The 284,108-nt window shown below is 50.5% G+C and overlaps 4 protein-coding genes and 3 long non-coding RNA genes across 41 annotated transcripts; 4 read left to right on the top strand and 3 right to left on the bottom strand.

Moving 5' to 3' along the window:
* Positions 1 to 40,013: 40,013 nt before the first annotated feature.
* Positions 40,014 to 41,510, bottom strand: LOC123388015. Its single transcript, XR_006602560.1, has 2 exons — positions 41,169 to 41,510; positions 40,014 to 40,997 (listed from the first exon to the last, which is right to left on the bottom strand). It is a non-coding gene; the product is annotated as an uncharacterized LOC123388015 (long non-coding RNA).
* A 62-nt stretch (positions 41,511 to 41,572) lies between these two features.
* Positions 41,573 to 84,664, top strand: MLPH (melanophilin). 2 transcript variants are annotated; one of them, XM_004743680.3, is made up of 16 exons: positions 41,574 to 41,847; positions 48,364 to 48,493; positions 62,532 to 62,753; positions 62,896 to 63,008; positions 64,156 to 64,194; positions 65,552 to 65,655; positions 66,829 to 66,945; positions 68,077 to 68,272; positions 70,533 to 70,678; positions 74,550 to 74,735; positions 75,028 to 75,183; positions 76,624 to 76,716; positions 77,341 to 77,412; positions 78,989 to 79,046; positions 81,091 to 81,191; positions 82,915 to 84,664. In XM_004743680.3, the coding sequence occupies exons 2-16, from the start codon at positions 48,384 to 48,386 to the stop codon at positions 82,939 to 82,941; spliced, it is 1,740 nt and encodes a 579-aa protein (XP_004743737.1). In that variant the 5' UTR covers positions 41,574 to 41,847; positions 48,364 to 48,383; the 3' UTR covers positions 82,942 to 84,664. The 2 variants fall into 2 exon arrangements, with proteins under 2 accessions (XP_012907288.1, XP_004743737.1); XM_013051834.2 differs by lacking the exon at positions 75,028 to 75,183 and having other exon boundaries at positions 41,573 to 41,847.
* A 10,217-nt stretch (positions 84,665 to 94,881) lies between these two features.
* Positions 94,882 to 95,708, top strand: PRLH (prolactin releasing hormone). Its single transcript, XM_045066573.1, has 2 exons — positions 94,882 to 94,981; positions 95,545 to 95,708. Exons 1-2 carry the CDS (start codon positions 94,882 to 94,884, stop codon positions 95,706 to 95,708), a joined length of 264 nt encoding a protein of 87 aa, XP_044922508.1.
* A 1,175-nt stretch (positions 95,709 to 96,883) lies between these two features.
* Positions 96,884 to 129,914, bottom strand: RAB17 (RAB17, member RAS oncogene family). 3 transcript variants are annotated; one of them, XM_004743683.3, is made up of 7 exons: positions 129,622 to 129,914; positions 115,003 to 115,107; positions 109,997 to 110,156; positions 105,289 to 105,440; positions 104,402 to 104,527; positions 102,357 to 102,450; positions 96,884 to 102,149 (listed from the first exon to the last, which is right to left on the bottom strand). In XM_004743683.3, exons 3-7 carry the CDS (start codon positions 110,151 to 110,153, stop codon positions 102,037 to 102,039), a joined length of 642 nt encoding a protein of 213 aa, XP_004743740.1. In that variant the 5' UTR covers positions 110,154 to 110,156; positions 115,003 to 115,107; positions 129,622 to 129,914; the 3' UTR covers positions 96,884 to 102,036. The 3 variants fall into 3 exon arrangements, with proteins under 3 accessions (XP_004743740.1, XP_004743739.1, XP_004743741.1); XM_004743682.2 differs by lacking the exon at positions 129,622 to 129,914 and adding an exon at positions 128,761 to 128,896; XM_004743684.3 differs by lacking the exons at positions 115,003 to 115,107; positions 129,622 to 129,914 and adding an exon at positions 114,606 to 114,821.
* On the top strand, positions 118,186 to 128,919 carry LOC106004962. Its single transcript, XR_001178067.2, has 3 exons — positions 118,186 to 118,438; positions 122,836 to 122,943; positions 128,796 to 128,919. It is a non-coding gene; the product is annotated as an uncharacterized LOC106004962 (long non-coding RNA).
* Positions 129,915 to 141,344: 11,430 nt separating the features above from the next.
* LRRFIP1 (LRR binding FLII interacting protein 1) lies at positions 141,345 to 277,844 on the top strand. Of its 32 annotated transcripts, XM_004743699.3 has the most exons (26): positions 141,347 to 141,529; positions 215,858 to 215,944; positions 222,209 to 222,226; positions 225,506 to 225,553; positions 226,828 to 226,872; positions 227,416 to 227,466; positions 229,961 to 229,999; positions 233,171 to 233,230; positions 234,659 to 234,721; positions 237,095 to 237,172; positions 238,451 to 238,495; positions 239,571 to 239,639; positions 244,239 to 244,316; positions 251,941 to 251,976; positions 252,378 to 252,503; positions 253,976 to 254,047; positions 255,776 to 255,946; positions 258,097 to 258,189; positions 259,105 to 259,197; positions 260,300 to 260,392; positions 261,643 to 261,784; positions 271,650 to 271,699; positions 273,454 to 273,571; positions 274,253 to 274,332; positions 275,412 to 275,516; positions 276,971 to 277,844. In XM_004743699.3, exons 1-26 carry the CDS (start codon positions 141,434 to 141,436, stop codon positions 277,079 to 277,081), a joined length of 2,067 nt encoding a protein of 688 aa, XP_004743756.1. In that variant the 5' UTR covers positions 141,347 to 141,433; the 3' UTR covers positions 277,082 to 277,844. The 32 variants fall into 32 exon arrangements, with proteins under 32 accessions (XP_044922609.1, XP_004743758.1, XP_004743756.1 ...); XM_004743701.3 differs by lacking the exon at positions 275,412 to 275,516 and having other exon boundaries at positions 141,346 to 141,529; XM_004743700.3 differs by lacking the exon at positions 238,451 to 238,495.
* Positions 178,396 to 184,831, bottom strand: LOC106004963. Its single transcript, XR_001178068.2, has 3 exons — positions 184,522 to 184,831; positions 182,838 to 182,925; positions 178,396 to 179,502 (listed from the first exon to the last, which is right to left on the bottom strand). It is a non-coding gene; the product is annotated as an uncharacterized LOC106004963 (long non-coding RNA).
* Positions 277,845 to 284,108: the final 6,264 nt, after the last annotated feature.

Raw genomic sequence — 284,108 nt, 5'->3', positions numbered from 1 at the left:
GCCTCCAGAACTATGAAAAAGTAAATTTCTGTTGTTTTAGACCACCAAGCTTGTGGAGATATTTTAAAGCAGCCCCAGGAAAGGGGGAGAAGGAGCTGCCCTTAGAAGGGGGTTCACAGGCTCCTTGCCCAGTGAGGATGTGAGGTCACTTGGGGTTTAGACAGTCAGCTGTGACTAACAGCAGGAGTCCCTAACAAACAAGCAGCTGGCTTCCAGGTCACCTGACATGGGACCTTCCATCGGTATCTGGGGGACCCAACTGGACACACATGCCTGACACAGAGATCAAAAGACCACGGAAAATCAACACACGTAGGGAAAAGGGGAAACAAGAAAGAGAGCAGAATAAGCCCTGAGAGTCTACATGAAATCTCAGAAAACAAGATAAAATAATGGATTCTTGAAACAAGCCTACACTCAAGAACATTTTTTTAAAAAGCAGGGTAATAATCATCCCTCAATAGTTAAAAATATGAGGATGACAACCAAAACTCAAGAGTGATAGAAACAAAATGGAGGAGGCACCTGGGTGGCTCAGTCGGTGAAGCGTCTGCCTTCCAATCGGGTCAAGATCCCGAGGGTCCTGGGATCGAGCCCCGCATCCCGGCTCCCTGCCAACAGGGAGCCTGCTTCTCCTTCTCCCTCTGCCCCTCCTCCCTGCTAGGGCACTCACATTCTCTCTCTCTCTCAGATAAATAAGTAAAATCTTAAAAAAAGAAAAAAGAAACAAAATTGAGGAAATTGCCAAGAAGGTCAAACAACAATAAAAGGAATTTTCAACAAAGGCACAAAGATGAGACCACAAAAGGGTCAAGCAACCCCAGAAGTCATGAAACGGAGAAGGGAAATGATGAAGTAGCAAAGGGAGACATCAGAATTGAGGGACTCAAATCAACAGACTGAGGGGCCTGCCGCAGCCACTGACCCCTGGGGTGACTCCCAAACCCCGTTTTGCAAATGGATACTGCCTGTCCATCTTCCGTCTGCCCCTTCCTGCACCCCACTCCCGCTGTGCGTGAGGCATCAGCACTCATATTTTACGATGACACTGAATCATAACATTTACATGCTTTCCCGTTGAGTTGATTATCCTGAAATTGAATCTAAAAGTTAAGCGTGTGCGCCTGCACTCAGTAAACGGTTTCCTTCCACACTTCCTCCCCTAGAAAGCCCGCAGTCCCAGTGAAAGGATACTCACTCTCCAGATGCGGGTCCATTCCATACACCACCCATTACTCCCCCACGTCTCCAAGATGCCTCATATCTCACCCATTCCCTCCTCTGCCCTGGCCTCCCTCCCCAAGGCCTCCCACAGGTGCCTGAGGACCACTGGTCACCACCATCCGGGGCCAATGGGGTGCCCGGCTCTCCCCAAGGAGCAGGCCAGCTTCCTTCTCCAACCTACCCTCCTTCAGGAGTGTGTCCTCCAGGGGCTTCCCGGGGAGACGTGCGCAGGTAAGCTCCCTAAGGCCTGACACCGGACCAGACAGCACCTGTGTGCCCAGCAGTCAGCTCCCCCACCCTCTCCGCAGGAACCTTCTGGAAGGCACCCACTGGGAAACCTGCCCGGGTGAGTCTGTCCCCAGTAGCGGTCTCCATAGCCGCTGCTACTCACACAGGGGAGCTCCTGCATGGATCCTGGGGCACATCTCTCATTGCCTTTGTTTTTTTGTCCTCTGAACCATTTTCCAGAGGATTCCTCTACTTCTAAGCCTTGTACTGAGGTCCCTCCTCTATTCTTGACCCCACAGTACACCCTTGCTATGACTGTTCTGTTCTCCTAACATTGTGTTCATGTGTCATGGATGCATCATGTCTTCCTTAATTCACTGGAGAGGTTAACAAAGCTAGGGATGGGTTTGAGTTTTTTATATCTTTTTCCTTTTTCTTTGGATCTTGCTGGGTTTTTTTTTCTTTTTTTGTGTCGATCAGATCATCTGCAAAGCAGACGTGAAGAGCAGAGTTAGTGAATGCCACAAAGGTTGGCCACAAAGACTGTGACCATTAAAATCCCAGCAGGCGAGCATTTCCAGCTGGCTTCCAGATTCCAGTCTGAGCCTATAAAACTCTGGCATCTTCCTCTCCCTCAGCAGGTCCTATCACACCTCACACAGGGCCGGAGAGGCCAGCTGGATGGGGGGGCACCTGCCCAGCTGTGGCAGGTGACGTGAGAGTCTGGGCCACCTGCTCGCAGCTCACTTCCATCCCCAGGTCCTGCCCAGGCTCCATCCCAGAAGTACCATTTCTGTAGTGGAACTGACTTCCCCGAGGCACACCCAGCTTTGTGAGACAGTGGGCGATAAACAGTGATGGAAGATGGACCACCAGTTCTCTTCAAGGTCACATTCTGACCACCTTCAAAGGTCAGTGCCAACCCACCCAGCTTCCAGAAAGTGACATTGTTTTCCATTCAGTCTCTTGGCCAAAGAGGGGTAACTTTCCAGGGTTTCCGCTTGGTCTTTCCATCATGGCTGCTCTTACTCTGTGTTCCAAGAGCCCAGCTCAGGATCGGTACCACTGACAAATGTATCAACCAAGGCCGTATTGAATGTGACACAGCGATAACCGGCCATCTCTGCTGTCCTCATACGTCTTGTTGCCTCCTCACTTTCGACAGGCTGACCCCACTTGTCAGGGCGTCCCCTTCCCTGGGACACTCTTTCAAGTCAACCACCATTAAAGCTGTTGACATGAGGGCTATCGTCTTGAGCTAAGCACTACCCTTGCCCACATACCCCTTGGGATGGGCTCTCCCTTGCCAACCAGCCCCTACATCTAATTCTCAAGTCCCCTGCAAAGCAGAAGTAAAGACAGATGTGTAAGAGATGGATTGGGCATCACACCAGTGAAAAAGAAAAGGGGAAGGGGATGGGAAGGGAGAAGAGCCTTCAGACAGTGATGCACAACTGGTCCTTGTGGAAGGAGAGGGAAAGGGGTCCCAGGAGGGGAAGCCCAAAAGGGCCATGCAGTCCCAATATGGTTGGGCCAGGCCATCAGGATCACTGGTGCGAGGGTCATCCTGAGAGTCCAACACAGGCTGGAAAGGGTGACCCTCATCCCCCTGTTGTTGCCCGTCATGGCCTCTGCTTGTAGGCTGGGCAGCACTGACTTCAGCTGGGGCGTTTCTGGAAGGAGATCAGAGGGGCACCCCCCATGGCTGTCAAGTCTCTCTGAATGCTCTTTTCTTCTGCATTTTTTGTATGTGACTGCTCTGCTTTGCTCTCATCTTTCTGGCTGCAGGCTCTCGCCTTCAGTGTCTGGCTCTCCCCAGCTGTGTGTTCATTCATGGGCACAGGGCCATGATGCTGCCTGGGGAAGGAGCTGGCCGCCCATGGGCCTCTCATTAGGGGATGTGGGGCCAACAATAACCCGGGACCTCAGGAACAGGGTCCAAGGGAGGCAGCAATAAAAGTCAAACTGGTAGGGGTTGCCTCTGGGGTACCCAGGAGAGGCCACACCAACACCAACGTCAGTCCTCCCAAAATAACTCATTAAATCCTTGAGCGCAGAATTCTTGGTCCATGGGTGCAGGGGCATGGGGAGGTGGGTCGCTTGGTTATTTGTAGGGGAGGCAGAGGAGTCTGGGAGGGGAGTAATGCTTAAATGGCAGATATTCTGGGGATGAGGGGACGGGGTGGGTGCATCTCTACTTAGCTCCTGTTTCAGGTCCACACCCTCCCCCATGGGGGGCATCCTGAGTCCTGGGCATGTCCAGGCTCCGAGGGGCCAGCACGCCCTCTTCGGAGCTGCTCATCGACGAGGGTCCCCATTAGGTCTTGAAATCTCACCTCCTGAGAAGAATCCTCTCCCATTCTCTTACTTTTTGTGAGTTTATAAGATCATCTCAAATCCTATTTTGGAAATGAACAAGCCATAAAATTCATATTTCTCTAACAGCAACCGTGAAGCTTAAAGCTCTTTCTCTCTGGCTGCTTCCCCCACCACCCCAACCCTGCTCTTGTTTTTACCCGGAGCACTTGCCCCACAGCCTGTCGTCCTCCTTCTGACTCTGAAACGGGATTGGGGGACATTAGCAGAAGTAGCAGAGATGTCCACCGCTGGGTGTCTCAGGATTGCTCGGGAGAGAGCGGTCACAACTCCCCAAAATGCCCCTAAACCGTCTTCAGCCTGGCTCCCCTGCAGGTCCATGCTGGGGGGTTCCTGTCCCACAGCCTCTCCATGCAACCCCTCCTCTGCCTGGGCCCCCGCCACACTCCCCACTACTCACCAGATCATTCGCTAACAAAGTGTAGACTAAAGCCAGCCTTGTCCCTCTTGTCCCAGGGACACAGCTTGGCCAGGGTGCCCGAGGGATGCCATACCTGGCATCACTTTGATCCCTGCAGGGCTCCAGCCAGAGATGGCCAGTGAGGTCCAAAATGACCGGTGTCCCCAAGGGAGGGGTGTCCCAGCAGAAAAGGGGACAATGTCCAGTAAAGGGCTCAATATCCATATCCATCCCAAGGCAGGGCCTGCGAGAACAGACCAAAGGGCTGGGGACAATTGCTGCCATCTCTGTCACACACATCCCTCCACCTTGGGCCCCAAACTCCAGGCAGAGGTAAGAGTCACACCTATAAAGTTAAATGCATTAGGCCTCTTATGGCAGCAGTGAAAGAGGCTGCATCCTGATATGCATCTAAATCCCCAGATTTGCATGTAATTATATGCACAGTTATCCAGCATACAATTCTTTCCGTCACACAAAATGTGGCTTAAGTGAACATTTGATCAGCGCCATCCGTTCCATAATGAACACATTCAAGATGAAAGTGATTCACAGAACCCTTCTGGCTTGTGTCAGGACCAGCAATTCCTGGAGCCCCAGAGAGGTGAGGAATTCTCAGCCCAAGAGACACAGACCCCTGCAAGAGGCAGCTGGGTGCCCCCAAGATGACGTGCGTCCGCCCAGGGGCCCCCGGGGGAGGGGAGTCAGTGACATGAACAGTTGCAGCTGGACTGCAGAAAGGAGAGCTGTGGGGGCCCCATCGGGGACTCTCTCCTGGGATTGCCGGCTGGATGAAGGAGAGATCTACTGAACAGACAGGGGTGTGAAAGCCCCATGACCTGGCTGGGCCCTCGGCATGGTGAAAACTAGACTGGGTGACCCCTGAGCCCCCCTGATGGCCCAGCAGCTCTCTGCACTCCAGGCCCCTTGCTGATTCTGACCCTGCCTCGCACCTGGACTGTCGCCACCCCTACCCTGGCATTGTAAAATGGCGGGGGGGGGGGCCTCCCACAGCCAAGGGCTTGGAGGCCGGGGAATCCTGATGTCCCCGTGGGGTAACCAACAGCTGGGAAGAGCTCAGGGGCAGGATGGGTGGATCCTAAATGGGGCTCCCCAGCACCTGCCCTCGCCAGGGCCTCAGTGATGATGATGGACTGACCACCATGTGGATTACAGATCTTTGGGAAAAATGCATTTTTTTCCACATATTGAGCAACACCCAGTCCTGATTCTCCAACTAAGATTTCCACAGATGTTAATTTGGTTAGTACCGTGTTCCAAAGGCAGCTGAAGTGGAGCAAAAGTATTTGGGGGCACGGGTAGGGAGCCTGATGGCTCCACAGAGGAAACACCTGGCTGGGAGAAGAGCTTGGCCAGGACAGTGTACTCTGCTGTGGGAGAGCAGGGGGAGAGGAAGAAAGAGAGAAGAAGACAGAAGGAAAGGGGGGGGGAGGGAAGAAGGAAGGAAGGAAGGAAGGGGAAAGGGAGGGAGGAGGGGAGGGAGGGAGGGAGGAGGGGGAGGGAGGATGGAGGAGGAAGGAAGCAGGGGGAGGGGAAAGAAGGAAGGGAGGGAGGAGGGGAGGAAGAAAGGGCTTCAGACTCCAGCACAGCACCAAGAAATTTTCAGCCAGGTTGGCAGCAAGTACTTGTGACAAACTGTCCCCCTGGAGGGGTTCCCACAACTGGTGGAAACTGGTCTGCCTCAGTCAGTGCCCGGAGGGGAGCAGCCACGGAAGTGGGATCTTACGGAAAGAGAACCTCCATGGGGGAGAGACTTCTACTCACTGTTCACACCCCCTGAGAGCATCACCATCCGAAAGTGATCTTCTTGATGCAATTTGCTTCCTTGTCCCTCGGAGCTCCCCTCCACCAAAGCACCAGCTCCCCAAGGCCAGGGACTTCACCTGTTCCATCAACCCTTGTCCCCTGACCCAAGGCCAGACACCAAGTAGGTACTCAAATATCTGTGGGGGAGAAGGATGCGTGGAGGGAGATCTTGGCTTGACAAATTATTGGATGGTAACAGAGATTTTTGAAAACATGGAAGTTCCACTCCCCAAATTGGAATAATAAATATTCAGATTTTTTTTTTCCTTGATCACCACCACCCAAAAATCATTTGTTTATATTAAAAGGTAAAATTGCCCTACTTACGCCAGAGGAGTGTAGCCATCGTGACCCACGGTGCTGGGGATGCTTCCTGGTGTTCTTTTCAGCAGATGGTTTGTCATGGGCAAGACTACATGTGGTATTATTTTCATACCTCTATTAGGCTTCCCAAAGGAAAACATTCCTTAATCTGGGGGGTGCAGAGGGAGAGACCTGATATCCAGCCCTGCAGCCTGATTTCCGGCTAACAACACGGAAGTCCCGTAGCTGGAAGATGATCGATATCCACACATTCATTTCCTCTGGTATCAAGCAGGCTAGAACCCGAGCATACAGCTCTTTTACCTTGTAATGTCATGTAAACAGAGCCCTCTGCACACTAGGTCAAAAGATAAGCATCTGGAACAAAATAATTAGAAAAACTTGAAACTACCATAATCAGAAACAGCCTCGAAAAGCGCTTAATTTTACGAGAGGGTTATGTTACGGGTTTTGCAAAGAAGCCTTATTTCTTAACTTGGGGGGAAACAATCCAAAGGCATGCACTACTAGCTCTAACGAAGTTCAAAGGCTTTTTCAGGACACTTCAGTGTACTAATTATTCCAGAGGGTAGTGGAGTCCTTGACGTGCAAAGGGCATGTGGAGGGGGGAGACATCTTGATCACCCAGCAAGGAGATCAACATTAGGCTTGGAAGGAATGACTTTGATCGCTTGTATGGTACTTTTTTTTTTCTTAATATTTTAGGTAATCTTTATACCCACTGTGGGGCTTAGATCAAGAGTCATGGGGTCTACTGACTAAGCCAGCCGCAGGAGACCCCTACTTGTATGGCTTTTGATTTCAAAGTGAGAGGCAGAGCAGACCTGGCCTTACACGCCTGGACCTGAGCTGTTCTCAACAGGCGTCTCTGTCACTCTGTCCTTTTCTCTCTGGCTTCAGTCAACCCTGAAGATGCCTCCCAGATGTTCCACAGTGATCGTGTCCCAGGACCCTTGGCAGCGACTCTGGGTGATGGACAGTGACAAGCGACAAAGGAGCTGCTCAGAGACGCACCTGCTAACATACCTGAGCTTCTTCCCTGGTAAGAAACATCCACATTTTCCCAGGCCAGTGGGGCTCCAACAACATTTTAGCCACAATGGCCTGTTGTCCCCATGGCGTCCCAGTTGGGAAATGGAAGTCAGGATGGTCAAGAGAGAGGCCTGGAATCAGCAACTTATAGGCAGTGCTGAATTTGAGCCCACACCTGGAGGTTCCACGGGACTTGACTTCAATCCACACATCTCGCTTTAGTCTGGAGTTGCTTTGGAAGTTGTGGTGCTGGGACATTCATTGTTTACATGTCCGTCGATGAGCCTTGAATTGTTCTGGGCCGGAAGGACACAGAGGTGAACACATCGCAGATGACCCCAGCCCCCACCAGCATCCCAGTGGGAAGACAGACAGTAAGCAGACACAAAGACCCCAGTCCCATGGAGCTCTGGCTGGCACAGTCCCAGGAGGGTGTCCGTCCCCTCCTACATCCCAGTTCTCGGGGGCAACTCCCTCCTCCCCAAGAGGTCACCAGCTGTCTAACTGGGTATCCGAGCCTCTCTGTCCCCTGGCCATGTGCCCAGGCAGGTGATGAAGCTGATAGGGAGGGACAGCGACAGGGAGACCAGGCCAGGTCCAGCCCCAGATAGGGCGAGGAGGAGGAAGAGGTGGCCCAGCCCTAACCCTGCTTCTAGAAGTTGCCACGCTCCTGTGATCCTTCTTGTCCCATATCTGAGCAGATTTCCACCAGCTAGAAGAGAACACCCAGAAGACAAGGAAAATAAAACTCTGCTTCAGAATGCCAAGATGGGGAAATTTCTCTTAGTGTTCAAAAAAAAAATTTTTTTTGGAATAACATGATATGTCTGAGGCCTGTCTTTGAGGGGGAAGTTGTATTTATCCAACTGTTCCTTGTTATCTCCCTTCCCACCGTGACAGGGTGAGGGCTGGTCTGCTCTCGTGGACTCTCGGAGTTCCGGGTGGGAAGGCTGGACAGGGTCAATGTCTTGACCTTCCCTGGGAGCGCTCCCCCACCCAAGCCTGTCTCTCTCTCCCTCTCCCCACTGTCGTCGCCCCCTCCTCCAAGAGAGTGCTTGCATTTGGTCCCGTCATCCTATTTCGACCTCAGCCAAGCCTTGTGTCCTGCTCTGACACACATGATCTGGGACAAGGACCCTGCGAGTGTCTCACTCCAGTTTCCCAACATCCGCATCCAGCTCTCAGAGGCTGGCACGTCGGTCAAAGATTTAGAAACCCGTGTGTTTCCTGTTTGGCCCCAGCCGTGCTAAAACATCCCATCGGGAGCTGGGTATCAGCCTGGAGACGCTTATGTTTGAGAAGACAGCCCGGAAGGAAAGGCGTCCCGAGCTCCCAGTGTCAAGACAGGGCTGAGCCCAAGGCTTCCATCAATTCCTCCACCGCTACCCCTTCTTCCATGAATGACCCCGAATGCTCCTGGCCTGGAGGAGTCCTCCTCAGGGCCCTCCAGCTGGGCACACAGCCCTGCCTCACTCTGGAGGGGCCGTGTCCTGTCCCACGCATGGCCTGGGTTGATGGCTCGTTCCTCACCTGTGTAGAGGACCTTGTCCACGTCAGATCAAACTCCGCAATGCCCTCAAGACAGGGGAGGATGGGCCAAGACCCCAACCCTCAGGCACCCTCCTCTCTAGAGAGGGAGCCAGATCAACATGACATTAGCCGGGGCACAGGGAAGCCAGCTCCTGTGAGGGCAGAAAGGACTCGGGGAGCTGACTGGAGTCATGATGTGGAAAGTCCAGAAGCTGGGGTCGAGACGGGGAGCTGGGTGTCAGGGGCCCTTGAAGGCCTGCCCATTACTCTGAATGAGAGAAGCCTCCAGGGGGCTGGGGGGGTGTCACAGTGTCTGTGGGGGAGGGGGATGGAAACCAGCCAGGGTGAGGACACAGTCAGGGAGGCGACACAGGCCCGGACCACGCCCATGAGGGGTCACGCTACACCCTGTCCTAATGCTACAAAGGGACAGTGACCATCCGAGCCCTGGTCCCTTCTCAAATCCCAGAGTGAACATGCTCAGGGCACTTTCATACCACACTCAAGAGTCAGTACCTTTCTGCTAAAAACATGTCTTCCAGCAGGCGTCGTGGTGTCAGGGAAGAACAAACCCCTGGCCACCGAGCCGGCCCAAGGAGCTGTGGGCTCCTCCATCGTTATGGGCGAGGGCCTGGCCCGCCAGCAGTGGAGCCTGGTTCCTCCCCTCCAAGGAGGGGGACAAGGCTGATGTCAGAGGAAGAGGGAACTGCCCTGCAGAGGGCCTGGGCCCCTCCCCATCCCCCAGACACATCCTCCCCTTCCTAGGCCAGGATGTGTCCACTCCACCATGCACGGTTAGGGCAGTAGGAGACCAAGATCCCGGAGCACAAGCCGCCAGGCAGGCAGCCCCCGCCTGCCCCATCCACACTGCTCCAGGGCCAGCAGAACTGACTCCCATCTGTCCCTGGGTGGGGGCCTCCAGCTCTCTAGGGGACCTGCTGTCCACGGCGACAGCCTGGATCCCCTCAGCATCCGGCTCTCACTGTGCTGGGGTTCCTGAGACGTCCCTGGGTGCGTAGGGTGAGTCAATCAGACCAAGACCCGGGATCAGGTGTGCACCCCTGGTGGGTGGGGTGGGGAGGATGTGGTTGTCGCTACCACACCAGACAGCGCCAACACATGATTCCATGGCTGCAGAAAGTCCTCCTGGGCAGGGCAGTGCCCAGCACGAGGGTCCGGAGCCATCACTGATACTCTCCACGGGAGCGCCTGCTGTATTCTCAGAGCACCCTCTGTCCGGCCTGTCCTTCATGAACATTCTCTCCCTCTCGGCAGCCTGTCCTTCCGTCTTCTTAACAGGGACTTTCACGGAGCATCCATTTTCATTCTGATGAGGTCTAATTCGTCCATTTTTTTTTTCCTTTTACAGGACAGGCTGTCTGATGCTAAATCTCAGAACACTTGTCCCAGTTGTAGGTCCCAAAAATCGTCTCCTGTTTTCTCTACGAGTCTCGTGGTTTCATGTGTCACATTTCAGTGCGGGAGCCACTTGGAGTTAAATTCCGTATACGGTATGCAGATGGGTCAAGGATCATTTTCTGACCACAGACACCTGATTGCTCCAGCGCCATTCGTTGGAAAGACAGCCCTCCTCCGACGGCTTGGTTCTGCACTGTCATCAGAAACCAGCCAGGCTGTCTGTGTTCACACCCCTGCTTAGCTCGAAGAGCTGCTGGGGATCACCTGTGGAGGCTCAGACGGCGACTGAAACGACCTGCTGATTAGCATGATCGTGGACCAAAGACCACGTCCCTCCTAGGCCTCATCTTAGCCCTCAGCAGCCTTAGAGCTATTTCTTCTTCTGGTCCCACCACACCACCACTGGGACCCATGGCAACTCTGCAGGGACACACACACCTGATAACGCCACCACAGGTGCTCAGCCAAAAATCTGGCCCAATAAGCTTGTCCGGACAGCCTCACCCCTTCAACACATGGGACCCACTGCTAGTCTGAGGACGAAGGCCCCTGGGGAGGGTCAGGAGGGGCTATCCCTGACTTCCTTGCATTGGGGGACCAGGCTCAGGGACCCCACTCAGCTGTCAGGCTCTAGGCATCCTGACCCCTCTCATAGGAGCCTGCATCACTGGGTCACCAAAGACTCCCTCCCAGCATCTGTCCCTGGAGCAGCCGCATCTCCCTCACTCTAACTCAGGACCCCTCCCACTACAGCTGAGACCCATTTCCTGTTCAGTCCCCCACGGAAATGAACAACAGCTGGGAAACATCTCTGCTGAGGCTGACCACACCCACCCCTTCCGGGCTCATTGATGGCTGGCTGAATGGGGGGCAAGTTCTCTCCCCCGCCCCCCACAACCCCAGCAGCCCTGGCTCCCTTGCTGCTCCGCTGAGTCTTTTCAAACCACCTCATCTTGTGGCCACAAAGGAAAACCAGGTTTGCACAGAGAGGGAGGTGGCCCTGCAGGAGAGTCAGCACGGTCCCTACCTAGAAAGCGCCCACCACGTGTTGGCAATTTCTCTGTGCCCTGCAACAGAGATGTCAACCTCATGCACCCTTCCACCGGCAAGGAAATTTGGCCCCAACACCGGCCAGGCCACTGTGCAAAGCCTCTGACAGCAGCCCACGGGAGCTTAGGTTAGGACTTGGAGAGGTCGGAACCCACGTGCCATGGGGACAAGAAGAGAGGAGGGAAGTTCATGTTGGCTGGAAGGCCAGGGAGGTCCTAGGGATGGTCCTAAATAAAGCCTGAGACTGTGGGGGGATTGTGTTCTCTGATGATCGAAGGAGGGAGGCACGCAGACTAGAAGAGAAAGGGTGGGGCAGGGAGCTGGGGAGCAGCCCAGGTGGGCACATCCTCCAGGCAGGGACTCATTTGTGGGGTTTCAGGAGCCAGCCCAACTTTTCAACCTTCTGTTGGGGACCCTGCTTGTGGCATGAGGGTGAGACTTCCCAGGCTCAATCTGTCCCAGTGCCCTGAAGCGCTGTTGCCCTCAAAGATGCCGCCAAGCAGACTAAGGTCACTGAGGAAATCTTGTGATAAACACGACAGCAACAGGTCACAGAACAGACAGCAGATTTGACCTGCACGCTCAGGCGGAAGGACCAGGCATCAGAGGACATTCAGCCAGCCCCCCAAGCCCAGACCTCTCATGTCTGGACTTCTCATTCTCTGTCCTCCCCAACCGAGGCATTTGAAGAGGGAATAGATGAGAATTCTGGATTTTACTAACAAGCTGTGAAAGTGCTCCTCAGAGAAGCCATGTGCAAAGTCACCAGGCCCATGGGGCGGTGGGGGGGGGAGGTGTTCCTGCAGACACCTTGCAAAGTCTCCCCCACTGTACCTGGGGTGAGTCTAACTAACACGAGACCCTTCCCCATCCTGATACCAGATGCTGGTTGGGCTGGATTGCTCTGAGGTCTTCAGTGGCAGCAAATACACCGTGGCCAACTCAACATCACTTCCCAATCACAGAAACCTCCATTCCAATGAACTCAAGCAAAGATACCCTCCTTACCCCCTAAGCAGAAAAGTTCAAGAATAACACTGGTCTTGGCAACAACTGGGTCCAGGACTCAAAAAAGGTCATCAGGGCCCTTCCCAGCTCCTCCCAGCCACCCACCCACCGGGGATAGTAACCACCTGCATTAGGAACAGAGGTCCTCTGTCTCCCAGAGCTGCATATCAAGCCCAAGGAAGACTTGGATTGGCCCTCTTCAGGCCATGCACTACAGCCAGGAGGAAGGGACAGTCCACTGGTCCAGCTGGATGGAAAGTGGGGCATCAGAAAGGGAAGTTCCCAGAGTCCCATGGAGGATAGGACCCCGTGGAAAGAAGGCAGCCACCAAAAGCCATCTCCGCACAGAGGATCACAGTGATCTCTGACATTGACAAGCATTCCCACAGACATTACCTCATCCAATTCCCTGTTCCCCCCGCCCCCCGGCGCCCGGGGTACAGGCAGGCCCAATGGAGGCCGCACCGTGGCTCTGTTCCACAACACCATCAGACTGCTCCCCAGCAGACACTGTGCCCACCCACACACTGACTTCCCACCCGCTCCCAACCTCAGGGCTCTCTCTCTGGACACAAGAGCATGCACAGCCCCCAGCCAGTGCCAGGGGTCCCTGGGCAGCCCTCAATCCATGACCTGCCAAAGCAGCAGAAAGAAGTCCTCACCTCCTCACCTCTGGAGAGGAATAATTCTGCATGGTCCCTAGGAGGCCCAGTGGCCTACAGGGAGAACTAGGGCGATCACATACCTATCTCCCCCAGCCCCGCTGCCCTGCCTCCCAGGCTACCCCCCCAAATAAATGACTTGCAGCCAAATTGTCAACTCAAGTTCTGTCTGATGGAAACTCCAATAAGACGCTCTGAACATATTGATAAGCTATTGTCAATAAAGCAGATACAAGAAAATTCTATAAAATAACTAAATTATATAGCAATGCCCTCCAACCCAGAAGGGAGACATTGCTAATCGATGGAGGCCCCTTTATAAGGCTGTCCAAGCCCAGTAAGAGAGAGCATCATGATCTCTTAGTCATGTCTGGCACTGGTAGGGTAAGTAGGGACACAGCAGGTACCTTGCTGTTTGCCATCCCTGCTCCAGCCAACTGGCTTGCAGAGCCCATAAAGCCACTCAATAAATGTCACTGTCATCTTGTCACCAGTTCCCAAAATGGCTGATTTTCCTCCTCCCTCCCCCAACATTGTCAGCCTTGCTAACAGTCATATGTGCGTAAGTATCTGCTGGAAAAAGCCTAGGGCTCAGCCTGTCTTGCTATTCGACAAAGGAAACAGAGATGCTGAGTGCAGAAAGCAGTTAGCACCCACCTGGGTGAGTGGTTCGGCTGAAAATAGGCATGACTCACCCTTGGCCGGGAGGGCCAAGCCACAGTTCCAGCAAGCCCTTCCCCACCCTAAATGCCACCAAAGGAGTCCAGGGAGCAGAACCGTGCATCCTGGAGGTACGGCTCTGTGTGTACAGGTCATGCAGCCTCACAGCCACCCAGACTCCACTCCCCCAAGAGTCACGTGGCTCGAGGAAGGCCTTAGGGCTCATGTTACACAGAGCACAGCCAGAACCATCTGGCCAAGCCTGGAGCCCACTCGGAGTCCCTGTGTAAACATAGCCCGTCACTTAGAAAAACAGAATTACATTTTCCATAATGAAGAAATAAATCTCTAGGGGATATTTACAAGAATGTATACTCTCTGCTAAGGGACAGTGTGTTTTTCACCAATTAGCTAGAACAGGGTCTTTGCACAACATAACAAAACAAAAGAGAATGAGGAAGGGAAAGTCCAGTTAGGTCTGTGTTCAAAATAAACAATCTTTACCATTACAGACAGTCCATGGTTTAAATACGGGCCAAGTTCCAGGACTGTGTTTCCAAGTCAGTCATTTGGGGTTTGACATGTGCTTTCCCATAGAAACTATGTCCGTTGGTCATAAAGCTAGCCCACAGCCATCCCTTCCTCTGAAAGTGATGGAAGTACATTACCGCCCTCTCATCTCCACTTCTCTGCAGCATCATCTCTGCCTTGCCTCCATGAGAAGATAAACTCTGATGTCCAGAACAGGTCAGGCAGGACCATACTGGGGAAGGACCAGTGGGGTGTGGGCAGGGGCAGGGAGATCTAGTGGCCTTTGGTTCTGGTGTGAATACTAGCACCCCTCCTGCAGCCCCAGTCCCCATCACCTTACCTCTGAACAGTTCCTACCTTACATTGCTGCTGCTCAGACAGTGAGGTAGCCCCAAGGAGGGAGAGCACAAGTTACAGGATTTGGCCCTAAACAAGAGCCTGGGGGAGAAGCTGCACTGTTACCTTCACATGCAAAAGAGAACTTGATTATGAAATCTGAGCATTTCAGGGTTTGAGGGAATTCACTAAGTGTTTCCAACAAAGAGCAGGACTATATCTGTTTTACCCTAAAATAATCCCCAGGCCTGGACCATGGCAAGATCAAACAAAGTTTGGGTGGATGGATGGATGGATGGATGGATGGATGGATGGATGGACAAACGGACCAATGGATGAATGGACAAATGGACAGATGGATGGGTGGATGGATAGATGGATGGAGTGATAGAATGGTGGATGGATGGATTGATGGATGGATGAATAGGTAGGTGGATAAGTGGATAGGTAGGTGGACGGATGAGTAGATGTGTGGATAGCTAGACAGATGACAGACAGAGGGATGGACCAATTAATGAATGTATGAAGATCAAAACCATTCTTTCTTTTCCTCACCATTGCCTCTGGTTTGAGTCCAGGGCCCTCCTCTCAGGGATTCATAGAGCTTCCTCACCCCTTTTATCGGAGGGAGTGGGGTGGAGACACATGTAGACAAGACAGCTGTCTAGAAAGCAGGAAGCTCTCATCAAACACTCAATCTGTCAACACCTTGATATTGGACTTTCCAGCCTCCAGGACTGTAAGAAATAAATGTTTGTCATTTATAAGCCACCCAGACTGGGGTATTTTGTTATGGCAGCTCAAACAGACTAAAGCAGCTGTGGACACTAGGCAATGTTGCTCACTGGCGCCATCTTCAAAGATTAGCAACCACATTCATTCAGACCACAGTCCTTAGCAGGTCTAGCTAACATCATTTGCAATTTGTGGTCTCCAAAGTCAGCATGGCAGAGGAAGCAAGAGAAAGAGAGAGAGCTAGAGAAAGTACAGTGACTTCTGAATGCTTCTGTTCATTGGCCAGAGCTAGCCCTACAACCCCAACATGACTGCAAGGAAAGTTCAGGAATGGAGAGGAGTGGGGGATGATTTAATCAGCCCCAGTGGCCTCTGCTCCATCATCTACCTCCTCTAAGGATGTCCCCTATGTTGGTGAGCACAAGCAGATTCCCATTCACTGCGGGTGGGTATGTAAACCAGGACAGCCTCTGCTGAAGGGCAGTGCAACCTGCCCAGCTTCCTGCTTGCTCTGGGCTCTAGGACTCAGTGGACATGACTAAGCCACAGAAGACGAGGGCTGAGGAACATCAGGACACCAACCTCCTGTCCTCTTTCCAGAGTATTTTGTGGTGTTGGCCAGAATAAAGAGGAACTCATTCCTCTTGAGGGTGGAGGCCACTGGTGTGACCCTGTTGGTTCCCACCTAGTTAAGGAGAACACACAGTATCATTGTGGGAGGCAGAATTGGCCACATTGGGCAAGTTGGTTTGTACAGCCTTTTCACATACTGTGTCCAATTCATGGTGCCATGTTAGCACAAAGGTGGAGAAACCAGAGAGAAATCCAAGAACAACAAGTCCACTTGACCTATAAGTGAAGGTGAAAGGGACTGGGATTAACTCACCAAATGAACAGGAAATGACTCAGCATCAAATGCCTGTGAGCAGCAAGTCAAGAGTGTGGACATGGGTGTCGAATGGACCTGGCTTGGATCACTGGCTCCATCGTTTACCAGCTGTGGGGCATTAGTCATGTTACTTAACCTCTCTGAATGTCACGTTCCTCATCTGTAAAGTAGCCAAAGTCGTAGTAGCTCCCTCACAGTGTTCTTGTGACCATTAAATTAAACTATGTGTGAGCTGGGCTCATGGTGAGCTCTCAGTAAATGTGGGTGGTGTTCTTGCTGTTGATGTTATTATCCCAATTTCCAACTATGTTGGAATAACATGACAATCTCTACAAGCCATTAGGTTAAATGAGAGAGAAATCATTAGTAGTCCATCAGCGACCTTGACAGATCCTTAGTGTGTCATAGCAAACCCTCCTAGCCCCAGCCCTTGTCTACCTCTTCAGCATGATCCTACCTCACACCACACACTCCATCCCTGATGAAGGATTTGCAGTTTCAAATGGTTAGGGTTCTTCTGGATAAACCTGGATAAACTTAGGCAAACTGAAGATGTATTGAAATCTAAACACTAATGAAGCAGGACTCAGGAAGGGTAAGAACCAGGCAGTTCTTGGAGAAGGAAGGACTTCAGAGGCCATGCCATGTACTCTGGGTTTCAGATTTACGTGGAAGACAACCTGGGCTCAAAGGAGCACAAATGACCAAGGATGGCTAACGTGTAATTCAGGGAAGACTGCTGGGGAAACACTGGTGTAGGGTCAGTCTTTCTGGCAATCTGCCTTAGCATAATCCAATCAGCATTGCCTGGAACAAGGCACTTGTGCCACTGAGGGCAAGAGAGGATCCATGTTTTATTTTGTGCTAGGAAAAAACCCTGCTGAGTACACCAAACTCTTGGTTTTATGGGGATTACTACTTAGGAAACATATAAAATAGGCCTTTACTTTAAAAGAACCCATTTGAAAGTTTTAAGCAAATAGAGGTGCCACCTGGATATATAGCAAGTCACAGAGGGGCTTCAAGGATTAATGCAGTTTAAGGAATGTGACCTGAAGCGGGGGCGGGAGGTGGGGGGGTCACATGCACACAGAGAGCTCCTTATGAATAGAAGTGCTCTAAAGAGTCCAGCATCCTAAATGCAAATTTCAGGGATGAGACAGGAAATCTAAATAAGCTGGGCCAGGTGTGACACAGTAGGGAGCAAGGGAGCCTGTGGCAGCCCGGAAGAGGTACAATCCAGCTAGGTTCCACTCCATTCATGAGCCGCAGTGGGGAAACACAGGCCCAGCACTGTTGGATCTCCGCTTCCAAAGAGAGGTTGGACATTTTTTCAGATTTTTAAATGAGAGTAACTAACTCAAAAGTTTTAAAGCAATGGGTGAGTCACATGTAGCCTATCGTGGACTGAAGCCCACCCCTGGGCATACAGCCTCTGACCCCACTGAAATTTGAGAGACCCAAACGCATGATCATCAGGGTCATACCACTCCTTGCTCTTCTTTCAGCATGGAGAAAGGGCTATGTAACATGCTTGGGGGGAAATGGTGAACCCAGAAAGCTACCTGCCTCTTCCCTCTGAAAGACGAAAATGGTGCTTAAAGAAGGTATTTCTTTTTCAACAATACATCATTATGAAAATGTTCAGACAGAGAGCAAAGGTGGAAGAATCTTACAGAGAATGTCCTTATCTCTAGTGTACACTCTGACATTAACCATTCACTGTATTTGCTTCATCATGTCCTGACCCCTCTACCCATCCCCCCAGACACCACCTATGCAGCCTCATAATGAGGTTCTTGGTAAATTAGCAGGGATGAGGTTTTGGAAGGTGCCCTGGTTCCCTTCAAATCCATACTCCCATGTTTCCTTCCTCTGTACTGAAGGGAGGTAGAACTCCCAGAAGTCTTCTAGCTTGCAGGTATGGTCCAACACTGGTGGAATCACACAAGTAGGAGAGAAATTCAGATAGTTCTATTTCTGTGTGTGTGTGTGTTTGAGGTTGCCCCAACTTGACTACAAGGAACCTGCCAATCATCCTTCTGGAGTTTCAACTCCTACCTGACATGTTTGAAATGACTCCAACATCAACCATGTAGCCTGAGATCCTGGGCTCCAGCAACACCTCCTCCTCCTCTGTTTGTCCCTATAGCCTAGAGAGGAGAGTGACTTTCTTGCTCGTGTCTTGACTACCTTGTCATTCTGTGTTCCTTACCTCTTTCCACCACCGTGGAAACACTTCCTTGTGTTGTGTCCTCTATCTGAAATGATGGGTATGGATTCTGTTGTCTTGATTGGATCCTGGATGAAACAAGAGGCCAGCAGTTTGTGACCTCCAGTCTTCTGGAAGGCATAGGTCATGATTCGAGATGCTTGTTGTGGATGACACCTGTGAAAGAAGGAGGGGAGGGAGCTATAGAGGAAGAGACCAACTCAGACTCACCCTGATGGAAGCCACCAGCATGAGGGAAGATGGCAGCCATAGTGGGAGTGTGGGAAACAGCCCCAGAGGGTCCTGAATGGGCTAGAAAGGGCCAGGCTTTAATCCCCCACTGTGCCCAGAAACTGTCAAGAGCTACCAACAGGAGAAGCCCCAGCCAACACACCAGAATGGGTCCTAAAGATGCTGAAGCCAGAGCCTTCCCACAAACTCATTCCACCAGATTTCCAACAAATTCTTCCTTAAAGGGAGAGCCAAGAGGTACACTTTCATATCCAGAACAGCAAACTACTTCTTTGTAAAAATTGTCTAAATTATATCTTAACGTCATCTTGAGGGAACCCTGCTTGAACTGAGAAGTGAACAAGAATGGGATCCAGCCTCAAGAAACCAATGTATATACACCCCCTGCCAGAGTTTCTCCTCCATGGACACTTGTATTTTTTTCAAGATTTTATTTTTAAGTAATTTCTATACCCAACATGGGGCTCAAACTCAAGTCCCTGAGATCAAGAGTTGCATGTTCTACCGACTGAGGCAGCCAGGCATCCCCTCAATGGACAATTTTAAATAGGTGATTAATCACAGGGTCACAGTGGATGAGATGGTTAGGGCCCATCTGGAATGAGTTAAGTGCAGAGAAATGTTTTTAAGAAATAAATCTCATCCAGTTGTCAATTGTAACATGGGAAACTATACTCTAAAAGTGATATCTAGGAGTGCCTGGGTGGCTCAGTCAGTTAAGTGTTTGACTCCTGATTTTGGCTCAGTCATTATCTCAGGGTTGTGAGATTGAGCCCTGTATTGGGCTCTGTGCTGGGTGTGAAGACTGCTTAAGATTCTTTCTCTTTCTCTCCCTCTGCCCCTCCACTCCTTTAAGAAATAAAATAAAATAAGATAAGGTAAAAAAAAAATGAAATAAAATTAACCTCAGTAACCAGCTCTAGCCACTTAGTCAAAAACCTCCTGCTTACATTTAGGAAATTCTTTTTAATCAGATGTGATTTAAATTTAATAAAATACACTGATTTAAATGTACATTTCAACAATTTTTGATGAATGTATACACTTATGTATATGAAGTACACATCTTGATTAATTACAACAAATGTATACAACCATGTAGTCACAACCTCAATGAAGATATAAAACACTTCCATTGCCCCCAAAATGGTCCCCTGTGCCTCTCCTTAGTCAACCCCTACCCTTGGCACCAGACAAGTACTTACCTAAACTAAAAGTTTTCAAATTTCTGGAAGAAATGTCCAGTGATCCAATTGCTGGACCATATGGGAAAGGCATGTTGAGTCTTCCAGGAAATTGCCATGCTCTTTTTCAGAGGGGCTGTACTTTTCCAGATGGCCCTGGTACTGGTACATTTCTACCAGTAATTTAAGTGACCTAGTTCCTCCTCATCTTTGCCAGCATTTGGTGTTATCACAATTTTTTGTTTTAGCAATTGTTTTTTTAAAGAGTTTCATTGATTTTTTTTTTCATTTTATTTTATTTTCTTTCTTTTTAGTGTTTCAACATTCATTGTTTATGCACCACACCCAGTGCTCCATGCAATATGTGCCCTCCTTAATACCTACCACCAGTCTCACCCAACCCCCCACCCCACACCCCTCCAAAACCCTCAGTTTGTTTCTCAGAGTCCACAGTCTCTCGTGGTTTGTCTCCACCTTCAATTTCCCCCAACTGACTTCTCCTCTCCATCTCCCGATGTCCTCTGTGTTATTCTTTATACTCCACAAGTAAGTGAAACTATGATAATTGACTTTCTCTGTTTGACTTATTTCACTCAGCATAATCTCTTCCAGTCCTGACCATATTGATACAAAAGTTGGGTATTCATCCTTTCTGATTAAGGCATAACACTCCATAGCATATATGTACCATATCTTCTTTATCCATTCATCTCTTGTAGGGCATCTTGGTTCCACAGTTTGGCGACTGTGGCCATTGCTGCTATGAACATTGGGGTACAGATGGCTCTTCTTTTCACTGCATCAGTATCTTTAGGGTAAATACCCAGTAGTGCAATTGCAAGATCATAGGGTAGCTCCATTTTTAATTTCTTAAGGAATCTCCACACTGATTTCCAAATTGACTGCACCAACCTTTATTCCCACCAAGAGTGTAAGAGGGTTCCCCTTTCTCCACATCCTCTCCAACACATGTTGTTTCCTGTCTTGTTAATTTTGGCCATTCTAACTGGTGTAAGGTGGTATCTCAATGTGGTTTTGATTTGAATCTCCCTGAGGGCTAATGATGATGAACATTTTTTCATATGTCTGATAGCCATTTGTATGTCTTCTTTGGAGAAGCGTCTGTTCATGTCTTCTGCCCATTTTTTGACATGATTAAAACTGGGGGCATCACGTTGTCTGATTTCAAGCTTTACTACAAAATTGTGATCACCAAGACAGCATGGTACTGGCACAAAAACAGACGCATAGATCAGCAGAACAGAGTAGAGAGCCCAGATATAGACCCTCAACTCTATGCTCAAATAATCTTTTAAAAAGCAGGAAAAAATATACATTGGAAAAAAGACAGTCTCTTCAATAAATAGTGCTGGGAAAATTAGACAGCTACATGTAGAAGAATGAAACTGGACCATCCTCTTACACCATACACAAAGATAAACTCAAAATGGATAAAAGACCTCAGTGTGAGGTAGGAATCTATCAAAATCCTAGAGAAGAACAGAGGGAGTAACCTCTTCGACATAGGCCACAGCAACTTTTTCAAGATATGTCTCCAAAGGCAAAGAAAACAAAAGCGAAAATGAACTTTTGGGACTTCATCAAGATCAAAAACTTTTGCACAGCAAAGGAAACAGTCAACAAAACAAAGAGGCAACCCACGGAATGGGAAAACATATTCGCAAATGACACCACAGATAAAGGGCTAATATCCAAGAGAGACACAGCAAGAGAGGGAACACAAGCAGGAGGAGAGGGAGAGAGAGAAGCAGGCTTCCCTCTGAGCAGGGAGCCAAATGTGGGGCTCGATCCCAGGACGCTGGGATCATGACTTGAGATGAAGGCAGATGTTTAATGTAATGACTGAGCCACCAAGGGACCCCTATTTTAGCAATTCTCACAGACAATGATACCTAATTGTGGTTTTTCTGTTGCATGTGCTTCATGACTAAGATGCTAAGCATCTTTTCATGTGCTCATTTACTATCTGTGTACTCTCTTTGGTAAAATGTCTGTTCATGTCTTTAGCCCATTTTCTTTCTTTCTTTCTTTCTTTTATTTCTTTTCAGCATAACAGCATTCATTGTTCTTGCACCACACCCAGTGCTCCATGCAATACGTCCCCTCCCCAATACCCACCACCTTGTTCCCCCAACCTCCCACCCCCCGCCCCTTCAAGACCTTCAGGTTGTTTTTCAGAGCCATAGTCTCTCATGCTTCACCTCCCCTTCTAATTTCCCTCAACTCCCTTCTCCTCTCATCTCCCCATGTCCTCCATGTTATTTGTTATGCTCCACAAATAAGTGAAACCATATGATAATTGACTCTCTCTGCTTGACTTATTTCACTCAGCATCATCTCTTCCAGTCCTGTCCATGTTGCTACAAAAGTTGGGTATTCATCCTTTCTGATGGAGGCATAATACTCCATAGTGTATATGGACCACATTTTCCTTATCCATTCGTCCGTTGAAGGGCATCTTGGTTCTTTCCACAGTCTGGCAACCGTGGCCATTGCTGCTATAAACAGTGGGGTACAGATGGCCCTTCTTTTCACTACATCTGTATCTTTGGGGTAAATACCCAGTAGTGCAATTGCAGGGTCATAGGGAAGCTCATTTTTAATTTCTTGAGGAATCTCCACACTGTTCTCCAAAGTGGCTGCACAAACTTGCATTCCCACCAAGAGTGTAAGAGGGTTCCCCTTTCTCCACATCTCCTCCAACACATGTTGTTTCCTGTCTTGCTAATTTTGGCCATTCTTACTGGTGTAAGGTGGTATCTCACTGTGGTTTTAATTTGAATCTCCCTGATGGCTAGTGATGATAAACATTTTTTCATGTGTCTGATAGCCATTTGTATGTCTTCTTTGGAGAAGTGTCTGTTTATATCTTCTGCCATTTTTTTTTTCTAATTGGATTGTTTGGGTTGTTTTTTTTTTTTTATTTTACTTCACTGTTGAGTTTTATGCGTTCTTTATATACTTTATATACTCTAGATACTTTGTTGCAAATGTGTTCCCCCAGTGGGTTGCTTTTCTTTTCCTCCTATCAATAGACTGTTTTACAGGGCAAGAGTTTTTAAATTTTGATACAGTCCCATTTATCCCATTTATCCATTTTTTCTTTTTTCTTTTGGTGTCAACTCAACTAACTCTTCACCTAGCTCTGGTTTAAAATATTTTCTTTCTTTCTTTTTTTCATAAAAATGTAGGGTTTTATATTTTATATTTAAGCCTGTGATCCATTTTCAGTTGAGTTTTATGTAACATATGAGATTTAGGTTGAGGTTCATCTCCGCCCATGGACGTCCACTTGTTTTCACACCATTTGTTGAAAAGGTTATCCTTCCCTCATTAGGCTGCTCTCACACCTTTGGCAAATATCAGTTGGGCATATTTGTGTGGATATATTTCTGGGTTCCCCATCTTGTTGTATTGATCTATATGTCTATCTCTCTGCCTATTCTATATAGTCTCAACTACTGTCACTATATAATGATGCTAACATCATAATCCATTCCTTAAAAAAAACCGACAATTTGAACAAAACTTCTGTTTAGCTTTCTCTTGGATGCTTTAAAGATCCTGCCAGAGATGGGGCACAGGTGAGAGTCAAGAAAGTAGCACAGATGGTCCTGAGCCCAGCCACTGCTAGGAATCCAATTCTTGGATAGAGAAGATGAGAAAGGCTCAGCAGGGCTCCCACTTCCCACAGGGTGGTGGAATAGGGCTTTAGTCACAGGGCAGGAAATTTGGATAGGGGCCCTGCCAGTTGGCTAGACCAGCCTCAAGACACATAAAAGAATTACAATAGAGTGATATTCAGTGCCACATTGGAGCCATTACTGGAGGCTACTTACCGGCAACCCCAAGATTCTATGCCTGAGACATCTGTTCTAAAAAGAGAAGCCTTAATCAACAATGGACAGGGAATTGTTGGATAAAATCTCAGCTTCCTCAGCCCAGGCTGGAATAACTCTGAGGCCTGTCCTCTCTTGCCTCCCCATCTCCCAGCAGGTACAGTCTCCAGTTGCTCGTGGTGGTAACCATCTAAATTACACACTCTTTGACCTCAATTCCTTGTCTTAGGTTTCCCACTCCCCTGCAGGTGCTTCCTTGGGGTGGCCTCCAAAAATATTATTTGCATCAAATATGCTCAGGGTCTGGTTCTAGGCAACACAAACCAAGACAAGGGGCCCAGGGTTGACTTTGAGCTGGTTGCCCTTAGCCTACAATCTGTGTTGGTGCCATGTTCCTTTCACCATGTTTTTGGACTCTTACAAACCATCTGTTTGCACCCTTAAAATTCTGATTCTTGTGTGATGAAACCAACTGTGTCAGCTGACAGGGACTGCGGCTTAGGCATTTTAAACTGGAAAGTTGAGAATTCTGTGTTTTGTTCTTATCTTATAAAAATGAGTAGTGTTGCATCTCCACTTCCTCATATCAGGTAGATAAGGGGATAGGAGAAGAATAAATGAAACAAGATGGGATTGGGAGGGAGACAAACCATAAGCGACCTTAATCTCACAAAACAGAGGGTTGCTGGGGGGAGGGGGCTTGGGAGAAGGAGGTTGGGATTATGGACATTGGGGAGGGTATGTGCTATGGTGAGTGCTGTGAACTGTGTAAACCTGGCGATTCACAGTCCTGTACCCCTGGGGATAATAATGCATTATATGTTTATAAAAAATAAAAAATTTTAAAAAAATGAGTAGTGTTGTGGATTGAATATGTCCCTGCAAAATTCATATGCTAAACCTTAACCTCTTCTCCACCAGCATGACTGTGTCTGGATATTGGACCTAAAGGAAGGTCTATAAATTTTAATGAGGTCATGAAGATGGGGCTCTGATCTAATAGGTTTGGTGACGTCTATAAGAAGGAAAAAAGAGACCACAGATCTCTAAGACACACACACACACACACACGTCGAGAGAGAGAGAGAGAAGTAAGGCCATGTGAGGACACAGCAAGAAGACAAACATCTACAAGCCAGGAAGGAAGTGCACTCCAGGAACCAAACTGATGGAGACCTTGATCTTGGACTTCTGACCTCTAAAAATATGAGAAAGTAAATTTTTGTTGTTCGAGCCACCCAACCTATGGTGTTTTGTTGTAACAGCCCAAGCAGACTAATGCAGGTAGTAAATAGGCAGGGAGGGAAGGGAAGGAGGGGAGGGAAGGGGAGGGAAGGGAGGAAGAGAGGGAGGAGGTGGGGGAGGAGGGGGGAGTGAGGAGAGAGGAGGGCGAAGGAGGGAGGGAGGAGAGGAAGCTAGCTCATACTGGGGAAGAATTTCCTTAACTCCAAACAACTGAGACAGTGGTGGAAGTCTTTAGAAAAGCCAGAGCAGGGAGTTGGCTTTGACCAACACTCATAGGACCGAAGGAAAAGGACCAAATTAAACAACACTTCAGAATCCTAGCAATGATTTCCTTAATCTAGAAGAAGAGACATGACTATGGAATTCTGCCATCTTTTCTAGGTCTTGTGGAATAAATTCCTTTCCTCAAGTAAGTTTCTGTTCAGCTGCCAGTCACCCTGATGGGTGGGAGTGGGCAGGTATGCCCAGACCTGAGCAGCAGTGGGAGCAGAGCTGGCTCAGCTGCTGCCTCCAAGCTCTACATGCAGTTTTCGCACAGACACATGGACGCACCTGCTAGGCTATGGCCACCTGACTTGGGCAACTGTCCCAGGAGGAGGGCTTCCCAGGCTGGCAAGCATCATTCCAGATTTTACACAGGGGACATTTTGGCAGAACCACTGCTGACTCTAGCCTCCAGACGTCTGAAATCATTCAGCCTGTGAAATCAAGCATAGACGTTACAAAGATTCCAAAGACCATCAAGTTGAAACCAGATACCTAAAGACGTGGCAAGCCAGTTAGCAAAAGAATATAAACACTAAAGTACTAAAGCATGCCACTTAGGTCTGCTCAGGAGCAATCTGTGCTTGTCGGTGTCTCAGACACTAATGGAGACCAGCTGGGCAGCCTTCAGTCAGGGCTGGGAGGGCTGCGTAGACTCTGCATGTTCCAGGTCAGGGCAGATGGGCACATGGAGAAGATCGGGGGATGCTGTGGGGCTGGTATTAAGGCCTGGGGTGTGTGGCTGGCCCTCTTGAGTTTGCATGAGCCTGAGTACTGCCCCACCCTTCCCATCCCGTCGCCATCCCCAGGGCCCTTCAGGCCTAGAGAATAAGCCTCAGTAACTGACTCTGGCCAGTGGAGGGCATCAGAGGACAGCAGGATCCAGTAGGTTGTGCTCAGGGGCCAGTTGGCCCTGGAATTTGTCTTTAATGGACTGTGTCCAGGCTCAGAAAGAAGCTGGCCCAGGAGCCCAGGGAAGCCAGTGGACAGAGGCAGGCCATCGTGAGGCTCCGACACCATGTGCCTTTTGGGACACGTGGTTCTTTCCTCCCTCCCTCGGCACAGATCCCGGGGTCAGACCTGTGTTGCTCTCCAGCTCAAACCCTTGTTACATGCCAAGGCCGAAGGAGCCGCCAGCCTGATGTGGGGGAGACCCACACTGAAGGTTCAGCATTGTGGGGCCAGAGTCTGAACATGCAGCAAGGATTGGGGGGCGGGGCAAAGTCAGGCTCAGGGAACGGGGAAGGGCTCATGGGGAGGAGAAATGCCAGTCAAAGGCTTGCTAACAGAGAAGGGAGGCATTTAGTTGCAGGGGTGAGAAAGGCAGCACCGGGAATCTCTAGGCTGTCCACTCCAGGCCGGGGCGTGGGGGCCTGGGTCAGTCTGCAGTGGGGGGAAGGAAGGAGGGTCTCCAAAGGCAGGGTACTAGACAGGCAGACATGAAGTCCTACTAGCTGACACAGCCCCGGGTGACTCCCACCTGAGGGCCTGGCCCAGTCACCACCAAACTGGGGCTAGTGGAGTTGGCCCTCAGCCATCGGCTTCCAAGAACCACAGCAGGCATGCCAGGGGTCCGGTGGCCTTTCAGGAGAGGCCTCACATCATTGAAGCAGGGAGGCCATGCACAGCCCTGAGACAGACCTGAGTGGCCATCTCGGGCCTGCCGGCACTGACCAGTGGCCTTGGGGAAGTCACTTACCTGACACTCACCCCCCTCTGAGCCTGTTTCGTGATCCATGAAATGGGGATGTTGATAGCAGTGCCTACCGCACAGGTTGGCTGTGGGGACTGAATGAGATCACACTGGTGACACTCAGCCCTGGGCTATGCACGGTTTAGAAGCTCAGGAGCTGGGAGCCGCTGAACATCTCATAGCTGTCACTTGATGGGCAGCAGGAGAGGGTGACTGTCCGCTGGGCCCTGCGCTTGGAGGCTGGGCTCCACCCAAGGGCCAGGGCAGCCCCTGACTCCCTGTGGGTTGCACCTTGCCCCCTCCCAGCTTGAAGTCCCATTCCCCAACTCCTGAAGACATTGCCTTCCTCTTAGGCATGGTGGCGAGGCCCAGGACACTACTTACCTATTCACCCCACAAACCTGGACTCAGTGCCAACCATCTGCCAACACCATCCCGGACATGTGGCACTCAGCTGGGCTATGAGACACACAGGAAGGGGAAGCCTTTGTCTCTCTGGAGGCTGCTTCTGGGACCAGCATGGTCAGAGGGGTGGGATTGGGGCAGTGGCCTCTCACGCCACCAGCTGCTGCTTCTAAGGGTCCCCAAGGATCTGGGGGACAGAAGGGGTTGCCGGCAACTCAGAAGCCCCAGGACAGGTGAGGCCATCCTGTGCAGGAGCTCTGTTTGCCCCTTCAGAGGCCCTGCCACCCCTCTCCATCTTGCTCCGTGTCCCAGACTCTAACCTCTACATCCCACATCTACAGAGGCCCGGCCTTCCAGCTTCCCTGCGGGCTCAGCCAAGGAGGGGCAGTAGCCAGGACCTGGAGAGCGGTGAGAGAGGTCACAGTCCTTATCCTCCTCCCTCCCTGCCTCGGGGTCCCCGCTCTGTATACCCCCACCCGGCAGTGGTTCAGTCTCTCTTCCAGCCACTTCAGGAAACCACTCCCTGCTCTGCCCCTTAAGGCCTGAGGGAGCAATGGCTTCCCCTGGGACCAGCTCCAGGAGCAAGTCAGCCTCCTTCACTGGCTCCCTTCACTCTGCCTACATCTCTGCCAGGGGTTCCCCAGGCAACAACTCTGCTGGCTGTTTCCTTCCCAGACTCTGGCTGGCAGAGAGAAGGTGTTCAGGAGGTCCATGTGGTGCACAGCCCGGAGCCCCCCTGAGGCCAGGATGAGAGAGTGTGAGCTCAGTCCTTGGGCAGGGAGCCCAGAGGCTACCAAGTCCTGCTGGTGGAGAGCAGGGGGAACAAAACCCAGGGCACAGGGTTGGGGGGCCCAGACTTCCCACAGAGAGTTAGGGTGAATGACAACTATGAGAGAGCATCCCCCCCACCAGGGAAGCCCCCTCAGGGGGTAGGTACTGGGTGTGAATGGGCAGCAAAAAAGAGCCCTCCCCAGCCCTTCTACAGATAGATCCCTCACTCAGCTGCCTGGAGCCCAGGACACATGTTCCCACAGCCACAGAGGCCCGGCCCCAGGCCAGAAACCACACAACCCATGACATGACGAAGTGGCCAACAGGGACAGTCAGTTTCCCATTGTTCCCTGGGAAATGGCAAGCCCAGGTCCCATGCCTTCACGTCCTGAGAATCAGAAGTTATGTCTGGCCCCTTCTCCCACCCAGCCCCCCAGGGCCACCCACCCACGGTCCTCCATCCTTCAACTCTGGCCAGATGGGCTCCCCAAGGCTCTGCCCTATGGAAGGAGGCAGTGACCAGGTCTCTGAGGGTGGTTCAGGCCAGAAAGGGAGTCGCTGGAGGTTCCGTGTTCCTAGCAGAAGCTGCTAACTGGGGTTGGGAAGGAGGGGGCAGCCCCGAATGGACAGCCCCAGGCAGCTGTGGGTGGGTCCCTGGAGGCCTCTGCAGGCGCCAGGGGTGTGAAGGCACTGAGCCAGGGATCTTGACCCTGTCTGTGGGGTTGGAGGGAAATCCCAGAACTCCCATTCCCCCACCCCTTGCCCCGCCCCACCCCGCCCCGCCCCTACGCTCTAAAGGCCCAAGGACTCCCTAAGCTGCACTCCTGGAATCAGAAAGCTTGGTGATGCAATAAGGCTGCTGGTCCCATGACAGACCGCTGAGGGGGTGACTCCCCAAGGGGCCCAGCACAGGAGGGTTTGGACTACCAACAAACCAGACAGGGGCACCAGGAGAGGCAGGAGAGGAGATTCTTTATAATCTGATATTAAAAACAAACAAAAAAAATGCAATCAAGTAACTACCATGGATAAAAACACAGGGTGCTAAATTTCTGTAACTTAAGGGCTCCTGGGTGGCTCAGCCGGTTAAGCTTCAGACTCAGGGTTTCAGGTTTCAGCGTGGGGATCCAGCCCCACACTGGGCTCCCTGCTCAGCTCAGCGGAGTCTGTTTCCCCCTAACTCTCATGTTCTCACTCTCTTTCTCTCTCTCAAATAAATAAATAAAATCTTTAAAATAAATTAAAATAAAAGTCCATAACTTATCTACACCTTGATCTGGTCTTGTGTTTACTCACACGGCTGGGAGGGGTAAGAGCAGGGTCACCTAACACATTCACTGTTCTGGATTTATGGAATGCTGTCAGGTCCCCGTGAGGTCCCCGTTGCTGCTGATCCACCATACAGTATGGTTTGTCATGAGGGTCTCCTAGTAAAAGGGCATGAGGCTGTGGGTTCTGCCTTCCAAGGCATCAGAAATCCCTGGGGGTCCATAGGGAGAAACTGGAGAACAGAGGGCGAGCATTTTCTAGTTTCTCAGCTGCTGTAGACATCTGCCAGGGGTGGGGGCCGCTGGGCCACAGTCAGCCCCACCAAAGGGGCAGATGTGCAAGGGTGGGGCTCCTGCATGCTTGTGAGGGGCTCACCCCCAGCAGAAGCCGCATCTCTGCCTTTAATTATGCATTTGAGTAAAACTGGATGCAAGCTTGTTGGCAGCAATGGAAAGTCTTCAAGGCCCCAGCCAGGCCTGGATTGGGGGAGGGGAGGCTTAGGAGGAGGAGGGCATGGGGAGAGATGCCCCCTTGCCCACGCTGCACTGAAATCTCACTCGCTCAGCCCGGACCTCATCCGAGCTGCATGGGGCCCTATTTCACAATCCACAGCACTTTGCTGAAGGCTAGCCCCTGTCCTCTGAGCTCAGACACCAGAGCATGGGATCATGTCCCAGTGTTAAAGGTGGGGAAGCTGAGGCTCTAAGGCGCAGGACTGTGGGCTCTGGAGCCAGCTGGCCTTAGCAGGATGACTGCCCTGGCCCTGACTGCCCCTTTAGGGCAAGATGTCAGCCACTGAGTGCCCTGGAGTCCACTGGCCATAGGCCTCTGTCACTCCCTCTCAGTGCAGAGGAATCAGGGGGCAATGGCCCAGTGGCAAGCTTGGGACTGCACCTCTGCTGTCCCTAAGGCCTTGCCTCGCAGGGCTCCCTGGGTCCCTTCTCACTCTGCCATCCAGGGCAGGAAGCTGGTGGGAGCAGCCACGGGTCCTGGCACTGTCAGAGATCAGCCCTGAAGGGTGCCTCCAAGTTCCATTCATTGCTGTTTCTCCAGCAAAGGTGGACACATGGTCAGAATACAGGGAGAAGGGCAGAAAGTAGAGGAAGGGGGGGGGCATGTCTCAATGTGATGAGCACTGCCCTGGGGGTTTTTACACAAAGCCTTAAAATCCTAGAAAATAGCCATAATACAAACAAAGAAAATATTAGCCACTTATGTTTATTGGGCCAGATGCCAGGAAGGTAGGGTGTGTGCATCCCTGGTCTACCTCGTTTTTATTGTGCATCTCAGACAAGCGTTCTCCCTGCCATTCAGTCCTCTGGGAGACAGGGACAGCTCGGGCACTCTCCTTGTGTGTGGTGTGGGGAGGGCCTGTGACTGTGCGTGTCAGTCCTGTAGGACAGCACCGTGGCTGAGGGAATGGTCACCAACATCCTAGCATAATAGCAGACAATCAGCTCCTGGACAGCCTTCCGAGATCACACAGTCAGTGGTGACATCCTGCAGGGCCTCCTGATTCTATCTGCGGTTTATAAGTCAGTGATTTGGAAGTGACCATTGAAGCACTTTCGTGACACTGATGTCTGCAGCCTAGTCATGACAGCTGCTCTCAATTATCAGATAATTCCAACATCAGGTTCATCTAAGGACTAGCATTCATGCCCTGTCTCTGCCCCATGCCAGTGGTTTTCCTAGATCTTGGTATGACAGGGATTTTGTGCTGTATCCTGGATATTTGGGTTATTGATCCCAACGAAATCTATTTTTAGCAGATAATTACCTATTTCTGTTGAGGCAAGGTCAGCCTAGTCTTCTGGGCTCAAGGCACATCTTGCAAGTGTTCTTTTTTCCAGTGTTGCTGGAGCTGCTGCCCTGTCCCTCCTGATATCATCTGTGGGAGTAGAAGGCACTGCCCTCTGGCACCTGTGTCACTGAGTGAACGTCTGCAGGAAGGGGCAGAAGCCACGGGGCTCAGGTGTCCTAATGCCACTGGGCCGAGGGCAGGGAGGTACATGGCTTCTCAGGCCCCACTGCTGCAGGCAGCATCTGTGGGCAGGTGGGCTACTGGGGATCCTGCCGTGGGGGACTGCGACAGTTGCTGCTCACAGATCGTACTGCTTGCTGGTGCTGGGTTGTTGAGTGAGGCTGGACTGTTCACTGAGTCTCTGTTGGGCTCCCCTTTCTCAGTGTCTTAGCCAGAGAAACTGGGCTTTTTGAGGTTTTCTTTTAAGCTTTGCCTGTGGAAGGTTCTGACTGCAGGTCTTCTGGGACCCGGATAAAAAGAAAACTCACGGAGCATCAATCTTCTGGCCCTGAGATCCTCAGCCCTTCTACCTTCTTCCACCCAATGCTCAGAGTCCTTTGATCATTGTCAGTTGAGTATTTTCCAAGGTATTAGATTATTTTTAGAACAGAGGAGCAGGGGAAAGGGCATTCAACATCTTTTTCTGGAATCAAAATCTCAAGTCCTTTATAATTGCACATTCCAACCCATCTCTCACCAGCTCCCACTAAGTGCCCCAAAATACACACCAGTTCCACCAGGCTGGTTGGTCTCCTCAGGGGATGGTTCCATATAAAGGGCTCATCATCAGTCAGATAGGCAGCAAAAAAATAGATTAGCCTTGGTAAGATGAAGCCCATGCTGCTGAACCACATTGCTGACACCCAGGTGAACCAAGACAGAGGCTGTCCTCCACAGGATGCCCAGTACCTCTTCTGGCTCAGTGGCTCTTCTGCAGTAGATGGCCTCTGGTAGGCATTGACCTGAGATACTGATTCACACATGGCGACTGCCGCCATCTTGGATCTTGGGAGAGCCTCATGCCTTTTGTCTCCAATCTTCCTATCTTTTTTCCTCTGGTTCCCTCTGGTCCCCTAGCCAACCAGAGAAGCTTGCATCATTGCCTTGACCTACAACAGAAGAGAGTCCCCCCATGTTCTGAGCCCGACTCAAATCTGTCAGCCTTCCAACTCGCTTGCCAACAGGATTGGAGCCCTATTCCCAAGTGAGGCATACGCTGCCTTCAAAGCCCAGAGGTTCGTCAGGTGCTGGTGGATGTCTGTCATAGGGGCCACAAAGTAAATAACTTGCCTTTACCTTAGAAGGCATATACCAGCCTACTCTAGATCATTGGACCCCTGAAAACTTCCCCCAAAGTTGCATACACCTGAGTCTTGTGTATTTGTTTCCAGCTTCTAATACTGTCTTACCTGGGCAGCCAGCATCTTGCCACTTCCAACGTGCCAGATCTAATCAGAAAAATATCAGTATGTTGGACAGGCACGTTCAAGGTTACAGAGGATTATATTAAGACACAGATCAAAGAGTTAGGATAGCCCTGAGACAGCAAAGCGGGGGTATGCTGCTTCCTTCCTCTTTCCTGATGAGCATCAGCTTGGGCTCTGTATCCCATCGCCCTCCAAAGGTGGAGTATTTACCTTCACCCAGTACACAGTTACTCAGGTAAGCAGCAATAGGCCCCCTGGGGGGAAGGAATGTGGACTATTTATGGTATGTATCTTAGTGACACTGTAAGGTCTGTTTTCCAGGGGCCTGGTTTCTCCTTTAGTCAGTGGGCTCTGAGTCTGAAAACTAGTTGAGATCTGGACACTAGGGGAGGGATGGGGACTGTTCACTGGACTTTTCACTGCAGCATGTGATATTAGCCCTCTGTTCACCAGTTCCTGAATTCTTCTGCATATACTCATCAAGCAATGTTCTGGTTGGATGCTTGTTTTTTGAGTCCCAAGGAGTGCCATGGTTCCTTAGCCAGCCCCACTGATACCAATGGACCAGTGGCTCATGGTCACATTTCTGGATATTCTGCCATTATGGTAACTTAACCTACCTTGCCTCTGTTAACTGAGCACCTCCACCTAAACTCTATTTGACGATCTCAGCCTCCCCTTCGACACTAGGAGGTGAAGTCTTGTGGCGTTAGCTACTGTCTACACTAATGGCATTGAGATGCAGAGACACCCCTCATAGGTGTGTCCCTTGCTGCCTTGGTGAAGGAAGTGTCTTCTGGGCCCTCCCAGGGAACACGGTCAAGTGGTAGAGCCTTCAGCCTCACGTGATAAATCCACTCACACATCCCTATTTCTCCAAACTGTCTCCATTCTCTCTCAACATTAGCAAGAGAACCACAGCACGCACACCTCACTTACACATGCCCAAGTTTGCAGACCCACTTCGGCCGTGTGTTTAGGTAATTCCCAAGCATCCTTGTCGAGAGGTCTGATCCTAGGGCATAGCCAAGCTCTCCCAAATCAGTAAACTCAATTCGTTATCTCAGCATCCGCACCCACACGTTTCCCTGCTGCTGGTCGACACATTCAAGCCAGGACCAGTGCCCACATCCATGAAGATGTTGTTTATGCCCAGAGCAGGAATTTTCTTTTCCCATTTGGGCTGGTCACTGGTCTAGAGGAAAGAAGGACAGGTGGGGACAAGTCTTGAGAACAAGCATCCCATCACAGACATCTAGCACTAGGAACATGTCCGAACAATTTCCGGGTACCAGCACTGTGGGGGAAGGGGAGAGCTACTTCTTTATGCCCACAAGTGTTCTGGAGAATCTGGGTGTTCAAGCTCAGACTCATCCACCCAAATGTCCCATGCTGGGTCATGGGATAGCACTCTCCTATCAAGGCCCTGGCTACAGCACAGAAAACCTATCCAGGGTGTTCCCTTTGTCGCTCTGACACACATTTGCCAGATGTCAATACGAGATGACAGTAAAACTTGAATTTCAAAAAAAAATGAATATTTTAGTAAAAATATGTATGTCTCATGAAATTCTTAGAACATACTTATATTTGAAAAAAAAAAAAACTGTTCACAGTTAACCTACAATGAGCATTTAAGGAGCCAACTCCTACCTTCTCTGGAAAGCCTACACTGGCATCCTTACAATTAAATGTTGGTGCTGGGTCTGATCAACACTTTCTTCCCTAAGGTGTCAAGACATGGGGATGTCTTGCAACATCGCTAGGAGGGCTCGCAGCTCCCACAGCACACCCTGGGAGACACCAGCCCCTGCCATTCTGTCCCCAGGTATGCATTTGGTTTTTATTACAGTTTTTAAGTGGCTTTAAATACCTGAAGATTCTAATCAAGTGTCTCCAGAACCCTGAAATACATTTATAAAACTAACTTCAAAACTGGGGAGCTATTCCAGGCTCCTGGGCAAGTCGGATCTGGCCAGTTTGGAAGGTTAACTTGGGAGGGACGGAGGACAGGAGGGAAGGCACAGAAGCAGGCGGATGTCAAGTTTCCACCCTGAACCAAAGGCCTATCTGTGCTCCCCGAAACAAGCGTGCCCACCTGGGCTTGGGGTCCAGGAGCTGTGGGAGAGGGGGCTGGGCATTTGAACTGGGTTTGGGATGCAGGTGGCTAGTTAACGAGAAGACTGGGAAGAGTATGAGGGGAGGGGAAGGGCGGGGCAAGGGTCAGTGGGCGCAGGGTTGGAGGGAGGACGGGGCGAGGCGCTGCTGGAATCTTACTCCTGGTTTTGGGTTGGTTCCCAGTTGTCACTGACCTCAAGCCCTTGCCAGCCTCTGGACATCCTGCGAGGGTCCAGGTGGCAGCAGCCCAAGGGAGCGAGCGTGTAACAGGTTTCCTTAGCAACACTGCAAATGTTCAGGAACATTCAAACAGGAGTGTAATGTGAAATATGAAAGCATATCTTACGCCATTGAAACTAAAATGAAGTCATTCTATGAGGCATGGACATGAGGAAGGGGTGGGAAGGGTCATTACCGCAGTGCCTGATGTGACCATGGAGACATGGGAGCACGGGTGACGACCGCCGCACCCAGCGAGGTCCACACTCTGGGGCCAGCCGCTCCCAAGCTGTGTGTGGCTGGTGACACCACGGGGGGCCTCTGGCTTGAAGCACCTGGGTCTGCCCCTCACAGGCTCCTGCCTCTGGCTGTGCTGCCTGATGGACAAGTCCTCTTCCTGCTGTGCTGGGCACTGCAGGGACCAGGCTCAGGGACACCCATACCTGAGCTTGACCCTGACCGCACCACTCTAACCCTGTGGTCTTTGGGCAGGTGTCTCAGCTTCCTCGCCTGCACAACCCCAGGGACACTAGGTGGGTCATGCACCTAACACAAAAGCTATTGACACAGCAGGCACCCACAGTGCCCACTTGGCACACAGTAGGTCTTCAGTGAGGTCCCACTCTCTTCCCTTCAGAAGGGGGTCTTCTGAGAGTAAAAAACAAAACCTTAAGGCCTGAATTCTTTCCCTTCAGCTCAAACCATTTCTGCTCAGTTCCCTAATCCTCAGGAGTGAAAGTCCCTAATTACACTAAGCAAGGGAAAGCATGTGCTCATTGGCCCGAGCTTCACGTGATCTGAAGCTTCCAGAACCCTGAAAGACTGAGTGTTCTGATGGTATTAGAGTCACGAGTTTCATTCCTCAGGAGACTTCACTCTCTTCTGGCTTGACTTCTCTGGCTAATTAGAGCCTCTACTCAGCAATATCAAAACCTAATTCTTTGTGTGTTCAGGTGAGGAAAAGCATGTTGCCAAAATGAATTTGCAGATTCTATGTTTCTGAGAACTTGAACCTGGGGTAGGAACAGGCAAATGAAATTCTGTCAGGCTTTGAGTAGAAGGAAACTCTCTCTTGCCCTCAAACACAATCTTCCTGGGGAGGAAAAGCCAAGATGACCTCGGACCAACTCAAGAGAGAGGCGGAGTCTCCGCGTTGGGGGCCGGGCTCTCATAACACAGTGAGGGCTGGTGAGTGGCAGGAGCAAGAGGAGAAGGATCCAGATACTTCGGGCTTCAGTGAGGGCGGTGAGCCTGGTGTCAGCCTCTCCCCAGCAGACCCCATTCCCCAGGAGGGTGCCAGGAGCACAGGGCAGTAGGGGCAGAGCTCTGTTTGGAAAATGCCCATTAGTCAAAGCTAAAATCAAGGGCAACATCATTTGCAACGACATGGATGGAGCTAGAGAATATAATGCGAAGTGAAATAATTCAATCAAAAAAAGAGAGAGAAAGAGAAAATAAGTCAATGAAAGAAAGACAAATACCATATGATTTCACTCATATGTGGAATTTAAGAAACAAAACAAAGGAGCACAGGGAGAAAAAAGAGGGAGAGACAAACCAAGAAACAGACTCTTAACTCTAGAGAACACACTGATAGGGACTGGAGTGGAGGGGGTGGGGGATGGAGGAAACAGGTGATGGGGATGAAGGGGGCACCTGCTGTGAGGGGCACGGGGTGTTGTACTGAAGTGTTGAATCACACCTTGTACACCTAAACTAACTAGTTTTATACTACAGGTTAACTAACTGGAATTTAAATTAAAACTTTTTTAAAAAGTCAAAGGCAGGGGTGCCTGGGTGGCTCAGTTGGTGAAGTGTCTGCCTTCACCCTATTTGGGCTCTCTGCTTAGCGAGGAGCCTGCTTCTCCTCTCCATCTGCCCCTCCCCACTGCCACCTGCTCATGCTTTCTCTCTCTCTTGCTCTCTCTCACTCTCTCTCTCAATAAATAAATAAAATTTTTTAAAAGTAAAAATTTTAAAAATAAATAAAAAATCAAGGGCAACATCAAAACACATAATCATGATTACCAAACAATGTTTATTCAACAAGTCATTATCAAAGGCCTACTATGTGCTAAGCACCATGGAAGGAGGCAGGCACACCAGAGTTCATGAACATCGTGGTCCTTGGGCTCCCAGAACTTAGAGTTGGGGAGTAAAGTTGTGAATCAGGTCACCACGTACATGGCAGGTAAATTATAGGAGTGTTTCTGCAGGAACGTGCAGGGAATAACAGAGTCCAATGGTAGGGAAGGCTAGAGGCTCAGAAAATGCTTTTTTTTTTTTTTTAAGATTTTATTTATTTATCAGAGAGGGGGGGGGGAGAGCGAGCACAGGCAGACAGAATGGCAGGCAGGGGCAGAGGGAGAAGCAGGCTCCCCGCTGAGCAAGGAGCCCGATGTGGGACTCGATTCCAGGACGCTGGGATCATGACCTGAGCCGAAGGCAGCTGCTTAACCAACTGAGCCACCCAGGCATCCCCAGAAAATGCTTTTCTAAGGGAAGACTGTAGAACTAAGAACCAAGAAGGGAGGAGGACCAGAGCAGGGGACGGGAGGGGCACCATCCAAGCAGGGGATGGATGGGAGTCAGCAGACAAGTGCTTCCCAGTGGTCCTGACCCCACAAGAAACACAGGTCAGTGTGTGTCCCCCAAAGTGTGGGGGACAGTTCCAAGGCCTCCTGCCCTGAAGACCTGGCTGAAACAGCATCAGGCAACACCTCTCCAAAGGCCCTGTGATTCCCTACTCAGCCCCACAAGCCAGAAGAATGCTCCCAAAAATGGGATTTTTCCCAATTTTCCAGATTCATAAAAAAAAAAAAAAGTCATTCGATATCTGATGAAAACACACTATCTTGTAACTCACAGGTAGTTTACTGGACATGGCTGGGGTTTGGGAAAGTATTCTGCATATGTTCAATTTTCCATATGTTCACCTCGAAAAAATCCACATGCCCCTGTTAGCCTGATGCCAAACTGGCCCAAAGGCATCAGAAGAGGGGAGCATGAGGGGTGGATTTTAATAGCCTCCTGCAGGGAGCTAGAGAACCCAGGAGGGACACATGGGTCAGGGACAGCAGGCCTTTCAGCACAAATCCTGGACTCAGTCATCTTGTAGAGATTGTAGGACACTCCCTGGTGGGCCAGGAGTCTCCTTTCCCCTGGTCCCTGGCTGTGAGCAGAGTTCAGGCTAAGTCCAAGCCCAGCACTCTGTGATACTTGCCCGAACACTAGCCCTGGAGATGGGGGCTTCCCAAACAGTGACATTCAAGGCTTCTCCTCTGATGGCCATCTTCATGCTGAGCATCCTGCTGGAGTGGCCAAGACAATAATCCTTCCCTACTTGTCCTCTCTGCCCCTAGATCTCTGCAAAAGACAGGGTCTCCAGACAGGGGCCATGAAGACAAGACAGTGGAGAGGAGCCCTCTACTGCCCTCTGGTGTCCAACCATCAACCAGATTTCCCAAGAGTCATGGTGGCTTAATGAGAAGCTCTCTGCTAGAGAGGGAAAAGGACCCTGGGTGTATAGGCCTCTTCTCTGGGCATCAGCTTCCTAATCAGTAAGAGACAGAAAACACTAATTCAAAAGTTATATGCACCCCTAAGTTTACTGCAGCATTACTAACAGTAGCCAAGATATGGAAGTAATAGTGTCCATCAATAGATGAATGAATAAAAAAGATGTGGTATACAAATATATACACACAATGAACTACTACTCATCCATAAAAAAGAATAAGAACTTGACATTTGTGACAACAAGGATGTACCTAGAGCGTATTATGCTAAGTGAAATAAGTCAGATAAAGACAAACACCATGTGATTTCACCTAGATGTGGACTCTAAAAAAAAAAAAAAAAAAAAAAACAAAAAAACAGAACAAATGAGCAAACAAAACAGAAACTCATAAATACAGAGAACAAACTGATTGATGCCAGAGGGGAGGGGACAGGGAGATGAGCAAACAGGTGAAGGGGATAAAGAGGTACAAACTTCCCGTTATAAAACTACTAAGTCATAGGGATGAAGAGTACAGCATAGATGTACACACATACAGTACTGTAACAATGTTGTTATATTGTAACTGTTAAATGGTAACTGCACTTACCCTGATGAGTGGAGCATAATGTACAGAATTGTCCAATCACTACTGCTACATCGCTGAAACAGATATAACATTATATGTTAACAGCTCTTCAATCACTCAATCAATCAACAGACAGGATTAGCCACATAGTGTTGAGAAAGACAATACCAGCCCCTAAGCAAGTGAACAAGGCAGGATAGTCCCTGGGGCAGGGGCAAACTGTCAGGGAGCCACGGGTTACCACCAATGAGAGCTCCGAGAAGCTGGGGAGCAGATGGAGGTGAGCAGAATCCCAAAGGTGAGGACCAGGCAAGGCAGGAATGTCAGGGGGAGGAGAAGCAAGGACACCCAAGATCCTGGCCATGAGCCACCAAGTGCCCCAGCTAAACTCTCTCTCCTCTCTTCCCTGTCCCCTCCCCATCTCCCCTAAATAGCTAATATAGGAAATCAAGACATTCTAAATTGGATCCTTTGCAATAAAGGATATTATAGAGATGACTGGCAAAATTTGAAAGGGTTCTCATGATTAGAGACAGCAACTTATCACGATTTTGACGGTTAGACCACAGTTAACTGTCCTTCAATAGAAGACTGTAAAATAATTATGATAAACGTAGGCAATGGATACTCTGCAACCATTAAAAAGAATGAATTGGGTCTACTAATAGTTGTAAACTTTTACGAAATCCTCACTGCATAGCAGGTCTCATCCAAGAGCTTTATGTATATGGATGCAGAACAATCCAGGATGTAGAGGGAGAAGCGAGTCCTGGGGAGGTTAAGTAACATGCCCTGGGTAACACCGCTGGATGATAACACACCCAGCCGGGAGTCCAGCTCTCACAGCTGGATCCAGAGTCCATGTATTTAACCACCCACAATAATTCTGGAACAATGCACAAGACCCCATTAACAATGACTGCCTTTGGGGAGTGGGACTGGAAGCAGGAACAAGAGGGAATTTGACTTTTCATTTTATACTGTTTATATTCTTTGCCATACATCTTTATCATGTATCATCACGAATCACGGCTGTACATTCTTTATAACCCACTCATTTAAGAAAATAAACACTAAAGTATACAAAAAAAAAAATTTAACCCACTTTTGCCCTTAAGGAACTTATAGTTCTGAGGCCAACTTTTAAGAGATTCATTAATTTTACAAGCAATGGTAAATATATGGTAAGGAAATGAAAAAACAGGAATGGGCTCCCATGGGCTAGGGAAGCTGGGCTTTAAGTTGCACTATTTCCACAGCTTGTGCACTCATGTGCCCACACACACACACACACACACAGACACACACACCCCAGTTGAAGATGTTTGGTGAGAGCTCCTATCCTGAAGCAGCCCACGGGCCTGAAACACCCAATTTCACTTGCGGAGCTTCGCCAGGCAAACACTAACTGCAACAGCGTTTTGTGGCTTTTGAAAACTGGGTACAAATTATCCAATGTGACATGGCAATGATCCCATGAGGTCTAGTTTCCTTGTCCGCAAAACGTAGATGGTGGTGTGTCTTCACCTAATACCATCTATTTTGTATTGTTAATCATCCTATCCCATTTTGTAGTTAATGGAAACTGAGTTTAAAAGGTAGTTCCTGCGGCGGGGAGGCGGGGAGGAGGCGGTGTACTTTTCATTCCAGTGTTTTTTAATGACAAGGGAGAAGGAGGAGGGGGCACCAGCTCCGGAAGAGAGAGGGGAGAGAGGGAAGACGGTGGTCCCCAAACTGTCCCTGGAAATTCCGAAGCACAGGTGGCTGGGGCTGGTGGCGGCGCTTGGGACAGCTGGGTTTGAAGCGGTCCTGAGCTCCTAGTCCGGGCAAGGAGGGTGCGGGGAGGTCGGGGGATGTTTGCCCCGACCGTGTCCTCCGATGGCACCCCGTCTGGTCTGTGCGTCCCATCTGCTGACTCTGCCGAGAGCCGCGACAGTGCAACCCGGTCCTTGGTCCTCGGTGCAGGACGGTCCTCGGTTAGGCAAGGCCTCGGTGCCGAGCCCGCGCGGGGGATCCTGGCGCTGTGGGCTTCCCGGCCCAGGAGCTTCCCGACGCCGGGCAGGATGCAGGGCGGCCAGAGGTACGGGACCTGCGCGACGAAGCCCGGGACCCCAAGTCCTACTCACCAGTTGGCATTCCCGCTTATTAGTCGGTGGCTTTGGGTAAAGCTCTTTCCTGAGTCTCAGTTTCCCCATTGGTAAGGCCAGAGTAAACCGCGTTCCCCTGCAGAATTGGGTAGGAATTTAAAGAAGGGCCGCGCGCTCCGAGGGCGTGTTCAGGCGACGGGTCCCCTGGCCCTGAGGGTAGGGCCAAGTCAGCAGCAGCACCCGGCGAAGTCAACGCAACTCCCGGGTGTGGGCTCAACCCTCCCCTCCCCGCCACCTATCTCCCAGAGGTTGGCTTGGGGCGCGGAGTCTGGCGTGCTCCCCGGCTCCCGGGCCACCCGCGCCACTCGCACCACTCGCGCTCGGCCTTTGCGCGCCACCGGGAGGCTCTCCCGGAGCTGGGCGGGACCGGGGGACGGGGGGCGGGGTTCGACCCACGTGACCCGGCCGGCTGCACCCGGACCTAGCCCGCACCCCGCGGGCCGCGCAGATCAGGTGCTCTGCGCCCCGCGCCCTGCCTCGCCCCCCTGCGCCCTACCTGGCCCCGTGCTTCCCGCGCCCTCCCTGGCCCGGACCATCCTGCTTTGCCCCAGAGCGCCCGGACCCGACGCCCTACCTGGTCGCCTGCCTTCCTTCGCCGGACCAGAGAGAGCAACCCCGGGAACAGGGCCAGGGCCTGCCCGTCTCTAGAAAGCAGCTGGTGAGTGCAGTCAGAAGGGGGAACGGCGAGGCCAGTCCGGGTGGTGCCCAGGACTGGGGGCCCAGGCGTAGGGAGGGTCCGTGGTGCTGTGTGCAGCTCCGAGTGGTGAAAATACCCCAGTGCGGGGGTGGAGCTCCCAGACCCTGGTCCAGGCTGTTGAGGAGGGCGCTCCCTTTCCACCAAACCCAGGTCTCACGGATACCCTGATCAGACTACTGGGTTTTCATGGAGCCCATTTTGGACAGTGCTTTGAATCACAGCCTACTGTAGTCCGAGCGCGGACAGGGCTGAAGTTTCGGTCAACGGAGGGGACCCAAGGCTGGATTCCCAGGGGCCCAAGGCCTTCTGATGAAAGTCTTCCACCTCAACTGCGGGGCTGATTTTGGGGGAAAGAGCCATGATGATGTTTTGCCATGGGAGGGGGTCCTGACCTTCCTCTTGCTTTCCAAAAGCCCCAGCTTTAATATAGTCATCTTTGTTTACAGAGAGCACTCCCCGCTTCAATCCACCCATTTGCCTAGTTGCAGAGATAGCCCCCCCCCACCACCTGTGGACGATGGGCGTGGTGTAGTGGACACAGGACCCAGGTCCTGGCCTGAGCTAACCCTCCCTTATAAATCCCCTATAGTTTCCCAGGCTTAGACACCTGTTTCCCACTAACCTTAACCCAGTATTGAAAACTCTATTTTCAGCTGGGCATCTACTTTTTATTTTAATGTGGTGTGTTCTTTTTTTAAATCATATGTACATATTTTTTTCTGAGAGGTCTGGATGGTATTGGGGGAGGTGTGGCCCACACGAGCCTACTATATGCCAAGGCAGGCACTGGCTGTGGCTGGGAGGCCCGCAGAAAGGGCAAGGGCTTGCTGCCTGTGGGGAGCGTTGGATCCAGCTCGTTCACCTCTTTCCTGGACGTCCCTGCCTCCACGTCATTGTTGGGCCACTCAGAGGACCCTAGCCAAGCCACAGCTTTCCTGGTCAAGAGCCCCGTCCCCTTCCAAATCCCCAGGGCCTCCCCACATCCAAAAATTGGGCACGGTGGTAGATGCTCTGGAGGATTGACTGAGGACAGTTCCAGGATCACGGAAGAGACGTCAGTGGGTCTTACTGATTAAGACATTAGAGACTGAGACATGAAAATCAGCTGAGTGGTTCTGCTGGGGGGCTTGGGGTGGTAAGGAGGTTTCAGAGCCCTGAAGGCCAACGGGAAAGGTGACTTCAGTGCCCTTGAATGACAACATGGTGCTTGCTTGTGTGTGTGTGAGCCCACATGGTTGGGTCAGCCTTCTGAGGCTGACTATCTTGCTTGAGAAGCAACCCCTGAGGGAAAGCTCTGCCCCTCCCCCCGTCCTATAGCCTCCCCTTTCTCTAATATTCAGGCAGCTTGTGGGGCTGGAGAGGGCTGGAGAGCTCCTGGAGGCCGAACCTGCCCATGACCCCAGAAGGGAAAGCTGAGATCCAGAGGGGCGGGAAGTTGACCTAGGTCACAGGGCCAGCTGGTGCCTGCACCGGCATGGGCTCCTGACCCTTGGCCCTGTCCTCTCTCTGCAGCCTCACCCCTCACCCATTCTTCCTGCAGACACTGGGGCTGAAGCTTTAGCTGCACATGCAGAAGCTGCATCTGTGTATAGCTGACAAGTCTCATCAGCAACCGCCCAGAGACCTGAGAAAGCAGAGAGAAGGGACAGGTGCAGGTGGGGGTGGGCAAGCTATAGAGACCTCCCCCAGTGCGGTTGCTGCTGGAGCAGCAGCACCTTGAGTGGGGGTCTGGGGAAGCTTCTGGTGGAAATGCGCTCATTTTGCCGCTGACAAGGGCTGGGGCAAGGTCTGGCCACAGAAATAGCCACACCCGCCAGCGCAGAGGGTGGCATTTGGGAAACAGCCAGCAGGGTCAACACCAAGGGCCCCGCAGCTGGCACCTTTGCCTTCCTTTGGGAATGTGTCTGCACCTTTATCAGCAAGGACACCGCCGTGGCCTCGACTCTGAGTCAGAGAGCCTTCCTGCCTCCTTTGGGACTTGGGCATTTCTTGACAAACTTGGACTTGTTTTCCAGCTTTATTTGCTCAGGGCAGGTGACCGCTCATAAGCGCCATTGTTCCAAGGCTCAAAGGGCAGCTGACCCAGGAGGCTGGTCAAGTCAAATGTCCTGTAGGAGGAGCCCCCACCCACACTTCCCTTGAACTTGGCCAGACTACGAATGCAATTCTTGAACAGAGAAAGAAACACGAAGCACCATTGAAATTCAGTGGTCCGCATCTGGGATATACCCGTGGTGTAAAACCCATTCCATGGTCTTTGCAACTCTTTTATCACCACGACACCCTTGCTTTTCTCCATTACAACTACAAAACCATTAGGGAGGGCTAACCGTCTCAGAGATTAAAAAGGTGATTAAATCTGAGCAGTGGAACAGGCGAAATTGAAAGCATTTCACGCAGGAACCTCATGACTTGGAGCCCGGCGGAGTCAGCCCTCCCCGCCACACATGCCCTGGGAGGTTTCCCTGGGAGGGAGCAGGGACAAAAGCAGCCCCTCCCCTGGGTGGTGGATGGGTCCACAGGCTCTCTGCCCTCTTGCTCCCCCAGGACTGTTGTGGATAGAGGGGTTCCAGGGGCAGATCGGGGTCTCAGGGAGCAAGCACAGTGTGTAGTGATGGGAGACAGATAATTAACTAAAGGGCTGACCCCTCTTTGAGCCCATTTGGTTCCACAGTGTGGCTGTGCCTCACAGGGGGCTGTCCACAACAGCGTTATCAGCCCGAGGCAAGCCACAGGGGGTGCCAACAATGTCTCCCCCAGGTCCCAGTGACTTTTGGTCTGTGCATTGTAAATGTTCAAGTCGAGAAAGTATTGTCCATGCAATTTAGGGTTACTTTCTAAAGATAGTGTTCAAAAAGCACTAAAAGCCTCTGCATGTCCTTAATTCACTAAATGGGAAGACTCAGTCACGGTAGATGCAGACTCGGGTCACAGGCCCTTGGCTCTCAGCCCCTGGCTGCGCCGGGAGCCTCTCCCTCCATTCACCCCAGAGCATGGCACAGCCTCCTACAGGCGGATCCAAGCTTTGGAATCCCTCTTCCTTCCCTCCTCTCCCCGAACCTCGGGCTCTCCTGGAAGTTGGGTCAGAGCTCAACATAAGCACTAAGCTCAGTTTTTCAGGTGACGTCCAACCGCATGGTGCTTGGTTTGGCTGGGTCAGATCCGTGTTTTCCACAATCTAGATCACGTCCATTCTGGCTTTTTAAACAGTATAGTGAACATAGGTCATCTCCCATGATAACTCAGTGTCACGATCAGAACTTCCAAGAGGGAGCTAAGCCACGGTGCCACCATTTCTGTAGAAGCAGGTGGGGCCGCTTGTTGCTCTCGGCCTCCTGGTCCCCCCTGTGCGTATGTCAGCCTGCTTCTGAGGGGCTCACCTGGTCTTGGCGGGCACCCCTCTACCAGAGGTGTCCAGACCCTCCAGGTCCAGCGTGCATCTGGTCCCCGGGGCCTTGGTGGTCTTTGCTGCCCAGGCTGGGAAACCAAGAAGCCCTCCTTATGAGCAAGAAGCTCCCAAGAGAAGGAACAGTCTGGGGAAGGGGCGCCCCAGGGAGGGGAGAGGAAGGATGTGGGAGGGGAGGGGGGCCATGTCCTCAGCGTCAAGGGACTGTTCTGGCGAGCTAGGGGCCTTCTCATCCATCCGCTTACCAGCCACTGAGCATGCTCTTGGCTAACTAGGCTTGCATGGCGAGAAGAGTATTCTACTTTCCTTTTGTTTCCTGCCCCTCACTATCTAAGTTTCTTTTTTTTTTTTTAAGATTTTATTTATTTATTTGACAGACAGAGATCACAAGTAGGCAGAGAGGCAGGCAGAGAGGGGGGGGGGGAGCAGGCTCCATGCTGAGCAGAGAGCCCAATGCGGGACTCGATCCCAGGACCCTGAGATCATGACCTGAGCCGAAGGCAGCGGCTTAACCCACTGAGCCACCCAGGCGCCCACTATCTAAGTTTCTTAAAGGAAGCCTGTGTCTCTTTGGAGAGGAGACGGTGGTAATTAGTCAGCTGACGGTCACGGCTCTCTCACCATGAATGTGCTTCTTAGGATACAATTTCTTTTTCAAAACTGGTTTGAGAAAAATGAATCAACCCCAGTCATCCACCAAGAAAGAATTTTTTCTTCCAGTTTTTCAAAAACCAGAAATCATGTATTCTAGAACGGCAACAGGGAATTTTGTTTTAACGCTTTCTTGTCCAAAAATCTAAATTCAGCTGTTGATGAAAATAGTTTGAATGAGTTTGGCACATTGAGGCGACTTTGGAACGCATCATTCACAGTCAGCATCATGCTCAAAGGGGGAAATACTGAGGATTTGGTGCAAAAAAATGAAGAAATTATTTCTCACCGATTTAAGGCACAAGTCAGGGAATATTTTAGTTGAGGGCCATGGGAGCTCTATAGAAATTTTCGTTTTAGATGGTATCTGGATGCTGCCCTGAAAAGGTCACTTGACAAAACTGACCCCTTGTAAAACAAATCAGAGTCCATCCCTGGCCCAGAGCAAGTTTGTTGATGTCTCCATGATGAACGTTCACATGGTCAGCAGCACTGGAAGAGAGCTGCTCCCCAGAATTCAGAAGCAAAATCAAGTTTTCAGTCAGCTTAAAGAATTCCCAGGGAGAGCAGACAGACGGGATCCCGAGAAACGGGCTTCAGACCCCAGTGAAGCCTTGTTGAAGTCACACAGAGATTCTCAAACTCTGTTCCCCCCCCGGCACAACTGTCACCCGACCCACATCTTCCCCTGAGCCTTGGTGCCTAGAGAAGAGCTGACATGAGTGTGGCAGCCTCGTCCTTGGGCTGAGGGGCAGCGGGCAGGGGGTCAGAGCACTGGGAGCCCAGAACAGTGCCTGCTGCATGCCAGGCAAAGGACAAAGTCTGTCCCTCCTAGAGCTTGACAGGGACGGACAGGACAGTGGCGGTCACAGCAGAAGGTGCAAAGAAATGTTCAAAGGATGGGCATGATGGGGTGAGCAAGGTGGTCCCCTCTGGGACCTCTAGGAAGCTCCCCCAACCCTGCTTGCTCAAATCCCTGGGCAAAGTCCTCCCTGGTGTGGTAACGCCTCAGTGTCGTGCCCCGTGTGATGGCAGCACTGGCATTTGTGAGGCCCTTGTGATTTCTCTGTGGGAAGAGCCAGCAGGAGGGCCCATCCGTCCCCCGTTCTCTGCTCAGCCAACCCCTCAGCGTCCCTGCCCTGCTTCATTAGAGCTTTCCGGCTCAGAGGGGTCCCAGGACCAGCAACATCGGCCCACTCCTGTTTGAACATGGCCCCCAACCCCGGGAATCTCATTAAAACACAAATTCTGAATCAGGAGGTCTGGGGCAGGGTTTGAAAATCTGTCCACGAGGCACACTGTTATTGTTTTGGGGTTTTTTTAGATTTTATTTATTTATTTGAGAGAGTGTGAGAGCCCAAGTAGGAGGAGTGGCAGAGGGAGAAGGAGAAACAGGGTGCCTGCTGAGCAGGGATCCAGACACCGGGCTCCATCCCAGGACCCTGGGATCATGGCGAAGGCAGACACTTAACTGACGGAGCCACCCAGGCACCCCATATGAAGCACTTTGAACAGCATGCAAGGTTCTAAGGTTCTACTTATCTTGGCTTTTGGCGTTTGTTTGGGTTTTCCTTCCTTGCCCTTTTAGCATTGACTTGGATCTGGCTTATCGTCTACAAATAGGGCATAAAATGACCTGAAGTTTCCTTCCTGGCCAGCAGGTGACCTAGAATCAGGGCGCCACACAATCTTAAAGGGCCCTTAATTCTGTTAAGCAGTTGAATGAAGTCAGGATTTGGAGGGTGAGGCAAGGATGTCAGCGCAGCCCGAGCTGCCGGTGAAGCCAGCGTGCGCCCGGGTTGGAAGCTCGGGTAGACCGAGCTCCCGCTGATCTTGCTGCCCAGGGGCTTGGTACTCCGTCATTGGCCTGCACTTCGACTCACCATGGGAAGAACGCGCATCCCCCTCCCCCACCCCACAGACACTGTAACCTCACAGGCATCACACCAGGGCCACCTCTCAGCAGGGCGCGCACTGGCCGGCTCCACACCTTGACCAGGAATCTGGGGAGACATTTCCTCGTTTCCATGGTGTTGCTCCCCCAGGAGTTCTAAGGCAGAAGCCCCAGGGATGAAGCGCATCTCCAGCATTTCCCCAGTATTTCTGGGGGTCCCGTGGCAGAGCATGGCCCGGGGATGGGAGAAAGCGGGATGCCCCTAGATACTGACATCACCGACGTTATGTCACAGCGGAAGGACAGAGGGCCCCGTGGCTAAGTGTGTGAGTCCCAAGGGTGCAGGGATTGCACACATAAGTATGACACCTTTAAACTACACAAATTGGCCTGTTTTAGAAAAACGTTCCACCCAGGTCCAGACAAACTGCCCAGAACTCCGTGTATTCTGCTTTGCCTCTTACTTTGTGGCTTAGCTGCTGTCCCAGGCTTCCGGGGTGACCACCGGTGATGCTGTCTTTTCCAGGTGTGACCCCGACAAGCAAGATGGGGAGAAAACTGGATCTTTCCAAGCTCACGGATGAAGAGGCCAAGCACGTCTGGGAAGTGGTTCAGAGGGACTTTGATCTGAGAAGGAAAGAAGAGGAAAGACTGGAGTAAGTGTGTGGGGCCGAGCCCCTCTCTCCGTGGTCCTCTGCAGAGGGGGGAGGGGGTGCCTCGCGGGGTGCCCCGGACGGGCAGACAGCAGGAAGCATCAGTGCAGGACACGGGATGGGAAGCCGGCCACTGGGAACCATCCCCCTTTCTGGGCTTGGCTTCCACCTAATTGAAACGAGGGGATCTGACTTTCTAGCCTGCATTTAGGTGTTCCCTGAATAGTCCTATTTCCTGTTGACCCAGCTTCAGGGTCACCTTGTCTCCTGAGCCTGGTGATGCTTCGGCCGTGACATAGCAAGCTAGAGGTGATAGAATAGGGAAATACCCAGAAGGCCGGAATGGAGCGGTTTTAGGACCAAGACTGGCTTTGTCTGTCTTTCCAGAGTGCTGGGTGGCACCCATCCTTGAACGGGCAGCCATGGGTGGAACCAACACCCTCCGCCATTATTTACCCCCCCACACACCCCACCCCACCCCCATAACACTTAGCTGTGCCCTGTGCACCTTTATCATCCTTTCTCGGTGACCGTGGGGGCGGGTAGTCCTATCAAGGGGACACTGCAGCAATGATTCAGGGAGGGGGGGGGCAGCAAAGCAGACTCCTGAAAGGGCACTCTGGGCAGAAGCAGAGAGCGGGTAGGAGGGAGTGGGGTGCCAGCGTGTGGGGCCTGGCAGGCGCTGTGGGACCCGGGCCTTCTGAGTCCCAGCCGCCGTCAAGCAGGGGATGAGACCCGGCTTCTGCTCCGCTAGCCGTGGGCTCCCGATGAGCGGTCAGGTGGACTTTGAGGGCGGAGCCAGCAAGTCTGCCCACACCCGCATGCATGGGTGCCAAGGGTAGACTCCAGGGTCCTGGCCTGAGTAGCTGGGTGGTCACCGCCTCCCCGGCGGACGGCCACGAGGAGCAGGTTTAAGGGAACCAGGAAAGGGTTCAGACACATTGCAGTTAGGTTGTCTGTGGGACATGAGATGGACAAGTGGATGCCGCGTGTGCCGGCTGGGAGCTCAGAACGGCTTGTGGACTTCTCACCAATAGCTGGTATTTGTGTCAGCTTCCTGGGGCTGCTGTCATCACTGTAAATTTAGTGGCTTACCATGCACACATTTCTCCTGGTTCTGGAGGTCAGAAGTCTGAGCATCAAGGTGTCAGCAGGCCTGTGTTCCCTCTAGAAGCTCCAGGGAGGAATCTTTGTCTTTGCCTTCCCCAGCATCCAGGGTACCCGCACTCCCTGGCCCCTGGCCCAGCCTCTGTCCTCCGGGCGGTCAGCCTGGCACCCAGCCCTGACTCCACTTTCCCCCTCCTTATCCCTCTGCGCCTTGTAAGGACCTGTGATGACACTGGGCCCACCCAGAAAATCCAGAGGAGCCTGCCACCTCAAGACATCTGACTACATCCCGTCCGCACAATCCCCATATGCACGGTCCCAGGAACTAGGAATGTACACAGTCTTCACATGGGAGGAGCATTACTCAACTGACCCCAGGGTGTTGTCACCAGGCAGAAGGAGACCCCCCTGCAGGAGAGAGTCCAGAGCCCCCAAGGAGACAGAGAAGGACGAGCATTGAGGGGACCTCTGGGTCCCCACACAGAACAAAGTCCCTGACAAAGGACCAGACACTCAGGGAAACAAGCATGGTGACAGCGGGGAGGGGTCCTAATGCGCCCACACTATAACTTGCACTGGAGCCCTTGGCAGGTCTGGACCTGACCCGACCTCCAAGTCCCATGCAGGGGCCAGAGCTGCCTGCCCTCGCTCTGTCCCGTCTCCCTCTGCCTCCGATGACCCCGCTTTGCCACCCTCTCTTTCCCTTCTTCCTGTGAACACTGCAGCATCCTCTCACTCTTACCAGAACAGCTCCCCCACCCTGGTCATGACCTCTGGGCCCTGACGGGGGCCACAATGTTCGTGCCAGCAAAACCAGCCTGCCCCTCCCTCTTGACAGCGCCCCCGTCCCCAGGGATGGGCCACACCCTGCCTGCAGGTAGCCCAGCTGTTGTCCACGTGTATTTGAAGTGTAAATGGGAACACGGGTAAATGTGAAGGAGGGGAACCCAGCTCCCAGGGAGCAGAGGGAGGAGCCCCTGGGCCAGGTCGCAAGAGGCAGTCTCTGTCCCAGAGACCCGTGAGCTGGGCTGCTCCTCCTTGGTGTAGACGGCTGAAGTGGGTCTCGCAGAAAGCCCTGTGCTTATTGCATGAAGGTGAGTCCCTTCTGACATCCAACATTCCTCACTGTCAGAGTCCTCGGGGCCGTTCACATTGCCAAGAGGAGCCAGGCCCAGCTGGCTTGTCGATGCTGTTGCAAACAGAAGGCTTCTACAGCAGTGTGAACCGTGATTCCCCCTGTCCTGGGTACAGCCTATGGCCCAGGCCAGACCCCCAGGACAGATATGGTCAGGGTGCCCCCTCACTCAGGAATGCCTGATGCCATCTGCTCAGAAAAAGATAGTTCTGGAAGTGGGAGGCAGGGGTGTGGGGGGATGGGCCCGCTCTGCTGTGTCGACTGGGCCTGCCCTGTGCTTGGGGTGGGTTTGTCAAATGCCCCCTCTCAGACCAGAGGAGGCTGCCTGGGGGACATTAATGCCATGGAGTGTTGTCCCACGTCTGGAAATGTGAGCTGCTGTGAGGCCGTGTCGGGGAAGGGCTGTGTCACAGTAATGTTGAGCCAAGGGTAGTGAAGCCCAGGTCCATTACCGTGACCGGTTCCTGCAGCACAAACAGGGAAATAGCAGGTGATACGTTTGGGAAGAAAAGAGTCATTCTGGGAGGGAGGAGGAAGAGAAGGGCTTTTATAGCTCTTACCATTTTTGATGATTTCGTCTCTCGTTCACTGTGCTGTTAGCTAAATATGCAACACAAACTAAAGCCATCTCTGACCATGAGGAACATTTGCTGCAGCATCCCGCTGACCCTAGGCCGCCGCAGGACCTGGGCGTGTGGTCCCAAGGCAGGGGGGTGGACACAATGAGCATCATGAGGTCAGGACACGTGGATTGAATTTCAACCCAGACAGGCAACTCTGCTGGGAAGGGGCACGGCTCAACCAGCCTAAAAATAAAGACACTGGGTTCCTGACACCAGAATTGGTTCGACAGAGCGGTTGGCTGTCGTGTCAGCACTCTAGTTCTCTGATCTTTGAACCAGCTGAACAGAGAAATCATGGTCCGATGACCACGAGCTGGTGGCTGTGACCAACCGAGCACCTTGGGAATCGCTCGGTTGGGTTTCTGAAGTCTTTGCATCTCCAGAAGGGATGCCAGATGGAAGGCTCGGCTCACGGAACCAGCCACAGCCACTGATAGAACCGAGTGAATGGGGAAACAACTGTGAAACCAAGAAACGTGTTCACTAAATGAGAAGAACTTTCCTATCCCGAATACACATCAGGAGGACACAGCGTACGGGCCTGACTCGCAGGGAGCAAATCTGGCGCAGAGCCATTTGCTAAACGACCACTGCATAGACCAATTGGAAAACATTGGACAACAACAGTATTTCTTTTAATATTTACAAGTTAGCAGAAATGTGTATTAGGTGCATTTCTCCCCAGACGTGGAAGCAGGAGTCCACTGTAAGGATCCAGCACCTGCTGGATCAAACTGTAGGAGCAACACACCGTTGGGTCTCCTCTGTCAAAGCACGTGACAGATGAGCTGGCCCAGGTCGCTGATCCTTGGGCGGAGTGACAACACAGATGCCGCTCCTCCGAATCAACTGGATGGAGTTTTCCTAGGGTCTAGCTCCCCTAGGAAGCAGACACACAGAGTGGCAGACATACCCGAATGGGTGGCTTTCCTTGCGGGCTCTTTCAGGAAGTGGACAAGAAAGAAGGAAGCCACGCCGTCTTTGGCACATAGAAATCTCTCCCTGCGGTTGGTGTGTGGGGCCAGGCACTTGGGAGTGGGGTGTTCACTGTACAAAGTGTCCCATCATTCCTGGCCTCCCATCAGGACCTGATGCTGCCCTCCAAAGAATCCAAAATTCAGAGATAGACAAAATTAGGATGTTAACAACATTGGCATCTGTAAGGCGGTTTAGGGTAGATTTAACTTACTACCTGTTTCCTACCATCGAGTCCTGACTGGTGGGCTGTATAATGAGGACGTGTGTCTTGCTGTGGATGAACATTGAGCCTTAAAATGGACAGACCCTTGTGTGAGAGCCCCGTCCTCTTTATGCCGAGTCTGCTACCTGGTGCAGGGCCTGGGCTTCGAGCCACCCCGGGTGCTAGGAGACAGAATGTAGGATTATTTTGGGATATCTGGGTGGCTCAGTGGGTTGAGCATCTGCCTTCGGCTCAGATCAGGATCCCAGTGTGTCCTGGGATCTGCCTGCATCTCTCCCTCTGTCCCTCCCCCTCCGCTCTCATGCTCTTGTTCTCTCTTAAATAAATAAATATAGTCTTTAAAAAAAAAACCATAGGATGATCTCAGTGCCACAGAAGAGTGTTTGGTAGCATGCTATTTCTGATAATTTTGTTAAATTAATAAAATAGAAATAAAAATACTTTCTTAACATGATGAAAGAGTCCTGCAAACAAGAGTCATCAGGATATATTAATGTTAGAAACAAGCAAAGGACTTCTATCATTGGCACTCATCACCGCTAATTTAGCCTTGCTCATGATGTGCTGGCCGATGCGATTAGAGAAGGTAACAAAATAAAGCCTGTGGTCATGGAGAGCCATAGCTACAACCTGCAGATGTGAAAACCCAAGGTCGTTCTTTGTAAAACCAGGAAAAAAAGGCTAATTACAGAAGAATATTGAAAAAAAAATCAGGGTCCCCTTCTTAGACATCAAAAATAATCGGTTAGAAGATACATAAAAAAAGATTCTATTTACAATAAAAAGATGAGGTACCCAGAAACATACATATCAGCCATGTGCAAAAGCAGTATGAAGAATAACACAAAACATAAGGAGCAACATTCAAAAATGTGAAATAAATAACAGGTGACACCACGTGCTCTAGAGAACACGAGCGTCTGACTGCAGGGGAATCAGTAAACCATAACCCCAGTCAAATTCTCAAGGTACTTTGGGGAATGTGAGAAAATGGTATGGAAGAACAAAGATGTAAGATAGAACAGTTTAAATAAAATTAGTAAGAGGGGCTTTGTTCCAGGAGATAAATTATTTCAGTGCTACAATAATTAAAGTGGTCCTTCACAGATGTCACCAATTAAACAATATGAAAAAGTCTGAAATACGCAGTGTGTATAACAACTTCTGCTACAACAAAGGTAACGTTTCATACCAGTAGGAAAGGTTAGTCTGGGGACAATTGACCACCAGGAGGAGTGAGAGTTAATCTCAGATTTTTAATTGAAATGTTAAAAACATGAGCCATGTAACTAGGAGTATTCCTGGGAGAGAATATGGGTAAATACCTATAGAATCTTGCAGTGAAAGAACCAACATATGGCAACGCAGGGAGAAATTAGAACAAAAACAATTGATAAGTATTGACTAAATAAATGCGTACATACAAAATTTTGAAAAAAAATAATTTTTAAAAAGAAGAAACAATATAACAGAAATGGCAAGGATTCCTATCCTTGATATATAAGGGGCTTCTTAAAATTAAAAAGATAAGTAAGTTTTCCAAATTAGAAAACCACCCAAAAACCCAATGAAATGGGAAAAGGATATGAACAGGAAATTCACCAAAAAAGAAATGCACATAGTCAAGAAAAAAGATGAAGAAATAACTGCAAGAATAACAAAAGAAATACAAACTAATCAAAATATATCATTTTCACGTATTTCCAAAGATGAATGAGAATCCCAGTAGTCAGCCTGGCTGAAGAGTGTGGGTGAATGCAGGGATACGTTAGACCTTTGTGGAGGTCAGTCTGGCATAGCATACCCAAAGCCCTACAATGGGGGCAAGCCCTTTGAGCCAGCAAGCTCTTGGCTAAAAGTCATGCAAAGGAGAGAAGCAAGAGAGGATATCCCCTCACAGCAAGGATCATTAAGAATGAAGAACTAGAAAGACTCCAATGTCCCAAATTATAAGTTTTCGCCAAGTAACCAGCTTTAACCATGAATTCAACAATGGATCACCTGGAGCCCATTAGAAATAAAGCTGTAGCAATAAATCTTCATGACCAGTTCACAAGGAACCAAGTGGGAAAAGCAGGTGGTGAAAATGTATGGGTTTATGGCATTTCACTTTTTTAAAAAATGCATAGAAAAGTCTAATAAGACCAAAGGCTCTGAGCTCATTGACCTTTTTCTTACTGTATTCCTCCACACTCACATCTGGGGGTCTCCTGCCTTCTGTTTCTTTGCTGATCTTCCTAGACCACCCAGTAGTCACGTTCAGAGGGTCGGGGACCCCACCTGAGTCCTGCTCTGTGCACACCCATTCCCTGAGGGTGCACACCAGCACCATGGTTCTGATGCCCCCTGGACCTGCACTGCCCCCTTGGACCGAGGAACTGAGCTACGTCTCTCTCCAGAGCGGGGACCAGTAGCCACCTGCACCTGTTAAACCCTTGAGATGTGCCTGATGCAACTGGGGAACCAACTTTGTCTTTCTTTTTCTCATTGTAACTGGCTGAAATAACCCCGTGTGCTTTGTGGCTACCATATTGGATGGTGTGGGTCTAGACCGCAAATCCCAAATATATGACCTCAGCCAAGAACTGTCTTCTGAACCTTCGAGGCATGTCGACAAATGGCTGCTGAGCCCCTCAGCTGGGGTCTAACCAGCATCTCTAACACAGCGTGTCTAAGGCAGGTCTTGATTCCTCCAAGGTCTCCACTTCCCCATCTTGGAGTCAGCCTGGTTGCTGAGGTCAAGTGCCCAGGCATCACGGTCATTTCCACTCCTTCCTTCTCATCCCACATTTCATGCCTCGATAAGCCTCACTGAGCCAGGTGTGGCTCGCTGGCCACACAGAGCTACCCCAGTTCATTCCAGTCCATCTTTCTGCTGGACATCTCCCCCCCCCACCTCCCTGCCGTGCTGTCTTTCTCCCCATGGCCCCCAGGAGTCACCTTTCCTCCAGGTCCTCCACCCTCCTCACATCACTCCCCTCCCTTCTCAGACCTCACCGCCTCAGACAAACCTCCCCACATTGCTTTCTGAAATAGACCCTGTTCTCCCAATTCCATTGCTTTCTGCTTAGCCCACTGGATCTCCCTCCACAGCACTTAGGTCTGAATCTGTCTCCTCACCCATATCTAAGCCCAGTGAGGGCTCAGTTTGGTCCCCAGCACCCAGCCCATTGCCTGACCACAGAAAGACTCACGGCCGTCTTCCAGTGTGCACAGATAATGAATGTGCACTTGGGTCTTTTACTATGTTACATCATTTACTCCCTAGGCAGGCTTGCCGCTCTGCAGTTCTTATTAGCTGCTATTCCAGGACTGGAAACTGAGGGTGAGCCCGTCTGTGAAGAGTGTCCAGAACTGGTTAACTGTGAGACTGTGTAGGGGAGGGTTTTCTAAGTGTTTGATGTTCATCCTTGTGACTCGGGTATTAAGAGGCCTTAGCTACAGAAAAGATACACGTGATTTTTTAACGTCACCTAAGTACAGACTAGCACTTCAGGAAACCTCCTTGCACGGAACATGTACGGAAGGTCCCAGCTCTTGGACTCCCTCCATCTGGGGAAGAGCCAGGGCCCAGGACACCTGCAGCCTCACCCGACGGACCTGCACAGCAGAGAGAAAGGGAAGCCTTTGCATGGCATTTCAGAGCCTGTACTCAATGGCCAGTGTGCGGGCTGCCCCTGGGATAGGGTGAGACGCCGAGTTTGCAGTCTGCTGGGCTGCACCCCTGTCTGTGGAGGTGGCCTCTCAGCGGCCTCCGTGCTGGAAAGGACTGGGTCATTGCAAAGCGCAGGGGGAGCGGGAGCGCTCAGCCCAGGTAGTGACTCATGCCCCTGGGTGAGGACAGAGCTTACTGAAATAGCACACCCTGTTTTCAAGGGCACAGCCCAAAAATCAAATATTAGCCGTGTGAGCCGTCCCCAGAAAGGCAAACAGGTGGAACTGTGGGCTCACAATCTGCAAACAGATCCGGGCTCCTGAGACGCTCTCCGGAAGCTCTCCCTGCGTGAGACGTGGACAGATGAGGCTGGCCTTAGAAATGCTGCCTCCAAGGGTTGTGAGGTCCCCCTAGCTGGGGCACCGCCCTCGGCCTGAGGGGCGGGCTTAGCCTGAGAGCGCTGCCCGGACTCCCGGACTCCCGCGAGACCAGGGGCCTCTGGCTGTCGCAGTAGCAGACTGGTCAGACCTGTCCTGTTGGCACACATCCTGTGGTCAGTCCCAAGGACTTCACAGAGCATTAGTGAGTTTCTGTTTCCCGTCATTATCCTTCCTGGTAATTATTCACACACTTGGGACTGTAGACCCACACACTTACTCTTCGACTGTCCTGCTTAGTTTGGCCTCTGTGCTTTCAATAAGTTGGCAACCTGATTCTGGGACTCATCGGCCCCAGCACCGCCTTCCTGGGCTCACACCTGGGAATCGTCACTCTGTCGGGAGCACACCTGCCGGTTATTTTCTCAGGAAGGGCACGGCCTGTGGAGTGGACATTTGGGAATCTCTGCTGGGAGTAAGGTCTCCGCTCGCCCACTCTCCCTTCAGAACTCTGGCAGAATAACCAACCCCTAGAGACGCCCACCTCCCGACCCCCAGAATCTGTGACTGGGGCAGGTTATGGGGATACGCCGGCAGGTGCAACAAAGGCTGCTAATCAGCCAGCCTGGACATGGGGAGACGGTCCTGGGCTCCCCAGCTGGGCTCGGGGTGATCACCAGGGTGATCAAAGGAAGTGGAGAGGCAGGACAGGGCTGGGAGGGGCACCCCACCACCTGGGCTGGCTCTGAAGGGTAGAGGAAGGGGCCTCAGGCCAGTAATAATGCCCTCGGGATGCTGGAAAAAGCGAGAGAACAGATACCACCCCATCCCCTCAGAACGTCCCGGAAGGAGTGCAGTCCTGCCAACACCTTGATCGTGGCCCCGCAACAGCCACGTCAGATGTCTGACCTCCAGAGCTGTTGGGTAAAAAGGCCGTGTTATTTTAAGTCATGAAGTGTGTGGGCATTTGCCCGAGCAGCAACAGGAAACTGCCCTGTGGCCTCCAGCTTCCTCTCTCCGCCTCGCAGAGAAGCACCTGCCTGCCGACTCCTGGCCCCCCAGCGCGAGCTTGCCTCATCCTAACTGAGCCGTGCAGGTTGTCCACCCGCCCTGCGATCCTCCAACTCCTGCTCTGAGGACCCAGCTCCTTTTCTTCTCCCCCTTGGAGAGTTTTCCTGTATTCCAGTGTTCACCGCTTCCGTGGCACAGTCAAAACTCACAGCCATCGAGCTGTGTGGAGAAGAGCCGTTCATTAGTTTCCCATCTGAGATTGTTCATGGGTCCTCACGGCCTGAGTAGAAGGAGCCTTCAGCTTCCTCTCTGGTGTCTGACACTCTGCTCTCTTCCTCTGACTCTTTATGGCTTAGTCTTAACTTTCTTTTTATCATCCCCACACGCCCTGCTTTGGGTCCTCACGGGGACAGAGCTGCTGGGATCTTGGCTGTAGGCACTGCCCATGGGCTCCTTTCTGGTCCCTGAGACAGAGTGGAGGGTCAGGTCTGCTTCCAGAATGAGGACCTCGGCTCGTGAATCATCCTGGCTGGGCATTGGGAGGGGCTGGCTCCCCCCACTGAGATTCCTGGTCCCTGGTGTCAGTCTCACGTGCTGTGGCTTCTCCCAAGCCCAAGACTGCCAGTCCCCGGGCTTCCCAGCACCTCATGCTGTCCTCCAGGGACAGGGTCTAAAGATCACCTAATCCAAGAGCCAGAAGCAGAAGCTGCGGTCCAAGCTCATTCCTCTTTCAGTGGCTGCTGGGGGACACAGGTGCGTGGCCACTGTGTGCTCCTCCCTCTCTGATCCTAGAGGGTGCACCACGCACCCTGGGTCCTAGGCTGTCCCCATTACTCACACGTTTCCACCATACTCCCCCTCCGGACTCCCAACCTAAGAAAGGGAGAGCAAGGACACGTGGCTCTGCCCTCTTCATTTGCCCCTAGCCCCTTCCATACCCAGTTGTGGCCAAGAGGGGACCTCGTTTCCCCTGTCCCATCTTGAAAGGGCATTCCTTGCACCAGACTCATAATGTCCTGCAAGGCCACTAAGCCTGTCTTGAGGACAGCTGGCATCTCCCCTCTACTCTGGGCTCCAGATGTTGGCACCCCAGAGCAAGCTGGAAGTCCGCGGGCAGAGCACGGTGCTGTGGGTTTCTGACCCCAGGGTCACCCCTCTGTGGAGCTTCTGTTCCATCTGTCCCTGATGCCACCGCACGTGCCCATCCCTTCAGCCCTTTGCTCTGCATCGGCGGCCGCAAACGTGCTCCGGAATCAGCTGTTCTCAAACATGTTGGCCTCAGAGTCCCTTTACATTCTTAAATCATTGAGAACCCCAAGGGGCTTATGTTTGAATGGATTATATAAGTCAACATTTACCCTATCAGAAATTAAAACCAGGCATTTTTAAAATATTCATTGATCCATTGAAAAATAACAACAGTAAACCCCTTATACGCTAAATGTAAACGTTTTTATGAAACATAACTTTTTCCAAAACAAATGAGAAGACAGGCATGTTCTGTGTTTTTGGAAATCCCTTCCATGTCTGGTGTAATAGGAGATGGTTGAATTCTCGTTTGGGCTTCTGTTTTGAATGCATTGGAATATGTTGTTTTGGCTGAAGTATTTGAAGAAAATCTAGCCTCGTGTTGATGTGTAGTTGGGAAAAGGGGGTGGGTTTGGGGGGTCTTGCCAGATGATTACAGATGCTGTGCTTTCATATTACCGGGGAACCTAGCAACTGGGGGTTTCTTAAAGTAGTTAGACAGTGGGATCTGAACGCGTATCAGTGAACCAAACTCCATTGATCTGTCCTACACTCAGATCCCATCTTGTATCCATGTGAGGTTCTGTCACACCATAAACAGTTTCCAAATGGTGACACATTTCATCATATGCCAAAAAAATCACATTGATTATCATCACCACTGATCTCATCAGCAGCCTCTAGGTGACAGACACTGTCAGGCTCATGGTGGCAGACATAAATTTCCCAAGGTTCTTCTTCATGCTCGAAAGCTTGAGTTTTGTCATAGGCCACAAATATCACCACTTGTTTTCCTCTCAGTGACGAGCTCACTGTGTTCATTTCTAAGAGAACGTCTGGCCAACACACAAGACAGAAGAGTTTAGCTTCCTGTTGTGCTTTTAAGTAAAAATGATGCTTCGTGAAAAAAAATTCTAGTTCATGTTAGAACTCCAGCAACGGGCTGCCTCCTTACGTCAAGACCCCGGTCGTGCTTCAGGTTGGAACGGAAATGCTTTCAGTGTGAGCTGCTCGTTTCTTCACGTGGGGTATTGCAAAGACACGGCTCAAGGGTCAAGGTTAGTAAGATGAGTAACTTATTGTGGTATCAAGGACCTGCCTCTAATCAGGACGTACTTCATCAAAGACATGCTCTTCTTTAACCTTGTGAAAATACCGCAGGTTGCTGGTTCGGTTTGTGCCTCTGCCTTCACCCACACTGAATTCCTAGCTGTTCGGTCACCATTGCTTCCCCGCTACTGGTGCAGGAGTCAAAGGCCAAACAAGAGAAGTAACATCTCAGCATTGTTGTTAAAATAGTTTTGACCTTGTGGACCCCTTAAAAGATCTTGAGACTCTCCAGAGGTCTCTGGACCACACCTTGAGAACCCCTGTTCTAAATTGTGGTACGCAGTATGTGCGGGGGTCATTCCGCCCGTCTTCCTCCCATTGTGAGTTTCCATCCCTTCCCATCATTGTTGGGGCCATCTCTCCTCCACCTCAGTGAGCATAGCCTGTGGTCTTTCCATCTCAGCCTGGTTCCTTCTTTATTTCCTCCTCTCCCTGAATCACAGGTAGCTCACAAGCACGCTTGTTTCAAGTCTTCTTCCAGCTCTGGCGGTCGCTCACAAACAGGGTGTTTTCTCCCTGGGGCTGACTTGAACTGACTTGAGCTGCGTGTTGGTCTTTTGCCTGCCGATGCAGCCATTGTGGAGAGACATCTGGTCAACCCCATTTTGCAACAAGCAGAGTGTGTGCATTATTCTGCCCCCGCAACTCCTCACCATGCAACTCCAGATCGGAGTGATTGACCCTGGAATATGTCAGTGTCCAGCTGCCACCTGCATGGCTCTTATCTCAGAGGACTTCCGGTCCCAGGATGTGGTGTGTCCTACAGGCCCCCATCCTTCCTGCTGGGCTGGGGGTGTGGTTCTGCCTGGATGCAAAATAAGGGCCACTCCGCTGGGAGAGAGGCGAAGGGTGGTCTCTAGATTTTCTAGCTGATCCAGATACTGTCAAAGTGGAAATGGAGGAGGTCAAGAGACCCTCCCCACTGGGGTCCAGGTCCCTGTGCTCCCAGGCTTGAAGCAAAGATGTCAGTGCAGCTTTCTCCGTGGATGACAGCCCTGCCCTTAGACTGCGGCCATCACGAGGCTATGTTTGCTTGGTTTTCAAAGCTGAGGCTAGAGTTTTGTTTGTGGGACCTTCCATAGTGTTTGAGCAACAAGTGGAGAGCGGGAAATCAGAGAAGTGTAGACAATGACACTTAAAACCGGGAGTCCCGTCCCAGAGCTTCCTAGAAGAGCTCTGGGCTATCCCCGTCGGAAACCACAGGCCCCGAGTTCCCACAAGACAGTGGCTCCCGGGTCCCTCTGATTTTGTCACTAAGAATGGATTAAGTAGATCCCTTTGAAAACTAAAAATACTGCATTTGGCAGACATTCTCTAAAATCCAGAACAGAGGGAATGGGTCCATGACGTGGAGGGGACATTTCCCAGTCGGTTCGATTTGGTGAGCCCACCAGAAGGGTCTGGCGGGTGCTGCTGTGGTTTTCCCAGGACAGCCCAGTGCTGGATGTTTCCTGCACCAGACACCTCCCAGAGGAGGCCACTTCAGGCTTGCTGTGTGGGAACAAACTGGGGGGAGGAGGTGGGCAGCTCAGCTTGCTCACCTATTGGAAGGGACCCCGAACTGTTTGCAAGGAGATACCTCCCGTCTTTGTCCCCAGGACTCTGTGTGACCTCCTGGGGAGAGTGCCCAACCCCCACTTGCCTGGCGTCCTCCCTCCACACAGAACCATTAGCTCAGGCCACAAGGCAGAGCAGGGCCTCAGAGAGAGGAGCACTGCCTTGCCCTTGTGATGAGCTTTATCTCTGCCATCTCTGTAGCAGCGCTGACCAGCCCATGAACCGCCTGGACTTTTTTCTTTTCTCTAACTTCCTCTCAAACAGCTGGACTGGGCAACAAATTGGAGTTGGGAATAATCCTGTGGCCAGACCAGGTGCACCCCCAGGATCCCACCTGGCCGTGGCCTTGCTGGGCTCCCCAGAGCCGCCAACTTCACTCTGCTCTGAGGAACATTGGACCCCCCGGTGCTAGGGACTGCTAGGCCCAGCCTCATCTGGTCAAACGGGGTGCTGGAACATAGTCTCTGAGCTCTGGGCTGTGCATCAGCAAAGCTCCGGGCTCCGTCCCCAAGCTGGGGTTCCGGAACTCTGTCCCTCCTCTCTCCGTTATGGGTTATGTGAGGTGGTGAGGACAAGCGGTGGCAACTGTCCCAGCCTGTGATTCTAAGCCCTGATGGGTTGTGGCCCTTTAGCACTGAAAGTCACGGACATGCAGCCTGGAAGAATGTCAGATTGTGAAGAGGCACGGAAATGTTTAAAGGCAACTTCATTTCTGTAAAAATAGAGTTGTTTAAATTCCAATACCCTAACTGTACATGTTTGACTCCAACTTGCTGGGCTTCCCCCCCACCCCCCCTCACCTCCCGGGAGAGAGCAGGAGCATGGAGCTGGCCCTGCAGACAGTGAGGGCTGCCTGGGGGTGACTTACCTGTTTTCTGTATATGAGAAAATTCTGTGTGTGTGTGTGTGTGTGTGTGTGTGTGTGTTCTTGAACATCCATGCATGCAAGCACTTAAAACCTATTGCAAAAACAAGGCAGGTGTCTTAGAGATTTCTTGTTTCTGACATTTTCCCAAGGGGGTTGAAGGGCCGGATTAAGAAGGAGAGCTCCCAGAGAGAGCTGCTTGCTGACACAGCACACCTGAATGAGACCCACTGTGCCCGCTGTCTGCAGCCCTACCGGCTCCTTGCAACCCCCAGAAGGCAGTGCCTGGACTGTCGCCTCTTCACCTGCCAGAACTGCAGCCATGCTCACCCGGAGGAGCAGGGCTGGCTCTGTGACCCCTGCCACCTGGCCAGGTGAGTCATGGCCTGGCATCCGAGGGACCCTGTGGGTACCAGGGCCCGATAGGTCTCCTGGGGGGGGCCTGGCTGAAGAAGGGTGGGCATGGACGCATGCCTCCCAGCGCCATGCCTCGGCCTGAGCCCCCTGTCTCTGCAGGGTTGTGAAGATTGGCTCTCTGGAGTGGTACCACCAGCACCTGAGAGCCCGCTTCAAGCGCTTCGGGAGTGCCAAAGTGATCCGTTCCCTGTGCGGACGGCTGCAGGGGGCAGGTGAGGAGCGTACCCCTCCCCAGCCTCACTCTTTGTTCCCATGTGTGTTTCAGGTTTCAGGACCAAGTAGATCCTTTGGAATGGGTGTGTGCCCCTGTCAGGCCCTCTCGGGTGTTTTGTACAAGGTTGGCTGCTTTCTGTGGCCCCCTGGGAAGTCCTGAATGCTGTCGACACTCAAACTGCTTGAAATCCTACCTTTCAAGGTTTCCTAGCAGGTTGAGAACTCATAGCTAAAGTCTCGAACTCAGTGACTAGTCAAGTAACCAGGCTCTGGTTAACAGAGCATGTTCTCCAGGCCCTTCCTCCCTGGGCGTCTGATTTGGGGCCTGGATCTTCTCATTTCCACAAACATTCCCTGTGCATCTGATGGGCCAAGGGGTCTTCCTGCAGCTGGAGGTCTGGGCCCCGCCACAGGGCTCAAGGGTGCGAACCCCAGGGAGCAGGGAAGAAAGCCACATTGCAAAGCGTTTGAGAAACTCGACCCCAAAGGCGGTCCTGTTCACAGAGGCCACGTTGGAACCCCTGAAGACCTAGTATTGCTCTGGGAGGTGCCGATTCCAGGGACTGGGCCGGCTCAGGAATCTGTGTCTTAAGGAAGATTGTGGGGATTGTGAAGCCCAGCCGAGGTCCGGAGCTCCTGGAGCCAACACCAACCCGCACCTGCCGATTTCAGAGTTGTCAGAGTTGTCACCACAAGGTGGCGCTGTGGGACAATAGGAACCCTGACTCCCTGCTGCTCCCAACTGGCCCCAGAGTCCTAGGGATGATGCCCAGGCTGGATTCTCCCCCAGGGGCACCTGGGAGCACAGTTCACTGAGTCACAGAAGGTGCGGGGAAGAAAAGTCGTGTGTGTGTTTTCAAGTAGTCAAACTGAAAAAATAGAAATGATTGAAGTTACTGTTCTGAGGCCTGGTGGGCCAGGGCCAAACGCAGACTGGTCAGCTAGGGTGGGGGATGGGGGTGCAGGGGGTTCTCCCGGTAAACCTGCAGAGCAACCGGAGCGTTTCCCAAGGCCCCCGCAGCAGGACGGGCGGATGCTACCGGAGACGGCCGTCCCAGGTCCGAGAAGGAAATGAGAGGAAACCGGAGCTAAAACACGCGGTCTCGGGGGATGTCTTTCTTCCCAGCGCCTTTCCTTTGGTTCCAGGTTTACCTGACAGAGCGCGAGGCTCGCCTGACATCCACAGTAAGTCCTCGGAGCTCGTAGGGCTTGTGATGTTTCCCTCCTCCCTGTGAGAGCGGCTGAGAACTATCTTCCGTGTCAGGATCAGGGACCGTCTTTCGGGTTTGCTAAACCCTCATCCCAAGTGGAGAGAGAGATGTAAGGAGTCAGTGACCAAAAGGGGCGCAGAGCTCCTGTTCCTGTTCAGTTCTGGGGGCAGCTCCATGCTGACGGGCCACACCCGCATACATATGCACACACACAGACACACGTGTGTGCCCCAGGCCTGTGGGAGCCATGCGCACATTCCCTCCACGCAGGCAGAGCTCAGCTCAGTGTCTTCTGTCTGGTGGTTTGGGGTAAGTCTCCTCAAGATTCACAGTCCAGAGAATGAAAATAATCAGCCTGTCTGCCCGGTGCATGGGTCCTAGTGTGGGGGCCCGCTGCACAGGGCACTCTCAAGTACAGTAAATGCCCGGCTCGTTCACACTCGAGACCTCCCCTGACCCAAAGGTACAGGGAGTGAGGGCTGGGGGGTGTGCAGGGGCAGCCCGTGTGGACCCAGCCCCACAGCTCACGTGCCCCCAGTGCAGGAATGTCCTCATGGCCCTTGAGGGAAGGTCGACGATCCATGCTCTAAAACCCCAGAGCTCATTTCCTGGAGGTCTGGAGACCTAAAGGAAAACAGGGGCCAGGTTAGTGTGAGTGGGGAAGCAGAGGGAAGAGGCTGTGATGGGGCTGCCCAGGTGCTCAGGTGAGGCAGGGAGCCTAGAGGGTGGAGGAGGGGTGGGCGCCCTGGGGCTGAGGCTCACCTCCTTCCAAGCTATGTCTGCAGACTGCAGATAAACTCATGAAATGACTGTTTGAGAAAACGTGATTTTGCTCTCAGCCTCCTTCACCCAACCACAAGGCCAGGGATGTGGATTACCCGAGAAGGAGTCCCTGAATGGAGGACAAATGCCCGTTGGCATGATCCCTGACAAAACTGATGCAGAGTAGTCGTTTTCTTCTGGGGTTCAGACCAAGTCTAACTGATGCTTGGATAGGTCTTTGGAAGGCCAGCAGATGGTTTTGCCTGGATGTGTCATGGTGGGTGGATAGGTGGACACGTTTTTGCAGAATGCATGAATGAGTGGATGGACGGATAGTTGGATGGAAAGTGGATGAATGGGTGGTGGCTGGATGAGTTGTAGGTCAGCAGGTGGGTGGGCAGATAGGTGGGTGAGTGGATGGGTTGTAGATGGTCGGGCTGGTTGGATGGACTGGTAGGTGGGTGGATGGGAGTGGGTAGGTAGATGGGTGGTGGGTGGGGGGTTGGGTGGATGAATGGGTGGCCCCCAATCTCTCTCCCCGGGTTGAATCATGTGTGCATCTGTTGCAGGTGGGCCTGACGCAAGCGCTGGCGAGGGAAGTGGAGATAGTGAGCAGACAGATGAGGATGGGGAACTGGACACAGCAGCCCAGGCCCAGCCCATTGGCAGCAAAGTAAGTCTTCCCCGGTCACCCCCACGGCTCCCCCAGCTGGAGCCTGGGGTTCTGATGTCCTAAAAACCTCAGTGTTCTCCTTGACTTTACCGGTTACCGTAGCATGAGCACAGAGACCCTACCTCCCTGGCCGTGCCCGGAGAGTGTCTGAGACACCGAGCACCAAACGGGATCATGCCTTCAGCACGTGGTCTCACCATAAGAAACCCCAGAGCAAACTATGGGGCGGACAGAGCCCTCGGGAAGCCCACCCGACCTGTCCGGTCTGGGTCCCAGGAGCAGGCTCTGAGGTTGTGAGGGCAGGCAGGGGTCGCAGAGGGGACCCTGCTGTCTTGCCAGGTGGCTTTGGTATCCTTCAGGGAAGAGAACCTCTTTGACTCCCCTCTGAACATTTTACTTTTTTTACAGCCAGCCATAAGCCTTGCTTTTAGGTTCATTTCCATCTTCACTTATTTCATAACATGTTTTTGGTGACAGACAAACGGAGTACCCCCCGGGGTTTCTGGAGATTGGAGAGGGGAATGACAGAAGGGGAGCCTTTTGGGGCGGGGGAGACAAGGAGTTTAGCTGGAGACACCGAGAGGAGACCAGGATCCATGACATTCAGTTCTGGCCAGGTCTGGCCAGTCTACGGGGAGAAAATTGTAGACGTGCCACTCAGAGAGCTTAAATACTAACCAGTGTCTGGAATATTCCATATATCATGCCGTTAAAGCATCAAGATTAGCGTGAGGGAGGATTTCAGTAGGTGGGTGCTGTTCATCTGGACAACTTGGAGTTCTCCCCCACCTCTGGGACCTTGCAGGGGTGCCCCTCACCTGCCTGAACTATCCGTCCCCCACCTCTCAAGGGAAAGAAGTATCTGTGAGCCCCAGATGAGCCTGCCTGTGCTCCCCGCCCCCCACCCCGAGGCTGCCGTGTCCTCGGCACATCGGAGCAGCCTTGGGCCCCTTGGGTCCAGCAGGTGTTTCCTTCCGCTCCTCTAAGAGAGGCTAAAGAGGCAGACCTTGCAGGGCATTCCGAGGTGCTGCCTTGAGCTCCTTCAGGTTTGTGTCTAGGGTGGGAGGTGAGGGTGCCCCTGAGGGCGCTCACCCTGCCCAGGGCAGAGGGTCTCAGGTCCTTGCCATCCAGCTGACCCTGACTCTGCTCCTCTTGCCCACATCTGCACCTAAGAAAAAGCGTCTCTCCATTCACGACTTGGACTTTGAGGCTGACTCTGACGACTCAACTTGGTCTGGCAGTCACCCCCCAGATTCGTCCCCAGTGCCAGCAGCCATGGACAGCCTGCAGGTCAGTGGGCTCTCGTTTCTGCCCCCGTCCTTCCCAGGATAACCTGAGCGACAGGTGCTCGGGCCCCAGGTGGGGGACGGCACTCTGGGAAGGAGTCCGATGGCCATAGGAGGCCTGATGGGCCTGATGGGCTGGGGGGAGGGGGGAGGGAGTTGGGGTGCTGAGGATCTGGGATCCCACAGGATCCAGAAGCTTCACAACCCCATCTTTGCAGAAACAGGGCTGGCCCCTTGGAAAAGTGGAGTGCAGGAGGGGAACCAAGGCTGGACGAATGAGGGGCCCCGGGAATTTGGATGGGCTGCTTGTCAGGGGAGCAGGCCAGAGGAATGCTGTCTGTCCTGGACTCAGGGCCTGATAGGTGCCTGGGCATCCATCCAGCAGTTCCAGGCCCAAGCTGGGCGGGGCTGTGTCTGCCTGGGCTGATCCGCAGACTGCTTCAGGGGAGAGGACAGCAGGGCAGCAAGCCGGCACCACAGAGGTCTTTGGATAACAAGTCCCACTCCAGCTGCAAGACCAGCCCCTGTGGCCTCTGCTTCCTGTGGTCTCCGGGCCCTGAGGACCGCTTCCTCCCTGCCCCCTCAAGCTGGAAAGGAGCTGGAGCATGTGACTTCCAGACACCCTCAGTACCTTGTATCCTTGGGGGCAAGGGCACAACAGAGAGAAGCTTCTGCCAGCCAGAGGAAGGGTAGAGGAGGAGGGGCTGGGGCTGCAGCCGAGGGGCCCCCAGGGGTCCTGCCATGCTCCCGCTCACCTTTCCGGGAGTATTAAGGTGTATGCAGTTAGAACAACACATCCCCCCCCCACCGCCCAGATAATAGCTCCCCCACCCGCCTCCTTGGGGCCTCAGGCTCTAGGTGGGTCAGAGCCCTGAGCTGTCAGATGTGTTCCCTTGTACAGTGAGTGGCCCAGGGTCTCGAGAGCCCCCCATCCTTCCACGGACACATGATACAGAGTGGGCAGTAAATGGTTCTCTGCAGGATTTCTGCAAATAAAGGGACCTGAGTTGCAAGGGGCCAGAGCAGGGAGTGCCTAGCGTTTGCTCCCGTGAGGTCTGGAAACCCTCAGACTAGGATGGAAAGACCCCCGTGCCAGGGAGCTGCCCTTCCTAGTAAAACCTCACGCACCCTTCAGGTCCCGTGTGCTCAAACCTTCACGGATGAACCCTGTGCCAAGGACGCCTCCCCAGAGGCCATGGTTGCCCCTGGATGCCACCCCCCTCCAGAAGAGCAGACGGACAGCCTCTCCCCTGCGGGACAGGACACCCTCACTGAGCTCTGCGTCCCTGGAGAGTCCCGCAGGACAGCCCTGGGGACTGCTGCTGCAGCTGGTAGGTCCCTTGATGGGCTCTGCATTGGGGAAGGGGTCAGCAGAAAACCCACCCACTTCCCTGATTTGTGCAGACACACCAGCCGATTGATAGCAACCCCTTCCTTCACCGCCTTGTCTGGCATGTCTGGTCCTGGTAGACACCACTCCCCACCCGCTCCCCCCCACCCCCAGGCTGGGCGCTGCCGTCCTGACACTCAGAAGTCCCAGTATCAACAGCTCAGCTGGTCACATAGCTTGTTATCAGCTGTAGGGAGGGTACTGAGCTGGCTTGGGGTAGAGACAGGCAGGTGTCCCTGCAATGATTAGGGTCACTGGTCACCTGGACCATCCATCCTGACCAAAGGACAGGTCAGGTCCAAGCCTGGGGACTGACACTGCACCTGGGGATGGACAGTACTCTTGGGGACGGATGGCGCGTTTGGAATGGATGGTGCACTTGAGGACAGATGGCGTACTTGGGGATGGATGGTACATTTGGGAACAGATGGCGCCCTTGGGGACAGACAGTGCACTTGGGGATGGATAGTACATTTGGGGATGGATGGCGCACTTGGGGACAGATGGTGCATTTGGGAATGGATAGTACACTTGGAGGAGGATGGTACTCTTGGGGATGCACAGTGCACTTGGGAATGGATGGTACTCTTGGGAACGGACAATGCAGGTCCCGTTTGGGCACTGCTTCCCCCTGGTCCACCACCAGCCCCCAGCTACGAATCGTGAGGTCTGCAAGTGCTGAGAACTAGACTTGCTTAGTTGAATTCTGTTGTCAGACAGCGCGCTTCATAATGAAATCCTGAATTGCTGTCTTTTCCTGTGCCCTGTGGGAGTATGGGTTCAGGAGTTCAGACACCCTAATGCAGGAGCAGATGAGATCACAGAGGCAGCCCGGCCCGTCCCCTCCCACGTGGCCGCCGCGTGGGGCCAGCTGCCGGGAAATGTGGTTAAGACACCTCCTGCCAGGAAATTGGTTCCCCTTTCCATTTTTCCTTTTCATTATATTATAGGGAACATAATCTCATGGTCCACAGGCTGATTAGGGTGCTGGAGGCATTTGGGGAGGAACATGGGGGCTTTACTTCCCGCTGAACAGTGAATAAATGAATCTGCATTGAACAGGTCATAGGATGGGGGTGGACGGGGACAGGGACGGGGACGTCACAGACTCCATGAACCCCCCATGGTGAGGACACCGACGGGGTGGCAGGCAGGGGGGGAGAAGCTGAGGGAGACCATGTTTCTGACCAACCAGCAGTTTCACTTCATCCCTGGAACGGGGAGTATCTCAGGGGACATGCTCCCGACACGCAGGGGCATCGTCTGAGGCTGGGTGGAACGGGGCAAGCCGCTTGTTCCACCAGCTTAGCCATTGTGACTCAGTTTCTCCTCCCTGTGAAGAGGGCTCATGCCTGGCGTGCGATACCGTTGTAGCCACTAAACAAGATTGTAGTGTCACAAATGTAGCGACTTAAAACAGCGGATCTCCATCCTGTCCGTATGGGAGGGAGTTCGGGCACTGCCAGACTGTGTCCCCAGCATGCGGTCTCCCAAGCTGAAGCCAGCGGGGCACGGGGTTGCAGTCTCCCTGGAGCTTAGGGCCCTCTCCCAAGCTCGTTCACCTGTTGGCAGGACTCACTGAGCCAGTGGGGCCTAGTGCCTATGGAGGACAGTAGCGGCCATGCACAGTGACTCCCATGCAGCCAGCCCTGGCCACCTCTTCCTCTGACTCCACCTCCCAGGGAGGGGTCTGGAGCCCTAGGGAGGGGCCTTGCGGTGAGGCCTTGGGGGGACAGTAGTTCCCCCCAATCTGGAGCACAGGATGAGCATTTTTGGGCATGCTGGAGGTGATCCGTGCCCACACACAGATGCGAGAAATAGCCCTCAGGGACCAGCATGGACAGACTTTCCAGAGCCCCCACCACTCACGGACGCTGCCTGGGCCCCACATCAGCCACGCTCTGGGCACACAGTTTCAAGTGGTGGAATTTCGTGTACTGTGGTCACCCGGCTGATGTGGTCTCTGCTCCTCTGGCCCCACTGAGAGTTCCGGGCAGGATCCTGTTTCCTGAAGGTCCCGTGTGAGGGTTTGGGATCCGCTCCGCTCTGACCTTGATCTAAGGTTCTCTGCTTCCTCACCTCGGGGGGCTGAAATCATGTCTTCGGTTTCTGTCATCTCTCATTTTCTTTACTGGGAAAAGCGTGTGCACTGGCTTCCAACTTTTTGCTCTGGATAATGCGATCCCACTCTCACTCCAAAGGGAAGAGCATCACCAGGAGTGAGCGGCTCCCCTCCCAGTATCTGGCCGAAATGGACACCTCGGAGGACGATGGCGAGAGCCCCGGGGCTCCCCACGCTGCCTTCCACCCATGCGGAGGAGGAGGCCACACCCCGTCCCAGAGTCAGGTAAGGCACCTGCAAAACTTTCCTTCCTGCTGATGCTTTGGATGGAGATTTTTTAACCTTCATGCCAAGCTGCTTTGGAGAAATCAAAGCTTTCAGTGCTTTCAAGCCGCACGTTTGCCCAGGCTGTGTAGCAGAGACGTGCGAGCGGTATCATCCAAATGTCCGCTGTCCTGTTGACATGAAATCCACATAATGTAGAATTCACCGTCCTGAAGCTCATGTTCACTGCACTCAGTGCGTTCACAACCTGGTGCAGCCGTCCCCTCTGTCGGTCCCAAAACGTCACCGCCCCAGAGGGAAGCCGATCCCGTGAGCCGTCGCTCCCCATCCGCTCCCTCCAGCTGAGGCGGCCACCGGCCTGCTTCCCGTCTCCGCCGTGGGCATTGCATCCAGACGGGAGCGTTCACCGCTTGATGTGCGTGCCTGGCTTCCTGCCCACGGAGTCACGGTCTCAGGATCCGTACTATGGCCTGTGTCAGTGCTTGGTTCCTCTGGAAGCAGATACTTAGTTTACGCCCCATCAAGCATTCTGTCATTTACAAGAGGAGCAAATACTCCACCAGGGTATGCCTTTAGTAGATGTTCCGCAGGTTTTAAGAAAATTTAATTTGACATACAAAACACCTGTTAAATGAGGGAGACTCACTCACGTTGTAGACCCTGATTTATGACATAAATCACAAGATTCCTCTGAGTATCCCGGGTTCCCTTCCCTGAATTTAAACCATGGTCCCACTTACAGACAGCAGAGTCAGATCTGAGCAAATACATTTTATGGGAGGAAAGGCCACCACACTTTATACGAGGACAGCCTGACCATAGGCTGATGCAGACTCATAGAGACCCTGGCAAGGCCCAACTCCTACAGAGGAGATCTTGGGATTAGGGCCTTTTGTTAGTGAGCAGCCAGAGAGAGGCAGGACATCAAGAGGAGAGCCCTGCTCTGGATGGAATCCCAGAGGCAGCTCAGCCACGGCTGGTCTCAGGCATGTGTTCAGGAGCGAGGACTGACCCAGGCTCTAGTATGTGGCTCAGAGTTCCTCCTGGGACCCTCCCCCCCAGGGAGACTTGAAGGGTGGGAGGTGCCCCTGGGGATTCTCCCTTCAGGGTGACCCAGGGATGGAGCTCAGGCTGTCAGGTGGAAGGAATGACTGATATTGAGCATGTTCAGAAAAGGCGGAAAGCAGCTGGGACCCATGCGGCTGTGCTTGGCCCTCTTCTAGATGCAGGTGGGAGGGGCCACTCTGCAGGGAGCTAGGGCCTTCCCCCGCCCCTTAGCCTTGTGCGCACTCTGACAACCCAGGAGGAGCTTCATCTGACACAGCCCCAGCCCACACACCCCCTAAAACTCCTGGCTGTCACTCTAGCAGCACCATCCCTGGCCCTTGGTGACTAATGGAGCTACCCAGTGGGACCCACTCAGTGGGACCCAGACTTTGCTAAACCCTCTGTCCCCAGCAGCAGAGGTGCCAGCATGGGGACGGGACCCCCACTGGGCGGGTGGGGTGCCAGCCCTCCCAAATCTCAGCTGATGCAGAAAAGGTGAGAGGCTCTTCCAACCTTGATCCTCTGTCCAAGCCTCGGGAAATGGGATCTGCCAGAAAAAAGCAGCAGACTTGTAGAAGGAGCACTTCTTCGCATGCTTCTGAGGAATCGGTGCATGTTTTTTGTTTTAAAATTGGGCTAATGTCATCGGAACAGAAATGTGAAGTCTCTCCCTCTCCAGAGTCCGTGCCCTGAGGCACAGCTGACTCTCTTTCCTGGAGCGCTACCCAGAAGCTTCCCACAGCCATGGGCTAGAGGTTCTCTGTGCCCACCCTCTGCCTCTGGAAGAAGGGTGCTCTCCCTCTGCCCTGAGCACAGCAGGGTGTGAAAGACCCTGAGAAGGTCTGCAGTGAAAGCCGTCCAGCATTCTCCACCCAGAGTGGCTCTCACTTCTTGGGGCCTGGACTCTCTTTTACGGAAGAGTGAGGAAAACACCACACAGGAAAGTAACCTTTGATCAGACCAGGGGTCAGCCCCCAGCAGGGCTAGGGGAGGGTAGTGGAGGGGCGGCGAGGCCAAGGCAGGGACCTTCCTGTGTGGCAAAGCCACATGGGCAGGAAGAGGGGCTGCCAAGGGTTGTGAGGGATGGCAGGTTCTATACCTTGCCATTGGGGGAAGGGGAGGGGAAGGGAGGTTTCAACGGAGTTTTCATATGTTAAAGAGGGCCTACAAGGTGCCAGGATGTCCCAGGCCTACCGGAGGCCTTGCCCTTGTGGCTGGATCTATGTTGTCTTTAGACCAGCCATTAACATTAAGATAGTTGGGAGACTTTTTGGTGGGATGTCACAATCCTGCCATCAGTCATCCTTGTTAATGAGATTTAGGACATTTGTAAGCCAAGGGAGACTCCTGTCTTGCAGGATTGTGAGCTCTGCAAGTTAATTATTTGCTTATTGTTCATGGCAGTCAGGGCTGCCTGAGGGATGCTACACATATGACTGAGGGGGAGCGGATGGAGAAGGGGTGCAAGGCGCCAGCTTTTGCTTTGTCTTCAGCCAGCCTCGTGCTCCCTCATCACTGTCACCCCTCAGCTCTTGTCTCTCCTCCAGCCCCAGATGAGAACAAAAACCCCAGTTCCTTGTCTCAGGGTGATTTTCTTTTTTTCAATCTGGAAGTGACATTTGACAGCAGCTGTGTCAGGCACCGGTGGGTCACCCTCTTCTTCTCGGTGAGGGGGTGGGGTCTTTTGTGCCGGCCATGTGTCCCCGGAAGACAGAAGCAGTCTGTGCACACTCTCAGCCGGGTATCGATCCCACCTCTCCAGCCCAGGCAGCCAGACGGCGGCTCGGTTACCGGCAGTGGCAGTCGCTCCAAGTCCTCACCCAGCAGTGACGGTGACGTTTCTCAGCTTTTGTATTCTTCTTTGGGCAGCTTTGCCCACTCAAAGCCCTCGGTGATGTGAAGATCAAACCAATTACCTACCGAACAAAGCAAACTCATCCTGTCGCTCATGTCGCTGAGCATTTCCCTTTGCAAACAGGGTGAGCTCCCGAGGAGATAATGGCAGGAAGGATGCACCTGCCGGGCTTGGAGGAAAGGAAGGATTGATTTTCTCGGGTCTGGTCTGGGCGCTAATAGACTCTGGTGACTCAGGAGAGGAGGAAGTTGTACTTTTAGTCACTTGAGGCTGTTAGCTGGTGCCTCCTGGCCCAGAGCGACCCGAGGCTCTTGCCAGCTAATGACTTTTAGTTCGAGCAGCCTGGCATAATGAATTAGCGCCTTCCTGTGCCAACCAGGAGTGGCGGTGACCACAGCTCCCTTACGGTAGTGACACGTCATACCTTTCAGATCCAGCTGCCTCACTTGCTGAATTTGTCAATCTTCTTGCTCACCCCTTGCCCTCTCTTGTGGTGCCACTCCCAGATTTTACTTGGTGTTCTAGAACTCTCAGTGTCAAAACGGGCCTCACGCTCCCCTTCCCAGGTCCCGTTATGGATGGTGGCCTTAGCTTTCCTTCCAGTTCTTGGGAATTTAGTGCTTCTGCGGAGATGGGCCCCAGATTCCTGCTGGTGAGAGTGGGCTCTGTCTGCCGGCCACTCCCTCATCTTGGGGATCCCATTTAGGGTCGGAGGGAAGAACTGTCCTCCCATGGTAAAAGTGTCCCCAAAGGAAAGCTCAGTGTCTTGGTCATGAATGGTGGATCTTTGGCCTGGGTGGCGACAGGATCACAGGAGTGCCCCACCCTATAGACCCTGGTTCACGAGGGCCAGGACTGGCCCCAGCACAGGCACTGGGGGCGAGTAATGGAGACATCCCCCAGAGTCCTGTCTCTGAGCACAGTGCACACAGATGACCAGCTGAATCCCAGTCTGTTTGGTTGTCTCAGTGTCTCCCAGGCTGCGAGCCCACAGATGCGGACAGAGAAGAGGAGACCCTCAGGAGGAAGCTGGAGGAGCTGACCAGCCACATAAGTGACCAAGGAGCCTCGTCCGAGGAGGAGGGGAGCAAGGAGGAAGAAGCAGAACTGGACAGGAGCCCCTCCATCAGGGACCTCCCGGGGGCAGGCCTGGAGGTGAGGCCACCTGACTGGGCTCAGCAGGACCTGGGAAGAGGCAAGAGCTCTTGACTCCCGGGCCAGGAGGCAAGAGCTTGTGACTTAGCCCCTTGCCCACCCCAGGCAGCCAGCCAAGCTCTGGGGGGCCCTGGGCCCCAACAAGAGCTGCATGGGAGGCTTAGCCCCCAGCCAGCCAGCTAGTCACCCAGCCCCAAGTTCAGAGGAAAGAATGCCGTAGGATGGGCCCATCTTGGGGAGCGCCCTGCCGTCTCTCCTGCTGGTCGTCACGCTCCATGCTTCCCCCTCCCAGGTGAGCGGGGCTGTGGGCCAGACGTACAGACAGGAAACCATCCCCGGGGACCCTCAGGACCTTGTGCAGCCCAGCAGGACCACAGACAAGGAGCTGCTGGAGCTGGAGGACAGAGTGGCTGTCACAGCCTCAGAGGTTCATCAGGTGGAGAGTGAGGTAACACCAGTCCCAGGGGCAGGGGGTCTCCAGGCGGAATCGTGGTGGGATTCTGGCAGCTGTGGACAGTGCACCAAAGCTCCAGAACAGGAGCTTGGGGTTTCTGTGGGGATTGCCCATACCACCACCCCTGTTTTCATCCCATTTACCTTGGGGAGAGGCAAGCAGGGTGTTCAGCCCTACAGGAATGATGCTGACACTTACCCCTCCATATCCCAGGAGGAGGGGCCTTCTCCAGAAGCAGGCTCCAGTTTTAGGACAACCCTGAGGTCCGGAGCAGACTCTGACCCAAAGGTCATCCTGTGAGTCCAAGTGTGGGTCCAGGACTCAAGCGCCAGGAGCCAACAAAGGTCGAAGGACACTGCCAGGGTCTCTCAGGGACAGCCAAGATGACTGAGCTCTGCTCTGCCCTCCCCCGGTGTCCCCCAGAGAAAAGAGGGTCTGCCCCTCGGGCTGCAGGGGGAGTCCGCACCCACGGCCCTTTCTCACTTCTGCTCATCAGCAGGTGCCCACCAGGAGTAAGGAGCGTGTCTCCAGAGCTGTGTGTGTTGGGGACAAGCCACCCCGAGGACTTTGCATTAGTTTATTCCTTCTTGCTTAGAAAATGATTTTCAAACTCCTGAAAATAGCAAGGCACAAAGGCACAGCTGTTGCACTCTTTGATGGAGCCTTGCCTTCATGGAGTTTCTGCTTTCGTGGAAGGAGATAGAGGCCAAGCCAATGACCAAAGATCGGTTCTTGAAGCCAGCCGTGCAGGGAGGAAGTGAGGGTGGCTTGGAGGAGCCCCCAGGTGGGCTGCTCAGCAAGGAATATTGCAAGAAGAAGGCAGCACACATGTGTGGAGGTCCTGGGGTGGTCTTGAACTTGGCATGTTCAGGAAGGAGCAGTGAAACCCTGAGCCTGGGGCAGAAGGAGTGAGGAGGAGAGGGTAGGAGACTGCTGCAAGAGGAGGGCAGAGTCCAGAGAGCCGTTGGAGGGACCAGAATAGGGGTGATGGGGCCTTGATTCTGTTTCCAGAAATTTCCTTTGGCTACTGTGGGAGCCAGGGTTGGGGGCCCATTTAAAATGATGTCAGGAAGGCAGGCTCTGCCAGAGGCCAGTCAAGCCTTTGCCCATAGTGTAGGCCTGTCTCTTAGAGCTGTGGTGACACTGTCCGCTGTCACTGCCCCTCCTGCCATCCCTGGGGGGAGCCAGATTTCCCAAAGTGCCTGAAAATGTACAGAGCCCCCCTCCTCCTGCATGGGGGTGACCCTTGAAGGAGCCCCCTCCTCGACAACCATGAAGATACATGAAAATGGGCCCCCAGGAATCGCATCTGTTGGGACCCCATCTTAAGGGGACTGTAAGAAAGCTGGTGAATGGGAGGCTACTCTTCCTGGACTGTGACGTCAAGCTGGTGTATCAGAGTGACGTCCGTGTGTCTGTCCTTTTTCCTGCCAGGTCTCCAACATCAAGTCCAAGATTGCCGCCTTGCAGGCTGCAGGGCTCACCGTGAAGCCTTCGGGAAAGCCCCGGAGGAAATCTAACCTGCCGGTGAGTCCAGGAAGCCCGGCGCCTGGCTTTGTGCCCAGAGCCCCGGCCAGAGCCACCCCCGGGGGCCTGAAACCAACAGGCTGACTGGCCCCCTCCCTTCCCACCCTGCCAGCCTGGCTGAGTGTGACTGGAACAGATTCCCTGGGGACAGCAGGGAGGGGGCTGCCCCCCACCCTCCACAGTAGGTCTGGGACCAACACTCATCTGCCCAGAGTCAAGCTGGGGTCCCCAGAGCTGGTCACACCGGTGGGGCAACGTGGCAGGCAAACACAGGGTGGTCCCGGGGGAGCCCCAGGTCTGGCTGCAGGAGGTACACAGGACATTCGAACTTCAGATAAATGATGCGTCACTTTCGAGTATGAGTATATCCCCTGCGATGCTTGGAGCCGACTTATAAACCGTATTCGTTGTTTCTGAATGTCAAAGCTAACGGGCTGTCCTGTGTGTTACTGGGCTGTACCTGGCAGCCCAGGCCACTGGGCTGGTGAGCTGGGGGCTGACGGGCCGTCCCTGAGCACCTGGCCCCATGTTTACGGAGAAAGGCCGTGCCCCTGTCCCGCTGGTCCTCCTGGGGCAGGCGTCAAACAAGCCACCGTTAGGTACAGGCCTTTTCATTGTCCCCAGATATTTCTTCCCCGGCTTGCTGAGAGACTGGACCGGAATCCTAAGGATCCGAACGCAGACCCCATGGAGGAGGTATGTGTCGTTCCAGGAGGAAGAGATCGGGGCCACTCTCTGGCAGCACAGCAAGCAGGGAGCTGACACGTGTCAGTGGGGCTGACCCCGGCACACCTTGCAGTTCGGCCTGCCCCGCAGGGCGGCTTCCCCAGAGGCACACACAGGGACAGACTTGGTGTCAGAGCATTGGTTGGGGAAATCCGGGAAAACCCAGATGAGGAGCGGGAAGGTGGGACTGACGGGAGGAGGCCAGCAAGCCTTCCACCTCGGCAGACCCCACGCAAGGTATCTGTGGCTCCCAGTGACGCCCCGGGCGTTGTCTTGTATGGGGCAAGGAGGCTGCATGGACCCCCCTCCAATGCCATCAGTCATGGATAAGTCCGTTCTGGGCTCTTCTCCCTGGCCCGTGCGGGCTGGCAGGCTCCAGAGGCCTGGGGACAGGCTCACCAGGGGGACGTGGGGGCCAGCTGTGGAAGCATCAGGAGCCAGCGTGCATGCGGTGTTACGGGGCCCGGGGTGTGGGAGACGGTGGCCCCGCTCACAGCGTGCAGGGCATCTCCAAGGTATAGGCCGTGTGGTTGGGGGTGCAGTTGGAGGCGCCCTCCCCAGTGCCCCCGAAAGAGTGGCGTCTGTTCCCAGTCCTGCCTGCTGCCTGATGTCCCCTCGGAGCCACAGTGAACACGCAGCACTTCTGTGTGTCGTGACAGTGACACTGGTAGCTCTTTAGAGTTAAAAACTGTGCTTTTCTGAAGGCTCCTTGCATCTGAGGTTTACGTACCTGGTGAGGAAGCATTGCGGTTAACCCTGTTGTCCCAGTGAGAAGACCAAAGCCCAGAGAAGTTCACGTCCTTGACTGAGATCACGCAGACCATAAATGACAGGATAAATGATGGAGGAGTCTCAGCCCGGGCCCCCGGGCCCTGACCTCCCACCCTCTTCTGGAGGCCCTGGAGCTTACTGATGGGCTCAGGGAAGCCCAGCCCTGGAGGCCTCTCCAGCAGGCTTCCAGGTGCATCCCCCACACCTGCCAGGCAGAATACCAGGCCAGACGTGGGAAGATTTCCAGGGGAGTGAGGCCACCTGCTCATGCCCAGCAAGGCAGAACAGGGAGAGGACAATCCCATCGCGGAGAGGCAGTCAGCGGGAGTGAGGGTGACGGGAAGGCATGGGGACCAGCAGCCATGGGATTTGGGAGCATGTGAGGAGCGGGTAGTCTCCCGCTAGCCACAGGAGGGGGCTACTGCCTCATTTTTCAGATGAGTTCAGAGAGGACACACAGTCGTCCACATCATGAGGGTGGGTGGGTGGTGCCTGGACTTGAACCCAGGTCCGTGGGGCTGAAATGTGTGCTCCCTGCCCTCCCGCCCACTGCTCACAAAGGTAAGTGTCTCTTTTATGCTCTGTTATTTGGTGTTTCATTTATTGATACCGTGCATTTTAATATTGATAAAAGTCCCAATATTGCCAAAGAACAGAAGGCAGCGGACAGAATTCACTAGAATCTGGAAGAATCGTGGGAAGTCCCAAGTTCGCTCCCCGTGTTGCTAAGAATGACAGCAATTCATGATGCCCAGAGACGTCTTCTTTCTTCTAGATGACAGTGGCGCCCTATCTTCTCAGAAGGAAGTTCACTAATTCCCCGAAAAGCCAAGGTAAGAGTTAGCGGCTTCCCTCATCCCCACAGGCTGGGAAACGAGCTGGAGGGTGTGGGAGTGGCCAGTCGGGGTTCTGCGCTTCTGGGTCATCCCCACGACACAGCGTCTCCTGCCCCGGAGCCTGAAGGGCCCTCCCCGAGCCACCACGGCCACCGGCAGGAAGCACTGCGGTGGCTGGGTGTTCTGGAATTCTCTGCACTGAGGACACAGAGGAGGTGACGCTGGTGTTCTCCATGTTTTGGGTCGTAAGTGGCTCTCTGGCTTCAGCAGCTCCCGACCCTCTCAGGCAAGGCACAGAACACGACTTAGCTTCCCTTGATGTCTCAGTAGCAACAAGGACATCAGCTTCGCTCAGGGTGAATGGGAGGGAAGGCCCGGTTGCCTTTCCCGTGGTGCTCGGCCAGGCTGCCAGGGAATCGTGTGCTGGTGCGTTGCTCCCCTTGCAGCCCGACCATGGGTCACCAGAGGGAAGCAGCCTCCTTTCCCGGTCAGGGTTTAGTCCCCTCGCAGGAATTCCAGGCCTCCAGGCCTCTGAGCCACCATGGCATCTCCTCTGTCCCTACGTCTGAGCTGCCCTCACAACCCCCTCGTTACAGCTCTGCCCACAGCCACGGTCCCAGCGCGCAGCTCCCTCTGTGTTCCTCTTCTGCTCCCGAACAATCGTTGGCTCCCACCGGCTGGCAGAATGAGTGGGATTTCTTAGCACAGCCCTTCTAGACTCTCACCTTCCGGCCCATAAAGGAGCCCTGAGTGAAAAAGACACACTCACAGGCACCTGTGGGCATTGATCGCTCTGTGCACACACACACCTCCGTACCTTTGCCTGGGCTGAGCCTTCTGCCCAGAGCCCTCCTCACTCCCTTTCCTACCCACCTCTGCCCTCCGAGGCCAAGTGCATTGTCTCCCCCACCCCAGGAGTTTCTCCACCACCTCCTCAGAGCAGGTCTCTGCACATCCCTGTTTGTGCCCAGCTCTCCTCCGTGCAGCTGCCTCTCTGCACCCCAGAGCTCCCTGTAGCCAGGCAGGTCAGGCCGCAGACAGGGCAGGTCCTGAGACCCTCTGAGGTAAAGCCCCCACTCAGAGCCATGAGGCCACCTGCCAAGGGCCGGGAGGAGGCTCCTGGAGCACATGCACCAGCACCAGGGGGAGCTTCCAGCAAGTGCCACGGCTCCCACCCAAGTGAGGGCTCCCAGTTGAGCGGGAGGAGCCCAGGTGAGCGCCTGGTGTCGGTCAGAGGCCGCTCACCTGGTCCCAGTTCCCCTGGAGCTGGCAGGCTTCCCAGGGGCTGAACAGCCCGGCTGTGGCTGCTGGTCCCCACACGCTGCTCCTGCCACCACAGCCAGTCTCGGCGGAGTGGCTCTCAGCTGTGGGCCAGACATCCATCCCCACATCAGAAGGATTCACTGCCGCATGGCTGGGATCTCTGGGTGAGCAGTTCCCTCCGTAGAGTTTGGTCTGGGAGCAGGAACACGTAGCAAATCCTGGCAACACGTTCTCCACCCAAAAAGGAACCCCGAGCTCGTTTGCCAGCCCCCCTGCGTAAATGCGACCGTCAGCCCTCCTTGGTGGCCTCTGCCAGTTTCCATGGAGTAAACCTGTCCGCGGCGGCTGAGGTCAGGCTGCCTAGATGTCGCAGAACATGGGGCTGGGCAGAGGAGATGCAGCCCAGCACCCCCTGCACCCCCGCCCCGAGGAGCAGGTACATGTCAGGTGGCCCCCCGACACCTGCTAGAGGAGGAAGGCCACTGGCTGCCCGCACCCAGGGTTTGCTCACCTGTGGCTCACAAACAGCTGACTAGGATGGGAAACCAAATGCCCCTCTACATGACTGAACCCCTGGGGGGGGCACCCTCTGTTCTGAGGAGCACACCCCCCCCAGGCCCATGGCACGTCACAGAACTGAAGGAAATGCCGTAGCGTTCTGCGTTTCATTCGAGGGAGCATTTCTGCCACCGCCGTGAGATCGGGTTTTAACGCTCGCTCCAAGGCAAGGGAGAAAGAATAGCACTAAACTGTGTGTTTTCTCCTGCGCTCCCTGAAGGTAAAGACGGGATCTCCTTTCATCGGCAGTCGGCGTACCGCGGGTCCCTGACACAGAGAAACCCCAACAGCAGGAAGGGGGTGGCCAACCACAGCTTTGCGGTAAGCCTGTCTCCTCCCTCCGGAGGCGTCTTGAAAGCCCCGGGGCCCCTTCTCCAGTCTCCGTGCTGGCGTTAGGACTCCAGAGCAGAGAAAATGGGCGAAGCTAACAGTGAAATCAACCAAAGATTTAAAGAAAAATTGAAAACGTTTCTTAAAGATGCCAGAATATACCAGTGATATGGGCTCCACTTACCCTGGGCTGAGTCTCGACTTGGGGAAGGGGACCCTCCGTGACAGAGAGAGTACACTCAGGGGAGGGGACCGCCCACAAGACAGTGAGGACACTCAGGGGAGGGGACCGTCCTTGAGAGAGAGGACACAGGGGAGGGGACAGCACCCGAGGCAGTGAGGACACACTCCTCAGCCCCAGCAGCTCACCCGTGCAGTAAATCTCATTCAGCAAACCATCTGTGCAGATATTGGGGTCAAGGCTGTTCCCAGGGGCCATGGGAGAGAGCGCTCTGCAGAACACCTGGGCTGGCAGCCCCTCATGAGAACCCAGGAAGGCTCCTGCTGCCCTGCGTGGACACCACCTGTCCAACAGCACCTCACACATGTGGCTCTGTGACAGCTCAGAAGAGGTCATCTCTGGGGACCTCGAGGTCATGCCCATGTCCTGTGGATGGCCTTAATGACTTGGGGCCGGTGGCTGCAGTCAAGGCCCGAATGCCCTGTGCCCCCGCAGTGGCTGTCCACTCCCACAGGCGCTGTATTCTTTCCTCAAACTCCATTTTTAAAAGGGTTTCCAAGCATCTCACACTAGGGACGCACAAAGGTGGGGAAAGGCTATTCCTAACTGTGTGAGCTTGTACTGGCAGACGGGGAGGGGTGGCTCGCTGTCTTTAGGTCACCCCAACAAGGGGACAAGGACATGTGTAGGGGTTGCTGGGAAAGGGTAGAGGTGCCTGCGGGCCTGACAGAGGGCTGGTGACCATTAGTAAGAAACTGACCAACAGGGACTTGAAAGTCTAAATGCTTTCAAGTTCGAAAATACCTCCATGGGTTTCAGAGCTTTAAATTTTCAGATACTTTCTATCTATACGCCCCCTCTGATGAGGGGCAGGTGCCGCTGACCCAGCGTCACAGCTGGGGGAGCAGAGGCAGAGACACTATGCAGAAGCCCCATGGTGACTGACCAGCACCTTCTATGTACATGTGTCTGTGTTGCTGTGTGCATTCATGTGTATGTGTGTGTACAAGTGTACGTCTGTGTTTGTGTGCCCGTGTCTGCGTGTGTGCACCCTCGTATGTATACACACTCATATGTCTGTGTACGGGCCCACTTGTGTTTGCATGTGTGGACACACTCCTGTCTGCGTGTGCATGTCCACGTATGTCTGTGTGTGTGTACACTCCTGTGTGTGCACCCTCATATGTCTGTGTGCGTGCCCATGTGTCTGTGCATGTGCACACACTCATGTCTGTGTTGCTGTGTGCACTCCTGTGTGTGCAACATGTGTACCTCTGTTTGTGCATGCCCATGTGTCTGTGCATGTGCATACACTCATATGTTCGTGTTGCTGTGTGTACTCCTGTGTGTGCACACATGTACATCTGTGTGTGTGCCCCATGTCTGTGTGTGTATGCCCACGTGTGTCTCTGTGCATGTGTACATGCCTGTGCATGTGCACACTCATTTATCTGTGTGTGCATGCCCACATATATGTCTGTGTGCACACCCGTCTGTGCACAACTATGTGCTGTGTATATTTGTGCTCCACAGAAACCTGTGATGACCCACCAGCCCTGAAGGGGGAGGTTTGTTGGAACAAGATGGAGCAACACAGGGCCCTGCCCTCACTTCCCCTCTGCCTCACCATCCCGTCCCTCCGTCTTCCCCGTGCTCCGTGGTGGACATGGTCCAGGAGAGACAGGACACAACACCGTCCACAAGGGAACTCCATCTGTGAGGGGACAGCTTTCCCAGACCCTCGGCTCCTCACTCACGTTCATGGACAACCTCTGCCCCCACCCTTGCTGGCCTGCTCTGATCCATGAGAAACATCTAAGCTGACATGTTTTTCCCTTAGGACGGTGTTAAACTTTTTGAAGGACACCCAGAAGAATGTTCTCGGTGTGATCTTTTAGCCCTTTCCCTGCTGGCTCGGTGCTGCACCCTCTGTGTGTTCCCCACGCGGTGTCAGAGCACAGTCAGGCACTCTGTGTGTTTCTGTGTGTGTGCACGCATTCAAGGAAATCGGGTATCAAGATGAATGACTGAACTCATGGCCAGCTGGCCTCACCGAGCCCCTCACAGCTATTCTGTGGGTCCCCTGTGGTTCACAGACTGGGAGAAATTACGCTGTGGTCAAGGGCAGCCCGAGCATGGGGCAGCAGGTGGGCCTTTGACCTATGTCCAGGGCAGATGCAGAGGACCTGTGGGAGAGGCAGATGCTGGAGCCCTGGGCAGGTGGGCGAGAGGTTGGGGCTGGCCCAGGGCTGCCACTGCTACGGTGACATCCAGCAGGACAGAGGGCCAGGGGCAGTCAGGGATGCCTGCCGGCCACCTCCAGCCACCTGCCATCCATACTGTGCTGAGCTCAAAGTCCTTCTCCATCTGGGACAGTCTGGCATTCACTGTCACATCTGGGTGTCTATGTGGCTTCTCCAGTTTTCAGAGGAGCCCGCTGCGACCCTTGGGGCTGCCTTGGAGCAGTAACTGTAATTGGAAACACCCCCCCCCCCAAAACTGAGCAGCGGTACATGCTTCACAGGGACTCATGTGTTTAATCCTTGGATTAAATTTAGGCCCATTTTGTAGAGGAGGACACAGCCCTGAGTGTGAGGCTCCTCTCCTGCAGCGAGAAGCCACCATGTGATCCTCTGTTACTTTCTAAAGTGACTTTGAGCCAGCTTTGACGTTTCTCTCTTAAACTGCCTGGTGTTTGTGTTCAAATGAAATGGGAACCGGAAGCAGATGGAGAAGTGGTGCCCCAAGCCTTAGCTAGCGAGCCCGTCTTCTGCCCTGACGCTGGACAGAGCCCCACCCCACCACCACGCAGACCCTGGACCGCAAGCTTGGCACGTTCACTGAGCCCTAAACACAGCCGCCGCAGAGGAGACGCTGTTCCTGGGCTGGCCCACGGGGTTCAGGAATCAGCTTCTGGATCGATCCGAACAACCAGGCTACAGATTGTGCTGGACCTGTAGAAAAGACGGATCTGATGCCCCTTCCTGGGATGGAAGCTGCTGAAATATATAGCTCCTGACTCACTGCTCAGTGATGGAAAGGTTCCTACAAATGAAAGGGGATCAGTTTCTTTTTTGGCACACCTCTCCTTATTCCCAAAGTAAGCTAAAGTCACTGTGAGTTCACAGGAGTCAGAGAGACAGCCCGATGGCCCTGGTGTGTCCCTGAGTGTTGATGGAATGAGACAGTGGGTCCCCCATCCTACTTGCCTGTACCCCAGCCCCTCATTAGCCGCATTCCTCCACTGCTAATTTGAGTGCTGACAACTTCAAACTCAAACGTACCAGTCTCTTCTGCCAGAGTGGCCTTCTTGGGTCTGTGAATTGTCCCTGTGCCCGTCAGGTGAAGCAGGCATTCTTGCCCTCGGCGGTCCCGCAGAGCACCCCAACAATGCGGGAGGCCCCGGGATTCATGCTGATCTGGCGTGTCCTCAGCGAGGTTGCCCGGGACCAAGTCTCTTTCCCCGCCCCCTGCATGGGTCCCTCAAGCCCCCTGGATGCCGCAGCGCCTTTCCATGCCCCCTGAGCTCCCTGCCTTTGGTCACCTGGGCACTGGAAGTGTAGCCAGTACCGCACCCGCGACCAGCCACCACCTCCCCTAGCATCTCCACGCCGCCCCTCCAGCTGAACGGGTCTCGCCTCACACCCCCCCCCACCCCGCCGCTCACTGTGCCCACTTGTGTGCACTCCAGCCTCCCCGTATTCCTCTCCTTCACCCCACACTCTGTCAGGAGAACCTGGGCCTGTGGAATTTCCACACGGTTCTTTCCCATGACATCTGAATATTGCTGCTCATAGACACGTCAGCTGCCGAGTCTCCGACCGTTACGTGGCTCGGTACTGTCTGCGCGCACACATGTTGGTGACCTTGGCTGTGACTTATGAACTCGCAACCCCGGGGAGCTCTGGTCACTCCAGCTACTGTCCTGTGGGGCAGCCCAGGGCGTTAGGAGGGCCACCATGCGCCCGGGGCAGCCCAGGGCGTCAGGAGGGCCACCATGCGCCCCACTGCCCAGATCCTCTGGCCTTCCCAACAAGCCCCTGGGAACCTTGAGAGGCCTGTCGGTTTGAGGGACTTCATCCAAGGCAGGCCAGCCCCGCCTCTTTTCTCCAAAGCCCCCTGCTCCTGCTCCCCCTGAGGACACCCACCCCGTGTGAAGGCCTGGATCTGCCGGTCTGGCCATATCCATGAGCTTCCTTGTTGTCCGTGTTGTTTTTGTGCTACAACAAGAGCTGAGTATTTACCGTCCAACACCCACCGGGGGAATGGTGACTCCTGGCCTCTGTCCCCGACTTCTGCAGCAGGGCTGGCGAGAGCAAGGGCAGCACACCAGCCTCTCCCGAGTCTGCCCCCACCAGCGCCGCCCAGCCACCTGCGCTCTCGGCCACCCTCCACCCCTGCACTGCCTGCCCCCTGCGTGTTCGGAGAGAGGCCTGTCGCCCCACATTAGCGCACAGTCCAGGCAAACACTGAAGACATTACAGCTTGGGTAGTGATGGCAGCCAACCCGGATCTCGACGGGCCCCGAGGCTGCTCTAACCAGTCATCACAGTCTGGGCTGCTTCAGACCAGAGGTTGACTCTCTGTGCTGGAGGCCGGAAGTCCTGAATCTGTGTCCACAGGGCCCGCTCCCTCCAGAAGCTCCAGGACAGACTCCCTTCTCTGCCCTTTCCAGCCTCGGGGGCTCCCGCCGTCCCGAGCCAGCAGCTGCGTCCTCACAGGGCCCTCTGTGTCGGTCTCCGGTCTCGCTCCACCCTCCTCTCACGGGGATGCTTGTCATTGCAGGTAGGACCCATCTCGATCACCCAGCGTGGTCTTCTCATCTGGAGATCCTTCCCCTAATTACAAGGACCTTTTTCCCAAATAAGGTGGCATTCTCAGGTTCCAGGAGCTAGGAGGAGAGTCTGGGGAGACCCCGTGCAGCCCGCTCCAGCTAAGTGGGGAAACCCATTCTAATCCACAGCTGATGGAGTGAAACCCCCCATGCAGTCCCTCAAAGAGAGCACAGAGCCGGCAGAAGGAGCTCTGCACCCTCGCAGGGGAGCAGCCTCCTGCCCCACCTCCCCGGGAGCCCCAGTCCCCAGCACACACTTCACTTCTGAGCGTAGCAGCGAGCTCGGGCAGCCGGCCTCCCTCTCTGCCCTGTCCTACAGCACAGCCACGCTGCCCCTGCCCTCCTGGCCCCAGGGCCCCATGGACACCCCACCCCCCGGTGCCTGTCCTTCCTCACCCAGTAGCAGACTTAGCCCTTCCTGCCCCCATCAAGGCCCGAACACCCGTTTTGGGCAAGTAAACCTCCGGTTCCACCAGTTTAGAGAAGAGAGATGGGGGCTCAAGGCACGGAGTGGCCCTGGCCAGACACCCCAGAGCCCAGCCTGTGCTGACATAGCAGAAAGCTTCAGGAACAAAGGCTGTGCGCATGTGACCTCGCCAAGCGGTAACTTGGAGGCCTGAGCACAGGAAAATCCCACACCTGTGGGGTCCTCAGCAGTCGGGGTTCCACCCAGAAATGGACACAGAGCCACTGTGCTGCCAGTATTCAGGGGGCTGTTGGGCATGAGTGACCATCTTCCCCAAGGCAGTGGCCTGTGGAGAGCCCAAGGCATGCATGTGATCAGCGTTCCCCAGGCAGAGAGAGGAGAGGCTCCCCAGGGCTGTGATGGTCATAATTTCAAAGGGCCCCCAAACCACCCACTCTGTGCCGGCCTTTCCAGGGCTCACACAACTGCTCACATGCCGAGGTTATGTCCCTGGCTCAGGGGAGGGCTTCCTTGGGAATAAAAAAAATAAATAAATAAAAGAGGAAAACGTCATGAGGAGCTGGAAGCACAGACCTCCTCAAGATCTCTCGGAGTCTCAAGTGAGCTTGGAGCAATGCAGCCAGAGGCACTCTGCCCAGGTCACCTCGTGTCTGACCCATTGTGGTCCAGGCCCAGGCACCCACAGCACTCCAGGGGGTCAGGGTTCTTCCACCACAGTGACAGAGCAAGGCACAAATCTGTAGGTCTCTGCAGCATGGAGTGGAAACACCCACTTCACAGGGGCCGGATAACCCACCCCAAAGCCACGCTAAAACTCTTTTGCGCTTGCTTTCTGATCCCCAGGCTCTTGGCATCCAGCGCGCGGGCCAGCCGTGGGACCAGTAAGCAGGCCCGCAAAGCCCATAACATCAGAGCTGTTTTTGCACAGAGTTATTATGACCTATGAGCTGTCTATGTGTTTTGTTGGTTAGAAAACAGAAAATGGAGACCAGCTAAGGCATTAAGAACAGTCAGCATCATCTCTCATCCAGCAAGCATGCCCGTCCCTCCAGACATCCATCTGGATGTTCACGTTCAATTTAAAACTGCAGGTGACTTCCCTGGCAAGGAGGTGAAGCCCGCCCCGGATGTTACCCCACAGCTGTGGCTTCTCAGGAAAGAGCCAGCTCCAGAAAGAAGACTTTACTCCCTCCTGCTGCCCAGATTCCCCTGCAGTTGCCCCCAGTGAAGTCCACCCAGAGAGAGACTCGCTCAGAATCCCAAGGCAAGGGTCGTACTGGAGAACGGAGCATTTGACTACATCCCTGCAAACACAGCAGTCTGTGATGGTCAAATTTATGTACCAGCTTGACTAGGTCATGGTGCCCTGATGTTTGACCAAACACAAGTCTAGATGTTGCTGTGACAATGTTTTTTAAGTGTGATTAACATTTACAATTAGCGGCCTTACGATAAAAGAGATTCTCCTCTGTAGTGTAGGTGGGCCTCATCTAATCAGGTGAAGGGCTTCGGGGAGAAAATTCTCCCAAGGGGGAATTCTGCCCGAGGACTGCCTTTCAACTCCAGCTACAACCTTATCTCTTTCCTGGGTCCCCAGCCTGTCATCCTGCCTTGTAGATTTCAGACTTGCCAGCCCCACAATCACATGAACCAGTTTCTTACATCTCTATACAGACACACACAGACACACACACACACACTATTGGTGCCAATTCTCTGGAGAAAACTGACTCATGCACAGTTCCCACATAAGAGCTGGTCTAATAGTTTCCACACTGGAAACTTAGAAACCCTTTGGGTGGGAGTCATGTATAAACCTTGGAGAACACCATTTCCGTTGATCACAATATGATGCCAGGTTCCCAGAGTCACTGCCCCTTGGGGCAGGAAGATGCTCCCACTACTGCTCATCTCTCACTAAAACTTGATCTCAGCTCTCGGGCACTTTGCTTCCCACATGACACATTCTCGGGGACTTTGCTTCCTACATGACACATACTTGAGAAACAACTTTCTGACTAAAAGAGGAGTCCTTTAAAATGTTCTCAAGAATTTGGATTTGCAGTGGGCAGAAGATATGAACAGACATTTCTCCTAAGAAGACATACACATGGCTGACAGACACAGGAAAAAATGCTTGACACCACTTGGAGTCAGAGAAATACAAATCAAAATCACAATGAGATAGCACCTCACACCAGTCAGAATGGCTAAATTTAAGAAGTCAGGAAAAAGTATATGGTGGTGAGGTTGCGGAGAAAGGGGAACCCTTTTATAATATTGGTGGGAATGCAAGGTGGTGCGGCCACTCTGGAAAACAGCATGGAGGTTCCTCAAAAAGTTGAAAATAGAGCTACCCTACAAACTAGCAATTGCACTACTGGTTATTTACCCTAGAGATACAAATATAGTGATCTGAAGGGGCACGTGCATCCAAATGTTTATAGCAGCAATGTCCACAATAGCCAAACTATGGAAAGAGCCTAGATGTTCATCAATGGATGAATAGATAAAGAAGATATGGTATACACACACACACACACACACACACACACACACACACACACACACTGGAATATTACTCGGCCATCAAAAAGAATGAAATCTTACAATTTGCAATGACATGGATGGAACTAGAGGGGATTATGCTGAGTGAAATAAGCCAGCCAGAGAAAGACAATTATCATATGGTTTCATTCATATGTGGAATTTAAGAAACAAAACACAGGAACATAGAAGAGAAGGAAAAATAAAATAAGATGAAACAAGAGAGGGAGACAAACCATAAGAAACTCTTAGCTCTTGAGAACAAACTGAGGGTTGCTGAAGAGGAGGCGGGGGGAGGGGGTCACTGGGGGATGGGCAGGCAGGGGCAAAAGTGATGGAAGGAGCACTGGGTGTTATACGCTCCTGATGAATCCCTGACGTCTACCTCTGAAGCTAATAATACACTACATGTGAATTAAATTGATTTTAAATTTAAAAATGTTCAAAAAAAGAGTTTGGATTTTCAGAAGCCTTCTATATCAGAAGCAGCTTGGTTGCCGACGGAAAACCCACCCCCAACCAACCACCACGGCCACCCTGCTGCTCAGACTCTGGTGACTCCCTGTCCCCGAGGCCACCTCTTTCCCATCAGACTGTGCATGTCTGTCTGGGCCTCCAGAAGGACCCCATGTTTAAGACACATAGGCCAAAGCCACAGGACTAGCTGCTTCTAGAAATAAGCACCAGGAAGAAGTATTTCATCAGTCACTCTTGACACTTATGGAGCACTGCTTCTGTCTCCTGGAGCTGCTTCACACAGTGTACGAGCCAGGTGGCTGAGGACAGCTGAGATGGACTCTCTCCTGGCTTGAGAGGCTGGAAGTCCAAGCTCAAGGTGCTCGCAGTGCTGGTTCCTTCTGGAAGCTCCAAGAGAGAAGCCATGTCATCCTCTGCCCGAGGACAAGCTGAGATGGTCTCTCTCCCAGCTTGGGAGGCTGGAAGTCCAAGTTCAAGGTGCTCACAGTGCTGGTTCCTTCCAGAAGCTCCAAGGGAGAAGCCATGTCCTCCTCTGCCCCAGCTCCTGGTGGCTGCTGCCACCTGGGCTTGTGACCACGTCACTCCCATCTCTAACTCTGTCCTCACAACACATTCCCCAAGTGTGTCTCCATATGTATGTCCTCTTCTTAGAAGGACCCCAGTGACTGCATTCAGGGCCCACCTTACTCCAGCATGACATCATCTTAATTTGATTACATCCGCAAAAACCCTATTTCCAAATAAGGTAGCATCCTGAGGTCCCTGGTGGACATGAATTTTGAAGGGACACTATTTGACCCATTGCACCATTATGGTCCCAAATCTAGGCCCCAAAACAGCCACCCATCATCATGTTTCTTGCTGCATGTTCCCGGACATCCACCTTGTTAGAGGTAAAAGTTCAAAGATCTCAAAAGCAGTCAGTTTGCTCCGAAAAGTGGGATCCCCTTGATCATGCCAACATGAAGAACAAGGAGGGGTGAGTCCCTCAGGAGGATCTCTTCAATGTGGGGCTCCTTTCATTGCAAGGAGCAGAACCCACTCAAACTGGCCCAAGTGAGAGAGAGAGTGTGTGGGACTCGTGACACTTTCCTGCAGGACAATGGAGACCCCAAGACCCAGCCTCAGGAAGGACAGGGCCAGGGGAGGCTCCAGGGCAGCCATGCCCTCGTGGACTCTCTGAGGTGTCCCTTGTAACCGTGAACCCCCAGTGGCCTCTGCAGTCCCAGTCCTGACTGTCCCCTGCAGTGGTCATAGTTCATAGTTGCAGACCCAAAGAGACAGCATGCACAGGGCTGTGAGCCTCCCAGGTGCTTGGGTGGGGCTGCCGGATGGAGAGCAGAAGCCCTCCACTTGACTAGCAGCAGGACATTGATCCCACACATGGGTCGCCACAGTGTCCTGCATTTGGACTACGGAAACCAGACTGTGGTCTCTCCACCAGGGTCTGAGGGCCCCCCTCTACAGTTCAGGAGCCACACCTGCAATGAGTTATCTGCCTGCTGGAAATACAGGGGGAAGCTGACTGCCGCCCAGGGGCTCAGTCCAGCCCACAGCCAGTTTTGTTAGAGTTCCTACTGGAGCCCAGCCACCCACGGTCATGGCCAGGTCACCTGTGGCCGCAGCAGAGATGCCAGCCCACAGAACTGATAAGATCTGCCGACCCCTGACAGAACACAGAGTGCCCAGGTGGGGCCGGGACTGTGGATGGCTTTGAACTCTGTGTGCAGGGCAGTTCAAGGACAGGAGGGCAGGTGGGAGCAAGCCGCAATGCCTATGCCGCCTCCCAGCCCCGCTGCTGGCCATCACCTGCTGGAGGGCCCCCACAGTGGCAAGGGGTCAATGCCACACTGGGACAAAGCCACTTAGCTGAAAGGGGAAGATTCACTGTCTGACACATTCACAAGCACGTGCGTGCACACACGTACGCTTGACCTTGTGTGCTTAAGTACAAGCATGTGCACACATGCATATGTACACATGGACAAATACATATGTACGTACATGCTTACATGTGCACATACACACACCTACACACATACATGTGCACGTGCATGTGTACAGGGCCAACGTGCTCCCACGGCTCCTCTCTTGCACTGGGGGCCCTGTGCGCACACATCTGTGGGGATCGCCAGACGACCCCCTCAGACAGGACCACACCCCAGGAGAGAGTGTCCTGTGTCACCATCACTACTCTTCACCACGAGCACCGGCAGCTTTTGACTACAGATGATGCAGAAATTCTGGCAAAATCCAGTCTTGGTGTCCTTACCCTGCAGCCCAGGGCAGAAGACCCCGCCCACCCTCCCCCCCTGCCCTGCCCTGCCCCTGCTGTGTCCCCAATACTCCCCATCACCAGGGAGCCACAGAACCTTCACTGCTGGGAATGGCAGCTGCGGGGCAAGGGCGAAGTGCGTGGGACAGACACCCTGAGGGTCATGTGCACCCCGAAGCTTTCACTAGAAGTCTGACAGAGGCATGAAGTGGGGGGTTGTCCCCCCACGCTCACCCAAGGGGAGCCACCAGGAGGCCTCTTCCCCAGAAGGGGCTTCTGACCACAGAAATGCACAACCTTCATGTCCTCTGTAATCATTCCAAGCACGAAGTTAGCTCCTCAGTCGCAGTTAGATTGTAGAGTATCGTGCAGCTATTTTAAAGCTATTCTTTTAACAACTCGAGGGCCTGTTGAAGGGAAGCAGCGAGATTCAACGTGCAGACATCCAGAGAACGTACCCTGACAACGGGCAGGGAGACGCCCCCCTAGAAGGAGACACATCACGTGTGCTGAAGGACTCACTTCCTCCATGGGACTGGTGCTGTTTCCCCTCATTTCCAACACATGCTAAATTCTTCCAAAATGTATACAAATTGCTTTTATAATAAAAAATGAATTTGTTCATTATTGTACAATAAAAATTAACTTACTTGTTTTAGAACAGTAACAAACTTGCTCGTTCCACACCTCAATTGTGAAGACTATGGAAGGCCTAGGAGAAAGCATTTTGGGCATTACGGAAACAGGACAAATGTGGTCTGCGTGTCACCGGCGGGGACAGAGGGCAGATGCCGGGCGGGGACGGGCTAGGCTGGGGGGCTCGAGCCACCATGCTGCATTCACAGCGGGCCCTACGGGCACCGGGGACTCTGCTGTCAGCCCAGGGGCCAGCGTGATGAAGGAAGGCTAATGTGTTTTAAAACCACTCGACCCAAATGCAATTATATAACAGGAAGGGACAAATCACATAGCTGATGAGTTTTAAAAAAAAAAATAGAAGACAGAAAAGGAAAAGCGCAGACTCTGTCCTGATGCCGCCCTGGGAGGGAGGGGGAGGTGCGGGGGGTACCTGGGGGGTGGGCTGCCTCCTCCTCGGGTAATAAAAGGGGGTGAGCTGGCTCTGTCTGGGTCACCACCGAGCCGCAGCACGCTCGCCGCCACCCTCGTAGGGACCTGTGGTGAGTAGCTCTCGCGCTGTTTCTCTGGGCTCCTTCCCGCTCACTATCCTCCCTGGCGGGCTGGGGGTTGCTCCCTGAGTCAGAGAGTGGTGTGTCTGTGGGCCACCAGATTGCCCAGGGGCCCCCACACTGAAGCGTGGTCCGCAGTGGAGACAAAAGGCAAATTGTCCCATGCAACTCCTCTGGGAATGCGGACCGGGAAGCCCAAAGGATCGGCAGCAAAAATCTTTAGCCGGCAGAGAAGCAGGTCCTTGGGGACCGGGAGCTGGGCACTGCCAACCTCTCCAATGCCAATCACTTGGTATGGGTCCTGCCCAAAGGAACAAGAAACAGCCCAGCCAGTCTGGTTTGTTCCTCTGCTTCCTGGTGATAACTGCTAGTTCCTCCGGACTGGGGACCCCAACACTGCCCAGTGTGTGACACCCCAATGGGCCTCTGAAATGGAGAGAGGTGGTCATTTTAAATAGCTCAGACCATGAGCACTCTCCATGGGGCTCGGACAGGCTGGAAAGTCAAGGTCAGCAGAGGGGGTCCTCCCTGAAGCAAAGGGGGCTCCCAGGAGTCTTCCAAGTGCCAAAGATGTAGGTGCCTGCAGCCGGGGCACCAAGTCAGCCTGACAGATGTCCCTTAGGTAGGTCAACGCCTCCACTCGGGCAGGGTGAACAAGGACTTTCTGAATGCCTCTGGTGCCCACAGCCCTCTGGTGCTGCCATGCCCCATGCGTGGTAGGGGTCCTGCTGCATGAGAGCAGGTCCCATCTCCTGGAGACACAGCAGGTGGCATCTGGGATCATAATGCACTTGGTAAGGACAGAGGACAGACTCCCCTGCATCTCCTGGCTGCTGCCTGCTCTCTGGGGTGTGTCCGGAGGTCCTAGTCTAAGCAAGGGAAAGAAGCCTGCACCGGGGTCCCAGCCCACGAGAGGCAGAGGCATGACACACCCCACCCCTGGCCGTGTCTGAGGTAGGCAAGTTGCCCCCACAACTCTGCAGTGACCCTGAGTTCCTTGGGACCAACCCCCCACAGCCTACTCACCTCTGCCCTCCCTGCCTGGGTGCACGACATGCACAGCGGTACAGAGACTTCCCATCCTTCCAGTTCCCTAACACAGATGGACAGAAAGACCAAGGCAGGTCCAAGACAGCCCATCACTCTGCACCCCCTTTCATACACCTCCCGGATCCTTCCCACAACAGAGGGTCGGTGCAAACCTAAGCCTGTCAGAGGCTGACACACACGATGGCCTCAGGTAACTCTCTCTGGACAGAGGAGACAAGGAGGTCCCAGGGAGGGTGACAGATTTCACAAAGAGTTGGGTTTGTCTGCTAGGTATGTGCCCAGGACCACCCTAGCACAGATCGGAGTGTGCAATGCAGTGTTGCCCCACACACGTGCACTCACATGTGCACACACTCCCATGCACACTGGCACACATGCACACACACACACCCATGCACACCGGTCCATATGCACTCTCTCGTGCACACACTCCTATGCACGCCAGCACAAATGCACTAACACCTCGTGTGTGCACACATGCACTTACATGTGCACACTCACACACAGTTGAATGCAGTGCACTCACGTGTGTATACACATTTGTGCACACAGACACACACATTGCTCACATTATCTAGGGTAGCCACCTTGGTGAGCACACACCTGCACGTGTGCATAACATCACTCTGGCCCTTCTGCCCCAGGTTGCGCCCTCCTGTGTGGGATCCCACCTCCAGCAGGGCCTGAGTGAGGAGCAGGGGGCATGAAGGCTTTGCAGACCTGGCTGCTGTGCCTGCTGCTGCTGTGCCTGGCTCTGAAAGGGGCTGCCAGCCAAGCCCACCAGCATTCCATGGAGATCCGCAGTAAGTGCCCAGGACACCCAGATTTAGCCTCCCTCACCTGCTACCACCGCTCCCCGGACGAGGGACCCTGGCTGGGGCCTGGCCACCTCCTAACCAGGGGTCCCGGCATCGCTAGGTGCCTCAGCTCTGGAAGGGGTGTGGCCTGCTGTTCACCAGGCTTTTCCGCAGAGAGGCCCTGTCACCGGCTCTCCGGCACCCCTGCCCTTGCACAACACACAGTGGAGGGGGTCGCTTCCTGCCCCTGAAGGTGGCCTGGGCCAGAGTTGGCCTTTTCTACCCCGGCCCAAGTACCTGGGTGGGGGGGTAGGGTTTGCTGGTGAGTTTGAATTCCCATTTCCCGAAGCTTCCCACTGACCAGCACTGGCCTTGTCACACCCTCTGGGTGTCCCTGCTGCACAGGTGGTCCCAGCATGGCCTGGGCAGGTGGACAGCCGTGAGCTGGGGACCCTGGGGGAGCACTGCGTGTGAGCACTGGGCCCTGCCACCCACGGGAGTGCACAGCGTACGCATGCCATGGACACAGCACCCACACCCATATGCGGCCCTCACCCTTTCCTTCCCAGCCCCGGACATCGATCCCGCCTGGTACACAGGCCGCAGAATCAGGCCCGTGGGACGCTTCGGCCGGAGGAGAGCAGCCCTGAGGGACGTGGCGAAGCCCAGCCTCTGGCGACAGCCCGCCTGCTTCCCCCTGCAAGGAGGTGCCGAGCCCGCCCGGGATGGGTGACAGCTCAGCCCACAGAGGAATAATTGTGGAGCTGTCCCCCCGCATTCCCCGTTCCACAGGCTACTTGCCCTCCAGTCCTAATAAAAGCAGCTGGCCTTGCTTAGACGTGTCTTTGTGGTGGCCACGTGGGAGCTGTTTGTCCTCCTGGCACATTTGCTTGAAAGGACACTCAGAGCCTAGCAGCCCAGAGGTGCCATGACTTGCCCGAAGGCACCCCACACTGAGTAGGGGACCTGGGGCCTTTTGGGGTCACCTGCAACCTATTGCATGTGCACCCTCCACCTGGGCCACTCTGAGTGGCTGCCTAGGCTGTGCACTGCACCACCCCATGCAGGAGGCCCCTGGGAGAGGGCAGCACAGCCCCTCAGCCTGACCTGTCCCTCTCCGAGCCCAGTCCCTTTTACCCCCTTTCTGAGTACTCCGAGGAGAAAGAGGAGCATGAGCTGCTTGTTTCAAACTCAACCGAGATGTCCCTATGTCCTGCCTCCGACCAGGCAACGGAGGCCAGCCCTTCCCTCTGAGACTCAGTTTCCACATCTAAACACCCTGGGGCAGTAACACCCATCTCATTCGACAGCTCAGGCAGGCATAGCACGTGTTTGCTGGCCAACCTTGTGTACGTTCAATGTAGACCCCTTCCCCAAGGCCCTCTCCAACCCAGCGTGAGGGAGTGAGAACAGTGGGGACAGGCTTATCCAGTTACTTCCACACCCAAAGCCCATGGGCCTCTGCCTTCACCCTGTTTTCAGGGTCTCAGGAACCCACCCTGACCACAGGACTTCTGTCGGGCCACACTCAGGAGGCCCCAGAGCGAGCCTGCAGGACCCCAGACCCCAGCTGTCCCTGCTCCCATTCAAGGAAGGGGCGTCCATAGCTCCCCAGACATGGAGAGGCGGCAGAGCTGCCCCACCTCCCCAGCCACAGGGAGACCCCAGGGAAGGCAGAGGTCAGCTCGCCCAGGGATGAGCCCCTGCTACATGGGCACCTCCCCAGGGTGCAGTGAGCACAGGGATGGGAGGGGTGAGGTTGTACCCAAGGCAGGCAGGTGCTGCCCAGGCCTGGAAGAGCGAGCAGCCAGGAGAACAGTCTGGCACGTCCTCAGACAGTTACACATCGAGTCACCATATGGCCCACAGCACTCCCAGGTATGTCCCCAGAAGAAGTGAGAACAGGTGTTCAAACAAATGTTTATACAGAAATGTTCACAGCGGCACAATTCACAAGAGGCAGAAAGGTAGAAACACCAAATACCCAGCCAGGGATGAACAGATAAACAAAACGTGGTCCAGCCAGCATGGATTATGATTCAACCATAAAAAGGGACAGAATTGGACTGAATGCTCCAGTTTGGGTCCTTGAAAACGTGATGCTAGGTGGAAAAAGCCAGACACAAAAACCCACATCCTGCAAGATCCGATCTACATGAAAATGTGCGCCAGTTGTCAGGGTAACTGCTTAATGGGATGAAAATGCGTTGGAACCAGACTCAGATGGTGGCTGCAGAACAGTTTAAATGGGCTAATACCACTGAATTGCACACATTCTCAGAGAAGAGTTCAGGGTGAAGCTCAGACGGGACGTGAGGTTGGGCAGCTCCAGACTCCGGCACCTCTTCTGTGTCCCAGAGGGAGGAAGGGGCAAGAGGTTGTATGTTTCCTACAACTTGTCATGAAAGTTTTCAAACATACAAGGATGTTCAAAACATAGCCTAACGAGCATCCACACACCCTCCACTTAGTTTCAACCATTATTACCGCATTTCTCTCTCTCTCTGTCTCTCTCTCCCCCTTCCCATTTGGAAGTAAGTTGTAGACATCGTGACATTTCCCCTAGATGTTTCCATATGTTCCCCCTCAAAATAAGGATGGTCTCCTGCATGACCATAAAATTATTGTCCCTGATTCATTTTTTAATAATTCTGTAATATCATCTAATTTCTAGTCCATATTAAAAAATCCCCACGGCCAGAAAGTTTTGGCTATCTTGTTTTCTTTCTTTCTTTTTCTTTCTTTCTTTCTTTCTTTTTATTTTTATTTTTTTTGAAACCAGGTTACAACCTAAATCCACTGTTGCTGTTAGGCATTGCTCCTTAGCCCCCCACCTTATTTTGTCATGACATGGACTTTTACAAGAGCCCAGACGCGTTATCCTGTGAAATGATATGGGAGGTGATGTGTGGATTGGTCCCCAGAGGGTGGTTACCTTGTTCATGTTCCGTCCCCGCATTTCCTGTGGTCTGAGAGGGAAAGGCAGGGCCTCAGTCTGATGGGTTACTCAGGGCTCCATGTCCCTTCTGCCCCGCATCATCTGATGGACAGTCCAGGCCCCACTCGGACAGATGCTGGGGCCAACCCTCCCATGGAGGAGGATCTCAGCTATAAGGGGTCTTCCTGTCCCTCACTGCGTGCTTGAGGCAGCAGCCGGTTTACCCAGAGCCCCCAGCCAAGGATCTAAGCACCCACTGAACATCCCCACTGGGAGCCCATGTCCTCACCAGCATGTTGCACCAGGAAGATTCTCCAATTCCTTCCACATTTGTTACCATATTCTTCAAAAGGAGGTATCTCTCTCTCTCTCTCTGTTCAACACTTACAAATAATTTTTGGGTGCTCAGATTGTCCTCAGTTTGGCCAGTGGGAGTTCCAGCAAGAGGATAAAGGGAGCCCAACGTAGGCCCTGAACTCACAACTCTGAGATCAAGACCTGAGCTGAGATCAAGAGTCAGACACGGGTGGCTCAATGGACTGAGCCCCCAGGCACCCTGGGAATACATTTTGGAAGAAGAAGAATGGATCGAGTCAGGTCCTCTGGGCTGTTAAAAAAAAAAAAAAAAATTTGAAGATCTAATTGACTTTATTAAGCGACTCATGAATGGGGCCACAGCCAGTCTAGCCAGTAGTGAGAGGTTCTGTCAAGGTGCAGAGAAGGAAAGGTGTTGAAAAGCAGAGAGAAGGCTCCTTTTGTCTTAGAGTTTATTAGCCTTGTTGAGGGAGGTCGCCCTAATAGGGGAGAACGGGTCTCTCAGAGGATCACCTCCAGGAAATTCCAGTACATCAGGCTAAAAGTCACATTCCAGAGAGGGCAGAAACTGAGGTTGGGTTGAGAATGAAATCTGGCTTTACTGATGCCTTAATTTCAGAGGCTCCTTGGGCCTGGAGTTTTCTTTCTGATCATGTGAAGGGGATCCTTCCAATGGGGTTGGAGGAGACACCTCCCACAGAAGCAGAAGACAGAGAAGGGGTAAGGTTGCAGGCCGGTCGGCAGGGTTCCTCCGAGGGGCCCCGTCTCAACCCCCGGAATCTCCTGCCCCCACCACCTAAAAGGGGCACACACCTCCCCCAGCTCCAAAGAGGACCCAGGTAGATACCCAGGCTGAGCAGAGCAGGAGCAGCTTTCCCATTGCAGGCAGGACAGGGGCCTCCCAGGCTGACCCCCATGGGGACTCGAGGCCAATGCAGACCTCTTCTCCCAGGAGTCTTCATGGGGAATGCATCTCTCTGCGTGCTCCATACCCATTGCCCACCCTTCCCCCCATCACAGGTTCCAGGATGGAGCAGACATGAGGTGGGCAAAACATGGCACAGAGACCCTTCCAGAATCCCCTGTCTATTGTGATAGAGGCTGGTTTTGGAGAGCCTGCCTTTCCTTTAGGTCTCGGAGCGGGGAAGGAATAGTTTCTATCCTCCTGCTGGACACATGTTGGTTGAACCGCTGACGTGTGTCTGATGTTGCCAGGCACCGAGCACCCCACAGAAGGAAGAACAGAGCCCTTGGCCTCAGGGCCATTGCCCATCTTGCCAGAATATTAGGTTCACTGGGGAGGTGAAACGCCCTGGGCGCAAGCTTCCTGGAGACCCATGGAACCAGGGCAGGTGATGGGCCAGGGATACGGCCAAAGGAGGCTCCCAGGTGATTCTAATGCAGGGTTGAGCCACCTGCCTGGTGGGGTCGGAGGAGAGGGTGAGGAGTCATCACATCCAGGGCGATGGGGAACCTGAGCTCCAGAAGCACAAGGCACCCCATCAAGTGTCGGGGCACAAAGAGGGATGCCTGGTAGAAATCCGTCCAAGGATATGTTCTAACAATAAATTCCAGCGCAGCGATACGAACTTGACAAAACGGGAGGGAAAGAGACATAGATATGTGGCGTCCTACACACATCATCCTCATTTCCCCCACTTCCTATTGCCTCAATCAACTCACAGGAAATTTCTCTGAAAGCCTGGCATTTAGCAGAGCAAAGGCAGGGACCCTGTGCCCTTGAACCCCAAGGTTTGTCCTGAGTGATGATGGAGCACCACCTAGTGGCCATGGGTGACCTCAGCCTCTTGCCGCCTCCAAGATGGGACCCACCAGGTGGGCACCGGGGGGTCCTGGGTCTGCTGCAGCCAGGAGGTGAGGGGAGCACTAGAGACAGCCTGGCACCCCTGGGACTCACCCCCACGTACTGCATCTACATGAGAATAATATGAAACAGAGTGCGGCTTGACTACTGTCAGAAACTGTCACCGATGAAATTGTTTAAGGAACAAAATAGCGTGAGTGGAAATCTGGGTAACAGACCCTCTCAGACGCTTTTATTTCTGTATTTATCCTTTAGCTTTTCTCAAGCATGACCAGAGACGCCTTGGGAAACCTGCATTTGTCTGGGAAGACATACCATGATCTTGAGGTTGGAATGCAGGGGGTCCCAGGCCTGTAGGCTGAGGGAGGGACCAGGGGCCAGAACGTAGGAGGGAGCCTTGTCGGGAGCCCTGACTTTTGGAGGGATACAGCCATGCTGAGACGACCCCAGCTGGACAGGTCCTAGCCAATGCCAGGGTGAGTCCTGATCAGTTCAGAGCTCCCTGCCTGCTGGGCCCCAACCAAAGGTCCAGGCCCTCGGCTGGGATGATAGGCCTGTGGCAGGGTGGACGCAAGCAGAGAACCAGTGCAGAGGAGCCCCTAGAAACGCTGGCACGCCCCTCATGGATGCCAAGAATTCAGAGTAAGCGTGAAAGGATGCTTTACTCCTGTCCTGCTGTTGGTCCTCCCAGCAATACAGCGAAAGCAGCCTTTCCAGGTGGACCACAGTGTCTTAGTGTTTATAATTTCAGACTTTGGGGCAAGGATGAAAACCAATGCCACCTCTCCACCTCACAAAACAGCGCACCCTCTGAAATACCCTCAACTTGACATCAGGGTTAACCTCCCCAAAAGACCATCTGGTCCTGCCCCTGGAAACAGGCAGTAATGGGGTGAACATGTGATGTGTCGGCCCTGGAGAAGTGTCCTGTGGCCCTGAGCCACAGTCTGGGCCTGGGCCTACCTCCTCGTTCACTCGGAACAAGCCCTCCTAAAACACGCACCATCACAAACCCCAGCCTCGCAAACTCGGCGACACCAGCTCAGAGAAAGTGGCTGGATGTCTGCAGACATACGGGCAGTTCCACTCACACCAGGGCTAGAAATCTGTGTCCTCAGGTTCCCTGGGCACAAGCATCACTGGCTGAACTCAGAGCCAGGAGAAGAGAGGGTGGAGGGGCCGGTCCCCCACCCCCAACCCCGCCCCAACTGTCCCATTAGATGCCATCCCTCCTGGGGCCACCGCCCCGAGATGTAGGAAGTCCCATGATCTTCCCAACACTGTCACCCCCATGCGGGCCTGACCCCTCCTCCCCCAACTCTCAGAACCAGGCGGGCCCAGCCCCAGATGGACAGTGAGACTGCAGAAGGGACAGCCATCCAGGCCAGGGCGGGCGCACCTGGCCTGGGCATCGGGTATCAATGTCAGGGGTTATCAATGTCATCGTGACAAAGGACATTCCAGAAAGTTACAGATTTTTATCTTGGTTTTAGTGTGTGCCAGGTTATAGGACTTTAATCTTCCAGGAACCAGGGAGGTGTTTCCTTTCCCTTATCTTTATGTTTGGAATGTTCCTTATGGGGTTTTTTTTTTTTCCTGTGAGGCCAATGCACAGTGTGTGCTGGGGGCAGAAATGCAGCCCAAGCTTTGGAAAGGTTTTGCCGAATCACTTTGACCTTCGAAAGTATTAAAGCACAGCTTCCCTGGGAGCCCAGGAGCAGGGCCCACAAATGCTAAAAGGTGAACGTTCTCTGTATCAGCCCTAGAAGCCCCCTAGCCCCGGATCTTCTCCTGAACGATTCCCACCGGCTCTGGGAAGTGGGAACACTGGCGGATGCCAGCTTCCAGAACCTCTGGGACTCAGGGAACAAGCCTGTTTGATGGCGACTCAGATCCTTGGTGGAGGCAGTGGCTCCCCCTGCTGAGCCTCCTGGCCTGGGGGGGGGCATCTTCCCCAGGCCCCCCACCCTAACGTGGCTGCTGCTAGTGGGGGCAGCACCTGGCCTGCCCGGCAGATGCCCCGTTCAGAGCCAGCCCTGCATCTCCACGCTGCTGCTGTCCCTCCTTCTTCTCTTCTCTCTGCAGGAGCTCCCAGGCTGCGAAGGGCAGAGAAGAGTGGTCTGGGAGAAAGCCCACCAGGCTGTCCCAGGTCCCACCCTCCCTGACCTTTACACAGAGCCACCAAGTTCGGGCCCCTGGAGATACTCTGCTGGGTCCTGGGATACCAGAAAGGAGAATCAAGAAGCAAAGCCAGAGCTGAGCCCCACCCCCACCCTGGCTCTCCTGGGGGCTCCACCACTCACCTACAGCGTTGAAGACCTCGGTCACCTGGTGGTTTAGTTTGGCTGAGGCCTCCATGAACAGCAGACTCTTGCTCTCCGCAAACTCTTTCCCTTCCTGCCGGAAAAAGCAACAAAATTCCCACACTGGTTACAAAACACACTTTCCTAGGAATACTGGGCTGCCTTCAAAAACCCAAGAACCAGTTCCTCGGTTCTGGGTCATGGTGCTCCTGGAGGGGCCCAGGGCTGGGGAGATAGGAGGAGGGTGGTGGGGAGGCGGGGAAGTACTCGCCCCTCCATGAGGGCCCCACACCCCAGCAGAGCCCCAGCACCAGCTTCCCCTGGTGGCTCCCTGCCCTCACGTCTCCCCTCTGGCACCTGGGGGCTCTGACATGGGGGAAAAAACATGTGGGAAGGCAAGAAATATGGAAGGGAAGCAGGCAGAGCTCCCTGCGGGGGGGAGCGCATCTGGGCCCTGATTCTGGGGGTCCCTCCTGGCTTCCCCCCCAGGGTAGCACTGCAGGGAGTGATACATAAGTGTGCTAGTGTGAAACTGTTGAGATCCGAGAAAGATGAACACTTCGTACTATTATAGGAATGTCCACTTTCTGATTGGATTCAATGTTTATGCAAAACCTTAGCATTCGGGAAGACTGGGAGTGGGGGCTTGGGGGAGTTGGGACAGACAGGACCTTTTTGTAGTACTTTTGCAATGCTTTCTGTAATTCTGAAATTATTTGAAAATGAGAGCCAAAAAATTCACCTGAAATCTATGCTCCCCTCGTCCCTGCCTTGGCCAAAGCACCCAACGTCGCCCCCATGGCTGGATGCCCGTGTCCCTGGCACCTGGACCTCCAGGTGCAGACTCAAGGCCCAGCTGTGCTTAGCGGGAGCTCAGAATAAAGAAAAGATCAGGGGGTGGTCCAGGGTCCTGGGTGGTGGGTGAGGTCTACAGCCCTGGCCTCAGGGTGTCCGTTAGTGTGAGCTCTAAGCCAGGAGGCCTTCCTGCACAGGCAGAACAGGCTCAGCCCAGGGCAAGGGTGCTGCTGCCTGAGGCCCCTCACTCCCCCAGAGCTGGGCTGCCTGCCTCCCAGCAATCTCCCCACCCAGGTCCTGGTCTCCCCAACTAACTTGACCTGACTTACCCCCAAATACTCTTTCCAAATCACCCATCATGCCCTGGCCCCTAGCTTCTCAAAATCCTCTGAGGACTCTTTGTTGCCCCCAAATACTGCCCCCTCCCTAATGCCACACGCTGGGATCTCTGCTTCTGAGCCCACTGCCTTCTCATCACAGCCTTCCCCTCCTGGCGGCATCAGCCGACCCCCTACAGCCAGCACCCTGCTCTTCCCTCTGCCAGCCACACTCTACTCATCCCGCCTGCCCGTGCCCTCCCAGACCCTTCCTTCACACACACACCTACACACCTTCCTATGCACGCACACACATGGTCTGCACACACACCCTGCAGGCACGGACCCGCGCACACGTACCCCTCGCCCTCGCTCACCGCCCGCCATCTCACAGCGCTCTACGGGCTTCTATTCCACCTTGGATCTCTTTACAAAGCTCTCGCTTTCTACTGGTCTATTCCTCCCTCAGTTGCTAGCAAGCAAATTTGGACTTACTCAATTTATCAAGCACAAAGAAAAAGATCTGAAAACCCACCGAAGTGAACACGGGAGGGCGCGGCAGGAAGGGCGTGGGTTCCTCACAACCCTGGCTGAGCCAGCGGGTCCCTGCAGGCTGGCAGCACAGCGTGTCCCCGCTCCTGGGAACAGTACGCAGGGCCGACCCTCCACCAGCTCGCCGCTCGGCTGGCCTCCCCACACCTGGGGAAGAGCCATTTCTAGACCTAACATCTCCAGGAAAGCCCAGAAATCTTTGTCCCAAAGGGAAAGTCAAGCGGGAAGCATATGTGTTTGTGCATGTGCATGTGTGTGACGTGTGTGCGTGTGCGTGTGCGTGTGCATGTGAGTGGGCAGGTGACGGAGTGACAGGTGCGGGTGTGTTTTGGGGTCACTCTCTTCGCCCCTCGGGGAACAAAACGGCACTGTCAGGGTTACCTGGAGCGTCACCTCCCGCTGCTCGCCGAGGTCCGTCTTGTTCCCAACCAGCATCACCACCACCTCCCCTGGGGGGGACTCCCTCTCTAGGTCCTTCAGCCACTGCTGAGCCTTGCAGAAGGAATCCTGACAAAGGGGAAAACACATCAGAACAAACCCTGTGGGTGGTTTCACCAGCTATCCTGGCAAGGAGCAGGCAGAGGCGGGTGGCCTTCCTGTTAAAAGGGGTATGATCCCATTGGCCCCTCTGCCCACCACTGAGCTGCTCAGGTGGGCAGCCTCCCACGCTGCAGCCCGTGGCACGGTGCTTGCCCCCAGCCCACCCCACCCACAGACTCTGCTCTCTTCCTGCTCACCTGCCCTCAGCCACCTCCCTGCCCCGCCCCACTCCAACCCCAACATGCTAAGCACCCCCTACCCCAGGCTGAGTCAGGTGCCCACCCCATCCCTCCCACAGATCCCTGCCTTCCCTCCTCCAGCTCTAAGTACCTGCTGACTCGTACTCAGCATCGACCCAGACAACACCCTGTGGATGTACAGCCAGGGGCCGTGTGCTCTTTCCGCGACACACCCCTCACCAGTGCCGTAGGCCCCCAAGGCATCAGGAGTGAAGATGGGGGTGCTCTAGCAGGGTGTTCTGAGAGGACCATGCAGGGGCACAAATTCAACCATGCAGTAGCAGGAGCACGGGTTATCAGCAAGAGCTTCCTGGAGGAAGTGACAGACTTTCACAGATGTGCTGCCCACTGGCTGTGGTGGTTTTACCATAAAGCACCAGCATGGGCTGGTCACAGGAAGCCTTCAGAAGAGAGTATCCCTGCGTCTGGGAGAACAGAAGGCAGACGTCTTGCAAAGGAAGGTGGGAACATGACCGAGGCAAGGCTCACCTTCCTGGTGATGTCATACACCAGAAGCGCAGCGTTGGCGCCCCGAAAGTACAGGTGGCAGATGCTGTGGTACTTCTCCTGGCCAGCTGTGTCCCAGATCTCAAACTTCAGAGACTTGGCGCCCAAGTCCACCACCTTCGTGAAGAATGCACCTGAAACAGAAGCCCGGGCTTTAGAAGACATGGTCTTTAGAGCCTGGGCTGGGCCACTGAGGCAGGATGCAGACAGAGCTGTGGCGGGACGATTCACCCTGCTAGGAACAGAAGCTAAGGGATGAGTCTGGGCTGAGATCATGATTCTTTGGCATAAGACTCCAGCTCGGGGGCGGGGGGGGGGCTCCTAACAGAACCCACCCACCCAGGTGTCCGCGTGTTCATCTGCCTTTCGCTGCACACCCACAAACCTGAGGTCAGATAAAACCTCCTAGAGGTCATGTCCTATCCTATCCCCAAAGTGATGGTCTTAGGAGGTGAGGCCTCTGGGGCATAATCAGAGCTAGATGAGGTCAGGAGGAGGGAGCCCCCACTGTGGGATCAGTGCCTTTATAGGAAGAGACACAGAACCCTTGATCTGTCTCTCCCTCTTCCTCCCTCCCTCTCTCCCTCCCACCCCTCTAAATCTCAGTGCCCTCTTCTTCACCACGAGCCGACGGTGCCCCCTTCCCACAGTGGGTGTCAAACCACAAGAAAAGAGAGGAGAGCAGGGTCTGTGCCTGGAGCTCCCCTTCCTTTGCCTGCCCGCGGCTCTCCCTGACTCACAGGGCGGGACGGTGGCCTCCTGTCCACATCCTTCTATCATGTCCAATCACATTCCTGAACTTGATTTTGGTTGTTCCCTAAAACCCGCCACTGGTAGGTTCCCCACAGGAAACACCTTCGGGTCAGCCTCCCCAACTCAGCAACCCTAGCTTCCCATCTGCTCCTTCTCTGCTTTGTAAATGGTGGCTGCTGGGAGGGCTTTCAGTCCCAGCGAAGATGAGGCACGAGTGATGGGGTGTTTACAGAGAGGAGAACCTTAACTCCCCCAGAGAGAGACATGAGGTCTCTCCAGGGCCCCTGGACTCCTCTCCAGGGCAAACTTCCTCCCCAGCCCCCTGGAGCCCTTGGCTCCAATCAGGGGAAGAGCCCACATTAATTATCTCTCTTGTCCAGAAACCACTGACCGCATTTTCTACATCATCACAGCTAAAGCCAGGAAGAATAAATGATATTGGCCTCAAGGTGGGGGGGTGGGGTGGCATTGGGCCAAGAACCAGGAATTTTTCTGTTTCTAGAATACGTAGCTGGAGGTGACACACAGGCACATTTTCACGGGGCCTCGGATGGATGGGCAGGGCCGCCTGGTGCACTTACACATCGTGGTTCCATCACAGCCCAGACCGGGTCCCCTGCCTCCTCTGGTCCCACCACAGACTTCAGCACTGGCACCCCAGCAACAGCCCCGCCCTGGTCTCGCTTCCATCCTCTGGGGGAATGGGGGGGGAGGGGTGCGGCTCCTAGAGGCAGGTGAACTGCGCAGCGCCCCCCATCTGCGCAGTGAAGGGTGTAAAAATGACCGATTGCCCTTCCCCCACTTTACTGCATTGCCCCAGATTATAAAGTATCTCCGTAAACACCGACCTGAGGAACGAGGTGGTGCTCTGTCTGGTTTTAATGTCAACAAATAGCTGATTCTGTTCATCGAAGCCTCTCGGCCACATCTGCCTTCCTTGGACAGAGTATCAGCGGGGTTGGGGTTGAAGGGAACCTGAAATGCTTGGCTGACAAGGGCCAGAATGGTGACAAGGCTGAATGAGGGCTGTCTTTCCCTCCCACACAGGCCACTGCGACCCACCAGTAAATACGCATACCAGCACTAGATGTCACCGTTGCTCCAAAAGATGTCACTAAGATAGCAGGGCTAGCACCAGGAAGCAGGGAGAATTCTGGGGCTGTGACCAGTTGGGACTCCAGGAAGAGAGCTCTGTGGGGAGCCCAGTGGGGTCTTCGGGAGCTCCCTGTGGTTCAAGCCCCCAGTCCCGCCCCCATAGCATTCCCCCTTGGAGCTGCCCCACCTCCCCCGCTAGGCGCTCTCCCGCAGTGGGATGCGGTGGGGGGGGGGGGGCTGTGGGGCTTTTCGGGTCTCCCTTCAGTAGGATGACTCCCAGGGGACTGTGCTCCCTTGAGATTCCTACTCTGGTTCTGCTTTGGGGACACGAGCGTTCCAGCTGTCTCAGGGCAAGACCCGGAAGACCCCGTCCAGCCAGGGGACAGACAGACAATGGAAGCATCTGCCTTCGGAGGGCTTTTGTACAACACAGACTACACAGACATAACTGAAAGGAGGGATCGTATTCCATCATCTCGTTTGAAGTGGGAAGATTAACCTTTATGATAACATACAATGATGTACTAATTATAATGGCATGATAACTAATAAATCCTGTAGACTATAATATACAGATAAACATTATAGTATAATAACAAATAAAATCATTAACTGCCCTTCTTTATTTTTATAACAATGTAGCCACTGTGACAGCAACCACAAGCAACCTTGTGGTGTCATAAAGCACGTGAAGTCAACTCTGAGATTTAAGGGTCAGGAAGTTCTAGCCCCGTGGTCGGCAGCTGCTTGAATAAACGATTGCCAGACCCAGCTCGAGGCTCGCGGCTCCATGGGCCCCTGTTCTGTGGTTTCTGGTGCCTGATGGTGTGCACACGTACGCACTCCAGGGACAGTGGGAAGGAAACAAAGACCCAAAGCACCAGCCCCAAGGCAGAGGCAGGGTCCTGAGCCTGAAAGCGGGGAGGACGGCCAAAGCTGCCCATGAGGATGAGGCTGGTCCAGGGCCCAGGCAGAGGACCACGAGGGGAGAGAGCACCCCTAGGCCTGCCCCCCAAGCAAAGACCCCCACTCTGACCTGAGCCCAGGCTCTGCCCACCCGCCTGAGCCCAACAGAACCTCTGAAGGGTGTGAGGAGGATGCTAGCATGTCCCCAGACCTGCTGAAGGAACCTATGCAAGTTTCTGTGGGCAGGGACAGGCCCTCGCCCACGGTTCCTGTACCTGCTGTGGGCTGGGAAGCACTGTCTGCCAGGCTTGGGAAAGTCAGTAAACTTCCCATTAATTCAGAGTGACTGCACTGTCCTTGGCGTAGCTGGCTCTGTGCTTAGGAGCCCCCTCTTGCCCCCCAGGGAGGGTCCTCACTGCAGCCCACCCCCTTGAACCCAGCAGGTACTGGTCCCATGGAGCCAAGTCTCTGGCTCACAGCGAGTGTCCACACCACCGTCCCTCCCTCTCCTCTCCCACGGGAGCACGGTGGCAGCCCACTGCCTCCTAGGGGACTGGTCCCCTCTCCCATACTGGTAGAGCAGAGGCCCACACTGTTTTGGCAAAGGGCCTTCAGTAAATACTTTGGGCTTCAAGGTGCTACCTACCATCATAGTTATCTCCGCAGGATACGCAAATGATGGGCACGACCGGATTCTGTTCTCCGGTCTCTGCTCTCCACAGAAGCTCCCCACCCCCCAGGCCAGATTTAGCACTTTGTTGTGTTCTTTTAAGTCTGGTCCAGTATCGTGGCTGACTGGTGTCACTTTTCCTGCTGTTGGAGAAGGTCGCCCTGGGCCCCCTCAGCCAGGCTAAACCAGAATCTTTATGAGCTCTTCTGGAGATTCCCCCCTCCTGGAGCCAGCCCCTCACCCCTTCTCTGCCCAGCTCACCATGAGTGCTGAGGGCCTGGACCTGGCAGGTCTCTCGGCCCCCATGTCCCTCTGGCACTCTTGACAGTCACTGTCCTGAGAAGACTGCAGGGCTTCCCAGTAGCTAATGCACATGTCAAAGTTAGCATTGTGTGTCCCTGTCCAGTGCCCCTGTTTGGCATCTTCTAGAGCCCTCCACACCTAGTGCAGGCCTGGGACAGAGGCCACGCCCAGCAGGTACTCACTGCATGAGTGAGGGAGGGAGGGAATGAATGAATGAATGAGTGAGTGGACTCGAGTAAGTGCCAAGCAAAAGGCTTGTCCATGGCAGAGTCCAAGTCTGAGGCCAAAGCTCTGGTTCTGAATGGGGGATCTCTCCTTGGTCATGCTAGCCACCTCCCAGGAGGGCTGGCATGAAGTACATGTTGAGTTTCTATTTTAGGTGGAGAACAGGATTTCCAGCCCCAGAACAGCGTGTGACAGAAGTCAACGACCCAGCAGATGCTCCAAAGGCCCTTTTCCCCAAGAGCTATGGCCTGTTACTTCTTTAAGAAGTAGGGAGTGGGTCTTCCCTCCATGCCGCCCCATCCCCCAATCCAGACCAGGTGATAAACTGAGATCAGGCAGAAAGGGAGCTGCTCTTCCGGACACTACCCAGGGGAACAGCATTGGCAGGAGGGACCCTGGGCAGGGTGCGAGGTCTGTCTATCTGGGCGGCTGAGTGGCCGAGCCTAAGGGGCCTTCCCTTGGGCTCCCGTTCCACCAGGAACAACCCCTCACACCATGCCCTAGGGGCCCAAGGCCCTGACCCTGAACCCCTGCCCCCTGCAGCCTCCCACTAAGCTGACACCAGACTGCTCTCTGGACGGCACATGTGTCTGACCAAGGGGGGGCCTCATCCCCTCCCTGCTGTGCTGGGTGCCACCCAAGGGCCCGGGCGAGTGTGGGAATGCCCCACCCCTGGGCCACCGCCCTGCCGTCCCCTCTAGCAGACTGACCAAGGGCATGCTGTCCCATGTCACTTACATCCCACGGTGGGCAGGATGCTCTTGAAGTCATTCTTCACGTACCGGAGAGCCAAGCTGGACTTGCCCACAGAGCCACTTCCCAGGAGGACCAGCTTGAACACGCAGGGCTGGTCCAGGCCAGCCCCAGGAGAGGGGACCTGTCCCGTCTGTGCCATGTCCTGCCAAGAGAGAGCAGATGCAGGAGGTTGCATGTCTGCCGCCAAAACATCTTAGTGAGTTCGCCCCTGCGGTGCCGCTTCCCTGGGGGACGGCAGACAGCCTTGAGCAGCGGGGAGCTCAGGGTCCGAGGCAGCAGCCTAGGTTGGTGACCCTGCGCCACTCCGCACCCTGTTCCCTCACCGCAGAGCGGGGCGCGCAGACCCTGCGTGACAGGTTTGTTGCGAGCAATGCTCGGGAAGTGTCTGAAGGTGTCCAGCAGGACTCACTGCGTTCAAGCACTACATACCCTGGGAAACAGTCCTTGCATGCTGGCCATCATGCTGCCTTGTCGTCCTCATTCCCATTACTTCTCACTCACATGACCTTATTTAATCATCCCAACAGCTCCAAGAGGTAGGCATTTTTATTCCTACTTTACTGATAAAGCCAAGTAAGACTGCAGGACTCCAAAAAGTACTAAAATCGCCCGAGAGGCAATGCGCTCTCTCCATTGAGGCTCATGGGTTGGTAGATCCTTTGAAAGGATCTAGGATCTACCTGAAGAAAGGGTCAGTGTTTCAAGGACCTCAAAACATTTTGGTCTTTCCCGCTGTATCCAAAGCCTCAGCGCCTGTGAGGGATACGCCGTAGAGAAAACCAGCTCTGTGATCAAAATAAATTTGACTAAACCCTGCATATCTGTTCATTACAGAAAATTTCAGGCACCTTCCACCGTGGAACAGAGACCGTCCTAGTGGGCCTCACTCACTCTCCTCCACTTCCAAAACCTTGGTTCCCACCCATCCCCAGACCCCCCCCCAAGACCGGTGTGAAGCAAACCCCAGGCACCCTCTTGTTCCATCTGCAAATCTCAGTATATACACACACACACACATATTCTTTTGTTTCTTTGTAATTAATTTGTTCAAAAAATCAGCTTCACAGTCTTCCTCTGGCTGATTGGATCCCCTGTTCTTGTCCTGTGAACCCCGTATTTGTTCTAGCCTGGCAGATCGAACAGCAATCTGATCAGAACTAGGCCATTGTTTGGCAAGAATGCTTCATGGGCATGCTTTGCATTTCTTCAGAGGGCCAATAATGGCCAAGCACTCTGGGGGTGACGCTCGGGGTCCTTGAAGACCATTGCCAGATCCACTATTTCACTAGGACCAGTGATATTCTAATGTCCCCACCTTGTCTCCCTTTATGATCTGGGCCGCTTCTAGGAAGAAAAACGTCCCCTAAAAAACATTGAAACCCACAAGGGGACAAGGGGGTGGGCAGTCCTGGGAATAGCCTCCTCCTCCTCCTCCTCACTCTGTGGGCAGGAGGGAGGCCCCCAAGGGTGACAGGAATGGAGGAAGGGAAAGAACTTCCAAGAGGAATGGAGACAAAAGCAACAGCAGCAAGAAGCACACCATGCCCTCCACCCCCAGCCCGCAGCTGTCCCTGTCTGGTCTGCCTGCAGGGACAGGAGGGGTAGAGGCGAGCTTGGGAGTGGGGAAGGGATGGGGATGGGAAAAGCAGCCCTGAGTCCTAACTACTAACAAGACTGTCCCCAGCACAAGTGACCGGGGAGTGACAGGGTCTGAGAGAAGGATTCAGAGCTATTTCTGCTCCTTGAGGACAGGGTGCTCCACACAGTGGAGGGGAGTTTTGGGAAGGCATGTGGAAGCCCATCTTATGTGGGATTCACAGGTCTCACCATTAAGTATGATGCTTATAGTGTCAATGCGTGATGTTTCGGAGAAGGATTGGAAAGATAAAGTATTTTAAGTTTTCTATCTCTGTTTTTTTGAAGCGGATCCTGGGGTCACTTGGGGAGCTGCCAGCTTCCAGGAAATCTGCTAGATCTGCTCAGATCTCTGTCCCACAGATGCAAACCTGTCCCACCACAGCGGCCACCCCGATCACATCCAGTCCCCAGCAGCAGCAGTTAATAAAACAGACAGTCTCTGCTATCACATGCCCCGAAGTCAGTGCCTGTCCCTCTTCCTGATTGAAATAACGCTGGTTTTGAACTCTGTCTTAACTCATAAAATTATTTTTTAATGACTTATCTCTCTTGCAGGACTGTAACCTCTAATAAGATTCACTTTATATCATTATTTTATTAATACTCTCACATGCTCTGGGTTGTAACCTCCCAGGAGAGCAAGGACCATAATCATGGACCTTATAGTAGGTGCTCAATAAATAATCCATGCACACACAGGAATGGCGCCACAAAAAAGCCATAACTGGACAGACATACTGTTTCCACCCCCGCACTTTGCATGGCTGGTACAACCCCAGGGAGCTGGCCTTGCAGTGAACTGGGCTATCTGCCAAAAGGCTGAGCAGAAGAAGCATCTCTAACAGGCATTGAGAATACCTGCTTTGCGTTTCCCACATCAAGAACAGTGGTTCGATGAGCCCGCCCAGGGGAGCTGCCAGCCTGGGCTCACAGCTGAGAGGGCAAGTCAGCTCAGTAGCAAACCCTCATTTATAAAGTGCTGCTTTTCCCCTCGCCCCAAACTCAGAGGAACAGAGTTGAACGCTGGTTACCAAGGACTGGGGAAGGGGAATGGAAATATGCTAATCAAAGGGTACCAACTTCGTTACAAGATTAACATGTTCTGGGCTTCTAATGGACAACATAGAGATTATAGCTAATGATACTATATTGTATCCTTGAAAGTCCCTAAGAGAGTAGGTTTTAAATGTTCTCAGGGCCAGAAAGACATGGTAACTATGAGATAGGACGGAGGGGGTCACTAACAGCATGGCGACCATCACATTGCAGTATACAAATGGATCAAATCAACATGGCGCACACCTTGAACTTATACAATGTTGGATGTCAATAACAGCTCAACCAAGCTGGAAAAAAATCCTTTTAAGAATGGAATGTCCTGACTTTTCGGCGTTACCCCAAGCTATTCCCTTGTTTCTAACCAGAAGTACTTAATGGCTGCTGCTTGGAAGCAGGCATCCCGTTGATTCAGACCATAATTTGCACAGAGAAAGTTCTAACACACCTATAGTGATACATTCTTGAGAAGTTAAAGATACCCCTTCAAGGGTTCCTTGCTATTTATACACTCAGATTAATAAAGCTCTTAAGTCTAGAAAATCTTTAGCATAAGACATGTGTGAGTTAATCAAAACAGGTGGGCTATGAACGAATGATCCATTCCTACGATATCACATTCCAGCATCTTATTCCTTTGGCAATGAAACATCTCTTTGTTTAAAAATAGTGTTTTACAATAAATATAAACACATCATTGTCAATATGAAAAAATAACCCCAGATCCCACCCCCTTAATATAACCAGGAAAAGCATTTTTGCCCATTTTCTTCTTAGTTTTCAGGCTATGAATCTTAAAACAAGCAAACCAAAACCCAGAGCTTTAACATAAAATGATGTATCCTCCCTTTAAAAAAATAACATACGTAAAAAGCAGCTTTCCACACTGCTGTGTACATTCCATACGCATTCAGCATGATATGCTCACTGACCACAGAACATTCCTACAGCTCTTCCACTTTGCTAACCCATTTCCCCACTACAGGATTTTTTCCTTGGTCATAATTGTCTTCTTGGTAATAAATAAGACTGCAGAAAGCACTTTCGAGTACAACTTTTTGTGTGATGACATGTTGTAAGCTTCCGATAATCACAGGCTGGAGCCCTCTGGTCAGAGAGAAAATTGAAAATGTGACTTCTGACCCAGCCTCTAGAATTTAATCAAGATGAGGTTATTTGAAGTCTTCCTAAACACAAAGATGTTCTCAGGAACGCAATATTCATGATTAGGAGTAAGATACGCCCTCTGGAGCATCCTGATTAGGGCCTTTTAAACATTTCTTACCAGCTCATCTCTTTTCTACCAAAGGGAAAAAGAAAGGGTTGCAAATCTGAGCTGGTCCTTTCTTGGGGTAGGGGAGGGCATTTCGGGGCATTTCGGGGAGGCTCTGCTCTGCTGAGCCTTCTGTCCAGGATGTCACTGGTGTCCTCCCTGCCCAGGGGCATGTAAAGAACAGGGAGGTTACTAAGAAGCTGGTTATGCCCGGGCCGATCTGCACTAACTGGGTGCCCTGATCCCTCCAAGACAGGTCCCTTGAAGGGCTGGCTCCTCGCCCCCACCAGCGGTTTACAGTCAAGGCCTAGAGCTGGACTTTTCCCAAAGCCACCGTATAAACAGGAGTCTCCTTCCGGGAACCCGACCTAGCCAGCCACAGGGGATCCAAACAGGGGCACTTCCGGTCCTCCGGAAAACAAATTCCTCACCCCACCCTTGGCCGTTTTGTTTAGGCCCACAAGGGCAAAAGTACAGACACCCTCACACACACATGCACACAGACACACACACAGATACACACAGACACTCATACACAGACACTCACACACACACACACACACAGACATGCACACACACTCACACACACTGTGCAAGTAGACAGAAGTTAAAACAACAACTCACGTGTTCCCGAGGCCTGATCACCTCCAGGAAGCCTGGCAGCCTGTCATCACCGGGTCCTGCAGGACCCCCACCTGTCTCCCCTTTCTCCCTCCTCTGGCCCCCAACAAGGTTTGCTTCCCCTGCCCCGCCCACAGGCAGGCAGGCAGGGATGGTGGCCCAGGTGGGGACAGACTGAGGTTCTGCTCCAACAGAAAACAGGTAAGAGGCAGCCCCGCCCCTGCCCCCAGGTCAGGTCTCCTCCTCCTGTCCCCAGAGGCTCCCAGGACAAAGTCCACCACGGTCATGTGTCACCTGGGACAGGGCAGGGCTGGAGGCTGGATGGTGAAGCCGACCTGCGAAAGCACCTGGGAGCCTGCGGGAAGCCAGACTCCAATCTGGGGTGTGGGGAATCACCCACCTCCAGGAAGTGTCTCAGCTTTGATATCCGTCTCTCACTTCAAAGCTGAGGTTCTCCCCTTGGCTCCTTCCTGGGAGCAGCGCGGATCCTTGTTGCCCTCCAAGCCTGGAAGGAAAGGATGTATTTTGGTCAATGAAGTTATTTCTGCCCCCAAAGAGCTAGGAGACAGCTCTTGTGGGTCCCAGCACCCAGGGCCAGAGGCAAGCAGGGCAGCCAGTCCTGGGCTCGGACACCTGCATCCTGGCTGGACGCCACAGCGGGGGAGGCGCTGTGTTTCTCTAACGCCCCCTCCCAGGTTTGTCACCCTTCAACCTGAATACTCCTCCCAGGGATGGGAAGATCGGGCCGCAGAACAGATGGAGGGCGACTCTGGTCCCACTGACCTCCAGGGTTTCCTCCCTCCCTGTCCCTCGCTGGGACATTGCATGGGGCATGTCTGCAGGGAGGGGCCCTGGGCTGGCTTCCTGCTGGGGTGCCCTCCCACCACCCCTTCAGGACCTGCTGCACCCATACCACCCCCGGGGGGCCGGCGTAGGGGGCTTCCCCCTCCGTACATTCCCTCCAGGGTGTGGCCACCTCCCTGAGGGCCATCAGCAAGCTTGGCTGGGCCCTGCCACTTGGGAGGCTCAGGAACGCTACCCCCTCATGAATGCCCTCCTTAGCCCCCGACCTGAGACCCGCAACCAAAGGTCTGGGTGACGATGTGTTTCTCGGCATATAAACCATAGGTGGAGGGTCCAATTCTGAATTCCTGTGAAGTGGCCACCTTCCTGCAGATTGGGGGAAGGGGGCCCAGAAGGAGGGGGAGATGCCAGTTTCACAGCAGGAAGGTAGAGACGAGATAGTTAATAACCAGCATCTGACCCAAAGCGGGAGATTTGTGCCTGCGGTCAGGCAATGGATTTGTCTGATGAGCCAGGCCTCGTCCAGAGGAGATTTCTGGAAACCGTTCAGCTCCCATGTGACTCTTCAGCTGCACCGAGATTGTGTTACCAAGGGTCCCACCCAGAGGCACAGGCTCAGTCTTCATCTGGGTGTGGAACAGAGGGTCATGAGCATGTTTGCTGTCTCTCCATTTCTTCTCCTGGCTCCGTGGGCCAGGAGCGGGGGCACAGCTTCCTGGGTCCTCTGTCAAAGGTCTCACAGGCTGCGGCCAGGCCCTTGGAAGGCCAAGGTCCTTTCTGAGCTGGTTGTTTGTACAATTCAGCTCCCTGCTGTTGTAGGAGTGAGGTCCCATGGCTGTCTCCCGGGGTCACTTGCAGTTCTCACAGCCCACCTCCTGGTCCTTGTCACATGGCCACTCACTGACCCTCCCACATGGGCCAGCCTGCTCTTCAAAGCCAGCAAGAGGGTCTGTCTGACTTTCAGAACCTTTTTTAAAGGGCTTGCCTGATTATGTGAGGCCCACCAGGCACCTCTCCCTTTTCATTAACTCCAAGTCAACCACTAAGGGGACTTAATTACATCTGCAAACCCCACTTCACCTTTGCCATATTACAACAACATAACTCAGGAGTGATGTCCATTCTATGTACAGCCTTGGGCACCCTCAGGGAGAGGGGATCCCAGCGGGTGTGGACACCATGGGCCAGCCATCTTGAGATACACACTAGAATCCTGTTTACCCTAGTGTGAGCTAAAGCCCACACTCTGTCCAGCTGACCCAGAGGGAAAGCTCCCCATCAGCACATTGCTGTTGGGTGGGGGACCCACTCGCTGGTCCTCGGATTCAGGCCAACCCCAAACAACCTGGCCCAACTTACAAGGCCCAAGGGCACCATGAGAGGCTAGGACGCAGCTCCTCATGAGGTCTGGAGGCTCATCCCTTCTCTGGTCTCAGTGTTAGCCTGCACATGCTTCGCCTGAATGGGTCTTGTCCTTCCCACAGGAGCTCCGCAGTCACTACCCCTTCTGCTCCCCAAGAATGTCCCAAATGTGTCGTTTGTCTCTGTGAGACAACCTCACCACAAAGAGACATCCACCAAGAGAGAGAAAGCTGTGCACTCATGTTTAAATCTAAAGACACAGGGTGCCTGGGTGGCACAGCCGGTGAAGCATCTGCCTTCAGCTCAGGTCATGACCCTGGGACCTGAGATTGGGCTCCCCATCAGGAGGGAGGGTTCTGGGATCAGGCTCCCTGCTCAACGGGGAGCCTGCTTCTCCCTTTCCCTCTGCCCCTCCCCCCTTGCTCATGCTCTTTCTCGCTCTCAAAGAAATAAAATTTTTAAATCAGTCAGTCAGTCTGAAGATGCATTCCCCCGTGGACACAGTCAGACTCCAGCACCAAGAAACTCCCGGAAGGGAGGCTCGACACTTAGAGCGCGTTCTGCCCCATAATCCTAATCGCCACTGCTTGTTGGGGAAACTAGGCAAAAATAGGACACAAGCAAGTCACTTAAGTGACCACCACTTACATCCTCTTGAAAGAGCTGCGCCAGCTTTCTAGCTTTCACTCTTGGCGTTTCACTCACTTCCCTGTCTTGGCAGCCACAGAGATGCCACTTGACTCTGGCCCTTCAGCAGCCCACATATAGGAGCACGCCCGATCACGGGCATAGACTCCCCCTGTGGAAAGAAAGCCCAAATCCTGCAGTTCTGAAGCCAGAAGCCCTCTGGGGATTCTCTGGTCTGAGCACCCCACAAGCGTCAGAAGAATCTCAGCAGCACCCCAGCCAACAGGTTATTCGGTCTCTACTCCACATCTCCAGGGCCGGGGGCTCTTCTGCTCCCTGAGCCCCCTCCCTACCCCCACCGCCTGTGGCTCCTTCCCATGCGCACCCAACTTCCGTAACTTTCCACCCATTTGCCTCCCTGACATCACATGGCCAACACCTGAGCCGCTGCCACAGAAACATTTCTGAGATTTTCGACACAGTCATCAAGGCACGTAGTGGACACTGCCAGTGACCTGCCTGGACCCCACGGCCCCCCAGCTCCTGGCACAGAGGCCACCGGTGTGGCCAGGATGGGTAATACAGCCCCATCCCAGGAGACGTGCCCTGTCTGGGGATCTGTGGGGGAAGGGGTGCTTCCCTGTCCTCCTTGGGCTTCCTTATAGAGCTGGAGTTAAGGATCAGACTCAGTGTGACGGATGGCTGCAGGACAGATCTTCCAGAATGTTCTTATCTCCTAGGGCCTTTGAGATAAGCAGAGAGGGTCACCTGCCTTGCCTCAAAACCTTCACCCCTGCTTATCTCAACGGAAAATTCCAGCAGGGATTTCTGAACACCAGTTAAATTCCTCAGCTCAGCAATCAGGCCGGCGCTTGGCTGCCTGACAGGCTGGGCAGAGCAGGCGAAGCAAAGTCCAGCCCCGAGGCGTCCAGGACCCAAAGGCCAGCACAGGGGACTGTGCAGGGAGAGGCGACCACCTCAGCTTCGGACCAGGCCTCACAGTCCCGTGGGAGCAGGCAGAGGAGATCGGCTCACCTGACCAGGTGAGAGGACAGGGGCAAGGCAGACTCCTTTGGGGAGGAAACATCTGACACACCGAAGACGGACCAGAAACTTCCCTAATGACCCGCGGAAGGAGGGCTTTCTGAAGGGAAGCGGCTGAGCACAGTGAGAGGAGTGAGGCCACAGGGGACGCTGTCTGAGCACCCAGAGTCTGGGGTGGGCGCCCAGAGGGCTGAGGATGGAGGGGCCCTGTTCCTAACGACTTGCGCAGTTCCTAACGACTGGAAACATAACAAAAATAAAGTAGCACCTTTTACTGCGCACCTACTATGTGCCAGGCATTGTGCTGACCCTTGACTTGGGGTTCTGATCTCATGGTCACCCTCATGGCAAACCCACCCTGGGAGCCACACCCAGAAGGCCGTTCCACGGGCCCTTCCCTCACGGTGCCCATTCTTGGGGGTAAGAAGGTCATAGGGCCCCCCACTTGTAAGGCACAGTCCCAAATCCAGAGATGACGAATTCCTCACCCAAGTAACCCCACCACCCTCCTACAGGGCCCACATGGGCCTCTGTGCTGGGTCCACTCTACTCCAGCACAGGCGGCCACCAGGGTGAGCACGCAGTCTCCTCGTGCCCAAGAGACCAGAGATGGGGAGTATGGGGGGAGCACATCAACCCCTCTCTGTGAGAGACAGACGCAGGTCGGGAGCAAAGGAGGCCAGTGGGGCTGGGCCGTCATGTCCTGGCAAGCGCTCCTGGGAGCTCTCGGGTTCTAAGAGCAAACCTCGACTTCTAGATTCTTTTGAAGGTATACCGGTCAAAGGAGGAGGGTGGGACATATTTAATTCAGCAACGTGTGTGCTTGGCTTCATTTGTCACTTTTAAATGCTCAGATGGTTGGTATATGGACTACGTTTTGTGTGCCTGCCCCAGTCCCTGCAAATATTAGGGGCAGGCCTGACGGATTTATCCCACTTCACAATTGAGGAAATAAGCCCAGAAAGGGAGAGCTGGCCCAGAGAAGAACAGCAAGTGGACAAGTCCCACAGTCAGTGGGAAAGAGAGAGGAGAAACTAAGCAGACCTGGCCGTGAGCCAGCCCCCCACCCCCCCATCCCCCCCCCCACACACACACCCCCCCCGCCTCAGAGGTTTGGTGGGAGGTAGTCACCATCCCCTGGCCCTGGGGCACAGAGAGCTAACCTACTCCCGCCCCTACCTCCCCCATTCCTCACCCTCATCCCTGCCTTAGCCAGTCTTCCTTCCTGTAGAGTGCTCCCATCAGCACGTAGACAGACTCTCCCCTGCACTGTGTCCCCCTTAGAGCTGCCTCTGCCTGGGTCCACATTCCCTCTTCCCCATCTCTCCTGACCCTGCTCCCAGTGGGCGTGGCCACCTCCTGGCCCTGGAAAGTTCTCGATGATCCTGTGGCCTCCAGGCTGCCCAGGCCATCAGCCCTCTGCCCTCACCCCTGTCAACGCCAGCCCCCCATTGCAAGCACTTTCTTCTAGTGGCTTTTTGGACCCACCTTGTGGCCACGGATCCTCCTCGGTCCCCTTGGCTGGTTCCTCCTCCTGTCCAGGACCTGCACACCCTGGGGGTCACCGTCCCCCCTCCATCTCCTGCACCCCTCCCCCCATCTGTTCTCACCACCGTGCAGGGCATGTAGAATGCTGCATGTATGCCAATGGTTCCCCGATGGGGTCTCCCTCCTAGCCCACCCCTGGCAAGTCCAGAGTCCTGCACTAGACTGCCTCCCCGGCATCGTCCCTCAGATGCCCACTGGGCTTCTCAGCTTACCGAGTCCAAACTTCACGTCCTGGTTTGTTCCCCAAACTTACTCTACCTGCAGCCTTTCCCATCTTGGTTAATGGCATCTCTATTCTTGCATTTCATTTGCTCAGTTCAAAGTTCCCCACCTCACCCAGACCAGCAGCTCTGGTCCTTACTGTGGCCCAGAAGACCTTGGTCATCTGTCCCCTGCCAGCATCCCTCATCTGTGACCCCTGACCTCGTTCTGCTACTCTCCACTGGCCACAACCACCCTGATTCCCTGTAAACGTCTCCTTGTACATGCACACATGGCTCACCCACCCTCTTAACCACCTCAAGGCTGTATTTGCTTCCATTGTAAGAAATGACCATAAACTGGGGACAGTGGGTGCCTTGAAATAGTTCTGGAAGCTAGAAATCTGCAATGAAGGTGTTGGCAGAGGGACTTCCCTGAGGAGCCTCTGAGGGATACTCTGTCCCTGGCCTTCCTCCTGGCTTGAGGTGGTTGCTGGCAGCCTTGGGGGTCCCCTTGGCTGTGACTGCCTCAGGCCAGTCTCTGCCTCGTCTTCACATGGCTTCCTCTTCGAGCCTCCTCTTCTCACAAAGACACTTGCCTTGGGTTTCAGGCCCCCTGGTTGGTTAGTCCAGGATGAGCTCATCTTCAGATCATTACTTAACTCAATTACATCTTCCACCAAATGACATCATGGTCACGTGTACGCTGGGTTGAGACATGGACACATCATTCAGGGGGCCACGGTTCGGCCCATAACAGGGCCCGCTCACCCATCACCCTCTACAGGGGACCTTCTCTGACCCACTGACCCAGGGGCTCCCCACCCTACAGCCTCCCAGTATTTTTGTCTGTGACACGACAGCTCACATACTTTATATTTTCCTTATTGCCTATCGCTGTCTCCTCCACCAGGCTATAAATGCCTAAAGGCTGGATTTGGTAACTGTCCTGATCGCTGTTGTAACCTCCAGGCCAGGAACAAAGCCTGGCACATAATAGTCACCAGGAGAGTAAGGGCCGAATGAATATTCACATGTAAGTGTGTAGAGAAATTCTGTGTGCACGATTTCAGGATACTGCGGGATCAGACCGCATCATCCGCGAACCCAGCATGAAGAATTCCTGAGTTAGAAGGAAGGATTTCTGAAGACAGGAAGACCTATTTTTAAAGTAAAAACTAACATTACAGTTAATGGAAAGGCAGCAGGAATATTCTAATTAAAAACCGGCGGCCAAACAACAATTTCCTGTATAAATTTTCCTTTTATTATTATTGTTTTCCATGATATTGTATATCCCTGTATACACATTATGACAGCAAAACCAAAGAACAAAAGAGAGAAAGAAATTAAGAAAGAAGGATGAATGTCATTATTTATGGATAATTTTATACTTAGAAAATCCAAAAGGACGTCAGCTATAATATTACTAAGGATAGACTTTTAGAAAGTAATCAGATAAAAAGTAATTAAATTATCAAACATTAGTTGATGGGAGACACTGGAAGACTGGATACATGAAAACACTTAAGAAGCTCCCAGAGATTGAGCGCCATGACCTTCACACTTCCTCTAACCCAGTTTCACGCATCACCACCTGCCATTGCATTAGCATGCTTGACAAAACGTAGAACAATCTACCTGTCAAGCCCAGGCTGTTGGAGTCTGACTTAAGAACCTACACCCCATTTCTCATCTCAGTGGGATAACGAGTTTCAGCTTTCAAGTACACCACTTATAAATAAGTGTTCTGAGCGCAGCCCACGGTGGGACAAACTCATGAGCATGAAAACAGCCCTCATCCTTCCTGACACATGCCTTCCAAAGGAGTTCTGACGTCGCCTTCTCTCCCTGCTCCCCAGTCCCCGCTTTGCTCAGGACTTTCTCTCCCAGCCACCTGGTTCCAGGCCTCGTTTGCTGACTTGGGTGTGCGGGTGATGAGCGAGGAGGTAAAGGAGGGACAGACACACAAGTGCAAAGTGAGAAGGCCTGTCTGCATGTTCATGCTTCTTCCCGTGCATGTCTTTACAACAGCATACAGGGTTGACTGCCTTCTGATTTAGAGGGTCTGGTCCATTCCCCTTTAATGTAGTTAAGGATTTGGCTCTGTTCAGTCCACCATCTTGCTGTTCATTTCCTATTTGTTCCCTCTCTTCTTTGGTCTTTTGTTCTTCCTTTGGAGGTCATCAAGTATTTGTAGTATTTGTATTTGTACAAATGTTTGTACTTACACAAGTGTGTGTAGTAGTCCTTTCTCTCTCCTTTAGTGGTTTCTTAAGCATATTATATCTTATTTTCCAGTTCTCCAGTTTCTACTGGGTACATTTTTTCTAAATCTCTTCTGAAATCATGTGTTTTTGCCTCTTCTATGATCTTTCTTTCCATACAGATTCTTGACCATATTTGTCAGAGTATTTTTTTTTAAGATTTTATTTATTTGACAGACAGAGATCACAAGTAGGCAGAGAGACAGGCAGAGAGAGAGGGGGAAGCTGGTTTCCTGCTGAGCAGAGAGCCCTATGTGGGGATCGATCCCAGGACCCTGGGATCATGACCTGAGCCAAAGGCAGAGGCTTTAACCCACTAAGCCACCCAGGCACCCCCTTGTCAGAGTATTTTATTTATTTGTTTATTTTTATTTTTTTAAGGAGGCCCCACGCCCAACCTGGGGCTTGAACTCACAACCCTGGTCCTGAGAGTCACAAGCTCTGCTGACAGAACCAGCCAGGTGCGCCTGTTATTAACTCCAACATCTGGTTAGTTTGTGGGTCTGTTTCTATTGATTTTTGTTTTGTTTTGTTTTGTTTTGTTTTTACTTGCCCCTGGGTCACATTTTACTGCTTTTCCACTTGTCTGGGAACTACTGGTACGTATTAAATATCGTGAATGACAGGTTGCAGAGATTCTGGATTCCTTTCCTTTGGAGAGTGTTGACCTCTTTCTAGCAGATGGTTAAATTATTGGTGGATCATCATGAACCTGTGGAAACTTTGTTTTACACCGTCGTAGGGTGGGACCTATTTTGTTTTGCCATTAATCCTAGGGTCAGTCTTAGTACTGGCGCATAGTCTTTGCTCCTAAACTGAGGCCCTTTTGAGATCTCCATGGAAAGCCTGGGGCATCTACCAAGTTCCTCTACTTGGCAGAACTTAAACTCCAAACTCTGTCTTTCCTACAGTGGGCATAAGATGAGGTTCTAACATCTCTTCACACCCTACAGGCTTCTCGAAGTCTTACCTGTGTGTGCACTGTTGAGAGGTCAGCTAAGGATTTGAGGACAATCAACGTGAAGTTCTGGGGGGCTCTCTCTTCTGTGGTTCTCTTCTCTTTAAGATTCTATTCCTCCACCCAAAAATAGCAGGATACACGTTCTTCTCAAGCTCATATGGAACATCCACCAAAATAGACCACATTCAGAGCCATAGAACACACCTTCACCAATGTAAAGAATAAAAATCATACAGTGTCTGCTCTCAGTGCAACAAAATTAACCTGGAAGTCAGTAACAGTAACTGGAAAATCCCCCAATACATGGAGATTCAATAATACAATTCCAAATAACACATGAGGCAAAGAAGAAATCTGGAGGGAAAATTAAAAATGTCTTGAACTAAGTGAAAATGAAAATACAACCCAATCAAAATTTGTCAGATGCAGGAAAATAGTGCTTAAAGAGAAACAGATAGCTGTAAATGCACACAATTTGAAAAGGAGAAAGATCTAAAATCAATAATCTAAGCTTCCATCTGAGGCAACTAGATAAAAAAAAAAAAAGAACAAATTAAATCCAAAGTAAACAGAAGAAAAGATACACTAAGAACTGAAAGAGATATCAATGGAATTGAAAATAGGAAATCAATAGAGAAAATCAAAGAAACCAAAAGCTGGTTCTTTGAGATCAATAAACTCATAAGCCACTAGCCAGGCTAAGAAAAAAGAGGGAGGAAACAATCTATTCATATTGGAAACGAAGGAGGGGACATCACTATAGGCCCGTGGACAATAAAAGGTTAAGGAAGGAATACTATGAACAGCTCTACACCCACAGAAGTAATGACCTAAATGAGATGGACCCATTCCTGGAAAGACAATTTGCTGAAACTCACACAAGAAGAAATCATCTGAATAGGCTATACTTCAAATAAATTGAATCAATAATTAATAATCTTTCAAAACAGAAAGCAGCAGGTCCAGATGGTTCACCAGTGAATTCTACCAAACATTTAAAGAAGAAATCATACCAATTCTCTACAATCTCATTCTAAGGACAGAAGTAGAGGGAATACTTCTGAACTCATTCTATGAGACCAGCATGACCCTAATACCAAAAGCAAAGACATTATAAGAACACTAGAGACCAATATCTCTCATGAACAGATGCAGAAATCCTCAACAAATATTAACAAATTAAATCCAACAATGTGTAAAAAGAATCATTCAACCACAACCAAGGGAGATTTAGCCTAGATACAGAATGCTAGTTCAACATTCAAAAATCAGTTAACGTAATACACTTCATTACAAGGTTGAAAAAGAAAAATCACGTGATCATGTCCACAGAGGCAGAAGAAGCATTTACAAACTCCAACACCCATTCATGACAACAACTCTCAAAGTAAACTAAGATGCTGTGCCTTATTTTTTAGCCAGTCTGAATTCCCTGAATTTTCAGACTTATCAGTTCTAGAGGCCCTGCCCCGAGCACAACAGGGAGGTCCTCAAAGGAAAGTCGTATCAACACAGATTGCAACCAGAGTAGGTGCCAGCCATTCCAGGCTCTGTGCTGGGGCTTTTACCTACCCCACCCTTGACTGCTTACAACCTCCTGTGGCCTAGGCCTGCCTTTATTCAGGAACCGAGGCCCAGAGAAGTCAGAGACCTGGCCCAGGTCCCATAACCTGCAAAGCAGAGAGTGGGCTCCAAACCCAAGTCTGTCTGATCCCAAGGCCACGCCTTGAACTTCCCTCTGTGCTCGCTCGCCAACCCGTCATAGTATCTTCTCTGCAGTGGAGGAGGATAATGCAAAGGCCAGGGGGGTCCTATGCTGGTCTCCACAGGGAGTGGAGGTTCCAGCGCCAGGGTGAGAGGTCAGAACCCATTCCCTTCAGTGCTCCCCCAAAACCCATCCTATTGTAAAGCATGGGGAGGAGTTCTGCACCAGCTGCTGGTTGGGGAGCTGGTCTCCAGGTGGGGGCTCCTGACTTATACTGGTTCCTGCCATCACCCTAAAGCTCCACATTATCAGCTCCGTTCCCTCTTTCCCCGGCTGCAGGGTCCCCAGTCCCTGCCCAGCCAAAAGGGACAAGACCACTGCATTGTTGGTTCTTCAGCTGTATGGAGTGACAGGGACTTCAGTGAGATTCTGGCCACACAGTAGATCTTCTGGGGCCTGTGCTGAAGGGATTCAGGACTTGCTGCGGTTCTAGGGACCAAATGCTAATCTGCCACCTCTTAGAGTCCCACTGCTGTCCTTTTGTTCCTTCTTGGTCTCTGTTCTTGCCGCAAGTGCTCAACAAGAGAATATGATCGTCCTAGTTAGTCACTTGGAACTAACAAGTGATGTAGTGAGTGTGTGCTCATGTTACAACCATTGTCTCTGTTGGGTGAACTTCATGCACAGCTCCTGTTGGCTGGGGCCCAGGAGGGCTGGGGGCATCTCACAGCATCTGAGCCACACTGTCCTTGCAAGCCACTCGTGGGGCCAAGCTCAGAAGGGCCTGGGCTTGGTCTGATGTTCCGTCGGGAGATTAACCTCACCGAGGGCCCTGGTTGGGTTACGTTCTGCACTAGTTTCCTGGGGCTGATGTAATTCATGACCACACACTGGGAGTCTTCAAACAACAGGAATGCGTCATCCCATAGTCCTGGAGGCCTGGAAATCAAGGTGTCTGCAGGGTTGGTTCCTTCTGGAAGCTCTGAGAAAGTATCTGTTTCACACCTATGTCCTAGCTTCCGGTGGTTGCTGGCCATTTCCAGTGTTCCTTGGATGTGAATGTGGGGGGATGCTCTTCAACCTAGTTCAAGTGCCTAGAGTCCAAAGACTTCTCTTGGTTCAGGAACCCCCAACGGTCTGGGCCTACGCAAACGCCCAGCTTGCTTTTCACAGAGACAGACCTACCAGAAAGCACATCGGCTGACCTTCTCATGAATACTTATGGAATCCAGGGTCTTATGAGTTGGATGTGTCCCCCCAGAATTCATATGTTGAAGTCCTAATGTCCAGTACCTCGGCACAGGACTTCATTTGGACATAGAGGCAAACAGAGGTCATCAGGTTGAAGTGAGGTCATCACAGTGGGACCTAATCCAGGGTGACATGTGTCCTTACAAGAAGGGGAAGTTAAGCCAAGATGGAGGAGATGTTTCTACAAGCCAGAGAATGCCAAACATTGCAGCAAACCACCGGAAGCCAGGGAGGGGCAGGGGACCGATGCTCCCTGGCAATCTCCAGTATATTTTGAAAACATCCTTTCAGAGGCAAGTTACTAAATTAACTCAAGCTACCAGGAATAGAAGGGATTTTATTAGCCATCTCCTGCGGCTACTCTTTGAAGCCCAGGACAGCGAGCCTGGAACCCGCCTCTCTACCTCTCCGTGCTCACAGCAGCCCTCAGCTCTGGGATAGACAAGGAGTCAGCCCTGCCTGGCTGTCAGTCGCTCTGTCCCCACCCCAAACTCACATACCCATGGCCCATCGACTGTGCAGTCGATGAACATGAATAAACATCTGAGCAAAAAGGGGGTTCCGGGCGCCTGGGTGGCTCAGTGAGTTAAGCCGCTGCCTTCGGCTCGGGTCATGATCTCAGGGTCCTGGGATCGGGTCCCGCATCAGGCTCTCTGCTCAGCAGGGAACCTGCTTCCCTCTCTCTCTCTCTGCCTACATCTCCATCTACTTGTGATTTCTCTCTGTCAAATAAATAAATAAAATCTTTAATAAAAAAAAGGGGGGGGGGGCTCCTTGGAACAGGGCAGACAACCCTCACAGTAATGGCTGTTACTTTAACAATGATCGTAATAATGATTACTCATGCTGTGCACAGCCTACAAACTCTAAAACGTGACAACCAGGCTGGTTTTATATTATTTCAATGTATCAGGGCAAATGTACCCAAAATGCATTCTGATTCCAGAGAGGAAAGATAGCGGAGGCTGTGCTGAAACCATTGATGTATCCTTACAAAATCCACCTGCTGAAACCTAAATCTATCCCCTCACCACACCCCCACTCCCACCCCCACCTTATGGTATTAGGAGGGGCAGCCTTTGAAAGGGGAGTAGGCTATGAGGGCGGAGTCATCATGAATAGGATTAGAGCCCTTATAAAAGGAACCCCAGAGGGATCTCTCCTCCCTTCCACCAGGTGAGGACACAGCAAGTCCCTGATCCGGGAACTGGGCCTCCATTGGGCACCAAATCTGCTAGTGCCTTGATCTTGGACTTGGTAGCCTCCAGAACAGTGAGAAATAAAGGTCTGTTTTTTGCAAGCCACTCCGTCCATGGCATTCTGTGAGAGCAGCCTGGAGGAGACAGCCCCAGAAAGCTCCAAGCAGGGCACCCAGCTTGGTGGCTGAATCACCCTGCTGCAGTCTGGCAACCAGAAGAGCCCTTGACCCATGTCTGGTCCAAAAGACCCAGACTCTGTTACCCCCACAAGTGGGCTCTGTGCATTCTAGAGCTGTGAGATATGATTCGAAGAAAAGGGCCCTGTGGCCAGTTGTATAGAATGACCATTCCTTGCAATCTCTTCTTGGAGAGTCAAGAGAGTCAATGCACATCTGTACTTAAAAGAGCCTATGCTAAGAACAGGTGCAGCCTGTTCAACCTGATTTAAACCAGCATTTCTGACGTTACTGGATCCTAACTGCATTCTCCATGAACTGCCTATTATCATGCCTGGAACTAGTAGTAAGGAAATAGGTGGGGGGATACCACCATCCCGATGCTGGCCCCTCGTTCGGCCCCTCTTGGACAGTGCGTTCCGCCCGGAGGCTCTGTGTGCCCCTTAGGATCTAACACTGAGAAAGTCCAACCTCATGTTGCATTAGTGACCTGCACCCATGCCGTTACTCCACCTCCACAGCCTCAATGGTCCACTCTGCTCAGCTTCTTCAGATCACCAAATCCCCCTCCCCAGAGGGAAGTTCCTTCTGGCACCTTCTGCTCCACCTCAGGTTACTCCCAGAACTAGACCGAACACCCAAGAGCAGCCTGACCAACATATTCCTCTTGCATAAGAGATCTCAAAACTTATCCCTCATGAAGTATCTATCAAAAACCTTCTCATGCCCCCAGAACTGTGCCAGAGGGCTGTGGTGCCACAGAGAAATGTCCCTGGGAGCCTACTGTGTCCTGAGAAGGCCAAAGAAAGCTTCAAAAAATTAAAGAGTGCTGTAAGTTAAATTATTCACACCAGCAATACAATAAATGTGGCCATAACAGTATAGAATGAGCGCCTGAGAGCATAAGGACAACCCAAATCACTGAACATGCCCATGCCCATATCCCCACCTAGAAGTGCAGGAGATGCCCTGGAAGAAATGCCAGTTTGGAAGCAGGTGAGGGAAGGCAGGTACCTGATCTGCTTCCGTGTCTCTTTTCTCCTCTCTAGGTTTTCTCTGAAGGTTTCTTGTCCTAAGTAAAAGGAGCCTTGGGTAGATGGTTATCCTCCCCAGAACATGGCGGGATCCAGAAGACAGTTTCCGAGGGGGCAGAACTGGAAGCAGACACTGGGCCAAGATTCCACAGCAGAGGCTCTTTATACCGAGACCAGCAACTCTAAAAGCCCCAGTAACCACAGAAGGGCTACCATCAATAGTGAGAAGGCAAGTGGCGTGCCTAGGCCGCACCATCGGCGAACCATCTGACTCCTGATTACGTCTCAGGTCATGATCTTAGGGTCATGAGATCTGCTTAAGATTCTCTTCCTCTTCCCCACCCTTCCCCCCTCCCTTACGCATTTGCACTCTCGATCTCTCTCTCTCTCTCTCTCAGAAAGGAAAAAAAATAAATAACAGTGAGAAAGAGGGTCTTCAAGTTTGCAGGAGAAGGCTTTGCGTCCGGTTGGACTCCACCAAAGGTTACCCACCTGCCTTGTTCCTGGAGGACTGTCAGTAAATATTTACTGAATTGATGAGTGAACAAGTGCGTGGTGGGTAAATGAGAAAAACAAGAAGTTAGACTTGCCCCCCAAAGAAAGCCAGCAGAGTTCAATGGCCATCTGAGTGAAGGAATGAATGACATATTTCCTTTAGGAACTGAAATAATTCAAGTACCTTGCACATTGATGGTTTCCTCCACAATGCTTTTCTCAACCACCCAGAAGGACAAAAGCAGAAGCAGAAAGACTGGGAAGCAGAAAGTTAATGATGTACTCTGCTTGCACACACATGCACACACATCTGCACAGACACAAAGAGAGGTGCACACAAGCTTACCTGCAGATATGTGGCCTGGACTGTTTCTTCTTTGCTCTCCTCTCTCAGGCAACTCTTAAAAGTGTCCCCTTCTCTGGGCTTGTTCTGGAGGGTGGCCCTCCTTCCTGGAATCAGCCCTGGACCGTCTCCGTGCCCTGTCCCTGCCCTTCCCACCCCCACTCTCCTCCCCAAGGCCAGAGGCCCTCCTTCCTTTTGGGAGCCGTGTCTCCTCTCTGCCCTATTAGGGCAGCTGGTGGCTTTGATCAATAGCTAATGTCTGGTGCTGATCAAGGATCCAGAGTTCCTTTCTCAGAATGACAGGACTGATGTTCCCAGAGAGGACACAGAGATGGTTACGGGGGAGAAAAAATAATTTTCCATCTACCCTTCTGAGTTCTTGGCTGAGAGCCCTGTAATATAATACAGAGTAACAAAGAGAAAAACAAACAGAAGTTTATTAATATGTGCACCCCATGCATACATGGGAGATACACACACACACACACACAAAATTAGTAACTCTCCAGGTGGCCCAAGGCACCAGCTGAAATGCCAGTCTTCAGCCAAAGACAGAAGACAGTGTGGACTTCCAGTTATGGGGAGGTCAGCAGGAAAAGCACAGTAGGCAAGTATAAGGTTGTGCGAATTTGAATGGCACCTTCTCCACAGATCAGAGTTTCTGGTGGTTTAGAGTTAGCTTCTCTTCCTGGTAGAGAGGGAGACACCCCCACCCCCAAGAGCTGCCTCTGTACATGCAAATTTCTCTTGCAAAAGGGTGACTGCTACTCTGTGCTCTGAACTTCTCCTCTGTCTGTTTCTTAAAATAATCATCTCAGAATAACCCTCACATCCAAGAAGTACATTTTGGGGTGACATAACCTGCTACCTTTCGCGGTCTAACATTTTGTACTTAGGGCAGTGAAATCATGGCCGCGAGGCCCATGCAACAGCAAGGGTGCTATGCCCAGCTTCCCTGCCCATGCTTTCCTCCACTACAGTCTCGTCCTGTGGGAAAAAAATCATATCCATGCATGAACCAGGTGCGCCCTCCTGATTTGCCAGGGAGAAGCGCCATTGGAGAAGGGCGCTTCTGTACTTGACTCATGTTTTGGCTCCTTTTGCAGCCTTGAGACCCACTGAAGACAGGAAGTGGGTCTCTGTCTCCTTCTTCTCTCCTGTGCGCTCCCTGCATTCAGTATGTGCTCTGATGCCTGTGTACAGGTGGAGGACTCCACCAGGCACTCTGCGGGGTGGGGGTGGGGGGGTTCTCTTGATCATTCCAAGGATCTTATTTCACATTTTGATTACATTTTACCATGAGTAAGAAAACTGTTTCTGGGGAAGAAAACCATACAATCTTTGTTCTGCTTGAAACAAAGCTGAATTTTTTAAACTACTTGTAACAAAATGTTATAAACTGTTCTTTGTCTGGGGAGGTGGATATAAAGAATTCACCTTGAGCACAGGATGTAAATGAGTAAGTGGCAAACTATTTTTCTATTATGTTCCTAAAATAGATTGGGTGCTGGCAAGGAGGCTGCACCTTGGCCCCGAGCCCTGAGCACTGTTACAGCTGAGAGGGAATCCAGGCAGAGCGTGGGCCCCTCCAGAATGTTTTCAATTGGTCAGTGCTATCTTCAAGTGCAGAAATTTCCACTGATTTTTTTTTTTCCGGAGACAGTCCTCAGAGCATTATTCCGCATAACAAAAACTTGGTGAAATGTTTGTACGGTTTCAAGATTGGCAAATTGAGGACATGGAGTGCTTTAAAAACCACTGCCAAAAATATGGCAATCATCTTCCCATAATAATGAAAAAGACCTAACACATCTGTGCTCAATTTCCGCTTTGGAGGATTGGGGGAGAGTAATTGATAAGGACGGTGTTTTGCTTCGGGAAAGGCTGCATCAGCTAACTGCTACATATAAGCAGGGGAAGGTCATGGTAACTCCCCCCTCAGAATGCGTCCCCAGATTTGCGGGCATGTGTGCAAACCACCAGATCACACAGGGACCAGCCTGCACCTAATGTCACCCAGGCAAGTACCAAGCAGAAAACAACAGCAAATCCAAACACAGGGCAGAATACCCCGGCTCTGCCTGAGTCTGGAAAAGCTTCCAAGGATTAATTGTCCTGGGGGCGGGGGTGGGGGTGGGTTTCCAGATTCCATTCACAGCAAGCAGAACAAGACAACCTGCACGGTGGGGAAATCATCTGCTTATCTTGGGATCCTGATGTTACCAGGGGTCCTTCTGCAGGAAAATTGTGTGCTGTGGGTATCTGAGACCTCACAATAAATGGTAGGGAGGAAGGAAGTAGATGGAACTACCTCAACCTGCTGAAGTCTCCCAAAAAATGGATATCAAACACACTGAACACCAATTGTCCCTTTGTTTATCCAACATCTCTACGTCCTGGAGGAAGTGAGGTGTCCAGGTAACTTGTTGGGCACCCCCTTAAGCTTTGGTCCCTTCAAAGTCATTAGAGTAAAACTGACTTTGATTTGATGCCTGAAAGGCAAATGCTTTCTTCTGCTCAGCTTCTGTTTTCAGCGTTTTTGTTGTTTGCCCTTTTAAAACACTTTTTTTTTTTAAGATTCATATCTTTATTTTAGAGAGAGAGTTAGGGAGGGGCAGAGGAAGAGGGAGAGAGAGACAGAGAAGCAGACTCTGAGCTGAGCATGCCAAGCTCCCGGGAGTTCAACCCCAGGATCCCAAGATCCTGACCTGAGCTGGAACCAAGAGTGGGAGGCTTAACCAACGGAGTCACCCAGGCGCCCCTAAAACACTCTCTTGCATGAAGTATAATTTACATGTAATACAATGCACGAATGTCAAGTGTAGGTGCAATTCCACATGCAAAACTCTTCTGACAAATGCCTACATGCAGGTCATGTGGGGCCATCAGCTGGTTTCAGCTTTCCTGGAACCGTCCCTGTGGGACATCTCAGGAAGCCCTATTGCCAGGTGAACCTGATCACCCTATGCAGCAGTCACCTCACTGCAGGTCCAAAAGAGCACCAGCGGCGCTGGAGTCATCCCACCCCCCTCCCCACACCTCCCACCCCCAGAAAGCAATCACTACTCTGCCTTTTGGAATCAGTCAGTGCTCTGTGTCTGGTTTCTTTCACCCAAAGATTCATGCATGTTGCTGTTTATAAGCTTTGTCAGTTTCTGCTGCTGTGGGCTAGCACCTCTGCCCCCATAATGATCTTCTCCATTCCCGTGTTGTTAGGCCCTGGGTTGGTTTTCAGTGTTTGAGTCCTGGGAATATTCTCATACACATCTTCTTGCGGACATGTTTTTACTTCCCTTGGGTAAACACCCAGGAGTTGCATGCCCGGATCACATGGTGGGTTATGCTTCTAAGAACAGCATTCCGACTCTCCCACTCACAATCAGAAAGTCCCATGGGCTCCACGTCTTCAGCCATACTTGCTCTCACCAGACTTTTCCACGACAGACATTCCAGCAGGTGTGAAGTGGCATGCAACTCGGTTTTAGCTTGCATAGCCTTGATGATAAGGATACTGAGCACCTCTCCAGTTAGCCTTAGAGTGTTTGTGTCTATCCTTATATGAGGTGTCTGTGCAAAGCCTACAGATCTCTTGCCTATTATTTATTTGCTTAATCATTTCATTTTCGTTTTTTCATCATGGTAAGTGTACTCTCTAATCCCCATTTCCTCTTTCATCCATCCCTCTGGTAACCATCAGTGTGTTCTCTAGAGGTAAGAGTCTATTTCTTGGTTTGTCTCTCTTCTTTTTTTTTCTTTTGCTCATTTGTTTTGTTTCTTGAATTCCACTTTGAGTGAGATCATACAGTATTTGTTTTTCTCTGACTCACTTATTTCATTTAGCCTTATACTCTCTAGATCCATCCATGTTGTTGCAAATGACAAGATATCATTCTTTTTAACAGCTGAATAATGTTCCATTGTATGTATACACCATATCTTCTTTATCCATTCTTTTATCCATGGACACTTGGGCTCCTTCCAGAGTTTGGCTCTTGTAATAACGCTACAACAAACATAGAGGTGCATATATCCCTTTGAATTAGCGTCTTTGTATTTTTTGGGTAAATACCAGTAGAATGACTCCTCGATCATAGGGTGGTTCTATTTTTAATTTTTTGAGAACTATCCATGCTGCCTTCCACAATTCTTGCCCATTATTTGAAGGACTTATCTATATTTTTCTTATTAATTCGTAGGAAGTCTCTATATATTCTGGATAAAAGTGCTTTGTTACATCTATACATTGTGGATATTTTCTCCCAGACTGTGGCTTGTTTTTCATTTTCATAACCAAATTTTTTAATAAGCACAAATGTTTAATTTTGATGAAATCCAATTTCAGTTTTGTACTTGATGATTAGTGTACCTTATCTAAGAAATGTCTGCCTAACCCCAAGGTCTCAAAGATCCTCTCCTCCATTTTTCTCCTAGAAATTTTATAGTTTTAGCTTTTAGGGTTAAGGCCAAAATCTGTGATTCATTATTGTGTTCATTGTGCAGTGAGAGTCAAGCTGTATTTTGACTAGGGATAGCCAGTTGTTCCAGACCCACTTACTAAAAAAGACTTTCCTCTCTCCCTTAAAATATTTTGGTGTTTTTGTCAAAGGTCAGTTGACTACTGCGGCGGTCTGAATCTCTGGCACCTGGTTGTTTGAGGGAGTTTTTTTAGTGATTTTTCTTTTTGTCCCTCCATTTTGGTAATTTTACTGACCATTCCTCCAGTTCAGTATCCTTTCTTCAACATTATCCAATCTATTCATACTATTCAATGACTTTTTCATTGCAAATATATTTCCCAGTTCTATAATTTCTATTTGGTTCATTTTTACAGTCCCCAAATCCATCCTGAAATTCCCTCTACTTTATCCATTGTACCCATCTTTCTGTTATTTTATATTACTCATCTGTTAATTTCATCATCTGGGTCACCTGTGAGTCTCTCCTGGTGAGTTAATTTTCCTCCCCAGTCACATTTTCTTGCTAAGAATTCTTTATTTCTGCTGGGCACAGTGGGCAGGATCTGCCAGCAACTCTGGATTCTGTTATCTTCTTTTGAAGAGTGCAGACTTTGCTTCTGTCAGGGAGTTACCTTGATTTCATGCCAACAGATTTGCTGGGAGTCAGTCCTGCCTGTCCTATCCCTTTGTCCTTGAATGTGGTCTTACTGTTAAGGCATAGTCCTTCTGGAGTTTCAGGAAAAGGCTCAAGGTGTTTGCTCCTTCCCTCTAACTTGGTATGACTTGAGTTCCAACTTCATCTCCCCAGTACTAGACAGCTTCTGGAATATCTGCTCAACCCAGCTGTCACTTTCTTCTGGTTGCCTTGGAGTCTCACCTCACACCTACTTCAGGACTCAGCTATGCGTTTTGAATAAGTTACTACACAGATCCTGAGGCTCAGTCCTCAAGCCAGCCCCCTTCTCTGGGACTTTCTCCCTAAATTTCCCAGCTGTACTTTACCTCAATCCCTAACACCTAGCTCCTCAGTCCAATTGTCTTCAGTTCTATTCCCAGCTGAGGCCAAGAATGTCCTCTGAGGGAGTATTGTCACTTTTACAGGTTATGGCTATAAGCCTCTCTAGTCTCTGACTGCTTTTATGACTCTCCAGTGCCTGTGAATGGCTCTTTTTTTATATTTTGTTTGAGGTTTGTAATTGTTGTCGGCAGGAAGGTTAGTTTGATATAAGCTTTGTCTCCATTGCTAGAATCTAAACGTCCTCTGACAGCTGTTCTTAAAACCACCTGAAGTATAGTTAATAAATCCCATGTTAGGAGAAAATTTATTCCATTGCTTGTCAATAAGTATCTGCAACATTTCTCCTCCACAAGTTGAAGGGAACTGGGTCTTCACATCCTCTTTCCAACAGCATCTTATGAAACGGCTTTTTATACCATCAAGCCACAAACATTTTCTGGGCACCTGTGGGTCCATGACCCTGAATAAGGCTCTCTGGGGTATGAAAAGGCAACCGTGGTCCCAAGTCTCAGAAATTCTCACCTGGCAGAGCTGCTTGAAGGAGCTGGCTAAGGCACTGACCCTGTGTGCAGAAGGACAGCCACACACACGGCACATAAGTATCCAGGTGTGATGTCCTCCTACCAAAATGCCTCATTTGTGCAAAATTCCTGCCGCTGGGGAGCACTCAGTAGGGATATTACTATGGTAATATTATTTAGAGCAAACAATTTCACGAACTCCAGCATTTCAACTATTGCTAGTCCTAATTTACCAGTGACACATGTCACACCCACTGGGACCCTCCAGACCTGCCACCACAGCCCCAAGGGTGCTGTTCCAGAACCTAAAATGTACAAGACAACAAAAGGATATTTGAGAATATGATTCTGCCTAGCAGTAGAAAGGCTTGAACAGGGACAATAGAATGGGAGTCAAATGGCTCAGGACAACTTCAAAGTATCCTCCTTTAAATTTGAATTTGAATACAAATTTCCCGTTCACATGCCTTTTTGTAGGGAGGGGGGAGAGGAATCCAGCTTTCATCAGATTCTCAAAGGAGTTCACAATCCCCCCAGATTTAAGACTTACTGGTTTTTTTTTTTTTTTAATACCATGAACTCAATCACTAAATATTTTTAAATATCCCCCTAAATATGTATATATTTATTTATGTATAAATTATCCTCAGGGTACCTGGGTGGCTCAGTTGGTGAAGTATCTACCTTTGGCTTGGGTCATGATCCCAGGGTCCTAGGATCCAGCCCCACATCTGGCTCCCAGCTCAGCGGGAAAACTGCTTCTCCCTCTCCCTCTATGTGCTCTCTCTGTGTCTCTGTCTCTTATATGAATAAATAAAATATTTTTTTTAAATTATCATCTTCATAATCTATCACCATTGGTTAATAAATCAAGGAACAATAGGCACTTAAAATGAAGCTAATCATTAATGATAGGAAATCTAAATTCAAGTTTCACAGTTTCTGATGGTTACTAACTGTTCTCATCATATCTAATAATCTTACACTGAGGTCAATGAACAGCTTCTACCTGGCCTAAAAAACCTGTATCTTGTTTTCCTATTTGTGATTTGGGGGAATTACTTTTTAAAGAATCTTTTAAATCCTTTGAAGCTATTGGTTTACACTTTGAAAGTTAGTTAAAACTAGGTTGTGTAATTCATAAATCCATTTAACTTCGCTAATTCAAATACATTAAAATACTCTGAAAATGATCTCATGAGAGAGAAGGCCCCTACCAGCACGGAATACCTTGTGTATCATTGTGACATGACAGGAGGCCACTTCAAGTGAGGTAAACATATCCAATATTAATATGTAGGAGCTCATGTTAAATTATGGGGCCATAATATCAAACTACTCTTTGTCATAGAGCATTTTTATTTTTATTTTAAAATACATGTTTATAGGGGTGCCTGGGTGGCTCAGTGGGTTAAGCCTCTGCCTTTGGCTCAGGTCATGATCTCAGGGTCCTGGGATCGAACCCCACATTGGGTTCTCTGCTGGTCGGGAAGCCTGCTTCTCCCTCTCTCTGCCTGCCTCTCTGCCTACTTGTGATCTCTCTGTCAAATAAATAAATAAAATCTTTTAAAAAAATAAACTACATGTTTATAAAAGTTTTAGTATACTACTCTTCCTGTACCTCAATGAATTGTCTTGTGCACGCCACCCCTGAGACCCCAAGTCCAGGAGCTGATTCATGGCAAGGTGAATCCACAGGTATGACGAGTGAGCCAAGTACAGACCATCAGGCATCCGCAGAGATGCTGAAGGGGGAGAGAAGGGGGAGAGATGAAAGAAAGAAAAAAATCGAACTTAGGGGAGAAGTAGGAGTCCAAGATGATTGTAAAGTTTCAACCCCAAGAGACATGAAAAAGTAACTGGAAATGGCAAAATTGGGTTGGAAGGGAATATGGAACTACTGGTCTACCTCAGCTATGCTGTGTATGAGCTGCTAAGTGAGGAAACAGACAACGGTCAGCTGGCCCCTGGAGACAAGCCAGTCACCTGCCAAGCAGAGGATGCGCAGATTCTGACCTCAGCCAGCCTGTTTGGAGCATGACTTCAGCTCCATGTTGTCCACTGTCTCTCAAGTCATCTCTGTGAGGGGTTGTGATTCTCCCCAGTCATTCTCTAGCTGTCTTCCAAGTGAAGTCATTGCCATCGCACGTTCATTGGAAGAGTAAGGCTAGAAGACAAGTCAAAGAAATTGGGGGCAGAACTACAAGCAAGTCTTACTCAGTGGACCCGAGTGAGTCACCCCTCAGCCCATGTGACCTCCCACAGAGGTCCTGCAGGTGGGATGATGCCCCTGGAAGTGCTCATTAATTCCTCCCTCCAGCCAGCCCGCAGGCTTGCCTAATGAGGTCCCAAACAAAGGGAACACTGTGCCCAGGATGGAAATTCCATGTGGGTTCCACTGTGGGGTGTCATTCACCAAGGTTGTCCTGGCTACCACCACTTTGTCACAGACCTTTCCTGAAGGTGGCATCTGTTTCTTCGTGAAAGACCTCAGCACGGGGCTTAGAGATGAACATACTGATTCTCTCGGCCTGGACATGGGGCCTGTGATGCCTGTTCTCTCTCTCCTGCTCTGAAATAACCCCTCATGGGTAGCATAAGCACCTGAAGTAGGAACACAGGAAAAGGGCTGCATGGGAGGGGTTTTGTGGCCATAGTGGCCCAACTATGGAGAATTCTTCTAGGTAGAAGTAGGTTCCTCCGTTCCTCTCCATGCAGGAGAGACCAAGCGTCCAGGGCTAAGAAAGTTTCAGCTTCTTGAGGCACCTGGGGCTCAACCTGATTGGAAAAGATCTCATAGCTTGCTTTCTTTTTTTTTTTTTTTTTTTTTTAAAGATTGTATCGATTTATTTGAGAGAGAGAGACAGATATGACAGAGACAGAGACAGAGAACATAAGCAGGAAAGAGAGGAGAAGCAGGCTTTCGCTGCTCAGGGAGCCCAATGTGGGGCTCGATTCCAGGACTCTGGGATCATGACTTGAGCCAAAGGCAGACCCTTAGCTGACTAAGCCACCCAGGTGCTCCCAAGATCTCATAGTTTTCTACCTCCATCCAAGGGGCTCTGAGAACAGGGGAGACCACAAAGCAGCCTAATGTCTCTGCCCCCTGCCCCACCCCACCCAGCAGGAGCTGCTGCCCAACATTCATTCCAGACCCAGGTCTTTGGGGCCAGGATCTGGAGGGACCATTCATTGACTGCCTGAAATACCTCTCTACATGGATTGCCCCCCAACCCCCTATTGCCTGACAAAGCAGGCATTAGCATTTCCACTAAAGGTAAACACGGACCCTAAAGGGACAACCAGCCGGTCTGAGAGCACATGGCCAGAGAGGAGGAAAAAGCACCTGCCCTATGGTCTGGGAGGTCATGAGGTCATAGGACCTCATGAGGATCAGCAATACCGGTTCTGACAATTCCCAGGAGTTGGCTCTTTCTCAGGGGTGGGGGAATGAGGAGGAGAGGTGGAGGATGAAATTTACTCTGTTGTCTAAGAACACTGCCTAGGGACTAGGACTGTTTAGAAACACCTCTGGCCAGTCCTAGGGAGGGAGTCCTCTGTCTCTGGATGAAAGCCAATGGGGACGATGAGTAGGAAGGTCAGGGAGTGAAGTCAGTTCCCCAAGTTCAGCTGCAGGTCCCATTATGATGAAACAGCAACATATCTAATCCCCACCGAGGACAGAAGGATGAGTGAGACGTGGTCTGTCCCTGCCCTTCTCGTGTCAACAAACTGCTACAGAAGAATTTAGGTGCTGGAATGAAGAGCAGCTGAAAGTTCTGATGAAGAACAGTGAGGGAAGGAGGGGCAGCCTTGGGAGCTGGGAAGGCTTCCTCTAGAAAGGAGATGTAGGAGGCTTTAATGGGGCCTGAGATGAGGAGTTCCAGGTATCTCAGGTAAGACCTGGGACAGCAGCAGCCATACCTGTGTCCTTTATAATAAAGCCCCAGGCTCCAGCACAGCACCTGCCAGGTAACAGGTGTGGGGAAATGAATGAGTGAAATAATGGGAAAGAGAACCAGCCTCAGCAAAGATACATTCACCACAATGCATCATGGGCTAGGGGAGTGGTGAGCCACCTCCAGCAGGGCAGGGCGAGAGATGGTTTCCTCCAGCCGGGGTTATGTCAGCCAAGGGGTATGGGGTCCTAAGTGGTGTAATATGGCACAAGAGATTCAATCAACAGACGTTTCCTCAGTGCCTACAATGTGTCAGGTGTGTGCAAGCTCTGGGAATACGGTGATGAACACGGTCACAGCCCTAACACCCGCCTAGTCCACCCACTGCACTGAAGTCCGCTCAGGTGTGCTGAGCACCTGAATCCGCTCCCCTCTCCTTCCTCCTGTGTCCTCCTCTCACCGGCTCTCCCCATCCATAAAACCTCATCAACTCTCCCTGCCACTGCAGGGTCGCTTTTCTGTTCCCTGTTCCATCCAGCTTCCAAGTTACTTCCTAAGAACCCAAACCAACCTAGTCACAGTCACTCCTTAGAAATACACCAAAACGTTCACCATACCTTTCTGTGGGGCTCAGGGGGGAGGGGGAGGAGGGATACAAGTGACTCCGGCATAGCCCCCTCCCTCCCGTTCTTCCTCAGCCCCATTAGAGATCTCTCCACACCCCAAACATTGAAACAGACCAGTAACTTTCGGACAGTCTCCTTTCCTCTTTTCTAATTCAGTGCTGACAGCTAACAGTTACTTGCATCATTACTATGGCCAAGAAGGCAATGGCTTTATAAACCTTATCTGATTCTCCAATTTATTTTAAAATCTACTTTTAGAGTGTAAAAGGTAAAGCTTAGGTAAATTCATTCCTTTTTCCACAGCTGGAGACACAGAAGTGGTAAGTCACAAGTCACAGAGGACAGCAAGTGAAGAAGGAAAATGCATACATCAACATGGTGGTTTTGAACGTGCTATGAAACTTAGAAGGCTGGCCAAGGTCACGGGCTGGCAGCTTCCAGTAGATCTGAATGGCCCTGGGACCTGACCTCAGAGCCTTTCTCTGACCCCATCCATCTGCAACTGCCTGACTCCAAGTCAGAGATGCTCATCCTAGACACATCCTTGCCTTCAATTCTCCCGGCAAACCCTTCTCTGCAACTCCATTCCCGCGAGCCTTTGAGCGCCCCAACAGAGGTCCCACCTCCACCATCGAGACTGCCCTGGAGCAGTGGTCCAGGGTCACCCGCCGGGCCCACCCTCCAGTGCTGCCCCGGTCCCTAGGCCTCCCCAAGCCTCTGAACCCTCCGAGGTCCCTCGCCCCTCTACCCACCTGAGCCCCCAGCCCCGGTCACCTCTACGTCCTTGCATCATTGCGCCATCGACACCCGGCTATCCCAAACCTCCCACCATCTCCACGCTTGAGGTTCCGGCGCGTCCCTGGCCCAGTGTCACCTGGCGTTCCCCCGCCCCTGGCCCCTGGCGTCCCCTCAGGTCCCCGGTGCCATGTCCTCGTGCCTCCTCCTCAGACGTCCCCGCGCCCCTGTCCACATCTCCTGGAGTCCCCCGCAGGGCTCTGGCGCCCCAGCACGCGTGTCCCCCTTGCTCCAACGTGTCGCTGCGCCCCCGGCCCCGCGCCTCCCGCTCCAAGGTGATCCCGCACCCCGGCCCCGTGTTCCCTCCACCCTACGGCCTTACGGCGTGTCGCCGCGCCCCCGGCCCGCATCCCCCCCTCCAGCGTGTCCCCGCGTCCCCGGCCCGCGCCTGCTGACGCCATGACGCCGCGGCGGAGGGAGGGGCGGAGCGGGACCGGCCGGAGAGGGGCAAGAGCAGCGGGAGCGGCGAGCCCCGCGGCAGCAGCGGGCGGCGTGGCCGATGGACATGGGCACGCAGGGCTCGGGGCGCAAGCGGCTCCCCAACCGGGAGCGGCTGACGGCGGAGGACGACGCGCTGAACCAGATCGCGCGCGAGGTGGGCGGCGGGCGAGCCCGCGCGGCTGGGAGCGGGGGGCGGGGGCGCCGCAGGAGCGGCCGCGCATCGGTGGATCGCTCTGTCCGTCCGCAGCGGCGCGGGCAGGGGCGCGGGCCCAGAGGGATGTCGGTTCTCCGGCCCCTGGGGACAGGCTGGCGACTCTGACCCCTCCCCCACGCCCCTGCTCCATTGGGCCACTGTGTCCCCCTCTCAGGGAGCGGGGCGGAGGTGGGCAACCCATGGGGTCAGGAGCCAGTGCCCAGCTTTGTCCTGCCGCTTGGTGGGGGTAGAGTAGGCCGCCCCCGGAGGCCCATGGCCAGTCCCCGGAGGCCACATGGCCCTGGCGAAATGGCCTGTTTCTTGTCTGCAACCATGGGTCCTCAGTTGTCACAGAGGTGCGGCTTGGGCTTGAGCTTGGGGTCACTGTGAATCGTGTTTCTGGAGCGAGCCTGCAAACGGGTCCTGGCGCCTAAGGGGCTTTGATCCAAGTTTTCTGGGCAGTTTATCTGAAATGTTGGGGGCGAACTTTCAGCTGGCAATGAAAGGAGCACTGTGTGCGCGCTGGACAAGTGTCTTTCCCTCCAAGGATCCAATCTTGGCGTGAAACAAACTGGTGACATGGGAAGGTTGCTCCTGGGATTGGCTGCCGCAGCTCGCTGGGCGGGGGGTGGGGTGGAGGGGTGGGGGGGGGGCCCAGTGTCAAAGGACGCCTGACTTTTCCCGCAGACCCTTTTTGTACCTTTTCAGTGTCCTGTGTGTGTGTACTCACTATACAGGTGCAGTTCGCCAACCCCCCTCACCCCCCAACCCGGCGCCGCCGCCTTCGCGCACTCCCTTCTAAGTGTTCTGATATGATGTGGAGCTCGTCTGCATACCACTCTGTGCTCACACGGAAAAACTTCAGGCCATGTAGGCTGTAGGCTCTGGTTTCGTCAGTCAGTCTTTTGCCCCGAGGTACGCTCTATAACCATTTCTTAGGTGTTTTTAGTTGCAAATATTCGATTTTCCTTTACGGACACAGGGCTGTCAATCAGTATTTGTTGAATATTGGAATGGATCAAGACTTTGGTTTTTCTCTGTGTGAAAAGGAAAAGGGCTTTCCAGGCAAACTCATAGACATCCCTTAAAACCCACTGCAGGTTGTCCTCTGTGAGACCTTCCCCATCACCCAGGCCAGCATCTCCCTGCTTCCACCTGGCTCCTCTAATTCTTACTCCCTACACCTGGTATGGAAGTCACCTCTTCGGAGCAGAATTTGCTCACGTAGCTTGCATATAATCCCAGGCCTGCTAGGATAGTCACTTAGGTATGTATTTGACCATAGGACCAAACAAGCATTCTCTGGGAGACCAGAGGTGACCAGTGGATGATCCCTGGGTCTTGTCTTTCTGTCGGTGCTTAGGGACAAAGGAACCAGAAGAGCGAGAGCTCCCAAAGTCTACCTCGTGTCTGCTGGCTTGGATTGGATGCAAAGACTAGGGATGCTCCCTGGGTTGACATCCTTGATGTCCTGAGGATTGGGAAGCCATGGTCGTGCCCCAGCCAGGGAGAAGGTGGCGGGCAGTGACAGATTCAGACTGTGGAGTCAGTCCTGTCCTGTGAACATGCACACACCTCACAGAGGAGCTATGCGATCCTGGGGAAATGAGTCATTCATCCCCCATGAGTGTCTGTTCTCTTGTCTCTAGAATGCGACAAAGAAGTCCCCTCTTGTTATTTTGACTAGCATCCATACAGTGAGTAAACGTGAGCCCCACCCACCTATCCTCCTGATAAAACTAAACCATGGATTGGCTTGTTGTAAGTGCTGAGTGGTGGGAATCTATAATGTCGGAGGGAGCAGGGGCAACATTTTATGTTTTATCACAAATTGAATCATATTTTCCCAACTGTAAAAATTAGAATCACGATTCAAATGGCAAGTGTCTGTTCACCTTTGAGTTCTTCAGTTCTTATAAAAATTAACAAATTCGTCTGAAGTGTAGTACATTCTTATTTGCTTGCTGATTCAGCAGATGCATTCTGGGCTCTCCAAACACCTGTCCTACGGAGACTGGGATTCAGGGATGGACCTGAAAAGGGTCCAACCATGAAGAGTTGGGTCAGAAAGGGGTTTGACCTATAAATAACAGTCACAGAAAACAGGAAGAGATCTGATATTAAAAGTCCATAAATGTTGTGCCTGGAAAGTTTGGAAATGAGAAAATTCCAGTTTATTGAGGGGAATAGGAATGGCAATCAGAGGTGGCTTCCTAGAGGAAGTGGCATTTTGAGTTATTTTGAAGGGACAGGAACGCTGACCTTCACTGGCCTCCACAAAGGGAATATATTGGCTGGAGCATGGATTCCTGGTCAGCCCCACCAGTGGCTGCTTCTCTCCATAGCACCTTGCAGCAGGCTCTGCTGAGCTGCCCTCTTTGGGTAGCCTCACCTTCGGGCTGACATGCCTTTTGTTCCCACACTTCCCCCCCACCCCCCCAGGAGCCCACACCCAGTCTCTCTTGAGAACTGGACGGATCTTCCCTGACAGATCTCCCTGGCTCCCTGGCACCACCCCACCCTGCCCGGCAAGCCAAACTATGAGCAGGACTGCTAACTGAGCCGCCCACACCAGCCCCTGGGTGACCGTGTGCAGGGCCGGGGGAGTCCTAGCCTGTGACCCATCAGGCCCATCCTGGAAATGGGGAAAGTTGGCTGCTGCTTCCAAAGCCCTTGGGGAGCTGAGGGGCCTGAATGAAAACTGGGGACTCTTTCAGAAGGTGGCAGGGGGTGGGTGGACAAAAGTCAGGCGTCTGGGAAGGCACATCTAGAGAATAACCGGAACCTTCTGAGCTGGGGTGGGCAGGACTGGGAGGGGAGCTCAGCTACTTCTGCGGAGGGCTCGAAGCAGTGCTCTGACCTGTAGAGGCTGACACTTTCCTATTTCTGCGGTTCCGTTGTGGTTTAACCTGAGGCTGGTTTAAGGTAAATGGACTTGTAACTTGAAAACAGTATAGATGCATTAGCACAAGTAGCTTGCTTCCGAGGTAGAATTCGGGCAAGACGTTGTCAGGAAAAATGTCCAGTAAGCACTTGGAGACACTCCTCACCGCTGAAGGCATGAACAGTGTTTCTCACACCCTGGGGGAAGGTGTCTTGAAAGCAGATATATTTTTCCCTCCTGCCATGTTTAACATTCGGCTCAGGATTTTTGATAGCCTCCCAAGCTTCTCATTCAGCACTGAGGCAATTGCTGAGGTGAATTGCCTGAGACAATTCACAGTATTCCTCTCAAACAGAGAAGGACAACAAAATTTTTAAAAAAATTTTTAAATTAAAAAATTTTTAAATTTTAAAAATAAAAAATAAAATTTTATGAATTTTTATTATAATTTTTTTATTTAAAATTTTTATCATAAAAAATTTCAAATTTTTTTAAAAATTTAAAAATTAAAAAATAAAATAACATGCAAGCTGCCCTATTAATGAACTTGCTGGGCCCTTTAATGGTGCTGGTGAGTGAGTCACCCCCTGTGGCCACAGGGGCCTGGGCTGATTCCCTCCCCTATGACTGTCTCCACAGCCTCCTCTCCAAGAGCTACCCATTGCAATGCCATCCCTGGGGTGCAGATGGTGCCCCCCAGGTCCCTCCTGTGAGAGGGTGCTGACTCCATGGCCAACTGCTGGGAGCGCCAGCTGCTGGGGGTTCACAGCTGTCTTGTCAGGAGAAAAGTGCCCCTGGCCACCCAGGAGTCGCTGTGGGGGAGGGGTGTCCCACCCCCACCCCTGGGGCAGCCTGCAGCTGTTGCCTGAGGGGTGTGAGGTTATAAAATGTCCCCTCCCTTCACTTCAAGTTGGAATGACTCTGGTGCCAGATCTCCCTGTGGGATGGGGCTGAGGGCACACTCTGGCGAAGGCCACCTCCTACCCCTGCCGCTCTCTTCACCCCTCTTCTGCTGGCTGTGCTCCCCAGATACAGACCCACACAAAAATACCTGCCTCAGGCTCTGCCTCTAGGGACCCCAACTTAGGAATGAACTTGCTGGGTAGCCTTGTACATATAGGACATTCTCATCCTAAAACCTCTGTCATGTTGCTACAGCCAAACTGTCCCCCTCATGCCTTTGTTCCGGGGGAGGCAACTTTTCTGAGGTGGGCCGGCAGCTACAGACATGGGGGCCATGGACTGGATGGTGTCATCCAGTGTTGTCAGTGGTTTGTGATCCAGGACACTGGTTGGAACAGAATCAGGAGCTCAGCTGTGAACAGTCCTGATGATGTGCAGGCCCCTCCCCACAGCTATTTCTGTGTGAGCGCCAGCTGTCGCCCTCTCCCCCTTCTGGGTGACCCTCGTGACTCACTGGCCTCATGGTTAGGGCTGTGAGTTTTATGTGGGTGGCCTGCAGAAGTGGCACGATGGGTGGAAATCAGGGGACCTAGAGTCCAGTTGAGCCTGTCGCTCATGAGTCTTGTCAGGGTTCAGGGTTAGAAAGGGGGCAGGTGGGAATTGAGGTAGCCTCGGAGGCTTGCAGGGTGCCAGCCTCACCGAGAAGCTTCCCCCATAATTACATGGAGTCCCACCAGCAGAGTTTAGAGTCTCTCTGTCTGACATAGAGAAGTGGGCTCACGGGAGCTGGTGATGCCTAAGATAACTAAGAAGGTGCCCGTTCAACATTCAGCTGCTTCCACTTTCTGGATTCAGTTCTTGGCTCTATCTGAGGCCAAGCTACAGGTTGTGTCCTGCAGTCAAGCTGACTTGCTTCCCATCTCTGGCTCTGTTGTCCCCAGCTGACCTCTGGCCATCAGGTTTGATGGTTCATGGGAGAGTTGATATTCTTCTGTCCTTACGATGTCTATCCCCATTTTTGGAGTTTGTTTGTTTTTTCATTCTCTTGACTTCTGAAATGTAATGTTTATTTAACCAAGGTAATGTGTGTTTTTACCCTTGTCCCACATTCTCAGGCCATTCTCCACACAGCAGCTGGGTGATCCTTGAAAATATGTCAGCTCATGTCGCCTCTCTAATTAAAACTCCCCAATGGCTTCTCGTATCACTGCATAAAGGCCAAGTTCTTAATGGCCTGACAAGACCCTGACCAATCTGGTGATTAGCTCCATGTTTAAAAATTATATGCGTGTGCAGTCTATTGATCATCTGAGTGTAGACACGGACCATTAGTTTCCTGGCTGGGGGAGGGGACCCCACTCAGGCCTTCCCACCACTTCTGTGTCCCCCCATCCTCACACCACAGTTATGTTGCAGTAGAACTACAGACAGGTAGAGAGTATGGTGCTAGTACAGTGAGATTCCCCGGTTCAAACCCCGGTTCTGCCATGTGCTCTGTGACCTTGGGCAGGTTGCTTCACCACTTTGTGCCTTACTTGTCCCGTAGGTAAAATGGGAACATTTTGAGTGCACTTTCCATGGGCGTTTATGAGGGTATATGTGCTCTTTTGTGAAAAGCACCTCGTAAAGGTAGAGTGATGACGATGACATCATGTGTGGTTTGGCTGTGGAGCCAAGCCTCACGCTCTGACATTTCTGTCCCTGGACAGCTTTCTGACTTTTCCAGAGTTCATGACTTGTATTTTTTTCTTTTTTCCCAATTGCTCTCCTGTTGACATAGCTGTCACACCCAGTTCTTCAAAAACTTTTCAACAGGACCCCTCCCAGTACTATTTCCTGGGTGATTCAACAAACCAGACAGCCTACCATTTCTCCTTTGTCCCCTTCTGGATATGGACCCCGGGAAACATCTGTCCTCTAGACCCTCTCTAGACTTTGGCTCTCCTTCCCTTTCCCTTTCCCTTTGCCAATCTGAGAGTTCCCCACTTTTCTATTGTTGTTGGATCCCTCCTTGCCTGATGCCGTATTATCTTCCTCCTGAGATTACTCTCTCATTTTGCTGGAACACGTCCTACAGTAGCATCCTGAAAAAGAATGCCTTTTCCAAGTGTTTCCATGTTTGAACATGTCTTTATTCTACCCCCGTACTTGATTGATAGTTTGGCTGACTGTAGCATTCTAGGTTAAAAATAATTTTCCAAAGAATGACAAAGATTTCTATGTATTCTTTGAAATGATTTCTAGCATGTGTCATTAACTGAACGAAGCAATGTGCAGGAAAAAAAAAAAAAAAAAAACAGTGTGCTGTCCCTTTTGTGAGAAAGGCGATGATTTGTCTGTATTTGCATGAGTAAACCCTGGGAGGCCAGCAGAATTGGTCAAGTGTCACTTTTAATGCTTTTTGGACAATTTTTTCAAGATTTATTTATTTATTTTGGAGAAAAAGAGAAAGAGTGAGGGAGGGGCAGCGGGAGAGAGAGAACTTCAAGCACACACCCTGCTGAGCATGGAGCTCTAGTTTGAGACACTGAGATCATGACCTGAGCAGAAATCAAGAGTCGACGCAAAAGCCACCCAAGAGCCCTGATGCTCTTTGGATATTGAACCATGTGACTGAATTGCCTCTTCAATAAAATAAACTAATAGTGATCAAGAAAGTAAAATTTAAAGCTATTTTCTACCACAATTTTAAGATATTATTTTCCACTGTATTCCAGCCTTCAGGGTTGCTTTGAGAATTTTGATGCATTGTGTATCTCCAATATCTTGTATAATCTCTGCCTTTACTTTCGAGAAGCTTTTAGGACCTTCTCTTGGTCTCAGTGCTCTGAATGGGTTATTTTCCATTAATTGAGCATTCATGGGGCCATTGGATCTGAAGACATGTATCCTAAAGTTCTGGGAAGTTCTCTGAATTTTCCCCTCCCCATCATTTCCTGTCTCTCCTTTATAGCAGCTCTTTTGCTGGGAATAACTTTCTTTTCATTGCCTTTCCCTAACTTTCTTCTCTTGGTGATGCTTTGTAGGAGATCACTCACCTTTATCTTCCATACTTTCTGCTAAACTTATCTGTTCTGTATTCAATTTCTAAAAGGTGGGGGTTTTGTCGGTTGTTATTCTTTGTTCCCTTTTTATGGCATCCTCTCTGATTCACAAATGTGGCACCTTTTCTTGTCATTCTGAGGATATTAATTTGTTGTTGTTGTTTTCTCCAAAACTTTTCTTTTGTCTGCTGTATTATTACCTGTTTCTTTTTGCCCTTTGTCTGTGATGGCCTCTATCTTTCATCTTGACGCCTCTCCCAGATGCATGGTGATCCTCAGCTGTCCATTCAGCTCTGAGAATGAGGCACTAAAACACTATGAGAACCATTTGGTCAAAGACCAGGAGGGGAGGTGTCACAGGATGCGAGTCCGACAGCACCAGGGGCACGGTAGTGTGGCTAAAGTGCTAATCCACTCACTACCTCCTCAGGGCACAGGCACACAGCCTGGAATCTGAACCCGGGTCTCCCATTTACCAGACCAATGCCCTAAACAGCATCAGTGTTGGAAGGGACTATTGCTTAATGCTAGCAAACCAAACCTCTCTAATTTGGTCCCTACAGGTAGAGTTCTGGTTTTGATTAAGGGGATGGTGGGATTGAGAAGAATGTTGAAAATTAACCTGAGATTTATACCAGGACAGAATAATCTCTAATGTCCATACAGCCCAGAGAAAGGAACCAGTCACGATGACCTTCTTTCATTGAGAGTGGAATAAAATATCAAATTAGGTGAACAAACAAAGGGACTTATAAAAAAATAAAATTTTCATAGCTGCATGCATCAAGGATAATTCACGTATTTGTTTGGAAAATTCTCTAAGATCAGAGATATAAAGCAAACATAAAATACCTGGAGAGTTTAGGTAGGCAGAATGTGATATGGTCTTGGCAGTGGGTAAACCCTCGGATCAGCAAGTATGTAAAAGCCAGAGCCATTTGCTGGCGTGGTATACTGCGACACTTCCAGCCTTTCTTGGCTTGGGGGAAGAAATGCTCACGACAATATTTCAACCTAAAGGAACCAGGAGATCTAAGTTTTTTGTTTTGCTTTTAAGCTCCATCTCATAAATTTGTCCCTTCTTTCTTTACCATTACCCTTGATTTCTTTTATTTTCATTTTTCACCTTGTTTTATGAGATCCCTTAGGCATGGAGGCAGTTTTCCAGGTTGACAAGAGATGGGATTTGCATGTTGACCGAACAGCTAATGTGTCTCCCTCCCAGGTGCCCTAAGATACTGCTGTAAATGATCCCAGAGAGGTCTTAAAATCATCCAGAACAGTGCTGGTCAGGAGAACCTTCTGCAGTGATGATGGTCCTCTCTCCCTGCTCTGTGTCTGGTGGCCACCAGCCGTGTGTGACTGCTCAGCACCTGCCCTGTGCCTAGTGCACCTGAGAAATGCATCTTAAATTTTTTAAAAGATTTTATTCATTTACTTGAAAAAGAGTGAGCACAAGCAGGGGGCAGGGCAAGGGCGGGGGGTGAAGCAGATTCCCCGCTGAGCGCATAACTGGACACAGGGCTCAATCCCACAACCCCAAGACCATGCCCTGACTGAAATGAAGACCTGGACACTCAACCGACGGAGGCAGGCAGACACCCCTTACATCTCAAATTTTGTTTAATTTTAATGCATTTAAATTTAAATAGCCACTTATGGCTCGTGGCCACCAGATGTGCAGCACAGCTTTACATCAGTGATTTCTTCTTGGCTGAAATATGCTGTGACAAAGGTGTGGGCCATCATGCAGAGCAGGGCTGAGCATCACCCATGACCAGGCACAGAGGAAGGAGGACACAGGGGTCCGGGGGGCAGGACTGGCTAACTATGGCCAGAACCCAGTCCAATCTGGGGACACATGCGGGTCCATAGGAGGAGCACAGTCAGCCTTTGGAAACCGGGAGACCATGGAGGGTATAGTGTCCATGTGTCAGAGCCTCCTTTCCTTTGTGGAAGAAGAACTACATTCCCCAGGGGGGTTAGAGTAAGGAACAGGGCCAGGGACATGCAGAGCCAGTGGCCCAGTCCATGTGGGCACTAACTGAACCCTGGGGTCCCCTGCCTTCTGGGGGCTGGATCCAAATCCAGAGAGAGGACTGGACGGGATGTGCCCCAGGGTTGGATGGTGCCTGTGTGCAGGGGCGGCCAGGGCCTTGGGACCAGCAAGATGGACACCAGGTGAGCACACGGAATGCATCCACCTCAGCTCCATGTGCACCTTCAGGGTCCCGTGGCTTCCTTGGCATCCAGAGGATGTGTAGAGCCCAGCATCAGGATGGGATGGGCCCTCTGTTTTCAACATGAAGGCGGGAGCTGCTAAGGCGTCGTATTTTGAGTGACATCCTATGGGGCCACGTGTCTCCCTTCTGCCCATTGAGGAAACCCGTTTCCTACTACCCCCGGTATGCTGCCGACAGGATGGATCATGTCAGGTGTGGTTCAGTTGGAACTTGAGTCCATGCTGGTGCAGCAGAGCTTTTCCCCCTCCTCCCCGAGGAAGGAGCCCCTCCCCAGGCCGGGGCTCAGGTGCACTCCAGGGATAACGTGGTGCTCGCAGGTGCTGAGAGCGGCCTCTGCCCTCAGTCAGGGGCACAGCCTCACACTGGCCATGGGCTCTGCCTCCTGCCTGCTGGCTTCATGCCAGGGAGACTGAGGACGGGGGCACACTGCCAGGAGCTGTCTGGACACAGAGCCAGGTGCCTCCATCTGAGTCTGCCATCCACCACTCACCCCGATGGTGGCATGGCCATGGGTGCCCACAGCTGGGAGAAAGAGAGCAGCCAGGGGAAAGCCTTAGGACAGTGTGAAGCTAGGCTTAGAGTGACACTCTAAGGTCAGGGAGCAAACGGGCAGGGAGCCCAAGCAGCCGCATTATCCAATGAGAGCCACAGACCTCAGGAGTGTACCTGCCAGCATCACCCCCTCCTTCGAAATCCCAGGTGTGCTGCCAGAGGAGGAATAAGGGAAGCCCCCACTTCAGCCTTGGGGGGTGCTGGCTGCCCATCAGGACTCCAGAGTCCCCCCTGCAGAGAGGCCCCTAGGTAGAAGGGGATGTGTGTGGGGCATCAGAAAGTTCAGCAACAGGACATTTCCATAGGATTAAGATTGTCCCCATATTTCCCAAAAAGTATGTTGCTTTTGCTGTTCACAGCTGAACTTCTTAAAATAGACCACTAGACTGCTGGTCCCTGCCTGGTGCCCGGACACTTGTTCCTGAGAAAGTGGTAGGCAGGCTACCTCTCCCTTCTCCCCCAGTGAAAATCAGCGCTGTCCGTGCCCTCTCCGTGCCCTCTCCGTGCCCTTGGCCCCAGGGCGTGTGGGTCTCCCTTGGGCTGCAGGCATGAGACAGGAGTGACTTAATCATGACAATGTTCTGGGTCTGTCATCTTCCCCTCCGTGGCTTAGACCTCTGGCTTCCATTGTGATGTGCATCTGTGAAGGAAAACATGCTGGGTGCCTTCCTTCTCCTTAACTGAAAATTCAGCTCTAGGATTCCTTTTGGCTTGACAGATCTCTTTCGCTTGGATTTTTGGGGGGTTTTATGTGTGTGTGTGAACAATGTCATGGTTTTCATGTATTCTTTCTTTCCTAAACATCTTCCCAACATTCCCGAAATAGAACATGGTGGTTCCCACTTATGTGGAGTGGAGGACAGAATGAGAGCACAGCCTTGCAGTTTGGCAGACTGTCCCCGAGATCTCTGATTACTGGCTTATTAAAATGATGTCACATGAGAAAGTGTTAATGAGTGAGAGCATCACGTATGTTAATAACTAAAATCCAGGGGCACCTGGGTGGCTCAGTGGGCTAATGCCTCAGCCTTCAGCTCAGGTCCAGGGTCCTGGGATCGAGCCCCACATTGGGCTCTCTGCTCAGCGGGGAGCCTGCTCCCTCCCTCCGCCCTCTGCCTGCTTCTCTACCTACTTGTGATCTCTGTCTGTCAAATAAAAAATAAAATCTTAAAAAAAAAATACCTAAAATCCAGCGGAGTCAATGTGAAGACCTTACCAGCTTCATTCAGTGATCCATAAACGGGCAGAGTCCCATCTAGAAGTAAAGGGAGCCCCCTCGGACCTGCAGGAAATGGAAGTCTTGTCTGGGCCGGAGGGACAGGAAAAGGAATTTTCTGGCAAAGAGTGGATTGTTTGAGGCAAGACCTCCTCCTCCATGTGGGAGATGGCAGGGATCCGGTTGGCAGGGTACCTCCCTGGGGCTGACCCTGTGACTCCAGACTGACCTGTGATGGTTACGCTCCTGGGAAAGGCTGAAACTGTGCTTAGGTAGGATTCTAAGTCTTGGTTTGCCGACGTGGTGCTTAGCACAAGTGACTCCATTTTGGGCCCGTTGTCTCTTTTTTGACCCATGTAATAATACGCCATCAGTGATACAGAAATAATTGTTTATTCCATTTTGCAGTTTTTTAAAATTTTGAGCTATTGGATTTCACAGACACCAGCAGGTTTCCTTCCTTATGCCGGGGCCGTGTTTGTCAGGGATAGCTTCTCTCTTCAGCAGACCTAGAAGCGGCCAGCTCTGCTGCCCAGGACCTCTGGGACATGGGCCTTTGCTGGCTCAGAGCTTCAGCTCCTCCATTGTGGGACAAAGACGGGGCAGCTGGGGACCAGTGAGGCACGTTGGTGGCTGAGGTCTAGGCCTCCTCAGGGAGCACTCAGTCCTCCCATCCCCTCCTGGCTGGCTCTCCCTCCTCCTGGGAAGCCTCAGGCCTGTGCATCTCCCACACAGGACCTGGAATGCGCAGTATGTGTCCCCCAGTCCTCCTCCTCCTGTCACACTTATCCGCTGGCTGCTTCCTTTAGCAGCTCCTGTCTCCCATCCAGGGGGGCTCTCCCTGGGGGCTGCACTAGGGCCCATCACCGGGGGACCCCCCAAGCCCAGCACATAGGAGCCACTTGGGAACCACCTGCTGGGTGAATAGAGATCGAAGCAGGAAGGGGAATTCCTCCCCACCCACAGTGGGTGCTGACTGGTCTTCACACTGATGGGAAAACCTCTGGAGGTGGGATTTCTCTCCCAAGTAGCTGGAGCCACTTTTGTCAGAATTTCCACGTAGGTTACAAAGTGTGGCTTCCACTCATGACTCTTGCTAAATCCTGAAGCCTCGCCCGATGTCACAATAGACCAAGAGACAGAACCATGCTGTCTTCATACTGATAGCCTTGTCGGAACTCGCCAGCCAGAGGCCCGTACCACCCACGGACCACGGCTGTTCCGGATGTGCCGCCAAGGCCCGGGCTGCGTTAGCTGATCTTGGGTTTCCCCTGGCCTGAGAGCTGCTTTCAGGAATGGACGGCAGTGGGGAAGTCCTAAAAGAAAAAGTGAAATAAATTTTCTTCCTGATTCCCATGAGAGGTATTTTTCTCATCCTTGAGAACACACAGCCTAGAGGGTCAGGGCTGGACTCTGAGTTGGAAGACCTGGGTCTGCAGCCTGGGGTCACCGTTTGCTGGCTTTGCCACCTTGGACAGACCACGGGGACCCTCGGTGTTCCCACCTATAAAAGGCAGTGATGATTCAGAGTTGGGAGGACCAAGGGGATGAGCACACGATGCTTCGGGCAGGGACTCCTGCCGCTCTCCAGGACAACCATGTCTCCTCACACACCTCCCCTCTAAAATGAGGCAGGGGTTTGTTCTGGCCATAGACCATGTGTTTTCAGTGCCCCCCCCCCATCCACATTTACAGAGATTCAGACTGACAGACAGAGACTTGGATCCTGCCCTTAGCACCAGGCTCTTCTCTGGATTCTAGGTTTCGGTTCGAGGTTCTAGGCTCTCCCCAGACTCTAGACTCCAGGTTTTAGGTTCTAGGCTCTGGGCCCTGCTCCAGGCTCAGCTCTGGGTTCTAGGTTCTAGGCTCTGGGCTCTGAGCTCGACTCCAGGCTCCATGTTCTAGGTTCTGGGCCCTGGGATCTACTCAAGGCTTGGCTCCAGGTTCTAGGTTCTGGGCTCTGAGCTCTACTCCAGGCTTCAGGCTCCAGATCCAGTCTCTGCTCCAGCCTCCAGATTCTGAGATGCCTAGGGAAGTGGGTGGGGGTAGGGTGCCTGGAGACAAGCCCCACTCAGCACTGGCTTCTTTAACCATAAGGAGGGATAGCACCTGCTGTGTGTCTCATGGTGTTCGCATGAGGCCCAAAGGAGAAAATAGTTGAGATCATGCACGCAGAGCCTCAAGGGCTTTGCAAATGTAAAGTACTACTGTCAGAAAATTGTAAAGACTCTTAACACCTAGATGTTTCAGGCTGGCTTGTAGCTGCTTCTGAACTTGGAGCAGATGCTCACTGACCCCAGGAGCTCTGCATTTTTCTTAACGCAGAACACTTCTTTTTCGGGGTGCTGTTGCTTTGTTCTAAAAGTAGGGGAGGAAGCAAGTTTGAGCCTAGTGTGAGAGCCAGGGAAGGTGGGAGGTAGAGCTGGGGAGAGGAAGGGCAGGAGCCGCTGTCCGCAAGCAGTCCTTCTCCAGGCTTCCAGACCCCTGAATCTTTCAGGTCCTTGTGGAGGCAAGGAGAAAAGAGACTAGGGTCACCATCACCACAATGACCACAGACCCCCGCATCCCCCGGCTCATCAGGGAGGGCTGGGGGGCAGCAAGGATCCAGCCTTCCCTGACACATCCTCATGCCTCAGTTTCCCTGGAGTCTGACCCTGTGTGCAGCCCCCATCGTGCCAGGAAAGCATAAGTATGACAAGAGTCTGTCTCGTGGAATATCAGCTTCTGTTCTGTGCATGTGCAGAGTCCTGTCCCTTACAAAAAGGCATTGCTGAATCAAGCCTTACCTCAAGAGCATAGGAAGACCCCACAGCCTTTTGCGGGGGGCGGGGGGACATTGCGGTAAATGGCCTCTGTTTGGCTCTGTGCCTTCTCTTGCTATTCTCTTGCTAACCACTCATCCCTCATAGGGTGGAATCAGGGCAGCCTGTTACCTAAACGGTTCCCAATGGCCTCTCTGCGGTCAGGCTGTGGAGGTGCTTGACCACCTTTGAGAAAACAAAGCATGTTGGGCTGGGATTGAAGGTGGTTAATTGTACCTCGCATTTGTGGTCCTCAAAATGAGCGAGTGAGCAGAGAGACGGATGGATGGATGGATGGATGGACAGACAGATGGAACAAATGGATGGATAGCCTTAGCCTGACTCCAGTCACATTTGCAAGTTGGGTTTCTTCTGAGACTAGAGCAAGATTTCAAAGATCACCATCGGTCACCTGTGCACAAATGAGATTTAGCAGAAACTGCAGTGAGCAGGATCTAGCCCAGCCAGGTGTCGAGTGTCTGAAGGGGGCATTTCGGTTCCACCTTCCCTGGGGCCAACGTACTGAGCCTTCCCATCCCCCCTCCCATACCAGGACCTAGAAGGAGCAGCGAAGCAGGCAGGTTTCTACCCCCTCCCAATTATCCGACAGTGGCTCCTTCTTTCCAGCTCCTCGTTTTGTGACCTTTTCTCCCTTGTGCTTCTCCAGTGACCTTTTGTGTTATGTGTGCACTTGGAAAAGGTCTCCGAATGATCCTGGGGATGGGGCTTTGATTTCACTGGACGGTGTGTGGGCGATCGGGTTGCACCCACAATGCCAGCACGGTGACCTTGCATTCCCTAAAAAAGGCCTGTGCTGTGTCCAAGAAAGCTCTCCTGAGGTTGATGGCCCACTACCAGGGGCTGAAGAAACATGGACCTTGTTTGCAGAACATTCTATCATGTGGCTTCCCTTTTGGGGTACAGGGTTAGTCCTGGAGGAAGTAAGGTGTACTGATGTACTTTGCCAGGTGCAGTAAATAGCTTTGTTTGCCTAACTTTAACCACATAAGCGCTGTAGTTCTAGAAAGCCCTGTGCACACCAAGAATCACTGAGACATCTGGAGGGGAGTGGTGCCGGCCTGTGCATTAGGGATGGTCGAGAGCATGCAGGCGGACGTTACAATGAAGAAATGCACACGTTTCTGTGAAATGTTCTCAATTTGGATTTGCCATAATTAGACTGAGCTTATGGATCTGGGGGCAGAACTTCATGGAAGAGAAGTACCCTCTTGCTCATGTCACAGCAGGCAGTTCTTGATGTCATCATCAACGACGTTGACCTGGACCACTGGGCTAAGGAGGGGTCAGCCAGGTTCCTCCACTGTAGAGATCGTATTCTTATCCCCTTCCCCCAGCTCTGTTCCCTAGAAGTGAGTCCCTACATGCAGCCCCCACTCAGAGAGGGACTTCAGCTCCCTGTCCTGAAGGAGTGTGTAATCAGAGGTTGAAATGTTCCCCATAATTAGTAAATTTGATAGTGATACTTTGAGGCTCTGCAAATGTCCTGTGCCACCCTGAAGTCCATCAGTGGATCGGTAATTCTCTGTGGCATGTAGATGTGAAAAGCAGGTTATTTGGTGTGAGGAGTGAACTGGAGAGCCAGGATGGGGAAGCCCTCAAGCGTGTGGTGGTGCCTGACATGGTCTGATCTTGTCCCAGCCCCATGCCCTTGGCCTTTTCCCCTCACTGCTGGTACACTGGCGGCTCTCTGGGCCTCACGGGCATCTGTGCATGGGCTGCTCACTGCTGTGGACACAGACGTGCCAAACCCTTCTTACCTACATGGCCCCTTCTCCTGCTTCCCACTGGTGCTCTGACTTTCTCATTGGTGCGGCCAGGAGGGGCCATGCTCCTTCCTAGTGCAAACCAAGTAGGCAGCATAGATAATGCTGTGAAGTTTTTGGTTTTGGAGGGATGCAGAGGAGCTAAATAGTGGGTCATTGTACAAATGAAGGTCTTGCATGATGAGTAGAAAAAAAAATGACTTCCTTATTCTACTGTTAGCATAACTGTTAACATAACAGAAAATGAGGGGGAAAGTCTGATGAGAAGAAGTGAAAATGCAGTATCTGTCTTTCGGAAAACATCTTTAATACGAGCACCTCCAAGATACTATGGTTTTGGTTCCAGACTGCGGCAGTAAAGCAGTATCACGTTAAAGCAAGTCAAATCACCTTTGCGGTTTCCCAGTGCACATAAAAGTTCCGTGGGCATTATACTCTAGTCTGTTAATGTAGTATTCATGCAATAGCATTAAGTCTTTTTGAACATACACACACTTGCTGAAGAATACTTCATTGCTAAAAAATGCTACCCATCATCTGAGCTCTCAGTGAGTTGTAGTCTTTTCGTTGGAAGAGGGTCGCACTGCGATGTCCATGGCCACTGACGGATCAGGGTGGTGGCTGCTGATGGCTGGGGCAGCTGTGGCAGGTTCCTAAAGTAAGACAATGATTTGTCCATTGACTGACCTCCTTTCTCAATTTCTCTGTCACACGTGATGCTGTTTGATAGCATTTCACCCGCAGGAGAACTTCCTGCCGCCGCTTTAGCACCTGAGTGGAAGTGATATCCTAAACCCTCTGGTGTCTCTTCAACGGTCTTCACAGCATCGTCACCAGGACTAGATTCTTACTCGGGAAACCCCTTTCTTTGCTCGGCCCCAGGAAGCGACACCTCCTCCCTCAGATCTGATCACAAGATTGCTGCGATTCGGTCCCATCTGCAGGATCCACTGGGAATTCCAGTTCTCCTGCTGTTTGCAGCCCCTCTGCAGTGACGTCCTCCACAGAAGACTTGAACCCTCCACGTCATCCACCAGGGCTGGAATCGTCCAGACTCATATTAATGTTGCTATTTTGGGGGCACCTGGGTGGCTCAGTGGGTTAAAGTCTCTGCTTTCAGCTCAGGTCATGATTCCGGGGTCCTGGGATGGAGCTCCGCATAGGGCTTTCTGCTCAGCAGGGAGCCTGCTTCCTGCTCTCTCTCTATCTGCCTGCCTCTCTGCCTACTCGTGATCTCTGCCTGTCAAAAAAAAAAAAAAAAGTTGCTATTTTGACCTCTTCTCATGAATTACAACTGTTCTTAATGGTTTCTAGGATGGTGGATCCTTTTCAGGAGGTTTTCAGTTTACTTCACCCAGATCCATTGGAGGAATCACTTTGACAGCTGAGCCTTGTGAAATGTACTTCTTAAATAATAAGACTTGAAAGTTAAAAACACTCCTTGATCCATGGGCTGCAGGAGGGATGTTTTGTCGGCAGGCGTGAAAACAACACTCATCTCGTCCATCTCCATCAGAGCTCTTCCGTGACCCAGGATGGAGTCAGTGAGCAGTTGTATTTTGAAAGGAGTCTTTTTTTTATGAGTGGTAGGTCTCAACAGTGGGCTTAAAATACTCAGCAAACCGTGTTGTACACAGATGTACTTTCATATTTATAGAGCACAGGCAGACAAGATTTCCCTCAACTGTGAAGGGCCCCAGGATTTTCAGAATTTTGGATGAGCACCGGCTTGAACTTAAAGTCAGCAGCCGCGTGAGCCCCTCATGAGAGAGGCAGTCTGTCCCTTGAAGCTTTGAAGCCAAGCACTGACCTCTCTCTAGCTGCCAAAGTCCTAGATAACTTCTTCTTTCACCATAAGGCTGCTCTGTCTACGGGGGAAATCTGTCGTTTAGTGTAGCTATGTTCACTCCTCATCTCACTAGATCTGGACAACCTGCTGCTTCACCTTGCACTGGTATATTATGGAGACGACTGACTTCTTTCCTTAAACCTCCTGCATCAGATGCCTCTGCCAGCTTCTGGCTTCTCTCCTGCAGCTCCGCCTCCTCTCTCAGGCTTCACAGAATAGAAGAGAGTCAGGGCCTTGCTCTGGGTGGGGTTTCGGCTTGAGGAAGTGTGGATCTTCTATCTGGACCAGGAAAACTCTCCACATCAGCAATAAGGCTGTTTTGCTTTCTTCTCATCGTGTGTTCACTGGAGTGGCCCTTTTAATTTCCCCAAGAACTCATCTTTTGCATTCACAACCACTTAGTACAAAAGGCCTATCCTTTGACCTGTCTTAGTTTCGAAGTACCTTCCTCATTGTCATCATTTCTAGCTATTGATCGAAAGTGACAGACACGTGACTCTTCCTTTCACTTGCGCACTTAGTGGCCATTGTAGGGTTATTAGCTGACCTAATTTCCATACTGTTGTGTCTCAGGGAACGCGGAGGCCCCAGGAGAGGGAGAAAGATGGGAACGGCTGGTGGGTGGAACAGTCAGGACACACACAACATTGATTGGTTGTCTGTTGTCTTATATGGGCACCGTTTGTGGGGTCCCAAGACAATTACAGTAGTAACATCAAAGATCACTGATCACAGATCACCATAACGAATGTAATGAAAAGTTTGAAATATTATGAGAATTACCAAAATGCGCCACAGAGACCCAAAGTGAGCAAATGCTATTGGGAAAATGGCGCCAATAGACTTATTCGACACTGGATTGCCACAAACCTTCCATTTGTAACAACTGCAGTGTCTGTGAAGCCCAGTAGAGCCAAGTGCCAAAAAGTGAGGTCTGCCCATCCTAGTGGCTGATAGACACAAGAAAGATAGAAGGAAACCCAGACCCAATCACCGAAGACGAATGTCTGGGTTACAGAGAGTAATAAGCTCCTCTGTAGAAAGCGTCGTCACTAATTCATGCAACACAGCATTTGTGGGACGCAAGGGACCAGGAATTGGACCCTTCAGTGCTGGTCTAGGTAGTTCTTCCCTCCTGTAGTACAGTACCTCCCCCTCCTTCCTTAGCATGATCGTTCATTGTGGATGCCCTCCACGATGGGGTCACAAGAACAGCAGACCAAAGGTGTCAGCAGTGAGCGCGTCCTGAGTGGTTGGTGGCCATCGTACGCACTTAGCCTTCATATGAGGTCACACGTCCACCGAGTGTTTGGGCACCCCCGAACTCCTAAGTGAAAGTTGTAGTCCCCAGTGTGACTGTATTTGGAGATGGGGTCTCCGCAGAAGTAATTCCATCAGATGAGATCACAAAGGTGAGACCCTGATCCAGTAAGATTCAGGTCCTCATCAGGAGACCACAGGGAGCACCCTTCTGTGAGCACAGGAAGAGCCAGCAGTGAGGGGCTGTCTACAAGCCAGGAGGAGAGCCCTCACCAGAGGGTCCCTGGATCTTGGATCTCCAGCCTCCTGACTGTTGTGTAAGCTGCCGAGGAGGTGGCATTTTTGTGTTGCTCCTGGTCAAGACCATGACGGGTCAATGCTGCTATTCCCACCTCAAAAGGGAAGAAACGGTCGTAGAAAGAAGCAGTGACCTGCCCGGGTCATACTGTCAATCTTCCCACTTACCATCACATGGCTTTTTGATGGTTGACCTTGGTCACTCTGAACTCTCTTCTCTGTGTCATCAGGATAGGCCAGGTCATGACATGGGAGTGAACACCCCCAAATCTCAGAGACCTGCAGTGGCACAGGCTTCTCTTGTCCACATGAGATGCCTGTCACAGGTCGGGGGGCCTCACAGGTCGCTGCCAGGTGACTTCCTCTGCAAGGACTTCAACATGGTAGGGACAGAGGTTGCTGACTTGTTTGCTGGCTCTCGGCCCTTCTGTCCTACATGACATGTCATTTCCAGGGGCAGACGACAGGAGGGTCCCTGGCCAGCTCCTCAAGCCAATGTGAGGGTCTCTGTACAAAGTGGAAAGGGAAGGAAGACCCGCCGTCCAGATGCAGAGCCCGACAGGAGAAAGCGCCCCTTCCCCTAGATGGGTGTGTGGGGCTGGGGAGCAGGGGCTGGATTTCACCCCATGGGCCCCAGAGCCTGGTACTGCCATGAGAGGAAGCTGGCTGGACTTTCTTCTTACCCCTCCCTGGCTCTCCATGGGCTTTGGCTCTCCCTGGTCCTGCCTGCAGCTGGGGTAGTGGAAGGTTTGCCTTACAAACACTGTGCCTTCTTGGGTATTCCTGTGAGAAGTTGGGGTCACTGGCAAGACTGCATTGCACACCCTTCCTGAAGCAGGAGCCACAACTGTGTATGGATGTTTCTAGAATCTGGGAGAAGAACTTACTCTTTTCTTTGATATTCTGAAAACCTGAGTGCTCCTTCTGGGTATGGCAGCATCTAAACCTACAACTGAGAAGGCATATAAATACGCTGGCCCTTTGGCTTGGTTCTGATTGCTTTCTTTGGTTTTTAAATAGAAAGGGGGGAAGGAACCGAGGGAGAAGGAGAAAGAATCTCAAGCAGGCTCCATGCACAGCATGGTGCCCAATGCGGGGCTCGATTTCATGACCCTGAGATCACCACCAGAGCTCAAAGCAAGAGTCGGACCCTCAAGTGACTGAGCCAGTCTGGTGCCTGGGTCCTGCTTTCTGACTTGGGTTCTCGTGTTACACTTGTTTTGTTCCTGTGCTGAAGCTGCCCCTCGTCCCGCTGGGGATGCTGGTGAGCCCCACCGCCGCCCTCCCAAATGTGTGCGGCCACTTGTGTCATAAGAATGAGGAAACTGGAAGCAGCTACCCTGACCCCTGCGTCTACTGCAACTGCTGGCCCCCCGGACTCCTAATGCCCCTCTTTCCCCTATTTTTAGAGGCCACTCTTTTCTGAAACCACGTGGTGACACATCAAAGGCATTTTGTTTCTCGAGCGCCTGGTGCATCCACCGCACGCCGGACACTTGAGAAACAGGTGACATGAAATGGGACTGACATTTAATGTCAGGTCACAGGGTCTCAGCTTTGCTCCCCTACTGAGCAATGGAACCATTTGTCCTCGAAACCTCATGGGCCCCCGCCTTCCCCTGCCTGAGCAGCCCAGACTGGGGAGGGACGGGAGCATGCGCCCTGCTTGGAGAGCATCCCCCAAAGCACAGGTGATGTCGGGGTTCCACGGGAAGGAGGGAGAAAGCACCAAAATCAAGCGGTTTATGACCTCTGACCTTGCTTTCTCAGAATCCTGAAAGACTCAGATCTTTTCAGGATTTTCTCCCTTTTGTCCCCTGGATGTGACGGCAGCCAGAGTCTTCTGCTCTGCTGTTCTGGCTGCCCCCAAGGAATTCTTTATTTTATCAGTTATTTTTCTGAGAGAGAGAGAGCAGGGCAGGGTGCAGGCACGGAGGGGCAGAGGGAAAGGAAGAGAGAATCTCAAGCAGACTCCTCCACACTCAGCACAGAGCTCAGCCTGGGGCTCGATCCCACAACCCTGAGATCGTGACTTGAGCCGACATCGAGAGTTGGAGGCTCAACAGACTGAGCTACCCAGGAGCCCCAGAATTTCAAGCAGATTCCCCGTTGAGGGCAGAGCCCCCAATGAGGGGCTCAACCAGATGACCCTGAGATCATGACCTGAGCCGAAACCAAGAGTCAGACACTTAATGGACTGTGCCACCCAGATACCACCCCACCAAGGAGTGAGAGACAAGCCTGCTCTCTAAAGGGAGCCTTCCTTCCCTGCCCGGCCTCTATGTTCAGGGGCAGGAGGGAGAGCAGGGTTGTGGCTGGTGGTGGGGGTCGTGGGGGCATCCACACCTCTGGGAGCCAGGCCCCCTCTCCCTGGAGCATGCACAGCAGGGGCTATTTAATCAGCTGGACTCAGCTAAGAGCGTGGTGACATTAGATGCAATTATAGGCCAACCTTGGGACACCCCGGGTATTTTTAGGTTTCGTTTCCTAAAAAGAAGATGGTGTTTTTCAGGCCGCTGTTGGCAGTGTCCGTGTCTTGACATCGTTTTATTTTCCATTTGATGCGGCTGGTCTTTGCCTCCTCTCTGTCGTGGTTCCCAACAGCACGGGGGCCGGCATCATTCCGGCCTCATGAGCCCGGGGCTGCCTTTCTGTGTTTTGGCCTGTATATTCATCTCTTTATTCCTCCGACGACTCAGCAGACCTCTCTCTGACCAGCCCCCCTCCGCCAGGGAGCAACGTGCTGGGACAGAATGTAAGATGCGGTCCTTGTCTCAACCACCTTGCTTTCAATATCCGTCCGTCACGGGGCAGGTTTCTACTGATCACGTCCTCTGCGCGGAGGGCGCAGCAATGCCCGAGGGAAAGCCATCACCCTCCCCGCCCCCAACCCTAAAGATAAACTTCTGAACTGGCAGCTCTGTGACAGGTCAGGTGTTGAAAAGTGCAGGGAAGGAAAGCAGGGACCTAAGGAGGGAAAGGGGGATTTGCTGTTGTGACGGGCTGTCAGCAGAGGGCGCCCTGATTAGCTGCTATTCCAAGCAGAAGGAACTAGAGTGCACAGGGGTAGGTTGAGAGCAGACCCGAGCAGGGAGGCTGTGTGGCTGAGCCCAGGGAGAGAAACATCGAGGAGCTGGATCCTACAGGGCCTTCCAGGCCACTGTAAGACTTGAGCTTTCTCCTCCAGGGAAATGGTTAGCTGTTGGATGCATCTGGTGGAAGACAGGCCTGCTCTGGCCTCTGTCTTAAGAGGGTTCTTCATGGAGCTGTGTATACGACTGTCATGGATGGCTGTGTAGGTTGTGCACTGCAAAACCCAAGAACATACCTTCAGACTGACTCCTGTGTGAATGGGCATCCACCACGTGTGCGGGGCTGGCCCTGCATGAGGAGCAGTCTTGAGGGTGGTGGGGAACAAGGCTGGATACGGGTGAAGGGAGCTGGTGGAAAGGCGGTGATTGCTGGATCAGAGTGGGGTGGGGCAGTGGTTGTGCTGTGAAGTGGTCAGATTCTGCATTCCTTCCATAGGCAGGGCCCACAGGGCTTGCTAACCGATGGGACCTCGGGGAGGAGAGAAACAGAGACACCAGAGGTGGCCCCAGGGGTTTTGCCCTGAGCTACTGGATGAGTACAAATGAAGGTTTGCCATAAGCTAGTCTGGGTGTTGAGTAAAGTCAGTTTTAGGAAAAAACCCTACTTGCTGTCTTGGCATCTCTGCCCTCCATCCCCCACATGCTCCTCTGAAATGCTCGCAGGTCACTCTGGGGTGCAGATTTTTGATTAGGAGACTTCAGAGGCAAATTCATAGTCCCTGAGATGCACATCAGAATTTGTGCCTACAGGGACGCCTGGGTGGCTCAGTTGGTTAAGCAGCTGCCTTCGGCTCAGGTCATGATCCCAGCGTCCTGGGATCGAGTCCCACATCGGGCTCCTTGCTTGGCAGGGAGCCTGCTTCTCCCTCTGCCTCTGCCTGCCACTCTGTCTGCCTGTGCTTGCTCTCGCTTCTCTCTCTATGACAAATAAATAAAATAAAAAATCTTAAAAAAAAAAAAAAAAAGAATTTGTGCCTACAATGTGGATCACATTCTTTATGTGGGAGGTTTTTAAAAATGAATGGTAACACAAAAAACTTGAGATGACTGCAAGAAACACCTACACATCCAGCAGCTAGAGTCCCCGAGAACTTGCCCTGTGTGCTGCCCCTGGCTCTCTTTGTCTTGTGTCCTTGCTCATCGGAAGCACATTCCAGAGACCACGTCGCTTCACCCCTGCATGCTCCTGTGCACGGAACTTCGAAGTAGGATGTCTTCTCCCACATCCACAGCACTCTCCCAGATAGCCAGCCTGACATGAATGTGTCCTATCATCCAGTCCCCAAAACATAAAAACATTTTCCTAATTATCTCAAAAATGTCATTTGACAGTTGGTTTCTATGAATCGGGACCTACCAGTGTCCATGCATCAAGGTTGGGCATTCTGCCTCCTCGGGGCCTTCCCGTCTGTGGCAGCACCCCTGTCCCCGCTGTGAGTGTAAAACAGGTCCCCCCGACCACGAGACAGTCCTGCTATCTCGACATAGGGGTGGCTCCCTTCCAATGTCATTGTACTCGTTCCTCTCCCCCCTGTATTTCCTGGCGGGGAGAGTTAGCTCCCGGAGCGTGCCGTCCAAAACGTGATGTGAGCCTCAGTGTCTATCATTGTAGCCACGTAGACAAAAAGCCAAAAGAAATAGGTGAAATTGATTTTAATAGCATGTTGGATACAACTCAGTGTATCCAAAATAGTATCAGTTCAACACTAATCAATATAAACATTATTAATGGCTGTTTTACACTCTTTGTGTCTCACTAAGCCTTGAAATCTGGAGTGTGTTTTGCTCTGGCGCCTTGGCTGGGTCGGGCTGTTCACTGGCTCAGTAGCCACATAGGGCTGCTGTGAGAAGTGCTTCTGGGAATTCAGACACATCTGTCCCTCTGGAGGCTGCCGTGTGCTTCCTGCTGTGTCACATCAGAGGTCCTCGGTGGTGGTGATACTTTGAGTGATTACCAGGCACAGGGGGTGACAACAGATCCTTCCCTTGCAGATGTGTCCATCCAGAAGGCAATGGGCTCCCACTTTCTAAGTTGGGAAGACAGGGAAATTGGGGAATGAGGAGTTGCCTTTGCTATGTGCAGTATCTGAAAATCCTATCTGACATCCAAAGAGAGAAGTAAATGGGGCGGTTGGATGTGAGTCCGGAATTCAAGAGTGAGATCTCAGCTCAAGATATAAATTTGGGAGTTGCCAATGTATTGGGGACAAAACAAGGTGAGATCACCAAAGGGACAAGGTTGAGGGCTGGGGTCAGGAGGGTAGGGAACCAGCAAGCTGAGCTGCTGCCCCAAATGGGGCAAGTATTTAAAGAAGGAAAGAATCACCTGTGTCAGGTAACACCCATGGGTCACGGAAGAGTAGGGTTGAGAGGTGCCCATTGGATTTTGGGATGACTTTGTTGAGAGCTGGCTCATGATATCATAGGGTAGACCCCCAGTAGAAGCAGGTTCAAGGGAGAAGGGGATTTCTCAAAAAAGCAAACATAGAATTACCATATGATCCAGCAACTCCCATTTCTGAGTACCTACCCAAGAGAACTAAAATCACAACCTAGAAAAGCTATCTGGGCACCCATGTTTGAGGGAGCATTATTCACAATGGCCAAAATGTGCAAGCAGCCACGGTGTCCATCAACAGATGAATGGATAAACCAATGTGGTCTCACCATACAAGAGAATATGACGCAGCCTTTAAAAAGAAGGAAGTACTATGCCGTGCTAAAACATGCATGAACCCAAAGGACATTGTGCTCAGTGAAACAGGCCGGTCACAGAAGGACGAATACTATAGGATTCCACTCATAGCGAGTCCCCAGAGAAGTCAGATTCACAGAGACAGCAAGTAGAGTGGTGGGTGCCAGGGGCTGGGGGAGCCGGCATTCAGTGGGGACAGAGTCTGGGTTGGGAAGATGAGAACGTTCTGGAAGATGAACCACCAGTTCACGTGGTACAACGTGAATGTCCTTGATGCCACCACACCACCACCTAAAAATGGTTGAAATGATAAATTTGATGTTCTGTGTATTTACCAACAAAGAAAAGGCACTGGCATGTTGTGGGGGCAGAGGGTAGTTGAAGTAGGGCTACACTGTGGGGTCAAGGCGTGTAGCAGGAGTGTGAGCATGCAGGGACCAGAGAGAAATAAAAACCAGGGGGGATGGGGTGTCATTCTATGAAGGAGCTCAGCTGTGTAGAAGGTCAAGGGTGACACATAAAAAGTGTTCCAAAGTTACGGACAGGATGTGATGGACTTTGACTACTTCTCCATGGTGGCTTTGGTACCATGTAGACAATCCAGTATTTGATACCAAATATCTCAGGCTGGGCTAAAAGTGCTTCTGGGAGTGCGTCTACACAGCAGACTGTACCAAAGAGATTATATAAAACATATCCCTGGGGTGATGGAAATGTTCTAAAATTAGATTGTGCTGATGGTTGGGCTGCTCTGTAAAGTTACTAAAACTCCTGGGCTTGGGGATGAGTAGATCATCAAGTAGGTGACTGTTACGGTATGTGAATTACACGCCATTGAGCTGGTCAGTCCCGCTGCCCGTGGTCCCGAGCTGGGCCCCTGGACAGAGACCTCCTGGCCGCTGCCCACTGTCCACTGTGAGAGGACAGTGGTCTGGAGAAGCGGGCCACACCTCCCCGCGTCTATGCCACGCGTCCGGACCCTTTGCTGTATTACCATGGTCTAGTGTTCTCATCTGGACATGGTGACCTCATCAGAGCAGATGCCTCGAGGGGCCCAGTGGCTCCTGGCTCTGCTTCTGGCTCCGTGATTAAGACTTCCCCATGGTTGGGGGCCATCAGAGCGATTCCCACAGATGACAAGGATACTCAGAGGGTGGCCCGGGCTCCTCCATGCCCCGCTGGGCTCTCGGGACCTCCCACGGCTCCTGCTGTCTGCATCCCTGCCCCCCACCAGGCTTTGGCAGGAGAAGCAGCCAAGCTGCCCGCTGGCTCAGCAGCTAGGAACTCAGCAAGGCCGGCCCGCCCCCGAGGGCCTGAACTTCCCTGAGACACCGTCTGTCTGCAAATAGCTCAGAGGCCAGCCATGTGTGTTGGAGCCCCACACCGCCTCATTCCTTTCCATTCTGTCACTTGGCCCATGGATGCGGAGGGTGTGCCGACCAGGGTGTTTATTAGCAGGGAGGCATTCAGGCCTCTGGGTGACTGGATGGGGAGCAGCTGGTCCCGCCCGGGTTCTGACTCCATAAAAGGCCCATATTAAACAGCATCGCTGAGCCGCCTGCCCAGACCAAACAGGGACGGCCGCAAAGTGCCCTCCTGGATGAATGGACTTAAATCAAATGACCACAATACCTTAGCTGGGAGGGGTCTTAGAGATGATTTCTCTCTGCCCCCTCCCCCGTATTTGATAAACGAGATTTCATCCACTTGCCCATGGTTATCCGGCAACTCAACACGAGGACTCTGGTTCAACACCTGGGGTTGCCAACGGCTCACATCAGGCCTCATGCCCCATTCCTGCTGCATATGGACGCCCTGACAAGCTGTTGTCCGTGACCTTCAACAGGCCCGTCCTGTGAGGACATAACACACATTCATCATTGCAGCAAGCTGGCAGCTTTAAGAGCTCCATGCACGGCTGTGACTCTCAGTGGAAGTCAAATCTTGACCTGCAGTGAAATTAGATCAAACTCATGGTCCAAGTTAGCGGATGGAGCGATCACCCACCTGATTTTAATGTTCCTGAGTATTTAGCTGGTTTCAGGATTTATGAGTGATTTTTTCAAATGGTATGGGCTTGTAGTTCCCAGAAAACACGTTTAAATGTTAGGTATTAGTTCATGTGTGAGTCACTAATTTGAAAAGCAGCCCATGGTGATTTTGAGACACTGGCCCTCTCAGAGGGACACGCAGCCTAGAGGGTTGAGAGCCGTGGACGCACCTTGGGGGCGGGGGCCTTGGGTACCTCCCCTGGTGAAGAAAAGTCTTTCTGCGCATAGTGACTTAGGAACTACTATTCTAGGGCAGAACAAGTAAAAATATAATGTTTTGAGATCACAATTGCACAGCAAGGAGGCTGAAGTGATTGTAGTTCGGTTTTCGTTTGAGAAAACTCTCAAGGCCACCTTCGAGAGATGTATTCATGGAAAGGGTTTTTATGTTTAAAAGGAAGAGGGAAGATAGACATTTACAATTTTTCTAAAAAACCGAGTTCCTGGTGGCAATTAGATGAATCTAAAATCGCTACTTTGTGGAGTGCTGAGTGATGTTCCCATTGATTTTTTTTAAAGGTTTTATTTATTTATTTGACAGAGAGAGAGAGAGCATGAGCAGGAGGAGGGGCAGAGGCAGAGGGAGAAGAAGGCTCCCCGCTGAGCAGAGAGCCCGATGCAGGACTCGATCCCAGGACCCTGGGATCATGACCTGAGCAGAGAGCAGATGCTTAACTGACTGAGTCACCCAGGCATCCCCCGTTGTTGTTTTTTTTTTAATTAAAGATTTTATTTATTAATTTATTTGAGAGAGAGAGAGAGAGAGGACACAGGGGGAGGGCCAGAAGGAGAGGGAATCTCAAGCATACTTCACACTGAGCAGGGAGTCCATCACAGGGCTCCATCCCACAACCCTGAGAGCATGACCTGAGCCGAAATCAAGAGTCAGAGGTTCAACCGACTGAGACACCCAGGCGTGTTGGTTATTAAGTTAGCCACAACTAGCCATGTTTGAAACAAGAGAAAACCCTCTGGGCAGGTCATCTAAATCCACTAAATCAGGGGAAGATCGTCTGCTCACTTGTGTCAGAGGAAGATGGTCCTCTTTTTAATCCCATCACATGATTTAACCCAAGCCAGCTCTGTGTACTCGCTTTAGACAGCAGCTTGACGGGTCGGTATCGATTAAAACCCAATCATACAAACAAAAGAAAAAATACCTAAAGATATTTTGATGTCTTTTCATATCCAAAAACATCCAAATCTTCAGCTGAAATGATAACAAGAGAAAACAAGAGAAAGACTACCTTTCTTCCCTCATTAGATTATGGTGGAAGAAGACTGATTCCACAGCCAAGGTAGACATCTCCTTCTGGCCTCGATTCCCAACAGTAAGTTCTAGGTTCCCAGTCTGAAGTGTATCCGTGCAAATGCAGCAAACTGTTGGTTTTACTCTTAAAGTTGTTTCTGTTTTATTTCATCTCATTTCTCACATTGACTCCCTGGAGTCAACAGAAATGGATCCCAATAAATGAACTTTTTTTTTTTTATAAAGATTTTATTTATTTATTTGACAGAGAGAAATCACAAGTAGATGGAGAGGCAGGCAGAGAGAGAGAGGGAAGCAGGCTCTCCGCTGAGCAGAGAGCCCGATGTGGGGCTCGATCCCAGGACCCTGGGATCATGACCTGAGCCGAAGGCGGAGGCTTTAACCCACTGAGCCACCCAGGCGCCCTAAATGAACTTTCGTATATGGGGTTATTTCAAACCTGTGGGGAAAATATAAATTATTAAATAATTGTATGGGCACAGATGGAGAACCATATGAAATAGAATAAAGTCAGTTAATACTTCACGATCTATGTCCAAATAAACTACAAGAAAATCAAAGATCTAATTTTTTTTTTTAAGTAGGCTCCATACCCTGGGTGTAGCCCATCTCGGGACTTGAACTCACAATCCCAAGATCAAGACCTGAGCTGAGGTCAAGAACCACCCAGGTGTCCCAGATTTAGATATTTTCAAAAGTGAAACCATAAAATTACAAGAAGAAATGAGGGAATTTTAACACAATATGGGAAAGCCTTTCAGGTGAGGTATGAAACCTAGAAATTACACAAAGAAAAGAATTTATGTTTGTTTTACATAAATATATTCATTATGGCCAAAACCACCATTCAAAATGTGAAAAGACAGCAAACAGAATAAATATTTGCAGCTTGTATCACAGAGGTCAATCTTCCTGATACATGTGAAGAGAACTCTGACTGGTCCTTAAGGAGACCAGCACTACCAGAGAAGAACAGGCAAGAGAAAGTGACGTCACTCCTGAGAGAGAACCCCCTCCTCCGTCCCCTTTGAAGCCAGATCCCCAGCACTAGACGGGACCCCCTCTCCATCCCCTTCAAAGCTGGACACCCAGCTCCAGACAGGACCCCCTCCTCTGTCCCCTTCGAAGCTGGACCCCCCAGTTCCAGATGGCACCCTTCCTCCATCCCCTTCAGAGTCGGACCCCCAGCTCCAAATGGGAGGCTGCACCCACAGCCTGGGCATTGGCCTGAACTCTGCTACAAAGGGGAGCTGGCATCCCTTGAGGAGGGAGCCCTCTAGGACAGCGCCCTCGTGGGACTGGCACGCGTGCACAGCCGCCCTGTGAGCCCTCAGCACAGTTCTTCTGATTGTGTCCACGGGGCGCCATGCAAGGTCAGGTCATTTGCCTGTCATCCAGACACCATCCAGAACAAACCAACAGAGAGGGAGGCGGCATGCTCGGTCTGGGAGGAAACAAGGCAGCGCAGGCCACCTGCCGCCTGCCCTCCCAGAGGGTCAGCTCCATCTGGGGCCTAGGTGGGGACAAGAAGAGCAATCCTGAGCCATGGGCCAATGGTGGACTCGTCCTAATGCAGCAGCTCCTTTGTTCCAAGTGTTGAAGCTGAGGAAGCTGCCTGATGGCCAGATGCGGAGAGCTTGCTTTGGTTCTGCCCCCCCGAAGGGCACTCAGCCTGGACGGGCCTCAGCATGGCACCCTCATGGTCTGGCCCCAAAAGCCTCCGAGAAAGTCGTGAGATGGATGGAGGTGGTGGAGGGCTTCGCTTGCTGATGAAACAGAAAATGGGAGGTGGGGGAGGGGAGCCGAGGAAGAGGGGACAGTTTCAGATTCCAGAAACCCTGAGTTCTGAGGTCCCAGGGGTGGTGCCAAGCATCCCCACATATTACCATGTCCTGGTTGACCCATCCTTTGGCAGGGGTGGGGGGTGGGGGAGGAGGAACAGGCTGTGGGACCTGCGGGGACTTTTGTCCAGGAGCTCTCCAGGGAACCCAGGATCGTGTGGGAGAAAGGCCTGCATAACCACCACAGGAGCATTCTGGAAGAGAATGAAGCTGGGCCATCTAGCTCTTGTGGAAAAAATGAGAGCCAAGCTCAGCCTCACCGCGAAGGCGGGCAGTCCCTGTGCCTGCGGGCCTGCCTTGCTCTCTGTCCCCCACGGCTTCCTGGGCTGGGCTGCCTCATTAGCTCACTGGAGGTGAACTAGCCAGGGGCCATCTCTGGGGGTGCTGGACTGAAGCCCCCCGAGGTGGCCAGGCTGTCCTTGGACCCGCCCTCTGATTCTCCCCTCTGTTGGGGGGTCAGCTTGGCCCAGTCACTACTAGTTCTGGGGATATGATGAAGACTGGATGGGGTGTCCAGCCTGCCCAGATGCCACACCCCTGGCTCCCCTCGTGCTGACTCCCCGATGCTGCTACAGAAAGGGTCTATTCCCCAGGCCCTTCAGCTAGCTGGGCTGTCCTCCTGGCAACCACTCTGTCCTTCTCAATATGAGTCAAATCTGGGACTTTGGCTGTCACTCCATCCTCCATATGCCTCTGTCTGGCTCTCCATCTCTGGGCCACCCACCACCCCGTCTTAGGAGCAATGATTTACTGGCATCTGTGTCCTTATCTGTGGGACTGTCTTTGCCCTCACTGTTGATCCTGTTGGGCAGGAGAACGGTGAAGATCCCAATGGCCTCATCACCATGGATGGGATTTCAGAACGACATCAACATCTGTTCAAGTCCATGAGCGCATTCCAGGAGGAAGACTGGGCCCCAGGTATAGGGTGGGGAGGTGAGCATGATGCCATGTGTTTGCCCAAGAACAGCTCCAAAATGTCAAGGGCACCAGTGGCAGCTCCGTGGCCAGGCTTCATGGCAAGGGCTGTCCTCACCCAGGTACCCAGAGGTTCCCCAGAACATGAGTAAATGTGAAATCTGGCTGCAGACTGTGTCCCCAGCGCGATATAGGACAGTGTCTGGATTAGTTTCCCGGGGCTGCCAGAACAGAATGCCACAAACAGTATGGCTTCAAACAACATAAATGTATTATCTCACAGCTCTGGAGGCCAGAAACCCAAAATCGAGGTGCAATCAGCATAAGGTCCTTCTGGAACCTCTGAAGGAGAGTCTGTTCTTTGTCTGCCTCCCAGCTTCTGGAGGCTGCTGGAATGAAACCGACACTCCTCCGCTTGAACACCCGTCCCTCCCATCTCTGCCTCCGGCTGCACGTAGCATCCTCCCTGCGTGCCTGAGTCTCTGGGTCCAAGTTTCTCTCCTCCTAGGAGAAGCCCAGTCATTGAAGCAGGACCACCCTAACCCAGAAGGCCCTCGTCTTAGCTTGATCACATCTATAAAGAGCCCATTTCCAAACAAGGTCCATTCACAAGTTCTGGGTAGATGTGAATTGTTGGAGGATGACATTCACCTGGCAAGGTGTTCTCGAGCATCACCTGTATGATTTTGTTCTTCAAGGTTGAAGTATGTGGTGTGTGCCACGTCCCCTTAAGTCCTTAGATGACATAAGGAAAGCCATTTTTTTTTGGTCAGGTCCAACACCGGAATGCATTTTTTCCCTTCCTCTTGGGACTTGAAGATATATAATAATATGTCATAAACTGACCTGAAATCATTGTTTGTCCTGCAATACCATCCATTAATAACACCTTGTAACTGGGACAGTTTTGTGCTCCCATTCTCAGTCCGGTTATTTAGAGTGAAACCTATTTTCTCTGAATTAAAATGCATTGATTTTATAACTATGACTGTTTTAACAAAAAGGGCTAGGATTTGCGGCTTGAAGAAATAATTGCTAGAGATCGTGGCCCTTCTGTGGGACTAGGAGGTATATAGCAGAACTCCCAGGCTTCTGGTGAGCATGCTTGGGGAGGGTGGTATGAGGTCTTTGCACCCCTTCTGGAAACTGGGAAGGCAGTGGATTGGTGGGCAGGGTGGGGAACAAGAGAAGAGCTAGCTTCTGAAAGTGTTGTGTTTGAGATGGCTCAAGGCTGCCCAAATGGAACGATCCAGCCAACGTCGGCCAAACGTGTTGGCCTGGATCGTAGAGGAGACAGGGAGGTCACCCGAGTTCGGGGACAGCGGGAGCCATGTGGGTCCATGAGATGAACTAAGGAGATTGGGAGAGCAGGATGCTGAGGACAGAGCACTGGGGCTCTTGGAAAGACGAAGCAGGTGAGCCGGAAGTTCACCTGGCCCACACCTGGAGCCAGGCACAGAGAATAGTCACCCGGAGGGTGAGGGAAATGACCAGTGCGGTGAGCAGCGGAAAAACCAAAGGGGTACAAGGAGAAGAATGTTGCTGGCATTTTGCTCTTGTGGAGGGAGCAGAATCTGGGGGGCTACAGCTGCTGGGGGTGGGAATGGACATGGAGGGGCCCGGGACCGGGCTTGGGTTTGTGACAGACACAGGGACTTTCTCTCTAGCGTGGCTTCATCCACATGTGGGCCTGCGGTTCGGCTCCTGCTGGCTGCTGCTCTTAGTTCTCAAAGGGACTGCCCGTTCTAGGGCCGCTGCAGGGGGTTCTGCTCCTAGCCCCAAAAGCTCCCTGGGCTTCAGACCCATTCACTGCTCCAGGCAGCATCTCCTGCATCTCCTGCTGGATCCCTAGGCTGGCTGTCCCCACAGGGATCACCGCAGGACAAGAAGGATGTTCTAGGAACTAAAGCTTGTTTAAAACCATAACCTGAATTTACTGAGTGTGTGTTACTTACCAGCCCATTGTGTGCCTTTTCCCCCAAGTGCTGGGACACAGGCGTGGTTGGAGAAAAGCACACGGACTGAGAGGTTGGTGGCCGGACGGTGGTGATGCCAGCACCATCGGACACCAGGCAGGGGTTGGGGCTCCTCCACTAACACTCCCACAGGAGCAGGTGTCCCAGGGTCCTGGGGACAGGGGTCTGGAGGTGAGGCAGTCCGTCCGAGGGCATGAACCCTGCCTTCGGAAGAAACAGATTATATTCTGTATAAGGCCAAATCTCCAAGGAGGCAAGTCTTTATGCCAGAGAAAAGGAACTTTCCACCAAGAAATGCCACTCAGAAGCTGAAGGCACTTCTTCCCAAAGTGTGAGTGTCTGGTCCCTAGAAGTGTGTTTTTGCCTTTTTCAACTTCTCTGTTTGAATTTTTAAATTTCGAGGAAATGGCATTTTATAAAATACTCGTTCTACTTTGTCTGCCCAGTGGCTTTATCGTATTTTTATCTGTATTTACCACAAAGATCTCCTTAAACCCCTGTTTTCTTCTACTATAAATAATATGGAAATGAACACCCCCGTTCAATCAGCTGCATGCCTCTCTGATTGCCACTGGCAGCCAAAGGAAGATTGCTAGTTTCGAAGGCTGTGCACATCTGTGAGGACTTTGGGAGCCTACTGATGTTCACGCCACCTTAATTTGGTTTTCCATTGCACTGCAGAATTTCACGACAGCCAGGAATTTCTATTTGTAAAACTGAGTGTAGGAATTTTTCTGGAAGCTAATAAATGACTTCAGACTTATCATCAGCCATTGCACTGTGCTGACTCTGAAATACTTTAAGTTTTTTCCCACATCTTAAAGAATACTTATAATTTTAATTATTCATGAAAGATTTAAATAAGCTTCTGACTCAGTGTCAGAGAATACAGCTTTGCTAATTGTGGAAAAAACTAGGTAATGCTTTCTGAAGTTAATGAAATTAAACTCTGGGAGTTTCTCATAAAGGTTAAGGTAAAATACAATACTAATTTAATTTAAGAAAAACAACAGTGATTTTCTTATTTACTGGACCGAATTTTCTCCAGACATGTTTCTATTTTAAAATAATTTTTAATTCGGGGGGCAGCTGGGTGGCTCAATGGGTAAAAGCCTCTGCCTTCAGCTCAGGTCATGATCCCAGGGTCCTGGGATCGAGTCCCACATCAGGCTCCTTGCTCAGCGGGGAGCCTGCTTCTCTCTCTCTCTGCCTGCTGCTCTGCCTGCTTGTGCTCTCGCTCTCTCTCTCGCTCTCTCTCTCTCTAACAAATAAATAAATAAATAAATAAAATCTTAAAAAACAATTTTTTTTTTTAATTTAAGGGGCTCCTGGATGGTGCAGTCAGTTAAGCCTCTGACTCTCTTGGTCTTGATTCAGGTCATGATCTCAAGGTCATGGGATCGCCCCACGTCAGGCACCAAGCTCAGCAGGGAGTGGGCTTGGGATTCTCTCTCCCTCTGCCCCCTCCTTATCCTCTCTCTTTCTCTCTCTCTCTGAAATAAATAAATAAATCTTTAAAAGAATAATTTTAAGGGCGCCTGGGTGGCTCAGTGGGTTAAGCCGCTGCCTTTGGCTCAGGTCATGATCTCAGGGTCCTGGGATCGAGTCCCGCATCGGGCTCTCTGCTCAGCAGGGAGCCTGCTTCCCCCTCTCTCTCTCTGCCTGCCTCTCTGCCTACTTATAATCTCTCTCTGTCAAATAAATAAATAAATAAATAATCTTTAAAAAAAAAAGAATAATTTTAAGAGCCTGCAGTTCTGAGCAAAACATATATAAGTGAAATAATCTGTAACCTACAAAATACAGAGATCTGGACTTTTCTTACAGGTTTTAAAGAGGGAGCCAATGGTGGGCATCCACTCTTCACATGGAAATGAGTTGCTTCCCAGAAGTAGCTATAAGCCAAAATATCTTAACATGATGCCTTATCAGCAGCCCAACATTTAAAATTCGGATTTTGTTCCAAGTGGCTCATTTTATGACACGAAAATGCCCAAAACATACCCTGCACAAATGAAATAATTCTGTGCTCTTACGAACTTCATTGGTATTAAAACTGGATGCCATGCAAATTGATCTTGTGTGACGGGGGCAGGGGGCTTGTTACACCTATTTCGGCATGAGCTGGCTCGCAGAGCAGATGGAAGGATGGAAGGCCTTGCAGACTGGCTGGGTGATGCCGCCTCCAGGCAGCAAGCACGGACTGGCATCCTTTGTTGGAAAACAAGCTCCAGTTGCTCACAGCACGAGAGGCTCCTCTGGAGCGGGCTCTTCCTTGCAGTCAGATTTTCGACCTCCTCCCTGCTGCATGACCCCTCACCCCCAGTGTCTTTGGTGCAAAACTCCTCAGGGCCACAACCTCCCCAGGAGTTGCCCCTGGGTCCCAGCCCCACTGCTGCCTCGGGACATGTTTCACCTTTTTGTGCCTCTGTGTCCTTACTTAGAAAATGCTCTAATCTGTGAGCTTGTGGTAGAACCCAGAATCCAGGTGCAGTGCTCCGCAGAGCTGAGCACCAGACAAGCCCTGGAGACAGCTCCTTGCCCTGAGCGTCCCCCCGCTCCGCCTTGGCTGTGTGCACGTGGGACACTGACTGGTCCCACCGAGCAGCGACGGCATGGTGACCGGTGCTGCCAAGCATTGATGGTGTGACACCTCCATTGTTAACCATGTTTAGGCTCAGGGACAGCTGTCTGCTGACTGGTATTTCATCCTTCCTGTCCCTCCTCTGGGGCAAGAGGCACGGTGGGGGCCAAGGGGTACAGGATAGTCCCATAGGTCATGCTACAGAGGCCACCCTGAGAACCAGTCCTCCGACACGATGGGTGGTAGTGTTCCCACAGTTCCCACATGGGATACCGAAGTGAAATGACCTCACCAGGTGCCATGAGGCAGGCCAGCGCCCCCACCTAGCTTCCAGATACCACCTGCCCTATTCCCTCCACGTCCTGGGCTGTCTGGCTATGCTGCAGCCCTCTTGTCAGCGCTCGGGCCTGTGCAGCAGCTCCAGCCACACTCATGGCCTTGACCTCTCACGAATTCTCCACATCCTGCCCTAACCCCCCTCTCAGCTCCCCCACCAGAGCCCCACAGCCCCCACTCCCCCAGCTGGCTGGCTGCCTCTGCCATGTCTCCCATGCCCCGCTGCTCAAAGCTGCCTGAGCCCGAATTCCTCCACTATCCTCCCTCTGCAGAGCAGGGAGCCTGACTCAGCTGAGGCCCAGTCCCCTCACGTGGCTGCCTTCACAGCCTGCTAGTCTGTCTATCTGCCCCCAAGATCTCCCACCTCAAATCTGTCTTTGTCTTGCTGTCCCCCTGACCCCCAGAACGCAAACCTCATGCCATGGTCTCCTCCTCACCACACTTATTAATGGTTCCTTCTTGCTGCCCAAACAGATTTAACATCTTAGCCTCCCCCCCCAACCCCCGCATGGCTCAGTCGGTTGAGCTTCCAACTCTTGATTTTGGCTCAGGTCGTGATCTCGAGCCCTTCGGTGGGCTCTGAGCTGAGCACGGAGCCTGCTTGAGATTCTCATTCTCTCTCTTCCCCCTCACCCCCACTGCTCAGACACACCCTCTCTCCCTCAAAAAAATAAAATAAAATCTTAAAAAATCTTGGCCTCCCCTCTCACCTCATCTCCATCTCCCTCCCATGGCATCTTACATGCCAAACATACTGAGCTATGGGACAACAGTGTCTCCCATCACTCTCTATACTTCTAGACTCAGTTCCCCCTTCCTCCAGGAAGCCCTCCCTGGTTTCACAGAGGTGGCATAGGAGTGTATCAACCTTACAACATTTGTCCTGAGGTTTGGCTAAAACAAGGGTTTTTGTTGAGTAAATGAAGCAATTGCTAAAAAAGATAAATATTGTGGATGAAAAGAAATGTTTGATTTATTACATTAAATGGAATACATTTTTATTGTAGGGAATAATAAGGAAAATTTAAACAATAAAAGATAAATATTAATTGGGGAGGGTATGTGCTTTGGTGAGTGCTGTGAAGTGTGTAAACCTGGTGATTCACAGACCTGTACCCCTGGGGATAAAAATATATGTTTATAAAAAATAAAAAATTAAATAAAAAATTTTTTTAAAAAAGAAGATAAATATTATGTCCCATACTGTGACCAAGCATAAAACCTGTGACAATTTTGTTTTACTCCCCTCTGATCTTTTACCTATGGATGTTTTTGAACATAGTCTCATTTGCATATTTGGAAATACTGCATGTTTATTCTCTTTTTCAAGGGAAGAAATAAGCTCAACTTTTGTATCAAATGCTCTGAAAAATGTAATGGTCACAGAACACAGCACAAAGGACATTCCGTCATGTCCAACACAAAGGTTGTTCACAGGGTATTGTGTTTGTTTACAGTTATGAATAACATTGCAGCAAATGTCTTTATGGGTAAATACTTTCTTGTACTTCAATTAACTTCCTCAAGTCAGAATATTACATGAGCAAACACAGATGTGAGAAGCGTAAACATGGGTGAGGATCCTGAGACTTGTTCCCATATTGCTTTCCTGAAAAGCCTTCTTCATTAACCCTCACCCCCCTGTGGTCTGGAAGTGGCTTCCTCCCCACTGGGTCAAGTGCTGTGATCATTCTTCGCCTTTGTGAGTTTGGCAGCTATGCACTGGTAGCTCTTTGATGCTTTGGTTTTTGAAGTTCTTTCCCTAATTGTCAAAGCATGTCTTGGAGTGTTGGGTTTTTTGCTCTTGTTTTGATGATTTGCAGATTATTTATTTACCTTTCTGTAGCCCAGGCCAATGTTTTTTCTCAGTTGAGATTGCCCAGGCAGATTCTTGACAAACTTAAGTGTGGTTCTCAGCTGGGCTTCTCCTGTAAGATGTTCGAGTTCTCACAGAAGCTGAGCAGATGAAGGAGAGCCGAAGGGTGGGGTTAAGTAGGATGGAAATGATGGCTTCATCTGGGGTAAATGCCTCTCTTTCCAAATAACACTGTCTCATGGAACACAACTGGCTGTTCCAGCACACTGTTCCCTGGGAAACAGCTTCTGATGAGCAGAGGCCCACCACGATGCTTCATTCCCACCCCCGTGTGAGGTACGTTCACCTAGCGCAGTGTCCCACATCGCTGTCCCCAGAATCTGCCTGAGTCAGCTTCTGGCAGGAGACCAGGGGAGTCTGGATGAGAGAAAGAGCACCAAATCCTTCAACACAGCCCAGCTGGGAGGAGCAGGTTTTCTGCGCCTTTGGACATCTGACAAAGGGTGGTGGATGGTTACAATTCTAAAAGGGAAAAAATAATGCATCCTCTAAGGATGATTTGTCAACTGGGTTTTTTTCAGAGAGGAAAAAGTCTGAAATGTCCCAGATGAGCTATTTGCTGTCGCTATAAACACAGCTGGGGGCCAAAAGCAGTATTGTTCAAGTGGAGGTCACTCTGTTCTAGGAAGTGTGCGCCCTGACACGTTGGTGCGTCTGCTTAGCCATGGGGCCTTAGACAGGTCACTTGTCAAGACTGGAATAATGACATCTCCTGTTCAGAGCAGTGACCAGGCCAGATGGTGCTTGGAGGCCCCTCGCAGCTGTGGTTTTAATAGATGGGAAAAAACATCTGTCTGAAGGTAGCCAGGGACAGGGTGGGAGAGTCAGGACCATGGATAGCCCTGCACCGTTTGACTACTCTACTCAACCCCAAGCCTCAGTTTCCACCGTGATGCCATGGGAACAATTATGCTGAGCTCTCAGGCCCGCCAAGACTTCAGGGAGCTCAAACACAATGCCTGTCTGAGCCAGTGTCCCAGTGTCCGGGGGCTTGTGCAGCAGTGATCACACAGACTCTCCACGCCTAGGTTGTGATCGGCCTCCACCTGCCTACCAGCCCTGGGACCTCTCCAAGCCTTTGGTTTGCTTTGGTTTCCTTGTCCTGAGTTGGACAAGGGAGCTTTTCTCCAGCCTACTGGGGCAAGGTTTCCCTTGAGAGTCCAGCAGAGGGGGTGACACAGCATGGTGAGAGGGTGCGAGCATGTTCACAGCTGGGGAGGATGACCCCAAGTCTGCACCTTTGCATGTCCCATTCCATCCCACTCTCTTGTTTTCTCTGAAGAGACCTACAGTATTTTCAGATAGCATATGGAAGCAACAGTCTCTGGCATCCAAAATGAGTCTAGGATTCTGAATCAAGGCAACCCCTCCAGTTTGTTTGGCAGTGCTCACTCTCCCATCAGTAGCTACTGTCCCAAGTGCCGAGCGATGAGCTCATGTGGGCTTGCTGGCCAGCCGTGGGCCCCTGCCACAGCCTGCACTGCACAGGTATCCTACGGGCACTGGTGGGTAGGTACAAATCTGAGAGCCAGGGGCTTACCACGCTAGGTAAGTCTCTGAAACACTTAATCCCAGTCTATGGAAACAACATCTAGGCAGAGCCCATGCTCCCACAAAAGCTCATTTGTCACATGTCAGAAACCTGGGACAGGGTGGCTCAGTTGGTGAAGTGTCTCCCCTCAGCCCAAGTCATGATCCCAGAGTCCTGGAATCCAGCCCCAGGTCAGGCTCCCTCCTCAGCAGGGAGCCTGCTTCTTCCTCTGACCCTCCCTCCTCTCGTGATCTCTCTCTCTCCCATTCTCTCTCTCTCTCTCTCAAATAAAATCTTGAAAGAAAGAAATAAAGAGAGGAAGGAAGGAGGGAAGGAAGGAAGGAAAGAAGGGGAAAAGAAAGGAGAGGAGAGGAGAGGAAAGGAAAAGAAAGGGGAAGGAAGAAAGAAAGGAAGAAGGAAAGGAAAGGAGGAGGGAGGAAGAGAAGGAAGAGAAAGAAACTAACTGGTCAGACACATAGGTTGGACACTTTCCAAACAGAAGTGAACCATTACAGTGACAAATTGTGTGTAGAGTCTTTTATATTCTAGCAACAACTAAAGAGAAATGTAGTAAGAAGAGATGAGGGCACCCAGGAAGCAAGGACTTCCCTGGGGTGCAGGGGCGTCTCCCAGAAGTGCACCGGCTGCACGCTCCTCCTGCTCCCAGTGCGCACGGCCCCCATGGGAGAAGCTGGCCAGGAGCTGGGGCCCACAGCCAGCACCTTGGTCTAGTCGGTACCTTACTGGCTGTGTATACCTGTGCGCATGCATGTCTGTGTGCACTCGTGTCTGCGTGCGAACGTGCCTGTGCGCGCGCATGCCTGTGTGTGCCCGTCTGTACACATGTGTGTGTCGCTGGTTTTTCTTCTGAAGTATCTTCACCCCCTAAGTAAATTCTATTTCAGTGACATACTTGACCAGTCTGACAATGTATTTCCTAACATTTTTCTGCTGTTCAGCAGGTGGAAAGGAGAACACCCCCTCATTCTGAGATCTGCAACTTTTACTAAGTGATAGAAGTGATAGGGTCATGAGTCCTAGCAGGGTCTAGAATTCTGTGGACAGACACAGCTGGCCGTCTCAGCCTTGGGACCTTCCATCGGGATGGGCCCGCATTATAGAGGAGGGGCCAACATCACTGATTTCTTGTTAGAAACTTGTTAGTGACTTTTTAAATATAGTAGACCACAAAATAGAGCTTCTTAAAACAAAGGCAGAACGCGCAGTTCTTGTGCAAGAGAAACTTTTGTGGTCAATGAAAACTGAATATTTGAAAAATAAAAATTAGGCAAAATAAAAGATAAAAAATTCTTAGGTATCTGGTATCATATTAGTTGTTCAAAATGGAAAGCAGAGAATTTTCTGTACCCATGAAATACACATTTTATCTTGTCCTTTAAGAAAAGTGGGGCACCTGGCAGGTGGGGGACACTTGATCTCCGGGTCTTGAGTTCAAGCCCCATGCTGGGGGTAAAGTTTACTTGAGAAATAAATATTGATTATAGTTTAGTTGTTCTAAATGTGGTTTATTATTCTGATTATTCTAAGAGAGTAACTATCATATAGTGAAATAAAATCCTACAAATATCTAAAAATGGATATGTGTTTTTAAAATCCTTCCCTTAGCTTGGGGGTCTCAACAAAGAGCTATAGTATTTCCAATGTGATTCAGCTTGTCTTTTCAAGTATGTAATATAATGCATAACCCACAAAATACTGACTTTCATTCTCTTTAATAAGTAGTTGCTGTGTTTTCCTAGAGCTTGATAGAATTCTGTTATAATTTGGGATATAGAAGGGTTCAAACTTTTTAGATTAGACAATAGACTTATCATGGCATGTATGTTCACTGTATGATACATTTAAAAAATTGAGCTTGTTTCTATATTAAATAAAACTTAGCCATGGATTAGGTTACTAACTAAATTCTTCAGCCGAGGGTTGGGCTCTCCTTTATTATAAACACTTCAATTTTTGTAAGTTGCTTTAGTAAAGTAAGAAAGAGGAAAGAAAGGAAGGAAGGAAGGACGTGGGGGGGTTGAAGGAAGGAAGGGAGAGACTTGGGGATTCCCTGTCTAAGGCTGGAGTCACCCCCAGGAGGCAGAGCGGAGTCACCTGTCACCAGTCGGTGAGCTGAGAAGGACAGTGTGGGTATGGCCCGTGGCTGGGTGCCACGTCCAGGACAACTGGACAGACATCTAGGAGGCATTCGGTCTTCACCCATTCTCTGAGGGAAGGCTGTCAGAGGTTTCACAAGAGAGCTTACCTTCTCCCACAGCCAGGAGGCTCACTTCTCACTTCCTCAGAAGGCCCCGCACCGTGTCTCCCGTTGGCATTCCCCAAGCCTTGGCACCCTGTGGGCACACTTCTGTTTAATGTCATGGCACTTACCACAAGTACAAGAAATTATAATTATGCAACATCCATCTTCCCCCTGGGAGGTTTGATGGCCTGTTGTCATTGTTCATCCACAGTTGGCTTGGTACGTGACATGTGGTAGACCCTGGATCCATGTTTGTTAATTGAATGAATGAGTGAATGGGGGGATGGGCAGGGTGGCACTGGCAGCAATGTTGAGGGTGCTGTTTGGGGTAACTGGAATCACTCTGAGAAAACCCTCTGGGGTGTGACTGGAGTGAGGCTGTGGCCACGGGAAGACACCACAATCATACCGAAGCAGAAGCTGGCTGGCTGGGGAATTGAAGTGGAAAGTGGGGGAGCATGGTCTTTGAGAAGAGGGCCAACAGTAGGCATGTGTGGGTGTTGAGGGCATCAAGGTTCTGTGTGTGCACCCTGAAAGGGGGAGTCCCTACAACAAGCCTGTAAGGTCGGTGCCATTATTGCTGCTCCTTTACATTTGGGGGAAACTGAGGCAGAGAGCTAAAGCTTGCTTAGATGGTGCTTGCTGGTCGGTCATGCCCCCATGGATGAGGAACTGCAGGAGAAAGAATCTTAGAGATAACAGGAGTTCTTCGTTGGATGTGTCAAGTTTGAGATGCCTTTGGCATAGGCAAGGAGCAGGTGGACTGAAGCTTGGAGAAGTCAGGAGTAGAAATACTGACCTGGTGCTCAGGACACTGGTGTTATGGTCAACATGGTGGGGCCAGGGGAGCCTAGGAAGAGGCATTACAGGAAATGCTCTGAAGACCACCCAGGAATCTGAAAATACCCACTTCCATCATGAGTTGGGGGCAAAGTTGTGAGTGTGGTTGTGTTCTCTTTCCTTTCTGTGGTGTTCAGAAATAGGTAATTAGTCAATAAAATGCAAAGATTACTATTCACTACTTGCAGGAGGGGTTGACAGTATCAATGAAATGAGAGGTATGCACAAAGGCATGGATTTGCATTATGATCTTCTCTTTCAAAGCATAAAAGAAATTTGGTATCAATATTAAGTGTGTGATTTTTAAAAAAAATATTTATCCATTTCAGAGACCATGAGTGGGAGGGGCAGAGGACTATGGGGAGAGAATCTTAAGTAGACTCCGTGCCAAGCCTGGGAGCCCGATGCAGGGCTCAATCCCACAGCCATGAGATCAGGACTTGAGCCAAAACCAAGAGCTGGCAGCTCAACACACTGAGCCACCCGCGGCCCCCAAGTATGTGATTTAAAAGCAAAATTAGGGTGCCTTGGTGGCTCAGTGGGTTAAGCCGCTGCCTTCGGCTCAGGTCATGATCCCAGGGTCCTGGGATCGAGTCCCGCATCGGGCTCTCTGCTCAGCAGGGAGTCTGCTTCCTCCTCACTCTCTGCCTGCCTCTCTGCCTGCTTGTGATCTCTGTCTGTCAAATAAATAAATAAATAAATAAATAAAAGCAAAATTAAACAAGACAAAGAATTGTATTTGACCTCTTAAAAGATCCAGTAAGACTCTTACTTAACCTTGGGTTCCTGGATCCCCCAAGGGCCTTCGGTTAGATGTCAGTTGCATAGGAAGAAAGAACAGCATTACCTCCCATTTGAATACAGGCTGAACACTTCAGTCCTATGGGAAGTGTATGCGTCTTGGCCACCTGTAGAGATCCCAGGTGTTTTCTCCCACTACTCAGTGGTTGCGAGCAGCTGGGAAAATTGTACACCACTGTGTTCACACTGTGGCAGGTAGGAATACTTGTCACTGAATGCACTAATACAGGAGCCTGCCTCTGATGGCTGTTAAGTCCCAGCACCCCCCATCCCTCCTCCCCTGCACTGAGGCTGAGGCTGGGGCTGGGGCTTGGCCTGCAGGGCACGCAGCAGAAAGAGCCGCTCCTCCCTACCTGCTTCCTGTTTCTTTGCCTGTCTCCAGGCAACGGGCTGCAGGGTTCCGTTCTGTTTCCAGTGTTTTTCCAGCACTCAGAAACCCCCTGTCGTTGTCAGGGAGCCCTGTCATATTCTAAAACACCCAGGTCAGAGCTCTGGGTACCTACCCAGGCCTTTGGAGCATGGTAACCCAGCCCCAGCTGTCCCCAAGGTCATTGCCTCTGAGCCTCTCTGTACCTTCTGAGGCATCCAGCACATCTCCTGTATCCTACATCTATATGTATGTTGCATCCTGTATGTTACATCTGTATGTATGTATGTATTGTTACATCTGTATGTGTAACATCTTCTGTATGTTATACTGCTGTTACCAGGACTGGGATAGACTTCCTGATTAGACTCTGAAGGACACAATGTAGCATGAATTAAAAATATATTTTAAGAATGTTTTCAGAATAATCCATTTACTTTGTAACCCAATATACTTTGCTTTAAGCATTTAAAAATATTATTCTGAAACTGGCCACAGATCCCCGGGAGTGTGCCAGAGGTGTGTGTGATACAAAAGCAGGGATGAAGTGGGAGTGGTCGCCCACCTCATTCATTACAGTTTGTTTCAACAGATTTAAAAGCCTGGAGGAACACAAAACAAAGGTTTTTTTGTCTCCCTTTTCCCTTCCTTTCTTCCCCCATAAAGTTATGGAATAAAATGAACTTGGTGTTATTTTTCCCCCTTTAAAAGTAGTATGTGGGCACCTGGGTGGCTCAGTGGGTTAAAGCCTTTGCCTTCAGCTCAGGTCATGATCCCAGGGTCCTGGGATGGAGCCCCACATCGGGCTCTCTGCTCAGCAGGGAGCCTGCTTCCTCCTCTCTCTGCCTGCCTCTTTGCCTACTTGTGATCTCTGTCTGTCAAATAAATAAATAAAATCTTTAAAAAAAAGTAATATGTGCTCACCCAAAAGATAGATATAGATATCAATATCTAAATCTATATATTTACAAAGTAACCATTTCTAGGTGAGTGGCATCTGGTACTTGTGGTACAAGTGGCATCTGCACACTTGTAACCATCACCACTGTCCATCCACAGAACATTTTCACCTTCCCAAATTGAAACTCTGTCCCAATTAAATAATTCCCTATCTCCTTCCCCCAGCTCCTGGAACCCACCATTCTTCTTTCTGTTTCCATGAATCTGATTTAACATAAATGTTTATTATTGCCTGCTGTTTTCCCATGGTTAAGTGGCTTGAATGTGATAATTAAAGCAAGCAGTATTTGCCTGATGCTTGCCTTTCTTTTTTTTTTTAATTAACATATAATGTATTATTTGCCCAGAGGTAGAGGTCTGTGAATCATCAGGCTTACACATTTCACAGCACTCACCATAGCCCTCCCCAATGTCCATAACCCAGCAACCCTCAGTTTGTTTCCTGAGATTAAGAGTCTCTTATGGTTTCTCTCCCTCCCTATCCCATCTTGTTTCATTTTTTCCCTCCCTTCCCCCACGGCCCCCTGCCCTCCCTCTCAAATTCCTCATATCACAGAGATCATATGATAATCGTCTTTCTCTGATTGACTTATTACACTTATGATGCTTGCCTTTTTATTTTCTTTTCTTTCTTTTTTTCTTTTTCTTTTCTTTTCTTTCTTTTTTTTTTTAGTTAAATTAGCTGCTGTTCTCATTGAATGTCATCCTGCCAGTCCTAATTGTTCTGATTTTGCTGATGGTATCTGAAAATTCATGTAGGGTCATGATGACTTAAATCTTTTGACTTCCACAAACTGCAGCTGTAGAGAGAGTCATGGCAGGGAGATGACTTTAAGACAGATGTGTGCTGGTCACATACTTGGAAGAATTCTTCCACACAGATTTCCAGATCTTTTGTGTGGCCAATTTCACGTGGAGTGGAGACTCTTGGAACTCACACTGTACAACTTCCGTTTTCAGGAGACAACTCCACACTGACATTGTTCCTCTTCCTCCTTTTGTGATACTGCCTAAACAGAGTAAGTTGGAGGGTTTTTTTTAAGCCATTTTTTAAAAATTGTGGTAAAATACACATAACAAAGTTTAGCATCTGAACCATTTTAAATTTCATTCACACCATTTACAGCTATCACCGCCGTCCCTCTCTAGAACTTCCTCATCTTCCCCAAACTAAAACTCTGTCCCATAACACACAGACTCCCTGTCCTCCCCCAGCCCCTGGTGCCACCCTTCTGCTTCCTGTCTCTGTGAATTTCACAATTCTGGGGATCTCGTATAAGCGGAATCACACAATGTTTGTCCTTCTGTGTCTGGCTTCCTTTACTCTGCATAATGTTTTCAGGTTTCATCCACAGGTGTCAGGATCTCCCTCCTTTTTCAGGCCCGATAATATTTCCATTGTGTGGATGGACCATCTACAACAAGTATATGCTGAAGGAACACTCGGGGTTACTTCCATTTATGAAGGAATGAATTGGTTTTGTATATTTAATATGAATTAATTAGAAATTTTGATGTGGATTAACACAAAGAGAACATGGGTGGTAAGGTCCCCTTTTCTCATTATATTATATGATATTATTAAGCCAATGTGAAACATTTAGCACAGGCCCCCTGGAAATGCTCCCCTGTGGCCACCAGGAGGCAGGCCTTGGAGTTGTACGACCCCTCCCCCTCCTTTTGTCCCAGACCTCTGTTCTTCATCATCTACTCACCTTTGCCTTCTTCCAGAGATAAAGATAGTTCTATTCTGTTTTAGTCTAAATGTAATTTTAGATAATCCTAGAATATTAGAATTGAAATCTCTGAGTATTTCTATCTTTTTAATATTCTTAGTTGCAAATAATTTTTTTCTTTTTCAAAAACCTGCGCTTACTGTAGGAGAGCCTCTTTACCCCAAAAGAGAAGTTCTTGAGTTTCTCTTGCCTAATACCATTCTTTGGAGACACAGTCATACTGCCTTATCTGGCCTGCAAAGTTCAAGTCCAGCATCTAGATCAGAATCACAGCTAGGAAGTGACCAGGCACCTCAAAGACAGTAACGGTGGCAAAGCTCAGGCTTGTTGTTCTGGGAGGGTAGCTGGCCACTCCTGTGAGAGCCCCCTGATGTCGGATTCCAATTAATACTGTGATTCTAAGGGTTGAACCAGCACTGGGGGTACATGCAGGCTGTGCCCTCTGAGCAGGAGATAGGCGGGCAGAGCCATGCTGGGTGGGGCAGGAAGGCTCATAGGGAGGGGCAGTTGGTCTGGGACAAAAGTTACTCCCACACCCCGTGGTAAATGGTGACTCCTATGTAAGATTTAGACTGCATGCCCCTGGAATTATTTTGTAACACTTTGCATTATTAAGACCAAGAATCTGCCCTACTTTATGAACAATTCCTCATTTGATTTTTTTCTTTAAGATTTTATTTATTTATTTGATATAGAGATAGAGCACAAGTAGGCAGAGAGGCAGGGAGAGGGAGAAGCAGGCTCTCCGCTGAGCAGGGAGCCTGATGCAGGGCTCGATCCCAGTACCCTGGGATCATGACCTGAGCCAAAGGCAGATGCCACCCAGGCATATGGGTGAGCCACCCAGGTGTCCCTCATTTGATGTTCATAAGGCTGGATGAAGTAAGTAACACCATTACTCCTATCTTACAGATGAGGACAGTGAGGCCTAGAAGAGGGGCTGCATCACTGGCCGGAGGCCGGCAGGGAGTTTAGACAGAGGCAAAGCTTCCTCCGTGGTGGGGTGGCTGCCCATACAGACCTGAGCCTGGCGTGGGCGTGTTCCTCCAAGGGGCCTCACCCTGCAAAAAGCAATTGCATTGAACACCCACAGTAATAATTAACTTTCCACCCACTTTAGTGCTAGTCCTCTTCCAAGTTGCGTTGCTGTGTGTCGAAATTAGATTCTAGATTCTAGCCTTTAGTCAAGAGTGTCTTGCTCTGAGACTTGTCATTTGCTTCCTTTCGGGTCCCTTGGCAGGTGACTGACAACAGATTCTCTGCTTACTTTATTGACAACTTTAATGCTATTTAAATTCCAAGAAGCTTGGAGTCCTGCCCTGGGTGATTGCGGACAAGTACTAATTGGGGAAGCCGCTGTGTCCTGCCCGTTTCGCTAAGTGTGGAGAACCCTTGTTAGGGTGAGACCAGTAGACCAGGGCCCCTGGAATGTTACTCGGATGGCCATTCTTATGTGCAAATGGGACAGAGAAATCTGCAGTGTCACTCTGGAAAGGAGGTGGAATGTGTGTCCACTTGCAGATTATGTGTAAGCCTAAAGCAAAAAATCAGTCTAAAGCCAGGAGTTCAGTTTGCAATCATTTGTAATGACATTTTTAAAAAATAAATAAATAAAACCCATAGAGGCCTCCCCGGGTGGCTCAGTCAGTGAAGCGTCTGCCTTCGGCTCAGGTCATGATCTCAGGGTCCTGGGATCAAGCCCAACATCAAGCCCAACATCAGGGCCCCTGCTCAGCGGGAGTCTGCTTCTCCCACTCCCTCTGCCTGCCTCTCTGCCTACTTGTGCTTTCTCTCTCTGTGTGTCAAATAAATAAATAAAATCTTAAAAAAAAAAAAGATCCATAGCACTGCCATAACCCCAATAATAATTTTTTTTTCAGTTAAGGCAAAAAGGTAAGATCCCATTCAAAGTAATATTTAGGACTAAAGAAATATGCAGGACCTATCGAATAAAACTATTACAGTATACTGAATGACACGTTAGATTTTTAAAATGGTGAGAGACATGCTTTGTTTCTGAATGAGAAAACCCAGTGTTGTAGAGATGTGAATCCATCCTCAAATAATTCATAAACATAACATGATACATCTAAAATTCCAGTTTAAGGGACAAGACTGGTTTTATGTTTGACAATTGGACACTAAGGTTAATCTAGAAGAGTAAATAGTGGGGGTGCCTGGGTGGCTCAGTGGGTTAAAGCCTCTGCCTTCTGCTCAGGTCATGATCCCAGGGTCCTGGGATTGAGCCCCGCATTGGGCTCTCTGCTTGGCAGGGAGCCTGCCACCGCCCCCCCTCCCTGCCTCTCTACCTACTTGTGATCTCTGTCTGTCAAATAAATAAATAAAAAGTCTTTAGAAGAGTAAGTAGAGAGACTGTCAAGAAATTTTTGGAAAAGAATAATGAGGACAGTTTTCAACTTGTTTTGTAGCCTACCGGTTTCTTTATTCAAACAAAATCCTATGTCCCTATTCAGATACCTTCAGGGGGTCCTTTACTGCTTCCTGAATAAAGTTCAAGTTCTTTAACCTATTATAAAAAAGAACATTCTAACAATGTCTGAACGTACTCTTAAAAGCAATAAAATTCCCACGATGCTGTCACTTGAATGGAGCGGCTGTGTTGTTTATTCTGCATTTCCTTCCGGTCTTTGTCTGTATGCATCCATTTCTACTTTGTCATATTCGTGATATACTGTCTAAGGATGAGAACACTAAAACCCTGGCTTTGGGAAGAGCTGTAAGGCAAAGCCAAAATGCAGGGCTCAAAGGGGGGCAGCTGCCTGACAGAGGGCCAAGCTCCCAGAGTGTCCCAGAAATCCTGAGTAAAGCTTTAAACCTAATCCAAGCTAATTCAGTGACCCAGACTCCCCACGGCTTTTCTAACCCTGTATGTGAACTGTAATTCCAGAGTCCCTCCGCTTGCAGGAAAAATAGTCTGTGGACTTTGGAAGAACAGACAGAATGTGCGGCAAGCTCTTGGTGGCCAGCCTGGGGTCCCACTGTGCCTTGCCGTCCTATGGGGGGCTGTGTCCATCCGATTTTACAGAGGATGCTGAAAGGGGTCATGGGAGTCCCCGAAACTGCAAACTAATGAGCAGCAGAGGGATTCCAGCCTGATTCTCTACCCCCTCCACTCTCCGCTTTGGAGATTGAGGGCTTTCTGCAGGAACCACTGGGCCTCCAGGTGGGCTGTGCACGCTGCTGGGGGTCCCTCAGCCCCAACTCCTCGGCACTCACCCACCCAGATGGGCCAAGAAGCAAATCTCCATACTCTGACCTTCTTGCTTGCAAGGCTCTTACTTTAGTCTACTTCCACCATCACCGCCTTGGCCTTGGCCTTGGCCTTGGCCTTGGCCTTGCCATGCCCACACTATGTCTGAAATCTCAGCTCCCCACTTCCCACCCTGTGGCCCCCACCTCCTGTCTCACAACACCTGGTGCTGACTTTCTTCCTGCTACAACCACTAGCTTTGCTTTTGAGTTCTCACTAAAAGAAAAAAAGAGGACCACAGGTATCCAGCAACAGGTTGAAACAATTCTTGCCATATTTCTTTGCATGGGTAGCTAAGAATTGGAGCGTGGCTTATCTGTGTAAGTTAAGTCAGTGTTCTTGTACAGCTTGGGCACCTTTGATGAAGGTACAAGCCCCTCTAGACCTGGGCTTCTTCCCTGGGGGCATTTTGCCACCCAGGGGACATTTGGCAATATCTGGAGACATTCTGGGTTGTCACAAGCAGGATGGAAAGGCCAAGAACACTGCTAAACTTCCGTGACAGATGTCCCAGCAAAGAATGATTTGGCCCAAAATGTCCTTAGCATAGGGGTTAAGAAACCCAGCTTTCTTATTTACATTAGAGTCTCCTCATAAAGTCTGATCCCACATTTGATACTGGATGCCTCCACAGAAGTGGGAACGAGAGGAGGGTGCTTCAACATAATCTGAGTAGCTAAAATCAAACCTCCTGGTCAGAAGAAGCATTTCGAAAGCCTCCAGTGGGCTTAGAGAACCACGCCTTCTCCTTGTTCAAAGGCGGGTCAAAGCCGCCCCACAAGATGTTGGGTATAAAGATGTCTTTAATTGACCTCTTTGCTGGTACTCGGAGATGACGTGGTCAGGAGTGGCTATTTGATCTCCAGCTATTCCAGAATTTCCACTCTTGTGCCAAACATGCCTCTCCAGACTGCTGGTCTTTGCTGTTCCTCCAACGTCCCTTGAATTTCATCTAAAATTCTCACTTTTCAGAGGTAAGACTTCTTGATTCTATGTTAAAGTCTTCTGTAAAGATACACAGTTCATACAAATTGATGATGAAGAAGTTGCTCATAATTTGGTACTTCTCTGGAGGCTAACAGCTGATGACTTACCGTGGCCCTGTATTTTGGGGCCTCGGGTACAGAGCCATGCTGAAGGGTGTTACTAGTCTCAATTTTTCTTAGATGATTTTAGGGATGCTGTTTCAGAAATTTCTGTACTTTGGGGGTGGAAGGTGGTGATGTTCTCATCTGTCCTTAAGTCAGGTCGTCTTCAAGTCAAATGGCTTACTAGCAGGAGTGCCTAATTTTGAAACCTTTGAATTCATCTCACCTGCCTTAAATTTCCCTGTTTGCTGTAGGTACTATTTAAATTCACATCATAAAGTCCTATGATCCCTACACTTCTTTTCTGTGAATGACATTTGTTAATCACACCTGCAGCCTGATTGATTTCTGGAGGGTAAAAATTTGCTCCGTGGCTTTGACTGTAAGGAACATTCTATCTTTTCTGGAATGTCAAACTCATAGGCAAGAGGATTAAAGCCCAAACCAAATAAATGAGTGAGAACCTAGAAAAAACATTGCTTCCATGTATTTAATCACCATTTTCTGTTCCTAAGTATATATTATATATTGAAGCATTTGGTTTATTTCTTATTGGTGGGGTGTTCTGTTAGCTAGGGAACACAGTTCTGCACAGTAAAGCCTACTTTTCCATGTCACTATTTATTCTGAGCAAAAGCATTTTAAATGGACTATTCAGAGAGCACATAAAGATACATCTTTGTGGGGACGCCTGGGTAGCTCAGTGGATTAAGCATGTGCCTTCAGCTCAGGTCACCATCTTAGGGTCCTGGGATTGAGCCCTGCATCGGGCTCCCTGCTCAGTGGGGAGCCTATTTCCTCTCTCTCTGCCTGCCTCTCCGCCTACTTGTGATCTCTCTCTCTGACAAATAAATCAATAAAATCTTTAAAAATTAAAAAAAAAATACATCATTTTCTTTGTTATGGAGTTAACTTAGGGGATTTTTTACAACTTATGCCTACATGGCTGAGAGGTAGTAGATTTTAGTTGTTTCATTTTCTATATGTTTAGAGAATAATCAGTTGATATTTGTGGTGTGTTGTGCTCACAAAAAACACAACTAGTTTTCCTAAGAGGTACTTCATTGCAGATGGATGTGGCTGTTTCCTTGGTTATAATATATGGGAGATGTTTCTGTGATTTCTCAGGTCCTTGGTCTGGCCTCAGATCACTAGTTCTGAGGGATGGCATGGAAAAACAGATACATTTTCCCCCCAGGGTTGCTATGGACTTAGGCCTGGACACTTGGATATGAACTTAATTCCAGAGTATAATAAATTAGAAATTATGGCGAGTGTGGATCAGATTCTACCTGTGACAGCATTGTTGGGCTTTCTGGAGCTCCGTGGAAGGGCTCTGTGCTCAGAAAATAGAAACGGCCTCCCGCCAGTGGGGCCCCAGGAGCTCCGTGCCAGGCCCATCAGTTTCTGTTCCTCCTGCCCTTGCTCCTCCCTCAGCTCCGTGGTCCATGGTCCTTGTGGTCCTCTCAGCTCCATGCAGCCCAGAATCAGGACCCAAACCCCAATTCCATCCACGTCCCACCCCCACCCCTACCCCAATTTCCCCCCCTTTCCTTTGGCTCCTACCTTTCAGCCTCCAAAGTCCCTCCCATCCTTAAAAAGAGACAAATGAATATACCCCCCTACCGGGACCTCCCCCCATCCCGCCTTCCGAACTAGGCTTTCGTCTTCCATTTCTCACACTTGCCCAAACTGCTGAAAACGTTTAACTGTAGGATTTCAACAACAGCGTGCCCATGTTTTTCTAGTCGCAAATTAAGTTTCCTCAACCCTCTTCTCTTCCCTCCATCTGCCTCATGTAACATGAATGTTCATCTGGGAAGCTTGTGAACACCGGGGAAGCCTTCTGGGGCAGCTGGCGAACGGTGGCTTTTGCGAGACGCCCTTTGTCTGTTTCTCTGACCCACCCCCTCCGCTGTCTGTCTCGGCTTCTTGCTGACACACTTCTCACTTCTCCATGTAGGAGCCCCACGTTTCTCTCCTCGTCTCTTTCCTCATCTGTGCATGCTCCCACGTTCTCAGCACTTTCACCCTGCTCGCCGGCTGATGACGCAGCCAGGCTTTCTGTCACCACTTCCGGGGTCGTGTGACCAAAACTCAAACTTGCCACCTTCCTTAGAAAATCTAAATGGTTTGAAAGAAATCTGGTGAGTTGCTGAGTAAGTAGGTAGTTATTTAAAAAAAAAAAAAAAAAAAAAATTCCTGGGGCTTCCAGGTGGGGCACCACCTTCAGCTAAGGTCATGACCCCAGGGTCCTAGGATGGAGTCCCGCATTGCCCCAGGGTGGGGGTGGGGGTTGGTCCCTGCTCAGCGGGGAGCCTTCTTCTCCCTCTGCCTTCCCCTGCTGGTGTTCACTCTGTCCCCCCCCCAAATAAATAAATAAAATCTTTTAAAAAAATTCCAAAAGACATTCCATTTTCAAGAGAGAGTTTCTATTCCCAAATGCTACAAAAATATAAAACGCTTAAGATCAGTGAAAGTTAACGATAACCTCCCCAAATCCTCCATTTTCTCAGGAGAATCATCCATCCACGAAGCCATCTTTCATTTAGGAAGCACCTCTTCCCTACTACCCCGAGGTCCAAGATAAGAACGCCCTTCCATTCTGGAAGGATCCATTCCTAGTGGAGGGGAGGGTGAGTGCCGCATCACAGAGAGGTGAGAGAATGAAGGATGTGGTTCTTTCTCATCCAGCACAGGCGAGCACCTGGTAAACAGAAGCTGTATATACACATACATAAGCATTAGAGAGAGAGAGAGAAAAAGCATGTGAGTCAGGCGGGAGAGAGGCAGAGGGAGAAGGAGAAAGAGAATCCCAAGCAGCTTCCATGCCCAGCCAGAGCACGATGCGGGGCTCCATCTCATGACCCTCAGATCATGACCTGGAATGAAACCAAGATCCAAGGCTAACCACCTGAGCCACCGTGGGGCCCCAGCAGGAAACTAGCTCAGTCTACTTTTCAGCTACTCTTGCCACTGGCGCTTCTGTCCACAGGAGGCCGTCTGGGCCACGAGCTGTGTTCACTGCTGCATGGGGTGCAGCTTTCTCTGCTGATGCCAGGTGGGGTCTGGCCCTCCACTAGATGTCCCTGACCAGTGCCCTAAGTCCTCTTGGCAGAGCTGGCTAGCACATCGATCTGGGTGTGCACGTGGCTTTGTGGGCATCCCTGGAGGGGAAGACGGGTTTACTGGTACAGGCTAAGGCTGGGGGGACCACAGAGAGCACCACCTAGCCTGTCTGTTGACTCTCTCTTCAGTCAAGATCCCTGAATGGTGGCTGGAAGTGGGGACCCCTGGGTGGTGTCTGGAAGTGGGGACAAGCTATACACATTATCCTAAGGTCTCAGACTTGTAGTGGGGACTTGGGTTAGTGAGCCCAGCCTCACTCTTCCAACTAGGGTCTGCAGACAAGTTACACAACCTTCATGGGCCTCTGTGTGTAAAGTGCTTTGTAAGTGGAAAGGGGCTGCCCAGGACTGCGTCATTATCTCATGAAACAGCTTTTTAACATGAGGCATTCTGTAATATTAGTCAAAAGGACCCTGATAAAGTTAAATAATAATAATAATAAGCTCATCGTTTGTAGAAGTATTTGGAGTTGTTTATTTTGTTGTAATCAATATGAATAGTGATTCATGTTCATGGAAAACAACAGTTACGGCGTGACTTAGAAAAATGGCTCAGTGTCTGTCATTTGACCAAAGGGGAGGTTGAGAGGGCCTCCCCCACCCCCACTGTCTGCCCTCTGCTCTCTGCTAGGATCCCAGGAAGGGTTTGTCTCTGGTTCTAGCACTTCGAACCAAACCACAGGAGGAGGCGAAGCTCGAATCCAGCAACAGGCCAACACCATGGAGATGAGTAAACCAAGCTTGGGTGTGGTCTCGCTGGTTAAATGTTCTGGCATGTTGGTTAGCTATGATTCTGAGGTTCCCAGAACTAAGTAAGACAGCTCTATTTACCCTTGGTTTTCTCAGGGGTCCCTGAAGAAATTAAGTCCCTGCCTATAATCTTGTTGTACATTGGAGAACTGCTTCTTTTAGATGTTGGATATTTAACTTTTGTTGAGAGGGCACAGAGGATCCCAAGCTTGGTGGCTTCTAGGAATGCCTAGGACAATACTGAGCTTTCACAAAACCCACAGCACCTCCTCTGTACAGAGCTCCTGGGCCTGGCAGCTGGGAAGGAGCGGGAAACTCACAGTTGACCTGTTACAAGGGGCACCCTGACCAACAGGGGGTAGAACTGGGAAAGTGAACCAGTGGCCTTAACCTCACAGCTCCTTATATGAGGACCCCAGGGGAGCACCAACCCTGGCGAGGCGGAGGGCTGTCCTGTTCCTGAGCACCCACCCCATGCCACTCAGCCCTCTCCAAGACACCCTGGGTTTATCCTGCTAACCTTCCTGAGGATGGAAACCTCAGGCTTCCTAAGTCCTCCTTCTCACCTGACACTCTCAGGCGGGTTTATTTCTGTCTTCTTCAAGGGAAAGGGTGTCCACTACTGTGGACTACAAGCTGTCTTTTGAGCTGTGAGCACAGGGAAAATGTGTCTTGGAGTGTGTCCCATTCTAAGGCACGTCACTTTTCACAGCTGCACCCATCTATGATGTCTTGGTGAACTTTCCAAAAACAAGTTTGTAGGTTCCAGTTACTAATTAATCATCCCTAATAAGTGGCCTTGCTGTGAGTTTAAAAAAAAAAAAAAGAAAAAAAAGCCTGTTTGCAGAAGGGTCTTCATTGAGGGGTCCTTTCCGTTAGAGACCCATGTATCATCAAAATTAACAGATGGCAATTACATAGACCCTTTACATGTTTTTCTTGGGCCCCAGGATCTATATGATAACACCAAGAAGCAGGATGCAGGGCTCTTCTTATGACAGACTTTGACACTTGCCTGTGGCTGGGAAGGGTTCTGAGGCTTGGCCATCTCACAGGGCTGACTGGACTGAGACACACTCAGGCACAGCATCTTCCCATCCGGAAGGATGTCACAACAGCAGGTTTCTCTAATGGGCTACCATTTTGTGGAATAAGAAATCTCCTGGGCACTAACTATTATTGTTTTATTGCTGGTATCGTTAGTTTGTTCCTAGGACTAAAAGCAGTCAGCTAGCTGCTTCTCACTCCCTGATGGTTTCTTGCCACCCACAGCTTCTGCAGCCAGCCCTTCCCGAGGTTTCTCTGGTCATTGCGTTTCTCAGCCATTGGAACCAGTCGTTGTCCCACTTCCTTCCTGATATAGTGGAGGATAGGAGAGCCTGGGAGTCTTGGAAGAGAGTGGCTGGCCAGCAGTGTTGGTCTCCATTTCTAGCAGGGCTGCTCAGTGGGGTCTGCGCATGGGTGCCCGTGCTCCTCCCCTACACCTGGACGTGCTACTCGGGGGCCCTGTCATTACCACTGGCGTTTTTCAGATGAAGCTTGAGACATAGGGCTAAGCAACCAGCTCTAGATCCCACAGAGTGCCAGAACCAGGAATTGGACCAAGTGCTTTTTTTTTTTTTTTTTTAAGATTTCATTTATTGGGGTTCCTGGAGTCCTCAGTTGGTTGAGCTTCCTGTCTGTAGCTCAGGTCATGATCCCAGGGTCCTGGGATCAGTTCCCACGTCAGGCTCCCTGCTCAGTGGGGAGTCTGCTTCTTTCTCTTCCTCTGCCTACTGCTCCCCTTGCTTCTGCTCTGTCAAATAAATAAAATCTTAAAAAAAAAAAAAGATTCTATTTATTTATTTGAGGTGGGTGTTGGGGGTGGGGAAGCAGATGGAGAAGGACAAGCAGACTCCCTGCTGAGTGCAGAGCCCACTGCTGGGCTAGATCCCAGGACCCTGAGATCCGGACCTGAGCCGAGATCAAGAGTCAGATGCTTTACCCACTGAGCCACCCAGGGGTCCCTGAACCAGGTGCTTTAATTCCAGAGTCCATTTAACCCCTTCCCTGCGAGGTTTAATGGAGCTGATACCTAGAGATTGGATGGTGGCCTGGGACTTGGGGAAAATGCAGATGCCTTCTAGCAAATGAAGCCTGTTCCCTGTGCCCTGCTCTGGAAGATGTGGTTACAGGGTTTAGGAAGGCTAGTAGCTCAGGATTCACCTACCTAGACTGGAATATTTAAACTGAAGTCTCAAAGAAGGCTATTTTATTGTCTGTCATTCTCATCTGTGAAGTTACTACTAAAATTATTATTGCTTTCCATTATAAAATCTGCAAGTTCCGTTCTTGTTTGCGCAGAAGAGTTTAAAATTATCTTCTCCAGTGAATTTAACTTCCAAGAATTAAGAATTGTAATACACTAACATATTTTAAAAGAGGTATAGCAAGAAAACAGGTATTAAAAGGTAAGCATTTCAATCTCTTTGAAAGTTATTTTAGCAAACCTAACGATGCTATCCGTCAAAGCTTGGAAGGCTCCGCATGTGTTCACCTTAAAGCCTGGTGAATTCCTCCAGACATCTACTTGGCATCTCTATTCTGTGGCCCCTACTCTCTCAACTAGGTCCGGTCCTCCAAGACTTCCTCTGCCCACCCTCTGAGTTAACCCCTTCCTTTAGGAGCGCCCTCCTCCAAAGTCTTGTGCTCAGGGGCGCCCTGTCCACAGTGGGAAAGTCTGTGCGCACAGGTCTGGAGCTAACAGGCTGGCGAGAATTGGATTAGGGTGGCAGAGTAGGGAAATTGGGGTACTGCAACATCGAAATGTGAATCTGTGATCTCGCAAGGTTTTTTGGAGCCGCCTTTGCAGAGAATTAGGCCAAACCATTCTGTTTAAAGTTCGGGTTTTGAGGCGGGGAGGTGGTCTTTGTGAGAAGGAGCTTCTGGGTAGGAGGGCAAAGTCAAGACAGGGGAGGAGGAGGACGCGCAGTCACGTTGCAGGCACCGCGGGCACAGGGCCTGGCCAGGACGGGTTAGTGTTCCATAAAAATCTGCCCCAGACCACACTGGCGAAGTCGGGAAACGTGGCGTTCCTCTGCCCGTTGGACTTTTAAAGAAGGAGGTACGCGTGTCCTGCGGCTGGAGGAGGCGCGTGCTGGGGGGCCGGTGCCGGTCCCCGCGCGGGGGCGACTCCGCTCCTCCCGGCTCGGCGCTGCCTCGCACCGTCCTAGCGGCCGCGCCCGGGACGCGCAGCCCCCGGATCCACGCCGAACCGCTGGCACCCCGGCTCTTTGCTGCGCCGGCTTCCGGAGCGGGAGGCGGGCGCAGGCGGCGCAGTTTTGGGGTTCTGGAAGCCGGCCCTTCTCGGGGTTACGCGTTAACGGGGTACCCCCGCCGGCAGGTGCTGCTGTGCTAGGGCGGAGATTGCTGCAACGCAGAAGCTCAGTCTGGCCGGAGTTCGGTGGACGTTGCGGGGCTGCAGCCCACGGGGAGCTGGGCACCGACGGGCCGGGGGCGGGGTCCGGGCGGCAGTTCGCCCCGCCCCCGCTCAGGCCCCGCCCCAAAGGACTGACCGCCGCGCTGACCAGCACAGGCCCCTCCCCAAGCAGGCTCCTGCGAAGCGTGGGCTGCTCCAGCGAGCCCCCTCTCCCCGAGGCCCCTCAACTTGCCCTTCTCCGACTTTGGGCGCGCAGCCAGGGCGGAGTTGTGGGCGGGCCGGCTGTGGTCTTTTCTTTCCCCTCCCTTCCCCCCACCTCCGCCTTTCCGGTGTCTGCGGGAGGGGGTTGGGCGGTGATTGATAACCGCGCAGCTGGAGCTCGGGGCGGTCCGGACGGGGCGCACCGGATTGGGAGAGAGCTCGAGGAGGGTGGTGGGGGAGAACCCCCGGGGGCGGAGCGCGCGGGCGGCTGGGTGGGGGACCCCGGGGGGCGGAACGCTCGAGAGGCGGCCCTGGCTCCTCGGCCCCCGGGTGCCCCCGCCCCCGGCCCCGCCCGCCCCAGCCACCTGCGCCCCGCCCCAGCCGCGCCCGAGCCCGGGAAAGGCAGAGGCGCGCCCCTGCTCTGGGAAGGGCGAGTCCCCGTTGCGAAGAGCGTTGTGTCTCCGGGAACAAGTAATCCCGCCACCCCGGGCATGCGGCGGCGCTGAGAGCCAGCCGGCCAGCGGATCCGACGACTCTAGCGAGTCCCTTCCCCGGTTGTTCGAGAAGGCGGACCGATCGCTGGGCAGGATGACCAACCCCGCGGCCACGCAGAACAAGGAAATAGACTGCCTGAGCCCAGAAGCTCAGAGACTGGTAAGAGAAAAACACGTTGTCGAAACTTTCGCTTTGTTCCTGGTTGCCGTTCTGAGGCCCCAGGGGCAGTGGGCACCTTCCACCGCTGCCCTCTGTGCCTGGGGAAGTGCGGGGTGTGCCCCGCGTGGCCGGCACTCCCTGCAGTGAACGTCCCCACGCGAGGATGCGCGGGCGGGAGCGGGCTCTGCTGTCTGTGCGTTCGCTGCCCTGTGTGCGTGGTCCTCCCTGCACGCCGGAAAACTCGTTGTCGCGGACCGAGCAGCCCCTCGCTAGGACCGAAAGAAACTCGGTTGCTCCCCTGCCCCTGCAGTGGCGGCCTGGGACGGGCTCAGCCCAGCCAGCGCGTGGTCGAGAGTTTCCGTCGCAGCTGTTAATTTGGTGTTTCACAATATATGGCACCTGGGAACTGGTGCCCGAAGCCGGTGCCTTCACCCTGAGGCTGGTACCACCAGTGGCCTGGGTAGTTTGGAGTACTTATCCTGCTTTGGATTTTAGGTCTAGTGGGCAGAGCCTGATTGCTCCAAATACCTCCAGGGTCCCGGGTCACCAAATCCACCTTGGCTGGTCTCCTAGGGTCTCCAGGGCTTGGCAGGATCCTCCATGAGTGGGATTTTGCAATTATCCAGCTCAGTACCCACCCAGGACTGGGATCATGTATGTGAGGATAGTTGGACATTAAAACTGGACCGGGGGGGGGGGCGCCTGGGTGGCTCAGTGGTTTAAGCCTCTGCCTTCAGCTCAGGTCATGATGTCAGGGTCCTGGGATAGAGCCCCACATCGGGCTCTCTGCTCTGCGGGGAGCCTGCTTCCCCCTCTCTCTCTGCCTGCCTCTCTGCCTACTTGTGATCTCTCTCTGCCTATCAAATAAATGAATAAAAATCTTAAAAAAATAAAAAAACTGGACAGGGGGTAAGATGGGGAAGGTTTGTAATTACCCATTTTCAGGCAGCTTGTGATTGACTGCGGATGGAAATATATAAAGACCAAAGGGTGCACTTTGAAAAACAACCACGAGGTCCGTAATGCACAGAGACCCTATGGGATTTTCACTTCACCCAGGTTTTTTTTTGGAAGCCTTGATAGAAGTGTGAGCCGGACACAATCACTCCTTCATCAGGCAGAAATTAATCATCTACTGGGTATTTGCAGGGGATCCAAGATAAATAAGACTGCCCTGACCTTGGGGAGCTTCCTGGTAAATGCCAGGGAGAAGCATAGAAATAGACTTTGATGAATCCACGCTTGAAGGTTGCTTTCCTTGCTGAGTACTGTCAGGTGGATATTTTTAATGTCTGGGTTAGTGTGCTTCCTCTGTGGCCTGGTTTAAAGTTCCTGCCATGAGCCAGACCTTTGGAGCTGGTTCCTACCCCTTCACCTGGCTGGTGTCTAGGGGCCTGGGAGCCCATGGAGACATCTGTGCATCACCACAGGGAAGGGCCCTCAGAAGAAGGAAGGACGAGGAGCTTGCTGGGAGATGCTGGTGTTCTGCAGAGGCGCCCAGGCAAACCATAGATGGCAAGAGCAGGGTGCTGTTAGCCCTGGGCAGGAGTCGAGCTCCGAGGGACCAAGAGCTGGGCAGGGAGCCCTTGATGGAAGAAAAAGTAAACATGGAGAATCAGGATGTGGGAACGGAAGGGACAGGCCATCAGAGGAATGAGAAGAACTAACATGGGCTCTCCGTGGCACTGGCTGCCAGGTTCCCGTAACCCTTATCCGTGGATTGGATCTGGTTGAGAAGCGTTTTTTTTTTTTTTTTTTTTTTAAGATTTTATTTATTTATTTGACAGAGAGAGATGACAAGTAGATGGAGAGAGAGGCAGGCAGAGAGAGAGAGAGGGAAGCAGGCTCCCTGCTGAGCAGAGAGCCCGATATGGGACTTGATCCCAGGACCCTGAGATCGTGACCTGAGCCGAAGGCAGCGGCTTAAACCACTGAGCCACCCAGGCGCCCGAGAAGCGTTCTTCATAGAGGTGTGGAGATAAGTCACAGGAGAGTCCGGACTGGGCTTTGATTGAGGTGCCCTGCTGTATCCCCAATTCGAGGACCCAGTAAACTCCCAAAACTGAAAATTGTTTTTGTTTTGTTGTTTTTGTTTTTTTAAGTTTGTGGCAGAATTCATTTTGCGGGAAGGCCTGCCCTGGCTGATGGGAGGCTGTTTTCCATCTGTGTTCCTCTCATTGTGAATATTCACACATTTCTCTGCAGTCTGGGAATGTCTTGGTTGATGGCTATTACTCTGGTGATTACAGACTCGAGGGCCTATGCAACCTATCACCCTTCTAAAATCCAAAAATGTTGAATTCTGAAACCTGTTTGGCCCCAGGGGTTTCCAAGAAGAAATTGTGAACCTATAGTTCTGTTTTGTTTTGTTTTTTTAGTGAATAGTAGCAAAAAGTATTTTAGAGTGGGGCCTGGGAAACAGAAGTAAAACTCAGTCCTTTTATGAGGTTAAAGGTCTGGTTAAAAGGAAGTGCTGAGGGGCAACTGGGAGGCCCAGTCAGTTAAGCATCTGCCTTTAGGTCAGGTCATAATCTTGGGGTCCTGGGATCAAGCCCCATGTCAGGCTCCCTGCTCAGCAGGGAGTCTGCTTTTCCCTCTCCCTCTGCCTGCCGCTCCCCCTGCTTGTGCTCTCTTTGCCAAAGAAATCGATAAAATCTTTTTTTAAAATAGAATTATAAAAAATAAATAAAAGGAAGTGCTGAGTGAACAGTTGGGGGGGGGTGCCTTACACAACAGTGAGCTCTGGCCCTGGAGCTCTGTGAGTGTAGAAACCATACATTTCTTTCACTTTTGTAACTTCCTCGTGCTTATGACCAGTTGTGTCACCTCTGGTCTTTTTCGACATAACTGATTGGCACTAAGCCCTCACCAGCCACCGGTCCTGTCCTGAGGACAGCCTGCCTGGGTCGAACTCTCATCATTGTGGGTCCCTGTCCCAGGGTCTCCCGGTCTTGGCAAGTAGGCGCATTGCCCAGTGTGGGGGTGCAGTCAGTACGAACGTCATAAAACCTGCCGTGGCTCAGAGATTTGAGCCCTGTAAACCTGCCTTGTTTTAGATGGGTCACTTTCCCAAGCAGTTAAGATACAAAAATAGTGAAGTAAGGTCTTTTCTCATAGGATTAAGAGTGTCCCCCTAGGGCAGAGATGAGACTAAATTTCCCTTTTGCTTTAAGAGTTACTTTCTCTTCAGCTGGAGCTAATACAACATAGCAGAAGCCTCCTTCACAAATTAAAAAAAACAAAAAACAAAACACACACACACACACACACACACACACACACACACACGAAAACCCTTCAGTCGCAACTGCCACTTACACTGAGCACAGGAAATCAAGTTATTTATAGTCGCTGAGCTGTTTTCAGGTAATGTTGATTGGAGTCTTACCTGATTAGAGGTCCTTATCTAGCTTCTACAGAGTTGTGAGGGCAAATGCTGGTGCAATAAGTTTGCTCCTCAAAAGGCAATGTTCAGGAGGAATTTGTTATCCTTGAAAAATCAGGCTATGTGACTCAGCAGAGGCATTGTTTATGACTAGTTACTCAGGGTTTCCAAGTATCTGTTCATATTTAAAAGCATTCATCTTGGAATCTCAGAGGCCAAAAGGTTCAAATCACTAACCTGTTATCAAGATAAGCCTGTTACTCACCCGCTACAGGTTGGAGACTGGGTAGGGAGCAGAGGATTTTTTTTTATTATTATTACCCACAGCTTTTCTTTGGGCCACCAAAATCTTAGTTTTAGTTTTTGTTTTTTAATAAAGAAGCTCATTTTCATGAAATGGATTTACTGAATTTTCATTATTTAGACTTTCTAGATAAAATTATATTAGCTTCTTTTTCCATGTTTGTGAAACAAGGCATTATCTTGATTCTCTCCGTGATGTAATATTCCAAATTGCCATGGATTGATTGAGGCCACGACTGAAATCCCCTTCCCCTGGCCAAATTCCAGAATAAATAAACAACAAAACCAGCAACAACACAAATGTGTATTCTGAGACTCATCCGTTCATTAGGGCGAAGGCCGGAGCTCAAGTGGTTTTCTCTTTAATACGGTAACCTGACAATTTTAAAGTCATGTAAGTGGTTTTGCCTTGAGTGGAAAAGCCTAACGACTTTGTAGTAGGAAAGTCATTTATCTTAATTTAATGAGGACTTTTAATTGTAACCAAAATGTTTCATTTGTATGTTTGTGTAATCAGCCTTCTCAAAGCAACCTCATTTCTGATCCTCACATCTTTTTTATTTTGTGGCAAGTGGGTGTGTCATCTTCCAAGGGGGAGAGAAATAGAGTGGCCTTTTGGTGTGGGCTGGGACCTCCTCTCCCTGCTCTGAAATTCCCCCCAGGCCTGTTCTCCTGGTGGGTGCCTCAGCTTGCTTGTCTTCTCCCTGTGCCTTTAAACCCCATCTGAGCTAAATTCACAGGGCTGGGTCCCTAGCGGCTACAGAAGGTAGAGGATGATGAGTTAAGCATTAACAACAGGTAGCATCCCCAGACACCTGCAGGGTCAGCCCTGTTAAATGGTTTCTGTAGACAGCTTTCCTAGCCCTTGCCAGAACCTTGTTTGGTTATCTCCATGTACAGATAAAGGGGAAACTGAGGCTCAGAGCATCAGAGGACTTTCCCGAGTACACCCAGCTAGCAGGTGGTAGAGCCGGCTCAGACACAGGCCTGCTAATTCAGAGCTGGTGCTGATAACTGTCGCCACTGTATACAGTCCTTCACCGAGGGTCTGGCCAGCGGCTGCTGCTGTGTGGCTGCTGTGAGCTTCTCTTTGCAGCCTCTGGGGTGTCACAACCCCAGCATAAGGAGAAGTGTTTCTGGTTGCTAAGGCAGCCTCTTAGGGCACATTGCCTTGCCCCAAATGCATAATGATACATCTTCGTTTTATTGAACATTTCCTTTTTTTCTCTGGTAGTTTTTCGACAAAAGAACTTTCTTTAAAAAAAATTTTTTTTTAATTTTTTTGTTTATTGGGGTACATGCTTGACTCAGTTTGGTTAAGCGTCTGCCTTCAGCACAGGTCATAGTCTCAGAGTCCCCAATTGAGCCCCACATCAGGCTCCCTGCTCAGCGGGAGTTTGCTTCTCCCTCTCCCTCTGCCGCCATCCAGCACCCCCCCACCACCTCAGATTGTGTGCTCTTCTATCTCTCTTCACTCTCTCAAATGAATAAATAAAGTCTTTTTAAAAAGAGATTTTTTATTTATTCATTGAGAGAGAGCGAGTGAGGGCATCAAGCAGGGGAGCAGCAGAGGCAGAGGGAGAAACAGACTCCCCACTGAGCAGGGAGCCCACCAGGGGCTCCATCCCAGGACCCCACCCTGGGAAGAGAGACGCTTAAGCAACTGAGCCATGCAGGCACCCCAGACAAAAGAAATTTCAGTGGACTTTATTTTTCTAAATAAGGAAAAAAAGAGTAAAACTGAAAGACAGCCACAGAAATTTCTGTTTTTCTATTTTCACACCACACCAACTTTGTAAGTGCTATGTATGTCAGCATCCCACAGAAGCCTCCTTCCTGGGTGCTGTGCGGCTCTACCCCACCCCACCCAGACAGACAAGCTCACTGAGAATTGAAATGATCCCTCTGGGGGCACCCGGGTGGCTCAGTCAGTTAAACATCTGCCTTCAGCTCTGGTCGGTCGTGGTCCCAGGGTCCTAGGATTGAGTCCCACACCAGGCTCCCTGCTCCGGAGAGCCTCCTTCTCTCCTTCTCTGCCACTGCCACACATGCTCTCTCTCACTCTCTCTCTTTCTCAAACAGATAAATAAAATCTTAAAAGAGAGAGGGAGGAAGGAAGGATGGAAGGGTGGCCTCTGTTTCTCTCCTGGCTTGTTCTAGGAGTAGCGCTCGAATAGAGGCCATGTAGTAAATAGTCATGTGCTGCCTGATAAAGGAAAGCTCTGGAGTGTCCAGCCCTATTCTGAAAAGGAACGATGTCTGTTTTTGTGACAACTTAAAAAAAATGTGGGGTTTGCAGGGAAGACTGTGAGTAGAGCAGGTTAAGGGGAAAGGAGGGGGGCCCAGATGAATTGACCAGAGAGCATCTGTCACCTGGAGGCCCAGCCGCACAAATGGGGCCAAGATGCTCTCCCCTGTCGGTCACACATGGTTATTTGTCGCTCTCTCTTGCTTTCCTTTGTCATTCAAGCTCATTGAGGCTATTGAAGGAAATGTGGGCCTTCTCTCAGCTCAGAAAAAAAATGTGAAAGATGTAAACAGCAAGAGGAGAAATGTATCCGTGTGGAGGACACTGTGCAACATGTTCATTTGCCCCCATCAGTATAGCAGTAGTTGCTAAATTGAAGATAGTGCTGGGAAGTTTCACTGGGTAAATGTTACTTTGTAAAGTTTAAGGTGAATGATACTAGTCGCTGCTTTCTATAAAGTAACATGAATAATATTTTTTCTGAATAGGGCCAGTTTGTTATTTTGGCATATGGGGAGTTTTTTTTTAAAAAAATTCATTATTCAGAAAAGCAAAGTCAGGAGATTTCTAGTAGCAAAATGGGGAAAGAGAACTGACAGTCTCACTGTAGAAACAGTTCACCTCTGGTGTAGAGATACAACATTTTAGAAGTGAAGGAAACTCCCGGAGATCGCTTAGCCTGGTTCCCCCGTTCCCTGTGATGAGAGCTAGCATCCAAGAGTGATGCAGTGTCCAAAAGACAGACTGTTAATTATAGAGAACACACTGATGGTCACCAGAGAGGAGTGGCTTTGCGGGGTGTGGAGATAAGTGATGAGGATGAAGGAACACATTTACCATGATGAGAACTGAGTAATGCATGGAGCTATTGAATCACTGTATTGTACACCCAAAACTAACATAACATGGTATGTTAATTACTCTGGAGATAAGATAATGAAATCAGATATAGATAAATAAATATTGCATGATTAACACACCACCACCAACAACAAAGAAGGTGGTGTAGTTTGTCAGAGCCCACATAAGTGGTGAAGGGTAGACCCAGAACCCGAGTGGGTGTTGAGGCCCCTCCCTGGTTGGTCTCCGTCTGCAGAGACCTGGAGCGCTGTGACCCAGCCTGCGGAGAGGGGGTGCCCGATGCTCTGGGCTTTAACACCAGGTGCCCTGGTCTGGGCTCCTGGAGGCCCATGGCCTAATCTTGCAAAATAGAGGTCTCTCTGAAGGCTGGTGTTTTATCATAAAATTCCTTAGTAATTTTACATTCTATTCCAGAACTCACTGGAGTTGGCTTTGGTGGCAACTTGGTGTTTTAGATAACTAGTTACTTTAGTCTGTTTAAATATATATATATATACACACACACACACACACACACACACACACATACATGTTTGTTTGTTTATTTATTTATTTATTTGAGAGAGATAGAGACCGAGAGAACGAGAGTGAGCAGGGAGAAGGGCAGAGGGAAAGAATTCCAAGCAGAATTCACCACCCACCCCAACACAAAGCCCGACATGGGGGCTCGATCCCATAACCCAGAGATTATGACCTGAACTGAAATCAAGAGTCGGACGCTCAACTGACTGAGCCACCCAGGCGCTCCTATGCTGTAGTCTTTAACTTTCTGTTTTCCAAACCTTCAAGTAAGATGGACAAAGCGTGTCATGTTTAGTCTGTGGCTCATGCAGCGGCTCCCAGCCCTGTGCCCTTGACCTGTGGCCGGACTGTTTGGACCGAGAGGCTGAGCTGTAGAGAGGCTCAGCTCCCCTGTCCCATTCTGCACTTTCAAAGCTGTGGTTCTCAACCCTGTCGGACCCAGGCCCCCTTTTTGTAACAAGTTTTTAACATTCTCATTGCTAACCTGAAATGAAATTCATATGTGGTAGAATCTGCTGGGACATGTGATGTCAAGTAAATACAATGTTTCAGCTGTTGCACTGAAAAGAGATAAAACAAAGGTAGATTGCCCTAGGAGAACATGGGTTTCGATAGAGAAAGGCTCTAGCCCCGGTGCACCAGAAGACCAAGGGAGCCGTCTCCGGAGAGCCAACGATGCCCTGAGCCGTAGCTGTGAACACAGACCGATGCAGGCCTGTGGTGCTGAGACCCAGATGCCACACAGCTTGGGGCTGTGGGTGCCTTGACATTCCCAAGTGGTCCCTGACTCTTGAGGAAGTTCTGAACACAGCCAAGTCATCTTTCCTCAATGCTGATTGCATTCCTGAAACAGCCAGTGTATCTTACATGGCGCGAATTGTATTTTGATTTTATGCGTACATTGGAATCAGTTTGTAGATCAGGAAATTATGAGGTGGTTTCTTCTCTCCATCTGAGTCGTCAGTGGGAAGGTTCTTCACTGAGCAGGCCTGTCTGAAGGCAGGATGGTTGGCCTGCTGTGTCCTGCCTTCAGTCACCGTGATGCCTTCAGTGCCCCCTAGACTCCCAAAATGCCCTCTGAAGTGTTGTTCCTGTCTCCCATCAGCACCTGCAATTTCAAAGTACCTTCCCTTTGTGGTGACTGTACTCACAGGCGTGGCCATAAAGCCACTGGGGGGATCTACAGTAATCTTGTAGGCCAGGGTTTTATTAAGAGGAGCGTGAAGTGCACATGGCAGCCGAGGAACAAGGGGTGGTGGGTGCCGGCTACAGAGACAGCATGAGCCACTGTTGGTGAGCTGCTGGCTCATGCGCTCCCCTTCCCGTTAGTGTCCCCCGTTGCACTAGGCTGCTTGGACCAGCAGCCCGTCTTGAGAAGCTGCCGCACATGAGGGGTTGGGGACGTACCTAGAATACAAGCTGGCTGTCGCCACTTCCTGTGGCAAAGGCCACTCTGGGCAGGGACTCTGTGCCAGCCTTGTGGTTACCCTGCACAGCCATCCAGTCCAGACGAGAGCTAGGCAGTGCGTCCTAAGGGGCTTTCCTGTGGGCCTGTGTCCACGGCCTCCAGCGATTCGGAGGTTTCCAGTCTGCCCCCAGCAGGATTCCTGAGCCTTTGTCAGCCTGGGGCCAGATCTCAAGGGGCAGAAGGTTCTGCTTGTTTCCAAACAAAATTGCTTCTTTGTCACTGCTTCAGGCTTCAGCTGCATGAGACTCCTCCTACCTTCCCGTGAGCGAACCTTTCCCTGAGAGCTTATGAGCTCTGGTTAGACAATGCGGCCTGGGAAAATAGTCTGGTTTTTCAGTTCTGCTTGATTCTAAACCTAAAAGCTAAAAGGAATGTGTACAATCAATAGTAAAACTTTCCTCCTAATTCTAGAACACTTTACAGCCACCAGATCGCTTGTGTTTCTGAACAGCCCGTGTGGCTCATTTCCATGTTACATCTGAGCAAATGGAACAAAGAGGTGCCGGCCCCTGGGGTCCCTGAGGTGTGGCCACGGCTCAGAGGTGGACTCTCTCCGTGGCCCCCAGCAGTGGTCTTAATGTGTGGGGACAGCCTCCTCCCAAACACCTGTACTCAAATGGCTGCATGCCTGGTCACAGGGCATGGCCCACCATGGTGGGCACTCCAGCAGTGCGTGTGAGCCTACTTTGGGCTCTGTGTCCTGTCGTGACAGGTGGCCGCTGACTTCCAGAGCCCTCCTCCTGGTGCCCTTCCAGCCCCCAGACCTCACTGTAGGAAGTGACAAGAGTGCCTCTCAGTCACGTTTGTCAAGAATCACCCCCAAGTCAGGACTCATACTCCCCTTCTAGCTTCCAGGTAGAGTTCTGGAACCACTGGGGGCAACTGCAGAGTGGCTGAGCAGAATAAAAACATTTTCTGGGATCATAGGATGTGCGGGCTCGGGGTATAGGGCTCCACACCCTGCCGGAATCCCTGGAGAGTATGGAAGCTGAGGACCCGGACCCAGAGCCAGTGACCCAAGGCCACACCAGGCTCTCCAGGAAGTGACCGTGTCTTCCTCCCACAGCAGCAGATCCTGCTCCTGAAACTCCTGTCCTGCTGGTGTTTATCACCTGCCTGTTCTTTGATGGCCAGCCCATGGAGTCCTCAAGGTAGTTAAATGGGTAGGAGCCACAGGAAGGATATAGACACCTTAGAGCTGCACTGCGGAGACAGGGTTTGTGGGGGAGACACATCCCCCGTCAGAGGCCCTGCTGGGAGAGTGAGGGTGCATGAGCCGTTGGAGAGGAGGCTCTGGGGATCAGGCCCTTGCTGCTGTGTGTGTCCACAGTGTCTCTCATGGCATACACGACGCCCCTGCGTCTGAGAGCTGTCCTATCTATCTAGGGTCAGTTGTAACAGGGGCTCTGTGGAGTCAGTGGTTCCGCTTTTTAGAATTCTTCTCGGGAGAATCTGGTGGTGATGAGTGGGGGCTTCTCTTCCCAACTGTCTCCATCATCAGAGGGCCCCTTGCTTTAAAGCCCAATGTCTCTGAAGCACCATTTGCGGGGTTCGAGGCCAGGGTGGGGGGTCTCTGGGGGAAGGGTGAGGCTGGCCTGTTAGGGGAAAGGACACTGCATTCTGGCCTGGAGCCTGGCTGGATCGGCTCCTCCCCAGACCCTGGAGAGGCCTGCTGGGGTGTGGCTGGGGGAGCAGCGGGGGGGCAGCTGTGGGGGAGCTAGGGGTGTGGCTGGGGGAGGCGGCAGCCCTGTAGGGGTTTCTAGCAACACCCCTGGACACCTTAGCAGCCCTGAGCATGGTTTTGGTTTGGGGGCTCTGTCCTTTCTTTCCTTCCTCTCTTTCTCTCTCTCCCTGCCTCCCCCTTTTACCCTCCCTTTTAAAAATTTCCTATTTATTATGAAAAATGTCAAACATACCCAAACACAGATGGGTTAACAGAAGACAGAGTTCCCCACACTTGAGCGAGCGTCAGCACCACCCCGCCCCCGCCAACACACACAGACACACTGGGAGCATGTTGAAGCCCAGCAGGCTGGACTCCATCCCAGAGGCTCTGACTGGGAGGGCCTGGGGGTGGGAGGTGATTCTGCATCTCTAACTCTTCCCAGGTGTGCTGATGCTGGGGGGGGGGGGTGCACCAGCCAGCCCGGCAGCTGTCAGCTTACATCCCTGCAGACCCCTCCTTCCCCCTCCCCCCTACTTATTAGAAGGCAAATCTGATGGCAATCATACTATTTCATCTTAAATATTTTTTAGTATGTATCTCAACAAAGACGCGGGGAGCAGGAGGAGGCTTACGGCCCAGAGCTCTGCCTTTCCTGGAGCCCTTGAAGGCAGATGCTGAGGGCTTGATGCCCGTCTCCTGTCAGCTCTTGTAGAAAGGGAAGGGGGCATTCCAGAACTGGGAGAAAGGGCCAAGCCAGCTTGCCCTGCTGCCGTCCCGGGAGGTGCCCTGAGGTCACAGAATGAGCTTGGTCACAGGTCCATCGGGGAGCATCCCAGGAGCAACATGGGAGCTGAACAACGAGGCAGCGGACTGCTTGCTGGGCAGGGTGCGCGGTCTTGTATTCCAAGCTTGCTTTTCTGAATCCCTGTGCCTTTTGACTTTCTGTCTTACATCCCACAAACCCACCCCTTTCCATCCTTCCAGTTTCGATGGACCATCACCCTCTTCCTTGAGTTGGGGAGTTTAGGGGAATTGAAGTGACGGCACTCCCCGACTCTGAGCCCCACACAGGCCCTGGGGGGGGTGAGCTGGGGTCAGCAGGCAGGATGTCCCGTCCAGGTTTGGGGAAGCACCCTGTGTGTCACAAGCATCGGGTATGGCACGTGGGGTTTCTTCACCAGGGTTCTCTGGCTGCTGGCACACACGGGCTTGGGACCCTAGGCTCCTGGCACCCTGCCAATGCCCTCTGGCCACCCCGCTTTGCTTCATCCCACCTGTTGAGGTTCACAGGGTTGCTGGCTCAAAGCAACCTCTGCCCACCTCCTAGATTCCCTACTGCCTCCTCAGTCCCTTCCCATTCCCCACATAGCAGCCAGAGCGCTAGTTCTCAAACAGAGGTCAGCCCCTCCATGTCCCTTTGTAAAACCCTCCAGTGGTTTCACATTCCTTCAAGATAAGGTTCCAGAAGATACAGGGGCTGAAGCTAGGGCCCATGTCCCAGGCTCTCTGGCTCCTCCAGCTTGTCCCACATTCCAACTCCCCAGCCCTGGCTGTCTCCTCCAGAGACCGGGGACCCACACCGACATCCACAAGTCCTTCCCTGGCCGGGTCTGAAGGTGGTGCAAGGTTGGGTGGGCCTGGGCTGGCCATCACCAGTAGCTGCTGTCCCTCCCCACCAGCTAAGTGCAGAAGTGAAAGTAAGCATTTGGAAACTCTCCTACAAACTGTGACATAGCTGTGACCTCAAGAGTGAGTTTATAGTTCACAAAGGTGGCAGGTGGTGATGGGTTTGTCCTGCACACAGAAGCACTGGCCCAAGGCATGGGGGGAACCCAAGAACCCTTGCCTGGCCTGAGGCAATGGGAGGGCAGTACTGGCGTCCCAGGAAATGCTGTGGGGAATGAATTCCTGTTTGCTTATCACCGTGGTGGACCAGAGCTGTTTTGTATTCTTTTGTTTTCTTCATGACTTGATCATATCATATTTCTTTCTGGTGACTTCACAGGGATCGCTTGGGGGATCTCGGTCTCTTAGGCTCTGGGTTGGGCTCTTTCATGTTCTTGGTAACATCAGTGTTTCAGGCTAAATTGTGTCGTCAGACTCTCTATCTAGTCTTTCATTCAGGCCTCTCCGGCCAGGACCAGGCTTGTGATGCTGGTCACAGTCGTGTGCTCATGAAGTTGGTCATGCAGAGGTATCTAGACCTGTTTAAATGTCGACACCTGTGTCTGTTGGTGTTTAATTAGTTGGATTCACAGAAGAGAACATGATTTTTACCACTTCCTATGTGACAGGCGTCTCGCTTCCCGGGTGTGAGTCCCATGCGAACCCTGAGAGGAAGGTGTTTCACAAGGCAGCAATCACAACGATTCGAAATCGTACTGCCTGAGAAGTTTAGCTAAACCATGCTACACCGTGGAGGGGGCCACTCAGGGTCTAAAAAGATCCAGCAGAGTTCGGGGGAAGGGAGGGGAAGGCTTGTGTGACTGACACCCAGCCACGCTGAAATGCTACGGTAGCTTGGCCGGGAGCCTTCCCCTCCCTTTTCTGAATTGGAACTGAAGGTCAAGTGACTACAGCTGATACAGCTTCATAAGGAACTTACCCTGTGACTTGGTTCATTCCCACCATTCCTTTATCATCCAGGCCTGGGTCCCTCAGATCCAGAGCTCTGGTGGGTTTTAGTCTGTTGGTGCCATTGTCCTCATGACCAGGACAGACTTTCTGGATTGGACCTGAGGACCATAGGAGTGTGTGGGCCAAGATGGGAGCCACTTCCAGGGTGGAGGGAGGCCCACGGGGTAGCTGAGATGTAGTCTGTGTGGTCCGATGGGCTGTTGTTTTGGAAGCCTGCCTGTCTGGTGGGAGGTCACACCAGGGGTCAGGGACTGCGTGTTCACCGAGATGGTCTCCTCAGGGATCGTTGGTCCAGTCCCAAGCAGAGCTACAGGAAAGCAGTGGGGGACGGGATGGGTGTATGCAGTTCAGACTCCCCCCAGGTCAGAGACACTAGCCCTGTGACACCAGACCCCACCTCTTTGTCTTATCTCTTGCTGCCGGCAGGAGAGTCTGACTTCCTGATCCTCTTTTAAAGGGCTCACCTGATTAGGTGAGGCCCACCCAGGATCATCTATCTTTTGATTAAGTCAGCTGACGAGAGACCGTAATTATTTTTGTGTTTCTTTGGCCTTGAGATATCACCCCAGCTCCAGTCACAGGAGCGGCATCACTCCCACTCACGGTGCTGCCCATGCTCAAGGGGAGAGGATTTGTGGAGCAAGTACACCAGGGCAGGAATCTTGGGGACCCCTGAGAATCGGACTGCCACCCTCCTCTCTGCCTGTGCGCCCCCCCCGCAGCCCTCCCTTCTTCTCTTTCCCTGTCTCTCACATTCCTGCTCCGCCCCTCCCCTTCCCCCTCCTGCATGCCCTCCCTTCTCCCTTCCCCTTCTGCCTCCAGGCCTGGTTCCAAGCTGGTGGCTCTGGCGGCCTGGGCTGTACCGGCACAGACACAGACCCGGAGCCAGCAGGCAGGGGCCGGGCCTCCCCGCAGCAAGGCAGGCAGGTAGGCAGGCTGCACTCAGAGTGAACCTAGTCCTCTTGCTGACCCGGCCAAGCTACCGTAGCATTTCAGCGTGGCTGGGTGTCAGTCACACAAGCCTTCCCCTCCCTTCCCCCGAACTCTGCTGGATCTTTTTAGACCCTGAGTGGCCCCCTCCACGGTGTAGCATGGTTTAGAAAATTGAAAATGGTGCCAAGGTATCAATGTACTGAAGCAGTTGTGAAATTTGACCCCACCACCACCCCCGACTTGAGGGACCTGGGCTCGGGTTGATAGAGGAACCACACGAATGAACCAAGTTACAGAAGAAATTCCTTATAAGGCCACACACCAGCCAGTCTCTGACAGATGAGCTAAGGTCAGTTTTCAACCCAGATTCGAATTCAGACAAGATAAATTTGTGAGTCAGTTACCAGTGTGGCATGGAGGACACGGGCGTCCTCGACACTGGGATCCACCGTGCTGATGGGAGCCTGGTCCTTCGGGACAGGCTGGATGATGACACCTGGGCCACCTCCTGTTTGCTGGCCCACTGGCCACACCAGAAGAACTCTGGCTGCCTCTCCCGGCCCTGCTTTAACACCTAAAACTATCAACAGAATTGTCAGTGGAAGAATTACAAGTATATTCATTCCCCCAAAGAAACCAAGTGGAAAGAAGGTGGAATTTGCTTGACACCGGAAAACCCAAATCCTGGTGCATGTGCGCCACGTCCTCACGGAGCCGTTTGCTGTACCCCTGAAACAGTGAATGGACAGATCTGTGGAGTGGGAAGCAGTGTGAGTGGCAGGTTCAAGGGCGCAAGTCAGCCCTGGTCTAGAGTTTTAATGGTCTTCAGTACAGTTTGGCTAAATAGCTATCCAAGTTGATAAATAGTTACATGGAAACTGTTTTGTTTTGTCTTGTTTTCATGTAATGCTTCCAACAGCTAGGACCCACCGACCATCCTGCTCTGGTCTTGTCTTGAGGAAAGACGAGCTTCCTGGCACTGTGGATGTTGGAGAGGAAGCAGAGGGCAGCAGGGTGTCCTGAGAGGTGACTAGACAGGAGTTCTGGAATGTAGTGTCAGAGTCCCAGCCCTGTGCCCTGGGACAGGTCCAACAGCCTCTCTAGGCATCCACTTCCTGCTTTGTAAAAGGGACGGTCCTGCCCAGCTCTGATGCTTTGCTCTACGCAGTAGTCTGTCATAGCTCCAGAGGAAGGCACGCACCCAGCCCTGCCACTTGGAGGCTGTGTGACCTTGGTCAAGTTACATGCCCTCTCTTTGCCATAGTTCTCTCCTCTATAAACTGGGGATGGTAATAATATCTACCTAAGAGGGTTGTTGTAAGGTGTATGTGGCACAATATTTATAAGGTCCTTAGAGCTGTGCCCACTTAGGGGAGCCTGGGGGGCTCAGTCGGTTGAGCATCTGCCTTCAGCTAGGGTCATGCTCTCAGGTCATGGGATTGTCACATGTCGGGCTCCCTGATCAGTTGGGAATTGGCTTCTCCTTCTCCCTCTGCCCCTTTCTCCTGCTCGTTCTCTCCCTTTCAAATAAGTAAATAAAGTCTTTTATAAACAACAACAGCATCCATGCCTACTTGGCATTTAGTAAGGGCTCTGTAAACGGTAGTGATCCTTATTGTCTGTACGACTGCTGCCGTCATTCCTGCTGACCTTTAACTCGTATGAGTCTGTGATGTGTTACGGTGTATTTATTAAACGCCAAACAAAGTCTCTTACTAACGGCCTCATCATTCACACGAAAGGAGCCACTGATCCGTCTGCTAATAAAATCCCCTGTGTGTTTCAGGCGGAGGCAAGGCTGGCGGCGAAGCGTGCGGCCCGTGCCGAGGCTCGGGAGATCCGAATGAAGGAGCTGGAGCGGCAGCAGAAAGAGGTAAGGCTCGTGGTTCTGTGCGGGTTCCTTTCACAGGTGTTTTCATTTTGGGTAGAGCGTGCAGGTGCAGAGACACCTGTTGCTATTTACACACCTGTCCGCTTGACAGTGCTCACGATCGGAATGCGCCGTGCCTGTGACTGTTGTTCAAGGTCAGGCCAGGGAGTGCGCATAGCACGGATGCCGGGCATGCCTGTCCCAGACCTCGACCTGCTGGGTCCTGAGACAGCCTCCCGCGCAGCCACTCGCCTGCCTACATCCAGCCCAGCCTTCTGGCCGAAAGGAGCCAAGAGCTGCTGGTTCTGAACCTCAAGGTCTATCCGTCCAGCCAGAATCTCAAGCCTCTGAGTTGAAAAGTGAAAGAACAGAATATTATTTTTTTAAACTAACCAAACTATTTTGTTTAAAAATATTTCCCCTTGCGGCTTTTACCTGTTTTAGTAAGTTTCGTGATGCCCGAAGCCCATATGTGGCACAGAAAACAGAATATACACCATGGGTGGGACAGCTTGGAAGAAACTGCGCCCCACCCCCCGCGCACCAAGGGAAGGTGGATAGGAATGGGCTTACATACCTGTTAATGTAGTCTGCTACTTATTTTCGTAATCTTGAGCTACAGCCTAGGTCGTGTGGACAGCGCGAGGACTCTTGACCTTGTGGTTAGAGCAGTGAACTTTTCTGTGACCTTGAAGTCCATGTGGTGAAGGAAGCAGACCCGTGTTCTCTGTGGGCTGCACCCTGTGGGAGCATCCACACCAGGCCCCACTGCAGGGCTTCTCTTGGTCAGAACATTTGAATTTGCCAAGCCGGAGGGAGGCAGCCAGCTGCTTTTCCCAGGGCTGATATTTTATAGCCAGAATTTTAAAGCTGAGCCAGTGTTTATAAAGCACATGAGATTTCCAATAAAAACCTGCGTTTCCAGTTTCTCTTCAAATCCTTGTGGATTCCACTGCTCACCTTCACATTCCCTGAGGTGGCGGGGGGGGGGGGGGGGGGGGGCGCACCTGCCTGAGGTGCGCCTTGTTGCCTTGTTGCCATTCCCTGCATATGGAGGGTAGCATGCCCCGGGGTGAATGGGTTCAGGCAGAACCAGATTTGAATTTGGGGAAGAAATCTCCATGGGGTTTGAAGAATGGATTGCAGATTGCTAGAAGCTCTGGGCCAGGATGTTACTTAGGAGAGTTAAAACACAGGCCTGGTGGCTGGAGGCTGAGAGGCCCCCAGTGATAGGGACACGAAGGGACGTGGTTCCCGAGAGAAGGGCCCCACCACCCTCCAGCGACCCCTGGAAAGCAACCTGAGCCGAAGGGCAAGTGGTGGCTCTTCTACAATGCCTTAGGTGTTTCTTGTCCTGTGTTTACCATGCGGGAAAAGCCTAAAATATTTGAAGGTAATTTATCACATCCTCCCCCCTCGTTAGAAATACAAATACAGTTGCAATTAAGTTCTAGTTTTGAAGCTGTTCTGCCTGTAGAATTAGCTTCTACTTGGATTTCTTGTACTTTTTCTCTTAATTTATGCAAAGCATGGGTTTGGCACTTTCCCAGTGCTTTCCCCTGAGAATCATGGTTGTCATTTTAAAACCGGAAATAGGCACTCTGGAATTTTTTGCGTGGGTGATTTGGACTCACGTGTCGCCGCACCGATGTCTACTGGGATGCGTCCCCTTCCGTCATCTCAGTGAAGGGTGAGGTTCAGCCCACTGGGGCTGAGGGTCATCAGCTCCAGGGGATGCGTCTCACCGGGAGTGATGGTCAAAGATCCTTCAGAGATGCATTTTCAGGACATCTCTGGAGAGAAGGATCTGAACAGGAGGTCAAGAGAAAGTCTAGGTCCAGTTGCTTATAGACTTTGTCCCACACCTTTCTGAGACCCTGTCACTGTGCTGTGGGAGCCACCCTGACAGCAGACGGCTTCTGCCAACTCAGACGCTGGTATTAATAGTAATCAGAGGCCACTCAATGGAAAAGTTCTTTTAGCCTGAACTGGTTTTTAAAAATAGATATTTTTCCTTTTTTCAGATTTTTTTTTCAAACTGCCTGGTGTCTGGTTCCCGTTAGAATATTTTCGTTCATCCAGCAGACACCTGCACGCCCACTGTCTGCTGGACCCTGCAGCCCCCCGCCCCGCTTTCGAAGTGAACATGGCAGTGGGGGGCGGGCAGGTGTCCAGAGGCTGGGTCTCCAGCTCTGCCTCCCAGGCTGTACCACTGGTCTGGGGCCAACGGCCACTACCCTCTTGGGGCTCATTCACTTTTAATCTATTCCCCGGTTCTCCAACAGGCCCCTGGTCCCTGTTCTGTTAAAGTTGTAAAAGCCTTATAGGGGATCTTCCTGACATGTTCCCACTCTGCCAGCTTTTCCATGGTGGACCAAATCCCAGCAGCACTGGTGTGTCTGGCGGTCTGTCGCTGCGTCTGAGCCCACTGCTGGAGCCCACAGGGCTGACCCCAGGGAGAGAGAGAGAGGGGACAGTGACATCTGGGGGCCCTGCCTTGGGCACTCAGGATGGAGTCAGTAATCTTAACTTTATCATCAGCCTTGGGTATAAGGGAAACTGACACGCACTGAGAGTACGATGTCAAATTTCCACAAAACCAAGAGGAGAATGAGTTATGCATTGTTATGCATCTGTTTTCCAGATGCTATGTTTAGCGTAACTGTGGCCTTAGTGATGGGTGGAGTTCATTTCAATACAGGCACAATAACGTGTGGCTGAGCTTCACAAAGTACTTTAGCAAAAGTGCTTGATGTAGAAAAATCCTGCTTGATCTAGAAAAAAGTGAAGAATTGAGCCACGAAAATGACTGTTTGAGTGGCCTCCTTTAGAAGCAAAGCCCCCCTGCTCCCGAGGTTCCTGTGGCTCCTCACAGTGGCCTCACGAAGCCAGGAAGCCCCCACCAGACACACGGGGCTGGGGAGCCCCCAGTCCCTGCCACAGGGCGTTGGAACCTGGGCCTGTGCACCCGCAGAGCCCCGCTTCTGGGCAGTATGGCCATCCCTGGCATTTGGTGCCAGTTGAGGAGCTCGGCTTTGCAGAGAAAAGCTGATTAAAACCAGGAATCTGGTCAGAAACACCACAGTTGGCCTCGGTGGGACACGTGTTAGAACTGGGACACTCTCCGTTTTAACAGCATGTTTCACATTTGTTGTCAAGACATGGAAGCGGTTCCTGGAAATCAGATGTTGTATCTTGAGTCAAATTCCAAGGAACGTCTTGCACAAAAGCAGGTGGTCACTGGGGTCTCGTTGATCTTCTGCTACATGACAGAGGTGCTTGTGGATGCAAGCGTGGGTTTCCATGATGTGTGGGGCTGAGTTCCGAGGGGCCAGCAGGAAAGCTTGGCTTTGCATGTGAGAAAGTACCCCCGAGTGAGCACCAGCTTCTTGGTTTCTCTTCCCAGTGTGACCTCATCCTCCTCTGTGTGTGATTTCACCTTCCTCCCTGTGTGATCCCACAGACCATTCACCCGTGCTCACCCTCCTCCCTCTCTGACCTTACCTTCCTCCCTGTGTGATCTCACCCTGCTCCCTGTGTGACCCCATGGACTGGCAAAGAGTTAGTGAAGGCATCTCCACAGTTCCTTCTCTGCAGAACTCACACTCTCATTTGGGGTCAGTTACATGCCTGATGACCAGCCCCCGTGACATAAATTCTCAGTGTGCATAGTGACACCCTGTGTGTGTCAGGAAGGGAGCAGAGAAGCCAGCCCTGGTCCATGCAGCCTGTGGGATGCTGAGTGAGGGAGTGGCATGTGGGATAGGGCAGAACACAATGACAGCCAGGTCAGGGAAGGGGTGAAGCATGGAGGGAGCACCCCCCCCACCCCGCCCCAGTCTGTCCTGCAGTTTATACTAATCTGGTTGCCTCAGCCAAGCACTGACCCACCCAAGTGACACTGTTGCTAGCAGAAATTTAGGGTCTTGGAAATACGAGAGCATTGATATTTAAAGTTTGTCTGTTGGTTCAAAAAAGGGGGTGAATCTGAAAGATTTAAGCTAAAATAGATGTATATTTTATTGCTAGTCAAAGAGAGCTGGGGTGGGGCAGAGGGGAACGTCAGGGACATCCTAGAGCCGCTGGCCCGGGGCAGCAGCACACTTGGGTGCTGTCACAGTCCACAAGGGACTCTGCCCAAGTTTCACTTACAAGTGAAGAAAGCAGACAGTTATCCCCACAGCTAAGAAGACAGCTGAGCCAAGATTCACATTCCTACGCCCGGCAGCTGTAAGTTGTCCTAGTAGCTAAAACCAAATAGACACTTAACAAGAAAAACCCAGGGCAGAGTCCATGGGATTCAGGTGGTGTGGGAGCTGGCTGGCACCCACAGCGGAGGGGAAAAGGGAAGATGCACGTAACCCCTGATCAGTTTATAAGCAGCTGCATACCCCGGGAAACCAGTTTTCTCATTGGTGTGGACTTGGAAGCACAGCGTAATAAACACAGAATAGGCAGCTTTGTTAGCAGGAGTGTTAGAACACAGAAGCCGTGGCTGTTCTTGTAGCTCTTTCTTGATGTGAGATGAGCTGGGGGCCTGGGGGCTGTACCTGTGGACATGCATGTGCACACGTGAGCGTTTGTGTGTACCGCTAGAGGGGGGAGTGAGGCAAGCTGGCAGGGCCTAAGAATTCAGGAAGGTGTACAGGCGACACTTGTCTCAGCCCGTCTTCTGCATATCACATCTCTGGGCCTATTATTAGAACTAGCTAACTCGATTTGAGGTTATACAATCTGATAGCCCCGGGGTACTGGCATTTTAAGTTGTTGATTAAGTGGAAATGAATATGCTTCACAAGGCCAGTGTTTAACTAGTGTAGTGTTGATGCTTTGGTGTAAAAAAAGTGAGAAATGTGATCCCTGTTTTCATCTGGGGGTGAGCCATCCGCCTTCACACAGGTGTTTCTGAGCAGGGGCGAGGCTTTCCTGGAGAGGGAGCTCAGATCTGCTGAAAGTGGACAGAGCCTTGACTCCATGGAGGAGGAGGGGTGACTGTCGTTCGAGGCCAGGAAGGGGGAAGCTGGTGACAAAAGTTGGAGTTTTTGGAGGTGGGTTATGGTTGGAGCGACACTAGTGCCTGGGATACCCCAAGACGGGGACAAGGCAAGCAAGTAGACACCATGTTGGAGTGTAGATCTGTCCTCAAGTCCCACAGACCCTGAGGACATGGGGCCTGTGAGCTGGCCGTGGATTTCCCCCGACCTCCCAGGCCCACCCAGCCCTTCCATGGTGGCCTCTAGCTCTCTCCATCCTGATTCTTCGTGCAAATGGGGAGACCCGACTGTGGCCTATGTTCGCTGTGCTGTAGGGCTGTGTAAAAGGGTTATGAGCTCCTTCTGAGTGGATTCATGGGGAAGAATAATATGTAGTTATTTGGGAACTCCGAGTGAGCCTTTTACTTCGCATGAGGACCTCGGCTAGTAGAAACACATGGTGATGGACAACCAGCCAATCTGATGAATGGGCTGTGTTTCTTTAACTGCTGCTGACTTGATAAGCATTTTCGTGGTCAGTACTGTGTGTCCTGTGGTCGTAATGTTGAATACATTCACGTGTGCTCACCCATGTAAGACTAGAAATGCCAAGCGTTGGCCGTGATTTGAGTAAAGCCTGATTCAGCAAATGTTTTGTTCTATGAATGAATGAATGAGCCTGATCCCTCAGTCTTACCTGGTGATACTGCACAATTAGGAGAAAAATCTGAAGCAAATGAATATGTCAGTGTGTGATAATACGCTTTTTAAAAAACGTGTCTCAGTTCTGTTCTAGTAATTGCTGCTTCTTTACCTGTCATTTTCCTGGCATTGTTCATACCCACGTGAATCAGAATAGGAAAGCATCTTTCTTCCCTACTTGGGCACTTGACCAGTGGACTTTACACTGTACTTTCTAGTTGAACTTTTATCATTGTGCAGAGAAGTTTTGAATTGAAGATGAAGTGCTTTTCCCCACTGCTGGTAATGGTTACATGGACTCAGTGCACTAGAATCACACCAGGATTCTTGCAGGCACCCACCTGTGTGTGCCTCGGTCTCACCATTGTATCTCAAATAGCGCGTAAAATGAGTCAGGAAATTAACAATACTTTCAATGAGATTTCAGACATTTTTTTTTTATTCTACCAGTACTCAGTGTTGGGTCCCCCCCCCCCCCAGTATTGCTTTTATTCACATCTCCAGGGACTTAGATAACCTTTCTTTCTGATGTAACTACTTCTGTAATTGGATTTCACACTTCTTTTCTTATTTCTTTTGCCCTTCTCTGTAGATCTATCAGGTTCAAAAGGTAGGCTCTTTGTTCTTTGTTTCCTAATTTGCATGCCGGTTTGTTTTGTTTTGTTTTCCTGCCAAGGGCCTGGTCACCTTTCAGAAATAATGCCTTTCATTGAAAATATGTAGAAGTTTTTACTGCTTTATTTACAAATTGGTTTATTCAAGAATGCTGAAGTCCCTATTTCCACCCCCAGAAAAAGCAACCATCAGACGTACCTCTGTCCACAGAATGTTTTCCTCATCTCCACTTTTCTCAAAGAATTAGAAAATTGTTTCTTTGAGGAAGAAACAAACACAAAAAATTGAATTCTAAGATAAAATGAAATCACACTTCAGAATTGGGGAAACTTTCAAAGTCAGATATTTAAAGAAAAAGATTACCCTTCCATATGATTTTATCAGAAAAATCTTAAAATCTCAATGCAGATTACCACAGATTGAGAGATTGGCATATACTGATTTAAAACCCAGGTGGGAAAAAAGAAAATGGTAACAATAGCCAACTCCAATAATTTAAACCTGCCCTCCATCCCTAACATTCAGGGTGGTAAAGTGTGTGTCTATTTGCTGGGCGTTTAGAAGCAGCTGAGATTTAGTGAGAAATACACTAGCCGGCGGGGCATACAAAGTAGGGTTGGAAACAACCGGATCAGTGGCTCCTGACTCGGCAACAATGATGGGGCGATGGTTAGTTCCCTGAGAATTTATAGTGTGTGTCTACCATGAGTCTTTACCAAATCTGAATCTCATTAGTTACTTCTGACATCTATCATAGTGCTTTTTATAAATCCATTTAGTTTGTAGATAAAGAAGAACTGGGTTGTTTTGTTTTGTTTTTCATTTTGTTTTTAGAGCAGCTAAGAAAAATGTAAATAAGATGATCATTAAAAGGTTAGTCACCAGGTCCTTTTAAACACACGATCAGTAAATTTAAAATTCCAGCGGTGGATTCCTTTACTGGCTACCATACCAGATTGCCTTTGGTTCCTGTCCCCTACCCCCCAGTCCGCATAACTACTGTCCAGAGAGTGTAGAGAAATCAGATAAGTGGGCGCCAGAACCTGTTTGTGCTTTATTAGTTTTTTCCAGGGTCTGGTATTGGATTGTATGTTGAAGCTAGATCCAAACATACTTAGAGAGTCTCGGGAAGAATTTAACAAGAGGCAAAAGCTGGCAAAGCTAGGGGACCCACCCTGTAACAGACTGCCCAAAACCTAGAAAAGAGACTCCGCCTAGTAATTTACACTTTGGTTCATTCCTTTCTAGTTCCAGATCACTATTGTTTTTCTGTTTAGTAACTCAGCAGGGATACAATGTTAGACCTTCTGTCAGAATGTTCACTTGTGTACAAAGTAATTCTAGAAGGGAGCTCAGGAAGTCCACAGTAGAAAAGCAGATACACATTTCTATAATATAGATGTGCCAAGGGAAGGGAGGGCTTTCCTTATCATTAAGATTTGAGAAAAGTAAGAGGAGGCAGTAAACATCTCTCTTGGCCCACTTGGTCATTCTGTGGGATGGCTTCTCTTCTACTGAACTTCAGCTATTTCTGAAAGCCAAGCACCTTTTGTATTGTAGGTCTGGCTCTTACTTCCTTTGCATGACTCACTGGCTAATCATAGTGGTTTACATTTGAAACATTGTACGCTTTCCGCTTTTGGCTTTGGAGCCTGCTCACTAACATCAGAACTTGGAGTTAGTTGCACTTTCTGCTTGGGGCGGGGGGGGGGGGGTGCTCTCCCTCCCTGAAATGACGGACCCCATCATTTCAGGGAGGGAGAACTGCAGGCATAGCAGTGATGGGTAAGTTCACCATGAACTAGATGGAAGATTTTGAATGCTCGTTCTTATTTTTATCACAAAAAGAGCAAGAGATGGTGTGCGGTATTTGATATAAGTATAGAATTGGCAAAAAAGGGAAAATATGAAAATAGACAAACGCATCATACAGCTTTTGTTGGAATTGAAATAATTTTTATGCCTTTGTATAGGCCCCCCTTTAAAAAAACAAAACAAAACAAAAAACCTCTGTTCTTTCTATCTTTGTAATTAAGCCATGAGCTAAAGAGGGTTGATGGTGTCACATTTTACAGGTGAGAAACCTGGAATTTGGCTGCAAGAGTGAGCAGGCCCGACATTGATTGAATGTAAAATGGCTTTAAGCTGTTGCATTTCACTTAACTTGAAGCTAAAGCCTCAAAGTCAGGAAAGTGACTTATAGAAAAAGACTCGGCTCATGTACTTTTGATATATTACATTTCTGTATTGGTTGAGATTTGAAAAGGTTGAATGCTTCCTCCAGTTTTTTTCCCCTTCACTTTTCCTGCTTAGCGCTCTCTCTAAGAGAAAGGGGCGAGACCGTTGGAGAGCCATTATATTTAAAATCTGGCCACCCTTCAAAATAATTGTAACTGAGCCAAACATAGCAGCATGTTTTGGCAATTAGAAAACAATTTCAAAATTTGTCTTGGACTTCTAGCACCCAATTTTTTTTCCCCAAAGTTTTAATATATAAAGAGGAAAACCATGTCTATGTGATGACATGAAAGTTTAGTTGCTTGTTCCTTGCTTTTTCTATTGGAACTGGGGAGAAAGTGAGGAGAAAAGCAAGACCCCATCACTTGAGACTAGACTTGTGCTCCTGCCTCTCTTGGGAATCACTATATTTAGCAAGGGCAGTAGCCATTCTGAATCTGCTTTTCTAATTTTAACTTGGACCACCAGGGCTGGCACAAGCGAGGTAAAACCATGGAGGCACTATAGCTAAAGAAAATGCCCAATATAACCTGCAACCATAAAAATGTTTTTTCTGTTCCAAGCCCTCTTCTTAGCCACTCAGCCATCTTTCCATCGGTAACATGCTATGAAGACATCCAAAGAACGTAAATTCTCGGGGACCTAAATTTAGCGTAGATATCAGATAGCTGGAGCAAGAGCATTGGAGACCGAGGGGTCAGCGCCCTCTCTCTCCCTGTCCCCTGGGCTTTCTTGTTGCTCCAGCAGCTCAAGTACCTTTGCTCTGCAGGCTTCAGCAGCCTCACACCGGGGCTACACTGCCCTGTTCAGCTCCTGCTCTTCGCCGTGCTCCCTGGGCTTGCCTGGGAGGGATGGGAGGCGGCAGTCTCTTCACCAGAGCTCCCCACCCTGCACCGAGTGTGGTGTTTCCAGCTGTGTGACGGCATGCTCCCTTCCCTGTGTGGCTTGGGCAGTGGTTTGGAAATGCATGTCAGAACAGTTTCTTACATGGTTACCGTTTCACGTCTTGCCTAATTTTCTTTCCTTCTGTCTTTAGAAATATTATGGGCTGGATACAAAATGGGGCGACATCGAGCAGTGGATGGTAGGCCTTGGATACAATTTTAAGAAACTGACATGGTTTATAATTTGATTCTTACACACTGCAATTATATTGATAGATTTCTGCTGTGCCATAATTTAATACTGAGAGATTTTCTTCCAGTTCTGCATCTGGCCAGATTGTTTACATCCGGATGAAGCTGGGTTAGAAATGGGCCTGGCCGGCATTTTTGTCTGGTCTGGGCAGTAGCTGCTCACTCCTGGAGTCTCCAGGCTAGTGTCATGTTCTCCAGGGCCGCCGCCGCCCTGTCTCCCTGGGCAAAGGGCTCTCCATTAGGCACACAGGAGAAGATGGAGCCCTAGGCATGAGGCTCAAGGAGGGGGAGCCTTCCCCTTGCTGTCCACTGGCCCCAAGAGAACGTGGACCCAGTCCTCTCATTAATTTGTCCATATGAGTTCCTCCCACCTCCTCCTGTCCTTGACACTTACTCAGTGGCCTTATGGACGTCATTACATAGTTTTAGCAAAGGAGAACCTGGCCAGTGTGGAAATGTCATGTTCGATGTCCCTTATGCATAAACAATCCAAGGAAATGTAGAATTACCTCTTAATATCTTAGACCCCTGTGTAGAATGGGAAAGAGAACAGTTCCTGAAATATAAGCAGTGTGTACTTTCTTTGTCAAAACAAATGATTAATTTCCGCCTTTAGTGTGTGTCAACCATCATTTTAAGCTTCTATGGCAGATGTATTTTCATCAGATCTTAAGACCCAGTTAAAAGATGCCTCATTGTTTTCTGTATCACTGAGAAAGAAGAAGAAGAAGAAAAAAAAAATGCTGCGAATTATAATGTGAACAACTTTGATTGTAAGATATACCCCCTTCAGAGATACCCAAATGTGAAAACCATGTGTGTCTCAAAATGCACAAAATATAGTAGATGGGATAATGTCCTTATTGGAGCTTTTATGGTAATGATTTATCTTCTGATTCCCAAAGGAAAGATAATAAGGTTCCCAATGTAGGTGGAAAAGTAGGTTGAGTTGGACCTGTAGAGGTTAGGAACCAGTGAAGGGCCATCTTCTCCCCCAACACACTTTTAGAGTGGAAATGAAATATGCCAATTACTTGAGTGCTTATTATATCCCCAAAGAGAACATTCTTCCTCAGTGGTTCAACTGAAGCCTTTTAATGGCATCAAAGAAAATATTTATTTGACTTTATATCAAAAATACTGTATTGAGTCACAACCAGACTAAGGCTTCTGTTGTGTCTGTATCTGACCTTTAATACTGTTTCTTCCGTTGCTTTGATAGGAAGACACTGAGCGCTATTCGCGTAGATCCAGGAGAAACACATCGGTTAGTACTGTGTTCACTTTGATTGAAGTCTAATTTATAGTTGTAGTGGCTGACATGTGCGATTAGATATATCTTAGTGATGCTTACAAAAGAAACTAACTTCTACTGATTCTGTTACCTAAAGATTTGTGGACTCAACTTTTAGCATTTTGACCTAACTTTGTGAGGGGAGAATGGAAAATTTCTGAGTATTAATATATAGTCATGACAGTCTTAATGCTATTTTGCCATCCAATACCCACAAATAATTTGCAGAATGATATGCATTGAGGCTGTGTTTGTAGATTACTGGCAAAGTAAATAACACCACTTCAGTGAAATTGAGTTAAAGCAATATCATCCAGAAACAGCCCTCTGTAAATGGAGGTGCACACACAAAGCCCATTTGGGGAAGATGTAGGTAGGCTCAAGTCCTCTGAGATTTCCAGAGGCATCGGATCTGCCCCACTGCTGTGGTGTCAGATCAGCCGTATCTCTCTGAAAGCTGGACATGGGTTTCTACATGCTGTGCTTCATGGTTGTTTTCATCCTTTCTTTCACTAGGCTTCTGATGAAGATGAGCGCATGTCAGTGGGTAGTCGTGGAAGTCTGAGGGTCAGTAACCAGAAGGATCGGGTTTGCATGCTCAGTTTACAGTTGGCCGTCTTTGCTTCTATATCCCTGCGTTCAGATTTCCTGTTCATTACCCCATAGTCTAACAGGGAAATCTAATCCACGGTGGGGTGTTTCCTTGTGTTGCAGAGAGAGTATTGATAAGCAGAGGTCCCTCTGTTGTGTCTCTCTCCCAAGAGTGGATATCACAATGTCTGTATATTCCTCCATAACACAGCACCGCCACGCCTTGATTAAGTTGTCTTGGCAATGCTGGTGGGTTGAAGGGGCCCATTTGCATACGTGCTCCCGGTCAAATTTGCATCTCAGATAAAGTGACTGTTCCTCAGTGCTGTTCTTGCTTAGTTCCTTGAAAGGTGCCATAGGTTGCCTGGTGGAAAATTGGCATGGGTTGGACCCATAAGCCCCAGGTCCACTCACCCTCAGAAGTGTTACCTTTGGTTAGCTTTGGTGAAATCTCTTCGTCACTGACAACTTGATGGTTGCAAAAGACAAAGACATTCAACATTCCAGTAATCATAATGAGGCTTGAAAACATTGCATGCCTTAGGAAGTGAAGTAGAGAAATGGTGTTTTGCGTAGCACTTTAGGTCAGTGCCTTACTCTGACATGTTAGTTTTCTTTACCAGAGGGTTACGATTGCTGTCACTGCTGGTAGGAAGTGGGTCTCCATGCAGCCATGGTTTCGCTTAAGAACTGTCTGGAGCAGTATGCTTGGTTTCGATCACCATGACAATTTATATGCACCATGATTGTGGATTTCATCTGGCTGTTCGCAACAGTAACTGTCAGGGTAACTCACTGTTGTTCTGACCGGCCATCAACGTCATGGACTTAGCAGTGCCCAAAGCAGATCCACAGTGATTTTGCCAGAAAACAACGGTTCAGATGTGAAGACGGTGAAAGTGCTTCCTTGCTTGCTGAAACTTTCCCCTTAGCCATACGGTTATAAGTTCTTCAAAGATCTGTCTCGGACAAGAGTCAAGTTGGAGGAAGTAACATTTATGTAACCAAAATATTATAAAAGCAAACCTGAGTTTGCAGAATCTGTGACAGAGACACAGAAATGACAGCCATTGAGCAGGCCCGGGAGAAGCCTGAGTCCTTGAAACCGAGAAGAGACACTGTTTCCAGGAGCAGGGGAGAGGTCAAGGAAGCATAGGACTAAGGGCCAACTACTGGCCTTAGCGTCAGAGAGGATGTCGGTGGACTCAACGAGGAAACTTTTGATGGAGGTGGTGAGAACAAAGCCTGACTAAGGCAGGCTTAGGAGAGAATAGCAGAGAAATTGGACACAGAGTCCAAATCTGTCACAGTCCCCATTTTCAGATCTGATCCTCCTGGAATTGTTTTCATGATTTGTGTGTACTTGGATTTTCCTAGGAAAAGAACTTGTCCCTTTCTTAAAATTCTCAGAAAGATTCCTGACCCCAAAGAGTTTAAAACTATTAAAATCATTGTTTACAGCATTCATTTCATTTTCAGTGATTTTAACCAGACATGAGTTAAATTTCTTTGCTAGTCACCATTCTCTGCCAAGATTTCAAGCATATTTGTTTTAAGGTATAGAATTTTATGGACGAGGCCCATAATCTGGACATAAAAGAGAGAAAGTGGAAAATCAATAGTGGACAGGATTCTTGTGTTAAGCCAGTTGGTTTCCTACACTGTTCTTTCCCATAATATACTTGGTCTAAAGACATAGTACTTTTTAAAGAACCACAGACCTTGAGAACTTGGATCCTGGAGGTAAGAGTCAGATCTCATAACTCTGATAGGTTTAGGACAAGCCCAGAGCAGTGAGGAGGTGACAGCATCCATCCTCAAACCCTTCGGGGCCCAGAAGCTCTGGCCTCCGTTGGTTGGTGGGCCACTCCCTTTGCAGGGCTAGTATGTTCTGCTTTAATGTATGCTAATATTCTGAAATCTTTAGTTTGCAAAGTTCAAAGATCATACCTTTTTTCTTTGACAATCTCAAAATACAGGTCTTCTTCATTCAACTGGCAGTGATGATAAATCCTTAAAATTCAGGGGGAAATTTTACTTTCCTAGTGTTTGCATGGGCATTCTTCTCAGTAAACTGGATTTTGGGGATCATAAGATTTTAATTTTTCTTATTTAAAAATTGATGGTGATGCATGTGTTTACCTTTTGCTTAATATAAACAAAATATATCTTCTGGAAGAGGAAGTAAGATTGCTCAAACTGCTTCAGATTTCATGAATTATAGCAACATTTGCCATGCAAGTTTTATTTAACATTACTGGATTTTATGATGGCTGTCGTTCTAATGTGATTCCTTCCATAAATACACATGAGATGATTTTTACATGGAAGTCATGTAAAAATGTAATTTTGTCAAGATTTCAAGATTACCTGGCTTTTGCTTTATGTTTTCTGATATTTGTGTTAGCTTTCTAATTGATTTTGCAACTCTGTTTTCTGTTCTTTTCTTCTCCCACCATCCTGCTGACAGTCGCAGCCTGACTTGGAGTATGGGGGTCCTTATGCCTGGGTGAGATGGTTGGATGGATGCTGAGGCGTGATCCTAATAGTGCATAACCTATAGTGTTTCCACTAACCTCGTGGGTGTTTTTGTCCAAAAAGCCAAGTATGTCTCTGTCCAGAAAGACACACATGCTGTCCCCAGGCCCCCCTGGGGCAGTGCCACGGGCGGGAGGGCAGGTATACCTACCAGAGGAAGCATTCTTCTTGCAGAACCCGCTGGGTGTGTCTCTGATCCTCAGGGTCCAGCTCCGCACTTGAACACAATGACTCGCTGCACGGTCTTTGAGCACCAGCTGTTTGCCACACGCTATGCTAACAGCTGTGGATACCAAGGCAGGACTAGAGTGTTTTGCTTTCAAGGAACGCAGATCAAATTGAGAATTCTCAAAACTTCTCCATTTCTTTTCCGAGATTAAATTTAAGGTCATTTTCTCTATTGTGTTAGCAATAGTCAGAAATACGTACTGGATTTGCTTTTCTTTTCTGCTTTCATTCTGTTTTCCAACTAAGTTGAGTGCATCAAACATTGCAACTTAGAGTTCTAATCTGGCCTTTCTTATCTTGCTTCCCATCTCTCCTGCCCTTGGGTGTGATCTTTTGACAGCATAAAAATGATCTAACATCATTAATCAAACAAGATGGCAGGTGACATTTGCTTGCATGGCCATCATAAAGTGTGCTGATGTTTTGATAGCAACGGCACGGTGGTGGGTAGCACTCTGACTAATCACAGGTACCCTGGCATCGCTGGCTTCGATAAGGCGTTCATTCTTGCATCTGCCTTATACTCTCAGAGAATGCTGATTTGTGACTCTTTTTGGTATTTCGTTCTCTGTGAGAGCAGCACTGCGCGGTGTTACTGTGTGTAAAATTCACCCAGCAAGCTTAGGAAAGCGCACATCCCCTGCCCCCAGCTTTAGCTGTCGTGACTGCCCAGCTCAGGGGCACAAAAGGCCACGGCGCTGCTCGTAGTCTGCACAGTAAGGGGTGTCGAGAAAGCAGTCTCCACAGTGAAGAAGATGGACCCTCAGAGACCTGATGTTGGATAAAGCTAATATGCTGTCTATGGGCTTTTTATTCTAATGTGTTAATTTTCAACTCTACTTATCCTGTTGCGCTGCATAGAAAAATAGCTCCCAACCCAACACATAAAAACTATCCAAGAGGAGAGCGTTGGTGGTGTTCTTCAAGAAGTCGTAGTCCTAGCAGGATGGCAACAAGATCCTACAAGTTTGAGAATTCATGCTAGGAATATATTCCCTATGACAGAATCCCATTAAAAACAGAAAGCTGGATGTCCGCAGAGACCGTGAAGGGGGAGTTTTTCCTGCATGGCCACCGAAGGGTAGAAGAGAATTGGGACAGATGAGGGGTGCACATGCTTTCCCATCCTTCACCGTGCTCTGCGCTGTGCTGCAGGCAACATGGGAAGTGAGATGACCGGAAGGAAGACTTTGTCCAGAGCAGCATGTAGTACATACAGCAACAGGGGAAACCAAAGGGTTTATATATGTAATATATTTGACTTCCTCACTAATTAGTAAAGTCAAAGTCATCTAAAATTGATGGATGTTAGCCTTTGTTATTATATTAATTTTTTTCCAGAAGTGTGTTTCTAAACAGCTACTGAAAAAATAAGACTGTGGTCTGAAATCTGCAAGTCCTTGACACACATTTCCATCTCAGATAGTCTTGTCAGTTGCGAGAGGAAAGGAAAGTAGATCAAGTAACAGTCCTGCCTATCTCTGAAGGATTTTTTTTACTGTCAAATTTATCTCAGAGATGTTTTAACGTGACTCAGAGAGTTTTCAAATGTAAAGTTGAGGGATTAATACATACTCTTCTGGTTCACTTAAAAAATTCAAAATGACTTGTTTTTGAGTTGTTAACTAAATATGTAGTTTGATAGTGAAGATTTCCTGAATCTGGATCTGTCATCTGTCTGGAAATTCATTTCTTTATTCTTCATGAATGCCGTAGCTGCTACATACACGGTAACCAGTCTCCCATTGCCCAACCCCATGAACAAGGACATGCTCCTGTTCCCCATGGGTGCCAGGGACCTTCCATGGTTGCTCTATCAGCAGTCTTGTCAGCACACGGTTTGGGAGGGCACTGCTCCAGGCCCCTGGGATACTCATTTTGGTCAGATTTAACCCACAGCAACCTTGTCAAGTACGTCTTTCTACACACATTTCCAACAGCTGAAGAAGTGGATGGAGGCACCTGCTGCTGGAGCAAACGTGTTGCATCAGGTCTCATGATAGAGTACTGCTTTGGAATTTGGACTCCCATCCTTTACCCTCGGCATCTCCTTCCAGTTGTGCGGCTTGCTTTCCGTTTTCTCTCTCAAGAGCTGGCTATGTCTCTGACACTCAGCAGCTCTTGTCTTCCATCAGCAGAAACATCCTTCTAGATGAATGAGACCCATTCTAGAACGGCCGGGCTTTGGCTGGGGGCACATGGGTACAGAGGTAGGAAGAGAAGGGAAGTTGGCCATACACTTAATCATTCTCTCTTCTAGAGGACACATGAAGAACTCATGAAATGCGTCCTCAGAGGTCATTTTGAGAAGTTAAAGTAGGAAGACGGGATGCACCAGGAGCTCCCATAGAGGTTACACGCCCCCAATAAACATCTTTTCCATGTTGAACCTTTGCACTGCATTATAGATTGAACAGAAGCTATTTCCGAACCTTCTGGATACAACTTCATAATGGGCCCTAATTTTCAAGGACTTACCTGTCCACCAAGAACAGAAACCCGATTGACGCAGGCCGGGTCATGAGCCCACTTGCCTGGAGCCCAGGCTGCTGCCAAGCTAGGACTTCGTGGCATCATCCTAAACCTGGAAACAGGAAGACTGCTGACAAAACCAGCTGCACCTGTTCCCATGTGCCGCACCCCACAGAAGTCCTAGAGTGACCCATAGCTACAGGTAACACTACCCTGGCTGATGGGCTGAGCCCAGCTGTCCAATTTCTCCTGAGTCGTCATCGAGCAGATCAGAAGCATGGAGGCATCTAGGAGCGTGCTGAGATTTGTGTCGTCCTGGGCTGGTCGTTCCTCTGCTTCACTAAGCAAACTATTTACACTCAGCTAATTCTTGCGTGCTGATTTGTGCCTGTGTCTTCATTTGTATACTGACGTCAGTTTCTTCTTTTATTCACTGAAACAGACAAATGGTTATGACGGAGATGTATATGGATCACAGACCCTGAATAGAAGATCTGGCAGGGTTAGTATAGTAAATTTGCATGACACAAAATGCGAACAGGTTGCTACAAAATTTAAAGAATATACATTGCTAAATTTAGCTTCTTTGCTTTTTTTTTTTTTCTGTGCTATAGTGGGTCTCTCCCCCCGCCCCAGCCCTAGCCCATGAAAGAGTGAAAACTGATTTTTTTTAACCAGTGAACATTCTTAGAATGTTAGCTTTCGAACATTCTAAGTGTTGCTATAAGAGATTGCTATTAAAAAGAATCCCTTAAGTTTAAAAATATGTTGAATTGGATATTCACTCTTTCATTATTTTGTTACCCTAGGTGTTCGTGCATAATGTCTGTATTAAATATGTTCAGCTTTCAAGTATAATTATATTCAGCATTCTCACCCTCTGTGCCCATCCCTCATTTGTCATTTTATTATTTTTTTAAGGTTTTATTTATTTATTTGACAGAGAGCACAGGCAGGAGGGGCATCAGGCAGAGAGAGAGGGAGAAGGGACCTGAGCTGAAGGCAGACGCTTAACCGACTGAGCCACCCAGGCGCTTCTCATTTGTCATTTTAAAAACATGTATAAGAGCCCACATGTCCCCTAATACTGGCCATGGGGTGCCCATAGCATAGGCTCAGGAGGCAGAGGAAGAGCAGGGTAGTGCTCTGTGGTGGGAAAAAGGAACTACAGGCAGGAGAGTCAGAGAGAAGTGGGGAGGGCTTCAGATTTAGCAGGGAGGTCACAGGGAACTTCACAAAGTGAAACTGTGAACATCTAAAATTAAATTTCATGACTTGCAAATCTGCTGTATATGAAATTAACTAAAATCTTCCTATTCCTGTATTTGCTTTTTTTCTTGTAGTAAATTTTACTACTTGTGTATACAGTATTTCTTTTATCTGAATTATATTAAGATATATCATATATGCACTTGAATTATATTTTCAGGCTTCAGAGAGGTAACCCAGTCCCATCTTGGCTTTCTGAAACTGGCTGATGAGGTTTTTAGCCTCTTGGCCTATCACGGGTGGCATACACATCCATCTCATCTAAACTTTTCTCATTCCACCCTAAAAAAATCCTCCCGGTTTAAAGGTGGCGTCTTCCTATTTATGTTTTTACACCAACGGTTGTAAGTAATTACAAATAATACTAGAGGGGGAAACTATGAGAACCAGTAAGAGTTACACCAAAGGACATCGCCAACACCCAGACCCTGAAATGTAAACCATAGCCTAGAAACTCTAGTTGGTCCTGTATTTCTGCAGTAGCAGATTGTCTTGGTTCTTACGCTGCACTGGTATTCTAGAGAGCTTATACTGGTATTCCTGGAGAGCTGATACTGGTTTGATTGAGTTCTTTTGTATTTGCCTTTGGACCTGGCGCAGGGGGTGCTTTGGGGACAGTCGGGAAGCACTCCCCACTTACCATATCTTCTTTGGTTCTCAGAATTCCAGCTACAGCGGCGAGGGCAGATTCTCCACTCTGTCTTCCCCCAGAGAGGACACGCTGGTTGGTTCTCATTTAAATCTTCCCCACCCTCTCTTCAGAAATACAGGTTTTGGAGCATGCCATCCCTGTGTGTGAACTTACCTCTCTTTTCATTTTTAATGCCTATTTTATGAATTTTCATTTGGACGGATGTTAAAAGTCTTTTGCTGGGCAGTAACTAACATGATACATTTAATTCAGGCTTATCTCCCCCACCCCCCCATCCTGAACTTGACTCACATTTGCATTCAGCTGGACACAAAGAAAGGATTCATGTGGATACTTTGTAGTCAGAAGTAATCCAAAGAGGGGGAAAAAAAAAAAAAGAAAACCTTGTCATTCTTTCCTTGAGCATTTCTGAAAATGATTACTTTGTAGGGTCGATGTAAACTTTGTGGCAGTTTCTCAGGGATGGACTAGGAAAGGAAATCAAATCCAAATCGGGATGTCTACACTACTTCAAGGACACGCATCAATTGGGACAGGCACAAATATTTCTAAATTATTTAAGAGCCCATTATCATCAGTAAAGCTTATTTGTTTAGATCAGTTTCCTACTCACTTAGCAAACAGAGGAAACTTGTTCAGGCCGGAAGATCACAAAGATAAACGAGTGAGACTGGTAGGGACTCTGGAAGCATTTACTTATCTAATAGACCCACCTGGCAGGTAGACAAGCGCAGCAGGAATAGGATGATAGGGAGAACAAGTGTCCTAACAAAGGACGTGAACTGAACCGTGAAGAATACATAGGAAAAAGATAAATAGAAACTAAGCAGGTAAAGCCAGAGAAGTGTAACTCCTGGGGCTCCCTCCTCCTCTGTCTTCCTCCGGTAGGTGAATTTTGACTGAATACAAGATCAGCTGTCAGCACCAACGTGTTGGTGGGTTGCACCATCTTAAATTTTGTGTGTGTTGCACATATTTTGGCAGAAGATTTTGCTATTGCAAAAACCGTTTTGTTGTTCAGAAAACTTTACTTCCTCTTCACTTTCCAAGCTCAGATCCTTGCTCCAAAGTGGAAGATGGTGAGAGGTATCTAATATGCAGATGTGAATTACTCACTGAAGTTCAGCATGTTTTCGAGTTACTTAAATTCATTTAAGAGAAATAACCCACATTTGGAGCATTGAAGTCAAAATTAGAGCCAGTCCATTCCAAACATTAAATATCAGAACTTTTCAGAAGCCCCGTGTCCCTATCCTTATTCTTCCTGAGGTCTTACCTTACTCACCCACCAGGAGAAACTTCTCGTAATTATCATGCTCTGTAGGTGTCCTATCTGTTCCTGCACAACACATGAGCTGGTATGATTTTATTTAAATATAAAAACAGAAGGGTGTTAATGTCGTGTGGAGTGCTGAAGAGGCTTCTAAATATTTCTCCAGTCTTTTTGGATTTGTCAGACCCATACCCTGGCCATGGCGGCCGCAACAGTGGCACTTTCTTCCCCACCCGGGTCATGGTGTTTTCCATGCCCCACAGAGGGGCTGACAAAAGGGCTTCTACACAGAATGTTCTCCCAGCCACTGCATTAAGTTTCAGTACTTGTGGGGAACATTAGAAAGCTTCTCCCCATTCCTCCTCCCACCACCCCAGAGTTCCACCTGCCGGCCCCTCAGTTCACATGGGTGTAGCTTATGCCAGACAGAGGAATGACAGGCACAAGTTAGGGGCATTGAAGGGATGGCAGGCTATCTCAGAGACCATCAGGTTCCTGGAAGGGAACAACTTCATCTTCTAGGACTGTCCCACACTCGAACACGTGGTAGAATGTTGCTGGGCAGTCTGAAGTTGCTGGCTTCCTCTTCAAGGAAACTTTAATTTGGATAGAGCATTCTATTTGGGGAAACAATGGATACAGTAGTATTCCCCAAAAGTGTTGAGAAACTGTTGGTCTCAGAATTACACCACTGAATCTGTCCCATCTTCTGTGAATCCTGAACACACACACACACATTACATCAGTAACTAAGGAACCCACACCAGAGATCATGTCCAGTGAAGTATTTTATTACATAAAGCAAAGGTGGATGTCTCTGCCGAGTTCTAATTATGCATTTTTCTCACCAAACTTCAAAACTTAGAGCTCTAATTACAAAGACCTTTATAACCCCAATGGTCTTGCTATCAGTTAAAATCAGTGAAATCTAATTTTGCCTCTATGTCAACTCAGAACGCCTGATTTGGTCCCACGGCACAGTTTTGTTGATTAATTAGACTGTATTACCTTCTGACCATCCTGCTTTCTCCCTCCTTCAATTAAGTGCATGCCCTCTGATGGTTTTGTTGTAAAAAAGCAATTCTGTGTGAATTTATGATGCCATTGGACCTTTGCAGTGAAATGAAGCTGTGAGCCCTTCTCCCGCTCCTGCCCATTTTCTCTGATTACAGGGATTCTCCTGCTCCGACCTTGGGCTTCCCAGTGCTGGCCTGGCTCCCAAACCCCTGTCTACCCAGAGTGGAAACCGGGTCTGTTCCCCTCCTTGTCACCCCCTTCCTCCCTCTTCCCTTCTGCACAGATCCCTTCACTTTCCCATCATATATACGAGGACACTTCAACCTCTTCTATCTGAAGTCGACCCCAGAGTTCAGCAGACGTTTTATTTGGCTAGACTAACTTGCTAAGACCTTTCTCAATGTTTTAAGACATTATCAGAATAATCTAGGACCTTATATAGAAAAAAGGGAATTGAGGAAAAAGGAGGCTCTGTTAAAGGTATATTTCCAAAAGTTCAGGTTCAAAGAATTGGTCTCTTGGGTCTCTCCTCCTTTTCCAGCAATTGTTCCCCATTTGGGGTTTCATTTGTTTCTTTAAAAATATTTTTCTCTTGTAAATGTGTCCAGGAAGCAATTTGGAAGCCTTTTGTGCTTAATCGTACTCCCCCATCTTTGAGAAGTGGGAGAACGGTGTAGTTCTTTGGCTCAGTTTCCCCTCCATTTCCTGTTTTTACAAGCCTGGTGTGCTTATAGGAGTCCCGTTTGTGCACAAGGATCTCTGTGTCAGAGTCTGGGACAGATCACATGGTGGAGGTTGAACTGTCGTCCCGCTGTGTTGCTGAGTGATTTGCCCCTGGTCATGCATGTTCCCTGACCGGCGTGGGGGCCCCTTGCTGTGGGCTTCCATGCCCTCTGCCTGTAAATGAGTCATGATCCTACTCTGGACCTGGGACCCGGCTGCCCCAGGAGCTGCCCTTCGCTCTGGCTCCTGCCCGCCAGGCACGACTCCGCCTGGGTTTGGATCCCCTGATCTGGGGAGCTGCCAGCCCTGGCCGGCTGGCACAGTCTGATGGCTCCTTTTGGATCCTCATGACCGTGACTGAGATCATTTGATGGAAATAAAAGCACCATTTCCGCTGCGCTCCTTCTGTGTGGATATTTCCGTATTAACACCCCTGAGTGCATTACTAACCCAGGCTTTTGAGTTGTGGGTTTGTTGGCTGCCTGTGGTGTTTGCACCCTGTCACCATTGTCTCACTCCCTGACCCTTTCCTCCAGGAATGCCTGAAAAGAAGTGACTAGAAAGTAGTCCCATTTCAGGGATCCTGGGAACCATGACTGTTTTAAAGTTGGATTTGCATCTGTCGATTTACTGAGAACACAGGCCCTATGTCGACTTCTTTTTCCTTCTAACTGTCGTGCGATAATTTGGCTGTCCTGATCACTGAAAGCATCGTGATTTTTTGTCGCTATTATTCGTCACTGTTTTCTCAAGGCTTTTAAAACCTGCCGTTTGCTCTCGTCCTGTAGCCCTCCTATCCGTACAGTGCCGCCCGGCCTGCTGGGAGTTACCGGGTGCGTGTGCTAGCTGCCCCCCTTCCCCCCTGACCCTCCCCCACCTCCCCCATCCCTGTCTGCTGACATGCCCCTACCCATGTGGCGCTCACACATGCCATGGTATCCATCAGGCTCCTTTGGACAGATCCGGGTTTTCTCTCTCCCTGCAGCTGACAATAGCTGTCATACCACTTCAGGCTCCAAGAAGACATGTGCTCCCACAGGACTGTTAGCTAGGAATGGAGCAGCGACATCTTTTACTTAATCTGCTGGCAGAAAGAAAGATGGCTTTTTATTGCTTTGGTAACTTTAACAGATGTTAATGTAACATGCTGTATCACTTTGGAAATTTCCAGCTTTAAATACAAAGTACTCATGCCTTGCAGGAAACTTACACTAAACAAAGTAGTTATGCTGTATTGCTAAAAAGTTTCTGAATTTCTATCAGATTTCACACGTAAGAAGTAGTATGTAACTGGCTGAACAGACCAGCTGTGTTCTAAAGGGACATAGGGAGAGCTGAAGACCCTTTAAACTGGGTGAAGTTTGAGATGGCCATTCACAGTATTGTAAACTCCCATTAACCCTCAGGGCTTCGTTATATAGGATTTTCAAGTTAATCAAATATTGTTTTATAATCAGCAATTTTTTTTAAATTGTGAGATACTGGACTATGATGAACATGATGTTTTGTTCCAGAGTCACTTTTTATTAGTGTCATCTTCTAAATATCAAGTATGAGGACGCCAGGACAAAAGGATATTTGAATTATCTGCTCCCTTTAAGTCTGGCTTACCAAGTTCTTGTTTAGCAAGGGATGAGGTTCAGAGTAATATATTTCAAGGACCTGCCGGAGAGCACACTGCATGCCGGTTGACAGAAACCTCGTTTCTCTCTTAGATGTTGCCCGACCCTGTTCTGCTCAGCTCTTTGCCTGTGAAGGTGGTTGAGAGCTTTCCCTGCATGTCTCCTACAGTGATTTGTTTGGGACTGTTCTCCTCAAGGGTCAATCTTCCTCGCTTACCTTTTCCTGGTTTGTGGGTCCTGAGGAGGGGGAAGGGCCCCTGACCAGCCCTTCTGTTTTCTGTCACAGGCGTCCGTGTTCAATGAGAGCAGTCTCCTCGGCGGGACTCGGCGAGGCAGTGCCTGTGGTTCTTATGCTGTAAGGCATTTTCTGTGGTTCCCGAATTTCCTCCCGTGTGCTGCATGGTCCCGAGTGGCTCACTGGACACTGGTCCAGTTACTGAAGAGAACTAATGGGGGTTCTAGGGAGGGAACACTGTCTAATCTCAATTTTCTGTTGTCATAAGGGCCACGGGTCTGTGAATCATGAAGCCTTTGGCTGGCGGGTTAATGTCCTCACACGTCAATTTACCTTGAGTTCAAGGGAGGAGATGGACCTTAATTGAGGTTCCTGGTCTTCTTCCTGCAACACACTAACAGTACTAATATGGGATGAGGTGCTCTTGAAATAACAACAGGGAGGAGAGGGGAGTTCCACAGGCCACAAATTATGGTCACCTCTGGACCATCGAGGAAGAGGAACAAATTTAAAGACTCGGGACCTGTACATAATTCCCTTTTACTTTGCTGTCTTTCCACCTCCTTCCAGGATTTAAAATGGCAAGACTCAGCGCTCACAATAAAGGTGTGGTAGTCAGTTGTTCAAGAAATACTTGTTGAGTGAAGAAATGAGTGAATGAAAGAGGGAAGCAAAAATAGAAAAATAGAGTCATTCCATGGAAGGAAGGAGGTTCATTTGGTCCCATCCTGAGGGGCAGGCAAAACTGAACGTCAACCCAGTTTGGATGCTTCTGCACACAGGGGCTCCTCCGCAGGGGCTCCTCCTCAGGCTGCTCTTCCTCAGGGGCTGCTCCTTGCAGGGGCTCCTCCTCAGAGGTTGCTCCTTCTCAGGCTCTGATCCTCTGCAGGGCCTGCTTCTCCTAGGGGTTGCTTCTCCAAAGGGTTCCTCCTCGGGTTGCTCCTCTGTAGGAGCTGCTGCTTCTCAGGGGCCGTTCTTCCTCAGGGATTGTTCCCCTGCAGGGATTGCTCCTTGGCAGGGGCTGCTCCTCCACAGGGTCTGATCTTCGGCATGGACTGTTCCTCTGCCACGGCTGCTCCTCAGCAGGGGCTGCTCCTCAGGGGCTGTTCCTCCACAGGAGTTGCTCCTCAGCAGGGGCTGCTCCTCAGCAGGGGCTGGTCTTCTGCAGGGGCTGATCCTCCACAAGTGTTGCACCTCAGCAGGGGCTGCTCCTCAGCAGGGGCTCGTCCTCCACAGAGGTTGCTCCTCAGCAGGGGCTGCTCCTCGGCAGGGCTCCTCGTAGTTACTGTGCAGACGCACCCCCAGGTCCCCACAGGAAACATCAGGGTTTACAAAGAACTACTTGAAATCGCCTTTACAATGTTGCTTTTGATACTAACTGGCTACTTAATTGGTAAAATAATCCAATTTCTGGCTTATTGTAGTTCATAAATATTCAGGAATTCTTAGGAAGCTGTCACACCTAAAGTTTTCTTTAGAATGTAATCTTTATAAATGTTAATGGACGTAACGTTAGTTTCTGTTGATTTCTAATTAGACATGTATTAATTTTATATTGCATACCATTTGAAATGTACCGGAGCCCACTATAGTAAATCTTTTTCTCAGTTCTTAAACATTTGTGCAGGCCATTAAGGAGCTCACAAATCATGCCTGGAGAAAATAGCTCTGGCCTACATGTGATGGATAAAATGCAGCTAAAGGATTTTCTTTTATCAGGAAAAACACACACACGGTAATTTTTCAAGAGAATGAAACTTTCCCCAAGCATTGGGTACTTTTTCGATGACCAAAGTCTAGCCCCCGAGCAGGTGGGGTGTACGTTCCCCTTCAGTTCCCCTTCAACCCTGCAGGTGGACTTTGAGAGCCCCTGATTCTTATCCAGCATCACTGAGCACTCTTAATTCTGTGCCTTCTGCCTCCTGTAGGAACCACTTGGGAGTGGTGATGTTCGGGAAGTTAAGAAAGCCAAACGTCTCCTTGTCCCAACAGCGCAAATGTCTAAAGTGTGGCCGCATGTCTCTGGCATCAAGCCAAGCAGGAGAAGTCAAAGAGAGTAAAAATACATCTTTTTCTGCACTTAGCACTGCCCTCCCATGCAGAAAGAGCTCAGTATGCATTTGCCAAATTAAATTGGACAAGGAGAACCTGGGCTAAAATCTCAGAAGAGACCTTTGGCAGCATATTGGCAGGCTGGTTGGGAGGGGTGTTCGCTGGGCCCCATCCTTGGCATCTCCCCAAGTCCCAACATTGCCCTCCCAGTGGATGCCAGTTTCCTACATCCGGGAAAGTGACTGTGGAGAGAGCTTCCTCAGGCTCTGGTCCAGCCGCGGCTGTGACTGCTGGCTGATAGGCATCCCTGTGGTGAGGAGGTGCAGCGTGGGTGTCCCATCCTGTCCTTCAGCCCAGGACAGATCTGGAGAGGAGGACCCTCTGCTTCAACCTGAGCCCACGCTGACCCCAAGTCTGCATGGGATGGTCCTGATCCCACTCTGGAAAATTCTTCCCCATCTCCAGAGCGTCCAGCTTCTGTTAGCCTCCCCCAGAAGGTAGCCCCAACTACAGTATGTGTTCACAACTAAATGACTTAATTACAGTTTAACGATTAGAGATTAAATGACTAGCTTTCTTGTAAGTATCACTGTTTTACTTGGAAACCTTTCTATTTTATTTCTTCCTTACCATTATTATGCTGTGTGTGACACGGCTGGGAGCAGTTGTCAGCACCAGTGCCATCGGATCCAGGAGCATGAAAGTTGCTTACAGCAGAGAGGATAAAGCAGGGAAGACTCCTGCCTTCTCTGTATAAACCCTGGCCCCTCTGTGTGGCCAATGTCCTTACAATTCCACGTCCCAGGTGACAGGCTGAGTTACTTTCCAAGGTCCCATGGCGAGTAAGAGATAGAGCCTGGACAGGATCTTTAGAAATTTTTTAAAGATTTTATTTATTTGACAGAGAAAGACAGAGAGAGAGAACACAAGCAGGCAGAATGGGAGAGGCTCTCCGCTGAGCAGGGAGTCTGATGTGGGACTTGATCCCAGGACTGTGGGATCAGGACCTAAGCCGAAGGCAGATGCTTAACGACTAAACATACCCAGGCACCACAAGGATCTTTGTAGCTTACGGTAGCCCCATACCAGTCACGCAGGCTCCCAGACACAAGCTGTTCAAAGGGGGCACGTGGACCAGGGTGATAGAGACCCCGAACTTACTCTTTCCTACATGATCAGGTCAGTTGATCAGGGAAGCGGTTTTTGACTGGGGAGTTCAGATCACCCGGGCCAGCAGTCTGCCGTGTTAACGGTAGCCTGTCCTGTCTCTGCATAGTAAACCAGAACGCGATCGACAGAGGACACAGTAAGGTTTTCTGCAGGACAGTTTTCCTTGCTCTTGTGTGTGAACCCGAAGGTAAGATTCTGCTTTAAAGTACTGACCTTAGGTATTTCCTTTTATATTGCTTAATAGAGCAAAAGGTGAGAGTAGTCATCCTGGTAAATTTCTTGTGTACGCCAGATGTGGCAGTGACCCTCCCGTATGGGGTGTGCACCGCTCTCTTATCTGTGCATGGGAAACAATGTGTTGCATGTCAGTGTCAATCTTAATTGGATAAAGGAAGGAGAAGGATAATGAGTAGGTAGGGTAGGTCTGGCTCTTTACCGTCTGAAGTTGAAATTGTTCACTCAGCAAGTATTTCTTGAGCCCACACTGTATGCCAGGCCTCTACTGGTCCCTGCGGATTTAGCAGGGGTTAGACACAGACCCTGCCCTCAGGGGATTACGTGCTGGTGGAAAAATGTGCAAACTAAAAGGTGATACTTAAGCTGAGCTGTAGTTCTGTGCCTCCTGTAATTTGCAGTAGAGAGAATGCCTGCTGGGCCCTGGGGGGGGGGGGGTGAGGGAAGGAGAACAATCAGCCCCTGCTGAGCAGGGTGCATAGCCTGGGGGCAGCGGGGCTGGATTGGGGTGCTGCTCTTGGGCCCCCAAGTGCAAAGTCCCTTCAGGCACAATCCCCTGGGTGCCTGTGGCCCTCAGTGGGATTGGAGTCCCACCTCCCCTCCTCGCCCACCTCACTCAGAAGAAAAGGAAGATTAAAACGAAAGCACAGGAAAATCTATCTCGGACCAGAATGAGGGTGGATGCAAATCAAAGTCAAGAGGGCGTCACTTCCAGATCCGTGAGTTGAGGTGTTTTCTTTTGCTGGAAGAGAGAACGTTCAGGCAGATGGAGAGACAGATAAAACCTTCATTCAAGCACCCCAGCCAGGTCACCTGGCGCTTTGAACAAGCTGTGCCCGATGTTGGAGGAACCCTAAATCTTAACTTTGTTTTCTCTTGGAAATGGAGACGAAGGAAACTTCCCCACCGCTGCAAGGCCACGCACCCTGACTGTTGTTTCCACGTGGCCCCAGTGCTGTCTGTGCCTGCACCGGGCGTCACTCCCCTCCCGGGCTGAACAGATGCTTTGCGTGGCTTTCTTCTCACTAACCAAGAATCCTGTGTTCTTTTGATATTATGACTAATTTTTTTCTGTTCTTAGCGGGCATGTATTTGCAGCTGTAGGCGACACAGTCTTCCTTTGCGAGGGGAGCCTGCTCTGCGCACTCGCCTCTGTCCTTTCTGCCTGGCGCGCGCGGCTGACCTCCTTGCTCACGTACCAGTAGCTCTGCTGACCCTGTCCCTTTGTTTCTGTCTGCGTTCCGGCTGCGGCTGTGTGGGCAGCCCTCGGAGCACGGCGGCCACCTCAACTCCAGCTCCCGAGCCTCGTCCAGAGCCAGCTCAGCACGGGCCAGCCCAGTGGTGAGTGTGCCTCTCCACACCCTCTCCCCTCCTTCCTTCCGCTGCCCTTCTGCTCTTCACTCCGCTGCCCTGCAGAAGGAACCCTCTGCCTCCAAAGGGCCCTAGCGCAGCCGAAAGTAGGAGGGCTTTTCTGGGATTTACTCCAGGTCTGAGCAGAAACGCAACTGGGGAAAATGCTTCCAAATTTCTAATACTACTATTTCATGATAGCAGAACTGCGTTGCTAAATTTCTAACGGATTACGTGAAAGTTAACAGGGCTTGGGGCTGCCTGGGAGGAGGGACACTTTGTACACTGGGGGGAGATGTAGCCAGGTGTGTGGATGTGTGGGTTTATTTATTTATTTATTTATTTAATGACTTTAAAGTCGGAAGGATAGGCCTATAACTTTGTAATGTCATCTGTTACTGGACCCAGGTGGCTTTTTAAAATCACGTATCACCTGGAAAGGCCACTGCTCCCACTGTCTCATGAGTTCTCCCACTGTTCGGGATCGGGGAGACTACAGAGCTACCCTCCCGTTTCTCACCCCCTAGTCCCCAGCTTTCCCATGTCCTTGTTCTGCATTTGTCCCAGGGTTTTTGCAATCTCAGACGATCTTCATCTGATGCTTTGTACGAGGCTACTGTACCTTCTTTTGATGATAAGGGCATGCAGGCCAGTTGCCCAGGGGAGTGGGCAGGAGTGGCACAGCGTCTGCGGGCAGGAGCTGGGGCTGTGTAGTGTGCGAGCCCGCCCCACACAGCTAAGGATTGCCACACTAAAGGGCAGGGCACCCTCCTTGATAAACCCCAACTACAGGAAAGCCAAGCAGGCAGAACGGGTCTCTTTTCAACTCCCCAGTGACAGAGAAGCTTGTGTTCTGCGGCCCTCAGCTTGGTGATACGGCACCGTGGTTATGTGTGGAGATCTGGATTCGGGGAGTGATCCTTGTGGTGAGAGAAGAGGCCACCAAGCCGCGGTCTCCTGTGAGCACAGATGCACCTGTTGGCTGCTGGTGATCTGCTTATTTTTTAAATCAGACAGTCTTTTCGAACATTGATGTTTCATGCAAATGCAGATACCGGCTGCTTCTGGGGAAGGGTAAAGGGATTGCTGGCAGCCGAGCCCAAATCGCCAGGTGGGCCGGCCACACCACCCCGTGCTATGAAGTCCCTGACTCCAAGGCCAAGGCCGGCACCATTCATCCCTGGGCCTGTGCTGGCCTTATCCGATGAGAGGGAGTGATCCTCGCCACCATGTATATGTGGAGGGTGAGGAAATAGAATGCAGACCCGGGACGGTGTTGTACAACAGGACAGCCTAGTGCTTTATGGAAATGCAGACACCCCGCTCTGTCAACACGAGCACCTGTCCCTGTGTCCTGCCCATTTCACACATCCAGCCACCCACCCTCACGGCCAGAGGAGCCCCTGGAGCCTGGTCCCGAGGAGACTAGGGCAGCCACAGCCAGAACGCTCAGGAGCGTGAAGGAAGGTGTAGTGGCAGATGCCGTGTGCAGCCTGGGGACTCATGGCTCTGCCGATGACCCATCCAGCAGGAATAGGAAGGTCCTCCTATTTAACAGCACAGAACATCCGTTTTTAAATCAGGCAAGTTGCTTTTTGGGGTGCCCTCCATTCCCCGGCGTAGCATGGGACAGATACGCAGATCCACGGGGAGCCTTGCAGCAACTGGGGAGAAACGTTTCCCGTGGGGAGTTGAACGGAGCCTCAGCCTTCTTAGGCGTGATGCTCTCTCACACTCACTCACGTTTGGGGAAGTAATAGAAGTATTTGCACTTGACAGAAGGTGGCTGTGGCCCACATTTCGAAGGATCACGAGCCTCCTGGGGCCGGCTTCCCGGAAGCATGGAGTCACGAAGGCCATGATGATTTGACTGCTCTGGGTCTCTCTTCAGGCCTCAGGACGAAGTCACAGAACAAGAGGACTTTGTCTAGTCACATAGACCAAAGTGGTCGAGATCAGACACAAAATTCTGTGTCTTATGCTTTCTAACCTCTGTGAAAAATGTACCCACATACAACAGGTTCATTGGGTGACGGTAACCAGCGAGGCGGCGTTAAACATGCTCAGGCCCCTGGGACCCGGGGATCACTGCTGGCTGGCCAGGAGAGGCCCGGCCCCAGCTACGCTGGACTCCAAGCCCCATCCAGGCACCATCCAGGGGGAAAAGCAAGGGGTTCCAGGGCTGGTGGGCCCTTCTGATCCTCAGGCTCTTTCTCATTTAATTCTCGGTGTTTACAGCCCCGGGAAATGTAACTGCTTCCATAAGCTATGGTTTCTCTTCCCCGAGACAACTGCTCATTTATAGAGGTCAGTGGGCTGCCGAGCCATCCACACATCTCATGAGCAAAGGTCAGCATCTTGCAGTCTGTGTGGGATGGGCCATCCTCCTGCCCCATCTGGGCCTCGACGGCTCCTGCCGGTGCTCCTGTGGCTCCCGGGGAGTGGTCCGTGGCCCGGTGATTCATCAGGAATGTGGATCCAGGGGAGTGTGAGGGCAGGCAGGGGACAGGCGCCTCTCTGAGAACGGAGTAGGACTAGGGCAAGGGACAGCTGGGTGTGGAGGAAAGGCAGGTGCCCCGGGCATGGGGGCGGAGCACTCTTAAAGAGCAAAAGTAACCAAAATGGAGGAAGGGGTAGCTCTGCCCACTTGAAGAAAATAAAGGTGCCTCGGCATCCAGAGACATCCCCTGACCCTTGGCCTTCTCACCACATGCCTGGCCCACCTCAGAACCTCAGTCACGTCGTTCCCATTCTGTAGATAACCTGTAAATTCTTCTCCAACAAGTCTGGGGCCTTCCCCTTGAGGGAAGCTGCGGTTCTTTCAGCCAGTGTTTACTGAGCACCTAGGCTCTAGGTGTTCTAGGCATGGCATTGCAATGGTGAGCAGGCAGACCTGCTCCAGCCCTCAGGGACACATAGACTAGAGGGGACAGGCAGGCAGCACCCGGGCACATGTATGATATGAACTCCTGGGGAGAGATGCAGGAAGCTCTGAGAGCTGGGATCGGGAGGTTTGGTGGTCCTGGCCCGAGCACACCCACGGAGAGGACCTCGCCTAGGGACGCCAACACCTCCATCAGAGATGTCCCAAGCCAAGCCCAGATCTGTGTTCCTGTGTGTGTTTAGAACAAATATGAGTGACAACTGGAAGTTCCAGCCGGTTTAGCCAGAAATACAAGAGACTGTAGTGACCCGTGTTTAATGTTGTGTGGAGAGGCAGGGGCAGCAGGTGGAAGCACGGTCATGTGTTATGAATCCAGGTGTCCAAGGATAAGTCATTCAGGAGAACGTCAGTGTTATTGGATGAAAAAGCAAAATTTCCACACCAATGGAAGTCTCAGTTACTTGACTACTTGAAGTAAAATTGCCCTTAAAATGTTTTCTGTTTTCTTTTTTTTTTTTTTAAGATTTTATTTATTTATTTGACATACTGAGAGAGATCACAAGCAGGCAGAGACACAGGCAGAGAGAGGGAGGGAAGCAGGCTCCCCGCTGAACAGAGAGCCCGATGCAGGGCTCAATCCCAGGACCCTGAGATCATGACCTGAGCTGAACGCAGAGGCTTAACCCACTGAGCCACCCAGGTGCCCTGTTTTCTGTTTTCTAAGGAGTGGTCACTGTTGTCAGTTTGTTGTTGAAAGGGACTGCGCATGGACACAGCTTCTCTGGTCCCATCTTGTGTCTGGGTTCTGAGGTTGTGTGGTGGAAGCTGAGGACACTGTGAGGAGGAGTTCCTCTGCCAGAGTCTGGCCATGCTCATGTGTTGTGTCGTATCTCTAGGCAGGTGGGTAGGCCGGGAACTGTGGGCCTCAGCAGACGTGGTGTTGAAGGGAGCCCAAGCAGTGTGCCTGTGAAGACACAATGTTGAAAGGCTGGGATTCATGAAGTACTTAATGTGCTACTTGGATCACTTGAGAGGATTTTTTTTTTTTTGAGAGGCAGAGTGGCCATAATTTAAAATTCAACAGAAATTTTTTTAAAGTGATTATTTCTAGTTGATTTAAAAACCTGTCTTTGTGTACATTCAGTTGTGATTGTAAAATGCTGGGACACACTTGTTTTCATGCCCACCTAGAAGGTTTAGAATTGCTGGTTCAGGGGAGTGACAAAGTGAAGGCCTGCGGGGTGTGGGCGCTGGACTCGGACATCAGTGTTCACGGAGGTCCTGTGGCTCGGCCCTGGCCCCGTGCAGGTATGGGTCTCAGTGGCTTGCAGCAAGTACCCGTGATAGCTTCCCCCAGGTCCTGCTCAGCCACGTGTCTGCCCTGTGGTGCCCCCTGTGCACTCTGTGTCATGCCGTGACTAGGACAGGATTCAGAATGTTTTTCAATTTTGTGTCTTTCTATATTATGTTCAGAGGTTAAAGTGCCGTGCTTTATATCAAAATTAAACACACCCCCTGGGTTCTTTATCTGTCCCTTTGCTTAGGGGAAGGTGAGGTGTGCTTTAGGAAGTGGGGACAGCTCCCTGCCGGCCTGCTTCATGCCATACAGGCTGTCATCTAGTGGCAGCTCTGGGGACTGCAACAGCTCCTTACCGCAGGGGTGCCTTCATGGGGCCCCTCATCCTGTCCTTCCGATTTCAGAAACGAGCACACGTATCCTCTGTCATTCAGAAACGGACTAAAGGCACTTACCCTAATGTATACACAAGAGACTGGAAACAACAGTTAGGCAGAGAGTGGCTGTAACACTCAAGAGTTTCATCACCCCCCAACAGGTCTTTACTTAAAAACACATTTGAGGCGTTCCCATCCTGAGTTCATTATGTATTTCTGAGCAAAGGCTTTTTTAAAAACTGTTTTTAAACTTTTTTTGAAAACTAAAGAGCTAGCTATGGTTTTAGGGGTTTTTTTTCTTGCTTATTTGATGTTTTGCAAATTACAAAAATATTTATGTTGATAGTATGGAGGGAAACAGTGCAGAGCACAGCATGTGTTAAAGGACACCACCCCCCCCCCCGAAACAGTGTTTTTTGGTCTGATCTGTATTCTTCCTCATCTTTATCTCAAGAAAAACTAAAAAACGTGGAGTCCTTGTACGGGCATAGCTATCTCCGTAGGTGGATCTCTGGACTTTCATTTATATACAGAATATTTATCTGCTGCTGACAAGCATTTGGAAAAGATTCTATGTAACCTGTAGAGGCAAAAAGCAGCCAGCTTCTCAGTGGTGACTTGAGAGTCTGACGCTGGCTCTTCATGTTCGACCAGTAGTTAAATTACCTTCCTTCCTTCAGTCTCATGAGTACGTGTTCCACAAATGTACTGATTCTAGGGAGTGAAGGACTCGGGCCCAGGAGACTTAATACACTTATTCTCCTGCAGACCAGTTGCTATCCTAGTCAGCTTTTCCTCAGTGATTTGAAGTCTTCAGGAATATTTTTCTTCCCGAGTGGAGAGAAGAACTACACTTGAAATGCTGAAAGCCTCACAATGAGAACACTGGCCCGGGGCTCTTTGGGAGTCTGCCAGGGGCAGGGAGCTAGAACCTACTTGGCCAAAGACCACCTCAGCCCCCACAGAGCATCTGCTCAGGCTGATGTGGCACGCACATCTGGGAAGAAGGATAATTTGGTGGGTGTGGTTATCACACCCACCAAACATATGCCCACAAATGGCAGGAGGCATGGCACACAGTTGGAGAGCCAGCTGTTTTTAATGGGCTGCCACCAGCCCACATCAAGGAATAGAGAAGGACACATGGGCTAAGATTGCCTGGGAAGCTCCTCTGAGATGTACAGGCTGGCACGGGCTCTCCAAGGACAACCAGTGTGGCCGAGTGGCAAGGAGAGTCCTCTGGGCGGGGCAGGACTAGTGTCCGAAGCCCCCTCATGAAGGGCTTATTTAACAGACAGGGAGGGAGGCCAGTCTGCCCTTGGAGCCATCCCACCAGCCTGATCCATCCCACTTCTTGTTTCCTTTCCTACTTGGAGGACAATAAGAAGACCAATAAGATGAGAACAGGGAGTTCTTGCTGAAGACCCAAGTCGGGGAGACCACATGGGGTGGCTTCGGGAATGAGACCCCCAGGGCTGAACTTGGATCTTATGAGCAGGAGACACTTGAGCTTGGCTAAGCGTGGAGCTGGTTTTGGAAATTACCTTCTTTTGGGTTAATCAAGTGTTCTTTGGGATTCCATTTGAGCCTCCTGGTGGGCTGACTTGGTCTTACACTTTGCCGTCTTATTTTCCTATTTGCTTCCGATGCCCTGCCCTGGAAGAGAAAGGTGAAGGTGTGACGGGTTTGGAGGAGAGAAGGTAGCTGATAGTGAGCCTTGTGGGGGATGTGGTGGGCGTGGTGAGGCCTGGAACGTCCAGCCCATGTGGGCCCAGAGTGGGCACCAGACACTGATCACAGAAGATCACTGCCTGTCCGGTGTCCCGACCAGTGCTTCGCCCCTGCACCCTCATGCTGTCCCGAGCCCAGCTTCCTTGTGCGCTCTTTGCGTGTCCGTGAGCCTCCAACCCAGCTCCATCGGGGTTCCTCGACCTGAGTCCGGAATGTCTGTGGCTGAATGTGCGAGGGCAGCAGCAGCGCCTGTGGCTGCCCACTGGATCTGAGGCAGAGCTGTGCTCTGTATTCGGCTCCCTGGAGGTCAGAGTTAAGAACATCTGAGCTATAGGAAGGGCAATCAGAGACTTGCTAGGAAAGGCCTGAGTAGCTGTCAGCTTCCCCCAGAGGCTTGGAGACAGTAGGCATAGGTTTCCTCACCCTCTGTGACCTTCCCAATGGGCTTATGGAAAGGAGCCCTCAATGTGCAGATAAAAGAAGTTGGCCTTTGTAGGATGCTCAGCAAAGAAAGATGAAGCCCCAGTGCCGGCCACAGCCCGTTGACCTCCAGGCCCCTCCAAGATGCACAGCCTCCCTTGGGGGCTATGCCAGGGCTCTGTGGGCTGCCCTGGGTCCACCTGAGAGTCCTGCCCAAAGAAGGGACAGACAGCCTCACGAAAAGCCAGATTCTGGGTTCTCCCTTTTTACCTGGCAGGTTTTCCTGTGCTGCCACCCCCCTGGCCCCACTGCCAGCTCCCCGCATCTGGGCATCAGTCCCAAGGCAGTTCAACCAGAATCTTCACTTTGGCTCTGTTATTTATTCATGAGAAGGAGGAAGAATTGTAATGGCTCCACTGCTTCCTCCTGCTTTCCAGACCTGGGCAGCGGCAGGCCTGGTCCCACTTTCTGCTGTCACCATAGCGATGGGGGGGGTGGGGGGTGGCGGGAAGCAGGCTGGAAGGTTGTCCTTGTCCCCCGCATAGGTACCAACATGCAGTGCTTTGGGAAGCTCTGCAGGAGCCCTGTGAAGATGGGGTTCATTCACAAGTCCCTGATGGCAGAGCTTCCTGTGGTCAGTGTGTGCATGTGTTCAGACGTCGCATTCCCGTGGAAGTTACAACGTGGAAAAACCACACAGTAAAGTTCACCCTGGGCCCCGTGAGATGTCCGTGAGCCCCCACCGTGCCTGGAACAGCCCGGCTCGAGTAGATCCGCAGGTCTCATTGGCAAAGCAGTTTTTAAATCACAAAGGAAGCTAATGTAGTGTGACTGTCTTACCCTCTAAACCCATATTATCCATTTAATGTGCTTAAGTATTTCATATTTGTCTATTTTCCTCCACAGGTTGAAGAGAGACCAGAAAAGGAGTTCACCGAGAAGGTAAGGAATTTATGGAAGCCTTGACGTTGTGCTGTTGATAAACCATGAGGGCCCCCACGTGCGTGGATGAAACTGACAAGAGAATGCATTGGTTAATCTTGACTGAAGAGACTGGCCCGTGAGGGAACAGGACATGTGTGCCACACCATGTCCTTCAGGGGGTCACCCCAGAGTCACTTCCAGCATGGGTGTCACACCCTGCAAATAGCAGAGGTTGCCCATGGGCCCGGGCATGGGCATGAGGTGGACCCCGACTGATTCTCAGGCATCCATGAGGCCCCTCAAAGGGACCCTCTCTTGATTGCTTTCCATAAGCCCCTGGGGAATCTGACAACATTGCAGTACACATTCGGGAACTCTGGTTTTGTCTGAAATCACATTTGGTCTTTGTGGCGTCCCAGGGCTCGCGTGGCCTGCCCAGCCTGTCTGCAGCCACCCTGGCCTCCCTCGGCGGGACCTCCTCTCGGAGGGGAAGTGGGGACACCTCCATCTCTGTGGACACCGAGGCCTCCATTAGGGAAATCAAGGTAAGGCTGCCGACCTGCCTGTGACCTAGAGGAGCCTCTGAGGAAAATTAGTCTTTGAGCACAAATCTGTAAGGTTCCAGTCTCCCCATAAACACCTGTTCTAGCCCCACGAACACCAGCTCAGATGGCGTCTTCCATGGGAAGGCACCCCACCCGCACCCCACACTCCCCCCAACCCGGCTGGGCAGACCTGTGCCCTCGGCGCTCCCCAGGCTATCTAGCACACCTTGCTGAGGCCCTTGCCCCGCTGCCCTGCAGTGCACAGCCAACTTCCGTACACCAGGCATGCACAGACAGGTGGTCTCCATTTTTTTTTTTGGAATGGTCTCCATTTTTTTGGACACCAGATTACTCATTGCTCCCGAAAACACCACCTTGCCCTTTGAGTGTCCCCCTCCCCTGCCTAGAATATGCTCTTCCTTTCCATCTGTGGTATGCTTAATCTGCCTTGAATAGATCATTGTTGTGTTCCAGTGATTTTTTTTTTTTTTTTCCTCCTGATACTGGAGTGTAAGCACGCTTCTGTGCTCCAAACTCGCCACTCGATGGGCGGGCCATTCTGAGTGAGAGACAAAAGCAGTCTAGGAACTTAGGTCCCCTGGAGTGCAGAACCAAGGCCTGAGGGGGAAGCGTCAAGGACTAGAATTGGCTTTGTTGATGGAAGAACTTTCTAATAATTAAAACTGGAGCAAAGCTGCCCATGGTATCTGAAAGCCAGATGGCCACCTGCCAGGGAGGTCAGAGAAGGGACGCAACAGCAGCCAGGGCAGGGTCCAGTCTCCCCGGAAGTGTCTTCAAAGTCTTGTGCTTTGTAAGAACAGTTTTTGTGGGCCGCTCTTCCTAAAACATCCACACGCCCTCCCTGGGCCTCCAACAGCTCTTTGCTACGTCCAAGAGCAGTTGGCTGCGAGCAACCCTGATTCATCTCTGCTCCTGGCCTTGAGGGCACCATCCATCTGCTCTGCTCGGCAAGTGTGTGCTGAGAGTGTAGCTCAGACCAGACTCCGGGCTCCGGGTGTGTGGAGCCGAGAGACGGAGCTCTGTACATGCAGGGACGGAGCCTGGCTGAGTCCCATCTTCAGTATTTCATTCTGTCTAGCACCAGGCAGCAACCCAGAGAGCCTGAGCAAGCTATGAAATAGGAATAAAAGAACCCATTCCATTTGGGGGACTTCTTTTGCCTATTTTATAAAATTGTGCAAAAATGCAATGACACAGACCTACATTTTCTAAAATTTATGGAAATATCATATGAGATAGGCCTCAAGTTTAAGCTTTTGTGATTTTGAAATTCATTTTATTTTCCTTCAACTCTTGAAAAAAAAAAAGAAAAAAGAAAATCACTGCCCAGACTCCCCAGGATGAGGGCAACGACCCAAAAGCAAAAAAGATTTAGAGGATGGCTTCTCTTTTTTTGCAGTCGTGATCACTTTTCTTCCCCGATGTCATTTGCCTCTTTTGCCAATTCCTAGGAACTGAATGAGTTAAAGGACCAGATTCAGGACGTAGAAGGCAAATACATGCAGGGCTTGAAAGAGATGAAGGTACCAGTTTACACAAGTGTGGGCTGATGGTGTTAACCCGGCTTAACTTCAGAAAACCCTGAAGAAGGCACACAGACAGCATGCTCGCCCTCAGGAGCCTCCAGGCTGCAGAACTCTAGGGGGCAGGGGCACGGGTGGGGCCTCATGGCCTGAGCAGCCTCCTCGAGGCAGCTTTTAAACGGAGCCCTGAGCCCTGTGGCCCTTGGGAGGATGACTTACTAACACACTTCCTGATGCATGTTTTGAACTCACCTTCCTTCCCCGGCCCACACCCGGCTTCTTCTCACTTCCCACAGGAGTGTACCATGCAAGACTTTTGGGGTTTTCTTTCATGTCCCCCCCTACTTTCCTACAAAGGATGTTTCACTTAATTTGCATCTCTAAGGATGGACGGCCTCCAGGGGCCTCCAGGAAGCCAGTCCTTACTGCCGTGTTTCGGAGACACCCAGAGTACTTGCTTGCATGTTGTAGTGTTTCGCTAGCTGAAGCAGCGTTCCAGCGTGTACCCTCCTGGATTTATTTGAGTAAAGATGCACGACAGTAAGAATGTGTTGTTATGGCCTCGTGCCAGCCAGGAAATGTAGTGGCTGTATTCCTCGGTGGTGAGGTGGGTCGTTGAAGTCTGTGTTCTCTGTAGATCTCGTGCTAGATTGTAAGCCTAAGACTCCCTCTTCAGCCCCCCAGGAAAGACCCCCCCAGAATTGTCTGACTTTTCTATCACAGGGACACCAATCAGAGGCCACGCTGGTTTTAAAATGAATCAATCCCTGACATGCTTGTCACCTCTCCTTGAAGAGAGGGGGATGTTACAGTTGACTCTGAATGCGCAGTGAGAAGGGGGTCCCACTGGAAATTGTCGCCATGGTTCACGAGCATAGGCGAGCATGGCCCGGGGCTCCATGAGGCCTCCTCAGGGGCCTGACCACGCAGTGCCCATCTCTCTTTCGCTTCGGGTAGTTCACCCACCCTAGGGATTCGCCCTCCCTGTCCTGGGATCACCTTCCCAGGATCTCTGCTTGGAGACAGACACGCTCCCCCACTGCCTGGCTAACGAGGGTGTGAGCTGCAGGAGAGCAGTGTTTCCTCTGTAGGTCTCTCTCCCCATGGCTGTCCTTTTAGAGGAATGCCCTCCATCCTTCCAGGACTGACCCAGTGAGATATGTGTAGCTTATTGAGCCGTCCGTAAGTGGAAACTTTAAATTCCATATAATCCTTTCCCAGTTTCCAAGCCCAGCCAAGGCAGCCATCAGCTGGGACAGGTGTTTTCTCACCCAACATTCACTGGCTCTTTCCGGCATCCTGGTCACATTTCCTGAGGGACAACTTCAGAAACCAGAACGGCCCAAGCCACTTTGATGGGCGCCCCTGAGTCATGGAGTCAGGTCCCAGGGTTAGGCCCAGAGCCTCCCTGTCACGTGTCTCCCTTGCACTAATGGCCGTGGAAGCCATCTTCCTCCAGTCACAACTAAGAACTAACTTTCTGAGTTAATGACTAATACTCTTGAGTAGTTAATAACCGATTTGACTGCATTGAAAGGGGTGAATGTCTGTGCATTTGAAATTGTCATGTGTTTCTTATCTGATCCATTTGCCCTAAGAAATAAAGTCTAAAACTAGGGCAAGGTTTTCTTGGGTTTTGGAGTTTGTTTTTTCCTTTTCAAAGACCGCTGAACTAATCTTTGTTTTTGTTCTCTTACACAATTCAAAAACACAACATGGTTTCTGCAGGACTCACTAGCAGAAGTGGAAGAGAAGTATAAGAAGGCTATGGTTTCCAATGCTCAGCTGGACAATGAAAAGACGAACTTCCTGTACCAGGTTGATACCCTAAAGGACATGTTGCTAGAGCTCGAAGAGCAGCTGGCTGAGTCTAGACGGCAGTATGATGAGAAAAACAAAGTAAGCGTCAGTATGAGAGAGGACAGTGGAGTGTGTATGTGTGTGTGGGGGGGGTATACAGTGCGTCTGCTGTGTGTGTGTGTGTGGTATATGGCGCATCTGGGGGGTATGGGTGTGTGTATGTGGTATACAGTGCATCTGATGTGTGTGCGTGTGTGTGTGCAGTATATGGCATGTCTAGGGGGTGTGTATATGTATGTATATGTATGGTATACAGAGTGTCACAGGGGTGTGGGTGTGGTATGTGGTTTGTCTGGGGTGTGTGTATGTATGGGTGTGTGTGTGTGTGTGTGGTATACAGTGCATCTGGGGTGTGTATGTGTGTGTGTGTGTGTAGATGTCGTCATTTTTTTAAATGACGGTTCTCCACTTGTCCAGGAGCCCAAACATCTGTGAATAAGAATGTCATACTCTTTACTAAGGGCTTTGAAATATTAATATGCACAATTTGTCTCTGTAAACTAGAGACAATTTTATAGGGAAAACATCGTGTGTTTTGCACATAAGATAAAATCATGACCAGGAAAAAACAAGCCTGTAGAGAACCCACATGTTTGGATAGACACAACTGGGTCCTCCAGGATTCTCCTATTGGGGTGGCTGGCTCAGAAGAGTCTGCAGCTCTTGCCCTTGGAGTCATACATTTGAGCCCCACATTGGGTGTAGAGATGACTTAATAATAAGATCTTGAAAAAAAAGAAAAAAAATGTTCTTGTTAATAAATATACATTTCTGGATTTTTATTTGTTATCTCTTAACACCACCAAGAAATAGTCAGTTGCAAATATATTCATTTATTTTATTCCATTTAAGAGTTACATACCTTCATTAAGCTAAATTAATTTATGATAGCAGCGAGAAGTCTGAGCCTGCATTGAAATCAGTGACAAAAGACTAATTAGATGTTTTCTGTAGGATATAAAGCAAGAAATCCTTGTTTTTCATAGTTTAAAGAGTTAGTCTATCAAACCCTAGGATATTGTCCAATTTTCCAAAGTCGTTGAGATAAACAGAAAATTTAATTTGTGAGTGTCACTGTTTTTTTTTTTTTTAAACTGGATTTATCCCCCAAATCCCAAGGGTTAGAAACTAAAGTGCCATTAACAACTCAAAGGTCTCCTTCTTTGACTGCTATAGAATTTAGAAGCTCAAGAAGAATTTTGTTGATGAAGTTTCTGAGAGCCAAACTGAAACAAAGGAGAAGCTTCCCATGAGACCTGATGATGACAGATTCTAGGATTATAGGAGCAGAGTGCACATTGTGGACCCCACTTGTGGGCAGTATATGCTAATGCTTCCTAAATATTCCTGGGATATCATCAGCCAGGTATCAGGAAACAACCGAGAACCCTCAAATCTAATTCCAGAGAATTTGGATGATCCTGGAATGTTGTCCCAAGCTGGGGAACAGGGACCAAGCAGAGCCCAATAGGCAGGTCCTTGTTGCAGCCAGGAGGGGTCCATTCACCCTCAGACTTCAGAAAGTGGGTGAGCAGGTGAGGCCAGGGTGAAAAGCGCAGGGCCCATCTCTCCCAGAATAACCCCCTGACTGACCTGGGAGGGGGATTCCCCGCTGTCCTAAACTTGGGTACCAGCCCATCCTCAGGGATGGTGCAGGATCGGAGCCAAGCCAGAGACCAGAAGAGTGTATTGCCATGTCACAGGGGCGAAGGGGGAGGGTCACACTAGGGGAGCAGCTTTTGGCCTTGGAGCGGGGGCCCTGGAGTACAGGGTTGGCCATCTGCTTAATAAGCTTGCCAGAGTAGACCGTGTTTACCCCCCTTTTTATGCTAAAGAATATTCCTTATCAGATTTCAAAATCAGGGCAAGTTCCATCTTAAGTCCTTCATGCAGCTGCCTCCTCCAGGCCCTCTGCACAGACGGCCTCCATAGTAAGGGCCCCCCCTTGGCCCCTGTTGGCCTGGAAAGAGTCAGGGAGCACCTGTCTGATGCACCAGGTCAGCAGGCAAAGTTTACAGGAAATCAGAAAGTCCAGAGAAGGGGGCATGTGTTGCTAAAAAGGCCTTGAAAATTGTGATGCCTGGTGATAAGTGGTTGTTCCAAGGTCAGTGTAAGTCATGGGGATGTGAACTTGAAAGGCAGAGAGTGCGGTGCGGTCACTGTGTCCGTGCTCTTTCCCGCCCGTGTAGGAGTTTGAGAGGGAGAAGCACGCCCACAGCATCCTGCAGTTCCAGTTCGCCGAAGTGAAGGAGGCCTTGAAGCAGCGGGAAGAATTGCTGGAGGTGGGTAGCGCTCTCTCGTTTGCTTTTCCTCCTGCGTCTTAGGAGTATTGGGGGGTTTGTTATGAAACTTAGCCATGTTCTTGAAAATGGAGAGTTTAGGCAAATGCTCCGTGTCTTCCTTAAGGAAAATAGTTCCTTTCATTGGTGAAGAGTTTCATTCCTTGGGGGCTTTGTGCTTGTATCGGGAGGCGTGGAGGACGGAACGATGGCCCCCGAGATGTCCACGTCCCGATCCCCAGGACCTGTGACCGGGGCGCCTCCCATGCCAGAAGGGACACTGCAGGCATGGTGAAGTTAATGGCCTTGTGATGGGGAAGTGACCCTGGGTTATGGGGGGCCCACTCTCATCACTGGATCCTTATGCAAGGAGGCAAGAGAGGCAGCAGGAGATACAGGGAGAGGGACTCAAGGCTGGTCCCGTGTGAGGAAGGGGTCATGAGCCAAGGAATGTGGTAGGTTCGGCCCTAGAGCCCCCAGAAGAGAACCCAGACCTGCCTGCATCTTGATTCTGGCGCATCAGACTCAGTTTGGGCTTCTGAGTTCCAGAACTCTAAGAGAATGAATTCATGTTTTCTTTAAGCTGCTGAATTAATGGTACTTTGTTGCCTTAGCAATAGGAAAGTGATACAAGATTGGTTCTGACTTTTTCACTCGTTAACTTGAACTAATGCCTGTAAGTAAGGATGTCCCTTAGGCGGGTCTCTGCCCGCTCCTCTGGCCTCTGGGGACCAGCTGAGGAAGCAGTTCTGGCATGCAGAGCAGGATGTGGGCTGATGCAGGAAATGGGGCTGGTACGTCCTTGGCACGGGTCTGTGGGCTCACAAGCAGTCACAGCTTTTGGATTATCAAGCCCTGCGCTTTGTCTTCCTGCTTAATCCCTTCTCTGCTTTCTTTCTATCTGTTCCTGTTCCTCAGGAAATCCGACAGCTACAGCAGAAGCAGGCGAGTTATATCAGGGAGATTTCTGATCTTCAGGAAACAATAGAGTGGAAAGACAAGAAGATAGGGGTAGGCCTCCCGAGTCTGTGGGACTGTGCCAAGGGGCAGTCCGTGTGCAGGTGCAGAAACGCATGTGTGAGCGTGCATGTGCCCTCGTGTGACACAGGACTCGTGACACGGAGAACGCACTCGCTTACTCAAGCCCACAGTAACCCTGACCTTGAAGTGGGCATCCGACATGGGGTGGGCAGGCATCTTGTTGATGCTAACTGGGCTCTCTGCCTGTGCCAAGCGGGCCAGTGGCACCCCGAGATGCAAGGAGTGGGGAAGGCACCACAGGGCAGGTGGGACATGGGGAGGCTCAGGCCCCTTGGATTCTCTGTGTGGTGGGGCCTATGCCTTTCTTAAAAGCGTCAGAGGAAGCTGCAAGGTGGCAAGTGCCGTCCCCACCTGTTCCCTCCTGCATGTGTCCCCCTGGAGGCCCCAGTTCTCTCTTCTTCAAAAAGAAAAGCCACTGCAGCCCACCTGCCTTTAGGAGTGATAGGTAGGAAGACAGCAGCCCACTTAGAGGGCCAGCCATGCTTCCTGATGACAAAGGGCTTCCAATACCCCACAGCCCACCCTGCTCCACTCTGATGCAGATCTCTGGAGCACAGTGTCGGTGTACAGGCCACGTGAGGCCGTGCTGGTTTTCCCCCATGTCCTCACCCATGCTCGTTTAGGACTGCTGAGCGTGCACACATGTGTGTGCTTTAAGACCACTTGATGTTTGTGACAACAAACACCAAGAATTGACGTAGAAGGATAGCCCAAGTTGTCACCTGGGGTTTCTTACGCATTTCTTCTTATTCCTTGTTTGTCTCTCATCCGAGTGGGTGCATGGCTTGTGTTCATTCTCTCACCGAGCTAGAAAGTTGTGCACAGGCAGTGCAAAGGCAGTTTTCCCTTAAAGGCATCTCTTAATGCCTTTAAGGGAGCAGGAGGCAATGTTCCTTGGCTGCCATAAATTTGTGAGAAGCTCAGTACTCACATTTTGTCTGTCTCCTGAACGTATTCTACACAATGCTTTAACTCTGGTGGTGTTCCACGTAGTAGAATCCTTGTTCTTGCTTTAGTCACCTGCTCACCCATGTGAATCTTCTCTCTCTCTCTCCGCTCTGCTCACACGCAGGCTTTAGAGAGGCAGAAAGAGTTCTTTGATTCCATAAGGAGTGACCGAGATGATCTTAGAGAAGAAGTAGTCATGCTGAAAGAGGAGTTAAAGGTATGAAGCCAAAGTAGAGTTAAAAAAAAAAAAAAATCCAGGTTCTCAAGAATGACTCTACGTGTGTACTGGTGTTAATTAATTGTGTGCCATTGATTTGAGTTCTGGTTAATCAATTCAAACCTTTGGTTAACTGACACTGAAGAGACCCGTAAAATGAATGTGGGTTCATTCAGGTCTGCCCATTTTGTGATCTCGAAAGCACCTCTGACCTCCAAGAATTCTTTTATACTGCATACATTTTTTTCTCATACCCTTTGATAAATTCTCCAGGACATCACACCGAATTAGAGAATGTGTGTATTTCTTTATATTAAAAGTTCAAATTTAAGGACTACTCCAGCTGATTGGGTGGCATGGGTGAGGCTCACACTAATTAGACTTTGAGACCCTGTGGGCTGAGGAAAATTCCATGTCTTGTTTATGTCATGTCTGGGGGTCTTCAGCTGCTGGCTAGACACTGAGTGAAGGAAAACAGGCTCTGGGTGGGTTATCAACATCGTAGGAGACATTGTTAGAAGAGGGTATAGCCAGGGCAAATTCCAGGATCATCAGTGGAGACATATCGGTGTCAGCTGCTTATGGTCAGGGGTCAAGGCCAGAGCAGTCAAATGGAGGGAACAGCTTTTTATCACCGCTCCTCCCTGGACTGTGAGCCTGGAACTGGGGCCCCTCTGAGCTCAAGGAGAGAGTTATGGGCATGGGGGTAGCAAGTGAGTATAACTGTTTTAGAGTGTTTCACAGTGTTGTAAGCATGAATTATATTTCCCTCAAAGACGCCAAACATTCTAGCCAATTCTTTACTCCTTCTTTAACATAAGTTGTGTTTATTCCTTTCGGAACATGCACGTATCTCTTTATCTCTCTCTTTTTCAAGAATGCAACCAGGGTGTTAAAAGGAGGTCACTTTACAGGGATTTGCCCACTGCTCTACCATGTGGCAGCCCGTAGGTCCCTACCTCCAGTTACAAAGGATGCCTGGTAACAGCTTCTTGTCACCAGTGCATCAAGACATGGACCAGAGCATCAAGACGTGGACCAGAGCGTGCAGGAAAGAAGTCGCCTTTGGAGGAAGACATCCCAGCTTTGTGTGTGTCGATAGGATATTTATGATTGTGGTGCCTACCCCTTCTCTGATTCTGTTTCCTTGACCTCAAGAAAAATAATTTATTTCTCATTATTATTAATAAAATAAAGTTTAACCTAGTATGAGTCTGTGAGTATTACAACAAGTTCATTTTTGTTCCCAGAAACATGGAATAGTCCTAAATTCAGAGCCAGTCACCAACGGAGAGACTTCAGACACTCTAAATAACGTCGGACACCAAGTTCCTTCTAAGCTAACGAAAGAAGAGTTAAACGCCCTCAAGACAGCGGGGGACGGGACGCTAGGTAAGTGCCCACCTTCCTTTGGGTCTTTTCATCTTCCACTCCGCATCGATTCACCCTCCATGCATTGTCAGAACTGACATAATCATCACTGATCAATTAACACTCACACAGCATGCCATGTGTCCTGCCACTTCCTGGGAACGCCCTTGTCACACGGTGTGACCACCCACGTGTGTTGTCTGGCGTGCCTCTCTGTGCAGTGCTCACCATCAATGGCTGAAGAATACGTTTCTCTTGCTTCTCAAAGCCACCAAGTGAAACCGCGAATGCAAGGAGTGTCATCTCGGGAATGCAGGGACAGTTCTGATGCTACTCGTTGGTTTTCCTCAGCCACGTGCCAAGATGGCTTCCTAACTTGCTCCGTTACAGACTTCTCCACAGATCAGAGTAGCAGAGGCTGTAAAGTGAGATAATTAGCCCTAGTTACGAGCCAACTCTGCACATCCCAACACCGTTACGTATTTTGAGGGTGCGAGGTGCCTGTGGACGGCACATGGGGGGTTGTGATGGATTACGTCTTGGGTACCATTCTCAAGCTAGCACTCAGTGACCCTGGGTAGGGGGCAAGGTGGACAGGCAGCCCCGGGCTGGGGAGCATGGGCAGGGTGGAGGGGTGTCCTACCCACCAGAGTCTGAATGTGCCTTCCCCTCTGTCAGAGGTGTTGTCCTCTTGTACATCAGTTTTTGCTTCTGAAGCGTAGAAATTGGGGAATCCTGTAATTGTAAGAATACTTTATACAATTTGCAAATATCTGAAAAAATTCACTGATTAATATTGGTCATAATGTTTGGCTTTTGGGTAAAATGAACCTTCTGAAACCAGGGTGCAGGCTGAAGTTATAGCCAGTGGGTAAGGCTCTCCTGTCCCTTGCTGCCTGCCACGTTCCTGAGCTCAACAGTGAGGCTGGAATCCACCCAGAGCCCATGTGTTTCATTTCCATTTAGAAGATTTCATTGTATTTTTTTTTTAATTTATGGAAATGTAGAAACCTCTAGGCCCCAGCTTCTCAGGACTTGCTTCCTAGGGAGATGTCCCTCGTTATCTCGATGAATCCTAAAGGGACACAACACTTTTGATTGCATGAAAGTTTTGATTGTTGAAGGAAGATAAATTGAGTGGTTTCCTACGTATAAGCTGTGTGAGCAGCTAGAAATTTGATCACGTCGCTCTTGTTCAAACATACGTTTTATAAATCTTCATGAACTATTAGGAAACCAATCCTTAAAGGACCAGAAATAGCACTTTCCTAAGTGGTCTCCAAATGTTTTTTGATCGCATATTCCTATCAATAAAGAATCGTGGGAACTTTCCAATATGTATATTTTTAATTCGTACATACACATACTATTTCATCAATCTGAAGTGTGTGTTATAAAACATACTCCCTGACAGACATCTTTAAAGGGTGAGGAAAGCTAACTAGGAGCCCATGACATCTGATATGCTGGGGGTTGGTTGGTTTGGAGAATCTAAGATACAAGCATTCATTCCAAAGTTATAATGTTTTTAATTTGTACTTCTTTTAGTTGGTGAATAGCTTATTATTGATGAGGTGGCCACCGTGCTCCTGAGCACTTGCCACCTGCCGGACCTCCCCCCGACCCTTAGACCCCCACACCTCCTCCCCCACCCCTCACCACCCCCACCCTCCGCCCCTGTGGGGGTGGGGCAGAGGTATTTAGGGCATCAGACTGCTTTCTCAGGAACACCATGCTTAATTAGATGGCGGGGCTGAGGGTGGATTTCCTTTCACCTCACATGGGCTGTTGAGGCTGAGTTTCCTAAGGGGGGTTGTATGTCTCTTTCAAAACTTCCTTGAAGGTGGTTTTAGGCCTATGTGAAGCACAGTGCAGTTTGACAGGCAGAAAAGTGGGAGGGGTCTGGATGTTTATCTGGAAACAGCTTTAGGTCATTCCGAAGCCCATTGCTTGGGATTGTTGGCTGCCCAATGCAGAGCTCTATTGGTTAACATTTAACTGCACCTTTGAAAATCAGGTCACACCAGAGGGCACCAGCTGCCACTCCCACCTTTGAGACAGTGGCCGTGGCCTCCACGGATGGAACATTTGCTAACGGGATGAGTGCTTTGCCGCACAGACTTGGCAGAGGCTTCTGTCTCGTGTGATCCTTTGAGGCCGCGCTCTCCTTAGGAAGGGGGTCGGGTGGGTGAGAGAACATGTGTTTACACTGTGATGTGTGCTCAGTGGTCACCACATCATGGGGTCCCTTCAATTTTCTCAATGGTCTTTTAGGAAGAGCCAGTGAAGTGGAGGTGCAAAGTGAAATTGTGGAGAATGTGGGGAAAAAAGAAATCTTGCAGAATACTGAGCGAGAGCGGCACAAGGAGGACCCAGCCCAGGAGTGTGTGGGCACAGAGGTGTTCCACCCTGGTGAAAATGCCGAGGACCACAAGGCCTCTGAAGATGGTGCCCCCTCCCCGGGAGCATTAGCAGATGCTACGAATGAGGAGAAGGCTCAGAACCAGATTCTAGAGAATGCTTCCCTCCTTGAAAATACAAAGCAGGTTGAGTCCGATGAGGTCAGAAACACACCAGGCGATAGGACTGGGGCTTCCCTTGAGCAGTCCGAATGTTTGCATGTGCTAGGTGGCGAAGCCCCAGATCCTGGGACTGGGCAGGACAGTTACGATGCCTTGGATATCAAAATCCACAGCAAAGAATCTGCAGAAAACCAGGAAGACTTGAATGCCAACTTGGGAGAGGGTAGCACAAAGCTGTGTGCAGAATCCAATTGTCTGCAATCATCTGAAGCCGGAGGGCTGGGCAGTGCACACACGGGGCAGGAAGATGGGAGCCCCATGGAGGGTGTGGTGGAAGCAGGGCTAATGGGGCCTGGGGAGCAGGTGAGCACAGAAGCCTCTGGCCCTCCAACATCCAGCCATGACAATGTGAATTTTGATGAACAGCGTGCCACAAAAGCCTCCACAGAGCTGGACCCAAGCACCGGACGGGATCTAGACAAAGAGTTCTCTGAGCAGGAAGCCGCTGAGCCCCAGGAGCTCCCAGGTCAGAGCACAGCGGTAGATGGGGGGCAGGACAAAAAGGAGGATGGGGAAAGAGGGTTGAGGGACGAGGAACCAACACAGACAGAATTGCAGAGCGTTGCTTATTGTCCAGAGGCTAGAAGCAGTCCTCAGGGAGCAACAGGTCTGGCTGTGGCAGATGCGGAAAGTGAGCCCCTAGATAGGAAAGACACTGAGGAAGAAAGGAATGACCAACAGGGAGAGGCACTGGATTCATCACAGAAGAAGACAAAGAACAAGAAGAAGAAAAACAAGAAGAAAAAAACAACAGCACCTGTAGAAACCCTTAATGAGGTCGAGAAACAGTTAACATTTCAGGACTCAGATTTAAGTGAGGTGAAGGAAGATGAGCCCGTAGCTCTTACTGACAGAAAACCAGCTGTGGAAGCACCAGATGAGGTGATTGAAAGTCCAGAAGAGGAAAGCGTAGCAGGAAGCAGTGAAAACCCTGATTGTCCAGAAAATCCTAAAATTGAGTTGAATGAAACACTTAACCAAGAAGACAATGGGGTAAAGGCTAAGGGGGGGAAAGAGACAGCTGATGGTGACACATCAGCTTTGGGGGATGACACAACCCCTTCATTGGGCACAAGTGCCAGAGATAAGGAGCTAGAGGAAGCCATGATCAAAGACAGTGCTAAGAATGATGGCGCTGCGCACAGGGGTCCTCCAGAACCAAGGAGCGGAGGAGCATCCAGCAGCACCCTGCTGGAGGGTGAGGACAGTGAAGATGCCCCTCAAACGGGAAGTACAGAGCAGCATGAGATGGCAGAGGGGCCCAGTCAAAGAGTCAAGAAGGTCGCAGAAAACGATGACTTGGCACCCAGCATGGAGCTGGGTGTCTGCACTTCAGAAGGCAGGGATGAGCCGAGAGGCGAAAGCGAGAAGGGCAGAAGCAAGGAAGACTGTACCATGTCGTAAGTGGGCAGAGGCCAAGGATTGCACAGGAAGCCCAGTGGTCAGGGGCTCGTCTGCTGCCCCCCTGGGTGAGGTTCCTAAAACATTCCACATGGAGATAGATGCACCATAGGACAGTCGACCACCAAGCTATCCACCACATTGAGTTACAGACTGTTACTTGTAGCTGTATTCTTCCTCATTAAGGTTTTTACCCCGAGTAGAAAGAAAGATACATCTGTAATCAGTAGGAGTCCTAACCGAGAACTTTCCTGCCATGTCAGACCATGCTACACACTGCGCGTTTCTGCATACAATCCAAATGAAGCTATTTAACATTTGCCTTGGGCTGATACTCTTGACCAAATCCATCAGCATCCAACTGAAATGACCAAATGGCATTCTGAGATTTGTGAGTACAGCTGATTTTTAATATGTCTTCATTTGAATCTATGTCCTTTTGTATTTGATTTTGATGTGTACGTTATAACCTATATGGTATTTTGTTTCAAAAGGAGATTAATGGCCAAATAGTGTATAGGTCACTGAGTGATAAGATTTGCACCTTAGGACAGTAATTAATCATGTTAGGGATAAGAAATAAATATATCTTAAGGCACTGGGCTATCTTCCTTCCCTTTACCTCATATTAAGTATTTTATCTCAAACTGATACTTTTGATCTCATTGATAATACCTGAATTTATTTTGTGGATTTTGACTTCACTTCATGCTGATTATGTACCAAAGTCATTTTATACAGTCTTTTTTTGTTTGTTTGTTTCTGGAAGAGACATGTGTTGAAATTGCACTTCCCAATGCAGATTTTGTGCAGGAGAGCATTTCTAAAATTTATTTTTTTAACCTTTAAATTACTTCTCTTTCTATTTGTCTTTGATTCAAGAGAAAAATATGAAAGGTACCATTCTTGCGCAAACTGCTGATTTGACTATAACGGGATATTTTAAATAGTTGAATCACTTTTGGTATTTTGGTATAAATATTTTCATTTGTTGTATATCAATATATTATTGGAAAATTCTTGATTTGATCTTCCTGAAGGAAATATATTTTCTATACGAGGAAGCATTTTTAAAAATAATTGTAAAGTTAAATTAAAAAACTGTAAAATACTAAAATCACAAAGGACTGTACATTATAAATGCGTTGACACTTTATGAGATGAAAGAATTCATGTCACTGTTACAAGGTATAATTGAATACAAAAAAGACCAAAACCTCAATAAAATTTGAGGCAAGCATAAGTGTTATTATGTTATTGAAATAAAAACATTTTATAACTTTACAAGCCTGTGATTCCACTCTTTGGGCTACTTGAATTCCAGCAGTGGCTACTGTTGTACATAATTATTATCTTCAAAGTAGCGCCTACTTCTGGGCTGCTAATTCCCAGTCTGTGTTTTGTGAAGGACTCGTTACATTGTCCCTTGAGAGTGAACGTCTCTCCTGGTACCTAGACCAGGGCTAGCATCATGCCCTCCTGGGGAGAACTGGGAAGATCTACCCTCATAGACTCTCCTGGGTTCTGGTGAGGAGCCCCAGTGAAGAAAGCTGTCTGTTCTGTTGCTCTGCTAATTTGTGCTGCTACTAAGACTACTTTGAAGGATATGGTGAAATTGGCAAATTAGCACTGACTCCTTGCCTGTCAGTGTCCTGATGCGAGGGGCCAATATACCCTCCCCACTAGAGACCTGTGAGTGGAAAACTGCGAGGTTTGCTAGAGAGTCTCCTGCCCACAGGCTGCAAAGGCCTGGAGAGGGGGCGGATGCCTCTAACTTTAGCAAAGCCACACTCAGCATGGAATGGGCTTCAGGAAAGAGCTCTTATTCCTACTTTCAGAGGTCCCTGGGGAGATGATTCAACAACGCAGCTCACTGGATGGTGAGATCATCAAGCCATTTTGAGGTCTTCCTTAAAAGACCTTAAAGCCCTTTCCTCTGTTACTTAATAGCACATTTAAGGACATTATGTCATACTTCATACCCCTTGGGTCAGCCGTCCAGGGCTCTTGATTATTCATGCATCTTTTTAAGTAATAGACGTTTTGATCACTTCATATCCGGAAGGCACTGTGCCAGTGGATAGCAAATAGGACTGGGCTTCTAACGGAAGTGAACAGCTGAGAATCAGGAAGTGAGCAAAAAAAAAAAGTTGGGGGGTGGGCAGATTCTGAACAGCCAAGTCAGTTCTTGATAATCTAAGAGCCTTCACTGTGAGCATCCCCTTACTCCACAAGAAGGGGTAAGTGACATTGTAGCAGTAACTGATGTCCACGGGAAGGCCCTCAAGCTACCAAGTAGTCAGTAGGACCTTAGGGATGTTCAGGTAAAGAAGGCACAGAGGAATATAAGGCATTTTGGAAAGATTTGATGTCAAAAAATTCAGACTCAGAAGAAGACCAAAAGGCTACCTTTCAGCCACAACCCCAGAGGAACCAACACCCCTGACGTTTCACTCCCATACAGAGCAGAGGAAAACGTTCCATCACTGATACCTTAATCAAAAAGTAGGGATGTCTTCTAGCCCCAAACCAGAACATAGCTACTGTATATAAAATGTAAATCCTCCTTCAAAAGCTTAAAGTATATTCATGGGTGTACGTAGAAAATAGGGAACAGCAACAGAATTTTGAATTCAGCGTTCTTATTTGATGATATACAAAGGTGGAGAAACAGTAGAGTGTTTTTCAGGAGTTTTTGGAAATGAGATGTATTGCACTGAGTACTTTCTGTAATGTTTAGTGTTTAGCGAACGGCAAACCTAATGACTTGAACATTTAAATCTCTACTGTCACTAGGACCCTGGAGTGCTAGTTCTTGGGGCTTCAGGCAGTTTGGGGTTCCTGTTTTCTGCGGTAAACCCCTTTCCTAGGAGATCACCTTGAACAGCATGCCATCGAAACAAAGGAACCCAGCAATGAGATTTGTCCATCTGGCCAAATGTCCAGGCCACAGAACAAAAGGAAGGGGTGTTCATGCCTACAATGTGTTAGAATGTGTGATTTATCAGCGTGATGACCATAAATAGAGAAAACTTTGTCTTTCAGAAGAAACCCTCACTCTTTTCCTTTTACCCTATCCACAGCTTCTTAAATTTTTTACATGTTATTTGCATATTATTTTACTTATCATTTACATAGTGTTTACTTTTTTTTTTTTTTTAACTACATGTTTTTCAAGATGTGTATGACTTCAGTGGTGGATGACATATATAGTTCCCATCTGTACACACCTCCCAGGCCCTGTAAATAGAAGAAAAACCCTGTCCCTGTTCTGGCTTTTGCAGGAAGGAGGTGCTCTCCTGGTGTGGGAGGCTGGCCCTAGGGACCATGGAAATGGCCCAACATGGATTATAATCAGACTAAGTCAGGGCAAGGCAGGAGCAGATTCCTTGAGAGACGTCGGCTTTCCTCTCACTATCTTTGCCCATATGGAGGGAGGTGATTTTCCTCTGCCTCAGGAGAGGAAGCTAGAGGCCCACGATGGCTGAAATTAACCCACAGAATGGAAATCCTGCTCCTGAGAATGTGTTATTACCAGCCAGCTACCCACTCTCACTGTGTTTCACTTGCTCTCTGAAAACGGAGTTGGAACCTGCCCTCTAGGGTTACGGGCCAGATCCAGGTAAAACAGTGCAGAGAGGGAGTGCTTAGTGCTTGTGGTCCTTGCAGGGGATTGGCCTTGCTGCCCCTGGACAGGTGAGGTGACAAGGTGCAGGCCAGAAGAAAGACCAAGGGGAACAGGGGCTCAGGGAATGTCAGAGCTGCGGACACTGGCTGCCCTGGTGACTGTCCTAAGACCTCGCCAACTATAAGTGCTTCTCATTTCATGGGCCTCTTGGCATGTGTTCCAGAACATTTATTGGGATTCAGTACGGAAAAACCAGACTTTTAACAATTGAAATCCCTTCCTAGCCAACGCGTGTTGACTTCTTCTCCGTATAAAAGGAAACTCTAAATTTGAGATACTGTGACTTTATTTTCTTCCATGCCTTGTTTCTAAGCACAGCAGTTTTACCCTGTGAATAGTTTATGTCTGTTCATGACCAGGTATGTCAGGTCAGCCATGAGCAGCGGAACTTCGTAAAGGCAGGACAATGGTAGGTCTGCAGTGCTCTAGGGAGGGGATATGGTCAGCATCTCCATGATGCCCCACCGTGCACTCCACGAATCAGACTTAGTGATCTTTAAAACTACAAAAGTCGTGCCCTTTTTCTTCCTATCCAGTTAATTTCTTTCTTTTTTCTATTCTCTCCAAACATAGTTTTAAACTTTTCTCCAATTCTGCTGTAAAGCTTGTCTCCCTTAAAATTTCACTTCTGTGTTTTTCATATTCTCACCCCAAGAGTGAAGGTCATTTTACCCTTATTTCATATTTGTTGGCCAGCTCCATTATTATATCTTAACGTTTATTTTGTACTTGCTATCCAGAATATTCGAAGTCTTCTAATAGAAACGCGATGATAATAAAATTGTACTATAGACGGATTAAATTCAAGACCACTTTCTGACATACTCATTGCTTCTTAGGATGCTATGCATTTTGTATGTAGAATATAAGATAAAATTAAAAGTTACATTGAATAGAGCTGGGTTCATGACATTGGTGTTTCAGTGTTAGATGGGCTTGTAGAAGAGAAAGAATAAACTATCAGAAACAATTTGACTGTGTAAATTAAAAGGAATTCCAGAAGGTCATAAGTTTGTCCTATGTTAAGCTTGACATTTCTGGCTTAATTTATATTGTGGTTGGGCCTTTCAAAGTAAGGATGTGGGGTGCTTGGAAGAACAATTAGGAAAGCTTGTGACTGGGATGAGAATATTGACAGGTGATTGTTTAGATGGAAACAAAAGTGCATTTTATGCAGATGATCTATTTCCTCTTTCACACGGGGAATCAAAACTGTGCAGCATGGAAGCACTATGGCCTCAGGAGGAAGAGTCTCGAGCTGGGAGTCCAGCTCCGACTCCAAGGTCTGGGTATAGATCTGAAACAACAGAGGAGTACAGTTTTTAGAGGTGTGGGCCCCTGCCTGTCGAAGAGGGAAAAAGTAGCAGGGCGCACCTGTAGGGCTGTGTGGGGGAAGGTGCGGCCACTCAGGCCATGCCTGGGACAGAGTGACCCTGCAGTACCCATGAGCAGTGCTGTCACCACCATGTCTTCCTGATTTGGCCTTTACACCGGGGTAGGGTTTTGCCTGCACCCCCAAACTGCCCCCGGGCTGGTCTCCTCCTCTGTACTCTGCAGATTATATCCCTTGACACACCTTCAGAGGAATGTCTGGGGGGATTTCGAGAGGCATGCACTCTTCATTGACCGGGTGGCAGGGGTGACAGAAATCCACTGCATCACTGCAGCTCTCAGGACAAGATCCACTCTACAGGAGTGGGGGAGCAGCTGTGTCATCAGCAGACCTCTGATTTGTAAACGTAGAGTTAAAACTCTGGCGCTGGGGTGTCTCTGAGAGAAAAGAGAAAGATCCCTTCTTCTGTGCCATGACCTTGGGAAGTCAAAAATAATGAAAATGCCGTTGATAACCGATAGTGATGCTCCGAATATTTGTACCTCGCTAATGATGTTCGGCCGTGAAGCCTGTGAGATCTTGTGTTGCAGCGTGGTTTGGCCCTAGAGCCCTTGCATGCTAACCCCAAGTAGAAGACTAGCCCGTTTGCATGCAGCCGGACGCTGCCCCTGACGACATAGCATGTGTGAGAGCTTGACCCACGCCACTCTCCCTCGGCTGACGTCTTCCCCAGTCCTGTGTGTGGCCTCATTCACTGTGGTACGTGTATAATACCTTCATCATCAGTTTCACTAACCTGAATGCTCGCTCTCCGGTTTAGCATTCTGCCGAATGGTGCACTCCGCGGATTCACCCCAACCTCTGTCTTTCTGATTTCTTTAGATATTAGGTTGAAAAAGCTTATTGATGAACGGGAATGCTTATTGGAACAGGTAACCATCTTTTTATTACTTTGAGTTCCCCAACAGGCGGCCCCTGAGCCTGAGAACCTTCCCATACTTACTTTCTTGCTTTCTTGGGAAAACCCTAACACATCATGCCTGAAAGCAATTACCAAGCCAGCCTGTGCCCTTACTAGTTCTTTCCACATAGGACATCGCAAGTCATGTGAGGTTCAAAGAGGATGTCCCAACGACTCGAGGTGGGGGGAACTGAATGTGGTTCGCTCTATGCTGATTCCTGTTTAGAACAAATATTTATGTAGAAGGGGCTAGATGAACCGTCGAGAGGCAGGTGCTAACAGCACTTCGACTTCTGCTGGCTCAGCGAAGTCGGTGTGGGGGGTCCCTCAGTGATCAGCACCCCTTTCCAGAAGGTACTTTCTTCTTGGTGCAGCTGACCAAAGTTGTCAACTTCGTCGCATTCTTCCACCTCCAGAAACACTCACCGACGGTCCTGCTCTGTCTTTTTGTGCGGAGGGCTGTTCCTCAGTCCTTCTAGGATCACTTTCTGAGGAAACTCAGTTCCTCTCAGTTTCCTACATAAGCCTAATCAACAGTATTTTGCTGTACTGTTTACAATTCCTCGGAAGGTTGCTCTCGAAATCGGGGAAAGCACTCAATGTGGTAGCTGCATTGAGGTTCCTGGGTTCTTCTAAAAACAAGTTTCCATCCTAATTCTGTAGGCATTTCCTTAGAGCAGTGCAGCATACCAGTGGGCAGTCTGTGCCTGAGTTTCTGCTCTGCTCTCTGCTGGCTGTTGGAGGAGGAGGCAGCTTCCATGGGGGCCACAGAGGTCAGAGGTTAACAGGACAGGGCTGGAGACTGCCCATCAGACACCGGAACTTTCTGCAGTCCTGGCTGCTGACCTCCCTTTCTGCTCAACATGACTCCGCCACAGGGAGCAGAGCTGGGCAGAGGCCAGCTCCCAGAGCAGGGGCTCTGTGAGGGAGCACACAGTTCTGTTAGGCCCTCTGGATGGTGCTTCTGGGCTTGGAAGGCTCCAGAAGGCCCTGCCCAGCTTCTAAGTGAAGAATGTGAAGGTGACTAGTGCACTGACTTGCTAACAACTCTGAGATAAAAGTTTAAAGTATGTTATGTATAGTCTCCTGAATTCAAGAGGAATTTCAAACTTAGAAATAACTTTTCAGGGGTGCCCGGGTGGCTCAGTGGGTTAAAACCTCTGCCTTTGGCTCAGGTCATGATCCCAGGGTCCTGGGATCGAGCCCCACATCAGACTGTCTGCTTGGTGGGGAGCCTGCTTCCCCCCTCCCACATACCCGCCTGCCTTTCTGCCTGTGATCTCTCTCTGTCAAATACATAAATAAAATCTTTAAAAAAAAAAAAAAAGTAACTTTTCACCCAGAGTTACAAAATAATTTCTGCCTGATATGGTGAACCTGATTCCATTTTCACCCATTATGCTGTTACTTCCTGAGAAGAGTACCAATGGGCCGAGGGTGTTCATCTCTTTATTTGGATTGGTTATTAAAGGTGAGAGACACCCCCCGCCCCAACCATGGTGGCTGGTGGATTGTGACCATTTACTACATTTTTCTTGTGCTTGATTACATAACCCCAATCTCTTGGGCACCTGAAGACCCAGGAAATAACCCCATAGCAACACTCAACTGTATTATGGGGCATTGGTTTCTGCACACCTCTTCCTTTGTCATAGGCTCTATGCTCAAATTCTGGCCTCATTTAGAGTCGAGAAATTCACACATTTTATTGGTGGATGTTTTCAGATTAAGAAACTCAAAGGACAGCTGGAAGAGAGACAGAAGAACGGCAAGCTGGACAACCCGCACCCTGGAAATGACATCTTAGAGAACGGGACAGACATTCACGTAATGGATCTGCAAAGTAAATGTCCATCCTCTTGGGGAAGTAAACCCTTTACCTGTCCTGTTTGTGTGATCCTGGGGCCAGGGAGAAAAACCGTCATGGCCAAGAACACCCGGCGTTCCCCTTGGCCCCCAAAAGCCCTTGAGTACAATAGTGCAATGATGTCTCTGTGTGGGATGGAACTGGAACGAGGCTGGGCAGGTGGGCAGAGTGGGGATGATCCCGTGTGAGCCCTGGGACTCGAACAGGTGCCGCCAAAATGTGCTCCAAGTTACCACCATATGATACACTGTGAAAAACGGTGTTTTCCAGGCTGCATAGGACTTCAGCCTATAGTATGGAAAAAGTAAAAGGTATTTTTCCATACAAGTAAACTAGAAAGAGGCCTAAAGGGAGATAAAATTACCCGAAGTCTCCCCCCCCTTCCCCTCCCCCAACCACTTCTTTGTGTTCTGTGCTCAGAGGGGCTGTCATGCCTGGCACCTGCCCAACCTGGGCACAGGGAGAGTGCTTGCCTTCTCCTATCTCAGCTTCCCCCTCTCCTTCCCCCCACCCTCCTTACCCTGTGGGGCCATAGGCCAGAACTTCCAGCTTTGCATGCCAATGACTCAGTAGGGGACTTGGATCCCAGGTATTATTGTTTTAACATTTTAAAAAGCCCAAGAGTTTAACAGATTTTCCTTCTCTTTCAACCTTTAGGGGATGCCAACAGACAGATCAGCGACCTCAAATTTAAACTTGCAAAATCTGAGCAAGAGATAACCGCATTAGAACAAAATGTATGTGTGTGTACTTTTAAGCAATAAATGGGGAGTGAAAGCGATGATTAACTGAGGTGCACTTGCTAGAACTTGCCCTGGAGGGCTGAGCTCAAAAAGGAGCAGAGAGTCACCGAGCCAGAAAGGGCTGTCTGTGTGTTTCCTGCAGGGAGAGAAAGTAGGGGAGGGAAGATGACTGGGAAGATTCTGGTGGTTATAATGGATACTAACCCTTTATAAACAATGGCTGTTTCTGGAAAATCACTAATGTGGGCGGGGGGCGGTGCTTAAAAATGTTCTTTAAAAATAATTTATTAGAATGCATTTTACGTGGGGCCATCCCTCTTTCCCAGATTTTCTGCCTCTGTCCTTGGTTGGCTTGCTCTGGTTTCTAGATGGGGGTGTTTATGCCTCTAGCATGTTGGGCCAATCTGGGGCAAGCTGCGTCCTCAGCCAAGGGAGAGATGAAGTTGGTACTCTAACCCCCTCGGTTATGGGTTCCTGTGGCTAGCACTTTGGGAAGTTTTAGAGGAAACAAATGAGAATAGCACGCCTGGGACCAGACAAGTTTAGGAAGCAGGCTTTTGGTCTCAGTGGACTGAAAGTCTCAAGTGGGTTGTGGCTGCTCCTGTCCCTCGCCACAGGCCTGGCTGTGGAATGCCATCCTCAAGCCTCCTTCCTTTCCTCTCTATTAGTTCCTGGCCTTTCTTTCTCCCTTGCTTCCTCCCCACCATGCCACCCCAGGGAGAATGACAGGAGCTGAGGCCCTGGCTGAACCTTTGTCCAGAGCATCATTCTGCCTCAACATACCTCTCCTGCAGAATGGCCCCACGTCGGGGAGGGAGGCAGCACTGTGGGAGCCACGCCTTTGGACTAGGGTCAGAAAGGGGAGGGAACCCTCACAGAAATCAGCACTGGGCTGCCCAGAAGGGCTCACTTGGCTAGAACCTATACACAGCCCAAGGTGCTAGGTCTTAATGATTTGCATGGTCTGTCCTGCCATTTGATAACTTTGCCTTTTGATTCCACATGTGATAAAGCAACTGGAGAAAGAAAACAGGCCTGTTAATTTACACATAGGATGTTTCCCTTCCTTCTAGGTAATAAGGTTAGAGAGTCAAGTATCCCGTTATAAATCGGCTGCTGAAAATGCCGAAAAAATAGAAGATGAACTTAAGGCCGAAAAACGGAAACTCCAAAGAGAGGTAAATTTTCTAGGCTGTTGGCAGGGAAAGAATGGGAAATGATGGTCTAACTGTCAGCCGAGAGAGCTTCTGCCCCTCCCCCCCCAGACTTTTCCCGGGCCTGGCGCCAAAGCCACCCCAAAGGGCCTCGCCAATGCTCCCGGGAGCCTGGGGCTGAATCCCAGCCATGATGGTGGCTGTGGGGCATTTGTAGGTGGCCTCTTCTCTCCTGCTTCTCTCAAGTTCTTCTTGGTCTTTGATTTTCTGCGGCTTCACCCTCGTGCATCCTCTGCAGGTTTCCTACTGTTGATTCTGCTCGGGATGTATTGTATTTCTTGGATCCATGAAGTCTGTCTCTAAGTCAAGTTTGGAAAGTTTTCACCCATGACCTCCTTACGTATTCCTCTTTCCTAGTCTTTCCACTTCCCCTCTGGGGCTCTAACCCTGAGGTGGTGAGACCCTCTCCCTGCAGCTCCCATATCTTATACCCACCTGTCCTGCCCAGCTCCTTACTGCTTTGCTGGTAGGTCTCCCCATTCACCTTTCATCTTTTTAAAGTGTGTGCATTCCTGATGGTTGCTCATTGTATGGTCGTGTATGCTTCTTTGTTAACTGTATCTTTCTCTCTTTAAAGATATTGTACAGGAACACTCTTGTGTTTTCCATGCCCACCCAAGGACTGACCCATGTTCAGTCTTGGCAGCTCAAATTCCCTTGCTGCCTCAGAAGGCTTATCCTTCGTGTGTATGGTGTCTTGTGAAGTGATGCTTGATTTTGATGTGCGGGTCCTCGGGGCCTGACTTGGGGAAATTTTCTGCAGAGGGGGCTTGCTTCTGCTTCTGCTTCTGCCTCTGCTAGTGAGAGGGGATGCAGGGAGGCTAACCCATGCCAGGACCCCAGGAACCCTCCCCCAAAAGGCCTTTGGATCAGAGGTAGAGCTGCAGTCTCCGTTCTGAGGATGCGTGTCTCCGCAACCATGGGGTGGTCATACCCCGACCTGTCCGCCCTGTGGCCCTGCTGGTGTGGCTTCCACTCTGACCCCCAAGCTCTTGTGGCCCGGGCTCTACGGTATGGCCATCTTGGCCTCTGCCATTCTCACTTTGGTTTCTGAAACCTTGCCCCTGGCTGCCCAGGCCTCAGGGACCAACTCCTCCAACTGGCCGGGGCTCAGCTCTGATCTGTTCACCTCACTTATGTTTTGTCAGACCATTGGGACCCCCACGACTGTGCCGTGTCTGGGGTTGAGTTGTTTCAGAGGAGGGTTGCCTAGTCACTCCTGAGGCCAGGATCTTGTGCCTTGAGTCCCTTAAGGAATAGTTAAGAAATATACACATGCACGCACATAATGCTTATACTACAAGGAGCTCAGTGTGTCCAGACGATGACTGTCCTGTGCAGTGGGATGGAATCTTAGCAAACCTTTTACGTTGGGAGGAAGCAAGTTCCTCAAAGCTGCCTTTCCTCTTTGCTTCCAGCTGCGCTGTGCATTGGACAAAACAGAAGAGCTGGAGGTGAGCAACGGCCACTTAGTGAAACGCCTGGAGAAAATGAAAGCAAATCGGAGCGCTCTCTTGTCCCAGCAGTAAACGTCAGCTCTGTCCAGGAACCCGGTCAGCAGATGGAGAGCATGGTATCGTGGGCTTGCCTCTGTTCCCGTCCCTGGATTGCTGCTATGTCCCCTGCTTCCAAGAGCGTCCAGGGAGCGCTCGGCTCCCACATGCTCCCAAGCCGGCCCAGCCACCGCCCCGGCAGCCACCAGATGCCTCTGACTGCGGACCCCGAACCGGGCTGGGGCCACCACTCCAAATCCGCAGGTCATTTAACAAGCACAGCGGGCCCACGGGAGCTCTGTGTCCCACGACACGGCAGCCTCGCAACGCCACTGAACATGGCAATCAAAGTAAAGATTAAAATGCAACTTGAGTTTTCTTTTCATGTGTCTTGCTGAAAGTGGAGGGGAAATGTTACAGTGTTGGGACTTCCTTTTGGGGCAGAATCTACAATTGGAGCGACTTTGGTAGTATCTTAGCCTATGCTTTTCATACACAAAACACTGTGGAACCACAAGCCATTACGAAGCAAACTCTTTCACTAGAAACAAGGGGGTGGTCTGGAAGTAAAAGTGACCTTAAGAAGACTCTTTACAGGCAACAAATGAAGCTTTTCTAAGGGATTTTTGCATCAGTTCAACCCTACGAACACTTTTTTCCAGGGTAATTAGGCAATAGCTCCACTGAAAATGACAGCTTTCCATTCGTACTATGTGACCCTTCTATTTGGACTTGAAGTTGTGAACTCCTTTTAAAGAATGTACTATTAGAAAAATTAAAGAAATGAAATGCTGAAAAATTTTAGTAATGTGGTTTTTTATATTCTTTCTCCACAGAGAAAGAAGATCTTTATTCCGTATTCATTGTTCATGTGTTTTGGATCATCTCTTTATTTTTTTGTGTATATCAAATTTTATAATTTTTCTTTTCCTAGTTAAAATTTTTTCTTTTCCTAGTTAAAAAAAAAAAGTGTATTCTCAACAAACAAGAATAGCGAGTGCACTTATAAGAGTCTTAGAATATAAAGCAAACCGAGGAAGTTAACACACTAAAGTCACCTACGTGATCTTCTGGAGCAAAGTAGAGAAAAGTTTGGTTACTTACAGATTTTTAGTTAGTCCTTGTGGATGTTGTACTTCAAGGCAGCTTGGGTCAGCAAGTCAGCTTTTCAGGATATTAGCCAGACAGTGTCACCCAAGTATACCTCATGTTGACACTTGGAGAATCCTGGTGTAAGGGACATGACCTGGGTGTATACCATTGAGACAGTGCTCCTGACATAGTGCTAGAGGTCATGGGGGCCTGTTCCCCAGTACCATCTGGGTCTGGGATACACAAGGTGACATTAGGCACGAGAGGAGTTCATGTCTCCTTGTTCCCTAGACAGTTTACGGTTCAGATCTCCTTCCTGAGCACGCCACAGATAAGATCATCCAGTCCCCAGCCACACATTGGTGCCCACAGACATGTTGTAGCTGCTGCATATTCAAGACCCATGTTTTTATTTTTATTTTTTTAATATTTTATTTATTTATTAGAGAGAGAGAGCACAAGTAGGCAGAGAGGCAGGCAGAGGGAAAAAGAGGGAAGCAGGCTCCCCACTAAGCAGAGAGCCTGATGCAGGGTTCCGTCCTAGGACTCTGAGACCATGACCTGAGCTGAAGGCAGAGACTTAACCCACTGAGCCACCCAGGTACATCAAGACCCATTTTTGTTTTTTAAAGATTTTATTTATTTATTTGACAGAGATTGTAAGCAGACAGAGAGAGAGAGAAGAGGAAGCAGACTCCCTGCTGAGCAGAGAGCCCGATACAAGACTCGATCCCAGGACCCTGGAATCATGACCCAAGCCGAAGGCAGAGTCTTTAACCCACTGAGCCACCCAGCCACCCCAAGACCCATGTTTTTAATACAGAAACCTACTCTTGCATTGATCCCATGGAAGCACCAACTCTCCACGACAACATGTTTTCTATATTTCCCTAGGATCTGTCAAAACACATTGGTTTCCAACCACTACTAAACACTTCTAACTTTAGAGTTCTACTTCAGGAGCATTAAGCTTTCCAAGTTCTTTCAAGAATGCAAGGGATCAGGGTCCAGCCCAACAATAGAAACTACCAATAATCTGAGCAGCGGAAATTTAATGCAGGGAATGATCAACCCATAGGGAATGAACTACAAAGAAAGGATGGATGAGAACTCTAAAGAATGGCCTAGAGCTGAGGGAAAATACCCAAGAGAGGACAAATTGGGACTGAGACCTCACTAGAGAGCCTGGGGCCACCACCCATAAGGGGACATACAAGTCACAAGGTGCCAGGGATTGACGCCAGCGGGCAGGAAGCCAGGGGCCAGGACTGGGGTGCAAACTTCGCTGGAGGGTGGGCACCCCTGGGTGGCACACGTTCACACCGCAGGCTCCATGTGAACAAGAAGGAAGGAACCAGGAAGGGGAGTCCCTGCTTCCTGCAGGGTCCCTCCAGTACCATCTTCTTGCTGTGGTGGGACAGCTAGCACAGAGGAAATGTTTCCTTCCTTGTCTTATCCTTAAGATTTCCAACACGTCATTGTAATACAAACACATTTAAGCAGCACAACCTCCTTATCGAGCCATCACAGATGATACTAAGAGCAAGTACATAGAGCACTCGGATTTATTTGTCTGATAATTAGATATATATCTTCACTGGATTTTCACAAAAGCCCTGTGAAGTTACAAGACGAGGAGGCCATAGCCCAGGGAGTTAACAGGCTGCAAGTCTTGCCACCACTGGTAAGAGGAGGGCTACTTGTCTCACTGGTCCTGGGAAGATAGCCTGCCCGAAATCTGTGGCTCCAAAGAAGTCAAACCTTCAGTCTCTACCTTTCCCACCAATCTTTACAGAAATAGCAAATACGTTTTACACACACTTCTGAATCCAGAAGATAGAACAGGTTTTTTAAATTTATTTCATAGAATATGAATTTTCCTCAAATGTCACTATCTGGAATTTGTTGCTGGCTTTTCTCATCTCTGAATTTTCAACCACACACCACTGATATTCTGGGCGGAATCCTTCTTGCTTGCTGGGCAGCTGTCCTGTGCATCAAAGGAAGCTGAGCAGAATCCCTCGCTCTACCCACCAGATGCAAGCCCGCAGTCCAGCCCGCAGTCGCGACAAACGTAGATATTTCAGACGTCACACAAGGGAAGCACCCTACCCTCCACTGAGAATCATGGCTTTCACCTGAATTATAAAATTGGGAGAAGAGAAGAGGTGGCTGAAAACCTGGACCAGGATGCTTATTGAATGTTTCCTACAAACTGGCCGCATTTTTAGAACTAAAGTGGCATTTAAGACATGTAGGACATAAACCCATTCAAAAGACATTGTAAATGCACAATATCAGTAGATAACGTTAAGTTAAGCACAGTTCAGAACTTCAGTGAGGTGCTATGTTCCATTGTTCATTTCTGACGTCCCATTTCAATCGTCTGAAATGTAAACGAAAGAATCAAAACTTAGCATTGATATTTTTGAAATTTTAGGTTATTATTTAGCAAATATGGATTTCTGCTTTGCATGGAGCTGAGCTTGTGGAGAACACCAAGACAAATGCCCACCTTAAGAAGGTGATTAAAGAAGAGAATGGCCACACATGCAGATAATCACAGAAAAGGGCAGCATGGGATAGCGGGGTGGGAAGTACCAGGCAGAGATAGCCAGGTTCCAATTTTCAAACTGGGGCATAAGCATCTGGTGTGTTTCTACAAGTGGTCAGGCCAGATGTGGCACATGTGTGCACCTGCCGATCTGGGTATTTGCACATGAGCTGCTATCTATTGACCTGCCAGGTTTCCTGTACCTGCAGTCTCATCCCCACCCGGGTATGGAGAGACCTGAGGATCTAGAGGACCTCAGCTCAAGACTGCCCTGTGTCCAAGAGCCTCCCAAGACTAGGTTTCCATCCAGTTACCAGTCCCTCAAGAACCAGGTGGCTGTCCCAAGGCCCAGCCCCACACTTGCCTCCACACTCCTTTCCTGACTGGTGTGATGTCTATTGGTTCCCAATACCCACTGCTTGCTCCTTTCCCCCTCTCTATCAGAATAGCCCCCATCTCCACTTACCAGACAACTCCTACTCTGTCCCCAAGCACACTGAATGCTAGGCAAGCTCTGCTAGTCTGAATGGAGTGGCAATGGCCATGGCTGGGTGTCTCCCTTTGCAATCACCCATACCGTGGGTGGCATGTAACAAGAACACCACAGTCTTAGAGAAAGAGTCCTAAACTCAAAACATCTGAAGTCTTAGATTAATGCTCCTGCGATATAAAGATTTATAAGAAATACAGACATGGTCATTCAGATAACCAAAATGTATTTTGGTCTATATATGCTTGGTCTTCATCCACCCTACCTGAAAGTGCTTCAGAGTCATAGGGTGAAAAGGTGTCTTATTAATAAAGGTGATTTGGGGCCCCACCTAAGTGTAGGGGCTAATTGCCAAGAGGACCAGTCATGTGACTAGAGGGTTGGAACTTTCTGTGCCACCCTGATCTCTAGGAAGAGAAGAGGGGCTGAAGTTTGGATTGGCCAATGGCCAATGATTTAGTCAATCATGATGATATAACAATGCCTCTATAAAAACCCAAGAGGAGACTTTTGAGTCCTTTTTTCTTTTTGGATATCTTCCACATTTGGCGAACAAGAACACTTCCATGTGCCACCACCCTAGGCCCCAAGCTCCACAAGGACAGAAGTTCCATTGTTTGGTACCTCACCCTATAGGTCTCTTCATCATACTTCATCAGACTCATATCCTTTATCACATCCTTTTAATAAGCTGGTAAATGTAAGCAAGCGAATTTGTTGGACCTAAGGAGGAGGCCATCTGAACCACCAGTCTGTAATACTGGTAACAACCTGGAATTCCAACTGGCATCTGCTGGGTGGCAGGCTGGGGTGGCAGGGAAGATAGCCTTGTAAGATGAAACCCTTAACCTGTGGAATTGGTTGCTATCTCCAGGTAGAGCATGTCAGAATTGAGTTCACACCTGTTGGTATCCAAAAATTGTTTGGTGTTTTGCGTAGGGATCACCCCCCACACACATTGGCAGTGGGTCCAAGAATGCTAAAAGAACTCCCTAAATCTCAAGCGGTACATATTCTGTATTTAGATGTGGGTAGCCAAGATAAGGGAGGAGGGTTCTTTAGGTTTGTGTTTACCTCTCACTGCTAGCTTTCTGGGCAGATCACCACCACCATGAGCATGCTGAAGACGGCACCCCTGTCTGACGCTCTTCCACACTGAACAAATTGTTGCCCCCTTCCCAGTTCAGGTGTGCTCAGATTTTCTACTGCCTGAGCTCTTCTAAGTTACTCCCAGGGCAAAGCCACCTTTGCTTCTCGGCTCAGGCCTGTGTGGATTTTCTCAACCTGCCTCAGCCAGCCTGGAATTTTGCAGTGACTGAGAGTAGTAGTCCCTCACCCACTGTGATTTTACTAAATGGGGTTTAAAATCCTGTGGTTTAATGTTTCCATATCAAAACATTTTAATCCGTATCTTTTTTTTTAAAGAGAAAGAGCATGGTGCGAGGAGGTGGGGGGAGGCAGAGGGAGAGAGAGAGAATCCCAAGAGGATTCCACACCCAGAATGGAGCCCAATGTGGGGATCCATCTCATGACGCTGAGATCATGACCTGAGCCCAAATCAAGAGTTGGACACTCCAGGCGCCGGAGTGGCTCAGTTGGTTAAGCAACTTCCTTCAGCTCAGGTCATGGTCCTGGAGTCCCAGGATTGAGTCCCCACATCGGGGTCCTGCTGCTTCTCTCTCTGACCCTCTCCCTTCTTGTGCTTTCTCTCGCTCTCAAATAAACAAATAAAATCTTTAAAAAAAAAAAAAAAAGGCAAAAAAAGGAAGTGGACGCTTAACTGAGCCACCCAGGTGCCCCTAATTTACTAATTCAATAATCTAGTTCTAATTTGGTAAAGGAACATGAAAGGAACAAAACAATCATTGTTCCCTCCTCCCATGAACCATTTGGGCAGTCTGTGGTAATATAAATAAGATGACTGATTTCTATATACCTAATAGAAAACAAGAGGTCAGACCCAGAATAAGAATTTCCCAAAATTTAGCAAGGTTAATATTTTGCAAAGCAAAACAGGAGAACACAACCATAAATCCATTGTCAAAACAAAATACATGGGAAAATCTGACTTCAATGCTAAAGCTGCTAACTTCTGTCTCAGGAGGAGGAGCTGCAGCAGCACAAATGACTCAAAAAGCCAAATCAAGGCAAGAAATAAGAAATAATTTTCAGAACAACCTTTTGATACCTAGGAACCTGTATATGAACATTCTCTTTCATAACAGTGAAAAAATGCCCCCCAAAACAATAGTAATAAACCCTGAAAAACCTAAGAACCTGTATTAGAGAAAACCTATACATTCTCCTAGGAGATACACAACATAAAAAACTATAGAGATGTACAGTAAGAATAAATATAAAAAATTCAATCTTCTCCCGAATTTATAGGCTTAATCCGTTTCTTATGAAAATCACTTTGAATTGTTTGGGGGAGAATCTCGTAGTTATTCTAATAGTCATCTGGAAGTTAAAAAAAAACAACATACCACTAGCCTAGATCGTTTTGGTAAAAGACCATGGGGCAGTGAGTAGCCTCTGCCAGGAGCTGTGTATATTACAGAGGGGCAAGAACAGGCAGGTCCCTGTGAGGTCAGAGTGCTGGCTGCATTCCCTAGGGACTCCCAGGCTATGGCTCCCATGCTAACGAGTCTGCTCTCCTGCATCTCAGTTCCACACGTTCTATCTGTAAGGAGCTCTCTGCTAACAGCTAGACTGTATGTACTCTGAAAGGTACTGCCTTAAGCTTTGTACCTCTGGACCTGCCTGATACACAGCAGGACCTCCTCAGGTGTTTGTGAAATCAAGTGTCAACAGCTCCTGCCAGCACAGGTGGATAAGCAAAAGGTACTGAAGTCTGCATGAGAGAAGGTCTCAGTGGTGTCTCTCTTGATGCTGCTCCCCGCAAAATATCCACAGGGAGTCTCTAT

This window comes from Mustela putorius, unplaced genomic scaffold (genome assembly GCF_011764305.1).
Source record: "Mustela putorius furo isolate JIRA1106 unplaced genomic scaffold, ASM1176430v1.1 tig00003869_pilon_pilon_pilon, whole genome shotgun sequence".
Lineage (NCBI taxonomy): Eukaryota > Metazoa > Chordata > Mammalia > Carnivora > Mustelidae > Mustela > Mustela putorius.
This window is presented reverse-complemented; position numbering and strand designations above follow the sequence as displayed.

What these genes read in the sequence shown, in the direction of transcription:
- RAB17 (XM_004743683.3), bottom strand. Translation starts at nt 110,153, where the DNA reads ATGGCACAGACGGGACAGGTCCCCTCTCCTGGGGCTGGCCTGGACCAG. An exon ending in TGTATGACATCACCAGGAAG is followed by an intron (nt 104,528 to 105,288) that starts GTGAGCCTTGCC and finishes CCCCTTTGTCAG; the next exon opens with GATTCCTTCTGCAAGGCTCA. An exon ending in CGAGGTCTTCAACGCTGTAG is followed by an intron (nt 102,150 to 102,356) that starts GTGAGTGGTGGA and finishes TGCCCTTCGCAG; the next exon opens with CCTGGGAGCTCCTGCAGAGA.
- LRRFIP1 (XM_004743686.3), top strand. Translation starts at nt 141,434, where the DNA reads ATGGACATGGGCACGCAGGGCTCGGGGCGCAAGCGGCTCCCCAACCGG. An exon ending in CCCCCAGAGAGGACACGCTG is followed by an intron (nt 234,722 to 237,094) that starts GTTGGTTCTCAT and finishes CTCTGATTACAG; the next exon opens with GGATTCTCCTGCTCCGACCT. An exon ending in GGCCTGCTGGGAGTTACCGG is followed by an intron (nt 238,496 to 239,570) that starts GTGCGTGTGCTA and finishes TTTCTGTCACAG; the next exon opens with GCGTCCGTGTTCAATGAGAG.
- MLPH (XM_004743680.3), top strand. Translation starts at nt 48,384, where the DNA reads ATGGGGAGAAAACTGGATCTTTCCAAGCTCACGGATGAAGAGGCCAAG. An exon ending in CAGCCATGGACAGCCTGCAG is followed by an intron (nt 66,946 to 68,076) that starts GTCAGTGGGCTC and finishes CGCACCCTTCAG; the next exon opens with GTCCCGTGTGCTCAAACCTT. An exon ending in ACACCCCGTCCCAGAGTCAG is followed by an intron (nt 70,679 to 74,549) that starts GTAAGGCACCTG and finishes TGGTTGTCTCAG; the next exon opens with TGTCTCCCAGGCTGCGAGCC.
- PRLH (XM_045066573.1), top strand. Translation starts at nt 94,882, where the DNA reads ATGAAGGCTTTGCAGACCTGGCTGCTGTGCCTGCTGCTGCTGTGCCTG. An exon ending in GCATTCCATGGAGATCCGCA is followed by an intron (nt 94,982 to 95,544) that starts GTAAGTGCCCAG and finishes TTTCCTTCCCAG; the next exon opens with CCCCGGACATCGATCCCGCC.